The sequence below is a fragment of the Lynx canadensis genome, chromosome D4 (assembly GCF_007474595.2).
Source record: "Lynx canadensis isolate LIC74 chromosome D4, mLynCan4.pri.v2, whole genome shotgun sequence".
Classification (NCBI taxonomy): Eukaryota; Metazoa; Chordata; class Mammalia; order Carnivora; family Felidae; genus Lynx; species Lynx canadensis.
The window spans coordinates 88600979-88836986 of NC_044315.2; the positions used below are offsets into that span (position 1 = coordinate 88600979).

Below are 236008 nucleotides of genomic sequence, written 5' to 3' on the forward strand. Positions count from 1 at the left end.
CCTGCTTGGGATCCTCTGTCCCCCTCTCTCTGTCCCTCCCCTGCTCACACTCTCTCTCAAAAATAAACAAACAGGGGCGCCTGGGTGGCGCAGTCGGTTAAGCGTCCGACTTCGGCCGGGTCACGATCTCGCGGTCCGTGAGTTCGAGCCCCGCGTCGGGCTCTGGGCTGATGGCTCAGAGCCTGGAGCCTGTTTCCGATTCTGTGTCTCCCTCTCTCTCTGCCCCTCCCCCGTTCGTGCTCTGTCTCTCTCTGTCCCAAAAATAAATAAACGTGGAAAAAAAAATAAAAAATAAACAAACAAATAAATAACTGTGGTACTTTTTTTTCTTTTTGCAGTGTTTTAATCCGTGTAGACAGGCAACTATCATAATTGAAAGGATACTGCTTAGTAATTAATTACACTGGAAGAAAAAAACTCTACCATGAAACTACCTCCCTAAGTGATCAGGGTCCTAGAAAATGGTACTTTTTTTTTTTTTTAATTTTTTTTTTTTCAACGTTTATTTATTTTTGGGTCAGAGAGAGACAGAGCATGAACAGGGGAGGGGCAGAGAGAGAGGGAGACACAGAATTGGAAACAGGCTCCAGGCTCCGAGCCATCAGCCCAGAGCCCGACGCGGGGCTCGAACTCACGGACCGCGAGATCGTGACCTGGCTGAAGTCGGTCGCTTAACCGACTGCGCCACCCAGGCGCCCCGAAAATGGTACTTTTTAAATGTCACTTTTCATTTCTTTGTCGCTGGTTTTTAAATTTCTTGACCTGGATTCCAATGACTTTATTTGAATTCCTTATTAAGTCTAATAGCTTGTAGATTCTTTTGGATTTTCTTTGTTCTAAATCATGTCATTCACGAATAACAGTGGTGTTATTTTTTTCCTTTCCAATCTTTGTGCCATTTAAAAAAAAAATCGACTGTTCCACTGCCCTGTCCAAAGCCTCCAGTACATAGTTCAGCAAAAGTAGTAGGGACAGGGCATCCTGGCTGGTCTCATCCGTAATCTCGGCGGGAACACATTTAATAATTCGCCATTAATTATCTTTGCTGTCCATTTGTTATACACACTTTTTATCAGATAAGGAAGTTCCTTTCTGTTTCTGTTTTATCATGACTGGGGGCCAAATTTTTCAAATGCTTTTTCTGCATCTAAAGAAATCATCCTATGATTCATCTCCTTTTTAATATTAATATAGCAAATTACAGTGATTGTTCAATATTAAACCAGCCTTGCATTCCTAGAATAAACCTCACTTGGTCACAATCTGTTATCAGTGTTTCTTGTATATCATTGGATTGAATTGCTAACATTTTTCTTTGGAATTTTTGCGCGTATATTCATGAGAACAACCGATCTATAATCTAAATCGTAATTTAACCCATTGTAGACCCACAACATGTTGACTTGTGCTACTTATTAGCTCACGACCCGTTTCCATCTGGCTATGGCGTCGCTGGTCACATTCCTGATGAGGGATGTTCTAACTCCCGACTGCGCTTTGAATACGGGCCTCCAGCAAAATCATACCACAAGGCTCATTACGGAGTTCCAGATTCAGATGCCAGGCAAGGCTCCAGCAGACAGACCACTCGCCGTGGCCAGGATTATCACATCAGATATTCCTTCTGCCCCATCGCTCTTTCTTCTCCTTCCGGGACTGCAATTTCGCATCTGTTACACCTTTTAATTGTCCCACGGTTCTTGGCTATCTTGTTGTGTCTTTCATTTTTCTTTGCTCTTTGCACTTCCGTTTGGTAAGTTTCTATCAACACATATTTAAGCTCCCTGATTCGTTCCCCCGCCGCAGCCAGCTTACTGATGAGCCCGCCAAAGGCATTTTTCATTTCTGTTACAGTGGCTTTTTTTTTTTTTAATGTTTACGTATTTTTGAGAGAGGGAGAGAGCATGCGTGTGCAAGAGAGAGCGGGGGGAGGAGGAACAGAGAGAGGGAGACAGAGGATCCCAAGCAGGCACTGTGCTGACAGCAGAGAGCCCGATGCGGGGCTCGAACTCACAAACTGTGAGATCATGACCTGAACCGAAGTCAGACGCTTAACCGACTGAGCCACCCAGGCGCCCTTCTGGTGTTCTTAACTTCTAGCATTTCCTTTCGATTCTTTCTTAGAGTTCCCATCTCTCTCCTTAACATGCGTATCTGTTCTCCCCTTTGCCCACTTTTTCTACTAGAGTGCTCAACATATTAATCATAGTTATTTTCAGTTCCTTGTCCGATCATTCTGGAACTGGGGCCATACCTGAGTCTGGTTCTGATCATTGTTTTGTCTCTCCAGATTGTGTCTGTTGTTTGTTTTGTCTTCTTGTTTTGTTTTTGCCTTTTGGCATGCCTTGTGATTTTTTTGCTGTTGAGAGCCAAACCCGCTGTAGCAGAGAATAGGAACCGAGGTAAATAGGCTTTTAGCGTAAGGAGTATGTGAGTCTGCCTACGAGTGAGGCTGTCATATTTGCTGTAGTTGCCAGCGTCTGTGGTTTCGAATTCTCTTAGTGTCTCTTCTCACCTCCTGTCTTGACTTTGGGCTTCCCTGCACACTCCTCCTCAGATAGAACCTTGCAACTCGTTTAGCTGGGATCACCACCCCCACCCAGATGGGATCACCACCCACATCCTGGAGCTCCTGCCGGTGTGGAGGAGGGGAGGTCCAGGAGACTGGGACACTCTACAGTTGCTCAGTGGCAGGTCCGTCTCTTAGTGAGCCTGGCTCTCAGGGCCGCTTCTCCAGTCCAAGAGTTTTTCCTTGCCTGCCTCCCACTCCCTTCTCCGGCTACTCTACTCCCCGCAAATTCTTGGAAGCTCTGTCTCCTGCCGATGATGTCTGATTGTCCATTTGTTTTCCCTTAGGTGAGACAGGAAGTCTGGAGGGAGCTGGAGGGAGGGGAGACTTCCCCTCCCCAGTTTGGGATAAGGCTCTGGGTGAATTTCACCAGGACGCCTCTCCCCTCCCCGTGCCAGGGGCACTAGCTGGTCTCTTCTCAGATCTCCTCCTGGAGAACCTGGTGGGGTTCCTGGAGGTAAAAAACCATGGCTCCCCCCACGTCCACACTCAGCGTCCAGCGATCTGTCAAAATCGCCACGATGTGTTCCCGCACCTTTGTGGCCCCAGCAACTCTGCTGCGGGTGAACACATCCTGCCCGTGACTCGCCAGGTTCCCCATCTCCCCAGATCGCTGGGTAACCGTTGCCTTTCGACCTCAGTTCTCCAATGGGTCCTGGAAACATCGCTGGTTTTCAGTGTGTCCAGCATTTCCCTTTCCTTTTTTTTTTTTTTTTTAAACACTTACTTTTGAGAGACAGTGAGAGACAGGAGGGGCAGAGAGAGAGGGAGACCCAGAAGCCAAAGCAGGCTCCAAGTTCTGAGCCGTCAGCACAGAGCCTGACGCGGGGCTTGAACCCACGAACCGAGAGATCATGGCCTGAGCCGAAGTCGGACGCTTAACCGACTGAGCCACCCAGGTGCCCCCAGCTTTTTCTTATTTGTAAGGCCTACAGTGGTGACGTCTGAGTTCTCGACATGTTGGGCTGAAACTAGAAGTCCTCTATCTGTTCTCTAAATCGGATTTCTTCTTAAGAGTTCATCTGGAGGGAGCATTTCCCTGCTCGACACACATTTAAAGCCGCCGATCTGGGTACGTGAGGGTGCAGTTTCGCACGACGTATGGAGCTGGCATGGGGCACGGTGGGCCGGTGGCTCTAAGCACCCCCTTCATGAGAGTCGTGAGGAGCAGGAGGACGTGCCCACCAGCTGGAGGACGAGGACTTGAGACTTGGGTTCCCTGGCTGACATTGCACCGTGTGCCTGGGATCTGTGGACCCGCCAACTTGCTCAGGAAAACCTCAGCATCACGAGCATCGATACCAGGTGGGTCCTCCGCGGCCTCTCTGCGCTCAGACCGGGCTAGCTCAGGGCAGGTGCTCGGGAGACGCTGGGTGAACTACTTTACCTTCAACTCAAGTCTCCAGGGACCACCAGCCTGCCACACGGTGGGTGTGCGTTAAATATAGTCGCATAATTAAAATAAATACACGACGATCTGAGAGCCTGGAGTGTCCAGGAGCCTCCAGAATAAATACAATTTGGGACCTACTGGGTATTTGAAGCAGTAAATTTCCGCTTCGTTGTAGCTACAACTTATTTAACTGGTCTTCAAATGAGCCTATCGTCTCTAATTGCCCAAAGTCAGACTCTGGACAGACAGGAGGGGAGAGGCTGGAGCCGGTGAGCGGGGGGGGGGAGTATTAGCGGTGCGAGTACGTGCATTTGGTTTTGCTTTTCAGTGTCCCTTTGGCCGTAGTTGGTACCCACCCAGCGCTTTCATATTTCCCACATTTCCAAGCATGGCCACGTGTTACTTTTAAGTGTAATGAGGTTGCTAGTATTTTCTGTTTATGAAGCACATTTTCGATCCTATGACCTTTCCATGCATTATGTCTTTTATTCGGCAGGACAGCCCTCCCACCGGAGGTTCTATCATTATCCCCATTTTGCAGATGAAGAAGCTGAGGTTCAGAGAGGGGGGAATTGGTGCCTGGGCTCCAGACCAGTACCTGCTGGAGCCAGGATTGGACTCACATCCTCGGGTCCTCGGGGCATATCCAGATGGTCCCAGAGGACCCACCGGTTGCGTGGTCTTTGGAAGCAGTCGTTAGGAATGACAGCCGCAGGCTCACTCACTGGGCCCATCAGGTCTTACGACACAGGCAGGGTTATTGTTCCCACTTTACAGATGAGGTCCAAGCCACGCGGACAGAGGCATCGGGGCCACCAGACTGGCCATGGTGGCCCCTCACCCCACCCAGCCTTGGAAGCTGGTCTGAGAAAGCAAGGACTGCGGCTGCCCTGGTCACGTGGGTGCTCCAAGGCTTTGTATAGAGGCAGGCACACGGTGGCCACTCAATAAATGTTTCTTGGGCAAAAGAATGACCAGAGCCTTTGGGATCTCCGTGAGGCCAGATACAGTGTGGATGGCAGCCAAGGGGCTAATTCTCTGCCCCAACCCCCTCTGCTCCGGGGGCATCCCAGGCGGACAGCAGCAGGTGTAAGAGCTGGGAGGCAGGCAGCCGAGAAATGGAGGAAGGCCAGGCAGGCCCGGTGCCACGGGGACAGGGTCTCTGGAAAGGAAGATGGTGTGGGGTCCGGGTAGTTCTTTCGGGCTGTCCCAGGACCCACAGGAGGGGGAAAGCCATCGGAGTTGAAGGGCCATGCCAGAGGGCCTGGAGACACCCACCTTCCCCAGCCAGCCTCCTCCTCTCTCCATCCTGCCAGCCTGCTTCCCACCGCCCCCCCCCCCGCCCTCTTCTCCCACACACCCGCCCCCATGTCTCTGTCCCTAGCCTCCCCAGTCCTCCCTCTTCCTGCTTCTGGGCCATCTCTCTAGCTCTCAAAAGCCGCAGGCACTTTGGGAATCCCTGCTCGACCTCCTCTCATCTCTACCGGTCCCTGTGTCTCCACGTCGTCGCAGACTTTAACTTTCATCTGGATCCTTCCATCTCGGCCTCTCTTGGCCTCAGTCTCCCTCCGTCTCCGTCCCTCGCCGCCTCCCTCCATAAGCCTGTGTCCAACACCCGCCCGCCGTGCCTCTCCTGGAGTTGTAGCTCCCCTGGGTCCCGCTGCGCCATTGTCACTCGGACTTGGGCGCTGGCATCCTCCGGGCTGGGAGCCCGGGCGCGGGCGTTGGGGGCGGAGGGTTCTGGAAGGCGCAGGGAAGGGGGGGGGGTCCCTGCCCTCGGCGCCCAGCGAGACTCGCGTGCCGGTCACCTGGCGTCCGGGACGCCGGCTCCGCTCAGACGTGCTCGACGTGGGCGCCCCGGGGCGCGCCTTTGTCTCTCCCCGGCCGGGGAGGCTAATTAGATTGAGGGGGGCGGGGGCGCCGTCCCTATTCAAGGCGCTGCGGCCGCCGCTCCGCCCGGCAGCCCCGGGCAGGCCAGGCCCGAGTCACGTCCATCAAAACCGTTTCTACGGGCCCGCGCCGCCACCCCACCTCGCAGCCCGTCGGGCCTTTGGAGGCGTCGGCGGGGGCGCTGGAGCCCTGAACCGTCCCGCGGGAACGGGGGCCGGGGGACCCGCGGGCCCCACGAGAGGAAGGAATTTCCCTGGGCCACGGCGGGACTGGGACCCGAAAGACTGAGACTCAGCACGGGAGAGAAATGGGAGGAGGAGGCCGAGAGGGTGTGAGAAGCCGGCGAGGGGGCCGGAGCCGGCGAAAGAGGAGAGCGCGCCCGCCGGAGAAGGAGGGCGGCGCGGGCGGGGGGAGCGCGGTGGAGGGGAGCGGCGGGAGGAGCCGGGACCCCGCGTGCGGGCGCGGAGGGGTGGGGGCGCCCGGCACGGGGAGGCAGGGGGAGCCCGGGAGGGGGGGAGGGGGGCGAGGCAGCCGGCCGCGCGGGCCGCTCGGGGGGCCCCCGCCGCCGCCGCGGGGCTGGGGCGCAGGGGGCCGGGGGACCCGGGTAGGGGGTCGGGACGCGGCGCGACCGCATTCTTCGCCTTTTCTTCCTCGGGCTCATTCCGGCCGATCGATACCTGCGCGGGACCTGCCCCCGCCGCTAATATCTTTTTAATGAGTTCGCGGGGCTTAGAGCGAGCGCGATCTGCCCTCCAGGGTGGATTTTCCCCCGGCAGATGTTTCGGGAGGAGGAGGCGCGCGGGGGCCCCCGGGAGGGGAGACAAATCTCTCCCTCCGAGGGGCGAGGGCAGAAGACTTTCTTCTAAAGTTCAAAAGAAAGACGGGCTTTCACTCGGCCCCCAAAAATGTATTTCCCGGCGGACAATGGGCTCCTTTCTGCGCCTCGGAGGGCCCGCGGGGCGGGAGGGGCGGGGACCCGGGCGCTCGGCCCCGCCTGGCCGACTCGCGCCCCCCCTGCACCCGAGTCGGGGCGGCTGAGTGAGGGCGCGGGAGCCGGGCACCCGGCTTCCCCTCGGAACGCCCCGCCGAAGCGCGCAGTCTGGACCGGGGCGCCCCCGGGCTGAGCAGGGGCGCAGAGGCGAGAACGAAAGCGCCCTGCGGGCCGGGCCGCGGGGCCGGGGGGAAGCCCTGGGCCGCCCCCCACCCCGAGTCCCGGGTCTCGGGGGGTGCTGCCGCCGGGCCCCGAGGGGCGCGCGCCGGTGCGTCGAGAGGGGCTTGGGCCGTGGCCCCCGTTCTCTCCACGCTCCGCTCTGTGCGGGGCAACAGGTAGATACGAGCCGGTCTCGGGCGGCCGCGGGACCCTGGGTCCCTCTTCACCGGCGCCCGGCCGGCCACCCCTCGCGGGGCTCCCCTGCCTTTGCTCCCTCCCCCCCCCCCACCCAAGTGTCCCTCAGTCCGTGGGTCCGTCGGCCTGCCGCCGATCCCTCTGTCCACTCCCGTGGGCTCCGGGAGAAGGGGGAGCCCAGGCCACGCGGATGACCTCCGAAGAGCCGCGGCCGATTGATTCGTTCCGCCCGGAGCCCGGGAGCGTGAACGGGGGCCGGGGCGACGACGGCGGCGACGGCGGCGGCGGCGGGGATAAAGATGTTCTCCCCGCGAGGGGGAGGAGGCGCGGGGCGGGAAGCGGGGCCATTCACTCCTGGCCCGGCCCCTCGGGAAGCTGCGCCGAAGAAAGAGGGCCGGGGCCTATTCAAGCCCTACGAGCCGCCCACAATGGACCGATATACTGGGGGCCTCTCTATTAACGCCCATGAATATTAAAGAGATCTCGGAACAGCGGCCCGCAGGCGGGAGGAGGGCGGCGCCTGCGAGCTCGGGCCGGGCCAGGGTAGGGTAGGGGGCTGCGGCGCCGACACACTCCTCGCCTGGGCCCCGCGAAAAACCACGCGGCTCATCCGCGGAGAAACTCCGGAACGTGCAATGTCTTTCTTCCCTCGCATTTCAGGGCGCGGCCTTGCGCCCCGGCTCCAGTGGGCCCTGCCCTTTCCCTGGGGCGCGCCGTTCAGGCGGGTCCGGGGCTGGACCAGAAGCACAAAATTTGAGAGCGCACGGCGGAGGCGCGCGCGGGGCCGGCGGGCGCAGGAGCTGGAAGGCAGCCCCGGGCGCTGCTTCCGGCCCACACCCCGCCCCCAGCACCGCTCCCCAGGTTTTCGGGTCCTGGGGAAAGGAATCGGGCTCCCTAGGCGCGGTCCGAACCCTCAGTCCTTTCACCTTCTGACCCGGAGCTGGGGTCCAGGTCCCAAATGCTGCGCCCGTGGTTGGAGGTACGCACAGACCCGAGCGAGGGCTTTTCTCCCGGGGGGGGGGGGGTGTGGCCCGGGAATTGGCAAAAATCCTCCGGGCTCTCAGAGGAAAGTGATCTGACCCAGAATGGGGCAAGGTGGGAAGGAACCTCAGTTCGCAAAGTCCAGCTTAACCCGTTGTGCAGACAGGGACACTGAGACCCAGACAGGCCGTCCCAAGGACGTACAGAAGCCCTCAGCCTCCTTTCATCTCCCGGCGGAGCTCTCCGATGTGGTCTTCTACCCCCGGGCGCGTTTCCCCCTCGACCCCGTCCTCGCAGAAGCTAAGGTCCAGGCGTGAGCGAGGGCACCCAGGCTCGGACTGCTTCGGCCCCCTCCCACGGAACCCCCGGTTCAAGCCCGAGCCGGTGTGGCCCTCCGGCGGCATCTGCAAGGGACTCGAGGTTCCGGGACCTCACCCAGGAGCTGCGCTTGCTCCTCTGCAGCGCTGCCCTCTGCTGGCGCCAGGCCCGACGGTCGCGCCTTCTGCCCGGTGCAGCCTCCTCTGGGCATCAGCCTCCAGGCGCACCCGGGCCCTGGGTCTGAAGGCCTGCGGTTGCCGCCTTCTTTACCCTAAGCGCGGATGCGGACACCGGGATGCCGGGGACCACTGGCCCGCACTGGGCAGGCGGAGGCCGGGGGTCCACGGCGGTCAGGTGCGAGGATGGCCTAGCAAAGGCCAAGACCCCACGGTGGAAGGAGTTCTTTGCCAAGGGGTGGGGAGGGCAGTGGCCTCCGAACGGGAAGGCCAGGCCTCCGACCTTCCGTGCAAGTCCCCCGTGCTGCGCAGGAAGCCTGGAGAGCCCCATTCCTCCAGCTAATCCAGAGCCCAAACCATGCCCCCAGAAAACTCGGCTCCCTTAACGGAACCTGAAATTGCAGGGAGGGAAGGAGGTGTCCCTATGAAGCCCCTCCGGCGTCTAGGGCTGGGGTCGGGGCTTGAGGCTAACCCCAGAAGTCGGCAGAGCCTGCAGGAAGCCGTGGCCTCGTCCGAGGCTCAGCAGCTCCTCGTCTCCGGAAAGAGGCCGAGAGACACCGTGCTGGCGCTGCGGGTGCCTGGGAACCTCAGCGCCGAAAAAGCACCCTGGTGGAATGGGGGAGGGAGGAAGGGAGAGAAGAGGGAGGCCAGAAGAGAAAGAACGAGAACTAGGAGGCCGGAAGGAAGGAGTGCCGAAGGCTGCGAGCCTCGCTCGGTGGCAGCCGAGCGGAGAAGCTGGGAGGCCGGAGCCTCAAGCCCCGCGCGCACCGCAGCCTCGCCTGGGGCTGCCAGCGGTTTCGGAGAACGTTCGCTTTGGAGCCCGGCTGCTCCCACGCACTGTCCGGGGACCCCTCTCAGCACCCCCTCCCCCGGTGCTCATCAGAAAAGCCTATTCTGGACAACGCGCGGCTAGCGGGGATTTCCGTCCCTAGCCCCCCGAGAGGCGGGAACCGGTCGCCCACGACGCCGTTTCGGGCAGGGCGGCCCCAGCGTTGGCCGCAGCCCCGCCGCGCAGCCCGTTCCGCGCGGGGAAGAGTTTCACACTCGGCCGCGAGCAGCGAGCGCGGCGGGAGGAGCGGCCCGTTTGAAGCGAAGCGCCCGGCTCCAGCAGCGCCGTCTGCAGCGGGGGATCGGCGCGGCCTGCGTCCTGGGGCCTGGAGCTCCGGAGAGCCCGGGCCGGGCCGGGAGGGCCTGGGATCGGAGGGGAGGAGAGGGGAGGGGAGGGGAGCGCCGGGCCGGCCGGGCCGGGAGGAGCAGCGCAGAGCCGGCCTGGGACAAGTGGGTGAGCGCGGGGCCGGCGGGGCCCGAGGCCAGGCGTCCCCTCCGGCCCAGTCCGGTCCCCGGAATCCGAGCGAGCCTCTCCGCGCCCCCTCCCCTGCTCCGTCCCCTCCTCTCCTGGCCGCGGGCTGAGCCTCCCTCCCAGCCCTGCGCTTCCCACGGGGAGAGGAGGAGGAAGAGGAGGGGAGGGGGGGGGGCGAGAGAGGAAGGGCCGGCGAGGGGCGGGAGGAGCGAAGAGGGACAATTCGGAGCGGCCTGCGCGCCCCCGCCCCTTGAGCTCTCGCGGCGAGGGCTCCTCGCGCCCGGCCGGGTACAACAAGTCTGTCCGACGTCAGGGGGTCATTAATAACCAATTAGGAGGGTCACTGCGGCTCCTATAAAGGCGCTGAGATTTTGCCAAGGGGAAGACCGTCCGGGCCGGGTGTGCGAGAGGCGAGCGCGCGTCCGAGAGCCCCTCGCCGCCGTTTCTCGGCAGCCACCCGCCTCCCACCCGCCCCGCACCCCCCGCACCCACCTCCGCCTCCACCCCCGTCTCTCTCCGGCCCTCCGCGCCGCCTCTGCCGTCTCTGCTGATTCCTCTCCCTCTCCGCCTCGCTCCCCCTCGTTCACTTTCCTCGCAGCCCGCCTCGCCTCCCGCTCCCTCCTGCGTCCTCCCCCTCCTCCTCCTCGTCCTCGTCCTCCCCCTGCTCCTCTTCCTTCTCCTCCTCCAGCACAGCCCTCCTCTCTCGCTCCTCCGCTCCCCTCTCACCCGCCGCATCCCCGCGTCGGCCCGGCCGTCCGTCCCCGGCGCCGGCGAGCCCCGGGCCGCCCATGATGGGCTCCGTGCTCCCGGCGGAGGCCCTGGTGCTCAAGACCGGGCTGAAGGCGCCGGGGCTGGCGCTGGCCGAGGTCATCACCTCCGACATCCTGCACAGCTTCCTGTACGGCCGCTGGCGCAACGTGCTGGGCGAGCAGCTCTTCGAGGACAAGAGCCACCACGCCAGCCCCAAGACGGCCTTCACCGCCGAGGTCCTGGCGCAGTCTTTCTCCGGCGGTGAGTCGCGCCGTCGAGGCCGGTCGCGTCCCCTCCTCCCGGCGGCCCCGGATTCCCCGCCTGGCGACGCCCGGGGCGCGGCCGGGACCAGGGGCGTCGCGGCCGCTCGCGCCAGCCTGGGCGCTGCAGGTGCTCCGCGGGCCTCAGTTTCCCGGAAGCCGAACCGGGGCGCGAGCGGTGAGGCCCGGGCGGGGCGGGGCGGGGCGGGGCGGGAAGCGGCCGCGTCGAGGCTGCGGGGCCCGGCGCCCCCAGGCTCTCCGCCCCCCCCCCCCCCCCCGCCCGCCCCTCGCCCCTTTGAGCCGGCGGGTTCCCGGCATTTAAAGCCTTACTAGGCGTGTAATAGCAGTTGACTCAAAAAGAAGGGGTTTAAAATTCATTTAGTTAACTTGGGCTTGACCCGCGAAAGTTCCCACTTAAACCGAGAACTTTAAAAGGGGGGGGGGGCTGGGGAGGGGGCGGAGGGCGGGCGGGCCGGGAGAGAAAGCCGCGGAGGGAGCGAGGGAGAGAAAGAGAGAGCGAGAAAAGTTTCTTTTCTTTAAGATGTCTCAAGTTCTTACTCCTCATTCATCAACCTGCAAACAATATCTTTCCCCGCCGCTGGCATCTCTGCGCGTCGCCCTCTCTTCCCCCGTGACGATTTCTGTTCCTCTCTTAATTTACCGTGCAGACTAATTCCACTTCCATTCACGCTATGTCAACCATCTAATCCCCCCTTTTTGTAAGGGGAATTCCTCGGCCCCTTTTAAACAAGTCCCCTCCGCATTGAGCTACAATTTACTGCTACAGCATTCTTCCCGGGCTAATGAATTTAGAATTAGCAATTTCTTTCGAATGGAGCCGAATGAATGCTATCACTTTAACAGCGTGACAAATTGCCGGCCGCGCCGCAATGGACACCGTTTAACCCCCCCTTTCAGCCGGCCCGCTCGCCGGCTATTTTCCCAGGTAGCTTAGAGGGGAACCTTGTAAGACATGGAAAACGCCCCTGTGCGCCTGGCCGCCCCCACTCCGGCTGCCGGGCCCGGCCGGGGGACCCCTCCCCGGGGGGCTGGGGGCCTCCCGGCTGTTTCCCGCCCAGAGGGGCGACTTCCAGGGCTCGCCTGGATCCGGGCGCCGCCCTTTCTGGCGCCCCGGATCACCGGCGCGGAGGGGGACCCAGGCGGGTCCCGGGTCACACGCAGCGCGCCGAAGGCGGCCCGCCGCAGCCCGAGTTTCTTTGGACCTTCCGCCGCCTCCCGCAGCCTGCGGTCTCTTTCCAGCGCTGTCGCCAGTCCGCCCCGAGGTGCGGGGCCTTCCGCACCCCGAAAAGCGTGAGAGCCGCTGGCCGCCTCCGGGGTCCTTCCACGGCGCCCTAGGTTCCGTGCGGGGAGGCGCCGTGAGCGCTGAGTGCCGGGGCCGAAGGGCGGTCTCGTCTTGGCTACCGCCTCCTCCTGGGAGCTGGCCTCGGTTTACCCATTTGTAAACCCGCGCGCTGCGACGGGCACGGTAGTTCTTGAACTCTTCCAGGGTGGAGAGCAGGGAGGTTGTGGATGCTTTGAGAATTAGTGGAGAGACAAAAAAAAAAAAAAAAAAAAAGGAAGAAAGAAAAGAAAGAAGGAAAGAAAAGCGTCCCTAGAAATGAGCCCCAAAGCATCTCTTGCTTTGGAAGGTACGGAGGGTCCCCCGGTTGCAAATGGAGGAGACTCCACCCTGCGCCCTCCACTCCTCCACGCGCGCACACACCCCAGTGACTTCTGCAGAGTCATTCCAGGGCGGGCCCGGGGTTGGTCTGGCCAGGCAGGACGGGCCTGGGTCCCTGGTGGGGAAGAGCCGGCCATCCCCTGCCTCAGGCTCTGACCGGGTCCCCCTGCCCCGGCGGCGGTCACAGAGGTGCAGAAGCTGTCCAGCCTGGTGCTGCCGGCGGAGGTGATCATCGCGCAGAGTTCCATCCCCGGCGAGGGCCTCGGCATCTTCTCCAAGACGTGGATCAAGGCCGGCACCGAGATGGGCCCCTTCACCGGCCGCGTCATCGCCCCGGAGCATGTGGACATCTGCAAGAACAACAACCTCATGTGGGAGGTAGGTTCCAGCCGGGGGAGAGGGGCTCGGGCGGGCGGGATCCTGGAGTCAGGCAGACGCCGCTTGGTCCCTGGCGCCCCAGCGCGCCCTGAAGCCGGATCCCGCACCTGTATGCCTGAAGGAGCCTCCCCAAACCACTCGCGGGAAGGCCATTGTTTGGAAAATCTGACCCTCCTCCCCCCTGGCCAACCCTTGGGACTGTTGTTGGCCCCAACTCGCAGAGGAGGGCACTGAGAGAGCAGGAGAGGCCGATGCTTGCCCAGGGTTTTGCCGACTGCTGGGAAGGGAACCCGGAGGAAGCTGCAAGGAAAACCCCTCAGAGCCACCCGGCCTTGTGGGTTCTTCCTAGGAATGGGCTTCTCAGCCCAGGAAGAATGATGACAACTGGAAATGATCAGGGACAAACTGGTGTTGAGTCAGCTTTCCAGGTCAGGAGCCCACATTCCACCAGACTATCTCAGCAGCCCTATGAATTATTATTCCCATTTTACAGAAGGAAACGGAAGCCCAGAGAAGCTTCCATTCATCCCAGGCCCTCTGACCCCTCTCTCCTCCGCCAGGGAGGACAAAGCCACTCCCCCAAACAATTCCGCCTCCTGGGGCTCCGGACCCCTGCAGCAGCTGCCGGGGGTTCGGGGGTGTTCGGAGCACCCTCTCCCTGATCTCATTCCCCCTCCCTCCATGGATCCACCCCCCCAGCCCCCACCTCACCGTCCCTGGAGGAGCCCAATATGACACATCTTGCTTCTGGTCACAGGAGCAGGAGGAAGGGAACAGGGCGATGGTCCAGACGCCTCTCCTGACCTCACCTCCTCCCTCCCTGGAGGCCTGGGCCAGTAGTTACCGGTCCCATTTGTTGCTAGGTTAGCAAGCTGGGGTCCAGCTTGGTCTCTGACTATTCTTGGTAGGTCCCACAAGGGGGGTTAGGCCAGGCCAGGGTGTCACCGTGAGCCAGTCTTCCCTCTCCAGGCTCCCGTGTCCCCCCCTCTGAGGTCCCGGCCAGTGCTCTCCGCTGCTTTGAGGAGCACCTCTGCATCCCCAGGGGGTTAGCTGGATACCACTTTGTCCAGTCAGTGATCCCTGGAGACCCTTCTCTTCTGGAGATGGGGAGCCCCTGGCAGCAGGGGCCGTGGGGCCCGGGAGACCGACTCCCTGTTGGTCACTTCTAGCTGCCTGGCCTCCGGAAAGTCACTGCGCTGCTCCGAGCCTCCCTTTTCTCAGCTGGAAGACTGAGATGAGAGCTGCTTCCCCTTCCTGGGGCTGTTGCGAGCACGGGGAGAGTGTGTGTGTGGATCTGCCGGGCCTGGGCCCGGCCACAGGTGGCGCCTGCGACACAGCCTGCCTCACTCCGTCCCTCGTTTCCCTGCGGGCAGGTGTTCAACGAGGACGGCACGGTGCGCTATTTCATCGATGCCAGCCAGGAGGACCACCGGAGCTGGATGACCTATATCAAGTGCGCGCGTAACGAGCAGGAGCAGAACCTGGAGGTCGTCCAGATTGGCACCAGCATCTTCTACAAGGCCATTGAGGTGAGCGTGTGTCCTGTTGTGTAAGGAAGCGTGGGGCGGCCGGGAGAAGGTGTGCAGGCAGCCGCGTCCGTCCCGGGAACCGCAGGGGATGGAAGGGTGTTGCCTTCGGGCCCCGCTGGCCCTGCTCAGGCTGTACGACCGGGGCCCACGCATCGCGGTCCCTGGGAGCACCAACTTCGTGGCAGGCTTCCTGCTGTGGATCAGAAAGGACAGAACTTGTGACTTGATGCCCTTGTGGATGTCGCGAGCACCTCAGCGGTGAGGTCCTTGGATAGCTGCTTAGGGTGTCCTGGGGTCCAGAAGCCAAGAGATACGGAGAGCAAGACGTGGGAAGGCAGCCTGGGGAAAACATCTGGATGGGAGGGAGGACACTGTGTCTGCGGCATTTTAGCTCCTTGTCCTGCTCGCGTGGGATGCTCATGACATGTGGATCACGACTCTGGTCTCAGCTATCACGTATTGATCCCTTGCTGTGTAAGGCTTCTCCTAGGCTCTGTGTATGCATCCTCGTTTATAATCCTTGTGCATTTACTCCACGAGGGAGGACTCCACGAGGAGGAAGCTGGGTCTCACTTGGTGGCAGACGGACTCAGGAGCTCTCACCGAGCCTTGCGGGGGCAATGTTAGTGCGAATGCCCGTGTGGAGTGGAACTTCTTGGAGGCGAGAGAGAGGGAGAGAGAGCAGACACATAAATATCACATCCCATGGTTGGGGGTAGCTAAGCCAGGCCCAGGTCACGGGAAGGTTCGGGAGGATGGGAAAAGGAGGTGTTCCCAATAGGGAAACGCTTGGGCAGAGGCAGAAAAGCTGACGGTGTATGGGGAGGGGCTGACGGCGCAAAGCAAGCCGACTGGTGGCCGCCATGATGGCCATGCTGTCGGGACCCTCCCTGGACAGTGTCCCTTGGTAGGAAATTTGCTTACCATCTGGCCCGGAGTGGAACAAGCTGTCCTCCTTCCCCATGGCAGATTGGTGGTAAGGGCTGTGTGTGTGTGGGGGGGGGGGGGGACAGCAGGGGGATGTTCCCCCCACACTTGTTTGGACCTCATTCTTCCACTCCGCTAGCAGAAGGGGGCAGTGTCCCTTAGGGTGGGGCTGGGCTTGGTTGAGTTTTGGAGGAGTCTGAAGGAGAATGATTTCCCTGTAGTCCATTTTCTCCCAGGGACTCGAAGCCCCAAGTCTTTCTAAGGCCTGAGGGGCACTGGGGCCTAGCAGCTTCTGGAACCGGGGTCCAGTTGTCCCTCCGTCACCAGGCTCCAGGAAATCTCCCAGAGATGACAGCAGGATGGTCTTTGCCTGTGGCCGGGGAGTGGGTCCCAGCTGAAAGGTGGGCCCTGGTGGGGGGGCCAGGAAGTGGAGGGGGACCAGGAGGGTGAAGCCAGGTGCAGTTTCTGGACTGGGGTTCAAGTGAGGGGGAGCAGCATGGGGCTGCGTGAAGGTAGGGCTGAAGGTGGCCTAGGCCCAGGACAGAGGTGGCCGCTGTGACCATGTGGCTGGGCCACCACTCTGTGGGAACAAGGACCCCCTCCCCCCCCCCACCGGCTGGCCTCAAATTGGCCTCGGGTGTGGCTGAACCTCACTGCCAGCAGAGAGCACCCCCTGCATCTTCACCCCTCCCACCCTCCCAGCCTCACTCGCACATCCTCCTACTTGCGCACTGAGTCCCGGCCATCCCGCTACAGAAGAGACCGGGGACGCACACCCTTCGTGTTCCTCACGTGCACACACATAACACGAGCACAGGTGCACACGCGTGTGCGCATGAGAGAAAATAGGAACGTTCACACGATTCGGGCCAAAGGACTCCCGGCTGGGACAGACTCGGGGGCCTCTCAGTCTCATCTCCCGGTGTGGGTGTCCCTGCCCAAGGCTCACCAGAGTCAGGAAACATCAACAGAAATTTCTACAGAAATTCCGAGTCAGAGGGCACAGTGGCTGAAGGGTATCTCCAGGGAGGAATCTGAATTTATAAGATCAAAAAAATAAAACCCTGCATTTCATCAGGATTTAAGGTGAGAGAAAAGGATAAGGGGAAGGAAATCGTATCACATATGATACTGTGAGCTAAACACCACTGATTTGCCGTTAATGCTTGCCCAGGGTTGGCAAGCCTACGGAGGGGACTGTTTGGGTGAGGGACAAGGAAACACAAAATGTCACTTTACTTTCATTTAAACTTTAAAAAAAAAAATGTTTATTTTTGAGAGCGAGAGAGCACATGAGCGCAGAAGCAGGGGAGGGGCAAAGAAAAAGAGGGAGACACAGAATCTGAAGCAGGTGCCAGGCTCTGAGCTGTCAGTACAGAGCCCGCTCGGGGCTCGAACTCACGAACCGGGAGATCATGACCTGAGCTGAAGTCGGACGCTCGGCCCACTGAGCCACCCAGATGCCCCTCATTTTACTTTTAATAAGTGAAGCTGGACACCTTCCTCGTGATGGCAGTCTTCTCAAACCATTGTGTGGCAACGTGAGATTCCACTTATGGGACCTGCACACCCCAGGTCTGGACGGGGGTGACCACCCACCGTGCCTCAGGGCCGAGGCCAGCGCTCCCTGGCCCTTCTAGGCTCCACCAGAAGAAATTGCTGCTCCCCCGGGCCACTCCCCGAAGCCTCTGGAATACGTGGGCCATTTGTTCTGCGCGTGTGTGTGAGTCGGCCGAGGAGCTGGGCCTTGGCCATGATCCATTGTCTTACTCTTTCTGTCAACTCAGAGCTGCTGTTTATTTTCCGTAACGGGAACCCATTACTTGCCCCCCAAAACGGGAAGGAACATCTTTCTGCAATAAACAGCACACACGGCGGCTGCGCTCGAAGTCCCCACAAATACAAAATAGTAGCCCTCCAGATGGGGCTGGGGTTTCAAGGCCAGCCAGTCGGTGGAGAACCCCCAGGCGGGTTTGGCATCTGGCTGCTATTGCTGGGCCATTCTCCTCGTCGATTTGGCCACAGAAGCATTTACTGGAACGTCAGGTGCCTAAAATGACATTTCTAGAAAGCGCCGGGCACATAGCAAGTGACCACTCAGTGTTGAACAAGTAAGTCTTGCTGCATCCAGGATGGGGGCCTGGACCTAAGGTCTGAGCAACTTTTTACGAATCGAGACCTTTCAGCTCTGTGAGACACTATCACGGTCCCCTGTCCCCGTCTTATTATTTTTTTCTAAGGTTTATTTACGTATTCCGAGAGAGACAGTGACAGTACGAGCAGGGGCGGGGCAGGCAGAGAGGGAGACAGAGAATCCCAAGCAGGCTCCGGACTGCCAGCGCAGAGTCTGACGCGGGGCTCGAACCCACGAGATCGTAAGATCGTGACCTGAACCGAAACCAAGAGTCGGATGGATGATTCACTGACTGAGCCAGCCAGGCGCCGCTCACTGTCCCCGTTTTAATGATGATAAAACTAACGGTCAGGGAGATCGCAGGAGGTTGGCGAGCTGTGATTTGAATCTAGGCCTGTCTGACCCCCCCCTCCCCCCCCAGGGCAAAGCTGTTGGTCACCATGTCATGGGGCCTCCCTGGCCAATATGTATTTGCTGGAACTCTATTAATTGGTGTGTCAGGACATCTGTGGCACAATGGAAATTGATATTCGTCCAGATGACACGGAGATCCTTCTAGACGAGGGCTTTTGCGCCGCCCGGGGAAAGGGAGGGAGGGCCTCAGAGCCTCCTGGGAGCATGTTCAATAGTGCGGCATAAATTTTTATTAGGAAAACAACCCCAAGCCGGCCGGTTTCCACTTACAATAAAAATTCAGAAATGGGGCAGAACAAAACTTCTGGGCTGATAGGGAAGGTTAAGAAGCACAAGTTGAGAGGGGCGCCTGGGTGGCTCAGTCGGTTGAGCGTCCAGCTCTCGATTTGGGCTCAGGTCACGGTCCCAGGGTCATGGAATTGAGGCCCGTGTCAGGCTCTGCACGAAGCGCGGAGCCTGCTTAAGATTCTTTTTCTCTCTGCCCCTCTCCTCTCCTTGCGCACTCTCTCTCTAAAATAAAATAGAAATTAAGAGCATGAGTGGAGCGATTATGTAATTTGTCAAGGAAAGACTCAGGCCCCGATATTCCCCCCAAGTCTTGGCAACGTAGATTTTATGGTACGCGACTCGGTTTCTTTGGGAATTATTTGCTTTGTTGTGTGTCCTGAGCCAGCGCCTAATGTCCAGAAAAGTGAATAAATAGCTGATTCTGGTTCTCCGGCCTCCAGTGGAGAGTCCTGCCAGGGCCACGCCAGAGTGTTGGCCGTAAGACACCACGGAAGGATCTGGAAGGCCTGACGGGCACCGTGGCTGTTCTTTGCTCTCAGGCGGTCAGCTGCCGGGACCCTGGGAGTCTGTGGACAATGGCGCCAGGATCTCAGGGAGGAGGCTACGGGTCCGGTCTGAGGGTCTCCTTGTCTCCGTCTCTGGGGTTATTGCATGAGGGGTCCCAGTGAGCAAATGGAGACTAGATGTCCAGGTCAGGGGCTGCCGCTGGCTTCCCAGAGCTCGGGAAAGATCTGAGAGGCTCCACTTCCGACCTTCCCCAGTGCTGGTGGCTTCTCCAGATCCGGCGAGCTGTGTCGTTCCCAATTCCAGGAGATTCTTCTTCAGAGATTTTCTTTCTTTTATGTATGTATGTATACGTATATGTATATGTACATGTATATGTATATGTATATATATATATGTGTGTGTGTGTGTGTGTGTGTATGTATATATACAGCTTGAAAGTAATATTTGTTCATTGCTTTTCTAAAAATCCGCTATCTCATCTAGAAAGCAGAATTCACTCTGCTCCTCATGAACCTTAAGTCAGCATGTTTTAATCGTCTCAAAATGACAAACCCTTCTGTGGAAAGAAGCGTAGAAAACTGGCGACGGTGGCTGGGCGTCCAGGATGGGAGGGAGAGTTACTTTTCGTTATATACCCCCCCTTATGTGTTGACACGTTTTGGTCAACGTGTCTGCATCGTGGTTTCAACTTCTGAAATTAACTAGTAAAATTAATTTTCGGACGTCTAAAAAATGTGTTGGTAAATACACGCGTCACTCTGTATCAAGAGTCGATATTGAAGCTCTTATTTAAAAAATAATATTCCTGGGGCGCCTGGGCGGCTCCGTCGGTTAAGTGTCTGATTCCTGATCTCGGCTCAGGTTGTGAGCTCACGGTTCGTGAGTTCAAGCCCCGCGTGGGGCTGTGCGCTGATGGCGTGGAGCCTGCTTGGGATTCTGTCTCTCCTTCTCCCTGCTCCTCCCCCCCTTGTGCTCACTCTCAAAGTAAATACATAAACTTCAAAAAAATTTTTTTAAATAATATTCCAAACAACCATTTTTAAAATGATTTTTAAATGTTTGTTTATTTTTGAGAGACAGAATACAGGCCAGGGAGGGGCAGAGAGAGAGGCAGACACAGAATCTGAAGCAGGCTCCAGGCTCCGAGCTGTCAGCACAGAACCCGACACGGGGCTCGAACTCACAAACTGCGAGATCATGACCTGAGCCGAAGTCGGATGCTCAACCGACTGAGTCACCCAGGTGCCCCTCCAAACGACCATTTTGAATAATAATACTCAGAATCTGTGCAGTCCCAGATGTTCTTGGCTTCTGGTTCCTCACCATTGTTGTTGTCGCGTTCATTTTAGATTTAATAACAATCGCTATTGTCTATTACAAGGAGAAGGCTGGTGTTGACTTAGATCCTTGATTCCTACACTGAGAGTCTGGAGGTAGAGGCGAAGATCAGGGCGACATCCGCCGGGGGCTTGCTGAACTTCCCATGCACATCACTGCTCTCCCTGGGGGTGCTCCCGCCCCAGCCAAGCCGGAAGCAGTGGCCCGATCTCGGGCTCCCGTGCTTGGCGCATGCGGCCCCAGCCTGTGCTCTTGTCGGGTCACCGAAGGCAAAGCCACCAGTCATCCTGGGCTTTCACTGTGCCAGCGGCCGGAGCCACACTGCAGGCTCTGTGGGGACCACTGGGGGACCTGATGCTCCACGGAGCGCTGCCAGCTTCCTGAGAGGCTGGTGGGCTTCGGGAAAATTATAGCAAGCGCTCCTGTGTCCGTCCACCTCGCCAAGGTTTATGTGCGGGGCTCTGAGGAGCCCTGACCCCGTGAGACCAGAGCAATGGTGCTGTCCCTGTTTTACAGTCGAGGAAACTGAGGCCCGGCGACGGAAGGCAAGCTGCCCGAGGTCACAGGCTCGGCAGCTAGGGAGCCCAGGTGGCCCCTGACAGCGTGACTTCAGGTCCCGAGTCAGAACCCTCTGCGGGAGTGTCTCCTGTTGGGACAGTCTGACGGGGAGCCCATTGCTTTGGAAGCATGATTCTGGAAACGGAAACTAGGAGTCGGGACGGTGTGGGAGATGACTTACGATCAGAGTGTCAGAGTTGGGGGACCTCAGGGCTCATGTTCCCCCACCCCCTCATTCGAGGAGACAAGCTTAGAGAGGCCAAGGGCTGGCCTAGGGTCACACAGGGACCACATGGCAGAGGGCCTCTCCACACCTTCCCTCAGAGAGCAGCCTTCTGACAATGAACTGATCGTCAATTGTTCTAGTTCCAACCTCGTCTTTTCTAGGGGGACTCACAAAACCTCTGTCTTCTCTGACCCCTTTCCAGCAGGGCCTCCACCGCTGTCCCGCTGACTTCTGGGACAGCGGCCATGACTGTGAATGACCTTGAGGACTGTCCCTGTGGTGCCAAGTTCTAGTCTGCCTGCCTTCTTTGAGGCACCACCTAATTTTCCTGGGGTTTGGGGGCTGCACTTTCCATATTCAAACCCTGGCATCCTCTGCTTGGTTTCTGGTCACTCACTGACCCTGAGGGCTCGACGTGATGCCCCATGGGTGGGGGCGGGGAGGGGGAGCTGTTGGGAAGGGACCCGGGGACCCCGGGCTGAGTCTTAGGAGGACGCAGTGACGAGGCCCCCTCACACACTTGCCCTCTCCCACTCCTCTCCTTTCAGATCGAGCAGAGCCGGCTGGTCTGAGGGTTGTCCTAGCTCTGACCGGGGGAAGGAAGCGGTGGTGGCCATAAGTGTTCCGCCTGTGGTGGGGGTCTGCAGGCCAGAGCCCCACGGAAGGGGCGGGGCCTTCTCTGCAACCAGGGAGCCCGAGGGAGGGGGCTCCTATCCTTGAGTGATTCCAGATACCCCCAGATGGTTTCCGTGTGACCTTTGGTGCTGCAACTCCGTTTAGATGGTGGACGACCCGTGAGGCGAACAAACCACTTGCTGCCTGGGGGTGTCCAGCTTTCTCTGGGAAGGTCAGAGAGTGACCCACGGGCTGAATGCCAAAGTCAGCTCGGGGGGTGCAGGCTTGGGAGGGTGGGGCCCATCTCCTCTTTCCTTTGTCTCTCTCTCGCTCTAAGATTTTATTTTATTTTATTATTTTTTTATTTGGGAGAGCACGAGCAGGGGAGAGGGACAGAGGGAGAGAGAGAAAGAATCCCAAGCAGGCTCCACCCTGATCCCACGACTAAAATCAAGAGTTGGACACTCACCCAACCGACTGAGTCACCCAGGCACCCCTTTTAAGATTTTATTGTTAAGTAATCTCTACACCCAACATGGGACTCGAACTCACAACCCCGAGATCAAGAGTGGCGTGCTCTACTGACCGAGAAAGCCAGGCGCCCCAACTCTCTCATCTGTCTTAGTTGCCGGGGCCTGAAGATTCCCCGATTGGGAGGGGCTAACTGGCTGTCGCCAAAGGCCTGGCGGGCCCCTTGGGATGTCCCCCCGTTCCTCCGGAGTGTGGGGTTTATGGTTAGTGCCACGTCAGGCCTTCCACAGCCTCCCTGGACTGTCCAGGCCTTCACCCCTTCCCTGGGGCAGGTTCCCCCCCGCCCCGGGGAGTGGCCCTGTCATCATTTGTGAAGTTCTCTCCCATAGAAATGGATTTTAGGTCCGTGTGCCCCAGTATTTCCTGAGGTGAGGGTGTTTCTCAATCGGAATGCTTCTTTTCTAGCATTTGCCGTGTGCAAAGGAGTCCCGCAGAGACAGTGACAGGGACAGAAGCACGTGTGATGTGGTGCTGCCTTGTGGGCGCTTTGGATGAGAGGTGTTGCCAGAACATTTTCAGGCCAGATGTAACCAAGTCCCCTGGGGTGCCCCGCAGCCCACGCTCCTGGGGCACACCTGCCTCAGCCCTGCAGACCTGAGGGCTGGCTGACTCTGGTTCCCCTCAGTAAGAAACGAAAAGTTTTCTGGCCTACCTTCTTCCGGAACTTCTGTTTGCTACAAGGCTTCGCTCTGTTGCTGCCAGTTCGGGAGCTCTTACGTGGCTGGATGGCAGCTGTGTTCCCCGCAGTGTTCCCCAGGACAGAGATGGCGAGAAGGCCTGGGCTGGGAGAGGGAAGCAGAGGGCCAGACGGAGCATCCCCCGGACTTCTATGTTTGTGCAGCTCGCTGGGGACGCCTAGGGTGGCTTTCTCGGGGCTGACACTGGATCCACATCTCCATGGCAGGCAGAGGACAGCTGCCTCCTGGCTCCGGGGCAGGGGGAGCGGGGAGGGGGGATGTGCAGACACCCTGAGTCTCACACCTGGGACCGCTGTCTCCCTAACCCCCTCCTGCTTTCTTCCCGGTAGATGATCCCCCCTGACCAGGAGCTGCTGGTGTGGTATGGAAACTCACACAACACGTTCCTGGGGATCCCTGGTGTGCCCGGACTAGAGGAGGAGCAGAAAAAGAACAAGCATGGTAGGTAGTCTCTATGAGGCCACGATGAACCCAGAATGAGAGTGTGTGTGTGTGTGTGTGTGTGTGCGTGCGCGCGCATGTCTTTGTGGCAGGGAGGCTCCTGGCCTCCGGGGATCCTGGTTCCATCTCCAGCAGTATTGAGCACAGGAGACTATTGGCCCAAGCAGGCCGATGCCCCTGGAACTGCCCACCGCAGTCCCCGCATGAACAGCAGTGTGTTTCCTGGATAAAATAAATGATCTGGGGGCAGGTTCCGTGGGGAGACACCAGAGAGGCAGAGGGTGTAGCGCAAGGAGCAAGGGGCCCAGCAGTGGGAGCCTGGATTGAGATCCAGCTCTGCTTTACCATCTTGCCTCAGTTTCTCCATCTGTGAAGGCAAGATGTTGGGCGAGATGATCTTTAAACTGCCTTCCAGCTCTGGCGATGTACATGCCCCTCTGTCCCCGGTGTAGGGCCTGGGGCAGGTGCTTGGTATAAACATGTCGATTGAAGGTGGGGCAGAGTGTGCCTTGCCTCCGTGGGTTGTGGGGGGTCACTGGTCATCACGATAGAGACCACTTGCACAAGACCTATTTCATGCCAAGTTTATCGAGCTAAACCTTTTACAGGTTATCATCCCACTTGGGTCCTCCTAAAGCCCTCGCGAAATGTGGTCATCTTTAATTTGAGAGGACAAAGCTGAGACCCTGCGCTGCGGCTAATGTTTTGCAAACACTAATTTCTCTGATCCTTACAGCAGCTTCTGGGGCTGATGCTATTATTACTTCCATCTCAGCAATGAGAACAATGAGGCGCAGTTCCCTGGTACATAACAGGCACCCAGGAAATATCTGTGGGATGAATAAATGGTATTTGGGGGGTCTTTTATGGAAAACAGTCATTTATAGAAGGTTACTTTGAGCCACGTACTTCCCATATACAGGCTAAGGGAGGTAAAGTGCAGGTTTTTGTGATCATCTGGCCAAGTTGTGCATAGCCCCATGAGGTCGTTGTAGGTCCCCGTTTTACAGATGGGAACGTTGAGGTTTCGGAGGCGAAGTCACTAAGGCCTCGAGGTCTCAGCACAGTCTGGATCCAACTCCTATCTGACCCCAAGCCAGGCTCCCAGACGCCCCTCTCATCCCGCCCACCGGTCTGCTCCGGACCCCGCACCCGCCCGCCCCGGGGCCATCCGAGGCGGGGCCGGGAGGAGGGCGCGCGTGGCGGGGGGTGCGCGCGTGCCGGGCCGCGGCGGCGCGGGTCGTAACGAGCCTGCTCTCTCCCCCCCCCCCCCCCCCCCCCCCCCCCCCCCCCCCCCCCGGGGCCCCGCCCGCGCGGCCAGAGGACTTCCACCCGGCGGACTCGGCGGCGGGCACCGCGGGCCGCATGCGCTGTGTCATCTGCCACCGCGGCTTCAACTCGCGCAGCAACCTGCGCTCGCACATGCGCATCCACACGCTGGACAAGCCCTTCGTGTGCCGCTTCTGCAACCGCCGCTTCAGCCAGTCGTCCACTCTGCGCAACCACGTGCGCCTGCACACGGGCGAGCGCCCCTACAAGTGCCAGGTGTGCCAGAGCGCCTACTCGCAGCTGGCCGGCCTGCGCGCCCACCAGAAGAGCGCGCGCCACCGGCCGCCCAGCGCCGCGCTGCAGGCGCACTCGCCCGCGCTGCCCGCGCCGCACGCGCACGCGCCCGCGCTCGCGGCCGCCGCCGCCGCGGCCGCGCACACCTGCCGGCCATGGTGCTGTGAGCGCCGCGCGCGCGCCCGCGCCCGCCGCGCCCGCGCGCCCCGCCTCCCGCCTCCCGCCTCCCGCCCGCGCGGCGCGGGCCGGGACTGCGCGCTCACTCCTGACTCGACCCCGCCCCCCCCCCACCCCGCTCCGGCCAGAGGTGCCCCGCGCCGTAGGTGCGCCCCGGAAGTGACCCCCTAGGCAAACAGTCTCCGTTCAGTCTCGCAGGTGAGGACACTGACGGGCGGCTGATCGGCCTCCTCCTCCTCCTCCTCGGGGGTCCCCACGCCCGGCCTCGCCCCCGAGTCTCCCCGCTGCCCGGGCTGGCATCCCTCGGGGGTGGCGGGGCCTCAGCGGGGACGGGGAGCTCGGGAGTGGGGGGAGGACGACCGCCCGGGGCCTGAGGGCGGGGGTGCGGGCCGGTGCGCGCACCGCACCTCCGGCTGCCTCTGGGGACTGGTGCCCCCGCAGGGTCGGGAGTCACGGACACGACCTTGAGAGTTGGGGGCTGGCGGGGCTCGGGGGCAGCCGGAAGAGACCTGAAACCTGCTCCTCCCTCGTGGGCGGGCTCTTCTCTCCTTCTGGCCACCTTAGTCCCAAAGCCGGCTCCCGGGGAGGGACCGAAGCACCAATACTGTGCGTGTGCCAGGCTCGCTGAGCGCGAGGGCAAACGGAAATCCACCGGAGGACCCGGGCGAGGCCCTCCTCCTCTTTGGGCCCCGGTTTACCCCTTACCGATCTGTAAAATGGGAGAGTTGGAGCCATGCCTCCTCTCCTTCATGTCTGATTTATGTTTGGTAAGAGGAATATTCCCTTCCCCTTCTGGCCACACGCCTGCGGGAGGAGGGCAAGACTGGCTTCTCCGCCGGCAAAGAACTTCCAAACAGTGCGGGATCCCGGGGCGTGGGGGCGGCGGGGGTGCGGGGTGGGGGTTCGCCCCTTCCACCCGCACCCTCCTTGCCTCCTCCGGAGTCTCCCCAAACTCTGGCCGAGGGCGCCCTCTGGTGTCGCCTGTCCCACCTTGCAGTCCTTTACCAGAATTCCCTAGGGCGTTTTGTAAACTAAAGAAACTATAATAGTAATGAAAAGTATAAAATGTATAGAGTTTTCAAGAAACTGTGTTCTACTTCCAGAAAATGGTCACTTTAACTTTGTAAATATTTATCTAAAAGGATATTTACGAAACTGTGATATATATTATTTGATTGTATATGTACAACTGTAAATACATTTGTACCTCTCTTGTATTCTAAAATAAAAATTACTTGGAACATTTATCACTTAGCATCTGAAGGGGTCGACACGTTTGTCCGCAGGAAAAGGAAATATGGAAGGGGCCTAGCAACTGGAGAGGGGGTGGGAAGAAGGGTTGTTTCACTGCTTTTGAAAGTCACCATTGTGCCCTCCCCAAGGAAAATTCTGTCACAACCGGGGTGTCAGCTCCTAAAGAGAAGGCCACAATTCAAAGCAACCGGGAACCTCCGACGGGGCCGAGCATATTCTTTGTGGTTCCCAGCGCTGACTCTCAGATATTGGTGTTCCACTTTGTTACTTGCCCAAAATCTTTATTCACTCCCCCCCCCCCCCATTTTGTGAACAAGTTGAAAGAATTCAAACAGCCAGTGCGGGTGGACCCAGATGGCCACCAAGTGCCCTCCCAGTGCCTAGAATTTCCGAAAGCTTTGGGCACCCATTTCCAGACCCTCCCTGAGGAAGACGAAAGGGCAGGAAGGCCATAGTGCAGGGCCAGGCCCTGGTTCTCCTCTCCAGCACCTCCCGGCCAGGAGGACGTGTGCACACTGGGGAGTGTGAGTTCACACCTGTAATCCAGCACGTGCAAGCCAAGGGTCACGCTTCCAAGCCACTGGCATCCCACAGGGATACTTCTGTGCATCCTCATAAAGCCATGCGTGTGTACATGGGCACACACACACATACCTGAAGGCACTTGAATTCACCCCTTTTTAAAATGTTTTTATTTACTTTTGAGAGAGAGAGAGAGAGAACAGCAGAAGGGCAGACAGAGCAGGAGAGAGAGAATTCCAAGCAGTTTCCACACTGTCAGCGTGGAGCCCCAATGCGGGGCCCCAACCCATGAACCATGAGATCATGACCTGAGCTGAAATCAAGTCGGACACTCAACTAACTGAGCCACCCAGGCGCCCCTGAATTCACACTTTTATCTTCAGGCCATCCCCATTTGGAGTTTCGGGTACTCCGAAAGACTCCCATACTCTGGGGGACTGGTCTTGTATCCTGGTAGATGGGGGCATGGGTAGGGATGTACATCCCATCTGGGGTGTCCTCCCCTCGGCTAAATGGGGAAAGTCACCCTTGGCACTCCTCTCCCCCTGTCACCAACCTCGCCTCTCCTTTGAAACCTCACCACCAAACTTCTGATCCTTCCAGTGGCCCCCGGTATTACCCTCCTCCCGCTGTAGACCCCGGAGGCCTCGTTTCCACGAAAAAAAGCTGAATCCCCTTTCCTGTGGATGCTGACGGAGTTAAACACCCTCCTGACCCATATGCCATGCCTCCCAGAGAGTAATGTTGGCTTCCCAAAGAAGGAGCGTGGGAAGTCAGACCTCAGAGAAGTCAGTGGGGCCCTCGATCAAAAATCTGTATCACTCCCTATAGACAATTCCCTTCTGTGAAGTCCCTGCTTCAGATAGATCCCAGGGTCCACAGCCCCGGCTCCGGAACCCACCTGGTGGCAGCAGGCTGTAATTGCAGACTAAAGCACATTTGCTACGCCTGCTGCTGACCTTGTACTGAATGAAGTGTGCTGGCATTTCCAGGAGGTGCCTCGGGCCCCTTTCCACAGAGTGCACACCCCGTCCTCCCCGCAAAGCCTGCAAACACAGCCACAGAAATTTCCGGCCTTAGGGATCTAAATGCATTTATTCTGGGAATCCTCCCACGAAGCTGATGTTCTTTTTTTTCCCTCTGTGATGCTCTATTAATATCCATTTGATGCAGGAGAAAACTGAGCTACACGAGAAGTCATTTGCCCATGTCACCCAGCCACGACTGGCAGAGCACGTTTCGCCAGGGCGGCTGACCCTAGAAACCATGCTCATGAGGACCAGTAGGCCAACCGCTGCCCAGGCAACCCACGGAGTCGGTCCAAAGGGCTTTCTGCTTATCCCACAGGGATGCAGTGTAGACCAGCACTGTATATGGACCTCGTGTCCTTCAACCTTGCAAAACCCACTTACTCATTTTACGCTTTTTTGTAGATTCCTTAGGACCACTATTTACACGATCGTGTTGTCTACGAATAAAGACAGTTTTACTTCTTTCTTTGTAATCAAGATGCCCTTTCTTTCTTTTTCTCATCTTGTTGCATGGTTCAGGAACTCCAGGAGTAGAGGGCTCCAGATAGAGGCCACCCAGCCTGGGGTTGAAACCCTGCTCCTCCCTTCACTAGCTGTGTGACCTAGGGCAAGTCAATTAGTGTCTCTGTGTCTCGGTTTCCTCAAATGGGAAAGGATGTCGTGAGGATTCAGTGGGATGATGCAGGTAAATGGATGAGGCTTGGTACCCGGCACAGAGTAAGGGCTCCATGAACGGAAGTTGTTGGAGCGCCTGGGTGGCTCAGTCGGTTGGGTCTCCGACTCCGGCTCAGGTCATGATCTCACGGTTTGTGAGTCTGAGCCCCGCGTCGGGCTCTGTGCTGTCAGCCTGGAGCCTGCTTCAGGTCCTCTGTCCCTTTCTCTCTCTCTCTCAAAAATAAATATTAAAAAATTAAAAAAAAATAAACGGAAGCTGTTGTTAATTCAGGGATGCCTTTGCTGGGTGAGAAGGGTGGTGGCTCCTTTGGGCATCCTGCAGAGGGCATCTGAGACAGCTGTCCACGCACTCTACTCCTACCCTTTGCTATGTCCATTGTTCTTGGATATCTTGAAACAGGAACAGCTGTCCTGAAGTTTCAGCTGCCTTCCCGCCTCAGAGCTGGCTTGCTGGGATGCGTGTCTGTGGAAAGTGGCGAAAGTTATGGATGGTGGACAGTTAGCACCCCTTCTGACTGCTTCCTGCAGCGTGGCTGCCTTGGGGAAGTCACACTTCTCGCACGTGGGCTCGGGGCTTCAAAGACAAGGGCTCCAAGAGAACCCTTGGCAGCTGCAGGGTCTATTCCGACCCATCCCCAGAGTGACACAGAGGCACTGACGACATATGCTGTCAGTCTGAACAGTCTCAAGCCTGCCCAGATACAAGGGGGCAGAAGAAGCATCGAAAAAGTCGTGGACGAGCTTAGCGCCACGGAGGGGCGCCAGGGTGGCTCGGTCGGTTAGGCTTCCGACCCTTAGTTTCAGCTCAGGTCATGCTGTCTCTCGGTTTCGTGAGTTCGAGCCCCGCGACGGGTTCTGCGGAGGCTGCTTGGGATTCTCTCCCTCTCTCTCTGTCCCCCCGCCCCCACTCGTGCTGTCTCTCTCTCCCTCCCTCTCAAAATAAATTAATAAATTAAAAAAAAAAAAAAAGGAAACCGCTGCAGACATTGAGGCTGTTTCTGACGTTTTCAGGAGAAGTGATACTTCGATGGGCATCCTTGTGCAGAAATCTTTGTGCGCATCTCTGACCAGAAAGTTTCTGCGGTGGCTTTTCCCGTTGCAATAGAACACAGGGTGAAGCCCCGGGGGTGGCCAGTGGGCTCCAGGCCAGAGTCCCTGCTGCCTCTGCTGTCACATTCTTCAAGATGTCCTTGTTGGTGACTTCACTTTCACCTTCACCTGGGCCCTCGGCGCATCTGGCACAAGCGTCCGATGCTTCTTTTCTGGGCTCAAATCCCAGCCCCGCTCGGCCCTGAACTCCCGGCTGAGCGCCTCGATGGCTGGGGCAGCCACGCAGCTGGCTCCGTAGCCCTTGCCACCCACTGCGGTGCTGGTAACAGCCAGTGCTTGCTGGATACGTTTATTCGCTTCCGCACCAAATATTTACCACATGCTATTCCAGGGGCGCGCGGGATTGGTTTTGATCAGGCACAGTAAGACACGCAAACAAGGAAGCGACTGTCACGAAGGAAGAAGCTTGCTATTCTCACAATTCCCCGGAACCCGGAGGCAGGGCACAGTCCACAGGGGTGGTTCAGGAGGCAGAGGAAGCAAGGAGAAGGTGTGGGAAGGAGCCTCTACTAGTGTTTCCAGGGAAAGGGATGGGTGTGGCAAGACAGGCAGGCTTGGGGGGGGGGGGCTGGTTTGAATATTTTCAGCGGGCTCTGGGGACATAGAGCCTGTCCCTACTCGTCTGGTACCTGATCCTGGGGTATAGGGCAGGTGGGTAGTGGCCCAGAGCGAGCCCTGGAAAGGAGGTGATTGAGAGGTTGGGCTCCGGATTGGTCGGTTTACATTTAAAAGGCACACCCTTGGGGCACTATCTCTAGGCCGCGGCTAACCTTGGGAGGGGCCTCAGTTCCGAGCACTGATACACAGTGAACAAAACCTCAAGTCCTTGGTTCTGGTTCTGGGAGTACTCACATTCTAGGGGAGGAAGTCTGCAGTAAACAAACGAGGATATGCAGTGACCGGAAATGAGACAAGGATCGAGTGATAAAAAGGCGACAGAGCATTATTCCAGATAAGGTGGTCAGGGAAGACTTCTCTGAGGAGGTGATATTTGAACTGAGGTCTGAATGAGGAGAAGCAGCCAGTCACACAAAGACTGAAGGGAAGAGAATTCCACGCAGAGAGCACCCAAAGCATAGCGGGCTCGGCAGGGCCACCAGTGTGGTGGGTGTGGAACTCAGATGAGACCAGCACGTCTGGCCGCAGTGGAGTGAGTAAGGGAGCGGGATGGGAGGAGGGCAGGGGGCGGGGGTTGGGGGGGAGGATCAGAGACAGTCAGGGCCCAGGGAAGATGAATTTGGATTTTATTCTTGATGTAAAGGGAAGCTGCCAGAAGTATTCTGAGCAGGTAAGCGGGTTGACTTGATGTGTTTTTTCTTTTCTTTTAAAATTAAAAAAAATATTTATTTTTGAGAGAGAGAGTGTGAGGGGCAGCGAGAGAGAGAGAGAGAGAGAGAGAGAGACAGAGCATCCAAAGCAGGCTCCAGGCTCTGAGCTGTCAGCACAGAGCCCAACGCGGGGCTCGAACCCACGAACCGTGAGATCATGACCTGAGCTGAAGTCGGACGCTTAACCGACAGAACCACCTGGGCGCCCCTAACCCGGTGCGCTTTTAAAAGCTCGCTCTGGCTGAACGTGTGAGCGCAATGTGACAACGGGAGGGACTGAGGTTACGACTGTCCTTTCTGGCCTGAAAGTGGATGCTGTCGAGAGCACCCTGCTCTTGGCCTAGGGGCACTCCCAGGTCCAGCTCCCTAGCTGACTGAGCTACCCTGGTTCAAAGGACACCACTGCCCTCTTATGGCTGAGGCCAGGTTCAACAGATGGACCCTTCTCCCACTACTGTAGCTCTACTCCTCTGCCAGACAGAAGGGCGCGTGTGTGGCCTGCCCGCTTGGCAGATGACTCACCGAGCCCTGGAATGTATATCCTTGACCACCTTGCAGGATTGGCTTTCTTGACAGATGTAGTTGTGAGCTTTGCTCAGAAAGAAATGTCTTTTTGGAGATTTATCAAACAACTGGTCTGAGGGTTCTTCAGGAGACAATGGATCTGATTTACCGAACGCAGTGTGCAAGGCTGGTGCAAGTTATTTCATTTAATCCCCTTTAGGGTCCCTGTGCATAAAGCATCATCAGCTCCAATTCCCTGAGGCTGTGGATGCTATAAACCATGCAGGGCAGGGGAGAGGGAGAGGGTGGTGGGAGGCAGGGAGAAGGGAGGAGGGAAACACTCCTAGGAAACCAGACGCCGAGATAAAGCCACATATACATCCCTCTGTCCACCACTGGATCCTTAGAACAGCTCCTGGCACACAGAGAGGGCTCAATTTGTTGTGTGAGAAAATATAAGCCAAGATCTTTATATTATGTACTTGCCCTCCCTGCAAAATATATCTGCCTTGCAAGGTTTGCATATTTTTCTTAGGCGGTTTTCCTTTTAAGTCAGAGTAACCCAGCTCACTCAAAAGAAGTCAAGAAAGAACAGAACCAGCATCTGGAGCACCGTTTGTGTGTAGATGCGGATGGTTGGTGTTGAACCAGCACCCACGAGGAGGCGGTAACGTAGAATACCGGGCTACGAGGAACAGTATGAAAAGGGCCTCGTTTTTCTGTCCAGCTAGTGTTTTCTGGAGGTCCCAACTCCCCATCCTACTAAGCTCTCTCATACCAAAGAATCAAGAATCACATTTTAGCGACTTAGAGTTGGAAGGAAACTCACAGGCCCATTTCTCAATTATCTACCTGGTAAACAATAAACGGGATGATGATTAAGAGAGATTTTTGGTAAATCAAACGCCATCCAACCGGAGCTTTTAGAGTTCCACAGGCGAAGCCCTGCCAACAGTAAAAATGGAAACTCAGCTCCCTCATTCCCTTCATGTTAGCCTAATGGTTGCCAATAGTCAACATGGCCACCAGGCTGTGCGTTCCCATTGGCGGCTCCTCCGAGGCCCGCCCCGCCCCGCCCCGCCCCTCCAAGCGACCACAGGGAATCGCGGAGCCGGACGTCGCGGTTCCCGGCCGGACTGCGCTTGCGCCATTCTTTGGCGCCAAGATGGCGATGGAGATGAGGCTTCCCGTCGCTCGCAAGCCCCTTAGCGAGAGCTTGGACCGCGATACTAAGAAACACCTGGTGGTTCCGGGGGACACGATCACCACGGACACGGGATTCATGCGGTGCGTGGGGATTTGGGGACTCGGGGCCCCACAGGGCGGCTGCTGGGCTCTCTGCACGTGGCCTCTGTTCCCTTGCACCTAAGTACCCGCCTGACGCAGGGCACATCTGAGCATCGCAGTCCCCTTGTTTCTGAGTCCTTGGGCTCGGGAATGGTCCCCATCTGCGTTTGCCTCAGCCCTTGGAAGCTCTTCTGTCCTGAGCTCTGGTATCAAGGACTCTTGGGTGCTCTGCCTGAGACCCTGATCTCTGAGACTTCCTCTTCTTCTTCTTTGGAGACCTGCAACCCTGGGGGTGGGGGTTAGGAGCAGAGACCTCTTTCCAGTTTTCAGATTGAGGGGACTGTGGGCATTTCTGACTTGGTCTCCTCTTCTCTCCGCGACATCGCTTAGCCAGGTGCTCGGTTTTGGAATCAGCAGTTGTTTGGGCTCAGGGCATAGAAATATATTGTGCCGCACGCACCCAAATATACATTTCGAATCCGAGGGCAGTACAATATGTGTAGTTAAGAGAGCAGGCTCTTGACCCAGACAGTTGAGGTTCCAGCCCTGCGCCATCACATATTATTGGTTGTATTCTCTCTCCATCGTCAGATTTCTCATCTGTAAAATGGTGATAATAACAGTAACTGTTTGATAGGGAAGCGAGGATTAGATGAGGCGATAATTAAGAAAAGAAGCAAAACTCACCATTCTGTCACCATCAGAGATAAACACCAGTGGTGTGTAGGACTTTTTGGAGAGGAGGGGAGTACAGCATTTATAGCATTGCGCTTTAACCCTTTAGTTTGAGGCTATTGGAACCTAGGGAATCTTAAGTGTCAGTCCTTCCTTCCTGAATTCAACATATATTTAAATTACGTGTGGTTGGGGTACAACTGTGATCAGAGTGGAAACTTCTGTCCTAGTGGAATTTATCTCTCAACAGAGACAGATGATAAGCAATGAACCCAACGAATGAGTTGGTATGTTTGGTGATAACTGCAATGGGGGAAATGAAAAGTTGAGCAGCGTCAGTGGAATGTGGTTGGAGATATGGTGGGGGTGGTGGCAGCATGGTGAGGGGACTACTTTAAATGGGATAGTCAAGGTGGGCCTAATGGAGAAAGTGTCATTTGAGTAGACAGGGGTAAGACAAAGGAGATGTCCGTGAAGCTCTCTAAAGGAGTGTTGTGGGCAGAGAGAGAAGCCAGGCTTTACAGTGGGAGGATCCTGTTAGGAATACCCTTGTTCTTGGAAGGAGAGGTCATCTCAAGTGTATTCTTTGTATCCTACTCTTGTAACAGGGGCCATGGAACTTACATGGGGGAAGAGAAGCTCATTGCATCTGTGGCTGGCTCCGTGGAGAGGGTAAACAAGTTGATCTGTGTGAAAGCCTTGAAAACCAGGTGAGAACAAAAGGTGTGTATTCTCTTGTGTCATTCCCCTCATTCCCACCTGCCTTAGGTCTGCGGTTCAGTAGGTCTGCGATTTTGAACATGACGGTGGAAAGGGGTATAGATGACTATAGGTAAGTGGGGGCTTCAAAGGTTTCCCCACATTACTTGACCTCTCCAAACCTCGGTCGCCTCCTCTGCAAATGAGGATAATAGCATGACCTACCTTGTAGGATTTTCATTGGAATTCATTCAAATAGGACATGTAAAGTACTTAGTGCAGGGTGCACTACCGAGAAGGGCTCCATAAAGGTTAGCTCCCGAAAGGAAGCCAGTAGGGTTGGAACAGAGCGAGCAAGGGAGAGCGTAGGGGCAGATGAGGTGGGCAGACAGCCTGCTTTGTAGCCACGGTAAGCGTTTTGTCTTCCACTCTATGTATAATCTGGGAAGCCGCTGGAAGGGGTGGAGCAGAAGAGGGGCCTGGTCTGACTTCTCTTGATTCTGGAGGAGGTTGAGAGGGGGTCAGGGGCAGGCTTAGAGAGACACAGTGGACTGTTTTCATCATCTGAAGCGATGGCGGCTTGGACTAAGATGGCGGTAGGAGTGAGGAGTAGTGGTTGATTCTGCATACATTTTGTGTCCTGAGTTTGTTTTTTTCATCCCGTAACAGTGTTGGGTTTTGTATTCTTTGGGATTTGCCATATGTAGGACCATGTCTGTGAATAGAGATAGTGTCACTTCTTTTCCAATTGGGATGCCTTTTATTTCCGTGTATATTTTGAAGGTAGAGCCAGTAGGATCAGCTGCTGGACTTGTCCCGGAGCATGAGAGGGAGAGGGAGAGAGAGAGAGAGAAAGAGAAATCAAGGGATCTTCCAAGGACTCCCAAGCTTTTTGACTTGAGCAACTGTAGGGGTGGCGTTGCCATTTACTGAGACTGTGATCACTGGGAGAGGACCAGTTTCTGACGGGAGCTGGGGAGGGGGCCGTTGGAAAGCTTTGCTTTTAGGTTGGTGACATGTGGAATTGCCTCTAAGTCACGTAAATAGAGATGCTGCGTAGCCAGCAGTTGAGTAGAGTCTGGAATTCGGGACGGAATAGTCATTGGTTGTATTTAAAGCCATTCGGTTGGATGAGCTCACCAAGAGGTGAATGTGGGTTAAGAGAGAAGAGGTCCACGGCCAGAGCCTTCAGCATGGAACACCTCATCATTAGAATTGGGATAGGGAACTAACACACGGGCCGGAGGTGAGCACCTTGTGGGTGAAGGAGACAGTGTGTAGACTGGTTGGGGTGGGGTGGAGTGGGGTCCTGTCTCAGTCTCCTCCTCCTTTGCTGATGCAGAAGCCGTCTGTGTTCCAGAGCCCAGCAGGAAATATTCCATGCTTATCGGTGGCATGTAATTAACAAAGTAGGGGTTACGGGCTTAATGAACTATTTGCAATAAATGGTTTGTCTAAGAATAATTAACGAAAACTTTATACATGTAGGAATGTTTGAAGTTATCAGTTCCGGGAAAATAAATTTAAAAAGCATAGTTATGTGAATTTACCATATTTAAATGTGGTATGTAATTAAGGCCCTCATCCTGTTTAACCGAAATCACGAATGATGCTTGGTCTTGTGATGAGGTCTTTTTACTGATGGACGACCTTTTGTTTTATCTTTCAGATATAATGGTGAAGTAGGAGACATTGTAGTGGGGAGAATCACAGAGGTAAAGTCGATACCAGATGGGTTTTTACAAAATAAAAGCTGGGATAGTCATTCCCTATGTAGTGATGCAAGTGGGCATTAATTGCATTGGACTCTTTGTGCCCTTTGAGGTAAACAGTTGGCTTGTTGTAGTAGGGATTATTGGTTGCTTATGATATGAGCTCTTGCCCCTGAAGTCTGTCCAACTGTGAAATTTCTCTGCAGGTTCAACAGAAGAGGTGGAAGGTAGAGACCAACTCTAGGCTGGATTCAGTCTTGCTTCTCTCATCTATGAACCTTCCTGGAGGAGAGCTGGTAAGGGTCTCCAGGCCGGTACTGTAGTTTGCTAGCAAGAATGCTGGGGTCTGTTCCTCCACTAGAGAACTTTGCTTTTAGTGAGGTTGCCTCTTTTAGTCTCGTTTGCTGTCTAGATTACACGTACACTTTTTTTTTTTTTTTACAGTTACAAGATTAAAAAAAATTTTTTTTAATGTTTGTTTATTTTTGAGAGAGAGAGAGAGAGAGAGAGAGAGAGAGAGAGAGAGAGAGCGAGCACGAGCCGGGGAGGAGCCGAGAGGCAGGGAGACACAGAATCCGAAGCAGGCTTCAGGCTCCAAGCTGTCAGCACAGAGCCCGATGGGGGGCTTGAACTCATGAGCCAGGAGGAGAGAATGACCTGAGCCGATGCCGGACGCTTAACTGACTGAACCACCCACGCGCCCCACACATAGGCTTTTCACTTGGCCCGGGCCTCCCCAAATAAGCAGCAATTGGTATGTGGTAGGATCTGGAACAGCCACGGGGAGCGATCCCAAAAGAGAAGCTCTCAGATGCTTGGTGCCCATTTTCCTTTCCTGGGTGGATCAGCTTGGCACAGTGAATGTGTGCCTTGGACAGTTGTGCTTAGATTAGCTTTCCATGAATTGAATGGCATTTGGTTATTCCAGGCAACTGCAGTACCTGAGGGGCAGCCTTTTGTAAAATGCCACGGTTTGCCTTTCTCTTCAGTCCAGCACGTATTGCAAAGTTGCTCACTGTGCTAGTTTCTCCGGAGAACGCAAGATAAAGGAGGCATGACCGAGTTCCTGAAAGAGTGTACAGATGAGTAGGGGAAACGAAATAAGTGATCTAAATATCCGGCAGTCGGAAGGATAAACAGGCGTGCGCTCGTACAAAAGGAGTGCGCGCTCATCGGAAAGCGGGGCGCTGGAGTTGATCTTTGAAGGATGGATAGAATTTCACAGGGAATCTGAGCTAATGGGAAACGTGTGAATAAAGATAAGTCAGGCAGGAGGTAGTCTGGGCCTACTGGAGCATGGAGGGCCGCCACGGAAGGTGAGTGGGGAAAAGTGGGCTGGGCACGATTGGGAGCGTTTTCAGTAGCTCGGAAGGACTTGGGATATTATCCAGAGGAGGGTGGGAGAGGGGTAGAGGAGCCGTGGGAAGGTCCGTGAGACAGAAAGTAGTGGCGATCGCTCTGGTTTTCCTTGAGTGACGCTGGTTACCTACTCTGGTGTTTGAATACTGTGGTTCCAGAGGTCTCCCGAGGAAGTGAAAGAGAAAGTAGGTGGAGAGAGATCTTTCTGCAGGATCTGTCTGACTTAAGCAATGTCATCTCTTTGTGTATTTCAGAGGAGAAGATCTGCGGAAGATGAGCTGGCCATGAGAGGTTTCTTGCAGGAAGGGGACCTTATCAGTGTATCCTGCACCTTGCATTACAGCATCTTTATGTTTCACATGGAACTGGGAAATGGGGCTTAAATTTTATGTCTCCACCGGGAGAAACATGTCCTGGCGGGGATCTGAATCCTAGCTCAAGGCCAGGGGCTCCGCTGCAGTCTTTCTCCACCTCCTTAACCCAACCGGACTCTCCGGCTCTTATTCAGACCTGCTGCCTCAAGTCCTTTCTGTGGGTTTTGTAACTTGCGGTGGCCCGTGCCTTAAGCTAGACTCCACTTTTCACGGCCACGTTAGCTTTGATCCAGGGAGTAGAAAAGGTGTTGTTCGTGTCAAGATATTCACGAGAACCAAGGAGGAGAGAGATTAGCTCCCATTGATGTTCTCTGGGTCTGTCTAAGGCTGCGAGTGGGACTGTTGGGGATGGGAGGGAAGGAGGAGAGGAAGGATCAGGGACACAGGGAAGGCAGGTGACGTGAAAGTGTGTGTTCCTTTATCACCCTGGCCAGGCGGAAGTCCAGGCAGTGTTCTCTGATGGAGCGGTGTCTCTGCACACAAGGAGTCTGAAATACGGAAAAGTAAGTTGGACTCTTGCTGTTCCTGTATGCTAGCTGAGACTTCAGATCCTTTTCTGAATCCCCAAGGCTCTGGATTTCGGCCCTGAAGAACCCCAGAAGTTAACCGTTACAGGCTGGCATCCCACACACTGGCTGGTTTGTGGGTCAGTAGTGTAACGGACGACAGCTTTTACTTCTCCTGCTACTGAGGCGATGTTGCGGCAGGAGAGCTCTTGCGACCGTGGGCCCGGAGGCCCTGCTGTGTCTGTTCCCTCCTGGGGGCACTGCCGCTTTACGCAGGGGCCTGGGGTGGAGGCTGTCCTGGGAGCGAGGGGAGGTGGTGCATTGAAACCCGATGGCCTTGGCTCCAGGCAAATGTCCAGTCAATAAAATGGGTATCATTCATTATTAGGAAGGGCTGGTTTGCCACTTGAGCCTCTAAATGAAATGTCACTGCTTTTCTTGTAGGTGTTGTATGAGGTTACGTTACTGAGGCTGTTATTTTTTTAACGATAGCATAGTTTCTTTATTTTTTATTTTATTTTCTTAATATTTATTTTTGAGAGAGAGAGGTAACAGAGCATGAGCGAGGGAGGGGTAGAGATTGAGGGAGACACAGAATCCAAAGCAGGCTCCAGGCTCCGAGCTGCCAGCCCAGAGCCGGACACGGTGCTCAAACCCACCAACTGCGAGATCATGACCCGAGGCCGAGTTGGTCGCTCAACCGACTGAGCCACCCAGGCGCCCCGACAGCATACTTTCTAAAACAAATTACGACTCGCTAGTCTCTTGGCTTCATCTGGGTGAACCTTTTCGTTTCCTGAGTGGAACAGAAGACTGTTCCCTGGTGGAGCGGCCACGGTCAGCCACGCTCACAGCCTTGAAGTGGGTAGAGTTGCCGCACCGCGTGTGCCGACCTTCACGGGACTGGGTCCTGCAGACCCTCCCTCAGCGGGATGGGGGCTTGGAGCGGTCCTGCCAGGACCCGGGGTGGATCTGCACCCCGCCCTTGGCCAGTCCTCTTGCCCGGCGGCACGCATCTCACGGGCAAGGTAGGTGGTTGGGATCGAGGTGGAACGGGACAGTGTGCCTTGGCCCGAAACGGGCTCGGGCTCGCGTCCTCGTTAGCTCCGGCTGCTCTGACTGCTGGCGCGGCGACCCTGGGATGACGGGAAGGTGGGAGGAGAGCATGGAAAATCCCCTTCTCTCCGGCCTCATGAACCACCTCTGCGTCCGGAAGCCTTCTCCGGGAATGTTTCCGGTGTGTGTGCGTCCAGTGACCGTGACTGAGGCTGCTGGTAGGAGCGGCCCTGCTTCTGCCGTAGCGAGGACGCGCGTCCTGTGGTCCGCTCTTCCCGCACTGCGCGGGTGACCCTGCGGTGACTTCGCGTGTGTGCTGTGTTCCTCCAGCTAGGTCAGGGGGTTCTGGTCCAGGTGTCCCCCTCCCTGGTGAAGCGGCAGAAGACTCACTTCCATGACCTGCCGTGTGGTGCGTCGGTGATTCTGGGCACCAACGGCTTCATCTGGATCTACCCGACGCCTGGCCACAAAGAAGAGGATGCGGGGGGCCTCACTGCAAACCTGGAGGTGAGGAAACGCTGCTGCTGCTGCCCTCGTGGCGGAGCGGTGCTCAGTCTTCGCGGTGCTTCTGGGACAGGCGGGCTGGCTGTTTCTAAACCATATGGTTGCTGTCGTCCGCGTTAGTGTGGGTCTCCGTCGAGATGTCTTCATGAACACTGTTGCCTTCTCTTTCTCTTTTTTATTTATTTAAAAAGAAAAACGTTAAAAAACTACTTAACTTTTGAGAGAGAGAGAGCACAAGCAGGGGAGGGGCAGAGAGAGAGGGGGGCACAGAATCCGAAGCAGGCTCCGGGCTCCGAGCTGTCAGCACAGAGCCCGAGGCAGGGCTCGAACCCACGAACCATGAGGTCATGATCTGAGCTGAAGTCAGACACTTAACCAACGGAGCCACCCAGTCACCCCTTTTCTTTTTATTTTTTTAAGTTTGTTTATCTTGAGCCAGAGAGAGAGGGAGGGAGGTAGGAAGGAAGGGAGGGAGAGGGAGAGAACCAGTGGGGAAGGCCAGAGAGAAAAAGGGACAGAAAATCCGGAGCGGGCTCTGACAGCAGAGACCCCAACGTGGGGCTTGAACTCACAAACCGCAAGATTATGACTTGAGTCGAAGTTGACGCTTAACGGACTGAGCCACCCAGGCACCCCATGCGTTCTCTTTTTCTCAAGAGATGGAATGGAACTGGTTTGATCTTTGTCGCCAGAGGTAGCAAGTTACAGGGTAACAGCAACTGAAGGGTCATCTGTCTTCATCTCCCTCGGAGCTAGCCGTTTGGTTGGTTGGGAGTCCCAGAGTTGATACTGTTTAAATCAGAAGTGATTTCTGTGACTTGCTGGGACTGTCCTCTTACTGTCGTTCTGATTCTATTTTCCCTTTGCGTCTGCTGGTAGCCTGTCTCCCTCGCTGACCGAGAGGTGATCTCCCGGCTTCGGAACTGCATCGTCTCGCTGGTCACTCAGAGGATGATGTTGTACGATACCAGTATCCTGTATTGCTATGAGGCGTCCCTTCCACATCAGGTACTCCACCCGGGCCTTCCCTTTTCCCCATCGGTCTGTGAGTCGGCGTCGCGTGTCTGTCGTCTGCTCCCATGTTTGCTCAGTGATAGCAAGCACGTCTCCCAGATACCTTTACCGTGTCCGTCGGTACGAACCCGATCTGGCGGACAGCCCTCCCGGGTGGCCGGTAGATGTTTCCCCAAGATGCTTGTAACGTCCTCAACGTCTAGTGTCAGTCCGAGGATTTGGGGGGGCGGGGTGGGGGCCCCTGGGGGGACTAGTGTATGACATCAGCTGTCAGGACTTCGTCTTGCCCATCCCAAATTGTAGCTTGTTAGTGAATGCCAGGAGAATGTCTCTGCTCCTGTCACTGTATAGCATGGATTCTTGATGACTTGTTAAGCTGGTTGTAGCAGATCCTGTCTCGCAGTACTTAGCCTCTGACAGATGAAAGGAGTACAGAGGGTTTATGGTAGCCATGCTTGGTTTCTGCGTTTGGATTGGCTTATGGCTGCTTATGGTTGATTTCTTTTCTGAGCAAATACCTTTTCTTCTTTAGATCAAAGACATCTTAAAGCCAGAAATAATGGAGGAAATAGTGATGGAAACGCGCCAGAGGCTTTTAGAACAGGAGGGATGAAGAGAGGCCTCTGAAGGACAGGACTGCGTGTACCTGAGTGGAGCAGTTCTTGAAACTGAAGAAGCTGATTTGTGGTCCCCAAGTGTGGCTCAGCGGAGAACCGTGAAACTCATTCCTTAACCCACACTGGGCCGCCTCCGGCCCAAAGGGCTGCTCTCTCTTGTTCTAAGGCAAAGCCTGGGGAATGTACTGCCAGTCCCTTAGGTTGCCTGCAGAGTCCGGCACTAGGGGTAGTTTCGAGCCTTTAAAAGCACGTGGTGTTCCAGCCAAGTGGCCTCCCATCCTCGAATAATACGGAGAATCTTTGGTCTTCTACTCGCCATCAGTTCACAAGGCACAAAGCCCCCATGAAACTGCCCCTGTAAACAACACAGCCTCCCTGACCCCCAGATTGTCCGTTTTGGCCTCTATTTCCACCTCTGCAGCACAAGTACGATATTGAAGAATATAGTTAGTGACGTCAACCCAGCAGTCGAATAGAAGAATAAAGTTAACCAAGCAGCCTTTTGCTTGGCTGGAATGTTATTTCCCATTGCATGATCCTTCTGGTGATAGATGTGAGTACATCTCTAGCAGGCTGCCTTAATCTGTCCTGCCTTTAGGGTGATTTGTAAGAAGTTGAATTATCGATAATGGAACGAATGCTCTGGGTGCTGTGAGGAACATGGAAACAAATGCAGGTGGGAAAAGAAAAGCTGTCTTCATCCTGTAGCTGAAGTAGTAATGCATTAACTTTGGCATAATTCAGGGCGAAAAACAAGAGGCTGGAATTCTCACTGAGGAATGCTAGAATTCCCATGCATCGGTTTTCCTAATGACTATCTAAAGAGGGTACTTTGATTCAGGTTTGGGGAAACATTTTTTTTTAAAAGCCCTCTCTTTATAAAGTGCTATTTTATTTCACATATGTAGTGAACTATTTTTATATATTTATAAATGTGTTAACATCACTTTCTGGTCTCGTGTCCTGTGTAACGAGAGCTGAGTCCAGTTGAAGGAGGGTTTAGCAGATACAGATTCTGACAGAGGCCTTCAATACTCCATTTGGGTCGCCTAGGAAAATGTAAACCCAGGACAGTTTCAGCGGTAGTGACTGAACACTGCCTTTGACGGTTATGAACTATAGCTCAGCTCTCGAGCAACAGTATGTTTCTTGTCCTTGTAACGTGACTCAGGGGTATCATTTTACCTCTTTTTTGGCTTTCCAGAGTGTATCATCTGTTCGAGGAGTTTGCAGACAACTGAATGTTCCATAGGCTGTGTTGTAACTTTAGTTTTGTTCACTTGGCATCTTGTTCAGAACACATGCCAGGCTGGATGCCTCTTTGTGGAAGGGAGGGGGTGGGGGAAGCCGAAGTCCCTGGTTTGGTTTTGAGTTTGGGTGGGGATCGTTTGTAAGCTCTTTGAAAGTTTGGTCTCCCTTGGTCTCTCCCAGGCTGCCAGCCTATGCTGTACTTTCGGTATATACAGAATGGCAATTATCTGCCAGATGGGAATAGGGTGAAGGTCTGAAAGCACCTTTTCGGGCTGATCTACCGTCCGTGGCCCACTAGAGGGCGCCCTTGTTGAGTGTTAATTCCACTGCATGTTTTTAAGAAAATGGAATAAGCTGAAATTTTTACACTGGTACTTACTTCCTGTAGCAACTCATGGGTTGATTTTGCTTTATAAAAGTGAGGACAAAATTAGACTGAACTGAATTACTTTTTTTTTTTCTTTTTCAACGTTTATTTATTTTTGGGACAGAGAGAGACAGAGCATGAACGGGGGAGGGGCAGAGAGAGAGGGAGACACAGAATGGGAAACAGGCTCCAGGCTCTGAGCCATCAGCCCAGAGCCTGACGCGGGGCTCGAACTCACGGACCGCGAGATCGTGACCTGGCTGAAGTCGGACGCTTAACCGACTGCGCCACCCAGGCGCCCCAAACTGAACTGAATTACTTTTAATGAATATTTGAACCTGAAGGGATTTATTCAGTGTTTGGCAACATTGGTTTCTGACTATCAGGCATTTGCTGGGCTCTGGATTTTAGTTTTAAGTCCTCAAAAGTATCATTCTACAATGTTCTACAGGGAGAAAAGAGCATAGTGCGTCTTTAGAAAATATTGTAGTCTAGGCTTGGGGTTCACCACCAGAAGGTGGGTCGGTGGAAAATGGAGATTGGATACGCATTTAGATCAGGTGCAGGTGGCCTCCACACTGACCCCTGCAGCATAATCTCACCCTGTGGAAGACCAAACAAGATCTCTTTTTTAAATTTTTTTTTTTTTCAACGTTTATTTATTTTTGGGACAGAGAGAGACAGAGCATGAACGGGGGAGGGGCAGAGAGAGAGGGAGACACAGAATGGGAAACAGGCTCCAGGCTCTGAGTCATCAGCCCAGAGCCCGACGCGGGGCTCGAACTCACGGACCGCGAGATCGTGACCTGGCTGAAGTCGGACGCTTAACCGACTGCGCCACCCAGGCGCCCCGAGATCTCTTGACAGCCAGCAGATGTGATCCTCACTTAACCAGTGAAGAAAGTAGTTCAGAGAAAATGGCTTGATTAAGCTCAGGAGGAACTATGGATCAGGAATAGGCTGAAGCTTTAGAGGGAAAGCAGCCTTTTAGAGAATGGGTTGGACTGGGGCACCTGGGTGGCTCAGGTCATGATCCCAGGGTTGTGGGAAGGAGCCCCATGGGGCCTGCTTACTCCCGCTCCCCCTGCCCCTCTCTCTGCTCGCAGGCATGCTCTCTCTCAAATGAAAAAGAATAATAATCTAGAGAGTGGCTTGGACTGTTCGTGAAAGAATGTAGGTCCAGAAACTTTATTTCCAGCCCTGAGACCAATCCCTTGAGCTACCATTTTGCTCACTGCCAGTCCCTCCCTCTAGGTATGCTCCTCTGGACACAGATGAGTGTCCCCCTGCCCCCCATTGTATGCCAGCAACTAGAGCAGTGCTTGGCACACAGGGGACTCAAATGCTTGTTGAATGAATTAGTTCAAGAGACGCGTATTAGAAAATTTTAGGGGTGCTTGGGTGGCTCATTTTGTTAGGCATCAGACTCTTATTTCAGCTCAGGTCATGATCTCATGGTTCATGAGTTCGAGCCCCGTGTGGGGCTCTGCGCTGACGGCTCAGAGCCTGGAGCCTGCTTGGGATTCTGTGGCTCCCTCTCTCTCTCTGCCCCTCCCCCACTCACACTCTGTCTCTCTCTCTCTCTCTCAAAACTAAATAAACCTTAAAAAAAAGAATTTGATCCAGTTGCTCAATTTTAAGCTGAACTAGAGAATGATGATGCACAGGATGCGATTAAAGCATGAATAGGAAGAAAGCAAAATTGCTAAAAATAAAGAGGAGGGTGCCGATCAGGGTAAGATCGTAGGTAAATAAAGGAGAACAAGGGCGCTGAATGTTTGAAGAATGATACTGTGAGTCAGGACTAAGTGTCAACCAGATTATTTTGTGAGAGCAAAGCTAAACCTACTAACATCAATTAATACATTTCAGTTCCAACTTTGGGTACAAGTTTTCATATGCTCACATTCGGTACCTTCTACACGACTATTCTCGATGCCACTGTTAAGTCACTACCATTTCCCCATCCAGCAGAAATATTTCTAAAATCCGTAACTCAATATACTAACTGGACGTACAACATCCATAATGTAGCTTCTTCCCTAATGCCAGCAACTTCTGAAAAGTCAATTGTCTAACATTTGGTCAAGTTATTTGATACTGACTGAATGGTACAGTGGGAAAATCATGGGCTTTGCAGCAAGATTCATCCGGGCTCAAATGGTGACATTGTCACATACTAACTAGGCAAGTGACCTTGAGTAAGTCACGTCTCTGAATCTTTTTCCTCAAGTGCATAATGGGGAATAATACTACATGCTTCACTGGACTACAGTGAGGATTAAATTAGATAATGTAGTTTGTGGAAAGCATTACGATATAGAGTAGGCACTAGAATGAGTGGATCTCGTTATAAATGGGCACATATCCCATATATGGGGACACACAAGAGGGTGAAGACTAAGGGACCTGGTGGGTGCTTTTCAGTTGCAGGAGATGGGTTATGACAAGTGTAGGTTTGGTGTGTTTGGGTCATTGTCTCTGTGGGCCTGCTAGCCCAACAATCAGTATTTTCTCAGCTAACAGGGTGTTCTCATGCAAATACATGTATGTACACAAAATGAGGTCGTTTCATCTTAAAGGCTCTTTCTAGCTCAAACAGCTGCGATTACGCCTGGTTTAGCCTCTGAGAGGTGCTTAACAAGCTGTTCCTTTGATGAGGGAGCCTCTGGGTACCCAAAGAAAATTCGTTCGCAATAGGTCGGATGCTCTTCAGTCATTTATTTTTCGCCAGTCCTAATATTTATACTTCTTGCGGAAAAGGTGAGAATTTGGGGAGGGAGTTGGTAAGGCACCAAATACCTTGGTTTCCAGGAGCGGGCCAAATTTCCCTCTTCCCTAAAGAGGTTTAAGGAAGTAATCCAACTCCGGTTCTGAGATAATCCAATCCGCAGTTTTCCCCTTGCTTTGGCTCCTCGCCGGTCCTACTACCCGCGCAGGAGAGACATTGGCCAGCCCAACGCGAGGCAGGCGAGAGTCCACCGGCTCCCTGGAGGGCGGGACCGAAGCTCAGGAGCCGGGAGCAGAGGGCAAGAAGTCTCGGGTGCGCGCGGACAGGAGCGGGCGCCTCGGGACTACGACCCCCGGCATGCCCTGCGGCCTGCGCCGGCTGGGGTTGGCCGGGAACTCTAGCCTACTGCCCTCACCGGCCAATGGGACGCAGGAGAGAGACCTGACCCGGATTTTCAGGGACCAATGGCGGTACAGAGGAGGCGGGGCTTCCTTGCCGCTCACCTTGCGCTCGGAAAAACCACATTTAAAAGGTCGTGTGGGGCCGAATTCTGGCGGGTCGGGAGACCAGTGGCGGAGGGCGCGGCGGCGTGCCCGAGAGCGGCGCCGGGAAGGCCCGGGTCCCCGCGAGGCGCGCGCCGGACGTCGGCGGGGGCGGGGTCAGGGGCGGGGCCTGGCCTCGTTGTGGAGCGGCTCCTAATCCATCATGGCGGCCGCGGGGGTCGGTGTCCGTCCCTGAGCAGCGCCGGAGCCGGAGCCGGTCCCCGGGTCCTGCGGCTGAGGAGCCCCTCGGTTGTCCACGGCCCCCACCTGCGGGGGGAGGCTGGGTCCCGCGGCGGAGCTCCGGGGATGTGACTGCCTGGCGGCGGCGGCGGCTGTAACAACGTCCGGAGCCGGGGGAGGGGGTGTCTCGGGCAGAGACCCCTGGGCTCGGGGCAGCTGAGGCGGCCGGGCCTCCTCCCCCCTCCGCCCGCCTCCCGCCTTCGGGGCCGCGAGCGTGCTCTGTCCCGTACAGCCCTGCCCTGGCTCTGGGGCGCTGGGGGTGGTCTCTGTTTCCCCCCAGACCTGGGACACCCCGTTTCCTGAGGCGTGGAGGAGCGACGCCCCGGAGTAAGCCGCCCGTGCCCCGCCCCGGCAGCCTCCCCTTTACCCCCGAGCCGCCCCTCGCGCCCACTCCCGGCCCCGAGTTTGGCCTCGGAGCCCCCCCCCCCCGCCCCCCATTCATATCCCCTCCCTGCTGTCAAGTGGCCTCCCCTTCCCCCCCCAGGTTGCTCCCGGGAGCCTCCAATGCCTTGACCTCTTCCAATGTCACCTACGGTCCCTTTAGTCTCAGCCCAGACAAAAACTTTAATGCAGAGGAAAAGCCTGGACTGGTTTCACAGGCCTTTTAAAAAGCGGACTTAAAAGTTGCTGGCAATGCATTCCTTGTCATCCGAGGCGAGGGCAAGCCCTCGCTGAAGTCTGGGTGACCCGTGTCGTTTTCCGGAGCGCAGGGTAGAGCAGCAGGAGCGGCAGCTAGTTTGGCAGGAAATCTGTCGGAAGATCAAGAAACTGAGACAGGAGGTAGGGTGGGCGAAGCATCCAGAGGTGACCACCATTTCCTTTCTGTGCGGGAATCGAGATGACTTTAGTGTTACTGACCCTTTTACAGCATCCCTGTGAATATTTGTTTTCCTTCTTGGAGAGAAAGAAACTTACTCAGCCCGTGAAAGACACTCAAACCCAAGGAACTGTGGGGTCGCCCCGCAGTTGCAGGACTTCGAGTTGATCGACCGCGGACATCATCGGAACTGCTGTTTACATGTGTTCACTTGTGTTTGACCTCAGTGTACTGACTCGTGGCGATTCGGTGAATGTGAAATCCCACGTATGTACTGTTTCCTTCTAAGCCCGCTGACCATTCTGGAGGATCTCGAACCCTCTTCTGGAAAGGGGTGCCTATCATTACTTTATGGGGCAGCAGCCTGGAAAAGTTCTTGGGGACCAGAGGAGGCCAAGCTTGCCTGCCCTGCACTTTATCAAAGGAGCAGGGAAGAAGGAATCATCGAGGCACGGGGGTCCGCACTGCAATGTCTTTGTGGAACACGGTGAGTGCTTTTCAAGCTTTCGGATCCTGTTTTTTCCTGGTGTGTTCAGCTTAGGAATGCGTAAGGCACTTTTGAACCACAGCACTTGTGTCCCTTCCTTCCAGCTGTACTTGAAACTTGTGTTGCTGTCGTGTTCTCTTAGTTTGTGGAGGGACTGTCTTCGTGTCAGAAGAAGTTACTTGGGGACTCTGTGTGGCTTTACCAGAATCTCTCCGAGTTGTTTATTTCTCGCCTGATTCCCCTTCTCACTCACTGTTGACCTTAGATAAGCCATTTTACTCTTCCAGTTTGCCGAGGAGAGTGCACTTAAGTCGTTTCTCGGATCAGAGTCCACGATCCTGCTCCGACCTAAGGCATGGGCTCTCCCCGAAGATCCTTCACTGCTTTAGCCATGGAGGGGCCTTTATCGTATCCTCAGAGTGGCCCGTGCTCCCCAAAAGGTTAAGAACCGCAGATCCTGGTGGACGCTAATATCCTTGGCCTTTTCAGTCCTGAGTAGGACTTGAAAATGCCCACTTTGGAGCTACGTGGGAAAAGTGGAGTGGGGAAGCAGTGTCCTTTGCGGATCGAGGAAACCCGGCTGCTTCTAGTTGCTTTGCGTTACCCAGGAGTGATCGTTTCCCCGGTGATGGGGCTTGTAGCTTCCCCTGTCTCCCTGTTTCGGATGACATTTGGGGCCAGAAAGGGTGCCTTCGACATTTGCATGAGCATAGTTGGCATTTGATTGCAGACTGTCTGTATTCCACTGCACCTTTCCAGTAATTCCGTGTGAAGTTTTAAAGCGAAGGGTCGGCTTAGACTCCTGCCTGCTACAGGGGCCGGCCGTGAACCACTTAATTAGGGCCCTGGCCGTAGTGCTGTAGCCTGACGTTTTTCGAACCGTGAGCTTCATGTAGGAATATCGACCCCACCCGCTCTATTAGCGAATGTTAGAAGAGCGCACACGGCATCTACCTTGAAATTCAGCCTCAGATGCCTTTTAACGATGGGTGACCACGGTCAACAAAGGTCTCTGTGCCTTGCACTTGCATGTGACCGTTGAGGTTTTACTTTCTGACAGAAAAATATTTGCCTCATCTATATAATTTGGGCGCTCGAATTGTATTTTTCCTTGAAATATTAGTTACATTTTAGCGCTGGTTTTAGACTGGGAGATATTGAAGTTTGTTACATTCTGGTGCTTCCCCAATTCAGGATTTGTAAAGTGAAATTATTTACATTAAAAAAATTTTTTTCTGGGGCGCCTGGGTGGCGCAGTCGGTTAAGCGTCTGACTTCAGCCAGGTCACGATCTCGCGGTCCGTGAGTTCGAGCCCCGCGTCGGGCTCTGTGCTGACGGCTCAGAGCCTGGAGCCTGTTTCCGATTCTGTGTCTCCCTCTCTCTCTGCCCCTCCCCCGTTCATGCTCTGTCTCTCTCTGTCCCAAAAATAAATAAACGTTGAAAAAAAAAATTTAAAAAAAAAAATTTTTTTTTCTAACGTTACTTATTTTTGAGAGAGAGAGAGAGAGAGAGAGAGAGACAGAGCGTGAGCAGGGGAGGGGCAGAGAGAGAGAGAGGGAGACACAGAATCGGAAGCAGGCTCCAGGCTCCGAGCTGTCAGCACGGAGCCCGACGCGGGGCTCAAACCCACGAACTGTGAGATCGTGACTTGAGCCGAAGTTGGACGCTTAACCAGCTGAGCCACCCAGGCGCCCCTGAGTTATTTATTTACATTTTTATCTAGTGACGATCATGCAGCCTTGGATAGTGAAAATTGGTACAGACTTTTTGGAGAGCTTTGGTCACACTTAGCAGAATTTAGTGTGTATATACCAGTAACCCAGGAATCTCACTTCTAGGAAGCTATTCTAGTACGGAACAGTATGATCCCCTTGGGTGTCCCTGATACCCTTTCCGAGAGGGTCGAGAGGTTAAAACAGTGTTCATATTACTACAATTCTCAGATGCTGTTTGCACTCTTTGCACTAATGGTGCAAAAGTCATGCAGGCTCCTTAGCGTGAATCAAGGCTGCAGCACCTAACTATCCTAGGAGCCATCATACCCTTCGTGCCGTGCACTCGCGATGAGTACAATACAATGAAATAAGAATTTGGTTGTCACCTGAATGTTCTCGATGCAGTCGTAGAACAGGTTAAATTTATTAACCGTTGCCGCTCGTGGAGATGGTTTTTCCCGTAGTCTGTGGGATGAAATGAGAAGGTGCACGTGAACGTCTCTGCTGTGCACTGAGGTATGATGGTCCTCTCTCCAGGAGAAGCAGATGGGCAGTTCTTTGAGCTGCGTGCTGAACTAGCTGCGTTTTTCACCGACTGCCATTTTTACTCCATTTTACTGCCACCGACAAACAACGGTTATTCAGTTTAAAAAAAAAAAAAAAAGGATAAAGGAGTCTTTCGAGAAAACAACTAGCAGTGTATGTTGCCAGTGATAAAACTTCAGCTTTCCAATGAAAATTAGGATTTTGGAAAACTTGTATCTGCTACTGTGGTGTAGAGATCGGTGGTGATATTTACAGGTGCGGTGCTTTGATAGCTTATAATGAAATGTATTATTCAGCAAATCTACATAATTCAGTGAACCCATTTTTTCTAAGTGATCACTATGTGGGATCCTAAAATCACACACAGGTAAAAAATCCATCAAGGGTGCAAGGTGGGCCAATGGATTTTAATGTTACAGAAGTTCCCTGATACAGTGTTGGGTTCTACATCACAACTAACCTTTAAGAAACTATCACTTAATGGCATTTTGGTGTAGCTTCTAAGAAGAATAAATACAGTGATCTAAAAAGGCTACTTTTTTGGTAGCCAACAGTTATTTTCCAGTAATAAAAATGTTTTTAAATGAATAAATTTTAGAATTTCAGTTTAAATTTCTTTAAAAAAATTTTTTTTTAATGTTTATTTATTTTTGAGACAGAGAGAGACAGCATGAACGGGGGAGGGTCAGAGAGAGGGAGACACAGAATCTGAAGCAGGCTCTAGGCTCTGAGCTGTCAGCACAGAGCCCGACGCGGGGCTCGAACTCACAGACTGTGAGATCATGACCTGAGCTGAAGTCGGATGCTTAACCGCCTGAGCCACCCAGGCGCCCCTCAGTTTAAATTTCTAATGTGGTAAACTCTGGTGAGATAATCTATATAAACAAAAGCTTGTTGGGGTCCTGAGTAATTTTCAAGAGTGTGAAAAGGTCCTGAGATAAGAAAGTTAGAACTGCGGCTCTAGAAGTTTTCTCACAAAGGCACATAAGGCTGTGTATTGCAGGTGCACCATGAAATACTACCCTTGAAAGGCATCTGTGTAGTGCTAAGAGGTAAAAAGCAATCTGGAGATGAGTCAGCATGGTATGGGAATTGGGATTTAGGTGGCATCGGAGAAAAACTTGGACTTCTTACTTTGCCTTTGTGATTTCTTTCTGTGACAAATTTGCTATAATGCAGAACATAAAAAGATGCAAAAACTGAATTGATGGCCGCCCAACCAAACTGTCCCTCTTTTGCAGCAGCTTTTTATGAAAGAATTTGCCTAATTCACGTTTTACTGAAGACAAATCAATTTCTTTGGACCTTGGGTATCTTTTTCTAGGGCAACACAGTCTTATTTTGTGTTACAGATTGTTCTTGATCCTTCGTAGGGTGATCTTTCTAGAGTTGGTTAATATCCATATAGGTTGGATTAAAAAACTTGCAGTCATGGGTCACCTGGGCGACTCAGTAGGTTGTGTCCAGCTTCGGCTCAGGTCGTGATCTCATGGTTCATGGGTTCAAGCCCCAGGTGGGGTTCTGTGCTGACAGCTCAGAGCCTGGAGCCTGCTTCGGATTCTCTCTCTCTTTCTCTGCCCCTTCCTCCACTCGCGTGCTGTCGCTCTGTCTCAAAAATAAATAAACATTAAAAATCAAAAAAAAAAAACAAACCCACCTTGCAGTCATAACATACATTGTTGGATCAGACACGAACCTGGAAGTCAAGAATGCTGCAGTGTGAGAGCGGCAGTGGTGAATCTGGAAGGAGAGGGCAGATGGCAGTTTTTTGCCAGGATCATTCAGGGTCAGAATGGCTAGTCATATGTACAGGGAGAAAAAAAAGGAAACCATGGTATTATTTCACGCACCATATGTCCCTTCCAGATTTCAGTGGCTTGACTACAGAAAATTCACTTTCGGGAGAGTTGGTAAAAGAGGAATAAAAGCATTCACTAGTAAACCTCTTTTCCTTAGTAGTTTCCTTCTTTTTCCAACAAATATTTATTGAGCACACAATGTTTCAGGGAATGTTGTAGTCATTGGTGATACATTAGCAAACAAAAAACATCCCTGCCCTCCTGGAATTTACATTCTAGTGGGAGGAGACAGACCATAAATAAGCTAGGTAAGTAAAGTATAGAGTATGTTAGATGGTAGTAGGTTCTGGAGAGAAAAATAACATAGAAAAGGGGCTAAGGAATGTTGGGCCCTGCGATTTTAGTTAGGGAGGCCTCCATGAGAAGGTGACAGTTGAATAAAGACCCGAAGGCAAAGGTGGGAAGTGAGGAACAAGCCTTGGAAATAATGGGGAAATCATCAGTGCAAAGGCCCTGAGGCAGAGCTTGTTTAGCATGTTTGAGGAGAAGCCCAGAGTAACTGGAACCATGGGAGCAAAAGGAGAGTGGTAGGAGATAAAATGGGGGTTAGGAGAGGATGGCTGGAGCAGAATGTGGCCTTGTTGACCATTGGAAGACTTTTGACTTTTCACTTGTGTGGTTTGGGAAGCCTTTGGAGAATTTTGAGAGAGGATTAACAGGACCTGATTTCTGTTCTATTAAAATGTCCCTGGCTGCTGTATTCCGAAGGAGGGGAAAGAGGAAAGGGATTACACTTAGGGGTTGGTTGCCCTAATCTGGATGAGGACGGTCGTGGCTTGGACCAGAGCGGCGGCAGTGGTGAAGGGGTCAGATGGCGTGACTGTCCAGGCACAGCTGCCCGGATTTGCTGTTGAATTAGACCTGAGATGGGGGGTGCAGGGTTGAGAGAAGTCGAGGGCGACTCCAAGGTGTTTGGACTGAATCACTGGAAAAATGGAGTCGCCTTTTACTGCAAGACAGACAAGTGGGGTTTGGGGAGGTGTGTTGTGGGGAATGGAGACGAGGATCCGGGCATGTTACCTTTGAGATGTCTTTTATTGGGCGTCCCGGTGGATATGTCACATACGCGTTTGAGTCTACAAGCTTGAATTCAGGGAAGCAGTCCCGGCTGGAGAGGGAACATGGGGGTCACCAGGTTACGGGTGCATGTCAAGCTGTGAGAACAATGACAGGCCCAAGGGAGAACTCTCCCAAGTATGAACCTTCCAAAAGTGTGAGGTGACATTCGGTAGTTTATGAAATTAGGACTTCACATTTTTATATAGGATTAGTTTGATTCGTTTTTGGGGGGGTGGTGACATTTGAATTTTGAGTGGGAATGATTGTAACTCATTCTTAAGTTTTACTTTGTTGTTGTTGTTGGTTTATTTTTGAGAAAGAGAGTGTAGGCTGGGGAAAGGCAGAGAGAGAGGGAGACACAGAATCGGAAGCAGGCTCCAGGCTCTGAGCTGTCAGCACAGAGCCTCATGCAGGGCTCGAACTCACAAACTGAGATCATGACCTGAGCTGAAGTCGGATGCTTAACTGACATTGGCTCCCCTCGTTTTTAAGTTTTAAATCCTGTTTCTCTGAGGACTGTTTTTTTTTTCCTAAATCAAAAAGTTGCAGATTTAAAAAAATTTGCACATAATTTTTCCTATTCTTGGTAACAAGTGTTTAATTTTTTTAATTAAAAAACGCTTTGTTTAGTTTATTTATTTTAAGAGAGAGAGAGAGTGCGCGAGCAAGCTTGTGAGCAGGGGAGGAACATGGGTGGGAGAAAGAGAATCCCAAGCAGGCTCTTGGCTGTCAACTTGGAGCCCAGTCTCACGAACTGTGAGATCATGACCTGAGCCAAAATCAAGAATTGGAGGCTTAGCCGACTGAGCCACCCAAGCGGCCCCAGTGTTTTAAAGGTAAAAAAAAATCCATTTCAGTTTTAAAAGTTTGGTTGGGGAGCCTGGCTGGCTCAGTCAGGTGGTAGAACATGCAACTCTTGATCTCACGGTTATGAGTTTGAGCCCCATGCTTGGGGTAGAGTTTAGCTAAAAAAACAAATAAATAAAATAAAAAAATAAGTTTTGTAATACTTTACTAGTTAATGCTTTAAAAAATTTAAGTTTAAAAAAAATAAATTATTTGTGGATTTTCTGATTGTAAGTTAGTACATCTATGTCCTGCGGGGGTATTATTTAATTTGGTAAGGCCACATGTTTTACTTATGAGTTTACCTGAAAACTGGTTTTAAGAAATTGTTTACTCTCACTTGAAAACTATTTTACAGGGACGCCTGGGGGGCTCAGTCAGTTAAGCGTCTGACTTCAACTCAGGTCATAATCTCACAGTTTGTGGGTTCGAGCCCCGTGTTGGGGTCTTTGCTGACAGTTCAGAGCCTGGAGCCTGCTTCGGATTCTGTGTCTGTCTCCCTCCCTGCCCCTCCCCTGTTTGTGCTCTGTTTCTCTCTCTCAAAAATAAACAAACATTAAAAAAATTTATAGACAAAAAACTATTTTACAGTTCTTGGGGTGCCTGGGTGGCTCAGTTGGTTAAGTGTCTGACTCTTGATTTCAGCTCAGGTCATGATCTCATGGTTTGGGAGTTCGAGCATTGGGCTCTGCGCTGACAGCGTGGGGCCTGCTGGGAATTCTCTCTCTGTCTCTTTCTCTCACTCTCACTCTCTCTCTCTCTCTCTCTCTCTCTGCTCCTCCCCTACTTGAGCATGCATACATGCATGCACGCTCTCTTTCTCAAAATAAATAGACATTAAAGAAAACTATTTTACGGTTCTCGAGTAAAACTTTGTTGAAGGTAATAGGAGTATGATAAATCAACACTAATTCCCATCACTGGTAAATTGTACTAGTATCCATGTCAGCAGGTGGGAGACCGTGCAAGTGTGGAGTCTACAAGTATTGAAGTTGAATGAGTCAGATTCTTAAAAAGAAGTCATTTGGAAAGATGACATTTACCTACTTACGTTGGGGACTGAGTTGTGAGCTGTGAAAATGCGGACCAGTGTACATGTACCTTTTTTTTTTTTTTTTTAATTTTTTTTTCAACGTTTTTTATTTATTTTTTTTGGGACAGAGAGAAACAGAGCATGAACGGGGGAGGGGCAGAGAGAGAGGGAGACGCAGAATCGGAAACAGGCTCCAGGCTCCGAGCCATCAGCCCAGAGCCCGACGCGGGGCTCGAACTCACGGACCGCGAGATCGTGACCTGGCTGAAGTCGGACGCTTAACCGACTGCGCCACCCAGGCGCCCCATACATGTACCTTTTTTTAAGGCACCCCGTGATTTCCTGTCGGTGAATACATTGTGTATGGCCTTCTTACTATTCATGAAACCTTATCTCCCATTTTAAGAAGTATGCTTAGGGGCATCTGGGTGGCTCAGGCAGTTGAGCATCCGACTCTCGACTTTGGCTCAGGTCACGATCTCACAGTTGCTGGGATCGAGCCTCGCGTCGGGCTCCGTGCTGACAGCCAAGAGCCTGCTTGGGATTCTCTCTCTCCCTCTTTCTCTGCTCCTTTCCCACTTGCGTGCTCTCTCTGTCTCAAAATAAGTGAAAATTATTTTTAAAAAATCTTAAAAAAAGAAATATGTTGGTAATACAGAGAAAGCAGGAATTTCAGTTGTGGGATAAAGGAGGATGATCAAAAATGATTTAACCAGAAGAATTTTTACCTTATTTAAACAGATCTCCATGTGATATATGCTGCTGTGTTGTGATGCGTGTTGCAAATTGTGCATTTTTTGAATGGGGGCGTAGAGATGAGTTAATATGCTCAAGCTGAGAATTATACCCACAGGAGTATGTCAAGCATATTCTCTGGATCTAGGGGGAAAAGGTTAAAATCGATATCTAGAAGATGAGCTTCAGTAAAGGGAAGGGCTCCCTGAAGGCCTCTTTGGAGCACATTTAGCCATTCCCTACCTCTTTGCCTCTTTGGTGGTTGTGCCCTGACATTACGCTTTTGTGTGTTCACAACCTGCCTGCCTTTCAAAACTCTACTTGGGTCCCACCTCCTTCTTGAACACAAATTCTGATGTGCTTTTTTAATTTTATTACTATTGTTTTTTTAAAGCGAGCTCCAATGCCCGATGTGGGTCTTGAAGTCATGACCCTGAGATCGAGAGTCGCATGTTCTACTGACTGAGCCAGTCAGGTGCCCCTGATGTATCATTTCAAGGTGTTTAATTCCCAAACATTTGGGGAGTCTAGGTATCTTATTGATTTCTAACTGAAGTGCATTGTGGTCAGAGAATATCTTCTGTAAATTTCAGTCTTTTGACATTTACCAGGACCAATTTTCTGTCCCCACATATGACCTATCTTACTGAATGTTCCATTTGTACTTGAAAAGAATCTATATCTTGCAGTTGTAATTTTCTGTAAATGTGAATTAGATCAAGTTGGTTGATAGTGTTTAAAATCTTCCACATCCTTACTTACTTTTTGTCTATTTTATCTGTACCTTTGCTGAGTCTTTTTGGTCTCTTTTTTCACTGAGAGGCAGGTATTAAAAATCAGCAGCTATAGTGGTAGATTACCTCCCCCTTTCAATTCTATCAGTTTTTTTTGGCCTTAAGAGCAATTATCAGAAAACAAGAAAGACTGGGGTAGGGGGGTACCTAAGCATTTAAGTCAAGAAGCTAGAAAAACAAAGTAATCCACAGTACACAGAAGTAAGAGACTAGTACCAACGAAAACAGAAATTAAGAAATGGAAATGTCGGGGTGCCTAGGTGGTTCAGTTGGTTGAGCATCCACCCCCCCCCCTTTTTTTAATGTTTATTTTTGAGAGAGAGAGAGTGCTAGTGGGAGAGGGGGCAGAGAGAGAAGTAAATGCAGAATCCAAAGTAGGCTCCAGGCTCCACGCTGTCAGCACAGAGCCCAATGTGGGCTTGAACCCACGAACCTTGAGATCATGACCTGAGCTGAAGTTGGATGCTTAACCGACTGAGCCACCCAGGCGCCCCGAGCATCCAACTCTTGATTTTGGTTCTGGGGTCGTGGGGCTAAGCCCCAAGTTGGGCTCCATGGTCAGTGTGGAGCCTGCTTAGGATTCTCTCTCTCCCTCTGCCCTTCTCCCCTGCTTGTGTGCTCTCTCTCTCCAAGACATACATACATACATACATACATACATACATACATACATACATACAAGAAATGGAAATGCCAATAAAACCGAGAGCTAATGTGGAAAAAAAATCAGTAAAATAGCCGAATCTTTTAGCAAGATTGATGAAGAAGAAGAAAAGAGGCACAAGAGCATGGTATTCAGGATGGGAATGTAACCGTGAACGTGCAGTTTGTTTCGTGTATTTGGAACCTCTATTGGGTCCCCAACACTATGGTTTTTTGTTTTTTGTTTTTTGTCTTTGTCTCTCTCCGTTGTTGCTTTGTTTTTCTAGCTTCTTGAGTTGAATGCTTAGGTTCCTCTCCCCCCCCCCCCCCCCGCCTTTCTTGTTTTCCAATAATTGCTGTTGATCTGTCTTCAAGTTGACTAACGCTTCTGCAGTTTTCCATGGTTAATCTCTTTAAGATTCTCATTTCAGCTCTGGTATTTTCAATTTCAAAATTTCCATCTGGTTCTTTTAGATAGTTTGCGTTTTCCACTGAGTTTCACCATCATCTTAGTCATTAGGCCCATCTTTGCCTCCAAATTCTTAAAGGTATTTATAATAAAGAATTTGCCTGCTAATTTAAGTATCTGGGTAATCTTGGGGTCTGTTTTTATTGACTGCTTTTTCCTCTACGTTGTGAGTCAACATTTTCATGCTTCTTTGCGTGTTTAATAATTTTTTGTTGTATGTCAGGTATGTGGATGTCACACTGCAGGGATTCTGGATCTTGTTGTCTTACTTCAGGGTTTTGGTTTTTTTCTAACCTGCAGTGACTAGCCTGTTCTTTTGACCATCTCGCCTGGTTTTATGCTTTGTTAGAGTGAGTCAGCTTTGGATTCATCCTTAGTCCAGAGGCATGGCCCTTGCTCTAGAGGGCGTCCTTTAGGCTTCATGCTTGGCCTTTCTGGGATGTCAAGTAAAGGACCGAGGTGCTCAGCGCGGCCTCTCCATGCAGGATCGGCTGACACCATGAAAGCTTCATCTCTCAGTGCTCAGGTGCCACCCTCACAGCCACTGCTGTCTGTTAGGCCTAGAATCTCACCGCACGTGTGTGCTGCCCAGCCCTCTGCCAGGGACCCACGGGGCACTTCCCTCCTCTTCTGCCCCCCATGCACCCCCTCCTGTTATATGTCCTGCCCTACACTTTCTAGGTGCCTCCACAGCCACAAATCCTGGTCTCGGCTTCCTCCCTTCCAGGAGACCTTCCAGGAGACGGTGGCTCTCTGTTTGGGTTCCAGCTCCCTGCGCTGCAGCTGGGAAAGTTGCCCCAGGGCAGGAAGTCAGAGGTGACTGGCTATTCACCTTGTGTTTTTCTCTCCTCTCTGGGATCACAGTCCTGCCTGCCTGTTGTTTAACACCTGGAACCAGCCGTCTCAAATATTCGCTTAAGGCAAAGGATGTCTGATAGGAGAGTGCCGTTGCTGTACATTCTTGACAAACTGATACTGTCCCTGTTTAAAATGCTAGCTTTTCTTGTGGTTGTACAGTGCTATCTCATTGTGGTTTTGATTCACTAGCTTCTTTGAGGACTCACTGAAATGAAGCACCTTTCCATATGCTTATTGGCCATTTGGATGTTATACATATGTGTCATTGTGTATGTGCATGTGTAAATTGGTCTAAATGTCTGCATGTGTGTGTGACCTGTCAGTTCACCTCTTTTGCCCATTTTTCTAGTTATGTTTCTTATTTGTAGGAGTCATTTATATATTCTCAATACAGGTCTTTTGTTGGATATATTTACTGCTAATATTGAGTCACGCTCTGTGGCTTGCCTTTTCACTCTCTGAACGGTGTCTTTGATAAACTGACAGGTTTTAATTTTAATGTAGTTCAATTTAATAATTTTTTTTCTTGGTGCTTTTTTATGTCCTATGTAAGAGATCCGTCTACCCCAAGGTCACGAAGAAGTTTTTCTTTTTGTTTTTTGTTTCTTTTAGTTAAGTTTTTATTTTAATTCCAGCGTAGTTAACATATAATGCCATATTAGTGTCTGGTTTCGTGAAGAAGTTTTATTCCATTACCTTTCATACACAGATCTACAGTTTACCTGGAATTGATTTTTCTTTACCTTTTAAGATTTTATTTATTTATTTGTTTTGAGAGAGAGAGAGAGCAATCAGGGAAGGGTTAGAGAGAGGCGTAGAGAGAATCTCAGGCAGGCTGCGTACCCGACATGGGGCCAGAACCCAGGAACCGTGAGATCACGACCTGAGCCGAAGTCAAGAGTTGGACGCTTAACCGACCGAGCCACCCAGGCACCCCAAGATTTTGTTTTTTAAGTAATCTCTACCGCTACCCCCACCGTGGAGCTCGAACTCACAACCCCAAGATCAAGAGTCGCACGCTCCAAGCGCTGAGCCAGCCAGGCACCCCGGAATTGATTTTACTGTGTTGGGGTGATGGTTTATTTTTATTTTTTCCACACTGACCTGTAGTTCTTTAATTGAAGAGCACAGTTGCTGCTGCATCAATCGGGTATCCGTCTGTGTGTGGGACTGTTTGGGAACTCCTTACTGTGTTCGTTGGTTCTGTTTTTCTGTCCTTGCACAGGGCCGTCCTATCTGAAATACTACCCCTTTAAAATAAGTCTTAAGACCTCCAGTTTTGTTCTTCAGGATTGTCTTGGCTTTTCCTGCTCCTTTGTATTTACAAATACATTTTAGACTCAGTTTTATCAGTTTCCTGCCCAAACAAAAACACGCGTGAGGATTTTCTACTAGGATTACACTAAATCTGTAGATTACTTTGATCCTCGGAATAAATAATGGGAGATAGAGAATTCTGATTGATAAAAGCAGACCTCTTCAGGAGACATTTTTTTCCTTATTAATCATAAAGGTGGAATGATTTCTATAAATCGTTGAAGATTTCAAAACATCAGCTTATTCCAGATTCACCTTTCTGCGTGTTGTTTTTAATTCTGTTTTTCTTGGACACTTAGTTCTTGGTTCCTTGATGGTGGAGACCATGTTTATACATCTTCATGGGTCCAGCATATATATACATATATACATATATATATATATATATATGTATATATAAAATTAAAATATTACTATCTTAAAATATTTTTAACTTATAAATTTAGTATTATAAAGTACTTTGACAAACATATATTTCATATATATTTTAAATGTTTATTTACTTATTTTGAGAGAGAGAGAGAGAGTGTGTGTGTGGGTATGCCAGCAGGGGAGGGGAGAGATAGAGGGAGACAGAGAATCCCAAGCAGGCTCTATGCTGTCAGCACAGAGCCCCATGTGGAGCTCAAAGTCATGAACTGTGAGATCATGACCTGAGCCAAAATCAAGAGTCAGACACTTCACCGACTGAGCCATTCAGGCACCCCCAGTATTATATTTTTTTACAGACTAGATGCTCAGTAAATATGCAGTTGAATCTCATTGATTATCTCAGTGCCCACTCTGTATCATGTACTGTCAGTCTGGGGTTGTACAGCAGACTACCCTGGAACCAGGGGACAACAAAAGGCTCCTTGTGTCCAGTTTACAATCCTAAGGACCACCATCAGCCATCTGCTGGGGAAAATGGTTACCGCCTTTGACTCAACAGTGTAGCGGTAGGTCCAGCAAATGGGCCAGGGCAAGGGGGCACTTGTTCAACTTGATCATGGCTGTTAAGCGGTGAGGAGACCCCTGTTGGGGCCACAGCAGTGTCTTTTCTTTCGTTCTCATCTCTCTTATGACAGGGCTGCTTGTGGCCACTAACTGGATCTGGAAATGTAGTACAGGAGTATAACGCTGAATTTACAGTCATACCTAAACTACTAATTGGAACCTTCACTTAATGGATTTTATTTTTGGCCCTTGCAGCTTTAGGAACGAAAGGCAGCCAATCCAGTATCAAGCATTTAGGCGAAACAAACAACAGCATTTTCCCTGGTGATGAACGGATTCAACCTAAACCTCTGTACTTTCTGCTTCTGCAGTGTCATATCCTAATTCATGCTGGTGATGAATCAAGTTGGTGATTCTGTAGCATCCCAAATTACAAAGGGTGTCTGTCTCTCGTGGATGTGAAAGGTTTAACTGTTTTTAGAGCACTCGTTTTCGGTCTATGGTATAGGTAGCATAGACCGTGTTCCTGGTTTTCGGTAGAGTAAGCTGTGGTCCAGGATGGTAACAAAGTGTTTTTTAGGATTACATTGCTGATTTGTTACAGAGCTGGGGTTGAAATCAAGTACATCTTGATAGCTTGAGTATTTTTTTCTACCCAAGACATTACTTTCTGAAGATGAACTCATCCTTTTGAAAATGTTCACAACACTCAAATGAGGGGGGTTTAGAGTTTATTTCGATAGAAATTTTAGGTTTTCACCTTTTTGTGGGCTGTGTTTTTGGTACTGACTCACATAACGAATGCACACAAATACATGGTCTAAGAGCCATGACCTTGCACCTGGGATACCCTCCGATCTCAGGGCTGGAAAGGACCCGGAGGCTAGCTGCTTCTCTGTGCTTAGGTACAGGTCCCCACACCGCGTGGGTGACTGCTCCGTTAGGTGCGAGAGCTAGTCGTGGGGGCTGCCTGGTGCCTACAGAGGCCACGGCAGTCTGGTGGGAGGAGGGGAGCGGGAATAGTGGCGGCCCTGCAGGGGTGCGAGCCCTGGCCAAGACGCGGGGCTCCTGTGCACACAAGAGTGCAGAGTGCTGGCCCTCACCTGTCCTCAGGTGTTTACAACCCGGGACGGAGAAAAACAAGAGCAAAGTAAGAAAACTGTAGTGGAAAGGAAACTGGATGAGGGGCCCAGGGGAAGGGACAGAGTGGTTTGGTTGGGACCGGTGAGTGCCACAGCTGCCTGCCCGGCGCATGGCGCCAGTGCCGTGGGGGCTGTGCTGTGTGTGGCCCAGGCCGTGGCGATCAGGGGACTCCATGCCCCTCCGAGACCGGTTGTCAAGAGAGGGGAGCACGGCTATCTGCCCTGTGATCCTAGTCCTTTGCTGCAGTGCGTGGCTCACTCCTGGGCCTGCCAAGGTGATGTGTCCTGTGTGTTTTCTGTTCATCCCTGGTTTTGGCTAAACTCCCAGGACGGCCGTTTGTGAAAAGCACGGGTACTTTTCACCACTTAACTTACGTGCTCCCACTGCCCTGCTTGTCATTCTGGGACGTGTGCTCAGCAGCGAGTCAGCTGGGACGTGCACGTGGCTTCTCGGTTATTCACCCGGTGCCCCGGTGCGGTGCGTTCTCCTGACTTATTTCTGAGAAGCACTGATGACTGCGTTTGAAACTGTCTCCGCAGGCTGGGGTGTCCAGCAAAACGCTTCCATCTCTCCTGAAGTGCCTTAGAGACACTGGAAGCCACCTGATTCACGGATGGTGGGCCGCATATGAATAACCCATCTTCGACACCAAGTGGTGTCATGTATTCCTTGACCTTTTATGGCTGCCATGCGAGTGCTTTCTCTGGCCGGGCACTGTGCGGAGCCCTTGGCGTGTTATTTTCTAAAGTGCCACATAATGCCAGAGCCCTGATGCTAAATTGCAGTCCAGGTTTAGGATTCTGTAGCTTAAAACCCTCTGGTGGTTCCCATCAGGTGGAGCAACAGCGTCTGTTTTTGTAAACAGTCGTGTACCCTTATCCCTAATCATTTTTTGAGCAAACATATCACTCACGTATATCTATTTGCCCCAGTTGTGTTTGAAGTTGCGGACTTGAATGTTTTTCAGCTATTTGCTTCTCTGGAGACAAAAGTAGGCAAAGAGTAAAGGTAGGGTGGCGAGAAGGGTGTTAGACCTTTTAATTGTCTGTGTGCAGGTAGTTTTATGCCGGCCTGCCTGATGGAGCACCCAGCTCTTTTGATTTGTAGTTTTCTGTAGAAAGAAAAAAACCAACCGACCCTCAAACAGTAGTGAAGTCCTTGAGACCCCCTTGTTTCTCCCTTCCTCCTTTCTGCCCACAAAGTCTGGCTTCTGGTAGGAAATGGAGATGCCTAGAGTTAGGGGAAAATGACTTTCACATTTAGGTTTCTTTCATTTTTTAATTTTTTTAACATTCATTTTTGAGAGACAGAGAGTGAGTGGGGGACTTGCAGAGAGAGGGGGAGACACAGAATCCGAGGCAGGCTCCAGGCTCCGAGCTGTCAGCATAGAGCCCGACAGGGGGCTTAAACTCACGGACTGTGAGATCATGACCTGAGCCGAAGCAGGACGCTTAACCCATGGAGCCACCCAGGCACCCCTCACATTTAGGTTTCTTATTCTAAAGTCTTGGGGTGCCTGGGTGGCTCTGTCAGTTGAGCATCCGACTCAGTTCGGCTCAGGTCATGATCTTACAGCTCGTGGGTTCGAGCCCCGTGTCGGGCTCCGTGCTGACGGCTCAGAGCCTGGAGCCTGCTTCGTGTATGTGCTGCCGAAGCGAGCACATCTGGAGCCTGCTTCGGATTCTGTGTCTCCCTCTCTTTCTGCCCCTGACCCACTCGAATTGTCTCTGTCTCTCTAAAAAATAAATAAACATTAAAAAAAAATTAAAAAAAGGGGCCCCTGGGTGGCTCAGTCGGTTGGGCATCCGACTTCAGCTCAGGTCATGATCTCGCGGTCCGTGAGTTCGAGCCCCGCGTCGGGCTCTGTGCTGACGCTGACAGCTCAGAGCCTGGAGCCTGCTTCCGGTTCTGTGTCTCCCTCTCTCTCTGCCGCTCCCCCGTTCATGCTCTGTCTCTCTCTGTCTCAAAAATAAAATAAACGTTAAAAAAAAAATTAAAAAAAAAATAAAGTTCTTTCCCCCATATTTCAGCCTGATTTGTTGTGATAACCAATCTCCATTCTTGTTCTTTGAAATGCATGTGGAAAAACGTAGATCAGTGGGGAGATTTGTCATGTTTGGTCTCATGAAACCCCAGAATTGTCTGATTATCAAATTCCCGCTTGTTTGGTTGTAGCTAAAGTTCTGTGTTTAAAAGAGTAAAATTTGTTACTACTCCCTGCAAATTGAAGATCAGGTAAAAATGCACAAAGCAGAACTGGCAAAGTAAGGCTTGACAGTGTGGCTTGTAAGTTAAACCAAACCTTCCCGGAGACGAAAATACAGGCTGTGGGACGTATAGGAGTTTTGTTGTACTTTGACGGTTTCCTGCTTCTGTGTCTGTCTCCTAGGCAAATAGGGAGGTGGGTGACATTGAAATCTTGGCTTTATCTGAAGTCAGGTCCCAGCGTACCACTTACTAAGCAGTGTGACTGTAGACACCAGCTTGTACTTAGTAGATATTAGTTGAGTGCGATCTCTGTATGTTGTGAGGTTCTGGGAATACAGCAAGTTCTTTCTTTCTTTTTTTTTTTTTTTAATGTTTACTTATTTATTTTGAGGGAGAGCGAGCTAGCAAGCACGAGTGGGGGAGGGGCAGAGAGCGAGGGAGAGAATCCCAAGCAGGCTTCGCGCTGTCCGTGCAGAGCCTGACGTGGGGCTCCATCTCACGAACTGTGAGATCATGACCGGAGCCGAAGCGTGTCACTTAACCGACTGAGCCACCCAGGCGCCCCTACAGCATGTCTTTTTAACTGGAGTCTTTGGTTCTTCATTCACAAAATGGGCATTGTAGTTTTTACTTGATTTACTATTAAAATTTTTTTTAACGTTTACTTATTTTTGAGAGGCAGAGAGAGACAGAACACGAGCAGGGGAAGGGCAGAAAGAGAGGGAGACGCAGAATCCGAAGCAGGCTCCAGACCCCGAGCTGTCTGCGCAGAGCCCGACGCGGGGCTCGAACTCACAAACCGCGAGATCATGACCTGAGGGGAAGTCGGACGCTCAACAGACTGAGCCACCCAGGCGCCCCTTTGCTTGATTTACTATTAATGAGAGAATGAAATGGGATAATAAATTTAAAATGTCTAATAGTGCCTGGCACTTGGTTAGCTCCTAACAAATAGGAATTGTTGCTTATAATTCTGAAATCATGTATCTGTTCGTAACAAGGAGCAGGCCCAAGGGGACTAAAACAGAGGAAGATTAAGAAGTAAATCCTAGCAGTAATAATGTTGTGATAAGCAGCTTGCCCGTGACAAGCTTGTACATTGTTGGTAATTGAGGATTATCTATAAAACCTGTGGGTTATATCCGACCATATGACGATACTGGAATGCTAGCCCTTCAAGAAAATTCTAGAGGAGGGGCACCTGGGTGGCTCAGTCGGTTAAGCGGCCGACTTCAGCTCAGGTCATGATCTTGCGGTCCGTGAGGGCTGTGAGTTCGAGCCCCGCGTCGGGCTCTGTGCTGACAGCTCAGAGCCTGGAGCCTGTTTCAGATTCTGTGTCTCCCTCTCTCTGACCCTCCCCTGTTCATGCTCTGTCTCTCTCTGTCTCAAAAATAAATAAATGTTAAAAAAAAAAATTAAAAAAAGAAAATTCTAGAGGAAACCCCTGTGGAACTGTAAGCATTTTTGAGAAAGAACTTCTTAGAGCGGCTGGAGGATGTGAGCCGTGGAGCCCTTTCCCTCCCTGCCGCGTGAAATCAGCACTTGGGGTTTTCTCTGAGGGTTTCCTTGTTGTTGGGGCCGAGAGGGCGCTTCCACTCCCTCAGGGAATTTCTTGTTTCTCCAGGACAGGGTTACCTAATCCTTAAATCTGCTGCTTCTTGTTCAGCCCACTTCATTCTTTTGGCTCTTTTCTCAGAGTCCCCTTAGGTTTTATCGATGAATCTGGATGGAAGATAGGTTGGTAAGACCCGTTTCGTCTGGATTACATTGCGGTTAGGCTGCTGGGGGTGAGCGCTGAGGTTTTTAAGCGTGTGTAACCAAGAATTGCACAGTAAAACAGACCCACTGGTCAGAAGGGTTTATTGTACAGACAAAAGCCTAAGAAATGTACGGGTCCGTAGTGTTTGTATTTTGTCTTTATGTTGTTGTGATGGATAATTCACGATGGATAATTTTCTTCATGACTTTCTGGGAATCTGACAACTTAAAGGAACTCATAGGAATTTAAAGTAAATCTTTATGCTCTGTGTGCCCCCACCCCTCACCGTTCCCCCTGCCCTGCCCACCCCCGGGCAAACACTGACCCGTTCTTGTCAGTGTGTTGTCTTTTTGAGACTGTCCTATAAATGGGACCATCCAGTATATAACTTTTTCAGACTGGCATGTTCACTGAGTCTGACACCTTTGAGGTCCATCCAAGCATCGTATATAACAATAGTTCATTCCTTTTCATTGCTCAGTAGTATTCTGTTGTACGGATATACCGTAATTTGTGCATTCATTCATTTGTTGAGGGACATTTGGGTTGTTTCCTGTTATGGATAATTATGAATAGAACTGTTACAAACTTTGTGTACAGTTTTTGTAGGAACATAAATTTTCAGTTTACTTAGCATATTAGTTTCCTGTGACTGCTGTAACAAATTGCCACAAACCGGGTGGCTTAAAACAACAGAAATTTCTTGTCGACTGTTCTGGAAGCCAGAAGTCTGAAATGGTATCGCCTGGCCCGAGTCATGCTGTCAACAGGGCCTCACTCGCTGTAGAGGCCCCGGGGAAGAACCCCTTTTTTGCCTTTTCCAGCTTCTGGAGGCCACCGGCATTCCTTGGCCTGTGACCCCCTCCTCATGTCCCTCTAAACCCTCACTTCCTTTGTTACTCTCCTCCTCCCGTTATGCCGTCAGATCTCCCTTAGCCTCCCTTTTATAAGGACCCTTGTGATTACATTTAGGTCCCATCGGGATGATTCAGGAGAATCCCCCCAGCTCAAGATCCTTAGTTTAGTCGCATCTTCAAACACCATTTTTTTGCCACGTAAAATAATCCAGGTTCCCGTGAGTAGGTTGTATGTATCTTTTAGAGGACCTTTTTCTCAGCCTACCACATGCAGGTAAGGACTAGGCCCGGGTATTATAGGGTCACATGGTAAGTGTACATTTCATTTTATTAGAAACTGCAAAACAGTTTTGCAGAGTGGCCCTTATTTTACATCCCTACCAGGATCCTCATGTGCTAGAATTCCTGGCATCCTCACTAGAACTTGGTATTACCAGTATTTTTTTTTATCGTAGCCATTCTAGTGGGTATCTCATTATGGTTTTATTTTTTTATTTTTTAATGTTTATTTTTGAGACAGAGAGAGACAGACTGCGAGCGGGGGAGGGTCAGAGGGACAGGGAGACACAGAGTCCGAAACAGGCTCCAGGCTCTGAGCCGTCAGCACAGAGCCCGACGCGGGGCTCGAACTCACAGACTGTGAGATCATGTTCTGAGCCGAAGTCGGAAGCTCAACTGACTGAGCCACCCAGGTGCCCCTCTCATTATGGTTTTAATTTGCATGTCCCTGATGGCTACTGATGTTGAGCATCTTTTCATGTGAAGACTTCATACTTTTTAATTTTCCTTTTTCACTGCCTTTGTAAGTTTGAAGAAGAACAGAGTGGGCCGAAGCAGCTGAAGGAAGGAAGAGCATTACTGTCTCGGAGCAGAAGCTTGCCAAGCAGCTTCTGGACACCTCACCAACAGAGCCACCCGGGTGCTCCTTTTGAACTAGATTTTGTGCAGGAACCATTGGCTTTCTCTCGAAGCAGTGGTTTATAGTAATTAATTGTGCTGCATTCTTCTTTGGTCCTTGACTCAGTCCAGCACAGGAACTCCTGCTGCTCGAGCTCTTACCAAGTTGTGAAGGGGGGTTAGTAGATCTGAGGATCAAACCCTCAGGTCAGAAAGGCGGGGCAGAGTGGAATAAATGAGCGGAGGCAAAATATAGGACGTATCTTTAGAGTATTTGTTATTTTTTTTAAAATGTTTTTAAATGTTTTATTTATTCTTGAGAGACAGAGAGACGGAGGGTGAGCGGGGGAGGGGCAGAGAGAGGGGGAGACCCAGAATCCAAAGCAGGCTCCAGGCTCCGAGCTGTCAGCACAGAGCCTGACGCGGGGCTCGAACTCACAAACTGTGAGATCCTGACCTGAGCTGAGGTTGGACGCTTAACCAACTGAGCCACCCAGGTGCCCCTAGAGTATTTGTTATTCTGATTATGCTGCTTTTAATAGACACTTGGGCACTGGGTGCTGTAGGGACGTGTCGAATCACTATATTGTACACCTGGAACCAATATAATACTGTATGTTAACTATACTGGGATTAAAAACAATTAAAAATAAAATGACCCTTTCCCATTAAAAAAAAAAAAAACCCAACATTTGGGGTTGAATATTTGAATATAAATAAATAGTACCCAGTTTCAGTCTCTGGACATTGAAAAGCCCAATATTTAAAATAGTCATGGCTCACTCACCTAGGAGGATCCGCCTCCTCCACAAAGACTGTGGGGCTTTACCTTTCTGATGTGCTAAGTGGCTGTTAATGGTGTGAGTTTAGAGTATGTTGACTTGATCCAACATTGACCGTTCATAAGTAGTTGCTTCTAGCTCTGGTGCTGATACTTCAAGCCATGTGATCGTGGAGAAGGCACTTAGCTGATAGGATGCCACCGAGTCTGGTGCCTCCAGCTCTCAGATAGCGCCAGGGGAGCCCTCTGCTCCTTCCCGGGGCGGCGGGAGGCCGAGATGAGCTGGTGTCTGTGCAAGAGCTTAGGAAACTGTAAGATGCTTCATGAATGCATATGATGATTATCACGATTTCAGGAAATTGTCCCCTGGTCTTTGTAATGTGAGATACCAGATCTCTGTTTGAATGCTAGTGCTTGTGGAGGATTTTCTCAGTTACTTAAAAAAAATATATTGCCGCGTAAATTTGAATACTCAGAGGCTGGCTGGCAAAGGCTGTTTCATTACTGACTTTTCAACTTATTTCTTCCAGATCTTGACACTTGAAGAGTAGGCATAACTTAAAGAGGGGGACTACTCCTACCCATAACATGTGCCTCTTTCTTTTAAGCTACTCTTTTGGTGGCACTGGGGTGATTGGGGAGGCAGGGAGTGTTGATAGAATAGGGAAGAGGCTTCGTCCTTTGTTGAAACAGGTTCAGAAACAGGCAAGAGACGCCTGGGTGGGGCTCAGCGGGCTGGGCGTCCGACTCTTGGTTTTGGTCCGGGTTATGATCTCAGCAGTTGTGAGATCGAGCCCCGCGTCGGGCTCTGTGCTAGGCATGGAGCCTGCTTGAGAGTCTCTCTCTCCTGCTGTCCCTCTGCCTTTCCCCTGCTTGCGTGCGAGGGAGTGCGTGTGCACGCTCTCATTCAAAAAGAAAAAAAAAAACAAACAAAAAAAAACCACACCAAACAAACCTCCCAATAAGAAATTGAAAAAAATAAGAAACCTGCAAAACACAGTCATATAATATTTAAGGATATGTAAGTGGTACCCTGTGCACATCCTTTTGAAACTTGCTTTTTTAATTGAGCGTTGTATTGAAGATTTGTCTGTGTTAATGCATTCAGATCTGGGACCTCATTTAACTGCTGTAGGGTGTTCTGTAATATGGTTAAGGTATAGTTTATCCCTTCTCCCACTTGTGGCCGGTCAGGTGACTTCCACCTTTTCCATAACGACAAACGGTGATGCAGTGAACGTCCGTCTACACATGCGCTTGTGCACGTGTGTGAGCGTTTCTCAGGGTGGTGGACCAGCCTGGCGAGGCTAGGCTTTGCAGTGGTAATGAACAGCCATCAGATCCCAGTTGCTTAACCCGGAGGGTTATGTCTCGCAGGTATGGCTGAAGGGTGCTCCGCCCCACGTAGTTTCTCGGGGACCCGGACTGATGGTGGCCCCACCATCTTGTGCCGGCGTGACTGGAAAGTGCTGCCTCCCTGGTACTGAGATAATGCAAGTGAGTAGCGAGAACTGTGAGTTCTCCAGCCAGGAAGGGACTCATGGTTGCTTCCGGTTACACCCGCGTCCAGAACTAGGCACAAGGTCTCACCTCACTGTAAGAGGCCTGGGAATGTCCTCTTCTGTGTGTTCAGGAAGGGGAAGGGTTACCAGTCACTTGTGAGCACTGGTAATGCGGACCCAGGATAGACCCGTGTGAAGAGGAGCCCTATGCTGTTAACACTGTGTGCCTAACACGATGTACAACTGTTCCTCAGGCCCCCAGAGAGGCAACCGGTTCTTCCCCAAATTGGGGGGCCCCTTAGTCTTAAATTACAGCTTGATTGTGGGTTATAGGCTTTTTTTTTTGAAACATTAATAAAGCAGAGGATGGAGACCGAACCTATGTCTTGGGATCTGTACAACAGTTACTTATTTTTAAAAATGTAGAACAGAGATTTTCTGCTGGCCTGGGTTCAGTTACAGAGACAAGAGCCCACGGGAGCTCATTTTAACCGGGAGGGCTTTATTATAGGGTATTTTATAGCTAACCGACTTCTTGGGAGAGCTGAAAAAGCGCGTTGTAGGTTGAGCTTTGTGAATGATTCCCAAAGTCACCACCCAGACCTGGGCCACCAAGGAAGCTGCAGCCTCTTCTGTCCTGGGAGAGTTGCCAGCTCTAGAACCACCGCTACAGTCAAGGGCATTACGCCCCTGGCTGCAGTCTGCCCGTGCTGCTGCTTCTCTGTGAAGCTAATGCCTGGGGGCGGGACCCCTAGTTCTGCCCCGGAAAACCAAGCGCTTCCACAGCTGGCCCTGCCCCAGCAACAGCGGAAGCAGCAGGCGTGTGCTCGGCCTCCCTCGCATCTGCTCTCCAGATCCCACACGAGGGTCATCCGATTGAGAAAACCTAAATCATACTCAAACCCTTGCTGCGAGGAAGTCGGTGACGCTGATGGGTCGTTTTCAGCTCTCCAGCCTCTGCACTGCTACGTGGCAGAATGTTGGGGGCGGAGGGAGTGGGTACTGAGCATCAGTCTACTCCTCTCGCCCCAGGGTCTTACGCTGATTATTAAGATGCATGCATACAGTTACGGAGCCTCTGACCCCTGGGCTCTTATGCATACTTTTGTGAATGCGCACAGTGACATTTTTCTTTGCAGGGAGCCTTTGCTTTCTGAGATTCTCAAAGGGGATGATGACCAAACAAAGGGCAAGCACCTACTGACCAGATAGTGAGTGATTAAGCGCCCAGATTCTGAAATCGGGAAGATCTAGGTTTGAATCCTGTCTCTGCTACTTTCTTGGTCAGAGGCCTTGGACACGCCATTTCTCTAAGCCTTCATTTTTCTCCTCTTTAAAATGGGATAAAACCTATCCCCTAGGGTTGTTATGAGGGTGCAGTCTAGAATGCATGCGTAGGGGTGCCTGCTGTATTGCCTACCTCGGAGTAACAATCAGTAACTAGTAGTTGTTTTCCTTCCTTCCTTCCTTCCTTCCTTCCTTCCTTCCTTCCTTCCTTCATTTCATTCTTCAGAAGGAGGTGGCTAACACGAAAAAACTATAGTGTCTTGCTGCCTCTGTTAGGAATACCACCTGGTAACTCCTTCTATCTGTGATACAGAAGTATACTGAGATATTATTTTGTCCACTCTCAATGCGTCCGGTGCCTAGCACTGTGATATTTATCATACTGTTTGATAATTGCCTCTCTGTCACTCCCTCTTAAATGTCTTTAGGGCAGAGATTATACTGTAGTGCTTTTTACATAGGAGATGTTCAGTAAATGTTTATAAAATGAACACATGAGTGTTCTGGGCAATCTTTTAGCTTGGAGGAAAGACTATGGGAAGACATGTTAGCTGCCTGAAATTTTTTTAATTTTTTTATTTTTTAAAGTTTGTTTATTTAAACTGAGCCGAGATCAAGAGTCGGACGCTTAACCGACTGCACCACCCAGGGGCCCTGTCTGAAAATATTTAAAGGACAGTTCCTGTGGAAGGAAGCAGGTCTCACCCTGCACTGCTTTGGCAGTCAGAATTAGTAGTGGGTAGAAGTCACAAACTAAGCGGCGTTTGGGCTTGGTGTGGAACGTGCTTTCGAACAGTGAGAGCAGTCCAGCAGTAGGATGGGTGCCTTGGAAGGCAGCGATTAATCTACCCTGGGGATATTCAAGAGGCGCAAGATAGGGAGATAAAGGTGGAATTCGAACTCTTGGAACACTCTTGGGACACTTGCTTCTCTGTGTACCTTTATCGAATGTACACTGGTAATCCCAGAGAGACTTACCTAGTCAGGGAGGGAAGGTATCTTCAGGTGGGAAAGGGCAAAACAAATTAGGAATAGTTTAGCTGGAATATTCAGGGGAATATGTGGATTAAGGCAGGAGGGGCATGTTCGGGCTACTTCAGAGATGACCTTAAGTGCCAAGGCAAAGATTTTGGAAATATTTGGTGGGCAGTGGGAGTTATAGATAGTTCCCAGTAGGGTGTTAGCACCACAAAAGTATTCCCAGTACTTAGAGTAATGCTTGGCACGTAGTAGATGTTCAAGAAATATGTGTATGTTTTTTAAGTTTTATTTATTTTGAGAGAGAGAGAGCACGCACGCACACAAGTTGGGGAGGGACAGAGAGGGAGAGGGAGAGCGAGAATCCCAGGCAGGCTTCGTGCTGTCAGCACAGCGCCCGACTCCCGGCTTGATCTCACAAACTGTGAGATCATGACCTGAACCGAAACCAAGAGTCCGATGCTCAACCGACTGAGCCACTGTGGCGCGCCCCTCAATAAATATTTGTTGAAGGAACTTGTTAAAAGATCATAGCTGTGATTTAGAAAATTAATCTGAAACTCGAGTTTAGGTTGGGCTTGGAAGGAAGGACACTTGAGGTAAGGACAGCCTGATGAAAGGGAGAGGACACCAAGAGCCATCTTGGTTGTGGGGTTGACGGCTGGCCAAGTGGGCAGAGAGGGGAAGAGACAAAGATGATCCCATGAACTTCAGTCTGGTGGTCAGAAATGGGAGCGACATTCCCAGAAGTGGGCCCTTCCTTGGGCTTCTTACTTAAGCAGAAGAAGGTAAGGCTTTTGGCTCTGGACACGCTTCAGTAACGGGATTGGGTTAACAGCCTCCGTCTGCGCCTCCCCACGGCGGTTTGTCCGTGTGTGTCACTCAACTCGGCACTTCTTTACGGGTCGTTTGTGGTTCTCACCGTGACAGGGAAGTCTGGGTCTCTGGAGAGAATCAACTGTAACGGTCAGAACAACTGCCCGGGAGGACTTGACTTCCCGTGAGTTATGTTTGGTGTGTTAGCTCTCACAGTGTGTCAGTTCGGAGACCTTTGGACCAGCTCTCCCTTTTTTTTTCCATCTGAGGAAGAACCAAGGCTCTATTTTCTTGAGATGTTGCTCCTGGCCCAGCAGCTCCTTTGCCTGGGCTCACGGGGGTCGTGGAGGTTCTGGAATCGTGGCGGTCTGTGTAAACACCAGCGCCAGGGGCCTCGGCTTGACTGCGGCCCTCCCCGGTCTCCAGAGATCTGGTCCGTGACCTGCTGCCTGTGCTGCACATCTGCTCCGGCCGTGAGGGTGGTGACCCAGGAGGACAAGGACGTTGTCCAGGCCCCGTGTCTTTCAGGAGCTTCCTTGGACAGAAAGAACACTCTTTCGTATCAGGAGTTGTTGTCGACGCAGAAAAGACGACTCCACTTCTCGTTTATCCAAAAACAGCTTGTAAAGCATTGTCGTCTCCTGTTCTGTAAGCCGTGTCACCTCTCAGAGGAATCACGTCTCCGTGAGCAAAGGGGGACTCACTTTTCCAATAAAGAGGAGTGGGAGTGGAAAAGCACCGATCAACAAATGTGCGGTTCCCTGCCACCGCCTGCTTCGGGTGGATTCTGGTTTTGAAAAGCAGCTGAGGGGCGCCTGGGTGGCGCAGTCGGTTAAGCGTCCGACTTCAGCCAGGTCACGATCTCGCGGTCCGGGAGTTCGAGCCCCGCGTCAGGCTCTGGGCTGATGGCTCGGAGCCTGGAGCCTGTTTCCGATTCTGTGTCTCCCTCTCTCTCTGCCCCTCCCCCGTTCATGCTCTGTCTCTCTCTGTCCCAAAGATAAAAATAAACGTTGAAAAAAAAAAAAATTTAAAAGAAAAGCAGCTGAATTTGGGAGGTTGTGTGTGTTTTCCCCTTCCCGTGTCCTGGATTTCTGACAAACCAGGTTGGCACCGAAGCTTTCCCATTCAGTTCTCCCGGAGAGAGCCGCTTCTCAGGCTTTCTGCGTTTGGGTGGATATTTGAATTATTTGGTCCCATGAAAGGTAGACCTTTCCCACACCCGAGTGCGGCGGTCTCCAGATTTCAAATCGGAGGATTCCGTGGGGCCCTTATTTCCTCACAACTTAAAACGTTTGACATCTTCAAACACAACTCAGTTCAGTGTCTTTGGCAGCCGTATTTCAGCACCGCTGGAAATGGAAGTATTTTTCGCTTTCAAGCCATTGACGTGCATCGTGCTCTCTCGTTTTCTGTTCACCTTTGGGGATGATCTTGACAGTGTCTAAGGCAACCCGATAGCGTTTTGCTCAGAAAGAGAAGTTGGGGCTTGTGGGAGCCCAGGGGAAGGGGCCGTTTCTGCTGTTGCGACTTGCCGAATTCTCTTCCACCGTGCACACCCGGGGCCTTCACGCTGGCAGAGCGGCCGGCTGTGCTCTGATGCGCGATAGCCGATCCGGATCCCCTTTGCCTTGACTGTAAGGCGGTTTCGAGGCGAGTGTGTCCGGGGGTGTTTTAAAACGAAATGTAAACACAGCCCTGTCTTGCCCTGCCGCTCATGGCTGTGGAATTTGGGCATTTGGAGGCCCCCAGGCGCTGGGCCTGGGCAACGCTTGGGCAACGCTGGGCTCCCCTTGGTGCCGCCTGCCTCCCTCACTCCACAGCCGTACCCCAGGGAGTTAAGGCTGAAAGCTGGATGGAAAGGGGGACTCAGTTTGTTTTATTGGGCAGCTTGGGGCCCTTTTAGAAGCTTGCTTTCTAAATGAAGAAACTCAGGCCAGCCAGAGCACGTGCTCAGAACTCGGCGAGAACAGGTTGTTCTAAGACAGACTGAGATCAGCCCACTTGGGAAGGCTTCATGACTCCTGGAGAAGTCCAGATGGTGAACAGCGTGCAGGCCCCATTTTCCTGTTGAGAATCTCAATTTCATGGAAAACAGACTAGAGGAGTTTGGTAAAGATTTTAAGAAAGCCAAGAAGCCGTGGCCCCTCTGGGACACCCCGAACACTGTCTCTTCTCCCCCAGGAGTTTTACCTCAGATCCTTTAGTTGTAAAATGCGCCCACTCATACCTTCCTTCAGGGATGTGGTTACTATTACTTACATGGTTGGCTAACTTACATCGAGGGCTGACCTTGACCTGGGCGCTGTGCTGGCTGCTTGACACGTTATCTCTGTCTCGCTCACAGAGTGGCTAAGAGTTTGGGCTCAGGAGTCAGACAGACCTGGGATGGATTCTTCCTCTGTCTTCGCTAGCTGTCAGTTCTAACTTGTTATTTCCTCCCAGATCATCCCTATGTCACTGGGTTTGGGAGGTTGACTAAGAGAGGACACGTCATTCATCACAGTCAAGGGAGGCCTGATCCTGCCTTCCGAAGGTTCTCCGGGGCTGTGGAGGCCTGGGGGCAGCAGGCCGTAGGCTCCTGTGGAGCAAGGGGTGAGCGCTTCCCAGGACACCAGCCGTTTGTTGGGATGATGGTTGCGCACAGACCGTGTGTCTGGTTGAAGCCAGCTTCAAGGGTTTGTCTCTGTGGTGGAGCCAGGCTGGGAGCCCTGCTCCTGTCACACCCCCGGAAGGCTCACCTCCAGGCCCCGCTGGCTGTGGTTGCTTTGTGTCGTCAGCATAGCTGGCTTGAAATGCTGTCACCTTCTGCTTGGATCGTGGACCGAATGGGGTTAACTCTGCCGTTGCCTGGCCTGCAGATATCCTGGTGCTGGACCAAGGGTAAACAACAGCAGCTGTGTTTGGTCTCTTACCCCCTCCTTGAAGCGAGTCCTTGGTGTGGGGACTTACCCTACAAAGGACTGGAACACTGTTGTCAATTAGGACTCCTGTTCCTCTTGGGTTGGTAGTAGAAGCTACCGGCTGGTAACAAGAGATCTGTTGTTCCTGGATTTCTTTCTGTTCTCTTAGCATAGACCCTTCCAAGTCTCACAAATGTCAGGGCTTCTTGAAAGCAGGAAGTGTTCTGATCTTTTCCAAGTGGCCGCATCACTGATCCTGGCAAAAAGACCTGAAAATATTAGGGGCTAAGTTCTTATTATATGGCTTCTCTCTCTCCTTTTTAAGGAAGAAAGTTGCACTTACACGTTTTTTCATGACTCTTCGGTCTTTGACCTAATCATTCACATCTGATCACTGACTTCTGGAGTGAAAGTGGCATCTGTCTTTTCTCTGACTGCCAGCCCTTCCCTACCCTGAAGCCTCTCCTAGCCTTCTCTCTTTTCTTTGGGAAGGAAAGGTTTTTGTTTTGATGCATTATTAGGACCAGGAGAACAAAAGCAAGAAATCCCGGAATATTCTGTTTTCTTCAACTCTTCCTAACATTTTATTTATTTATTTATTTATTTATTTATTTATTTATTTATTTAGAGGGAGTGGGGGAGGGGCAGAGGGAGAGGGAAGGAGAGAATCCCAAGCAGGCTCCATCCATGACCCTGGGATCATGACCTGAGCTGAAATCAAGAGTCAAGCACTTAACAGGCACAGCCACCTAGGCGCCTCTCCCTTTTATTTTCTTGAGTCATCGCTAGACATTAGTAATGAAGGAGACAGTTGCCATTATCAGGCATTGAGAGCACAATTTTGTGGAAACTTCTCAGATACATTTCTCTGCTTATAGCCACACCATATTGTGTGGGTCATATTGTGTATGCTGGGTTTTTTGTCGTTGTTGTTGTTGTTTATTTGTTTTATTTATTTTTTTAAGTCATTCATTTATTGATTTTGAGAGGAAGGGAGAGAGAGTGCATTCACAAGTGGGGGAGGGGCAGAGAGCGAGAGTGAATCCCAAGCAGGTTCCGCACTGCCGGCACAGAGCCCAACAAGGGGCCCGAGCCCACAAACAGAGAGATCACGACTTGAGCCGAAATCTAGGGTCGGCCGCTCAACAGACTGAGCCACCCAGGCGCCCCGTGGTTCATTTGCTTCAAAACCAACAAACAAAGCACCTTACCAGTATGTTGTAAGCCATTTTTTCATGCCATTGAATATAGAACATGGTAATTTAAAACTCTCTGTTGTTGGCATGTGTGTGCACTTTCTGGTTTATAGTGATGCCTATGTGTGTCGTGATTTGCAAACTGCGCGTCTACGACAGAAAGAAACCCCAATTGCTGGGTGCGTGCAATGTGCCAGGCGCTGTGCTGACCTGTCTACAGGAATCCGCTCATCCAGTCCATCCCTTTGTCTGGGGTTGTGCCGTAGCCTTCCTACGGATGCTCCCTGCGTTACAACTTATTTTTCATACATAAACGTGAATAATCTTTCAGGAATGCAAATGAGATCATGTGGCTCCTCTGCTACAAGCCTCTAGTAGCTTCTCGTTTCACTTCCAACTAAGAGCCAAAGTGAGATCTGGCCTGTGTCCCGGCATCCCTCCCACAGCCACGTAGGCCCACATTCTGCTTAAGCGTGACAAATCTGTTTCAACCACAGGGCCTTTGCACTGATTTCTAGTTCCTCTGCCCTGGGATACTTGGACGATTGACTTTATTTTCTTTCAGGCCCCAGTTCAAATTGAATTGAAGTGAAATGAACCGCATAATACGTGTACATTGTGGAAATATTTTAAAATTTAGCAAAATGTTGGGGCGCTTGGGTGGCTCAGTCGGTTAAGCGTCCGACTTCAGCTCAGGTCATGATCTCACAGTCCGTGAGTTCGAGCCCCACGTTGGACCCTGTGCTGACAGCTCAGAGCCTGGAGCCTGCTTCAGATTCTGTGTCTCCCTCTCTCTCTGCCCCTCCCTTGCTCATGGTCTGTCTCTGTCTCAAAAATAAATAAAAACATTAAAAAATTTAAGGGGCGCCTGAGTGGCTCAGTCGGTTGAGCATCCGACTTCAGCTCAGGTCATGATCTCACGGTTCATGGGTTCGAGCCCCGTGTTGGGCTCTGTGCTGACAGCTCAGAGCCTGGAGCCTGCTTCAGATTCTGTGTCTCCCTCTCTCTCTGCCCCTCCCTTGCTCATGGTCTGTCTCTGTCTCAAAAATAAATAAAAACATTAAAAAATTTAAGGGGCGCCTGAGTGGCTCAGTTGGTTGAGCATCCAACTTCAGCTCAGGTCATGATCTCACGGTTCATGGGTTCGAGCCCCGTGTTGGGCTCTGTGCTGACAGCTCAGAGCCTGGAGCCTGCTTCAGATTCTGTGTCGTTCCCTCCCTGCCCCTCCCCTGCTCATGCTCTGTCTCTCTCTGTCTCAAAAATAAATAAAAACATTAAAAAAATTTTTTAATAGAATCAAATTTAGCAAAATGGGCACTAGAACATGCCACCTGTAATCTCACTGTTGCTGTGTACATTTTTGTGATCGTTTTCATTTTAGTCACTTTATTTGTTTATCGTCTTAACAAAAGACCTGTGATGTGCCGCGTGTACTTTGCTGGTGCCTGGTAGGGCTACTGCATGAGAAAAGACAGTTGTGGGTCTTGCCTGTGTGAGATCTGTTGAGATGTTCATCCTTACGTGGCGGAGGCCGTGTGGTGTAACGGTTAAGAACTCAGGCTCGGGAGTCCTTCTAGCAAGAGTCGGACATTTGGTTGGACCACTTCCGAGTTGTGTCACTGTGAGCTGGTCACATTCCAAGCCCGTTTTCCCATTAGTGTCGGTCATCTCTTTCTGCATGACAAACCACCTCAAAATGTGGTGGCTTAAAACAACAAAATATGTATTACCCCACAGTGTCTCAGGACCAGGAAGTCAGAAGTGAGCTAGCTGGAAGGTTCTGGCTTGTGGCCTCTGCTGAGACTATGCTCCAGATGTTGGCTGGGACGCCGTCATCCGAGAGCTTGACTGGGGCCGGAGGAACTGCTTCTCACAGCTGGCAGGATGGTGCCGACTGGTAGGAGGCCTCGGTTCCTTACCACGGGGACCTGTCCACAGGCTACTGGAGTGTCCCCAGCCTAGGCAGTCCAAGAGACCACAAGGCAGAGGCCACGATGTCTTTCTTTTTTTATTTTTAAGTTTATTTACTTATTTATTTTTAAGTAATCTCTACACCCGACATGGGGCTCGAGCTCATGATCCCGAGATCAAGAGTCACACGCTCCACCCACTGAGCCAGCCAGGTGCCCCAGCCACGGTGTCTTTGGGACCTAGTCGTGGAAGTCCCGCCGTCATTTCCGCGGTATCCTGTTGGTTAACACGTCTGCCCTAGTCAGTGGGGGAGGGGACGGAACAAGTGAGATGGGAGTCACTGGGGACCGTTGTAGAGGCTGGCTCCTACACTGGCTATAAAATGAGCATCGTGGTGGCACCCACATCCTTGATTTTAATAGTGAGGAGTAAATGAAGTAACACACTTAAAGCGAACGAGGAAAAGCCCTGGTACACAGTAAGCACTCAAAAATTCTTAGTTGTGATTGTGTGTTGTCATTGCCACCACGACGACCTCTTTGGCCAGCACCAGGGAAACCGCATCCAGCGTAATGGGGGTGAGGGGAGGGCAGGAAAGGCTGCCCTTGAGGAGCAGACATTGAAGCTGAGACTGGAACCGTGGAGGAGGTTTGGAGACGTAGAAACGTTCCAGGCCAAGGAGCCGCGTGTGCGAAGGTGCTGGGTGGACGTGGGAGAGTGGCGGCAGGCGAGGGCAGAGGCCAGGTCATGCCTGGCCACAGAGGCCAGGATGTGGCCATCCCCATGCCTTTTAGGGAGCTTTTCCTCTCTGGGAACATAGATAGCTGAGTTTACCTAGAAAATACGCGCCGAGCTTTCTGGAGAGCGTTTATCCTGTGCAGGGAGGTTTTGGGGTACCCGCCTGTCTCCAGAGCTCTTCAAGTTGTTTTGTTTTATTGCCTCTGGGCCTGGGGAAACATACATCTGGGTCTTCTGGGTCTGACCTTTTCACATGTCAAAGGTTCCCTCTTCCCTTTAAGGGGGTTCTGCTTGTCTCGTTTGCACAACGTAGTTAGCAGGATCAGATTCTTGTTCTGACAAATGGATCCAAAAAGCTTGTACAGATTTCCTGGCGCACGTGGCACATTATTTCCTTGTGTTTGTTATATGTAAGCTCAAGGATATCGTGTTTTGTGTCCTTGACACCTTGGGTTTGGATTGATTTAATTAGTTCAGAGGATACAGGCAGAGTAACTGAGGGGCGCCCGGGGGGCTCAGTCGGTTGAGCATCCCGCTTTGGCTCAGGTCACGATCTTGCGGTTCGTGGGTTCAAGCCCCGCATCAGGCTCTGTGCTGAACACTTGCTCAGAGCCTGGAGCCTGCTTCACATTTTGTCCTCTCTGTGCCCTTTCCCCACTCGTGCTCTGTCTCACTCTGTCTCTCAAAAAAAAAAATTTTTTTTTGACAAGTAGAGTAACTGAGCCACCCAGGTGCCCAGATTTTTTATTCTTAAATATGAATGGTATGCTTCTCTTTGGACTTTCTAGGACTCTTGAAATTATATGCAAACGTGTGTTCACCTGAGTTTTGTTTTTTGGTGTGTGTGTGTGTGTGTGTGTGTAAGTCCATAGTCCTTATCAGCTTCTCAAGGGGGTTGTTAGAGGCACAGGGCGAGGCTTTGGTGTGGTTATGATGTTGCTGCGGCCAGCAACCAGGGACACCTGGGTACCTCTCACCTACTTCCCTGCACAGTTCTTAAGGGAGGAGGGGCACTGTGCTGAGGTACAGCAGGCTGGACAGCAGATACCTGCGACAGATGTGGGGATGCCGTACTTTATTCCCCTAATCCTCTCTTATTGAGCACTTAACGTTGTTGATGGTTTCTTCCTCCAGAATCTTCACGATTCATTTTTGTGTTTCTTATTATTTCCTTAGGATAAATTTCTGGAAGTGGGATTTCTGCGTCTAAAGAATAGATACTTTTTGGGGCACCTGGGTGGCTCAGTCAGTTGAGTGTCCGAGTCTTGATTTCAGCTCAGGTCATGATCTCAGGGTTGTGGGATCGGGCTTCGCATAGGGCTCCCCATCTAGCATGGTGCCTGTTGGGATTCTGTCTCCCCTCCCCCCTCCTCTTTTCCCCCTCTCCCCCACTCACGTGCTTTCTCTCTCTCTTTCTCTCTCTTTTTCTCGAAAAAAAAAAAAAAAAAGAATAGGTACTTTTAAAGGCTTTGGTACATATCGCGAACTACCCCTCCGGAAGGCGTGTCTGGTAGATCAGTTTACCTGTCTGCCGCCAATAACAAATGAATATGTATTTTTGTTCCTGAGGGAGGAGTCCAAGCCACTGGGTGGCACAGAGCCATAATTTGACCTTTTGATCAGCCTTCTGATCTCTCTTAAGCACCTCGGGAACCCTTTGCTTTCTTCCTCACGCCACAGTTTGAGTGCTTTAACAAATGCTAAAATTCTGGAAAGTTATGTAAATCTAATCGGCCATAATAGCCCACCAGGTTTTCCCAGTCCTGGCACTGACCAAATGAATCCACCAGTCATTCGTGTCGGCTGGGTGGTTTGCCAGCAGAATTAGGTAAGGGAACTGTCACAAGGACTGGGTGTTAGGCTCCTTTTGAGTGCTTCCCTGAGGAGGGAGAAGAAAGATACAACCCAGAATCGGTGAATTCATTAGACTGTATCTGGCAAGATGGAGATCAAGTGGGTGTGGGTCATCGCCCACAAGTTTCCCAGGGTCCCCGAGAAACTGCTGCCCAGGAGCTTCTGATTGTGAGAGCCCCGGGGCCCTGGCGTGTGCACGGAAGAATGTGGCCCGGGGCATTCCGTAGACACATACCAAGCACTCTTGGCCTCCCCGGGTGCCCCTGCCGGCTGGCTCACGGCCACGCTGAATAACCAGAGCAAGCCACGTGACCACAGCGTGGCAAGTGGGTCTGGCTGGGCAGGACAGATGCCTCACCGTCGGTCCAGGGAGAGGAACGATGGTCATAGACAAACTTCTGAGTGGGACCCTGAGCAGAGAATGGAAAACTTAAGAGGCCCCGGGTTTGGAGGCCCCTTCCAAAGCTGGCATCCGACAGGAGATTGGAGAGCCACGTGGGCGCCCACCCGGGTGGCGGCGTTGGGCTTGGCGTGTCAGGGTACAGAGGAGAGTGTGCCCTGTGGTTACGGAGGTGACGGTGAAAAAGCACATGTGCTTTCAGGGACTTCTGTCAAGTGGATGGGTTCTTACCAAACCTGGTCTTCACATTCCAGTCCTTTTTAAAAAACATTAATCGGAATGTGGTTGAGCTGCAGTATTATATTAGGTTTGGGCGTACAACAGTGACTCGGCGTTTATTACATTACGAAACGATCGCTAACATAAATCTCGGTGCCATCTGTCACCGTACAAAAATTATTACAATGCCATTACATTATGATTGTCATATTGTGTAATATTGTCATATTACAACATCATTAGAGTGTTATTCTCATATTATGTAATATTGTAATATTACAACATTACAATATTATTCCCTAGGCTGTATATTGCAAAACCTGAGTCTTAACTTACTTTATAGCTGGAAGTTGGTACCTTTTGATCACTTCCTGTCTCTTTTTTTTTTTTGGTGGCTTAGGACCTGGGGAAAGGGTGATAGCCTGTGGCCATGACTTCATCTCCTCAGGTGCCCTGCACCCCCCCCATCATCCTTGACTCCTCCCTTACCCCTCCTCTCCACATCCAGTGAAGCAGCAGATGCTCCAGAATGAATCCCAGAGAAATCCTACCACCCTGGCCCTGTGCCACCGCTGACTCTGTCCCGAAAGATTCCCCGGCCTCCCGACCTGGTCTTGTTCTCGTACGTGTCTGTTCTCCTTCTGCCGTCAGACACCTTTCCTCAGACACTTACGTCAGATCTCAGTTTTCCGTCTCCTGCCGGGTTGGCCTCTTGGAATAGAATTCCCAACTTCTCTCCACAGCCCATGGGCCCATGTGGTCTGGGCCTGGTGTCCCTCTGGGACTTCCCCTCCCGTCACCCCCTTTGTTTACTGGGGTGCTTTTCCCTGTTAGTGCCTGCCCCGGGCTCTGCCCTTTCCTCTGCTGGGGTTCTCTTATGCCACGTCTGCCGGGGCCGGGCTCTTTCAGATCGTGGGGGTTCCTGCCCATGTGGCACCTGCTAGGAAAGGCCTTCCCTGCCGACCCGATCCAGGCTTCCCGTGCCAGTACTCAGACTCTTTTCCTCTTCATTTCTCACAGCACGTGCCATCTGAAATCCCTTGTGTATTTATTGATATAGTTGCTTGCCCTCCTCCCGGAATACCCTCAGTGATCTCCTTCTTGTAAAGGCTCACTTGGCCTCGGAATGCCCTGGAGAGCCTGGCCTCATGTGGGAATACCGAGTTTTAGTTCCGGGAGAGCTGCAGGTCGTGTGAGAAAGAAACACATTTGACTCCTCAAACCAGCCACGTGCACAGAAACCGGACGTAGGCACTTGCATTTGAGCAAAGAAAGTTTTCACACAGAAAGACGCATTGAAATACACCTCCTAGCCTGTTAAACTCAGTCATCAAAATTTAGACTAAGAACTCTATAGAAACGACCTGTTCTCTGTTTCAATTGATGGGTAAATTGGAAGGAAAAGATTGAGTGGCATCTGTAGAGTAACAGAAATGTGATTGCAATACCTGGAGCTCATTAAGAACTGAATTCAAGCAAAGTATAAAAATTGGGGGGGGGGCATCTGGGTGGCTCGGTTGGTGGAGTGAATCTTGATTTCGGCTCAGGTCACAGTCTCGCAGTTTGTCGGGTTGTGCGTGGACGGTGCAGAGCCTGCTTGGGATTCCCCCTCTCTCTATGTCTCTGTCTCTGTCTCTCTCTCTCTCTCTCAAACAAATAAACTTAAAAAAATTTTTTTAATTGGGGGGGGTGGAAATCTAGGGTGCCTGGCTGGCTCAGTCAGTAGAGCATGCGACTCTTGACCCCGGGCTCATGAGTTCAAGCCCCACAATGGGTGTAGAGCTTACTTAAGAAATAATAATAATAATAATAATGGTTAATACATTAAAACATTGGGGGGAAATCCATTTGTGAGCCGAGGAGTGGGTGTTCTGGAGGAGTGGGTGGTATCGATGAACGCCAGTCAGCTGTGAGTCGGTACCTGTTGCAGCCAGGGCGGGTGGTACGTGGGTAGATGGGGGTACACGGGGATTCTTACACTGTTCTCCCTACTTGGAGATCTAGTTTTAAATTTCCATAATGATTTTTTTAACCAGGAGATTTTACTCCCGCAAACCCTGCCCTCTCCCATGGCCCCTCTGCTGGAGCTTGACTGTCTGCTGTCTTTCAAGCAACATCCCTTAGAATGGGGGAGCCTGCCTGAGCACTTCATTCTTGAGCTCAGCTGCCGGCCCCTGGAAGCCTTAGAGCTCGTGGCCTTGTCTTGTTTGTGGTCCTTCTTCTTCTTCTTTTTTTTTTTTTTTCAATTTTTATTTATTTTTGAGACAGAGACAGCATGTGAGCAGGGGAGGAGCAGGGAGAGAGGGAGACACAGAATCCGAAGCAGCTCCAGGCTCCGAGCTATCAGCACAGAGCCTGACGTGGGGCTCGAACTCACGAACCGTGAGATCATGACCTGAGCCGAAGTCAGACGCTTAACTGACTCAGCCACCCAGGCGCCCCGTTTGTTGTCCTTGCTGGAAGTATTGATTGGTGGCAGGATTTGCTTGGTTGCTACATTTGTTTGTTTTTAAAGTTTATTTATCTTGAGAGAGAGAACACTAGCAGGGGAGGGACAGAGAGAGAGGGGGAGAGAGAATCCCAAGCAGGCTCCCCATTGACAGTGCACTGACAGCCTCGACGTGGGGCTCGAACCCACGAACCGTGAGATCCTGAGCGGAGGCGAAACCAAAAGAGTTGGACGCTTAACCCACGGAGCCACCCAAGTGCCCCTGGCTGCTACATCTGTGAGCATGTAAAATAGTCTATGCTGTGCAAAGTAGGTACACAACTTCGTGGGAAGCGCGGTGTGAGGTGGCATTTAGCGGCATCGTGGAGTGACAGAAGACATTTGTTGGCAAGAGCAGAGCCCCCTTACGATGGCGCCAGTGGTGACTCTCGCTGTGTGTCCTCAGTCTGATGGGGATGGAGGAGAGCAACGCCAAGAACAGACACGGGGAGCGTTCACCCAGTGACCGCCCTGCCCCACCTGGGCAGAGGACCTCTCTTCAGTCCCTAGAACCTTCCTTATGTCAACCCTGTCTTGCACTCGTCAAGGGGATCGTTGCTTGTAACGGAGAGCAGAGAAGAAAGACAGTGAGTTATATGGTGGCCGAGACTGTCTGGCTGTTGTGTCGTGTTCCTGGCCCAGGGTAGTGTTTGTTGAAGGAAGGAACGAGTGAGTGCGTCTTTTCAAGTCTTGGGGGACTTAACCTATAATAGGCCCACTCTGTAGGGTCATCGGGAGAATTAAATGGGAACCTCTGTAAAGAACCTAACAGAACAGTTGGCGATAACTTCAATATTCATTAATGGTATGGCAAAATAAGTTGTGGCCATCGTCCTGTGCCACATGTCTAGCTGTTGAGGTTGGGGTAGCTTTATGCGGCTTGACATGGAACCTGTTGAACACGTTCAAGAGAAAAGCAAGTGTAGTAAGTCCTATTCATGCAGAGAAAATTGTGGGTCGGTAGGCGTGTAGGAAAAGGTTTGTTGGTAGTGGTGGTCTCTGGGAGTGGAATGGATGGGGGAATACGGTATGGAGAGGGGAAGGGGCGTGTTTCACTCTTTATTTCATATATTCTTGTAATTGAGACAGAAAATTGGACAGTAAATGTAAAGTAACAGAATAGTGCTTGTTACACAGCACTGAGTAAATTGTAAATAGTATAAAGGGCAGTTCTGATAAAGGCCAGAGATCCAAGTAGAGTAGGTTGGTTATAGACAAAAAGTCGAGTCGGTTTTTAACTTTTATCGATTGCAACTTTTAGCTTCTGAAAACATAACCAGTATTTAATTTGGAAAGCCAGACAGCGGGCCTGGCCCTTTATTGTATTTCATATTATTATATTTTTAGTCAAGTTCATTGAGGTACAGTTTCTAAAGAGCATAAGACTCTCTTTAGCCTACAGTTCTGTGAACTCTGACAAACGCGTATAGTTGTGAAATGACCATCACATTCGAGACAGACAACAATGTCATCACCTCCAGAATTCCCCAGCGCTGCCCCCTTTGCAGTCATCCCCTCCCCCGCCCCCAGCTCCTGGCAACCACTGAGCCGTTTTCGGTCCTTATAGTTTTGCTTTTTCCAGAATGTTGTATAAGTGGAATCGGACAGTATATATGGTGGTTCTCCTCCTCTGCCCCCCCCCCCCCCCCCCCCCCCCCCGCCGCCGTCTGGCTTCTTTCACTTAATGTAACACATTGAGAGTCAGCCAGTTGCCACCCATGATCAGCAGTTACCCGCCTGTCTCTGAGCAGTATCCCCTTGTATGGATATACCACAGTTTGTTTATCCATTCACCAGGCTTTTAGAGCAGACAGACTTCTGGCTTCTCTCCTCTTTATTTCTACCAGTTTTGCCTCTTTTTCTTTTTTCAGAAGATTACTGAGACTTATAACATGGGCCATTTTTTCAGAATCCTTGTATGGGAAGAGCTGTATTGAATATAAATCATTCGGTAATTTTAAATTTTATTGGACACGTAAAGTGCTTACTGTGTGTCTGGCACACACACCCTGCCTTCTAAATATTCATAAAGTGCTTAGAACAGTTGCAGGCGCATAGGAAGTGCTGTATATGTGTTTGTTAAATAAATAACAGCTTTAAAGTTGGCAAATTGTACTTCTTGTAGAAGAGAGGTGCTGTGGGATAGGGCTGTAGACCCTAGTAATACAACTTCTCCACATCACCCCCGCCCCCGATTACAGGCTTTGGTACCTTGGGTGATGAATTGACTGTGACACATCCTATCGGTAGCTGTTAAAAGTGTACTAAAATCATTCGCCACATGGTGGCGCTCCCTTAGAAAAACAAAATGAAACAGAACGAAACGAAACAAAAAGTTAGGGGTCGGCATTGAATTTTAGGCAGGGATTTGCAGCTGGAGTGCCAATTTTTGTTCTGCACATTTGTGCTTTGAGTTTTCGGGGACAAATAGGGAAATGGAGTCCTGTCCTTTTATTGGCCCAATACATTATGAAGATGTTAGAACATGGGATCACTTGTCCTTTCTTAAGCATTGTGAAATTTATTATACATTAACTGATGCTATACTTTAATATTTTCTAGATATCTTCACTGAAAAGCTTGTGTGCTTAACAGGAAAAAAAGATACATCTATAAATAAAACATCATAAATATTTCTCCTTCAGAAATTGGCATTGGGACACCTGTGTAGCTCAGTCAGTTAAGCGTCCGACTCTTGGTTTCGGCTCAGGTCATGATCTCACAGTTCGTGGGTTCGAGCCCCTCACTGGGCTCTGTGCTGACAGTGCGGAGCCTGCTTGGGATTTCTGTCTCCCTCTCTCTCTGCCCCTCCCTGCTTATTCTCTCTCTCTCTCAAAAAAATAAATACAAAAAAATTGTTTTTAATTGGTATTTTTAAAATGTTTGCCTAACAATTACTGCAGGCAGAACAGTTTTAACATTTTAGTTGAGAAGCAAAGTGTGTCTGCCTTACAGATTTGAATTGGATACTTCTTTTTTTTTTAAATGTTTATTTATTTTGAGGGGAGGGGAGAGAGAGGGAGGGAGGGAAAGAGAGAATCCCAAGCATTCTCTATGCTCAGCACGGAGCCTGATGCAGGACACGATCTCACGACTATGAGGTCATGACCAGAGCCGATACCAAGAGTCACCGACTGAGCCACCCAGGCGTCCCTTGAACTGGATACTTCTAAGGAGTCACTGCTGTCACCGGCTGGATTTAGGTTATTTGCACCAGAATCTCAGGCTGGTTGGCACTTGTGCTTCTTGGAGAGGGAGAGGAGATGGCTCCCATCACAGTAGTTTCCCTGAAGAATTTTCCCTCCTGTCCATTGATTCATTTGCCAGGTATTTATGTTGTCCGCACAGGCACAGGCATTGTGCTAGCTCTGTGGGAGATTCAGATGGTCCTGCTTTTCAGGAACCAAATAGACAAGATGACACTCAAACATTTAATTCAAATGCTGGGCATTATTTTGTTCACATTAATAATTTAGGTAAGAAGAATTACAGTGGCCGAGAGGAGAGCTGCTCCCCACTAGGCTGCCTGGTCAGGGACAAGTGTGGGAGTGGTGTTGGGGGGGGTGAAGGTGAGAGGAGAGAGAACGTGGGTGTATGGAGAGGTCTGCGGGAATGAGGTAGAATTTCACCCTTCCCCAGCTAGGACCCTGTCCTAAGTGTGTACCCCACCCCCGCCCAAGGGCACAGGAGGGAGACACAGATTGTGGGCAGAGGGCGTATTGTGAGCAAGACCCCGAGGAAAGGAAAATACACGGTCCACAGGCATTAGATTGTGATCCAACTGTATGTTTGCCTGAAGGTTTTCTCTGCTGGGGAGCTTGGGGGAGGAAGAGGACAGCATGATAGACCTTTAGGGACATTTAGCATCACCTTCAAAAACAGATGAGGGGGAGACTTCTGCTAGTGAAACGACAGATGAGCTATTCTGAAAATCCACCTGGACACGATACCTAAGACAAAACAGACGTCTTATTGACAAAATAGCTAAACTTGCAAGAGAGGAGGGAAGACCTAAAAAATAAAAGGATAAGCTGAAAATAAGATGGGCAGGTTTACACTCCAGCTGTCTTTGAGTCTGCTGGTTTCAGTAACCAAGGGGTTATTTTCTCCCCCAGACTGTTTTGTTGATATATAATAAGCTGTGTGCATTTAAAGTTATATAATTTGATAAATTGTGACATATATGTACACCCATGAAATAAATCATCACCGCAATTAAGATAATGAAAATATCAGTCATCCTCAGAAGTTTCTGAAGACCCTCTAAAATCCTTTCCTGGTCTCCCCCCACACCCCCACCCCCATCCCCAACCATTTACCTGTTTTTTGTTAGTGTAAATTAATTTTTATTTATTTAAAATTCTAGAAAATATAATTCATATGCTGTATATTCTTTGACGTTATTTTGAGAGTCATCCATGTTTTTGTGTATATCAGTGTTTTATTTTTTATTGCTAAGTACTATTCCATTGTCTGGATATACCACAATTTGTTTATATGTTCACCTGTTTGATGGGCATTTGGGTTGTTTCCATTTGGGGGCTATTACAAATAAAGCCTGGGAACATTTGTGAACAAGTCCTTGTATGAGCATATGCTTTTAATGATTTTGGGTAACTAGGGACGGAATGTCTGGGTCACATGGTGGGCGTCTGTGAGACTTGGGTTTCAAAGGTTGTTTGCGGTACAGGAGACAAAGTCTTGGACCCGTGGTAAACAGGGAAGTTGAACTGAGACCCCCATATAAGGCTGTCATTGCAAGCCTAGATCTCTAGCAAACTGGTAGAGTGAAAAAGTAAGCCCACTGGTAGAGTATTAAAAAAGAAACTTGTCTGAGTTGGTCCATACTTTGAGAGGAAAAAAAAATCTCCTTGGATAATTTTTACCCTAGGCCTGCCTTCTCTTGAACTTTGCTTGAATTTACTTGATCTATGTAGTCTGGGAAATCGGAAGAAGAGAAATTATCTTAAAGAGAGCCTAAGTTGGTAGAGTTCCCAGGTGCTTGGCAGACGTCAGTACATGTCTTGGAATATACCTACTTTTATCCCAGCCTCAGCTCAGGATTCCCACATATTATAAAACCTCTCCAAGCATGATCTGAGAGTCCAGAATTTAAAAACAGGAGGAAACAAGCATGAATAAGAAGAGAGCAGGAAAAAAACAGCGGAGCCAGGGTAGAGTTTTAGATACTCAAGTGATCAGTTTTGGAATATAAAATAATGGTTTAAAATACTTGAGAAAGTAAAATGTGAAACAGAAAACAGGACTAAAAATCTTATGAAGAAAGAATCAGGAAGAATTGAAAAAGAGCCGAACTATATCGTCGGTGAAACTCGAACCTCAGTGGATGGGTTAAACAAGGTAGACACAGATGAAGAGACTGTTGGAGGACACAGATGGAGAAATTCACAGATTGCTGTACAGAAAGACACAGATGAAAAATAAGAAAGTCAAGTCTAGAGAAAGAACAGAATTTGAGGATATCAAATGTAGGCTTATATGGGGAGGCAGAAGAAGATAATACAGATAACCAGGGAGAGGCAGTATTTGAGGCCGTAACGCTAAAAATTTCTAAAAATATTCAAAACCATGAATCTTTAGATGTAGGAATCAGAGCAAATCCCAAGTAGAATAACAATAACAACAACAACAAAAACCCCACCAAAAACCTTATCCAGGCAAATTGGAGTGTACTAGCACACCAAAGACAAAAAGAGGGCCTTAAAGGCAATCAGAGGGAAACGCCTGACCTTCTGAGGAACGCTGTTAGACTGAAGGGAGACTTCTCTACAGCAGTCACAGAAACCGGAAGGCAGTGGAATAGTGTCTCAAAAGTACTGAGAGAAAGTTATTGCCACCCTAGAATATTAAACTCAGAATATACTTTTATAATGAGGGAACAAGAATGAGATATTGGTTGGTGCTGGTGTTTTAAAAAAATGTCTCCAGTTTTGCCAATTCTGTTTCCTTCAGGGTTCGTCTGTTTGTCTTGGTCTTTCTCTGTGATGTTCCAGGGCTTCCCCCAAACTCTCGTGATCCCAGTTGTCCGTTTAGATTTGAAGTGGGATTGGGCAGAGGGGCGCCTTACTGGCTCAGTTAGCAGAACCTGAAGCTCTTGACCTCAGGGTCATGAGTTTGAGCTCCACGTTGGGTCTAGAGTTTACCTAAATAAACTGAAAAAAAGTAAATAAAGTGAGACGAGGAATTGTACAACTAGTACAAGGAGGGATTGTAGGTTGGCTAATTGCCTTTCTGGATTACCGAGGAGGGGAATTAAGAAACTCCCTCTCAGAGGGCTTACGTTACATTGGGGCATGAACACTGCATTAGTACTTTTGAGACTACTTGGATTCTTTTTTTTTTTTTTTTTTTGAGACAGAGAGAGACAGAGCATGAATGGGGGAGGGTCAGAGAGAGAGGGAGACACAGAATCCGAAACAGGCTCCAGGTTCTGAGCCGTTAGCACAGAGCCCGACGCGGGGCTTGAACTCACGGACCGCGAGATCATGACCTGAGCCGAAGTCGGCCGCTTAACCAACTGAGCCACCCAGGCGCCCCACTACTTGGATTCTTTAGAGGGGACCCGTCCTTATTGGGAGGTAGCTGTCTGGGTGTGGAGAGGTAGGTCAGGTGTGGGTTTTTGGCTGTCTGCCATTTCACGGACAGACTTAGAAAGGGTTTAGACTTAAAAAAACAAATAGGGGCACGTGGGTGGCTCAGTCGGTTGGGCGGCCGACTATAGCTTAGGTCGTGATCTCATGGTCTGTGAGTTCGAGCCCCGAGTTGGGCTCTGCGCTGACAGCTCAGAGTCCGGAGCCTGCTTCGGATTCTGTGTCTCCCTCTCTCTGCCCCTCCCCCACTCACGCCCTATCTCTCTCTGTCTCTCAGAAATAAATAAGTGTAAAATACTTAAACAAACAAACAAAACACCTTTATTATAATTTAAAGGAGTCACAGGCAGGAGAGAGGGTAAGTTCATGTGCTCAGTCCACGATCTTGCCCCAGAAACCTGGAGTCATCATTTTAATACCTTTGATGGTTATGGATTACTGGAAAACATAGGCCATTAAGCCAAATGTATATTAACCTCTAGGGTATTATCAAGAGCAAATTATTTAGACTTCTTTTAAAAAGTTCCCTGTATTTTGAAAACTTGTCATTTTCTCCTTGAAAAAAAAATTGTGGTAAATAGGGAAGAAAAAACTCTCTGGTTAATTAAGAATTATGTGGCTCAGTCGGTTAAGCGTCCACCTTCAGCTCAGGTCATGATCTCGCGGTTCATGGGTTCGAGCTCTGCATTGGGCTCTCTGCTGTCAGCACAGAGCCTTCTTTGGATCCTCTTCCCCCACCCCTTCTCTCTCTCTCTCTCTCACACACACACGCACACACACACACACACAAATAAACATTTTTAAAAAAGGAATTATGAGTGAGATTTAAATATTATCACATATTGGTGGGAACTATGACTTTTTTTTTTTTTTTTTTTTTTTTTTTTTAAGAAATCTTAAGAACTGGGGCGCCTGGGTGGCTCAGTCGGTTGAGCGTCCAACTTTGGCTCAGGTCATGATCTCACAGCTCGTGAGTTTGAGCCCCACGTCGGGCTCTGTGCTGACAGCTCAGAGCCTGGAGCCTGTTTCGGATTCTGTGCCTCCCTCTCTCTCTGCCCCTAACCCACTCGCATTCTGTCTCTGTCTCTCTCAAAAATAAATAAACATTAAAAAAAAAAAAAAAGAAATCTAAGAACTGATTTCTAATTACTTGGTCACAAGTCAGTCCCCATGTGACCTGACAATGGCCTAAGCAGCTGCCAGGTGAATGAAAGCCGATCTAGAGTGACAGAGTGGCCGTAACAGCACTGGGGATGTGTGTGCAGTTTGTTAAGATGATTCAAGTGGTAGTTATGGCAATGTAGATCAACAGAGGGAGAAAGAGAGAGATACTGGAAAAGCAGCAGGACATTTTAGAAAGTCATCACTCACAGTGGCAAAGTCATTCGCTTTAAAAATTCTATCCTTTGCCTCTTTGCTGTCCTCTGCCATTTTTTTTTTATTTATTTTACTTTAGGTTAGAACTTGCTGATTTATGGCATAGTATAGTTCAGATTCACCTCTGAAACGAAGTCTGTAAAGTCTCAGGATACATCAAAGACCTTAGTGCCCAAGAGTATGTCACAGGAGGACCTTATACTGTTTAGCCCTTTATGCTTAGGAAGGGGGGCGGGGCTTATAAACGTATAGAGAGACATGGGTGCGTGAGATGACGGAATGCCTCTAGCCAACGTGGCCACCACAAGGCAAACAACAATATATTTAGCATGTGAGTGATCTGTTTCGTGGGGAATTACTTTGGGTTTAAAACAGTGTCACCGTCTGGATGCCCCTAGGTGGCCGATGTCTTGGGACGGAGAGAATAGAAATACGGTGCAGTTGTATTTGAGATACTGCTGGCCAAGCCTGGCGTTTTCGTTCGATTACTAGAGGTTTTATGATTTACAGCTGCTCCGCTATTGTATTAATAGAGCCCTCTCTGCCTTCTGGCACCGCAGAGGCCTTTTATAATTTGAGTGTTCTCAAAAAGAACATTGTGTGAAAACGATCAGCCCCGAATGTAAACCACTTTGAATACAAGCAAACACATTTTACATTGGCTCGTCCTCTGGTTTTTGGTTGTCTGTTTTATTAGGAAGGAAGTTGTAGGGCCTTCTGGAAATGTGGTGAACCAGGTGACAGTGAAGTTACCTGGTGATAGGCCGTGTGGATGTCGTCTTGTCTGTTTGTCTTATTGGTCGTGACCTTGGGGGTGTCCGCATCTGACCAGCCCCCGATGAAACCTCTCGCAGCTTCAGTTTCGGATTCTCCTCACCTCCTAGCGATGTGTGGATCCAGTCTTTGCAAGTGAATCCCCTCCCCCCCCCCCCCCCCCCCCCGCCCCGTCCCATAGCTCACACTCTTCTCTTCCAGGTCACTTCCTGAGACCCTTCGGGTCTCAGGCAGGTTCTCTAGGACCTGTGTGAGTCCTCGTTGGCACTTCCCATGTTTACAATGAGTCCCATTAGTGTGGCAGGGAAGGGCTGTGACTGTCCCTGTCACTCTGCTCTGTGTCCAGTGCCCGCACTGAGCCTGGCACATGCCCTGGGCTGATGCTATTCGCCCTGATGGCTGGGTGGTTGGTCTGCCTTTGCCACTCCGGTCACATATCTAATTACGCTCATCAGCTTCGGTGGGCATACATGGGGACTGATGTAGGAGCCTAGGCGAGCCTTTGAGTGTCACCTGTATTAGGACAGGAAGAAATACTGAGTGACGGTTATCGCGTGTTATTTCCAGAAATGGGAAGGGGAGCATGGATGATTGAAGTCGCTTCCCACTCCCTCTGAGGAGGTGTTTTTGGGTTTTTTCTGTTAGATAAAAAGATCAGAGGAGGCAACTCCAGACGTGTCCATTCTTTTCTTACCATATGACCAAGTAAGTCCAAGGAAGCGCGTTGGACTCGGAGTGGGCAGCGAAGGTAGAGACGAGGTCCCAGACGGGATGGACGCATTAAGAGAAGATTTAGAAGTAAATGGTCAAGCTGTTTTGCCAGTTGAAAAAAGTGATCAGACCACGACGAAATTGAAGATGAGACGCACACTCCCATCACCTGCCTGGTGCTGGCCGTTGTGTGGATGGGCGCCTGACAGATCCGTTGGCCCCAAAGGCACCCTTCGCCTGGGTACATTCACAGACTGTTTTGAAGTTGTGCAGAGAAGCTTGCTTGCGTCATCCCGAGATGGAGTGAGTCAGCGTGGTCCCAAGGGAGCCGTAATGGCCTCAAACAGAAACTCGGAATGAAAAATAGCTCTGGATTTAAAGACAGAGTACTTTCTTCCTATGATTTCATTTGGTAATGGTAAGATTAATTCACAGGAAACCCTCCTTTAATGGTGGATCATAAACACATGTGGAATGAGTGTATTCCTTTACTTTTCCCATTTGACCTTTGAAAGCAGGACATACGGTTAGGTACTTGGCTTGAGGGGGGTGCTCTGTTGAAAGAATTTCTCTACCGTTCACTTGGCATCCACACACCCCCTTCTCCTCCCGCCCCGGCTGCTTTTGGATTTCTTGGGGAATTTCAGTGGAGTTTTCCTGGTCACTCTTTTTTTTTTTTTTTTTTTTTAATGTTTTTATTTATGTTTGAGGCAGAGAGAGACAGAGCATGAGCAGGGAGGGGGGCAGAGAGAGAGGGAGACACAGAATTCCGAAGCAGGCTCCAGGCTCTGAGCTGTCAGCACAGAGCCCGACGCGGGGCTCGAACTCCCGGACCGTGAGATCATGACCTGAGCTGAAGTCGGACGCTTCACCGACTGAGCCACCCAGGCACCCCTTTCCTGGTTACTCTTGACCTGCAGTTGTGTTGACATGCATTGGGATTCTCAGTGGGAAAGAATCACCAGAGAAGAATCTTTTCATTTCATTGTAAACATTGACCATATTTACAGATACTATTTCAGCCTGAATTTTAAATTGATAGCTTTTAATAGAGTTGCAGATAACATCTTACTATAACAAACATCAAGGGCATTATCCAGATTCCTACTTGAAAATGTCTTTTATATTGGCAAATTTGCCAGCTGCTCTATCATCTATTAGTGTGTACTAAAAGTATATTATTTTGGCTTATTTTGAGATTAGAGAATTCCCAATGGAACGTTTCCCTTAACAATCTAAATCTGTATTGCTTTTTCTCCCTAGTCTCCTGAACAGTGAGGCTTCTGGGCAGGAAATGAAAGAGAAGGAGGAGGCAACATAGAATAACGCAGTGGCTTTCAAACATGTGACCTCCTTGAGGAATACGTACTCTGCTGCGACCGTGTGTGTGTGTGTGTGTGTGTGTGTGTGTGTGTGTGAGAGAGAGAGAGAGAGAGAGAGAGAGAGAGAGGGAAGAAAGTCTGTGGATAAATATCTTCACTGTGGATCATAGTGATACTTTTTATTTTATGTAATTTTTGAAAAACATGCTGGCTATGACTTGCTAACAGTTTTCACGAGCAAGAATGAATCCTGACCCAAGTTTGAAGAGATTGGCCGTATAAAGAAGGTGGGCTCCAGAGTTTGTCTATCCGGGTATAAATTCTGGATCTACCCTAACTCGAGTGGGATCATCCGGTTACTGGGTTACCCCTCTAAAGCTTTGGCTCTAACTCCTGTGAGGTGCCAGTGGTGGTCACACCCCCACCTCCCAGGGTCACTGAGAGGATGCGTGGAGAGGCGCGGAATCTCTGGGTGCAGCGCCTGCACACGGGCCTCCGTGGCGTCACTGCTCCGCCCGCGGTCGTGACCGTCCTTGTTAAGATGCTGCAGCGGCACTGGCTTCGTGGGGAGTTGTGGCATTTCCTTCCCTGAGGGTGTTGAGAAGGATAGATTGTGCTCGTCAAGAGCATTTGTTACTATTTTATTTTCTTATTACGAAAACTTTCAAGCCTCCACAAAGTTGAAAGAACAGTGCAAAGGACCAGCAATATTGTCCTCGTGTAGGTTCATCTGTGAACACTTGCGCCACCGTCTCCACATCTCTACATACGAACACCCCCTTTTTGTTGTTGTTTTTAACCAAACCACCTGGAAATTGGTTGTAGTCTCATGATAGGCAAGAACGAGGACATCGTCCTACGCCGCCACAGCACCATTGCTGCACAAAGAAAATCAGCACGAATCCAATAACGTTATCCGACACGCACTCCGTATTAAAAATCCCGCACATCTCGGTAACATTTAAAAAAAAAAGTTCCTTTTAATGTTTGTTTATTTATTTTTAATTATTTTCTAATGTTTATTTATTACTGAGAGACAGACAAAGCTCGAGCAGGGGAGGGGCAGAGAGAGAGGGAGACACAGAATCCGAAGGAGGCTCGGGCTCTGAGCTGTCAGCACAGAACCGTGAGATCATGACCTGAGCTGAAGTCGGACGCTTAACCGACTGAGCCCCCCAGGTGCCCCAACATCTTGGCAGCATTTTAAATGGGAACCGCTCAAAGAATTTAGGATGAACTAGATGGCCTAAGGAAGGTCTGATGGAGGTGAAGACTCCTTTGAAGTTGAAAATAACCGCCCAAGGGACACCGTCACGTGGAATATTAAATGGACCCTGCATCTTTCTGGCCTCCTTTATGTGAACACCCGAGCTGGTGGAGGTGGTGATAACATACCCTGGGTAGGACCCGGAGCCTGGCAGTCCTCACACCTGCTTTCGAGATTGCGTCCCTTCCTTTACCAATTCACACAGTGTGCTCTCTGGTAATAAAACGGGGAGAGGGGACCAAAAAGATAACACCCCGGAATGCAAAGGGTAGAGCACTAAGTTACATTTGAACTTAAATGGCTGTGAATTGGAAATACTTTTTGGAATTAGTATGTGTCTAGGTAGGAATTTACATTCTTCCCTTAAATCGAGAATGATAAGGTTGTCTTGTAAGGAGAGAATTTAAAATGAACTGTATGGATGTTTGGACACGTGTGGTTTTTAAATACACATAGACACAGTAGAAAATTAAAGCAACGAGAGAAGGCATTTAATTTTTTTTTTATTTTTAATTTTTTAATATGAAATTTATTGTCAAATTGGTTTCCATACAACACCCAGTGCTCATCACAACAGGTGCCCCCCTCAATGCCCATCACCCCACTTCCCCCTCCCCCCCACCCCCCATCCACCCTCAGTTTATTCTCAGTTTTTAAGAGTGAGAGAAGGCATTTTAAAAGGTCTTACCTTGCTAGTTTCTTCTGTATTTTTTCAGAGCTGCTTTAATGAATTAAAGGGGACATTATTTCACATTTTAAAACCATCTCTAAAATCAGGATGGAGCCTATAACGGATAGAATGCCATGGTTTAATAATTAGATTTGAAGAAGTATAATATTCCTTATATGTACAAGTTGATGTGTTCTTTGTGGGTTTTTTTCCTCCCTTTTTGAAGACGTGGTAATGCAACAGGGTCATAGACTTATATCCTACGACCCAGTTGTGCAGAGACATTATCTGTCTTCCTCATAAATTGCCATCTTGTGGTGGGGGAGAAGTTAAGGAAGGTGTTTTAATTAGCCAGCTAACAAGGTCTCCTATTATTTTGGTTTAAACATCTTTTGGGTAAATTCTTAGTCTTTCCCATTTCCTACCCTCCCCTGCTCGTCCCCATTAAAAAATGAACATCTGGGTGCCTTGGGGGACAAAGACCTCTGTGGTGGGGAGAGAGCTCCTTGTCCGTGCTTTGTTGATCTGAGTCTGTCTGGTCCCCGGAACCTTTGTCCCTGAGGTGTGATCGGTGACGTTGTGTTTTATCCTTTTGCCTCCATCGGGTCCAGGGGCTGTCCTTGTCTGCCGTCAGTATATTCACCTGATGGCAGATGTCGTGGCTCTCGACTTGGTTTCTTTCCGTAGGGAGGAAAGAACTTGAGTTCCTTTCTAGCCACACAGAAACTAAGGAGGCACCAAGTGCCACAGCCCAGATCCTTTCTCTGCCTTAGTCTGCCATGCTGTGTCACCATTTTTAGTCCGTGGCCATCCACATGGGCATCAATGGGAGGTTACGTCCTGCAAGGTGATCTTCTCCGAGAGTTTCAGTTAGAAAGGGAGGCAAGAGGCCATTATTTCCTCTCTCAATCTAACTACCCTTCTGTCCCCACCTTTCCCTCATTACGTAAGTGCCTATTACCAGTTTATTGCCCCTCGTATCCAAATCCATTCTTTGCCCTGCTTTGTGATGCGGGATCTAAACGTTTCTCCTTTGCTAGCTGGCTTAGTGTTAGGCTTTGCCGATAGAGGATGTTGCAGCGACACCGAAAGGTGGCAGGAGGGGCTTCCTGTCCTACTTCCTGTGTGGTTTTCAGTGGGCTGCTGTGAAGATGCCCAGGAACACTTCAGCCCTGTCACAGACCACCCAGCAGGTTGTTGGCTCAGCTCCGCCCCATTCACATGCTCTGAGCGTCTCCACCACGTGATGGGCCACTTCTGTAGACCATCTCTGGATTACTCCCTCCGGCAAGCATCTTTGTCACCGGCGGGCTGTGCATTTCTGTGAGCTGCACCCTCTCTGCAGCGGTCCGAACCCCATCTTTGGGGTCAAGGGGAGGCTCTTCTATACTCTTAAGCCCTTTCCTTGCTGGTCCTAGCTCTCTCGTGCTTGGCCCTGGGGGATTTAGGACCAGGGAAATGCTGGTTTGGTGTGTGAGCTAGATAAGGAGGGGTTTCAGGGGAAGGACTCTGGATGGGAGGGGAGATTTAAACTTTGCCAGTCAGTTTGGCCCTATAGTTACTGGGTGCCAAATAAACAAATAGAGACTCTAAAGAACCCACAGTTGGGAAGCCCTCTTAGCAGTGGACGTCTTTCTGTTAAGTTTTTACATTAAGTTTTCCCTGTTCAAATTTCTCTTGACTGGACCCTGACTGGTACACCAGGGAAGCAATGACACGTTTGTGTGGCTTTGCGTCTTCCTCTCTTCTCTTCACACTCCGACCGGATGGAAGGACTGGACCTTCTTCTTTCTGTTGGGATGGAGCTCCTCTTCTGTCGTTTCCTCCCTCTTAGTGCGGTGGAAGCTCTTCCAGCTTGTCATAGAAGGGCATTTAAGTTCTTTTGCCAACACAAACAGTGCTACAATAAAATACAGCATATTTTGAAACTGGCCCTTGGCCTTAAAAGCCAATCACATAGTAACTTACTAAGTGAAAAGGCTAATTTGGACCCATAATGATGGAGGAAAAGTGAAGAAATGTCTATCAGAGTTAAAGGAAAGACTAAATTACTACTTTTATTTTTACTGTGTGTGTATGTGTGTGTGTGTGTGTGTCTGTGTGTGTATACATGTACATATATATATGTATATATATATATTTTGTTTTTAAGTTTATTTTGTGGGAGGAGAGAGAGAGAGAGAGAGAGAAGGGGAGGGGAGCAGAGAGAGACAGAGAATCCCATGCAGGCTCTGTGCTGTCAACGAGGAACCCAACACGGGTCTCAGTCCCTCAAACCGTGAGATGATGGCCTTAGGTGAAACCAAGAGTCAGGTGCTCGACTGAGCCACCCAGGCACCCTGTTTATTTTTATATTTTGAAGCTCTGTTATCAGGCGCGTACACATTTAGGATTGTTACACCTTTTGGTTGAATGGACCTTTTCCGATTATGTAATGTGCCTCCTCATCCCTGGTAATATTCCTTGTTCTGAAGTCTGCTTTGTCTGATAGCCACTCCAGTTTTCTTTTGATAATGCTTAGAATATCTTTCTCCATCCTTTTACTTTTGATCTATCTATATTATCATTACCCTATTCTTATTATCCTAGCGATAATGTCCAGGCTCCTGGTCGGGGGCAGGGCGTTTCTTGGTTCTCTTGGTCCTTGGTCTTAGGCATGTCATGGGTGTCTGGACTTTGCAGGTGGGGCTTTCGGAGCATTTCAGCCCTTCTACCCTCTGTGGCACCTAAACTCTACCTTCTCTAGGAGTGTCTCTGTGTATGTGGCAGGTGGGGAGGATGTTGGGTGGGATAGAATTTTCCATGTGCCCCTCATCCCCAGTGGTAGTCGACTTCTGCTTTGTATCAGTGCAGGACCTGGCCAGCGATGACTTTGCCTTTCCCCTACCCCTAGAAAAGGTAGATCTTTGCCTAGATCCCAGGGCTAGGGAGGATTTCCTGCCCTTCCCCTCTGTGGATTAAGGCTTTTACACTGTGTGAGAGAAGGGTCCAAGAAGTGGGCAAGATTTTATACCAGTTCTGTATTAAGGGGGCTTTTTCCAGTCTCCTGCTCTGCTCCCAGTCTTTCGCAAGACCATTTGGTAGAGGCCCCGTGGAAAAGGGCTTGTAGATGAGTTCGGACAGCCCTTGTATCTGGAACTCCCAGGGATTTGATATGTTCTATTAGGGCCACATTTGGCTTTGTAAGAATTCATTATCATTTAAACTGTTTTCTTCTTCCCTAATGTTGTGGCCCCCACCTTTTCCTCTCGTGCTTGTGAAAGGTCATACAGTTTGCATATCTGCCTCTCCTTGGAGGGACTTGTCACTCTTTAGAATTCAGTTCACTTGGTTACCTTGTGACCTCAGCTCTCTGATGAGCTCAAGAAAAGTCACCATTATATAGAGTCTCTAGTTTTGTTTTGTTGGGATGGGAGTGATGTTCTCTTATGGCTTTCTAGATCTTTTCTTTCTTTCTTTTTTTTTTTTTTTTTTGAGAGAGAGAGATAGAGCATGCACAAGCAGGGGAGGGGCAGAGGGAGAGGGAGGGAGAGAATCTTAAGCAGGCTCCATGCTGAGCATGGGGGCTCGGCGTGGGCTCAATCTCACAACTGTGAGATCATGATCTGAGCTGAAACCAAAAGTTGGATGCTCAACCAGCTGAGCCACCCAGACACCCCTGGCTTTCTGTAACTTAAGCAGGAGTAGAACTCTTACATTATTTCTTCAGTGGAATTGGATAGGTAAAATAGAGTTTTAGGTTCCTCACAGATCAATACAGTACTCTGTGTATATTTATTGTTTACTGTGTCTCTAGTTGGCTAAAGCTTGACCACACCCTTTTTTTCACTTTATATTTTTAAATAATTTCAAAACTTACAGAAACTTAACATTTTTTTTAATGTTTATTCACTTTTTGAGAGACAGAGATAGAGCATGAGCAGAGGAGGGGCAGAGAGAGAGGGAGACACAGAATCCGAAGCAGGCTCCAGGCTCTGAGCCATCAGCACAGAGCCCAGCGCGGGGCTCGGACTCACAGACTGTGAGATCATGACCTGAGCCGAAGTCAGATGCTTAACCGACTGAGCCACCCAGGCGCCCCAAAACTTACAGAAACTTACAAGAATAGCACAGAGAATTCCCACATGCCCTTTACTTATGTGTATCAGTTTTTAACATTTTGCCAGATTACACTTGCTTTATCACTCTCCTCCTCTCCCTCCCTCACCCCGTGTCTTTTTCTCTGTCTTTCCTCTGAATTGTGTATGGATATAAAATTCATTTTTCTGAGCCAGTTGAGATGAGGTTATAACATTTATCCCTTTATTCCTTAGTGTTTCAAGTGTGTTTTCTTAGAACAAGGATATTCTCCTATTTAGCTATAGTACAATTATCAATTTTAGGAAATTCAAGTTTGATAATAATGTTCTTATTTAATCTGTGGTCCATGTTCCAGTTTTCTTGGTTGTCCCAGTTATGCCCTTTGTAGAGCCCTTCCTCTCCTACAAGTGTAGGATCCAGTCCAGGATCATGGATTGCATTAATTTGTTAACGTTCCTTAATCTCCTATAATCTGGAACAGTTCCTCAGTATCTCTGTCTTGTATAACACTGATACTTAAAAAAAATTTTTTTTTAATGTTTATTTATTTGGGAGAGAGAGAGTGTGAGCGGGGGAAGGGCAGAGAGAGAGGGAGACACAGAATCGGAAGCAGGCCCCAGACTCTGAGCTGTCAGCACGGAGCCCAGTGTGGGGCTCGAACTCATGAGCGGTGAGATCATGACCTGAGCCGAAATCGAGTCAGACGTTTAACCGACTGAGCCACCCAGGCGCCCCAGCACTGATATTTTTGAAGAACATAGGCCAGTTATTTTATGTTTTTCAGTTTGGGTTTGTTTGATGTTTCCTTATTATTAGACTCAAATTACCCATTCCTTGTTAGGAAACTACAGGGGTTATGTGATATTAGTTTTGATGATGGCCAAGGTATGGTCTGGTTCCTTCATTGGATAGTTGCAAGTTTCCCTCCTGCAACAAAAAAGCAATCTATGGGGAAAACATTCTGTGGCCGTGTAAATAATCTGCTCCTCATAAAACCTTCCATCGATGATAACCTGGATGTATAGATCCTAATGACCTAGAACTTTATTGGAGGTGAGGGAGAGCAGTAGTGTACCTGTGACAAGCCTTAATTTCCTCTTAGGGTAGAGAATGGGGTCAGTAATCCAAGACCATTCCTTGAAAAGCCAAGACTTCAGAGGGGCTGCATTCCCAGAGAAGAGGTAGACTCGGGAACTAATAGCAAGGAAAATCATTTCATACTTAGGTTTGTGTTGAAAGCAAAGAAAAAACAAGTCACGTGAAAACTTGTGGCCACTGACCAGCTCCCACATGGGTTTGGAAACTGATTTTATCCTCCACACGGATTTGTCCTCCACACTGACTTGTGTGACCTCCAGTAGCTACACGTTGGAAATCTTGATTTAAAGTAGAGCAGGAGCACCTGGCTGGCTCAGTTGGTGGAGCATGTGACTCTTGATCTTGAGGTTGTGAGTTTGAGCCCCATGTTGGGTGTAGAGATTACTTAAAAATAAATAAAGTGGGGGCACCTGGGTGGCTCAGTTGGTTGAGCATCTGGCCTGACTTCAGCTCAGGTCATGCTCTCAGGATTCATGAGTTCAAGCCCTGCATCAGGCTCTGTGCTGACATCTCAGAGCCTGGAGCCTGGAACCTACTATGGATTCTGTGTTTCCCTCTCTCTCTGCCCTCCCCTGCTCGCTCACTCACTCACTCTCAAAAATTAAAAAAACATTAAAAAAAAATGAAGTGGAGTGGGTTTTTAATCACCCTGAGTACTTGACAAAAGAAAATTGAAGTCTTCTCTGGACTCAGAGAGTTCCTATAAATCATTTTAATCAATATGAACACACCAAAAAAGACAGACACACACACATGCACACCAAAAACAAGATATCATGAGCAAGAGTCAGTAGAAATAATAGTAAGTTCTGACTTCTGAGACTTCAGATATTAGAAATACTGGATATAGAATATAAAGTAAATTCATTTAATACTTAGAGTAAACAAAAGAAGAAATTGAAAATAGGAGTAAAGAAAAAGATACTGTTAGAAACAGCTAAGCAAATTTATTTTGAAAACCAAACATAATATCCAGAAATAAAAAGCATAATTATTGAAATGAAAAATTCAAAGAGGGGTTGAATACCAGAATAGATAGAGCCGAAGAGAGAATTTGTGAACTGGATGGCAAATCTGAAAGAAGTAATACAAGCTATAGCATAGAGAGACAAAGAAATGGGAAATACAAGCAGTTACAAGACAGAGTGTATAGCAAGAAGTTCCAACTTGTGTTTAATTGGAGTTCCAGAAGAAGATTGGAAATGAAGTATGGGAAATGGGAAATGACAAAGAGCAGTGTTGAAAGAGGTAATGGGTGAGAATTTTCACAATTGATAAGTATCCGGTCTCGCCCTTTCATTTGTGGAGGCCGGTGGAAGAGTATAATTGGAGGCGCACAAACCATATATCTAAATATTTTAAAAAGTTACCAATGTAATGAACTGTTAAATAAAATATGTTCTTTTTTCTTTTCTTTTTTTTTTTTTTTAAAGATTGTATTTAATCTCTACGTCCAACATGGGGCTTGAATTTACAACCCCGAGATTAAGAGTAACATGCTCTACTGACTGAGCCAGGCAGGCACCCCAAATAAAATGTATTCTATACTTCGACCTTGACAAATATGCCTTCATAATAACCTAGAAAGCCAGGTTTAAATTTATAGTCCTTGAACTCTACAGTCATGTAACAGCATAGACTGAGCTAGGCCCTGGCATATAGCCCAGCCCTCTTCCTTTCTTCCCCCAGCTTTATTCTGTATTGTGAGGGGTCTCATGCACTCATGCCTAGATATTTCAGCCTGCATATCTAACCTCTGTTCACACTCCTCACAGAAATGCCACTAGAGGACACCTCTGGCCTATGCCCACACTGCTGGTACATTCCACTTTCAGAGTAGAATGGGGAAGAGACTCAGGCAAACCCTGAATGTGGGCTTGGAGCTGATTAGGATACCTAGAATATGGTAGTCAGGCTCTGGGTGGACACATCCCCGAGCCTTTGGACCTCTTACTCTGTGCAGAGAGCTGGAGTGTTTTACACTGTGGAATCTAGGATGGGGGCCCCTTGACCCAGGTTCTAAGGGTGGTAGAGAGACAGAAATTCTCAGGTTCAGGAAGCCCATCAAATTCTAAAACAATCAAAAGGGAAAGGAAAGATATTATGAATCTATAGAACATCAAAGACAGAAAAAGATTCTTCCGATGGCCAGAGAGAAAAGACAGATTACCTACAAAGAAACAACCGAGTGACAGCTGGCTTTTCTACAGCAAGAGTAAAAGCCCTGAAACAGGAAAATAGTATTTCCGTAGTAGGCAGTGAAAATAGCTGTTAACCTAGAATCATATTTATGAAACTGTCTTTCAACAAGGAGAATGAAATACAGACATTTTCAGATAAATAAAAATGAGGAATTTGCCCCTGAGAACCCATCACTAAAGGAATTTCTCAAGTACATATTTCGAGAAGGGCGGTCACCCCAAGAAAGAAGGTTTAAAATTTAGGAAGATGTTAAATAGACCCAGAGAGGTGAATGAACTTGCCTAAGGATCCCCGTTGGTTTAGGATCGAGCTTGGACTTTAGCCCAGATCAGGTTTCTTCGAGCCAGACAGAATGGGAGCAAGAAATAAAGTTGAGAGCAGAATAGCATTTCCTTTTGGGAAGTGGATGGAGGACGCCTTGGGGTTCCCCTCTGGGGTAAGCCCTCCCTTTTTGCCAGAATACACCGTCACTTAAGCTGAGTCCTGACAGCGTCGGGGAACTTGTTCTAAGTTCCCCACTGCTGAAGGCTCGTCTTTCCTTTCTCTGGACACTGAGTTGGTCACAACTGAGAACTCGACTTTCTGACTTTCTGGAGGCCACATGGTAGCCTAAGGCCACAAGTAAGTGGAAGCCTACCAGGTTGCCAGGGACATGACAACTTGCATTTCTCTGCTAATTATCTTTTTTTTTTTTTTAATGTTTACTTTTGAGAGAGAGAGAAACACAGTGTGAGCAGGGAAAGGGGAGAGAGAGAGAGGGAGAGAGAGGGAGACACAGAACTGGAAGTGAGCTCCAGGCTCCATGCTGTCAGCACAAAGCCTGATGCAGGGCTCGAACTCACGAACTGTGAGATCATGATGTGGGCCAAAGTCGGAGGCCCAACCGACCAAGCCACCCAGGCACCCCACTCTGCTTATTATCGTAATTCTCTCTCTCTCTCTCTCTCCTTTTTTTTTCATTTCCAGTTTCCATCAGCTCCTTCCTGCCCCTGTTGGTTATCTTAAGAGTTTCTTTGTCCCCCAGTCCTCCAGTTTTATCCCTTTCTCTGTTAACAAACAGCAGCCATGTCAAATACGATTTCCAATATGGCGGCCCTGGCTGGCACAAGGGGCGGTGTACTCAGTTGGGGGAGGGTGTATGAGGCGTGAAGAATGTTGAGTGGGAGATGTTAGGAGATAGCTCTAATCATATTGTACCTTCTATTTACATAGTTGTACTTGGCAACATGGTGGTAGTACATGATCTCATGTGATATCATATGAGTTGGCGGATACCGTCCAGTTGTATGGATAGTCTACCGGGTGTAGACAGGCTGGGTGACTTGAGTGTGATGTAAAGGTAGGAAGTGGCGGAGTCCCGGGATTAGACCTCGAGGCTTCTCTCTGCTTTCTCATTTATGCCTGCCGCGAATACCGTCTTTCCTCTCCATGGTAATGGTTTACAAGGTGTGCTAAGGAACTGCACTGTTTTTTCCGTTGTAACTGACATAGGGAACAACACCTTTCATTTGTTTGTTTTGTTTTTCACTTTTAATTGTTTTCTAACAAGTTTATTTTAGCATATTGACTTCCTATTTTGTTTTGAAGTTTCTAGCACTTTATTTATTTTTAATTAATTAATTTATTTTTTAATTTACATCCAAGGTAGCATATAGTGCCATAGGGAGCAACACCTTTTAATCAGCCACCAGGAATCACACGGAATTTGCTTATTTTTAGCATTCCTTCCATACTGATGAGTTTCTTCAAAAGCGGTTTCCACAGATTTGTTTTGTTCCACGTTTCCTTTAACTCCTCCAGTAACTCAGCATCTGCCCCCCGCCCCCCTTTATTCTCCATAAAGATTTGGAAGTCTAGCCTGGGCCCAGATTATCATGAATTTTGTTTACTAGTGGTGTCCACATGCCAATCAGGATTTCTATCATTGAAATGTTCCTTATGCCTTTCAAGACATCGTTGGGATTACTCTCTCCATTCACTTTAGAAGTTTCAGACTATTCTGAGAAACAGCTTGAGTCCATACAAGCTGTGTTGTAAACTGCACACTTTGGCTTGAATTTTAGTCCTAAGCTCTGCCTGCTTTTTAGAGGCAGATAAACTCAGCTAATGAGGGCAGTTTCAAACCTACACCACCATTATCCTCCAGGTGACCTGGGAGGTCATGGCACTCTGTATCTTGTTGCTTTAAGTGCTTCAAACTGCCAAGTTTGTGACTGCCCTTAGGACACACACACACACACACACACACTTTTTTTTTTTTTAACCTGTGAGCTTCCATCCATAAAGTTACCAGAATAGGTCATAGTCGAGTTCATAAACTAGCTGATTTATTTTGTTCATTTAGTGAGCTTGGGAAGAATCTTGTTTTAAAGGCCACATTTAAGATACCTTAGGCCATCCAGATAGGCCTATTTCCTGGTCTGTTCTGTCTTTTGAAGGCCAGATTTCATCAAAACAAATGAATCACTGTTTTTTCTTCCTTCATCATCCCCTAATTGGTTTCCAAAATAAAATGATTAACGGCCACGTTTCTCAACTGCATTGTTTTGGTTACGGTCCTACTGGCTATGCCGGGCGGTACGTTGGGAAACACTCAGAACTGGTGATCCTTGCTGGCCGGGTCACATGACTTCTCGGCAGGTTCTCTGATAGGGAGTCTTCAAAGGAGCAAGCTCGTTCTTAGACCTTTTGTTAGAAGCCGAGGAAGGTGATTTTAAGTAACGAAACCTTAGCTATAATTCAGGCTCCATTTTCCTCGAGATCTGTTTTCGTTTTCAGATAGGAAAACATGCATTTCAGAGCTCCCTAGAGCATATATTTAATTAGTGAAGTGGTTTGTTTGTTTTTTTTTTTTTTTTAAACTGTCAGTTTGTGTGAAAGCATCAACTGACCCCCTGGTGGAATATGCTAATTATTCCTCACTCTAGGCCCCTCTCTGCTGGCACCCCAAAAGAGGGGCTCCCTTCCCATTCCCTCCGCACTTCGTCTGAAGGGGGTGTGGAAGCATGTGGTGTGCGCTGGCCAGCGAGACCCTGGGTTTCTGTTGAGTCCCTACCTGCCTTTTGTTCAGCTTTTTGTTCATCTGGGCCTTTTGTTCAGCAGCGACCTCCTCCTTGCCAGGCTGTCCTATATTGGCCGCTATTTCATTTCTAGCAACCGGAAGGAATAATTACCCTGATCCCATGAAGTGGGTGGTTTTAGAATTCCATTTCAGATGGCATCGACCCTTAATGCAGCTGGTTTCACTTAATACGTTTTGTTTAAACAAACCCTGTTCCTGGAAATGGTTTCAGAATAGTCTGTTCCTTGTAGCTGTTCTTTGCACTTATTTTTAAAAATGTTTTCCCAACGATATGATAAGTGCCCAAGCATGACAGATTAGAAAATTCTGCTTGAAGTTATTGCACTTACGAATAGAGTTGTGTTCAGATGTGATACATTGATTACTGTGTTCAGTAGTTTAAAGATTTAATTTGGGACCGGTCATTTTATAAAACTGACCAAAATCCTTTGTTGTTTAGGTATATTTCCCTTTAAAGGACTCTGTTTAGAAATCTCAGTTGACAGGGGCGCCTGGGTGGCTCACTTGGTTGAGTGTCCGACTTCAGCTCAGGTTATTATATCTCGGTCTGTGTGAGTTTGAGCCCCGCATCGGGCTCTGTGCAGACAGCTCAGAGCCTGGAGCTGTTTTGGATTCTGTGTCTCCCCCTCTCTCTGCCCCTTCCTCACTCATGCTCTGTCTCTGTCAAAAATAAAAAAATAATTTTTTTAAATAAAAAATGTCAATTGACAAAACCAGATAAATTAGGGAGTGTTTTTCACTTTATAAACATGAAAAATTCTTTTTTTTTTTTAAGGTTTACTTTTGAGAGAGAGAGACAGAGCATGAGTGGGGGAGGAGCAGAGAGAGAGGGGGACCCAGAATCCCAAGCAGGCTCCAGGCTCCACGCTGTCAGCACAGAGCCCAACGTGGAGCTTGAACTCATGAACCGCGAGACCATGACCTGAGCTGAAGTCAGACACTTAACTGACTGAGCCACCCAGGTGCCCCTCTTTGTTTTTGTTTTTAATTTCTTTTTTAATGTTTATTCATCTTTGAGAGAGAGAGAGAGAAAGAAACAGAGCGTGAGCAGGGGAGGGGCAGAGAGAGAGGGAGACACACAGAATCCGAAACAGGCTCCAGGCTCTGAACTGTCAGCACAGAGCCCGACATGGGGCTCGAACCCCCAGACCATGAAATCATGACCTGAGCCGAAGTCGGACGGTCAACTGACTGAGCCACCCAGGCGGCCCACTGAGAATTTTTTTTATAAGCACTTTCCTTTTGTTACATTCTTCCATAGGATTTATTCTTGTCTTTGGGGAATGTATCTCAGTTTATAATCACACATTAATTATTGTGATACTTTGTTCAGTGCCCCTCCCCTCCTGGACTGGACAGCTGCCTTAGTGCAGAGACCATGCCCATGTTGTCCTTTATCAGATCTTAGCACACATCAGATTACCTTGCATATAGTAGGTGTGTAGTAGAAACTTAATGAATGAAACAGTGAGACACTTTCCACCGAGAGTGCGATATAATGATAATAATAGCAAACTTACTACCTCCCGTGTCACACACTCACGTCCGTGCTTTACACACGTTAACTCCGTATTTAGTAAGTATTGGGTGACTACATACAAAATGTTCAACAACGTGCTGGTTAACATTTAAATCTTTGTTGCCAAGTTCTTTATTGTTTGTGTGTGACAGTTATTCCAGGCATTTTCCATATAGGAATATCTTGGCAATAAAAGAACACAGGATATTCTTCCGCTTCCACGACTGATGTGTTTGTGATTCCAGGTGCAGATCTCTGTTGCCAGAAACCAGGGGCCTGTTCTCAAGCCCAGACGCTACATCAAGAGATTATTAGACCAGGTGCCTGTTCCTTTTCCCCCTTCTTTGATTTTCATTTCTTTGGCAGGTCAGAATTGATATAGCTTCCAGTGAACAAAGATTAGCTTTTAATTCTTACGCTGATGAATACTTTGTTGGTTGTGCAGTAGGGTTTATTACAAAGGTAAGATTTGCTCACACGTAACTGTCTCTTTCTCTTATCATCCCTTCGTGGGTAACATTGAATGTCCGTCCACCAGACCCTGTCCTTCTGGCTTCTTGAATATTTAAGGAATTTCTCTCTAGGTTGTATTTTGAAAACATGTTATTCTACATCTGTATATCATAGTGGATGTTCTGCTTCTGAGATTACAATTTGATTTGCTTTGTAGACACCAGGAATAAAAGGCAGAGAAGACATTGAACCCAAAATTAAGCGTGGGGCTTATGAAAGGTGAAATGATTGTTACTAAATCATTGCTTGCAGCGGAATCTGTAACATTTTTCTATTAAGTTCATCTAAAGCTGCTAAGTATATTATTCCAATCATCAGCAAAAGTAGTTAAGTGACAAGGAGCAGGAGACTTAGGCCCAAGTAAAAAATAAATGTGGATTCACAGTATTTAAGAATCTGTTGGCAAATGGAAATCGCCACGCCCCTCACTACTGAGAACAGTGAAAATACAGAGGAGGCATACTATGACATTGATTGGTATTTTCCAGCATGCTTTTTCTATTTCTTGAAAATTCCATAGCACTCTGCCGTGGTTTGTTATCTGGATGAAATAAAGCACCTGTGCCTTCAGTATTCCTACTAATAACTCTTTCTTGATTGACTTTGTTCTCCAGGCTTCTTCCCACAGGGGCAGTGAATTCTTTAGAACATGAGGGGGGGTGGGTGGAAGAAGCAAGGTGGTTATGCAAATTGTCTTTACACCCCACTCTGTGACACACGTGAATTCAGCGTGACCCCGAGGATCCCTCTTTGGACCCCATGCTTTACCATCAATAGAAATATGGGTAAAACTGGAGAGTCACAAGACTGTGGGTTTAAGGTGCCATGAGGAAAGAAGGCTCCACTGTCACGTGTCTGTAGCTCTGTTTGTCCTCCGGGGGGTGTTCATACCCATAAGTAGTGCTCTGTAGTGAGGTTTAGGGCAAGTGAGCGGAAGCTTTGCTTTTGCAAAGTGCGGGGAGGGTGACCGAGCAGGGGCGTGGGAGAGAATTACTGGGAAGGCTGCAGGTCAGGTGCATCCTCTCAGGCAGGTGGGCGTAGGGAAGCGTACCCAGGGAGGTGGAGGTTTGGGAATTGTATTTCCTTAAAGTGATCTGTGCCCAACAACCTGTCGAGAGAGAAAAGCTTGTAGTAGAGAAATTCGAACGCTCACTTGACAGAGTCAGGGAAGGATGTTTATAGAATACTGGGGCCTTGGGTTGGGTGATTTTTTAGAGTAATCATTAAAAAATAAAGGTATTATTTACATATAAGAAAATCCACCTATTTTTAAGTGTGTATTTGGATGAATTTTGGTGTATCACGTAGCCTCCATCACGGTTGAGATTATAGAAGTTTCCTCACCATTTAAGTTTTCCTGTGTCCTTTTCCCTTTGATTCCCTTCAACCACTGGCCCTTCAACCACCCATATGCATTCTGTGTCTGTAGTTTTGGCTTTTCAAGAAATTCATACAAGTGGAATCATACAGAAACCAGAGACTTTTGTGTTTGACTTCTTCCACGTAGCATAATCTTTTTGAGATTCATACATGTTGTTGGTGTACTAATCTTTCCTTTCCTTTTCCTTTCCTTGCCAAGTAGCTTTCCATTATGTGGGTACAGCACAATTTGCTTACCAGTTTACCAGTGATTAACACAGGAGTTGCTTCCTTTTGGGCAGCCATTATGAATGCTACCGCTGTGAACATTTTTGTACTCATCACTGTGTGCACGTATACTTTTATTTCTGTTGGAGAAATACCTAGGAGTGGAATTTCTGGGTCATAGGACAAGTGTATGCTTGTAAGAGATAAATGACATATTGTTTCCTAAAATGACTGGATTTCGATAGGTGGTGTTTTCACTTTTATTTTGCTCAGTGTATTTTTTTTTTTTAATTTCCTCGAGACTTTTTTTGATCCATGAATTATTTAAAAGTACACTGTTTGGGTCCCAAGTATTTGGAGGTTATTATTTATCTTCCTGTTACTGATATTTAGTTTTGAGTCCATTCTGGCCCAAGGATATACAGATTTCAGTTATTTAAAAATCTTGAGGTTTGTTTTCTGCCCCAGGATATGATCTGTCTTGGACGCTTGGAAAGACTGTGTATTCTATTGTTATTGAGTGTACTGTTCTATAAATGGCAATAGACACTGTTGGTGGATGGTCTTTGAGTTCTAACAATAAGCGTTCTAGCGATCGTTGAGAGAGGAGTGTTGAAGTCTCCAAGTAGAATGGTGGATTTGTCTGTTTCTCCTTTGAGTTCTGTCAGTTTTTTCTTTTTATATATTGGAGCTTTGTTGTTTGGTGCTTACATACTTAGGATTACTATGCAGTCTTGATGACTTGACCGTATATCATCTATAAAGTCCCTCTTTACCTCTGATAATTTCATTTGCCCTGAAGTCTGATATTACTATAGTTACTTCTACTTTCTTTCAATCAATGTTTACATGAAATATCTTTTTACAACCTTTTACTTTCAACCTACATATGTCATTATATTTGAAGTGTTCTTATATAAAGGCAACATCTTAGTCCATTCTGTCAATCTTTTTCTTTTAATTGGTGTGTTTAGACCATCTACAACTAATGTAATTATTGATATGTTAGGGCTTGAGTCTGCCATTTGATTTTTGGTTCTGTTTTTTCCCCTCTTTCTGTTTTACATTTCTCTGTTTTCCTTTTTCTGCCTTCCTTTGAGTTACTTGAACATTTTTTGGAACTCCATTTTGATATAACTGTAGTATTTTTGAAGATATATCTTTGTATAGCTTTTTTAGTGGTTGCCTTATCTATCTATATTTTTATCTATCTATCTATCTATAAAACTTATCACAGTCTACCAGTGCCATTATTTTGCCAGTTTGAGCGGAGCACAGAAACATTACCTCTTTTAACATCCATTTACTCTCCCCCTTTTATAATAGAATCGTCTTAAATATTTCTTCTGCATTTAAAACCACATTAGTGTTACAATTTTTTGCTATAGCAGTCATGCACAATTTAAAAAACTTAAGATGAAAGGGAAAGTCTGTTGTATTTATCCATATTTTTGTGTTGTGTTTTCTTCCTGATGTTCCCAAATCTCTTTTATTGTTTCCTTTATGTTTAAAGAACTTCCTTTAGCTGTTCTTTTAGTGTAGATCTGTTTTCCACCAATTCTCTTAGTTTCCTCTATCTGATAATGTTTTGGTCTTCTCTTTATTCCCTAAGGATATATTTGGTGGATATAGGATTCTGGGTTGCCCGTTTTCTTCTTTCAGCACATGAAAATTTGTTCCGCTCCCTCTGGCCTCTGTAGTTTCTGATGAGAAATTTACTGTCATTCAAATTGTTTCCCCCCTGTAGGTGAGATACCATTTCTCTCTCTTTGCCTTTAAGATTTTTTTTCTTTGCTTTTAGTTTTTTGAAGTTTAACTAGCATATGGGTTGGTGACAATTTATTTGAGTTTATCTTTTCTGGGGTTTGCTGATGTAAATATAGACCTATATATGGGCTCTTCTGTTCTGTTGATACATGTCTGTTCTTCTACCAATGTCATACTGTCTTGGTTGCTGTAGCTTTATAATGTGGCTTGAGTTCAGGCAAATCTTACAGTTTTATTGTTCTTTTCAAAATTGTTTGGCTGTTCTAGGTCTTTGCCTGTTCATATAAATTTTAAGATTAGCTTGTCAATTTCTTCATAAAAACCTATTAAGATTTTTATTGGGATTGCCTTAGGTCTATTGTCAGTCTGAGGGGATTGCCATCTTAATATTGGCTTCATGGGAAATCAGTCAGTATTTGATAGTCCACGAGTATAGTATGTCTCCCCATGTATTTAGGTCTTTTATAATTTTCCTTTGTGATGTCTTATAATTTTCAGTGTTCAGGACTTTCATATCTTTCATTAAATGTATAACTCAGTATTTTTAATGATACTGTAAATAGAGTTGATTTTAAATTTATCTAACTTAAAATTTTTTTTTAATGTTTATTTATTTTTTTGAGAGAGAGAGAGAGAGACAGACAGAGTGTGAGCAGGGGCAGGGGAGGGGCAGAGAGAGAGAGGGAGACAACAGAACTCAAGCAAGCTCCAGGCTCTGTGCTGTCAGCACAGAGCACGATGTGGGGCTCAGACTCACAAACCGCAAGATCATGACCTGAGCCGAAGCTGGATGCTTAACCAGTCGAGCCATCCAGGCACCCCATATCTTTCTAACTTTTTACTGCTAACATTTAGAAATAAAAATGACTTTTGTATACTGATATTGTATCCTGCAATTTGCTAAATTCACTTATTAGTTCTAGTCGCTTTTTTGTGTTGGTTGCTTAGAGTTTTCTCCAAATACTTCAAATACTTGGAATTTTGTTGTTGTTGTTGTTGCTATCTTTTTGGTATTGATTTCTAACTTGATTCCATTGTAGTTAAAGAATATACCCTGTATTATTTCAATCTTTTTAAATGTATTGATCTTGTTTTATTTCTTAGGATATGTTTAAGTAAATATACCATGCCCTTGAAGGAATGTATATTTTTCTGTTCTTTTTATTTATTTATTTTTTTCAACGTTTTTATTTATTTTTGGGACAGAGAGAGACAGAGCATGAACGGGGGAGGGGCAGAGAGAGAGAGGGAGACACAGAATCGGAAACAGGCTCCAGGCTCTGAGCCATCAGCCCAGAGCCTGACGCGGGGCTCGAACTCACGGACCGCGAGATCGTGACCTGGCTGAAGTCGGACGCTTAACCGACTGCGCCACCCAGGCGCCCCTATATTTTTCTGTTCTTAAACAGAAGACTGTGTCATCCACAAATAAAAATAGTCATGCCTTTTATTTCTTTTTCTTACCTTATTGCACTACCTAGGACTTCTAGTACAATGTTAAATAGAAGCCATAAAAGTGGACATCCCTGCGTTGGTCTTGATTTTAGCTAGAAAGCATTGAGCCTTTCACTATTAAGTATAATGTTAGTGGTAGGGCTTTCGTATACACCCTAAACGAGGATGAAGAAGTTCTCTTCTCTTCCTAGTTTACTGAGAATTTTTGTCATGAAAGTGACATCAAATTTGGTCAGAGGCTTTTTCTGCATCTGCTTAAATGATCATATGATTTTTCCCCTTTATTCTTCTACTATGGTGGTGAATCACATTGATTTTCACATGTTAAACCAACCTTGCATTCTCAAGGTAAACTCCACTTGATATATGTTGTGTATTATTGGATTTGCTGTATGATAACACTGTGTTAAGAATCTTCATACCTATGTTTATGAGGGATATTGGCCTGTAGTTCTTTTTTTCTTGTGACATCTTTGTCTAGTTTTGGCATCAGGGTAATACTTGTTTCCCTGAAATGAGTTTGGAAGCATTTCTTCTGCAATTTTCTGAAAGATTGATATTATTTCTTTCTTAACTGTTTCAATTACCCGTGAAACTACCTGGGCCTGGAGATTTCTTTGTCAGAAGGTTTTTAATTATATATTCTCTTTCTTTCATGGATATTGAGTTTTCTGGTTATTGCATAGTTTTGGTAATTTGCATCTTCCAAGGGATTTGTTCATTTCATATAGATTGTCACATATGTAGAAATTTACATAAGTTATATATAGCTATTTAAATCTGTAAAATTTCCTCTAGACACTACTTTTCCTATATTTTACAAATTTTGATAAGTTATATTTTCATTATTGTTCAGTTCAAAATGTTTTCTAATTTCTCTTGTGATTCCTTCTTTGAATGATTATTTAGAAGCATGTTGTTTAGGGTGCCTGAGTGGCTCAGTTGGTTGAGCGTCCGACTCTTGATTTTGGCTCAGGTCACTATCCCAAGGTCATGGGATCAAGCCCCGAGTCAGGCTCTGCACTGAACGTGGGGCCTGCTTGAGACTCTCTCTTCCTCTGTCCCTCTCCCCATCTCATGTGTTCTGTCTCTCAAATAAAATAATAAAAATAAAATATAGAAGCATGTTGTTTAATTTTGAAACACTAGGAGTTTTTTGGTTATCTTATTGGTATTGATTTCTAGTTTGATTCAATTGTAATCAAAGAACATAACCTATACAATTTTAATCTACTTAAATATATTGATCTTTATTTATCTAGATAGATGTCTTAATAGATGTACCATATAAAATGCACCTTGAAAGGAATGGGCATTCTTTTTTCTTGAGTAGAGTTTTATAAATATTATTAAGTCAAGGTGATTCATATCTTCAGTGTGTTTGCTGATTTTTTTTTTTTTTTATTGTCTAGTTCAGTCAGTTGATGGTGTTAAAATCTCCAGTTGCTATTGTAGAACTGTCTTTCCCTTTAATAGTATCAGTTTTGCTTCAGGTATTTTGGATCTGTTATTAGGGGCATACCTATTTATGCTAGCTGTGTCTTCTGGATAAACTTACCTTTTCTCATTTCTGGTAATACATTTTGTTTTGAAGTCTATTTTATTTGATATTAATATGACTATTCCAGTCTTTTATGATTATGCTTGCATGTTGTATCTTTTTCTGTTCATTTTCTTTCAACTTACCTGTGTCTTTACATTAAAGTTCATCTCTTGGGGGTGCCTGGATGTCTCAGTTGGTTGGACATCTGAGTCTTGGTTTCAGCTCAGGTCATAATCTCACAGTTCGTGGGTTTGAGCCCCATGTTGGCTCCATGCTGATAGCTCAGAGCCTGGTCGGGATTCTCTCTCCCCCGTCTCTGCCCCGCCCCTGCTTGTGCTTTCTCTGACTCTTTCAAAATAAATAAATAAACTTAATTTTTTTTTTTTAAATACCAACGTCTTGTTCATCTCATTTCATCAACAGGCTTGGGGTTGAACTAAAACGTGTTCCATTTTCTTGATTCTTGGCATGTTGACTAGTTTTGAATTGTATCCTGGACATTATCAGTGTCAACTTGTAGAAATTCCAGATTCTGTTCTTTTTCTCCAGTAAGCATTGCTTTATTTCTTTTATCAGGTCATTTTCTCCATTGGGCTTAAGCTGCAAACTTGCTTCTCAAGGGGCAGCTCCTGTCTCTCGGATTTTTTGTCTTTATCCAGCTGTTTTGGGTCTGTCCCCTGCATGAGTGTGAGCAGTTCAAAGGTCAATCAGAGAATGAGTCTAGAGAGCTTGGGTATCACCCCATCTCTCTCTCTTCTAGGATTACCCACTCTCTTTGGCATTCATTCCTGGCTTCGCTTTTCTGATTTATCAAGTCAGAAATACTTTTTTTATTGCACGTCCCTACTCCCTCTGTATATATGACATAAGTCATAGTATCCAAAACCAAGAAAATGCTAAAGGAAATAATTTGGAAACATACAACAGTAAATAAAATGATTACAGGAACTTTAAAAAAAGACTTTTTTTCAAAATGATTCTCCCTATGCCAGAAAATTCAGACAGTTAACATCATATTTTGATGACAAAAAGGAAAGGAATCTATTATCTGGCAGTGGCGTAACTTGGTCACTTTACAGAAAGATAACCCAGATTTGAATTTTATTTTTTGCCTATTATCCATTTAACTGTTGGCAATAAAAGATTTATAAGGCATTTCCTTCATGAATAAATTTATTAACATTGAGCCAACATTGCCATGATTTTTGAATAGAATTCATTATTTACTTCAGATTCACCATCTGTAGGCAGTTTGTTTTCTTCAGGCCCTTTATATTTGCCATTAATAATTTACCCTCAAATTTGTCTTTTGTTATCTCTGATCATATATGAAATTTTGCATTAATCAATACACTTCCTTAGGTATGTGTTTAGATACATAGAAACATAATTCTGTAAATGATGATGAGAGTAAAGTTTCTAACTAGTTGTAAAATATAATTAATTGTATCAGGACATTAAATACCATATAGATTATATTGATTTACCATCTCAATTAACAATTTCCTTAATGGAAAAAAATCAAACCACATTTATTATACACATATTCCTGTTTTTTCGTACCTATTTCACCAACTTTAAAGTTAAAAGTTTCTAGACGTAAGAGAAAATTAGTGGGGTGCCTGGGTGGCCCAGTCGGTTAAGTGCCCAGCTCTTCTTTTTTCTTATGTTTGTGTATTTTTCAGAGACCGAGAGAGACAGAGCACAAGCAGGGGAGGGGCAGAGAGAGAAGGAGACACAGAATCCGAAGCAGGCTCCAGGCTCTGAGCTGTCAGCACAGAGCCCGACGTGGGGCTGGAACCCATGAACCGTGAATTCATGACCTGAGCCTTAGCTGACTGAACCACTCAGGCGCCCCTAGTGCCCAACTCTTGATTTCAGTTCAGGTCATGATCTCATGGTTTGTGAGTTTGAGCCCCACGTCGGGCTCCACGCTGGCAGTGTGGAGCCTGCTTGGGATTCTCTCTCTCCCCTTCTCTGTCTGCCCCTCCCCTGTTTGTGCGTGTGCTCTCTCTCTCTCTCAAAATATGTAAATAAACTTAAAAAAGTATTAGAAGACAGGAAATTGGGAATTGTCTAGCACTTTTTTTCCCCTTGGGTGTATATTTTATGTCACTTCAACAAATTTTAAGATGACAAAAAGGCATGGATCTACATCATTTAGAGAAATTTACGTGTCCAGTTAATTCATAGGTATTTTATATATAAAATTAAGGAAGAGAGGGGCGCCTGGGTGGCTCAGTTGGCTGAGTGTCTGACTCTTGATTTCAGCTCAGATCATGATCCCAGGGTCATGGGATCAAGCCCTGTATTGGGCTCTATGCCGTGCATGGAGCCTGCTTACTTGAGACTCTCCCTCTCTCTTTCCCTCCCTCTCTCCCTCTCCCTCCCTCCCCCACCCCTCTTCCCTATTTATGTGCATTCTCTCTCTCTAAAAACAAATAGATAAATAAATGCAAGTTAGAAAAATAAATGAAAAAAAATAAGGAGAGCCGCCTGGCTGTTTCAGTCGGCAGAATAAACGACTCTTGATCTCAGGGTTCTGAGTTTGAGCCCCACGTTGGGTGTAATGATTACTTAAAAAACAAAGTTAAAAAGAATAAGGAGGAAGGGTAATTTAAAACTGAATGTAGTGCCAAATATTTGGATCTTTTCCTTTAATTAGAAATTGTCCATAGTTCCAAAGATTATTAATTAACTCAATTTGTTATTAGTTTGAGAGATCTTTAGTTTGACTGAACATCTGGAAAATAAAATTAGGTCAACACATCAAATATTTATGAATTGAAACGTAAGAATTTGTGCGATTAAATAATTTTTAAAAGATTTTATCATAAGTTCTTTTCATTAAATACAGTTACATATTTTTGTAGCTTTAAACAATTTGTAGAGACAGATCTTACCGAACCCTCAGAACTACTATTATTAATTTGGAAGGTTTAAATAATGAGAAATTAAACCCAAGTTGTACACTGATTAATTACTGCAGTGACATTATTTTTATATCATAATAAAATCAGGAGGAAGCGTAGAGTTATTTTTAAGCTAATTTAAACTTACTCTTATTTATATTCCAAAGAATCATCTAATTATCAGGAATATAACACAATTTTAATATAAATAGACCTATTATAGTCATATATCCAAAAAGACTTTTAAGTCTCTTGGGTATACCAAGCTAAGTATACGAACCAAGACTTTTATCCCCCCAAAATGGGGCGCCTGGGTTGCTCAGTCAGTTAAGTGTCTCATTTTTTATTTAGGCTCAGGTTATGATCTCATGGTCGTGGGATCGAGCCCCGAGTTGGGCTCTGTGCTGAGTGTGGAGCCTGCTTGGGATTCTCTCTCCCTCTGCCCCCTCCTCAAAATGAATACATAAACTTTTTTTTTCTTTTTTTTACAGACTGCTACCCAAACCCACACTTAGACTTTTTCTTTTGAGTTACAATTTTAGCAAGGGAAAAGTAGAAGTACATTTTTTTTCTCTTTCTTATGGAAATTCTGGACTATTTATCTATACTAGATATTTCTTGGGTACGCACATAATGACAGAACAATGACTTATGATTAATTAATCTCCAGAGTCTCCCAAGAAAAGAGAAAAAGTGGGAAAGGAAGGAAGGAAGAAGCGAGAGGAAGCGGGCTTCACGCTGGCGTAAATGGCGTATCTTCTCCCTGAACGGAGGGGAGACTTAGATGCAGGGAACCCCACTCAAACCCACAAGAACTGAAGTCAACACATCCGACTTACATAGGAATTCAGGTCCCTGACCGTCTGTTAAGCCATGTCCTTAAAAAGCCAGCATTATAATAAGAGAAAGAGAGGGAGGTTGTCCTGGTTAAACAAGATGATCTGTCTTTTACACAGGCAGACAGAGAATCCCCTCATGAGGTTTTCTTCCCTTTTGTTTTGAATTTATGATGTCTCTTAGATGAACCATCTTTTTCTTTTCTTTTTTTTAATTTTTTTTTTTACGTTTTTTAAAATGTTTTTATTTATTTTTGGGACAGAGGGAGACAGAGCATGAGCAGGGGAGGAGCAGAGAGAGAGAGGGAGACACAGAATCGGAAGCAGGCTCCAGGCTCCGAGCTGTCAGCACAGAGCCCGACGCGGGGCTCGGACTCACAAACCGCGAGATCATGACCTGCGCCGAAGTCAGACGCTTAACCGACTGAGCCACCCGGGCGCCCCTGAACAATCTTTTTCATAACAAAATTTTCAAAGTGGCAACTGCAGTTTCAGATTGGTGGAATTATATCAGTTATAAGTGCCTTTGAGTGAAAAGATCAAGAGAGCAGGTGTTTGGTCCTCTGGACCAGACTACAAAGACCCCATGAGAATGGGTTCAGTAAGACCAGTACTTACATAAATCTAGTATCTCCAGAATCTTGTCAAAGACCACACATCACCAAGTGGAGTCCCAGTGACCCCTCCAACAGTAGAGGTCTGTCACTATCCTTGGAGAGCAAGGCTCATGGAACTTCCCTATAATACCATTTGCTTAACAGGAGAATTAGGTCCTTAATTCAGCCAACCCAGCCAATCAATAATGAGTGGCTGTGTACTGTACTTGACCCTAGGTGTACAAAGATGGGTCATATATAAGACATCATTTCAGCCCCGATGAGGCTCACAGCTTAACTCTTTTTTTGAGCAAAATATTGCATAAGTTGTTGTCTTCATGGTAGGATAAATCTGCCTTGGAATCAATCCAAAGTGACCTAATTACCATAAATAGTTACACTAATACGGCCTGAATTCTAGAGAACCCCATTTTAGATTCCAGCATTTTGCAGAATATTAGGTTCCCATTCTTAGGCTAAGCCAGGCCAGACCTATTTTCTATGATGACTTTTTTTTAATGTTTTATTTTTGAGAGAGAGAGACAGAGCACGAGTGGGGGAGGGGCAGAAAGAGAGAGGGAGACACAGAATCCGAAGCAGGCTCCAGGCTCTAAGCTGTCAACACAGAGCCCGACGTGGGGCTCGAACCCATGAACTGGGAGATCATGACCTGAGCCGAAGTCGGTCGCTTAACCTCTATGATGACTTTCTAAAAAATAAAATAATTCATTCAGTAGTTTAAAAATTAATGTATATAAAAACTAGTAGGTTGAGGGCAGAATAGAACTAGTAGATTTGGTCAGAATAATGCTTGACCAAATATCTGGGTGCCCTGTGGCCCAGTCAAGTTGACACATAAAATTAGCCATCACAAGTATCTTGCCTCAATTAATTGTGGAGTAAATGTTACTCTGGTCTCGTCTAACAACATTTGAGAGCAAGACTTAAAAGGATCAAACTTTTCCAAACTGTATCTCAGAACACACTGAAGAATATTTTTAACAATATAAAGATATCTAGGTAACCCAGCATGGTAAAATTCATGTCCGCCATCCAATAAAAAATTACTAGGTATGTGAAGAAGTGGAAAATACAACCAACAACTGGCCAGAAGTGATGCAAATGATAGAACCAGTAAATACGGCCGTTAAATAACTTTTTTGAAAACATTTATTTTGAGACGCGGGGGGGGGGGGGGGGGGGGGGGGGATACACACGTGAGCAAATGAGTGGGGGAAGGGCAGAGAGAGAGGGAGACACAGAACTTGAAACAGGCTCCAGGCTCTGAGCTCTCAGCACAGACCCCGGCCTGACATGCTGCTTGAACTCATGAGCCATGAGATCATGACCTGAGCCGAAGTCAGACGCTCAACCAACTGAGCTACCCAGGTGCCCCTAAATGTGTTTTGAACAAAAACAGTAATGACACGTTGTGGCATGCATAGCTTAGGTGGAAGTAAAATTTGTGACAGCAGTAGCACAACTGGAAGGAGGAACAGTAGTATACTCTTACACGGTTCTTACGCTACGTATGAAGTAGTGTATTATTTGAAGGTAGATTGTGGTCAGATAAGACGTGTATGGTCAACTCCACAGCATCAGAGTTATGCTAATAAGCCAACAAAGATCAAATATAATCATAAAAATAATTAATTCATCCAAACGAAAGCAGAATAACTTGGAGAAATGAGCAAAGAACAGATTTGATAACTATAAAACAAATAACAAGATGTTGGGTTAAATTCCATATTGATATTATATTAAATATAAAAGTCAAAACATCCCAACAAAAAGCAGGGGTTGTCGGATTGCATAAAAAAGTAAGACTCATTCAGGGGCGCCTGGATGGCACAGTCGGTTAAGTAGCTGACTCTTGATTTGGGGTCAGGTCATGATCTCATGGTTCATGTGATCAAGTCCTGTGTCAGGCTCTGTGCTGACAGTGGAGAGCCTACTTGGGATTCTCTCTCTCCTTCTGCCCCTCCCCTGTTCTCACTTTCTTTCTATCTCTTTGTCTTTCTCAAAAAAAAAAATAAATAAACTTAAGAAAATAAGACCTATTCATAGGCTGCCTACAATGAAACTGCTTTTAATATAAAGATACAAATTGGAGGGTGCCTGGGTGGCTCAGTCGGTTGGGTGTCTGACTTCGGCTCAGGTCATGATCTGACAGTCTGTGGGTTTGAGCTCTGCATTGAGGCTGTGCTGACAGCTTAGAGCTTGGAGCCTATTTAGATTCTGTGTCTCCCTCTCTCTGCCTCTCCTGCGCTCACTCTCTGTCTCTCTCTGTCTCTCTCTCTCTCTCTCTCTCATTAATAAATTTTAAAAAAATTTTAAGATACAAATAGGTTAAAAACAAAAGGGTGGAGAAAGATGTACCATGTTAACAGTAATCAAAAGAAAACCTGAGTAGCTATATCAGACAAAGTGGATTTTATTTATTTTGTATTTTTTTTTAATATTTATTTTGAAGGAGAGAGAGTGTATGAGCAGGGGAGGGGAGAGAGAGAGGGAGACACAGAATACGACGTGGGCTCCAGGCTCTGAGCTGTCAGCACAAAGCTTGACATGGGGCTTGAACTCACGAGCAGTGAGATCATGACCTGAGCTGAAGTCAGACGTTTAACTGACTGAGCCACCCAGACGCCCCAGACAAAGTGGATTTTAAAACAAAACATACCGTCAAGGATAAAGAGAGTCATTTCATAATGATTTCATAATGATAAGAGGTTAATTCATTAAAAAGATATAATCCTAAACGTTTATCTATGTATTAACAGAGATTCAAAATACATGAATCAAAAAGTGATAGAACTGCAAGAAATTCACAATTACAACCGGAGTTGTTAACACTTCTCAATAACAAATAGAACAACTAGACAGAAAATTAATAAGGGTATACGAGATTTGAACATTATAATCAACTAACGTGACTTAATTTATGTTTATGGAACACTCTACCCCAGAACAGTAGAATACACATTCTTTTCCAGTGCACACAGAACTGTTACCAAGATAAACTATTTTCTGGGCCATTAAAAAAGCCTCAGTATATATAAGCTGGTTCAATTTATAGAAGGTATGATCTCTGACCACAGTGGAATTAAATGAAGGATCAGTGACAGAAAGATGTCAGGAAGAACTTTCAACTGTTTGGAAACTAGATAGCATTTTCAAATAAACCATGAGTCAAAGAATAAAAATCAGAAGTGAAATTAGCAAGTATTCGGAACCGAATGCAGGTGAAAATGTAACATAAAATTTGCAGGATAGAACAAAAGGGAAATTTATATAACACTCAACCCTTACGTTAGAAAAGAAAAAAAGGTCTCAAATAAATGGCCTTGGGTTTCCACCTTAAGAAAGTAGAAAAATAAAGGCTAGTAAAACCAAAATTCAGTAGAAAAAAAGACCAATGTAGAAATCAGTGAAATAGAAAACAAAAACCATAAAGAAATCTATGAAACCAAAAGCCAGTTCTTTGAGAAGAGCAATAAAATGGATAAACCTCTAGGCAGACCGACCGGGAAAAAAAGAGAACACAAAAATTGTAATACTAGGAAAGAAAGAGGTAACATCACACAGATTCTACAGATCTCAAAAGTATAATAAGTGAATGAATCATCAACCTGGGAAAAACAGACAAATTCCTTGAAAGACACAAACAGCCAAAGCCAACTCAAGAAGGAACAGGCAACCCAGATAGCGCCAAACTTATTAAGGAAATTTTATTTGCAGTTAAAAATCTTCCCGCAAAGAAAACTCCAGGCCCAGATGGCTTCACTTGGTGAATTCTACCAACCATTTGAAGAGCAAATAATATGAATTCAGTGCAGCCTTCCCAGAAAATAGGAAAGGAGGGAACAGACACTTCCCAGGTCATTCTCCAAGGTCAGCAGGTCAGCGTTGCTCACTGATACCCTGATATCCGTCTTCTCCTGGTGCGGCCAGAGTAATCCCTTCAAATGTAATCAGATTCCTGTCTCTGCCCCACGCCTCCTGTGTCTTCCCAGTTCCTTCAGAGTAAAAACCAAAGCCCCAACAGTCACCTTAAGCAGGCGGGATCTTCCCATGCCTCTGCAACCTCTACCTACCTATTACTCTCCTTGCTGACCCTGTTCTATCCACATTGGCCTGTTTGCTCTTCCTTGAACCTTTCCTATTCATCCTCCCTGCCCCGGTGCCTTTGTACTTGCTGTTCCCTGTGCCAGGAAAGTGCTTTCCCCATAGTTCATTCTCTCTCCTTTGGGTCTTTGCTCAGTTGTTTATCTTCAGCAGTGGTTTTTCTGATCATTTCTTTAAAATTACAATCTGTAAGTGGGGGGGGGGGGGGGGGGGCGGGGCGCCTGGGTGGCTCAGTCAGTTGGGCGGCCGACTTCGGCTCAGGTCATGATCTCGCGGTCTGTGAGTTCGAGCCCCACATCAGGCTCTGTGCTGACAGCTCAGAGCCTGGAGCCTGCTTCGGATTCTGTGTCTCCCTCTCTCTCTGCCCCTTCCCTGCTTGCTCTCTGTCTCTCTCTGTCTCTCTCTCTCTCTCTCAAAACTAATAAACATTAAAAAAAATTTAAGAAGAATTAAATGAAATTACAATCTGGGGCACCTGGGTGGCTCAGTCGGTTGGACTTCGGACTTTGACTCAGCTCGTGAGTTCAAGCCCCATGTGGGGCTCTCTGCTTTCAGTGCAGAGCCTGCTTTGGATCCTCTGGTCTCCCTCTCTCTCTGTCCCTCCCTTGCTCGTACGTGCGCGTGCGCTCTCTCTCTCTCAAAAATACAAATAAAATTTAAAAAAATTAGAAAAATTATTAAAATTACAATCCAATCCTCACTCCCTGACCTCAGCATCCCCAATCCCTCTTACTTGCTTTTTCTCCCTAGCAGTTTTTACTTTCTTACATATTTTGTGATTTACTAGTTTATTTTGTTGTCTCTCTCCCCCTACTAGAATGTGAACTGTTGGAGGGAAGGATTTCTTCCCCCTATGTTCTACGTGTTGTAACCCTAGAGCTTAGGATAGTACGTAGCTCTTAGTAGATACTCAGTAAACATTTGCCGAATACTTAATTTTTTATCTCTTAATGATACTCCCTTTGCTTTGCTCTGAAAGAAAACTTCCACCCTGAAGCCATGTATTCTCAGATTGTCCCGTAGTTTGGTGACCAGGAAGTTTTAAGCCTATGGGGACTTATGAGAGGTGTTCTCCTTTGAGAGGAAGGAAGTGGCGATTGTGAAAGCGGCAGTAGGAAGGAGAACTGGTGGGGATGTTCTCAGGCAGATCAGTTTTAGAACAGAGTATGTATGAAATTGAGGATCTGAAGTTTGGTTCCTTTTAAATATATACTTGCAAATTTCTTGGAAAGCTTCATGAACCCCCATGCAGACATAATTGTACCCCATTTTGAAGGCTAAGACCGGAGTTTATTTAACTTAGTGATAGATGCTTTACTATTTAAACAGTGCTGCAATGAGAGAGAGAGAGAGAGAGAGAGAGTGTGTGTGTGTGTGTGTGTGTGTGTGTGTGTGTGTGTTCATACTCAGTTGTGTGTGTATGTGTAGGTAAGTTTGTAGAGCATATCCCCCAAAACAGAATTGCCGGGTCAAAGGGTAAATATGTTTGTAATTTTGATAGATATTGAATCTTGTCAAATTCCTTCTCTGGGCTTTTTGAGAACTGGGGATCAGATACGCAAACCCTAGGCAGAGTCAAGAGCTAGCATTCCCTTCACGATCTACAACTACAGGACAGAGCCACAGACAGTTTTGTCACCTACATAGTGAAAAACTGAGGAATTAAGTGGAACTCTCAGTCCTTAGGAGACTGTGTACAAGAGTGATAAGCCCCATACCCCTCGTCTTTGTACAACTCACTGGCAGGAAGTTGAACACCCAGGTCTCTGGACTCTGTTTTTATAAGGCTTTCTGGCTTGTTTGCTCAACACTTGCTCTGGAAGTGTTGAGATGGGGATTGATCGCAGCCAGCCAGGGCTGATTCTCCATACTCTTCTTTTTTAAATTTTTTAAAATCTTTGTTTATTTTTGAGAGAGAGAGAGAGAGAGCAAGCCGGGGGAGGAACAGAGAGAAAAAGGGAGACCCAGAATCCAAAGCAGGCTCCAGGCTCTGAGCTGTGAGTGCAGAGCCTGACGCGGGGCTCAAACTCATGAACTGCGAGTTCATGACCTGAGTCAAAGTCAGATGCTTAACCGACTGAGCCACCCAGGTGCCCCTGATTGTCCACATCGTCGATATGGTTTGCCCGAGACCTGCCCCTCATCCTCCTGGGGCCGAAGGGTTCCTAAGTCCATTTGTGAAGATTGATTGGGGCAAAGACCTCATAAGGGGAAGCCAGTCTTAGGTTAGGGTACAGTGCTGGCATTTATAAGGTAGCAGACTGCCCTTCCCAGTGAAGAAAATGTCTGGTCATTGTTTAGAAGCCCTCAACAAGGAGAAACTGAGAAAAATTTACCTCGGACTTTGAATCAGCTCACAGACTGAGAGCCTGCCAAGATCGTAACGGCTATGGGGTTCAGCCTCCGTTTTGCAGGTGAGTGAAGCTGGGAGTGGGGCAAGTACCTCCCCGGGCCTCACAGAACCTCCCGGAACCCAGGGCCCTGCTCTCCTGCACGGCTTCTCTCCATCACCCACAGCCGCCTCTGCTCTGTGACCACCCATGCTCTCCTACCCATGTGCAGGGAGGTTTGTGTTAGAGAAAGACAGCCCTTCAGCGTGCGGATTTCTCCCACCTTGAGGTGACGGTGCGTAAAACTACTTATTATTGCTGTTTGAACTTCTGATCTGTGTCCCACTTTGGGTCCCGTAGAGCAGGAGGAACAGAGAGACTGAAAAACAGATGACATAGACGATAGTGCTCACGGAGCACCATTAAGAGAATCCCCACCAGCCAGGTCACTCCAAGCCCAGTAGTGGAGCCCTCTCACGGTCCCACAGGGGCACATTCGCAGGGAAGCACCAAGCCTGGGTCCTAGCAGTGGACTCCCCGGGGGAATGGGGCCTCGAGGGAGGAAGAGAGTGTTGTTTTTGAGGTAGAATTCACATACAGTAGAATTTGCCCTCTTAGTGTATGAGTTTTGACAGTGCACGGAGCCACGTCCCCGCCACCGCACTTCGGATGTAGAACATCACGCCTACAGTTCCCTTCTTCCTTTGGTGGTCAAGCCAGCCTCCCAGCCCCAGCAACCACTTTTCAGTTTCTGTTCTTAGAATTTTGCCCGTTACAGAATAACATAAATAGAATTACGAAGCATATAACCTTTTGAGTCGTGACGCATGTAAGATTCGTTCATGTTGTGTGAAAGCAACATGGTTCCTTCCTTCTTGTTGCTGAGTAGCGTTCCGTTGTGTGAAGGCACCACAGTGTGTTTATCCATTCAGCTGCTGATTTTCATTTGAGTTTTCTTTGAGTTTTGCTGATTGAAGATAAAGCCACTGTAAACATTCACACAGGTTTTTGTGGGGACGTGTTTTCATTTCTCTTGGATAACTAATCAGGAATAGAATTGCTGGGTCTTTACGAAAAAATTTTTTTAAGTTTACTTATTTATTTTGGGGGTCGGGGGAAGAGACAGAGCCTGACTCGAGGCTGGAACCCACGAACCATGAGATCCTGACCCGAGCAAAAACCGAGAGTCAGATACTTAAGGGACTGAGCCACCCAGGCACCCCTAGAATTGCTAGGTCTTATGTTAAGTATATGCTTGTCAGCACTTGGTATTTTCTCCTGGCCTTTGACTAGGCTTTTCACTCTCTTAATAGTATCTTTAGAAGAGCAGAAAAAAAAATTAGAATGCTAATTTTTATTTATTTTGAGAGAGAGAGCGCCTGCACACAACACACGTGTGTGAGCGGGGTGTGAGGAGTGGGCAGAGAGCAAGGAAGAGAGAGAATCCCAAGCAGGCCCCATGCCGTCAGCGCAGAGCCTGATGTTGGGCTCGATCTCACGAACGGTGAGATCACGACCTCAGCCGAAATCAAGAGTTGGATGCTTAACCGACTGAGCCACGCAGGCACCCTGAAGAGCAGACATTTTTAATTTTGATGAAATCCAATCTGTTATGTCTCTTAAGGTTCGTACTTTTGGTATTGCACCTAAGAAATCTTTGGCTAACCCAGAATCACAAAGGCTTTCTTCTAGAAGTTTTTATTTAACGTTTAGAACTAGAACCCGTTTTGCATTAAATTTTGAATAGGGTGCAAGGCTGCCTTGCATATGGATCCCCAACGTTCCGGTGCCATTTGTTCAAAAGAATTCGTCACTGCGTTGCCATTGCACCTTTGTGGAGAGTCAGTTCAGCACCGTTCACATGCGTGGGCTACTTGTATGCTGTTAGTTAATTTCTAAGCTCTGAAAGGAAAACAGTTTTAGGAAGGCCCATTCCACTATTTTCGCACTACTGGTTTCTCCACCGGGAAGACTTTCCTGACATCTCTAGGCAGAATTAGCCTCTTTTCCTGTGCTATTGTAGCTACTGTGCACACCCTTATCAAATTTTTCTCCCTCTTGTAATTCTTTGTTTCAGTGTCTGCTCCTCCCTCCCTCCCTCCCCTCTCCCCAAGGCTCCTGACCCTCTCCCGCAAGACTCCCCACCCTCTCCCCCAAGACTCCCCACCCTCTCCCCCAAGACCATGCATCCTTGGAGGCCCGCAAGTATGTCTCCTTCCTTTCTATCATCTCCATCACAGCTGGCTCTATAACGTTTGTTGAATGAATGGAACATTCTCAAATCTCTGATGACAAGTCAGATCTTGGATTGACAAGTGGTGAGCACTCAGGAACTTCATGATTGCTCTACCAATCAGATGAGGCCAGGAAGCGAAGATTAAGAACCAGTTCTCTCTCAAGCAGGAACTGTCTGTCATTCTCCTTTGGGGTGACCGCTGTTTTACCAGGGGTATGTGGGGTGGGCCTGTGACACCAGGCACAGTTGGGTCATAGGTGGGTTCTCCGCTTCAGAGGATGTCTGGCTTCTCGAGTCCCCCTTCTTGTGGGATTCCTTCTGCTGGACTTCAGTCACAGCGGCGTCATTGGGGATCTGGAGTCTTTCTTCCCTACTTCCTTCCGTGGGTTCTTTTGGAGATCAAATGAAGAAAGATATGGGAGAAGACCAGAGAGTATTGAGAATTATTGACCGATTAACTTTTGGAATTCCTTTATCAGAAGCTTAAGACTCATGAAATATTTATGGTGAATTAATTTAATTGATTGCTTCCCGCCCCAGCACTTTCGGACCATATTATTTACCACCTGGAAATTTTCCTGCGTTAGATCGTAAATATTCTTCTTAACATTGTGATCTCAGGTAATTTACCACGACACTTGGTCTCTGGGAGAGGTTTAACAGTCGGGACTGTATCGTCCGGCAACACGGGTGGGGCTGACGTATATGTTTGAAAACTCTGAAAGTCACAGCCCTGCAGGCCTCTATGAAGGCTACATTTGGAAAGCTCCTGCTGCTTAGGAGAGAATCTAAGTGCTTCCATGAATGGGAGTTGTGTTGCTGTAGGTTCCAGTCTCTGATGCTTCAGATTGCTGGCTTCCTCCCGTGTCTCTGTTTTAATCAACTGGAGATACACCTCCCCACTCCTACCCAGGTGTTGATCATCTTAGTTGTATCTGTTCAATCCTCCCCCTGACACACACTCCTGAGCCAGGAACTCATTCGGGAGTCAGGAGAGGTGTCAGAGCTGGGTGGGATAGCTTCGTGTTTGCTCTCCGGGAACGTGGCTCTCGTTGGAAGCATCTCTACATAAAATGCCACCTACCAGCAACACGTAGGGCATGGTCTGGGTGGGTTCGCTGCATGGAACCCAGCAGCCAGGCCTGAAGCACTTCTAATCCTTTGTCTCATCCTTTGTATGACATCCAGTTAGGGCAGTCCCTATCAAAATAACCCCAGCATTCTTCACAGAGCTAGCACAAACAGTCCTAAAGTTGGCCTGGGACCAGAAAAGACCCCGAATAGCCAGAGCAATCTTGAAAAAGAAAACCAAAGCTGGAGGCGTCACAACGCTGGACTTCAAGACATATTACAAAAGCTGTAATCATCAAGACAGTATGGTACTGGCACAAAAACAGACACTCAGATCAATGGAACAGAATAGAGAACCCAGAAATGGACCCACAATCGTATGGGCAACTAATCTTTGACAAAGCAGGAAAGAATAGCCAACGGAATAAAGACGGTCTCTTCGGCAAGTGGTGCTGGGAAAACTGGACAGCGACATGCAGAAGAATGAACCTGGACCACTTTCTTACACCAGACACAAAAATAAGCTCAAAATGGATGAAAGACCTACACATAAGACAGGAAGCCATCAAAATCCTAGAGGAGAAAGCAGGCAAAAACCTCTTTCATCTTGTCCGTAGCAACTTCTTACTCAACACATCTCCGGAGGCAAGGGAAACAAAAGCAAAAATGAACCACTGGGACCTCATCAAGATAAAAAGCTTCTGCACAGTGAAGGAAACAAGCAGCAAAACTAAAAGGCAACCGATGGAATGGGAGAAGATATTTGCAAATGTATGACATCCCATTAGAGAAAAGGGTCAAAATCATAGAACACCTTCTTTTTTCCTTTCTGGTTTAGGGTTTTTTTTTTTTTTTTTTTAAACATTTATTTATTTTTGAGACAGAGACAGAGCATGAACAGGGTGGGGGGGGGCAGAGAGAGAGGGAGACCCAGAACCCGAAGCAGGCTCGAGGCTCTGAGCCATCAGCACAGAGCCCGACATGGGGCTCGAACTCACAGACTGCGAGATCATGACCTGAGCCGAAGTCGGACGCTCAACCGACTGAGCCACTCAGGCGCCCATCTTGTTTAGGTTTTTTGAGGTATCCTTTATATGCCATCAAATTCACTGTTTTAGTGTACAATTCATTGATTTCCAACAAATTTACAGAGCGTGCAACCATCCCCACAATCCAGTTTTAGAACATGTCCATCGTGCCAAAAACATCCCTTGTGCCCCTTCATGGTCGATCCCACCCCTACCCCCGGGCAACCGCTAATCTGCTCCCCACCTCTATAGATCTGCCTTTTCTGCACATGTCATAAATGGAATCGTGCAATAACATGTGGTCTTTTGTGACTGGCTTTTTCCACCTGCAGCAGATCTTGGAGGTTTATCTATGTTGCAGCACAGATCAGCACATCTCTCCTTTTCATTGTTGAGTGTTACTCCATTCTTTGGATATATATTTTGTTTCTCCGTTCACCAACTGACGGACATTTGGATTGTTTCCGGTTCTCGGCCGTGATGAATAATGCTGCTCTGAGCACTCACGGACAAGTCTTTGTGTGACTATGTGTTTTCATTTCTCTGGGGTAGATTCCTAGGAGCAGAGTTGCTGGTTCTTATAAAAAAAAAAAAGTATGCGTTGAACTTTTTAAGAAATTGCCAAGCTGTTTTCTAGAGCGGTCCTGCCATTTTACCTCCCCACCTGCAGTGTATGAGAGCCCCAGTTTTCTCCCCATCCTCGCCAACACTTGGTTTTGTCTATCTTTTCGATTCTAGCTAAGCGAGTGGGTGTGAAAGAGAATCTCTTTGTGGTTGTAGTTTCCGTTTCTTGCATGACCCATGATGCTGAGCATCTTTTTGTGCGACTAGCCATTCGTATTTCTTCTTTGGTGACATCAATTACAGTCTTTCACCTGTTTTTTAAATTGGTTTGCATGCTGTCTTATTATTGAGGGATAAGATTTCACTGTTATTCTGGATGCAGGGTCTTTATCAGGTATACGATAGAACACATGAGGTTTTTTTTTTTGTTTTTTCCTTACACCAGGACCAGAGATTGTGGAAAGGGGAGGGGATGGTTAAAGGTAATAATAATTAACGTGTGATATTTGAGTGTTCTTTGTGAGGGGACACTGGGCTGTGTGTCTTATCCTGATTATCTAGGACACTTCCTCATTTTCTAAAGGTTCTGAGACTGTTTCAGATGCTTGCTCTCCAATTTACAGTTTTTGATAAAGAAAAGGAAATGCTGATTTAGGGAATTCTTAAATTTCTGTGAGTTAGAATTGGTCTTTTAATACTATTAGCATAAAGGCTACGTGGCTGTTACAACAGATGTAGAACACCAGCAGTTAAAAAAAATTTTTTTTTAATGTTTTATTTATTTTTGAGACAGAGAGAGACAGAGCATGAGCAGGGGAGGGGCAGAGAGAGAGGAAGACACAGAATCGGAAACAGGCTCCAGGCTCCGAGCTGTCAGCACAGAGCCCGACACGGGGCTCGAACTCATGAACCGTGAGATCGTGACCTGAGCTGAAGTCAGAGGCTTAACCGACTGAGCCACCCAGGCGCCCCCCTGAAAACATTATTTTTTAGTGGTGTACCATGTGAATGCAACATTTCATTTGATCCCCGGCCATTGGACAGTTAGGTTGCTTCCTTCCTTCCTTCCTTCCTTCCTTCCTTCCTCCTTCCTTCCCTTTCTTCCCTCCTTCCCTTCCTTCCTTCCTCCTCCTCCTTCCCTTCCTCCCTCCCTCCCCTCTTCCCTTCCTTCCCTCTTTTGCCAATATCACAGTGCTGTGATGAACACTCTTGTACTAAATCTTTGTAAGAACAGCTTTGCAATAATTTGCACCAACTCTTCCTGAAGTTAATGCCCCAGAATGAGCTGTGGCATTAAAGCCTGGGGACATCTCACAAGGCTTCTGATGGAAAAATTGTTAAATCACTCTCCGGAGAGTATGTTCCCATTTACATTTGCAGGAAACATGGACGAGAGGGTGCCGGTTCGCTCGCATTCTTGCCAGCACTGAGTCTTGCTGCTTTTCCGGATGATTGCTGATTTTGTGGGGGAAGAAAAGAGTGACTTGCTGTTTCAGTGTTCATTCCCTTGATTAGGGGAGGGGCAGAGAGAAAGAGGGGGACAGAGGATCCGAAGCAGGCTCCGTGCTGACCGCGCAGAGCCCGACGCGGGGCTCGAACTCACAAACCATGAGATCACAACCTGAGCTGAAATCGGATGCCCAACGGACTGAGCCACCCAGGCGCCCCAGAACACCAGCAGTTTTAAACAAACTAGATGTTTGTTTCTTCTGCAACAGGCTGACGTTAGCAGTCCTGGCTGTATAAGGAGACACTGTCATGTTGTTACTCTTTAAAATGTGGATTCTCGGGGCGCCTGGGTGGCTCAGTCGGTTAAGCGTCCCACTCTTGATTTCAACTCGGGTCATGATCTCATGGTTCATGAGATCAAGCCCCACGTCGGGCTGTGTGCTGACAGCACGGAACCTTCTTGGGATTCTCTCTCTCTCTCTGTCTGCCCCTCCCCTGCTCATGCTCTGTCTCTCTCTGTCTCTGTCTCTCTGTCTCTCTGTCTCTCTCTCTCTCTCAAAAATAAACAAACATGAAAAAGTGAGATGTGGATTCTGCCTCAAGATCCAAATGGCCACTCTGGCTGCCCTGTCCTTGTACGGGCAGTGGAAAGTAGAAGAGAGACTGCCTCCCTTTCCTTCTAAGAAAGGGGCTTGTGTCATTTCTGCTCACATGCCGTTGGCTAAAACTTAGTTACATGGTGATGTTGAGCTGCAGAGACTGGGAAATGTCGTCTTTATTCTGGGCATGGCGGGGAGTGGTGGTGCATATCCATCTAAAACTTACGGTTAAGGTCTAAAACTTAGGGGTTGAGGGCAAGAGAGGAGAACAGATGTTGGGGGCCATTATTTGCTCGGGGGTTCCTGTAACTAGTCTGCGTAGGATGCCCATTCGTTTTTCCTCAAAGAAAGTCTAGTTGATCTGCAGTTATTGGCCCAAGCCTTACTGAGGAGTTAACTTTAATGCTGTTTTTTAGAATTGCAATCAGAATGTTCTTATGCTGAAACAGCCATAAATATGAATTATTATCGGTTCGAAAATTTGAAAATTCACTTAGGGGTTAATCCGATTTGGGAGTCGCTGCTTTACTGACATCGAGCTTAGACACACCAGCTGGTAGCTCGGGTGGCGGGCAGGCCGACAGCTTCTGCCGGTTGACTTTGGAAGCAGAACTCTACGCCGTTTTCTCTTCAAGTGACTCTTTCCTCCTGACATCACCGCAGTGTCCCCTTAACGAGCAGTTTCTCCAGTGTTCTCTGCAGCCATACTTCTCTGGTTATTATGTGGCTTTGGATTATATGCCATATCTGTCGCTTCTGGAGGAGAAAAGCAGTCCCATTTATTTCTCCACGCTCTGCTCCTCTGCAGACCACAGCCACTCCTAACAAGTGCAGGGATGAAAGCTTGCGGATCCATTTGTCCTTTGGGTGCGTTTAAGAACCTTGACAACAGAACACTTTGGTGCTGACTGTTTTGAAGAAGCAAACATAAAAACAACTTGCAGTGTTTCCTTTCTAGGTTTTTAGAGGCCTCACTAGCATTGTCGAGAAACTTGCCTTCCCCGGGCGCAGCTCTGGCTGCTCAGAGGACCTTCGTGCCCAGGGAGCCCATGCTCGCACAGCCCCTTCAGCTGCCCCAGAGATAACCCGGATAAACACCAGCCCCTCTGCGAACCTCCTGATCCCTGCTGGGCCTTGCACTGTGGGGAGGTTCAGAGGACGTGTTTTCCTTCCCTACTGGCCCTTCTCTCTACCCTCCCTCCAGCTGCCTGCCTCCCCCCACCCCCAAGTAACGTGATCTCCCTGGCCTGCTCTCTGCTGGCCAGATTCTTTCAGTCTTAGAGAAAGAGAAGGAAAAGTTAACCACTGGTGTCCCAGGTCAAAGTGAACAAAACTATAAAAGCCAAAAGCAGCGTTTGAAAAGAAAAACGGGTCTGGCCCATTCGGGCTTTTCCTTTATCAGTGTTTCTCTGCGTAAAGTTTGTGCTTAAGCTTACCTTATTCTAAAGATAATAGTCTGAGCGTTTTGACTTTTGCAACATTGCTATTTTTTGATTTGGTTTGGAGTTAGCCTACTCTTTAGTCAATATTCAGGTTAGAGGCAAGCAAACGAGATTTAGGGATTTAAAATAAAATTCTTTGGCATTTATTATAAATGTTAACTAAAGTAAAGGGGACAAAGACAACTCATGAAATGCATGGAACCTCTCTGAGTTGAATTCGTGCACTTAGAGTTTAATACCAATTATCCCAGACTATATTTTGTTTAATAATATATCTGTTTAGGGGCACCTGGATGGCTCAGTCGGTTGAGCGTCCAACTTCGGCTCAGGTCACGATCTCGCAGTTTGTGAGTTCGACCCCCGCCTCAGGCTCTGTGCTGACAGCTCGGAGCCCGGAACCTGCTTCAGATTCTGTGTCTCCCTCTCCCTCTGCCCCTCCCCTACTCATGCTCTGTCTCTCTCTGTCTCAAAAATAATAAAAAACACTAAAAAAAAAAAAATCATGTATCTGTTTATAACTTGACTTGTAAATGGATGTAAGAATTCAGGCTTTGCTTGCTTCTTCACCACCGGCAATATGATTTGAAACCTGTGGTGTGCAACAAACTGTAAATAGTTTTGCAGCCTGGTGTCCTAAACTGGTCTGTCAGCTCTTGATGATGGATACGGTACCTACCTAGCGGGTGTGACATAATGGAAAAAAAATCTAACGAGGGAGTTTGGAGGTCTGGGTTCTTTCCCTGGCTCTGCCATACTTTGCTGTGAGACCTCATGCAAGTTATTTAACCTGTCTGTGCCTCAGTTACCTCATCTATAAAATGGGCAATAGAGATTCGGATTAAAAATGATTAAAGATTGAAGACCTGTTTTTATCTCTATCTGTTCCCAAGCCCAACTGAAATGATAATATGAAGATGATTTTTTTCTAAATGAAAATGCGTGAGGGCAAAAGAACCAAAAAGGATAATTGGACAAGAAAGGTGAACACAGTTTTCAAAATGGAAGATAGTCAAAAGCAAATTGAAACCTAACTCCTTCTGAGAGAGGTATTGATTAGAAGTGAGCCAGTGTGCTTGTAAGATCCTGAGAAAAAGAATTAACATTGGATGCATTAGTACAGAAAGCAGGGGGGCGGTGAGGCCTATAACTGGAATTGAGGGATTGGTTGAAAGTTGGTTTAGATTCTTTACGCTCCTCCCCAACTCTACAGCAGATGGCCAGCTCTCCTCCCCACCTAGAAGTATTATATTGACAGATTGCCCTAAGGACTCTGGACTCAGGGGCATTGTCCCCCACCATTGGTACAAATAAGCCAAGGGGCTGATAAAAGACTCACTTCGAGCTGTCTCATTGTGAAATTTCAGAACACTAAGGGGTATTAGAAGATATTCCAGAGCTTCCAAAGACAAAAACAGGGTCATATGTGCAGGATCAAGAATCAGAGCGGAATTGCATTTCTAAACAATACTGGAAGCTAGAAGCTAGTGCAGAAATGTCTTCAAAATTAAATGGGAAAAGTTATTTTTTTTTAATTTTCTTTTTTCTTTTTAAAATTTACATCCAAATTAGTTAGCATATAGTGCAACAATGATTTCAGGAGTAGATTCCTTAGTGCCCCTTCCCCATTTCGCCCCTCCCCCCCTCCCACCACCCCTCCCGTGACCTTCAGTTTGTTCTCCATATTTATGAGTCTCTTCTGTTTGTCCCCCTCCCTGTTTCTATATTATTTTTGTTTCCCTTCCCTTACGTTCATATGTTTTGTCTCTTAAAGTTCTCATATGAGTGAAGTCATATGATTTTTGTCTTTCTCTGACTAATTTCACTTAGCAGGATACCCTCCTGTTTCATCCACGCAGTTGCAAATGGCAAGATTCCATTCTTTTTGATTGCCGAGTAATACTCCATTGTCTATACATACCACATCTTCTTTATCCATTCATCCATCGATGGACATTCGGGCTCTTTCCGTCCTTTGGCTATTGTCGAGAGTGCTGCTATAAACATGGGGGTGCATGCGTCCCTTCGAAACAGCACACCTGTATCCCATGGAGAAATGCCTACTAGTGCAATTGCTGGGTTGTAGTACAGTTCTATTTTTAGTTTTTTGAGGAACCTCCATACTGTTCTCCAGAGTGCTGCCCCAGCTTGCGTTGTCCACCAACAATGCGAAAGAGACCCTCTTTCTCCGCATCCTCGCCAACATCTGTTGTTGCCTGAGCTGTTAATGTGAGCCATTCCTGACAGGGGTGAGGTGGCATCTCATTGTGGTTTGATTTGCATTTTCCCTGATGATGAGTGATGTGGAGCATTTTTTGTCATGTGCCGGTTGGCCATCTGGATGTCTTCTTGGAGAAGGGTCTATTCATGTCTTTTGCCCATTTCTTCACTGGATTAGTTGTTTTTTGGGTGTTGAGTTTGACAAGTTCTTTATAGATTTTGGATACTAACCCTTTATCTGATATGTCATTTGCAAATATCTTCTCCATTCTGTCGGTGCCTTTTTAGTTTTGCTGCTTGTTTTCCTTCGCTGTGCAGAAGCTTTTATCTTGATGAGGTCCCAAGTAGTTCATTTTTGCTTTTGTTTCCCTGCCTCTGGAGACGGTTTGAGTAAGAAGTTGCTGCGACCAAAGTCAAGAGGTTTTTGCCTGCTTTCCTCCTCTAGGATTTGATGGCTTCCTGTCTTACATTTAGGTCTTTCATCCATTTTGAGTTTATTTTTGTGTCTGGTGTAAGAAAGTGGGTCCAGGTTCATTCTTCTGCATGTCGCTGTCCAGTTTTCCCAGCACCACTTGCTGAAGAGACTGTCTTTATTCCGTGGCTATTCTTTCCTGCTTTGTCAAAGATTAGTTGCCCATACGATTGTGGGCCCATTTCTGGGTTCTCTATTCTGTTCCATTGATCTGAGTGTCTGTTTTTGTGCCAGTACCATACTATCTTGATGATTACAGCTTTGTAGAAATAGCTTGGTCGGGATTGTGAGGCCTCCTGCTTTGGTTTTTTTTTCAAGATCACTTTGGCTATTTGGGGTCTTTTCTGGTTCCATACAAATTTTAGGGTTATTTGTTCTAGCTCTGTGAAGAATGCTGGTGTTACTTTGATAGGGATTGCATTGAACATGTAGATTGCTTTGGGTAGTATCGACATTTTAACAAAATTTGTTCTTCTTATCCAGGAGCATGGAATCTTTCCATTTTTTTTGTGTGTGTTTTCTTCAATTTCTTTCATAAACTTTCTATAGTTTTCAGTGTATAGATTTTTCACCTCTTTGGTTAGATTTCTTGCTAGGTGTTTAATGGTTTTTGTTGCAACTGTAAATGGGATCAGTTCCTTGATTTCTCTTTCTGTCGCTTCACTGTGGTGTATAGGAGTGCTACCGATTTCTGTGTGTTGATTTTATACCCTGCAACTTTGCTGAATTCATGAATCAATTCTAGCAGTTTTTGGTGGAATCTTTGGGTTTTCCATATAGAGTATCATGTCATCTGCGAAGAGTCAAAGTTTGACCTCCTCCTGGCCGACTTGGGATGCCTTTATTTCTTTGTGCTGATTGCAGAGGCTAAGACTTCCAATACTATGTTGAATAACAGTGGCAAGAGTGGACATCCCTCTCTTGTTCCTGACCTTAGGGGAAAAGCCTCTCAGTTTTTCCCCATTGAGGATGATATTAGTGTTGGGTCGTTCCTATAGGGAAAAGTTATTTTTAACCTAGAATTCTATACCCAGCCAAACTGTCAGAGTAGCATAGAAGAAAGGCATTTTTTTGGACCTGCAGCACCCACCCTCCCACCCCACCCCCACCTTTTTTTCTTTTCAGGAAGGCACTGGACAGTGAAATTCCAGCAAAGAAGAACAGAAGTCAATAACTAGAATTGAGGATATTTTAAAGTGTTTTAGTATTTGGGAAAAAATACTACCAGGTGTTTAACAGATCTTCGAAATATTTGGGGGGAAACAGTAATAGATTCTATAGAAGATTAGTCAAATGAAAAAATCAAGGTAATAATATCTCTAGGTTAAATGAATAAAGGAAATATTCATATTATATTATTGGCAGAACAGTGAACAATATTATATCATCACAGTAATGTAAACACTATTGATTTAACCAAAAATTGTGATTTTACTGTTTAGGGAGGTTGGGATACTACCAAATATAATGTGGAAAGCTGATGACTCCAGAAACAATATGAGGATATTAGTTAGAAATCTGAAGGAGGCTGCCTGCCTCTGGGGCAGCAAACTGGGGGATGGAGTTAGGGGATTGCTGTTTTTATTATAAACTTCAGTACTATTTGATTTTAACCTTGCATGTGTTATTACTTTGATTAAAAATTAAAATTAATTTAAAAATGGGCATACCCATAATAAATTGCTTCCACCTAGAGAAAAATTATTGTTAATAGTTACGTTTGACTTGTTAATTATAAAAATGTAGAGTCTTTATGTAATGAGATTTTCTAGAAAGTAGATTTACTCTAAGGCAGTTCGAGTTTGGCCCCCAGCTAAGAATTGTAGCTCTGGAAATACCAGGGGAACTAACAAAACAATCAGTATTAACTGTGTGCGGCTAGCTCATCAAGTCCTGGTCCTGAAATCGGCCCCCATTAAAGATGTGGGGGTGGAGTTTGTGATTTGCCACAAAGCTGTGGTTGCAATCCCTGGCTTTCGGATGAAAGGTAGGACTCCTGACATTTCAATCTCAGTTGCTACTCCTACTCCATAGCTAGTGTTTCTTTCCCTTAATAAAATAAATGGATTCCTTGTCCCTTGGAAACCTCCAGACTACTTTCACTCCTCAGACTGTGCTTTCTGGAATATTTTCACATATCACATTTGTTAATTTAGCTCTCGACTTAGTCCCAGTAAGACTTACGCAGGAACACAGACCATCATCTGATTTGGTAAGGGGGCTCTTTGGAAATAACATAGCTCCTGTATACGGAGCACCTTCCATACATTATTTTTAATCTTCGTAACCCTGTGAGATAGCCCCTCACCCCCAGTGTTTAACGGTTGAAGAAATGAGGGCTCTGAGAGGTGAAGTCAGTTGCCCAGGCCACCACAGTGGATGATGTACACGTGCTGTTCGGAGCTAGGCTGCGTGAGTAGCTCATTCAGCCTCTGCCGTGTTGCCTCCCTGTCTTACCAGTCCGGAGTCAGCAGGCCTTTGTGACACTTGACCCCAGGTAGTGCTATCTCATGGGAAAACTTGTAAGAGATGCACGTGTGTCCTTGTACAGTGGCCAAAATGGATGTGACTGACTGATGTGGTCTTCTGAGCTGCATTTTCCTTTGTTGGACCCACACTGGACCCATGCTCTCGCGGAGAGTGTTTGCAGAGTCAGAGGAAGTGGGCTTGTTGGCAGGTGCATATAAAATAGCATGCACTTACTTCGAGATCTTTGCTCTCCCGCCCCCCACCCCCCAAAGTTACTGGCTGGGCCAGAAACAGTGAAGGGGCCTGTCACATTTGGGATCATCTGGTCCGGGGGGGTTCCACACCAGGCCCCATGTCAGATTCACCTGTCTCCCTTCCTCCTGACCCCCCCCCTCCTGCAGCTCCTGTCTCCTTCCCTTGACCCACTTTTGCCCCACCCCCCCACCCCCCACATTTAAATAGGACTGAACTCCAACTTAAAAAAAAATTGTCTTTAGCCTAAAATCTTTAAGAGAAGGGTCCTCTTTTGGTGACTTGTTCTAGAGTGTATGTTTCCTAGATTGAGGAAAAAATTGGTTTCAAATGAGAAAATTTTAGAAAATCCCTTCACGTTTGTCCTATTTCCAGTGAAAACAAGCACCTCTTCTCTCTTCTTAAAACAGTGGTTTTTGGAGCACGGGGGTGGCTCAGTCCATTAAGGGTCCAACTCTTGATTTGGCTCAGGTCATGATTTCAAGGTTCTTGACTTCGAGCCCCATGTCAGGCTCTGTGCTGAGGCCTGCTTGGGATTCTCTCTCTCCCTCCTTCTCTGCCCGTCCAACACACACACTCTCTCTCTCAAATAAATAAATAAACATTTAAAAAGTATATATAAGGGGTGTCTGGGTGGCTCAGATAGTTAAGCTGACTCTTGGTTTGGCTCAGGTCATGATCTCACAGTTCATGAGATTGAGCCCCGCATTGGGCTCTGCTCTGACATCCTGGAGGAGTCTGGGGATTCTCTCTCTCTCTGCCCCTCTCATGCTCACATGTGCACTCTCTCCTCTAAATAAGTAAACCTAGAAAATAAAAAAACGATAATATACTTAATACGTTTTAAAATATTCTTCAATAGTTCTAGTTTCTGAACTGTTTTCTTTAAGAACTTTTCCCTAACGGTTAATGATTTTTTTTTTTAATTTTTTTTTCAACGTTTATTTATTTTTTGGGACAGAGAGAGACAGAGCATGAACGGGGGAGGGGCAGAGAGAGAGGGAGACACAGAATCGGAAACAGGCTCAGGCTCTGAGCCATCAGCCCAGAGCCCGACGCGGGCTCTGAACTCCCGGACGGCGAGATCGTGACCTGGCTGAAGTCGGACGCTTAACCGACTGCGCCACCCAGGCGCCCCTCTAACGGTTAATGATTTTTATTTCAAACCTCTAGCTTTGCTTATCTTACCCTTTCACTTAATTGAAAATCATGTGCCATTTTGGAAAGGTCAGGGGGCTCTGGACCATACCGCTTCCGGAGCTGTGTGAACTTGGACAGAGCCCTCCTCCCCATCCCCCAAGTTCCTTATCTGTGAAGTGGAATTAAACTACCCAAAGTTCATGGGATTGTTGTAACACTGGTGCCTGGCACGTATCAGGTGCACATTAAAAGTCTGTTTCTTTCCCAAACTGGATGCAAACCAAACCAACAACGTTAGTTCACATCTTTTTCGTTTCGTCTTGTGCTTGTGTAAGTTCATGCCTTTGGGTTAAGGTTGCTCAAGGGAAACCTTTCTCGGGTCTTTTTTTCATTCTTGTAAGAAGATCGGGGCTCGCCTTTATTTGCTTGTAACAGCGCCTTTTGTTACCTTGCAAATGATTTCAAACGCATCAAAAGCTGGATCTGGAAAGAGTAGTCCAGTTTGGTCTGGTAGTGTACAGGTTGGCAAAATTTCAATATTTGTTGTTGCTGATTCAGAGTGTTTCGCCAGACCTGTTGATGCATGCTTTTATAACTATAATTTAAAAGGTTTGGATGCAGTTTATAAGCATTACTCATTTTAAGAGGATTTAAAGAGGATAAGGTCATTTTAGATTCAAGAAGAGAATTTAGTAATAGCCATTAGCCTTTTAAAATAAACTTACATCCCAACATAAAGTGCCTCACATGCAAACAAGGTATTCGGACCTGTATTAAACTGGTAGTATTCAAGGATGCGGTCAGAGCCGCAAAATGCTGCCAATGTATGATTGTGGCACTAAGCTGCCGATTTGAGTCTGGCTCTTTAAACCTGAAATGCTGTATCAATGACACACTTTATTATTGTTTGGTCCAGTAATAAAGAACTTTCCGGAAGGGCACCAAAACAGATACTGTATTTTTCAGTTTGTCCTGGTGGCACCCTTTCAATTCTATTTTTGGTGCTACGTTTGGGATTTGAAAGATTCAAGACAACACTAAGCCGGTCAGCTGGCACTACCTGCAGGCCCTCTAGCAGAATGAGCGTGCCTCCCAGAGTCTAGATGGCACCCACAGTCACCGCGCTCGTCCTCTTGTGTCTGCAGGTGGTGGAACTGCACACTTCCTGTCCTGCCCGTGCCTTCTTAGGTGCTCATGAGGCCTGAGCTGGTACCACAGCACTAACCACTCAGTTGCAGGAAAAACACATCTTGTACACTGATCACAATTCGGTAGGACACTTCCGAAAAGTTATTAATGCCCTGGCTGAGAACCCCGGTGATACGCACTAGTCACGTCCAGCCCACTTGTGAATTTTTATGTGCTGTATTTGGCAGACCTACGTGAAGATCTTGTCTCTTAGCCATTCCAGACACCCAGTTTCTGTTGTTACAGGATAGGCTGGAAAGTATGACAAATGAGTCCAGCTTGCCTTCTGGGGTTGACCGTTCGTAGCCAGGGTCTCTTAACCAACACTGGCTCTGAATATATGTTAGCTATTTTTTTTTTTTAATGTTTATTTATATGGGGAGGGGAGGGGCAGAGAGAGAGGGAGACACGGAATCCGAAGCAGGCTCCGGGCTCTGAGCTGTCAGCCCGGAGCCCGACACGGGGCTCAAACCCATGAGCAGTGAGATCGTGACCTGAGCCGAAGTCGGACGCTTAACCGACTGAGCCCCCGGGCGCCCCGATATGTTAGCTATTTAAACCAAAGATACAGATCTCCAAGCTTTAATCCATTTGGAATTTATTGTTGATGAGAGGGTACAGTGTAATCCCCTGGTCAGGAGCCTGATCCTTGGAACCAGGCCGACCAGCGTCGGTTTCCAACTACGGGACCTTGGGCAGGGTGCTTGACTTTCCTGACTACCAGGTCTTACCCTGAAGATTTGGGATAATAACAACCCCAGTCCTCACAGGATCGTTGTGCAAACGCAGCGTTGTAACGAATGGACCATGTTTCTCCTAAGAGTCTGACGCACATCACATCTACTCCTAAGATCTTCCACGCATCCTTTCTTATTACTACTCATGTGTTCTAAGATGTGAGCTACATTGATTTTTTTCTCTGTTGCAGTGCAGTTACTTCGTACTACTTATTAAATTCCTTTTCTTATTGTTACTGAAATATATATGATTTTTATTAAATTCGTTGGTATGATTGGGTTCCCTGTTACTTCCCGCTGATCTAGATTTCTGATTTTGTGTCACATAATACACCATTGTGATTATTGTTATTTTGTTATAATATTGTATATGATCAGTCCTAACCAGAGCTATAATATTTGAGCCCTGAACGGCAATGAAATGGGTTTCAAATAACGGTACCCCGTGGCACTCACCAAACCAAGGGGGGAAAAAAATCCCTGTGGAAGAAAATAAGGCAAAGAAGGGACCCAGGCCCTGCCTCTGAGGATTTCTCCTTGTGAAAGCTCAATTCCCTTTACATATAACCAGAAATCATGTTTGAACTTGAACTCACACCTCTCCTCCCGTTTCCAACCATCTCCTAGTCTGAATGTAGGATTTGACAAACGTGTTGCATACCTGTGAGGTTGTCATGTGGGTTCTAGCTCTGATTATTCATTCTTTATACACCCACTGAGTTAGCCTTAATCACTGTAAACTCCGTGAACATGAAATGAGACCAGCACTGGTAGCTGCAGAGGAATCCGCATTATTCACCAACATTTGGGGCCACAGCGTTTGCCGGAGCCCCGCGCACCCGCCGAGCTGGGCTGTAAGCGGTGCAGGTTGGCGTCTCGCCACAGAGATGCTCGAGGTTGCAAAAGTGGTGGCCGAGCAGGCCTGCGCTGGCGGCAGAGTAGCCCGTGTGTCTTTCTTGGGCCGTTAGGACTTGGCAACGTTGAGAACCACTCAGTGCTGCACCTGAAATCAGCACCCGTGTGGACCTAGAAACCGGCCCCGGGTTGGTTTTGGATCTCGGCAAGGGGGCCGGGCCGGGTCGGGCCTGCCGATCGCCCGCGACGAGCGGGGCCGGCCGACCGGCGCGGCGCCGAGGGGGTTAAGGGCGGCGGCGGGGGCGGCCTCGCGGGCCGGGCTCGGGGCCCTTTGTTAACAGGCGCGTCCGGAGCGGAGACGGAGACGCGGCCGCGGCCATGGGCGGGGCGCGCGGGGCGGCGGCGAGGCGGCGTGGCTGGGGCCGCCGGGGGCGGGGAGGGCGCGCGGGGCCAGCGGGGCGCGCCGGGCCTGAGCGCGCGGCGCAGCGAGCCGGGGGGCGCCGGCCCCCACGCCGCCGGCCCGCGAAAATGTTGGAGATCTGCTTGAAGCTGGTGGGCTGCAAATCCAAGAAGGGGCTCTCTTCGTCCTCCAGCTGCTACCTGGAAGGTAAGCGCCGGCTGGCGCCGAGCGCTCGAAGCGGCGGCGGGGCCGCGGGCCGGGCCTTCCCGGGCCTTCCCGGGCCGCGCCCGCCCGCCCGCGCGCGCCCCCTCCGCGCCCTCCCTGCCCCTCCCTTCCCTTTCCCTTTCTCTGCCCCCCCCCCCCCCCCCCCCCCCCCCCCCCGCTTTCTTGCTCTCTCCTGGTCTTTCCCGCGACCCCGCCTGGGCGCTGCGGGCCGAGCGGGAGGGTGCGGGGCTCCGGTCCCCGCGCCCTACCCTAGGAGCCCACGCCGGGATGGCGGTGTCTCGGGCCCCCAGCCGGAGGGGGGGGGGCCTCTCCCCGAGAAAGTTTGAGAAGCGAACTCTACAGGCCCGAACGGCCCTGTGAGCCCACGTTGTGGAATTTCCACCGTGAATTGGGAATTATGTGTCAAAAAGGTCGACCCGTGTTTGTGAAAACATGTGATTCTCATTAAGTGTCGTGTACAAAGGAACACCGCTCTACCATTTATGGATACGGAATTTCAAGTGATCTTTCTACCCCACGCCCCACGCGCCCCCAACCCCCAACCCACTCTTATCTGCAGACACGAAGAGGTCTTAGGAATTCTCCCTTTTCGCGGGGATGGGGCAAGCGAAGTTACACATTTGAGGAAGGCGTTGTGAATGAGTCCAGCGTACTTGGCGGGGGAGGGGGGGGAACTCATGTTGGGTTCGCTCCATAAAGTGCAGAGCCAGGAGCATCTTTCTTTTTGCCTTTTTTCCGTTCTGCTTTCCTTTCCTTCTCTCATCCCCTGTGTCCTTCTTTCCTGTGCCTTTCCTTTCTTTGCTAGTAACAACTGAAAGAAAGTGAACCGGGGAGGGTGCGTGGGGGTCGTCATTTTGGACTTGATCTGACTTAGGGACCGGACATCCCAGATGAAATCCTGCTGGTATTTCTCTGTCATTTTCACTGAGGACTTAAAATAGGAATAGAAATGTAAAAGCTCATCTGAGAACAAGTTGGATTGCTGCTAGTGTGCCATGAAGTTGTAACGTACTTCTTTTTAAAAGGAGGAGAAATAAACGAAGGCCTCATAAATGGTCTAACCTCTTTTCCTTCCAACTTTTTTTTTTTAATACCCCCGTGACCCTCACCAGCCACCTTTTTTTTTTTTTTTCCCCTGTCTGATTTGAGGGCCTGCCTGGAGTCACATAAGCAGCTTAAACCATAAACACCAGTGATGCAGGTGAAACCTGTTTGCTCTTGCTTTCACAGGATGTGGACATCCATCCCTCTTCCCTGCCTGCGATTTTGGGCCTTCGAGCCGGCTCACAAAATCCACCATTTGGAGGGAGGAGATGGTTTATTTGTCCCTGAAAGTTGGCATTTGAAGCGGCCAAAATCATCTTCAGTTCATGCGTCGCTTATTTTCCAAGTGCTCAAAATTCTGAGCACATTCTCATTTACATCTGTATCGAGTTAGTGTAGGCATTATCTCCATTTGCAGATGGACGCCCACGGGCGGAGTAGATGAACTGGACTTTTGTAGCTGCAGAGCTGTGACATTGTTTTTGTTTTCTTGGGGTAAACCGGGAGATTTAGGGGCAGACTGTTTTCTTGGGGTAAACTGGAGATTTAGTGCATAGTTGATTATTGGTTTTTATTTTAGGGGGTGGATCTCATCTAAAGCGTCTTACTGCTTCCTGTCCAGCCTTTCCGTTTTTACTGACATCCCAAGTCAATCAATCAGTGTTTATTGACACCCTCTCAGGGCGCAGGCCACTCAGGGCACAGAGAGTCGAATATAGTCAGCTTTTGCATTCTGTCAAAGATGGTTCCCGCCGTGAATGCGACCTGATCATGCATCTATGCGCTCCCCAGGCCTCGCTGTCAAAGCACAATTAACACTTACTGTAGCCAAGCAGTGTTTCAGTATTTCTATATGATTCGGTGTGCGTGTTTCTCATGATGGCCCTGTGGTTATTTCCACTTACAGATGAGGAACCTAGGCCCCAGAAGGTTAGGAAACTTGTCTAAGGTCCCAGAGCTAGCAAGTGATGGTGCTGGGATTTGAACCCATACCGTCTGGCTCCAGAGAGCCGAGTTTCAGCCATTCGGTGCTTTACCAACTGTGACTGTGACCTTTGGCACTCTCCTGTGGATGTGGAAATGGCAGCTTCAAGAACGTCTGAAATAAGGCTATTCTTTCTTTCTTTTCTAGAAAACTAATACTGATAAAAATGATCATCTTTCGCAGAAGTAAGAAAATTTAAATGTATATTAAATAGCTGTACATGATTTAAAAAAAAGAACATTCTAAAAGGGTATTTAGTGAAAAGTAGTTGTGTCTCCTACCCATTTCCCTACCCAGAGGCAATCACTCAGGAGTTTTCTTGCGTGTCCTTCTGGAGATATTGTATGCGTATCATAAGCGTTTAAAACATTTGAATTTTGCGTTCCAACTTTGTGAAAATGTGTGTTATAGGCAGTATGTATTCACCATGACCACATTTAGCTTTACAATCTTAGGTTGACTTCAAACACCCAGCTTTCTGATAATTGCTTCCCCCTAGAGATGTGGAAGAAAACATGAACACTGGCCATGTAAAAAAAAAATTTTTAATGTTTATTTTTGAGAGAGAGAGAGAGACACACACACAGAGACAGAGAGAGACAGCACGGGCGGGGGAGGGGCAGAGAGAGAAGGAGACAGATTCCGCAGCACGCTCCAGGCTCTGAGCTGTCAGCACAGAGCCAGACCTGGGGCTCGAACCCCCGAACCATGAGATCATGCCTGAGCCGAAGTGAGGCGCTTAACCGACTGAGCCACCCGGGCGCCCCGAGCACTGGTCATTTGAATTCTTTTTTTTTTTTTTTCCCAGTTCACTCTTCTTTGTTTATGTGTGTATTTGCATACATCGTTCATGAATATTGTACATGTATATGCTAGCTCTGTAGTGTGGAATCAAAAGTAATGTGAAGTGAACTCTTCTTGAACTTTCAAAATTTATTTTAAGGGCCGCTTTAAAATGCTGCTTTTCAGCAGTTAACTTTCTGGCAAATACTTTATGTGGTGCCAGCTGCACAGATATGTACAGTGTTAGAACTTCTGTAGAGCAGCTCAGGCTCTCTTTCTAAATACTCTCTCCTGGGCTCATCACGTGCTTCCCTTGTTTAGTAACAAAGAAAATGCCAGCCTCTTCCAGGAACCTAATGGAAAGCCAGCCAGTTCTCCTCGCTTGAGGTGACATTAAAACTGGTGAGCATTTATGACGTGACAGGCGCTGGCACCAAGCGCTTTGTAGACACCCTTACCTTATTTGCATACCACCGCTGTGAGGTTTTCTAGAGAGGAGGAGGAGAAAGGCCCCTGTGCCCTTTGGAAATACTTCTGAATTTGGAGTCAGGAGATCCATTTTGTCTAACCTCTCTCAGCCTCTCTGTTTCTTTGCCTCTAAGACAGAAAGAACCAACATCCTCTGTCCAGCCAACCTTGAGAGGATCGTTTTGGGGATCTAGGAGATGATTCACGTGAAGGTTTTGAAATCAATAAAGTGCTGACTGTTTGCATTTATACCTGCATGAGGTTCCTTTGAGAGGTCCCTAAATGCAGACAGTTTCGTGGCTAGGGCATTGCAGAGTCCTCTTCTCGTGTGACACCCGCAGCTCCAGAGCCAGCCGTCCGGGGCCTGGATGCCAACCCTGCTGCCCGCTGGTCCTGGGCATCGTGCTGTCTGAGCCTCGGCGGCGTTCTCATTTCCAAATACAACTCGTGGTAGGCCCTCCTTCGTTGAGTTGTGAGATTTGCGGGAGAGATTTCATTTAAATTGTTCAGCACGGAGCCTGGCACAGAGCAGGATGTTAGCACATATCAGCTGTTACTTTAAACAAATATTGAGCAGTCTAAAAGGTTGGCATTGCCAGTTTCTCCAATGGCTGAAGTCATGACAGAATTGAGCTGAACCTACCCATAGGTTTTCTTGTTAACAAGACAGTTTATTTCCATGTTTGCTCTGATGCATAAAATTAATACTTCTATCATCAGTTTTAAGGAAAAGTATCTTCCCTTTTCCTGATCCTTTTTTTTTTTTTGTAAGTTTTAATTTTTTAAGTATTCTCTACACCCAACGTGGAGCTCGAACTCACAACCCCAAGATCAAGAACCCTGCGCTCGCCTCACTGAGCCAGCCAGGCGTCCCCCCCCCCCCACCCCGCCCCAGATCCTTTCTTACGCCCATGCTGAATGTTTTAATTGTGGAAAAGGAATCCCGTTGATTCATGATTGGCATCTTACTCTTTCCACAGCTCCAAAGATGTGAAGACTGAACATCTACCTCTCATTACCTTGTTCTAAAATCGTCATAGTTTTGCCAGTGTAATCGCTGATCCGAAATAGAAACAGGAAAAATGGTCGACGGAGAAATTAAAAAAAAAAAAATACATAACACCGATGTACAACACGATAGTTAACAGCACTGTATAGTTAGTTAGACTATAGATATAACTATATAGTTATACTATAGATAGTATAGTTAACAGCACTGTGCTGTATATTTAAAAGTTGCTAAGAGGGGCGCCTGGGTGGCGCAGTCGGTTAAGCGTCCGACTTCAGCCAGGTCACGATCTCGCGGTCCGTGAGTTCGAGCCCCGCGTCAGGCTCTGGGCTGATGGCTCGGAGCCTGGAGCCTGTTTCCGATTCTGTGTCTCCCTCTCTCTCTGCCCCTCCCCCGTTCATGCTCTGTCTCTCTCTGTCCCAAAAATAAATAAACGTTGAAAAAAAAATTTAAAAGTTGCTAAGAGAAGTAGATCTTAAGGGTTCTCATCATAAGGAAAAAATGTGCAACTGTGTGGTGATACGGATGTTAACGAAACTTACTGTGGTAACTAATCTTTTCACAGTCTACATGCAGCAAGTTGTTAGGTTGTACGCCTGAAACTCCTACACAATGTGATATGTAAATCATATCAATAAAACTGGAAAAGGTAAATACAAGACCATAAGATCAAGTGGGATATGGGAAGAATTTAACTTTCCGTCTGTAATAGCGGATCATAATTAAACACCCAGAAGATTCATAAATAAATTCTTAGTTTTGGGGGGTTTGTGGGTTTTTTTGTTTGTTTTTTTACTTTTTTAAAGGAAAAGCATACAGCCCATTGAATTCCTTGTACTCATCACCAGCTTTAATAATTCCCAACGTATGGTCAATTTTAAATTGTCCTTTTTAGTGCAGCTGGCAGAGCGTCCGTCTCCTAATCGGAAGGTCCCGAATTTGAGCCTCAGAGAGGGCAGATTAAGTCATTTTTCATAGTCAGCTGGGCCCAAGATTACCTTGGTTAAAAAAAGAACACAGAGCAAATTATGGTCAATCTTGTTTTCTTGCCTCGTTGAAGTTCTACTTCCAAAGCCGTTTGGAAAAACAGCTTGCTAATTACTGACATTTGAGAGTCTAACTTTGCCCTCCCGATAATGAGAGTGGTCAGGCCCTGAAATTGGCGTTCGGATCCTTCTTTCTTAACCCACACCTAGGTACTTTGTTACACTGTCTGTGTTGGGTGACACAGAAGACAGACGAGGGAGAAGGAGAAAGAGGTGGGAATTGAGGAGGAGAGGGAGGCAGAGACCCAAGAGGAGAAAGGCTGAGACCAGAAAGGGAGAACCCAGGGGACACGGGACGGGGGAGGATGGCAAAGGTGGACGGAGGAAGAGATCCAGAGGAGAGGAAGGGAGAGAGCAAGATCCAGAGAGAGAGAGAGAGAGAGAGAGAAAGCAGTGCAAGGGGCTGAGTGTGAGCCATGCAGACTGATGGATGGGAAGCTGTGGGAGAGGCACGTGAGTAACCTTCACCTCTGCCTCTGTCGCCTGGCCTCTCAAAACGCCCGTCATGAGAGAGTCTGCTTAATAGACTTATGGGGGGGGGGGTGTAGTGCCCTACACGGAATGCCTTAAAACTGAATTGAAAAGGTGGGCCGTGAATAGAATCAGCCATTGCTTTTTGGAACCCAGATAGCTTTTTACGGTCCTGTTCAGTTACTCGGGTTAGCAGTAGGAGGAATAATGGCAAACAAGACATTCTCGGGGATTCATCTGCCCTTGGGTAGCCCCTTCGGTGAGTCGGGTCTAACCTGACCCAGGCATCCTTGGTGACCTTTTCAGGGAGATCAGGACACACGAAGTGAGTACTCGCAAACCATCCCCGGCCTGGCAGGCGGAAGGGGAGGCTTTCGGTCTGCCGCAAAGGACCTGTGACAGAGTAAATGCTTCTCTGGTTAACGGGCTCACTGCCCACAGTTTGAATCGGGTCCAGTGCCAGGATCTGGGGAACCTTTCCTCCCCCACAGACAAAAAAAAAAAAAGTGTGTGGAGGGGCCGTCTGCCCGTGCCGGCCTGTCACGAGTCCTGTTTCTTGTGAAAGCACAGAGAAACGTACTTTCACGTTGCGCTGTGTTTCGGGATCTTGACCAGGGTTTACATTCCATTTTTTAAAAAACGATTGCGTTTCCTAGATCTTTATAAAAGCATTCCTGGTAAAGTGCCATTTGCTCTCCATCCTGCTGTCTGCTGTTTCTGCAGGTTCACAGATAATTAAGGTACACTCTTCACTCCGGACTTAATATTTTACTTTGTTGCTAAAGACAGTCAAGTGCAAGGGGTTCTGCCTAGCTGTTCATTTAAATAAACACCTGGTGGTGCTGTATGTCCTGCCTAGCCCAGGGCAGAGGGTGAAGGCTGTGATGAGAATGCTGGTCCTAGGGCCCCTGGGTGGCTCAGTCGGTTAAGCATCTGACTTTGGCTCAGGTCATGACCTCGCGGCTCCTGAGTTCGAGCCCCGTGTCGGGCTCTGGGCTGAGCGCTCTGAGCCTGGAGCCTGCTTCGGAATCTGTCTCTCTCTCTCTCTCGGTGTCTCCCCCACTCGTTCTCTCTCTCTCAAAAATAAACATTAAAGAAAATTTTTTAAAAAATGCTGGTCTCTGCCCCAGAGTTCACCTTATTGTGGGAACAATAATAAATGAAGAAGTACTTGACCTGTAGGGCAGGGTCCTAGGGCCAGGTACCACACGTGGCGTTTGTGCAGAGATTCTCCACCTGCGGTGTGCGTGGAGCCCTCCTGACAGCCCAGCTGGGTAGATACTGTTGTTGCCCTATTGTGCAATTGAGAAACTGAGGCTGGGAAGTTAATGTCTTCAAGACATGGTAGAGTGAATTTAAACAAGGCTTGTCCACCCTGGAGCCCAGGCTTACAGAGTCTTCACCTATGAGGTGAAGGGGAGATAATCAGGGGTGAGGTGCAGAGAGGAGGGAGGACTAGTCAGGCTCACTAGAAGGGGTGAGGCCAGGAGGATGGAAAGTAGGCTGGGGAGGCATTCTGGAGAGAGTAAATGGCACTTGTCACAGTGCGCACAAGCCGGGGCAGCAACAAGCTTCGGGTGGGGGAAGCTTCCAGAGGTTTGGGGAGGCTGGAATGGGGGACCAGGGGTTGTGGGAGAAGCTGGTCGCAGGCCAGACCCTGCAGGGCCTCGTGTACCCGCTTCAGGAGCTCGGACTTGATGATGACCCCAGCCATGCTGAGAGGGCCTGTTAACACGCTAGGAACCTCGTCTTGCCTGTTAATCTGCAAACCGCAGTCTACCCTGCAGGGCACTTGACCGTCCTGTTCTTTGCGTTGCCACAGGTGACCCTGCTAGTATGTAGTGGCTGACCAGTGACAGGCAGGATCTCTTCTGCCTCTGCCAGCAGCCTTCTCCGTGGGATTTTAATAGGAGAGCCGCTCGGTCGGAGCTGCATTTTAGAAAGACCCCTCTGGTGGCAGTGTGGAGGCACAACGCAGTGGGCAGAGTCGGGGAAACCAGTCAAGGGCACAGTGGGGCACACGGACAGGACAGGACCCATCAGGGAGATTGAGGAGGAAAAGTGGCCACGATGTGGGTGTAACTGAGCTGGGATGAGGCAGGGGTGAGGTGTGGGGGTGTCGTATTCAGAATGGTTTGAAGATGGTGAGGTGTTCCGTCTTTATGCTCCGTCTCCAGTAACCGTAGGCTTCTTTGACAACAGAGTCCTAGAAAGCGATACAGAATTCTTTTTATGTTTTGCTTTTTGATGGAGGGGACTGGCTCTCTGTATCTTTCAGAAAGTTAATACTTGGACTGCTGATAGAGACGACTCGGAGAGTTCTGTTTTCTAAACTTGATTTGCTAGGAACATTATAATGTAAAGATTCCAGGGGAAATACTTAAACCTTGGTCTGATTTTCTTTATTTAAATTTTTAAATGTTTGTTTATTTTTGAGAGACAGAGAGAGCGTGAACAGGGGAGGGCAGAGAGAGAGGGAGACACGGAATCGGAAGCAGGCTCCAGGCTCTGAGCCGTCAGCACAGAGCCCGACGCGGGGCTCGAACCCACGGACCGTGAGATCATGCCCTGAGCCAAAGTTGGGAGCTCAACCAACTGAGCCACCCAGGGGCCCCACCTTGGTCTAATTTTAAGTAACTTTATTTTTTATTTGTTATTATTATTATTATTATTATTATTATTTTTTACTTGTTATTTTTAAAAGGAGTTTTCTCCAGAAACCCATTTAGCTTAATGCTTATAATGCCTGTAAGTGGGAAGTGCTAAAACTGCATTTATTTGTTTACTTATTTGTTTATTTTTAAAGTTTATTTACTTTGAGAGAGAGAGTAAAGAGAGCAAGCAGGGGAGGGGTGGAGAACCCCAACCAGGCTCTTGTCTTGTCCATATGGAGCCCAACACGGGGCTTGAACTCATGAACTGTGAGATCATGACCTGAGCCAAAATCAAGAGTCAGACGCTTAGCCAACTGAGCCACCCAGGCGCGCGCCCCCAAACTGCATTTATTTAAAAAGAAAACTGCATAATTTGGACTTCTCACTAATTTATAGCAGCCTTCTTTTTAGGCCCCTCCCCCTGTCAGATTACAGGGGTTCTACTGAACCAAATCTATAGTGTAGTTGTTAGCCTGGAAAGCCCTTGGGGTCTGGGATAGAATTCAGGGGCTCCATTTCCTTGGATGGGAAATTTTAGAACTTTATTTCACTAACCTCTAACTGAAAATTAGTATATCATTTTTTAAAGAATGTAGGTAACAAACCACAGTCAGGTTAGCAATATTGGTGACTTTGTCACCAGTAGAAATCCGATGTTTTCGTGTCCTGTAACAGTTGTGATTATCACTTACACATATCAGAACTTTGAAATGATAGTAGTTACTACTAGATCTTGTTTCTTTAATCCATTAATAAGTAGATACTTAACGCATTAATGAGGAAGCCCTGTATCACAAATAAATTTCTGTTTAAGATTTGAGGACTGTTTCCATACAGCTGTTTTCCCTTACAGCCCTCCATATTCTCTGCATTTGCAGACTTTTTTTTTTTTAGTGTTTATTTCTGAGACAGAGAGAGACAGAGCATGAGCGGGGGGAGGGGCAGAGAGCGAGGGAGACACAGAATCCGAAGCAGGCCCCAGGCGCGGGGCTTGAACTCGCAGACCGCGAGATCATGACCTGAGCTGAAGCTGGACTCTCAACCGACTGAGCCACCCAGGCGTCCCTGACTTTTTTTGGAGGCATCCGCAGACGTCGCCAGAGGGTCCACAGCACGGATGAAGATCCCTCCCTGAGTAGCCTCAGTGTGTCAGGTTCGCCTTGGATCCCTGTGTTAATCCTGCTTCCCTTGCCAGGCGAGGTCTTACTCAGGAGCCCGTTCTGTGTAATGCTGGTGAGCGGGCCCCTTCACACCTCCTCGCCCCAATGTCTGCGTTCTTAGAAATTCACCTGGTCTTCTGTTCGACTTTTGCTATCGAGGCCGCGTACATTTTCGCCAGCTGTGTTCTCTTCCCCCAAGGGGCAGAGGTTGTGTGGGGATTCTTCGCATCACTGCCACCTCGCCCTGCCCCTGCTCCCCAGCAGCTAACACAGCGTTCGGGGGGTGCTGGGAAGATGTTGTGAAGTGTGATGTTAAGGCCAAGGCTGTATTCAACTAAGCCCGTTTTTTAAATAATTTTAGCCGCTCTGGGTGAGGGTGTAAATTACAAAATAAAGGACCGTGTAGAAAGTGGGTAAAAGGACTTTCATCAAGTTCAGATTGTGGGAAATAATACTTTTCCTCTAAGCTCATATTCTAAAAAGTTGTAGGAGACTGTTGTATACTGACTTGAGAATAGTCTGAGCATGATCTCATCAGTTGGAGCCGAGTATGAAATAAAACACGAAGCCTTCCCTCCTTTTTGAGGGATCTGTTTTATAGATTTCTGAATTACAGAGATTCCTTGAACTGGAGGGTAATAGTGAAAGGCCCACAGAGGAAATAAGAATAAACAACAAGGGTTTAAAGAATTGCATGTGAGCAAAAGGAGAGGGAGTGTTTATCACGCCTGACACACCCTGCCCCCTCCCGACCCCCCCCTCCCCTCCCCACCCTACCCCTTCCCTCCCCTCCCCTCCCCACTGAAGGAGAGCCCACTCCGCTCTGTACTCACAGAGCAAACCGAGGCCTTGGGCACCAGCACCTACAGGAAGGTGGGAAGCTTCCCAGGGATGTTTTCCCTGGAGGTGAAATCCCTCCCCTCGGGTCTGTGAAGTAGCCTCACGGCCCCTGAAGGTCACCACCATTTTACTTCTCTTCCTGTTTGCCCTTGGTGGGTGCAGGGGCAGCCCCTGGCCGTCTAGACCAGATACGCCTTATCTGAGAATCTTCCGTAAACATTTTTGATCACTGACTCACAACTTTAAGAAAGGATTATTTTTGTATAAGAAGATCTTTAACTTGTACTTTAAAGACCCAAGCCATTTTCTTAGAATACTTAGAATATTTACTTAGAAATAAGTTAAGCAGGCATGGGCCCGAGCATGAGCGCAGGGGAGGGGCAGAGAGTTGGGGCGGGGGGGGGGGGGGGACAGAATCCGAAGCAGGCTCCAGGCTCTGAGCTGTCAGCATAGAGCCTATGTGGGGTTCAAACCCACGAACAATGAGATCATGTGACTGGAGCCGAAGTTGGATGCTTAGCCGACTGAGCCACCCAGGCGCCCCAACAGACGCTGAAATTTCTTTCCCAAGACTTAACAATAGCCAAAAGATCCATTGGAAGAACAGAAAAGGGGAGCTATTTTGGACATCTTTCTTGAATGAAGCTTCGGGGCTTCTTTAAGGGTCCGACTTCCTGACAGTGGGCCTGGCAGAAAGTCCCCGCGTTAAGCCAGGAAGGTTTAAGTACATTCTGCAGTGTTGGCCTTGTGAGCTGTGATCATTTTTAAGGTTGACGAGCACAGTTCACTATGAAATGAAGCAAGGAACTTGGCATTTATGCACCGTGAGTCAATTTTGACATCAGCCTGGATGGGGAATTGACTGGAAGGTTTTGGTGTCGGACTGTGGCTACACTTCAGTGTCTCCATCCAGAGGCATGCGTGGGCATTACTTCCCTTTGGGCTTCGGCCATAAATTTGTGGAATGGAGCAAGAACTGGAGAGGAAGACGGAGAGACTGCCTTGGATTTCCTGACGTCCTGTTGAATCAAAAAGCGGTGGGAGGCCCTTTCCTTCCTGACAAAGGGCTCATCCCCTCGCGAGAAATTCCCAGCATCGGTCTCCCTGTCGGGGACAGTCCCTCTTGAACCCTGACTTGAAATCCACAGGCAGCCCTGGGCGAGTATCGGCCTTCTGCCTCTTCCAGGTGTTTTCCAGGCCACTTCCCCCTGATTATGTAACTTTGATCAAATCCAGATGCTGCAGAATGTTTGATAGAAGAGGTCAAATGGCATTTGAGAAGAAAAGCGTTTCTGTATTCATGACTTTGGTTTAATTTCCTGTGTGGGCCTGGTCTGCCAGAGTTGTGTGCTCATGGCCACGAGGTTGGGACTCCAGAGGGAGGTGCACAAATGTTTTTTCAGGACAGCACGAGGAGATTCCTCCTCCCCCAGGGTTCTTTTTCAGGTTAGATGATCAATTGTGGAAGTGTCAGCTGGCTTCTACTTACGATGGCAGTGTCTCTATTTTTGTCACTGTTTTCTGAATTGCAAAAACAACCCACATCCATTGTGAGAAATGAGCCAAAATACAGAAAAGAATAGAGAAAATGTTAGATGTTTGTAATCCTACCCCTCCCCACCCCTTGTCAACTACTGTTCACAGTTTGGTGCAGTCCCTTCTGTACTTCGTTCAGTTTTTACAAAATTGGGATCACGCTGCAAATGACAGGTTGTAGTATGAGTACTTAATGCATTATTATGAGTATGTTCCCAAGCCAATAGTAGTTTTTGTGTAAAAATATCTTGAATGATGTTCTGAATGTATTCTGTATTACGGATGGACCACAAACTAACTTATCTGTTATTGATAGATACCTTGTACTTCTCTTTTTCTGTGCTGTTATTTCAAAGTTAGTATATAGAGGGGCGCCTGAGTGGTTCAGTCGGTTAGGCTTCCGACTTGACTTCGGCTCAGGTTCGTGCACACGCTCGCTTTCTCTCTCTTTCTCAAACAGAAACACTTGAAAAATGTTAAAAACAATCAGTATCTAGAAATAATCATGTGGGTCTCGGGATAATTGCTGGAGGTAGAGCAAAGGTTATGGAATTATTTAGAGATTCGATTTGTATTTCCAGTTGTCCCCCTAACGTGTATAGCACTTTCTACAGCAGCCGCTAGCTTTGCATGAGAGTTCCATTTCAAGCCTTACACTGACTTAGCCTCAAGAAAATGGGTCTGCCCATTTGACGAAGACTTTGCATTTCTTTGATTATTAGCCAGGCCTAACGTGCTTCCCAAGTTTAATGGTAATTTAAATTTCCTGTGAATTGCTTATTCATGCTTTGGTCCATTCCTCCCTCCTCCTCCTCCCGCCCCCAGTGGAGGATTTATCTTGTTCTGTCGATATGTAAGAGTTCTTTCACGTTAAGAATCCTGAGGCTAATGGTGTTACTTAATATAACCACAATGGAAGCTCTTTGGACTCGCTTCCACGTGACCGACTTGTTGGGTTGACCATCATGCTCTTGCTTCCTGTGACACCTGCCTCCCCAGTGCCCGGGACCCACGGGATAGGGCAGCCAACCCCGCCACTCCGCTGCTGCTTACTGCTCTTGGCCACACCGAGAGCCCCTTGTGTTTCTTTCCACATCTCTTTATTTCAGATACACTTGTTGTTTTCATTACTTGTTCAGTATGAAACCAGTGAAATGCAGTTGTAAGAAGAGAATTGTACCTGTAAACTTAAGATGGACGCCTCAGACATAGTCATTAAGGACGGGTGGTTTTATTTATTTATTTTTTTTTAAATTTTTTTTTTTCAACGTTTATTTATTTTGGGGACAGAGAGAGACAGAGCATGAACGGGGGAGGGGCAGAGAGAGAGGGAGACACAGAATCGGAAACAGGCTCCAGGCTCTGAGCCATCAGCCCAGAGCCCGACGCGGGGCTCGAACTCCCGGACCGCGAGATCGTGACCTGGCTGAAGTCGGACGCTTAACCGACTGCGCCACCCAGGCGCCCCAAGGACGGGTGGTTTTAAACGTTGCTACCCGACCGGGTGAGAGCAAGCCAGTCGTAAGCCAATAGGTGGCATATGGCTCCCATTTTTCCCCCAGCCTGCAGCAAGCTGAAGCTGGGAATGTGCTTCACACGTGCCCACCCTCGAAAGGACAGGCCTTGTCCCCGCAGAGTCAAGGCCAGCAAACCAACATGCACTCAGGTGGGGGTGGGAGATCCCACATCTTTGAAAAAGATAATTTTCTGCTTTTAACTAGCTTTTTTTGGTTAATTGATCAGTCCCCCATCACGATTGTGCTAGGTGTGCCTTTAGAGCCCGTGTGAACACTCAAGAGAATGGGGGCCCAGCCCATCACTAAGGCTTCTAGGAAATGGCAGTGTTACAAGACCCTCTTCCTTGAAATGATCTTTGCCCTCCTGATTCATAAAATGAGATGACCAAACAGTAATGACAGAATTTGGGATTTACTCTTTTAGCAAATACAACTCCTAAAGGTTTATTTCAGTCAGGAGTACAAAAAGCTAGCAACGAAAGACCCTCATTTTTCATGTTGTAGCGGTTCATTACAACGAGATATAAAAAAAATTTTTTTTTATGTTTATTTATTTTTGAGAGCGAGAGCAAGAGAGAGCTTGAGTGGGGGAGGAGCAGAGAGAAAGGGAGACACAGAATCTGAAGCAGGCTCCGAGCTGTCAGCACAGAGCCTGATGGCGGGGCTCAAACCCACGAACCATGAGGTCATGATCTGAGCCAAAGTCAGACATTTAACCAGCTGAGCTCCCTACGCCCCGCCCCAGACGTCCTCTGTTTTTTTTTTCTTTTTTTTAAGTATTCTTTTTTTTTTTTTTAAGTTTTATTTATTTATTTTGAGAATGAGAGAGATGCAGGGTAGAGGGGCAGAGAGAGAGAGTCCCAAGCAGGCTCTGCACTGTCAGCACAGAGCTCAATGTGGGGCCCAAACCCACGAACTGGGAGATCGTGACCTGAGCCAAGAGCAAGTCAGATGCTTAAGCGGCCGAGCCCCCCCAGGCACCCTGGAGTATTTCCGTTTTTAACTGAGTTCATTTTGAATGAATGAGCTTAAAAAGCTGAAGCTATTTAGGAACAGTAATTGCCACCTTGGAAGGAAAATGCTTGCTGCTTTTCACAGGGTTTGGGGAAGGAAGGGTCCGTTTTTATTCTACGGCCTTTCTTATTAATACAAAATGCGTGTCGATGTTACGAAATAAATTAGAAAAGTATAATGATGGAAGCAGACTATTTTTGCTCCTGAGAACGAAACTAATTTTTTTCCCCACCTCTTCCTGTTCCTTTCTTCTTTTCTCTTCCAGAAGCCCTTCAGAGGCCAGTAGCGTCTGACTTTGAGCCCCAAGGTCTGAGCGAAGCAGCTCGTTGGAACTCCAAGGAAAACCTTCTTGCTGGTCCCAGTGAAAATGACCCCAACCTTTTTGTTGCACTGTATGATTTTGTGGCCAGTGGGGATAACACCCTAAGCATCACTAAAGGTAAAAGGGCCACAGACTAAATGGGGGGTTGCAAGAGACAGAAATCAGGGGAAACTGGGGCTTGACTGAATACCCCTTCACTGACTGAAAGAGCAGCTTTAAAGTTGGAATGCAGGGAGGTCCCAAAAAAAAAGCCCAGCATCTTCATAAGAGAGCCACTTTTCCTAAAGGAGAAGAGTTCCTATATGATAAGTCCTTAGAAAACACACATCCCCTATTTCATAGTTAAAGGGACACATGGGCCAGACACGGAAAACACCTTTTATTTTTATCTTATTTTATTTTGTTTTAAGAAAAAGTATCTTTTCCCTAAGAAACTTTCCTTATGTTAGGAACAGAACACTTGGGTAACGCAGCATATATTATTTACGAAAACCGAGGCTGTGTATTTCTCTGCATGTTCTGTATTCTTCTACAGACCCACAAATGCGTATATTTATGCGGATTTGTTCCAGCGAAGCAGGTAGTTAGGAATTTGGAGATTTTTTAGTAATCCTATAAGAATACATGGGAATGAACAAAGCCAGCGTTGGAAGCTGACGTCTGGTTTGATTCTCTTCCAAGGTGAAAAGCTCCGGGTTTTAGGCTACAACCACAATGGGGAATGGTGTGAGGCCCAAACCAAAAATGGCCAAGGGTGGGTCCCAAGCAACTACATCACGCCGGTCAACAGTCTGGAGAAACATTCCTGGTACCACGGGCCCGTGTCCCGCAATGCCGCCGAGTACCTGCTGAGCAGTGGGATCAACGGCAGCTTCTTGGTGCGGGAGAGCGAGAGCAGCCCCGGCCAGAGGTCCATCTCGCTGAGATACGAAGGGAGAGTGTACCACTACAGGATCAACACTGCTTCTGATGGCAAGGTAGGGGACCCCAGACGGGGGAGCTGACCGGCTGGGGGTGGGGCGCGGGGATGGACGGGCGGCTAGTCTTTGGCCAGGAGGACCCAGAGCTCCTGCCACTGGGGTTGAGAAGTTACCGCGGCGAAACTCAACCGGGAAGGCACTCGAAGACGACATCTTCAAGTGACCGCAGGCGGCGTTCCGGTAGCCTGTGAAAGACCTTCTGTCGAGGACTGATCACGTGATGTGATAAGTCCATGGGCCTGGGGTGGCCCTGTGCCTGTCCTGCTGGGGTTTTGTTGTTAGCTGTTTCATAAGACGGGGAATTAATTACCTGTTGGTTCTTGGACGCACTTCTTGTAAGATATTAAGTCTCTTCCTTTTTAAAAAATCTGTTGTGATAGCAATTCATCTCCAGTGGGTGAAGTTGCAGTAATAGATAGGTACTTTTAGGGTAAAAGGCCCCTTAAGAGCACTTCCCCCAAATAAGTACATGACATTCTTCCTACAGATAAGATCACGTGTGTATGTGTCTACATGCGGATACGTACATACACACACACAGTTTTTAAACAAAAATGAGATCGCGTCATCATATCAAGAGATTTCCAAACCCAGATTGTAGTTTTTGGGTTTTTTGTTTGTTTTTTAATGTTTGTTTTTGAGGGAGAGACTATGCAAGCAGGAGAGGGGCAGAGAGAGAGGGAGACACAGAAGCCCAAGCAGGCTCCAGGCTCTGAGCTCTCAGCACAGAGCCCCATGTGGGGCTCAAGCTTGTGAACTGTGAGATCATGGCCTGAGCCGAAGTCAGATGCTTAACCGACTGAGCCACCCAAGGGCCCCTGTTTCTAAGTTTATCTATTTTGAGAGAGACAGAGACAGTAGGGGAGGGGCAGAGAGGGAGAAAGAGAATCACCAGCAGGCTCTGTGCTTCCAGTGCAGAGCCTGACACGGGGCTCGAACCCACGAACCGTGAGATCGTGTGACCTGCGCCGAAACCAAGAGTCGGACACCTAACTGACTGAGCCACCTGGGCACCCCCTCACTTGTAGTTTTGTAGAAGAGTTGATATATGTGGTTTTGTGATCTTTATATGAACACTGCTTAAGAGTCCACGAAGGGATGGGGGGGATTAACATTTTCTGGGGTCCTGCTGTTGGCCGCTGCATTTTTCAGTCTCATTTAGACTTCACTTCAGTCCTCGGGGCAGAGGTTGCTGTGGACTACGGCATTTTTGCATTAAAGAGATGGGAACTTAAGAGGGAGAACATGTCTTGCCCAGAATCACATCCTACGTGATCGATGGAACCAGGCTCGGGCCCTGCTATAGACCCTGCTATAGACACTCTGCCAGTGTCGAGGGCGGAGATAGCAGATTATCGGGCTGGGTCTAGATGCTGGATGTGGTTTTTTTTTTGTTTTTTTTTTTTTTAAATTTTTTTTTCCAACGTTTATTTATTTTTGGGACAGAGAGAGACAGCATGAACGGGGGAGGGGCAGAGAGAGAGGGAGACACAGAATCGGAAACAGGTTCCAGGCTCTGAGCCATCAGCCCAGAGCCTGACGCGGGGCTCGAACTCACGGACCGCGAGATCGTGACCTGGCTGAAGTCGGACGCTTAACCGACTGCGCCACCCAGGTGCCCCTGGATGTGTTTTTTAAATGGCATGTAATGTGTGCACATGTTTTAAAAAAAAAAAAGAACAAAATGAATTAGAGTGGGAAATAATTCCGTCTCCTAATTCCATTCCCCTGCCCAGAGGCCAGTTTCTTTCAGAGTTCCCCAGTACAGGTTTACGTTTATATTTTTTTTAAAAAGCACAAATGATGGAAACTCCACACTGGTCTGCATCTTGCTTTTCCCACCTAGTAATATTTTTTGAAGATTGCTTTCCTGCTGCGCATTTAGAGCCACTTCATTCTTACTAATGACTGCCTCGTGCGGATGGACCGTCATTCACTGAAGCAGTCCCCTGGGGGTTGAGTTTTAGGTGGTTTCCAATCTTTGGCTGTTATAAATAACACGAGGTGGCTTTCACACCTTTAAAAAAAAAATAATGTTGGCACACTGTATGAAAACATTTACAGTAGCACCCAGTCCTCACTGGTAACAGAAGATTCTTGAAACCCTGCTTACCCTCGCTAGAGGTGATGCACTCTTGGTATTTTGTATTCCATTCAGTTTGGTTTCATTTTCTTTAAAAGTTCTGGCCAGAATCCCCTCAATTTATTTCATAGACCCCCTAGTGGGTCACATCCTGCGGTTTGAACATATGGCACATACTTTGTTTTGGGTATAAGTGTATGCGAAGTAAGTTGCTGGAACTGATTGAAGGTTCTGTGCATTCAGTACTTGTGTAGATGTTGGGGCGCCTGGGTGGCTCAGTCGGTTGAGTGTCTGACTTCGGCTCGGGTCATGATCTCGCGGTTGACGAGTTCGAGCCCTGCGTTGGGCTCTGTGCTGACAGCCCGGAGCCTGCTTCAGATTCTATGTCTCCCTCTCTCTCTGCCTCTACCCCACTCACAATCTGTCTGTGTCTCAAAAATAAATGAACATTAAAAAAAAAAAATTTATGTGGATGTTGTCAGATTACCTCCCGTAGAAATTGGACAGATGTGTTTCCTCCCCTTGCTTCTGGTGAGACCTGCACCCTGTATGAGAAATGTAGGAGGGCTTGTGTCCCTCCGCCTCATCAACACTGTGTTTAGCAGGCTCGTGGAAACCTCTGTCCCGGATGGGCCACGACGGTCTCTCATTAACGTGTAACGTATGCGCATCGTGTTTTGAGGGATCCCTGTACCATTTACTAAATTTATCTTTTCCTACATGTTTGAAATATACCAGGTTAGCTTATGCATTTTGGGTCTGTCGATCTGTTCTCTGTTCTCTTCCCATACCAGAATTATAATATGTTTCAGCGTGGGGTAGGGCTGGGCCCCTCCTCCTAACCCTCTTAGCATTTTTATGGCTCTCCTCACCCAAAACGAGTGCATGTGTGTTTCTCTTTTTCACGTTCTTCTCTGTTGTCTTTCGCGCACATCCCAAAGTCTTCTGGCCGAAGTCCTTATTGCTGCTGCCTGGTGCTTTCTGTGACGGCAGAGGTTTGTACAGGAGCACAGGGGCTTGCTGATGCGTGACCACAGACCGGCCCTATCAGCTTGTGTTTTGGGGCCTCGCCCTACCCCGGATGTGGAGCTGGGTCCTTCCATTCTGCAAGGGTGCATTCCAGGGTGGCGGGCCCTGTGAAACCGTGCCTTCAGACCACAAGGGTTCCTCTGTAGTGAATTAGAAGAGCAGAGCACCCCGCCCATGAGGGAGGTGATCTCCCGGAGCTGACAGCTTGCTTCCCATCGGTGCTGTTTATCCAGCGGTAATCAGTTGAGGTCTGTGCTGCGAGGGGCCCCGGTTTCTCCTCCCTGGAGTTGTTTAATCAGGCATCCTAGGAACAGATTCGGGCAGGCGTGATCTAGTTTGACGACTCATTAGCCGCCGGTTGGTCCAAAATACTGTTCAGAGGGAGAGAGTAAGGTCTGCGTGTGGGATACATGATTCAGAGCATTTGAGAGGCGTCCGATGAGGATGCCAACCCGTCGGTCGAAAAGCCGGCCAGGGGTGTGCCAGGGGCTCCTTTCATTCCGGGTTGGAGCACAGGGAACTCATTCGACCGGGTGGTGTCCGTCACTGGGCGCCTCACCCAAGCGTGCTGGGCCTCCTGCCGTCTTCCCTCCCTGGCAGAGACCCCTCCCTTCAGCTGTCCGAGCACCTGGAGACGGCTCAGCCCCCGGGGTTATCGGGCCGGCCATCTGCGGAGGCGCCTCTCTGTGAGGCCTGCACTTGAGGGGCTGTGTGGGGTGGGATCATGTTCCTGGAATGAGGGGAACAGCGTCAGAGGTAGTGGGGGCGGTATCACAGCCACGCATGAGACCGTGTGGCTCGGCCCTGAAAAAAAAAGAACTCACATAGCAGAGCCTTGATGCAATCCTTTTTGGATTTCTGAGGGGAAAATTTAAGGTCGGTAGGAGGGACGGGCTGGGGTTGCATAAGTTTAATTCTTATTTTCAAACAGCTAATCTTCACACAACGGCTGAATATGGCAGACTCTTCTCCAAGGCCCCAAAAGATTTCTTTGCTGCCTCCGCCCTCTTGGCTCTGGACCGCTGCTGTTGTCATGTTCCTAAGCCTCGACAGCAGTTGTGGCCGGCCAGTCGGCCCCGGGGCTCGGGGAGCTTCGAGCTGGACTCTTGCACGGGCCGCACCAAACTGAGCCATCGCCGCTCCTAGGACTCTTGACAGTCTGGAGACCCCCACGTACCCCGGGGTCAGAGTGTCGCGCTCTGTGCTTTCTCCAAGCTCCCTGCCAGCTCAGTGGAGTCAAAGGCGCATTCCTCTCCACCAACCCCCTGCCTGGATCATTTTTAGTTCTGGCTATTTGTGTCTGCACTTTATTTACTTCTGTGGGATGCCACTGTCAGGTTCCACAATTCCTTGTAGCCCTTGAAGCCCTTGTCCTTTTCTTCAAAGAAGTTCCCAGGTGACGCTTATTGTCACGGTCTGCCGAAGTGACAGGTTCAGGTTGACAGGAATGGAATTTGGGCTTAAGCTTTAGCAGAGGTGGCAGGACGGGCCAACCGCGCAACCTCTTGAGTTTTTAAGATTTACCCACCCTGACGGTGGCTTGGCAGGTGCAGGCATTCCGGGGAAAAGCCTGCTAACACGTGGCTGACTTTCCCCTTGTCCGGGAGACTCGGAGCATTATTAAGTCCTGCTTAATCAGTAAGTCTTGCCTTCCTGCTGGGCTGTGGAAGCTCTCAGGCCAGGCTGCCTGTAACCTGTAACCAGTACCTCCCGGGTGGGACTCCGGGGTCTGAGGCCCCTAAAGGGGGCACAGGACTAAGCGCTGATAAGCCTGGCCTTGTGGCTCTCAGGAGGAAAAGCCGTTTCTGGTGAGCTGCTTTGACGGGTCCTATCTTTGGGGTTTCTGTGCGATCAGGAAGAGGCCCAGTCCCGGCTGAGCAGCCAGAGTGTTTATGTGATCAGGTGCACAGGACAATGACATGCCGTTCATGATGCTAATTTCACTTTCTTGGATCGGGCCATGAGCTCCTGATGCAGACCACCCAGCTCACTAGCAGAATGCGCGGTACTCAGAACTAACCAGAAGGAAGCCTCCAGACTTGACTGTTAGAAGATGGTCGCGCACTGCGCTGGAAAGGGAGAGTAGTTTTAATATTTAATGAGCATCGGTATGTAAATTTTATGCTGACAGATGAACTCTAAGTCACAGGGTCTGTACATTTAATTACAGAAAAGGATAAAGTGGGTGTGAGCAGCGAAACCTCCTGTAACTCTGAAATCTCTAGCAGGAAGAGCCTGTGAGGGAATCAAAGGGGACCAAGCACGAATTCTGCATAAACGAGGGCTTGGGGAGCCATTAGCATTCTGGGTGGTTGAGGGAACTCGATCCTCGATCCGATCCTCCGGTTGGAGAGCACTCCTTGCAAGCTGCCAGGGAAAAGGGGAGAAGTAGGTAATGAGCCTTGCTCCCAGGTGACCTGCGCGCCACCCCCCCCCCAGCCCTGGGGAGCCCAGCAGGTGGACAGGCTCTTACTGTGCCAGTGCTGGGGGGGGGGGGGGGCTTGGATTCCAGGGAGCACTTCTTCCCTCTTGTCTACACTCCACGGTAGCGAAAACAGCTGCCCCGAAACAGGACGGCTCGGAACACTTGGCACCTGCAGTGAGGTAGTTGGACAACTGACAGAGGTTTCCAGAGAGGGGTGGGATTAGGGGCTGTCCCCACATCCCACTCGGCCCTGCCCACTGACAAGTGTGCCAAGGACGTCACCGTGTGGACATTCGGCTTGGGGCAAGCTCCCAGGCTGGCGGTGCCTGTGCTCCCTGCCTCCTCCCAACACCTTCGTGCGCCCTGAGCACAACTCCTCACGTGTCCCTAGAGCCGTTCACTCAGAGTCAGGTTCTCGGTGGGGCCTCCTGGTGGGCCTTCTCCTCACCCTGAAAGGCCCTGCCATTGAGGGGCACCGTCTTGCAGAGGGACGAGTCCCCCAGAGCTAGAGGCCCTTTCTCGACAGTTCGTGGGTTGCTCAAGAATTTTGTTTCGCTAGGATTGCAACCAAAAGATTGTAAATTACAAACCCCTAAGTCAGAGTTGGCCACTGGCTCGCCTGAGTTTTAAAACTCTGTCATCTCCCCAAGCGAGAAAGAATCCTATTTACCCTCTCGAGGGTTGCAAATGGCATCGACTCATGCATTCGTGAATACTTTCTTCTTTGAAAATACTTTAATTCTCTCCTGTGACAAACTTACAGAAAGTGGTGGGGAGCCTCCCATAACCGACAGCCAAGGCCTTGGGCTGCTGTGTGCTTCAGGCTTTTTCTTCCTTTTTCTGTTTCCACCCCACCCCCCTCTTCTGTTTTTAGGTAATCAAGATACTACAGCTATAGGTGACTCCTGTTCCCTTTTCTTCTTCCTGCCCCGGGCATCACCGCTCTTTCAAACCCGTGTTCCTTCTCTGTCTCTGTAGTCAGGGCAAGTCTTACGAACACCTAGTCATGATTTTTAGTGTCCTTTCCCCCTTCCCACACTCCCTGGCTGCCCTTCGTGAGCTGGTAGGTTCACTGATCCCTTGTCTGCCTGGAGCCCAGATGTCCTGTGTGTATTACAACGTGGAATTGTTTAATGTGGAAGCACTCCCTCACCGCCTCCCTGAAACGAACGAAAAAAAAAGAAGAAGAAGAAAGATGGCTGTCACCATCCACTACTTGCTGTCAGCCGCTCTTTTCCTTTCCTTTCCTGTGTGTTCAGACGAGAACCACACGTGGACGGGTTGTGTGCACTCGTGTCTGTAATCCTCTCTCTTCCCTTCCCCATGGCGGAGGAGGCTGTGTGGCCCTTGTGCACCCCCAATCCATTCCTGGCATCAGCTGACCAGGGGCACCCATGGTGGCATCCAGCTGGGGTTTGCAAGCCTTGGCCTCTGGTGCTCCTTAGCCCAGATCGAGGGACTAAGAATGAGAAAGAGATTTTTGTTTTGTTTAGTGATTTCCATCTCGGGTCACCGTTTAGATCTGGATAATTATATAACTATAAGTAATAATTCTAGGTTTCAGGTAATAAGCGTAATTTTAAACAATTACTTTCTTTGGATACCTGGGTTGCTCAGTCGGTTAAGCATCCAACTTCGGCCTAGGTCATGATCTCACAGTTCATGGGTTCGAGCCCCACATCTGGCTCCGTGCTGACAGCTCAGAGCCTGGACCCTGCTTCGGATTCTGTGTCTGCCTCTCTCTGTCTCTCTCTCTCTGCCCTTCTCCCGCTCAGGTTTTGTCTCTCAAAAATAAATAAACGGGGGCGCCTGGGTGGCGCAGTCGGTTAAGCGTCCGACTTCAGCCAGGTCACGATCTCGCGGTCTGTGAGTTCGAGCCCCGCGTCAGGCTCTGGGCTGATGGCTCGGAGCCTGGAGCCTGTTTCCGATTCTGTGTCTCCCTCTCTCTCTGCCCCTCCCCCGTTCATGCTCTGTCTCTCTCTGTCCCAAAAATAAATAAACGTTGAAAAAAAAAAAAAATTATAAAAAAAAAAATAAATAAACGTTAAAAAAAAAAAACTAAAAACAAAAAAAACCTTTCTTTTTTAGTCTGCAAATACTAAGTTCTGCTCTTCGTTAATGTAATCAACAGGCATTTATTTAGTGCCTATTATGTGCTCATTTCTTGTTCTCCACACTGGGGATCCAGGATAAAAACAGACCACTTAGGGCTTTGCTCTCAAGAAGCTGACATTCTAGAAGGTGTTGACAGACAGGAAGTAATCCAGCAGATAAACAGGGACCGATCAGCCAGCGGTAAGTACAATGCAGAGAAGGAAGGAAGGTGATTTGATGACTAGTGCTGGGTGATGACTAGGTCCACTGGCACAGTGACAATGACATTTACCCTGGGCTTGGAATGGTAAGGGAGACCCAGGCGTATGATGATTAAGCGGCCGAAGGATTTCAGGCAGAGGGAGCAGCAGGTGCAAAGGCCCTGAGGCATTTTATCGTATCTTTCTGCTTCAGCAAGTAAATTACAGCAAGTGTCGAGGAGCACAGTCTAAGTGATTTTCTGCACACTCGCTTGGGCTCAGCAGAGTTGTCTGGGTGTGTGCGTGCCCGTGGGCTGAAGGCTGTGCTGTCTCTGTTTCCCTCAGCTCTACGTCTCCTCAGAGAGCCGCTTCAACACTTTGGCAGAGTTGGTTCATCATCACTCGACTGTGGCGGACGGGCTCATCACCACTCTCCATTACCCAGCCCCCAAGCGCAACAAGCCCACCGTCTACGGCGTGTCCCCCAACTACGACAAGTGGGAGATGGAACGCACAGACATCACCATGAAGCACAAGCTGGGAGGCGGCCAGTACGGAGAGGTGTACGAGGGCGTGTGGAAGAAATACAGCCTGACGGTGGCCGTGAAGACCTTGAAGGTAGGTCTGGGGCTGCCGCCGCAGCTCGCGGCTGAACGCGGTTCGTTGCTGCCGGTGGGCAGCCCAGGAAGGGCCTCCGCAGGCCTCGGCCGACCTCTTCCGACGGGTGCAGTCCCCCTCCCAGACTCCGTGCCTCCACGTAGGGTGAGTGCTGAGGCACGCTGTGGTTTTTGGTGTAAAAAGATCAGTCATTCGGAGAAGTTTTTTCATTCCGTGGCAAGAATCTTTTAAAGCCGTGGGTTTCCGTTCTGTCCGTGTGGCCTTTGAATCACTTCCTATTGAGAAGCAGGAGAAGGAGGGGAAAAGCTGTGAGTTTTGAAAGAAGGGGATTTAACCAAAATGCGTTGGACTCTCCAGTGGATGTTTGTTGGCAGATCTGAAAGGCACGCGCGTTGGGCGTTCCTGGCAGGTTCCATCCAGTTCTGTGTAGTGTGAGTCCCAACTGCTGGAAACGGGAGCGGACGAAGGCATGAAGGGAACGTCAGGGCTTCTTACTCGGGTTCCGGGCCATCGTGCTCTCGTCTGCACTAACGCATGGTGTGCGTAGTTTCTGGGCGGGGTTTGAAGTTCTTTGAAACCTTGAGGCCAAGCAGCGGGTTTCATCTGGGGCCCTCGGCCTTCAGGATGCGATCTGAGCTTTTTACCTGTGGCCAGAGCGTCCCCTAGCGTTGACCTGTGCCATTTGCACTTGCTGTAAGCGAACCGATTACCCTGACAACCACTCGGAGGCTGAGGGAAGGCCCTCCTGTAGCCGTTGGACAAGAAGGGAAACATCCACCCGGCCGGAGGAAGGGACCCCGGCGCGCACACGCTTCTCAGGAGCCTGTCGGGCACATGCTTGGAGACCTGGGCAGCCATATCGCTTGCCTTTCAGGGACTCTGTTACTTACCTGCCGCCTGTACTCAGAGGTGCAGCAAAGTGGAAATTACAGTTTCTGGCTCATGTAAAGTGACGCTTCAGAGAAAGACTCGCAGTCTGCAGTTCTAGAAAACAAGGGTGGCTCGTGGCGCTCATATTGAACATACCCCGTTAGATCAGCCCTTGGAGCAGGACTGACGCTTGTGTGTTGGGGGAGGGGGGTGGGTAGCGTGGTTTGGGGTCACTTGAGGACTCCTGGATACTTTCCAGACGTGATTTTTTAAAAACTCAATAAACACTTAGCGAGACCCTCGCTTCTGCTTGCCAGACCCTGGGCTTAGCCCTAGGGTTGTGAGAATAGCGTTCTGCACCTCAGGCCAGCCTAGGTAGGTAGAACAGCGCAGTTAGGAGGAGAGACGGGCAATGACAGAACCTGCAGCGTGGGGTGACTGGGGCCCGAGGCAGGAGCGAGGCGCCCTCACACCGCACGGGAACGAGGGGGGAGGGGGGGACTGGTGAGCTCCCCGTGGTGGGGAGAAAGTGCAGGGTGGGTTGGTGCCGGAGTAGAGGAGCGGAGGCCTGGACAGAGGCGGAGGGCATAGAGCCCACGGTAAGTCACCGAGGCTACGGAGCCGGGGACATTCCCCTGGCGGCAGTGGGGCGCAGTGAAGGGTCTGATCCGCAGGAATAAGGTGATTGGATATGCGCTGCACCGGCCGCTGCCCCGTCCCCCCACCCCCAGACCAGGCAAGTCCAGGGAGAGGCGTGCGCTTGTGCTCAGTGTCCCGATCTGGCACAGGGCTGAACACCAGGCCGGCCTCCGGGCCTTGACCAGCTTGAGAAACCGTTAAAGGCCCGGGCATCACCCACACGCTCGCCAGTATTTGCACACGTGAAACAAAGAGGAACAAAAGCACAAAATTCCTGGTTTCCACCCAGCAAGGCTTGTTTGAAAACGTTAGAAAGAGGGAGAGTTTGCACTACTCGAAGTGTGGGGAGGACACAGTCCAGCAGCTGACGCTGTGACATTGGTTCCTGAGCCGCCGCCAGGGAGTCAGGGCAGGGCGCCTCCCGGAGGGACTTGTCTGGCAGTGGTGGCTTTCTTGTACCCGCAAATCAGACTTATCGGGAAGTTGGGTGCCTTTTGGAGTCTATTTCTCTAATGATACACTGCTAAACTTTTTTTTTTTATACTTTTAACGGTTTTCCCCAAGAGCCTTATTAACTTACAGTCCTACAGCCGGTAAAAAGGTACAACATTTATTTATTTTTGGGACAGAGAGAGACAGAGCACGAATGGGGGAGGGGCAGAGAGAGAGGGAGACACAGAACCGGAAACAGGCTCCAGGCTCTGAGCCATCAGCCCAGAGCCCGACGCGGGGCTCGAACCCACGGACCGCGAGATCGTGACCTGGCTGAAGTCGGACGCTTAACCGACTGCGCCACCCAGGTGCCCCAAAAAGGTACAGAACCTAGTTGTGTGGATTTCTCGGAGTCGTCACCCCAGGTGATAGCTAATTAGGGAAAAGGGAAGGCGTCAGATTCTAGAGATGTATGTCAACCCGAAATACAGTACTGGGCAAGTGCTAAGTAAATTATCCCTTCTTCCTCCTCCTCCGCATAAGGCACATCTCTGCAATAGGGTTCCCGCTTGTCCAGTAAGATTGATAGCGCTCTTTGGGGCATTTATCGCCCCTGGAGAGGTTGAGAACCTTGAGTGGGTTCTAAATGACAGTTATAGCTACTGTTCATTGAGCTCTTACTATGGGCCTGCAGTCTGAGTGCCCCGCTCCGTGTGTAGCATCTCACTTAATCCTCACAGGCACCTTGTAAGGGAAGGGCCCGCCTGTCACTGCCATTTCAGGCTTGAGGAACGTGCAGTGTGGGCGGGCCAGGCAACTGGCCTGGTGTTACCCGCTGGGGAGCCGCAGACCCGGGGTTCCGGCCCAGACATCCTGCCCCAAAGCCCAGCTCCTTTCTTCTCCTCCTTTCCTTAATTGTCATTCCAGTTCTCACCCCGCGCACACCATGCAAAATACGTCAACCACAGTCATGCGTCTTAGACGTCTCCCATCCCCATCCCCTCCCCCCATCCACTTCCCCTCGGGAGGCAGCTAGATCTCCCTCGCTCTTCAGGACGCCTTGGAAAGCCCTGGCAGCTCTTTGCACCAGACCCCAGCCGGGTACCTGAGTTTGTCTGCTCTCCACCATCCCCTGGTCCGTCCCATCCTGCCTGTTTTGTGTCGCTGGCCCCTCAGAGGGCAGAGGCAGACCCTCTTGAAGCAGCAGGGGGTGGCAAGACCCTGCTTTAACCCGGACTCTGTGTTGATCCACCAGGCAACGTTGGGTCCTGTACCTTCAGGGCCCGAGACCAAAAAACGGGAGACAGGAGGGTGTTAGGCTGACCCCTGTGGGCGGGAAACTGGAATTACAGCAAAGGCCACCGACCGGACCTGCTAGTTTGAATTTTGACATTATTCACCAGGTCCTAGGCTTAACTTTACCTGCGTGTGATCAACGCTAAAGGTGGGATGTGCCTGAGAGAAACAACCGTCCAGTACAGGGAAGTCCCACGTTTCAAATGAGCTGTATTCCAGAAGTTTGTTTATGAGCCCCCCTTTTTTTCCTATGAAGCCGTTCTGGAAGTCCTAGAATCGGGGAAAGACTGCTCTCGATCTAATGTGGCATTAGGATTGGCTCCTAAGCTCCTGACAGACTTACCGTTAAAAAGGTGGAAGATAACGTTGATGAAAAATGTTAAGGCTTAAATTCTTTACCTGTTTTTCGAATAGGTAACGTATGCACACAGTATCCTCCCCCCTGGATTTTTGTGCCCTTCCGGAAGTAGTCCACGTGTGGGTGTCCCTTCTAACCGTAGGGCAGCATGCTGTGGACACTGCCCTGCACCTCCTAGTGTCCACCCCACGTAGCTCGGCACCCGTTCCACATCCGTATACGTTCGGGGGTCTTGCTTTCGCGTGGATGGCTTCCAGCGTCTAGCAGCCTTCAGCGTGCATTTGTGTCCTTTCCAGTACTTTGCTGTTACAGACGGTGCCCCAGGGGTTCTCCCCGTTGGCCGTGAGGAGACTGTCCCGGTGCCAGTTTGCACGCGGCCAGCCGTGCTGAGAGAGTGCCTCTGTTGCCCTGCTCCGCCAGCCTGTTTTGGTTGGGGTTTTGCTTGTGGTGTTTTCCCCCAGGCAGTTGGTTCTACTAGAGAGCTGCAGAAATGAGCAGAGAAGCCAGGGCTCCAGGATGGCCCTGGACAGTCGCACGCGCTGGCTCTCTGACTTCCAAGGGGGCTGGGCGTCAGGGAGAGAGGCCGCGCGACCTAGAACCCACCGTTGCGCGCGCTCGCGGCGGGTTCTGTTCTGGCCGTGGGCTGGATACACCTGCGAACCCGAGGACCCGAGTTCTGGGGGCTCGGTGTGCGGTTGTTTCCGCGGATCTGGCAGGTGAACCGCCTTCCTCGGTCTGGCTCCGAAGCTCGGCCCCATCTCTGCAGCCCCGTCTCTGGCGGGTGCGGGATGCTGCTTCCCTGGGGTCGTGACCTTGCTCCCCTGACACTTGGTTGAGAACCAGGGAGCGAGGGGGAAACCCCCGGGGACTTGGTCCTTGCTGAGACTCAGGGAGGCACCCGTGGGACACTGAGCCGCCGATGTCTCCGTTATGCCGGAGAATACCTTCACTTGGGGGCGAGGCCAGGGAGCAAAAAGGGTGAATGAAGCTGGTTAGAAAACCAGAAAAACAGAAGATGTTGGGTCCGGAGAGTGCCTATCTGAGAAAGACAAAAACGAAAACACGGAGCGATATTAACTAAAGACCCAGCGCGTCTTTCCTACAAGCGCTGTGTTTAGCCGGCTTCTCAGCCGTGTTCGTTACAGTAAAAGTGGGTCCAGCTGGCTGAGTGCTGCCCGCGTCTGGGCGCGGTGCTCGGGACTCTGCGCACGAGGCAGATGCTGCTGTTTTCCCGGTGTGTAGACGGGACCTTGTTCAGAGACCTCTCTTCTCTGGCGTGTGAATAACTGAGCTCTGTACGTGGTCACACAGCGGCAGGGCTTGGTCCACGTAGCTCTGAAGCCATCCTTTTAACCACCCCTGTACCGGCCAGGCCTTCGTGTGCATCTGGGCCAGGCCAGTCAGTCCCCATGAGGAGAGCTGGCCGACCCACCTGACTTCCAATGGACAAGGCCGAAACTCCGCGTTCACTCAGTGGTGCTTTCACCCTAATTATCTGTGTTAATTTTACTCCGTACATGGGAGATGTCTCTTTGAAAAGATGACGGAGGGGCACGTGGGTGGCTCGGTCGGTTGAGCGTCCGGCTTCGGCTCAGGTCAAGATCTCGCGGTCTGTGAGTTCGAGCCCCGCGTCGGGCTCTGTGCCGACAGCTTGGAGCCTGGAGCCTGCTTCGGCTTCTGTGTCCCCCTCTGTCTCTCTGCCCCTCCCCTGCTTGCACTCTGTCTCTCTCTGTCTCTCAAAAATGAATAAACGTTAAAAAAAAAAAAAGAAAAGAAAGTGTTTAAAGGAAAGGAAAGGAACGTAACAGGATAGTTTTCCCGTTAACACCGCTACTAGAAGAGAATGCTGCTGGTAGTGGCAGCGGTAGGTTGAACCCGGCCGGATTCCACCACCAGGGGGAGACAAATTCACGCCGATTGCCCTGAAAGAAAAAAACAAGGAATTATTTATACCATCCACACGTGTGTGTGAGTGTGTAGGAATGAGGGGGAAAACAAAAAGACAGGCAAAAAGAGGAGAGGGTTGGCTCCGAAAGCCATATCGTTGTTCTCGCATGTCCACGCCTCTCAAGATCTAGAGCGTGGTTCTTCTAGAAAAGCGGCAGGAGCTGTCAGAGCCCACGATCTCTTGTGAAATGGTTTCACTGTGCGGAGTTGGTTATTGTGGTGCTTGAAAAGAAGGAAAGCTCCACTTGCCCAGAAAGCTGTATTTGAGAGCCGCATCGTGAACCTCCTGTCGGCCAGGCGAGGCTCTTGAGGCCCCCGGTCCTCGCGTGAGCAGCATCGTCTTGGCGGATTCCAGCAGGCTTCCCAGCCTTTGACGGCAGCGCGTCACCCAGTGGATCAGACGCGCCAACGGCATGCTCTGCGGAGCGTGTTAAGGAGCAGAGAGAGAGGACTCCCAAGAATCGAACAGCCAGCGGAGCGGTGGCAGGGATGAGTTCTTGCCCCCCGTACGGCTTGACACGGAGACTACCAACGATGTCTCATTGACATCAGAGCAGCCACGATTTTTATTTTTTTTTTTTTTAAATTTTTTTTTTCAACGTTTATTTATTTTTGGGACAGAGAGAGACAGAGCATGAACGGGCGAGGGGCAGAGAGAGAGGGAGACACAGAATCAGAAACAGGCTCCAGGCTCTGAGCCATCAGCCCAGAGCCCGACGCGGGGCTCGAACTCCCGGACCGCGAGATCGTGACCTGGCTGAAGTCGGACGCTTAACCGACTGCGCCACCCAGGCGCCCCATAGAGCAGCCACGATTTTTAAAGAGCAGCAAATTGCATCTGAGTTTCAGCCTCAGAGAGCCCTAGACTAAGTGATAATGGGCTGACACATATCCTCAGCGGTCATGCTCCGCTTGTAGACATGATTGGCTGCAGCGGGAACGTGCTGAGTAGAGGTTGACCTGTCCTCTGGAAATCTCCACGTGCAGGGGCAAGAATGGCGCGGCCACCGGGAGGCTGCAGTCAGGACCCTTTGAGTGCTTTGCCTCCTGAAGGGGCAGGCACGACCTGGAAGGTTCCACCTTGAAAATAAGCCCGATGAAGCTTTCCTCTTGGGCGAGTCTAGTTTTCCAGGTGTTCCCTCCCCATCTGCCACGCAGTCTTTCTCTCCGGGCAGACGTGGACTCCGTGTTGAAACTTGGAGGGTGGTGTCCTGCCTGTCTCGTTGGCCTTCGTGGCCAGGCTCTCGCACACACACGGGCCACGCCATTTGCCACCCGCTGGCTTCTGGTCGTGGCAGTCAGAGGACAGTGGGTTCTTTAAGTCATGAAGAGGTTTGCCTGATGCAGGCCACAGCAAGCCTCCCGTGTAACGGGGCCAACTGTGGTGTGCGGGGCCAGGGGCAAGGCCCCCTCGAGTTGAGCCCCCACCCAGAGCACGTGAGGAGATGGGGAGATGGCATCACGTTTGCTCTGGGCGTTTGCTAATATTCTTTGTTTCCGCGTGGCGTTTAGATACGGTGAACTCGCTAGAATATGACATCTCTGACGATACTCGTGAATCCGTCGTTAGGGGGGGGCTGCTAGGGAGGATTGTTGTAGAACCCGTAAATCGACCCGGTGGATAGTGGTGGTTGCTTCGTTGAGACCCCCATAGCTCTGCATTTCGGGCATCCTCTGTGGTACAGAGTGTTTTGAGGTGGTGTTCTTCTTTAGGATAGTATCGTTTTGTGTCAGCGTCTCTTCCATTAAAGTGGCTACATTTCTGATTCTTCAGGTGATACATATATATATATTTTTTTAATGTTAAGTGTTTTAGGACTCCTTGGAAACCAGCTCTTCTTTAGGGAAATAGAACTATCCTCTGCATAGCAGCCCCCAGAAGCAAGTTGCCAACATATATTTACTGTTGGGGAAAATTCTTCTTCTTTTTTTTTTTTTTTTTCAATGTTTATTTATTTTTGAGAGACAGAGTGTGAGCAGGGGAGGGGCAGAGAGAGAGGGAGACCCAGAATCCGAAGCAGGCTCCAGGCCCCGAGCCGTCAGCACAGAGCCTGACGCGGGGCTCGAACCCACGAACCGTGAGATCGTGACCCGAGCCGAAGTCGGACGCTCAACCGACGGAGCCACCCCGGCACCCCATCAAAGGGGAAAATTCTTTGTGCCACGGGGGGCAGTAATCGATCCACTGCAGGCATCGTGCAGGTCGGCCCTGGCGAACCGGGGTGGTTGTCGGTCGAGGCTCCAGTTGGTACTAACCGTTCAAGCCATACTTTCCTGCTCGAACACTTTCTTTGCTGAGACAACTTCCTCCCCTTTTCTCCCCCAGGAGGACACCATGGAGGTGGAAGAGTTCTTGAAAGAAGCCGCAGTGATGAAGGAGATCAAGCACCCCAACCTCGTGCAGTTGCTGGGTGAGTGAGCTCTGAAGAGACGGCCTCTCTCTTACGCCCCCTGGGGTGATGCGGGCGCTATGACAGAGGAGGTGAACGTGTCTGACGTGGACGTCTGTCCTCTGGCAACATTCAGCCCGTGGTGGCAAGGAGGCCGATGCGGGATGGTGTGTGCGTGGATGGAATAGGCTGTCGCTTTAAGTGGAGACCCCAGAATAGTCCGGTGCAAATCTCAGCCGGCCTCTGAGACCAGAGGTTTCGAGAGTCCCTTCGCTGCGGTTTTCCCGTGAGCAGACGTCGCCGTGTAGGGGTGACATGGGCTGTGGGGTGTACACCTGACCTTTGCTTCTGAACTCGGTGGCGTCTTCTTCTGTTCGAGTTCAGGGGCTCGAGAGGAAGAAAAGAGCGTGGCCACCTCCCCCCCACAGGAACACATCACAAGCCACAAGTGCTTGGGACCGTATTAGACGTTGGGCCCCAGACTTTGGGGCAGACACAGAACGTGTTTCTGGGGCTCTTTTCTTTCATTTTCCTTTCTGTTTTTTAATTTTTTTTTATGTTTATTTTTGAGAGAGGGGCATGGAGTGTGAGTGGGGGAGGGGCAGAGCGAGAAGGAGACACACAGCATCCGAAGCAGAGGCCCCGGGCTCCCGAGCCGTCAGCACGGAGCCCGACGCGGGGCTCGAACTCGTGAATGACCAGGTCGTGACCTGAGCCGACTAAGCCGACGCTTCACCGACGGAACCCCCCCCCAGGCGCCCCTCAGGGGTCCTTTTCTGGTGCTTGTGCAGTCGGGAGCAGAGCAGCCCCCCGAAGCCCTCAATGTCTGTCTTGTTGGCAGGGGTCTGCACCCGGGAGCCCCCGTTCTATATAGTCACTGAGTTCATGACCTATGGGAACCTGCTGGATTACCTGCGGGAGTGTAACCGGCAGGAGGTGAATGCTGTGGTGCTGCTGTACATGGCCACGCAGATCTCGTCAGCCATGGAGTACCTGGAGAAGAAGAACTTCATCCACAGGTAGGGGCCTGGCGGAGCAGCCCTCCTCGCGGCGCCGCGGAGCGAGCGTGGGGCCCGGGCAGCCTCCTCCGCGAAGCTCCAGCCCACAGGGCGTGAGGGCTCAGCCTCCCGCCTCAGCGCTGGCGGCACGTTGGACGCTGGAACAGAGGCCGACGCCGGGTTCCTGACTTTGCCAGCTCCAGGCGCGCGTCTGGGCCCACGGGGCAGTGGCTTCCCCGCGGTAAGAAACACTTCCCTCGGAAGCATCTTGGATTAAGTGCGATATCCGGCGACGCCCCTCAGAGGCGTCCGTGCTCCCCGGGGAGGCAGAGCGCTCGGTGTCACCAGGAGTGACCTTCCCCCGCGGGGAGGCCGGCGTCGCGCCCGCACCGCCCCGCGGGTACAGCCGGCGCGTGGCTTTTGTTTCCGAGCGGCGCGTTTTCTGCGCCCGCCCCCCCTTCCCTTTATTTCATTCTCCACTTAGCTTGCCGTCCTCCGGTCCGGGGACGCGTCCACGATTGTCAGGACGGCGTCAGTGCGGTCCTGAATTAAGCGCCTTTGCTGTTCTAAAGCCTGGAGGGCTTTGACCTTCAAGCGGGCCGCAATTATCTCGCTGTTCGCATTCTTTGCTGGTGGAAATGGCTTCCTGGCAAAGGAAGGTTCTGTCCGAGCAGGACAGAACCCGATGGGCTTTGCCGGTGACTTTTGTACAAGATGTTCTCCACGCCACCGCCCTGAACTTTCCTCCCCAATTAGCTCAAGTATGAGACCCGTACATGAGATTTCACAGCGAGGGACGAGAGTAGAATGTGTGAGACGTTGGCGCTTCCTTGTAAGACAGATTTCCTGTGCTGCACGAGAGCCTGATTCCGATGCGCCTGTCACTCAAAGGGTGAACCCTCTGAGGCTGCAAATTGAGATTTCTTGACTTGTGGTTCGCTTTGCATGGCTACATCTGTCCCCGCTTCATTTCACAGACTTAAAACGCTTTACCAAAATCCTATTAGGCACAAGTCTTCTGTATTTAATTGCTCTCTGATTGCCGACGATCAGGCGATCTTACCTTCAGCCATCGCCTAAAGGTGCTGCCTCGTCGCATCCCCCTGTTCCGTTTTGCCTTGTGATTTCATGGTTAACGTCCGTGAACCAGAGATTAGACTCCCACCTCCCTGGGAGAATCCGGAGGCGAGAGGAAGCCGATTATACGGGAGAGAATTTTTAGGATACGTTCGGATACGCACCAGGAGGGAATAGGAAAGTGGGAAACACAGTTTGGGGAGGAGGGGGGGGCGGAGTGCCATGGGCTTTATTTTATTTTGTCCTCTGTCAAGTCTGGATAGGCCACATGGAGACTCCCTCCGGTGGAAGTTTCTCCCAGTTGAGGACTGGCTGGTGCCTTCGTTCCCCGTGCCTGCCGTAGAGCCGTCCTAACCCAGCAGACCCTTAGGTGATTGCAGACAGGCAGGTGCGAGTTAAAGCGCTTCACGTATTAAGTCGGGACCACTCACGACAAGCCTACGAAGTAGGCACTGCCATCATCTTCGTGTTACGGGTGCGGTAACTGAGGCCCAGGGTAATGAGCTTGCTCGCGCCCACCCTCTGCTACCTCTCCCCGCGGTGGGGGCACGGGCACAGGTTCCCGGGGGACTGGACGCGGTCGTCGGGAGGGCGCCTGCCCTCAGTGGCGGTGGATTTGCGGAGCCGGGAACGCGATAGCCACAACTCTCACGGCTGAACTCTCTCTCTTTCCCCAGAGATCTTGCTGCCCGAAACTGCCTGGTAGGGGAGAACCACTTGGTGAAGGTGGCTGATTTCGGCCTGAGCAGGTTAATGACAGGGGATACGTACACAGCCCACGCCGGGGCCAAGTTCCCCATCAAGTGGACAGCGCCAGAAAGCCTGGCCTACAACAAGTTCTCCATCAAGTCCGACGTCTGGGGTAAGGGCTGCCGCTGCGGCTCCCGGTCGGCCCTCACCCGCAAGCGTGGGCTCCTTGTCCCGGTTTTCTTTGTCTCCTTGCCTTTCGCTGCCTCCCTCTCACTCCTTCATTTTGTTTTCCTTCATTCCTTAATTCTCTTTCTTACCGTTTTTTCCCTTTCTCACCTTACAATCTTTGCTCCCCTGTTTTCTCCAAAATGAAGTAAAAGCGGAGTTTTCTTCCAAAATAATTCAGGTTACCTTCCCCCCGCCCCCTAACTTCCCATCTCCAGCCCGAGCTTACTGCTTGGGTTTGTGGGGCACTTAGCCAAGCCTGCAGGCACCCACGATTTTCTGTAGTTTGGTTTGGGCTTTACCTAGGATATTGCCCCCTGAAGCTTCATGTGCCAGTATTCTATTTGTGTCTTTTGTTAAAGAACTTGTTACAGCAGGTAGTAAGCATATGAAGAAGCATATGCTCGTTGCACAGTGAGCCCGAGGTACGCGTCACCCAGCTTTACCGGCCATCGCCTCACGGCGCTCCCGAACCCTGTACCCCGCCCCCTGCCCCGACCCTTACTATCTTGAAGCAGACCCCCGATAGCATTTGATTTTGTCCATAAGTACTTCAGTATGAGTCTCTTAAAGGTGTCTCTTTTTTATCCTTGTAACCACATCGCCCTTCCTCCCCGAATTGATCGTCATTTTGAATATTCCGATCCAGTCAGTGTTCACATTTCCAGTTGAGTGTTCGTAGTCCCGCTGTTGTGGTCTGTTTGAGTTGAGATCCGGATACTGTCCACACAAGGTGGACGGTTGATGCCCCCTCAGTGCCCTCTGGTCTGCAGGCTCCCTCTCCGTATTTTCCTTTCGCTCTCTCGCTATTTGTGGAAGAAACCTCACGTGTCCTTGCAAGTCTCCCACGCTGTACCCCGTGCTGTGATTTAATGCGTTCCTCTGTCTTCGGCACCCCTACTAAATGGGCAGTGGGATCTGGACAGTTTGGTCACATTCGGGTTTGACTTTTTTCTTTTAGCAGGAGCACTGGGTGCACTGTGCCGTGCTTTGTCGTCAGTAGCTGCACAGTGCTTGATTTGCTCTCTTTTTTGTGATTTTAGCAGTTTCTAATCCCCAGTGCCGAGATCCACTGATTTATTAGGGGTTGCCAGACGGTAATTCTCGAATGCTGTCACTCCTCGTTCCCGGCTTAGCTCAGTACGTCTGTCAGACGAAACCCTCATCTGCTGTGGGGTTACTTCGGGGTACGGTTCACACAGAAAAGGCCGCATAGTTGTTTGTCTCTTTGCCTGGGCTTACCAGGGGTCGCGCAAACGAGCTAGTTTTTTAATACCCTCGAATGGTGACCGAGTACATTTTTGGGTTTTTTGGGGTTTTTTCCTTTTGTGATGATATATACGTGGATATATGTGTATGACGTGTTTAGATGTATCTGATGTGTTTTAATCCACGGTAGTTCTTCTCCTTATTGATAAGCAGAGTGTCTCCTGTTTGGCCAGATTGCTCCCTTTTGACAAGACCCCTTGTAGTCTTTGATGGCGTCTGTGCCGTCTAGAGCGATTAAGATATCCTAGGTTCGTTCCGGCCCTGAACCTGAATCATCCATTCTCCAAGGGGTCCTTGGATCTCTTCAGTGGGATCTGGGATTTCAAGGCTACAATCTGGGCTTTCAAAGATTTTGTAAGATTTTTATGAAATGTTTAGAGTTGGAAGGGGCCCTGGAGATAATCTCATATGCCCCGAAAGGAAACGTGGCCCGTCTGAGACACTTAGCCAGGTGATCTCAAAACTAGGAGTAGAAATGGCGTCCTGATCTCCAGCCGTAGGTTCCCTGCATCACAAATCCCAGTAAAGATGGTCACCTTAACCTCAAAGACCCTGGAGAGGCCGATCAGTACAGTCTCTTCTCCCCTGCGGTGCGTTTTAGTCTGGTTCTGTCCTGGGCTGTTGGTCGTTAAAGGCCTGGTAAAATGTTGGTGTCTGGCCTGCTTCTGAGGGTGTGGTGGCTGCTGCCTTTTTTTTTTTTTTTTTTTTTTTTTGATGTTTATTTTTGAGAGAGACAGAGCCCAAGTGGGGGAGGGGCAGAGAGAAGAGGGGAGACACAGAATCCGAAGCTGGCTCCAGGCTCTGAGCTGTCATCACAGAGCCCGACGCAGGGCTCGAACCCACGAACCGTGAGATCATGGCCTGAGCCGAAGTCGGATCCTTAACCGACTGAGCCACCCAGGCGCCCCCTGAGGGCATAGGTGCTTATAATGTCCACTACACGGGTAACCAATTTCAAATGCAAGATAGTTAAATTTGCCACATCTTGAACAACCTTCCTCTCTCTTTTTCCTTGCAGCATTTGGAGTACTGCTTTGGGAAATTGCTACCTACGGTATGTCACCTTACCCAGGAATTGACCTGTCCCAGGTATACGAGCTGCTAGAGAAAGACTATCGCATGGAACGCCCGGAAGGCTGCCCAGAGAAGGTCTACGAACTCATGCGAGCATGTGAGTCTACCCCAGCCGGTGGTAAAACTTCTGTGCGGGCTTTGTAAGAAATTCCCGTGCAGGAGTGTTTTCCTAAAGTCAAAAAGTATTTCCCTTCCTGTCTTTATTCACATTCTTCAGAAGCAACTAATATAACAGATGCATACTTACTCAGATTCCGTGTCTCTATACACGTTATGTATACATAGTATTTATGTGTGAGGCTCTTTCTGTTTTTCATGCAAAAATGGGATGGATGGATACCAAACTTAGATTTCTTATTTAAAAATGCAAATTCCTGGGCCCTGCCTCCAAACATTCTGTTGTAATAGGTAAATACTCCCGGTGACATTTACCTGGGTTGGTTTTATTTCATGTGTGTGTGTGTAAAACAACTCCCTCAACTTTTTTTGCACACAGCCATAAGGCTCACGTCAGTTTCATGTCCATATTTCAAAGATCCCATCCTCTCTCCATCCCCTTATTTTAGTATATGTGCTGCCGAAGCGAGCACTCCATCCCCTTATTTTTATACAGCTGTTTAGCTTGCCGTTAAATGATGTATTCATCCATCTCTTCCCCTGTTGATGGACATTTGCTTGTTTTACACCTGTGTTTGGCTTTTGCCATCGTGAGCAAAGCCAGGATGAACACCCTCCTACATAGACGTCCGTACATTGTGCCGGTAGTTGTGGAAGTTGACCTGTTGGTCCAAAGAGCTATTTGCGTTTTAAATTCTGAAAGATTTTACCGAATTGTTTTCCAGGAAAGGTGTACCAATTTATATTCCCACCAGAAGTGTAGGAGAGTTAATTCTGCATCCTTACCAACACGAGCCTCCGTCAGTCCATAATCCTCATGTTAACCTTGTTTTAATTAGCCTTTCTGTATGGGTGAGGACTTTAGACTTTGATAACCCAGAAGTGAGGGTCAAATGGAAGCCACGTGACTCCGTGATTCTCTGCACTTGATTGAGTGGGGCCGGGGAAAAGATTTATAAATGCACTTCTTGCTGTCACAACTCTCTGGGGCTCTACAGTCCATATTCCTGCCAGTATCTAAGGTCTTTTCACATTCTTAATGTCTGTGGCAGGACACGGTGGCATTTGTCACTTGTCCCAGCACAAGATGGTTAGCAAGATTTGGGGTGTTTCTTTCATCACCAGATCTTCCTTGAGAATTACTAGCCCCACACTTGTTAGCAGGGCCTCATGCGTGGTCTGCCTGGGTCTCGTCCGTCCAGGTTGGCAGTGGAATCCCTCCGACCGGCCCTCCTTTGCTGAAATCCACCAAGCCTTTGAGACCATGTTCCAAGAGTCCAGCATATCAGATGGTAAAGTGCCCATTCCTGGGGGTGCCTGCAGTGGGGCGAGAGGTTGGGATGGAAGGGACGGCCGGGCGGGGCTCCAGCCCGGTGGAGCTCTTCCCTTCCGGCTAGAAGAGCCCCAGGCCAGCAAGTTATCTGAGACCAGAAGGCCGGGCAGAGGCGTGGAGCGTGGAGATCTCGGTCTTGTGGCCACGCACCTTTCTGGAAAGTGCCGAGTGCGGTTTTCTCCGCATCTGCGTCTCTTTTTCTGTAACTGCGCGTGGGTGACCACTCGTGCCTGAGAAACAGAAAGAACGCCAGACCGACGCCATTACTAACGGCCGCTGATTTTTGTTTTTGTTCTCGGTGGTTCTTAGAAGTGGAAAAGGAACTGGGGAAAAAAGGTGTGCGAGGGGTTGCGAGTACTTTGCTGCAGGCCCCAGAGCTGCCCACCAAGACGAGAACGTCCAGGAGAGCCGCGGAGCACAAAGACCCCACTGAGGTGCCCGAGACGCCCCACTCCAAGGGCCCAGGAGAGACTGGTACGTCCCCCCACCCCCACCAGGCCCGGAGGGGTCCGCGCCGTCAGGGCCAGTGTAGGCGGATGGGAAGCAGTGAGTGCGCTTGCACGGCGGGCGGGCTGACTCTAATTCCTTGTCAGTGGTCCAGCTCGAAAAGAAGAAGGTTCCCCACAGCGGCCCACCCTCCTCCTGGGAATCATCAGGAACCATTGGCTTCGGTAGTTAGCTCAGTCAGGTAGGCACAGGTGCTGATGAAACCGATGGGGAAGACAAACCCGCCTTCTCGTGGACTATTCATGGCATTTGTGGTTGCTCTTGCAGGGCAGATACAGCAATAATAAACATCGAACCAGGTAGAGAGCAGCTTGTGTCAAAAGCACTGGTACGAAAAGTTCCCCGGGACGGACGGAGCCAAGAGACGCCCGTGGCACAGAGTCGGCGTCCGCGCCTGGTCTCTGACACAAAAACCTGTCGGCCACCATGCCCTAGACGAGCCAGCGAGGTGGGGGTGGTGCGGGGGGTCTCAGGATGCTCGCAGGAATGCTGCTCGCAGATGGGGACCTGGTGGCCCCCGTGCGCCGTGCTCTCCTTTGAGTTAGGACATGCTTGTGGAGCGCTTGCCCCCCCTGTCCCACCACAAGCCCCAGAAATCTGGGTTCGTAGAGGCTCCTAGGGGATGCTCTGATGGACCACAGACTGAGCGAGTGGGAAGGGGCACGGCAAAGCCCGAATTATGGGATGTTTAGCCATAGCAGGATCTGTAGTCCCAGGATTCCCCTTTTTTTTTTTATATTGTGTGCCCATGTCAGTTAAAAAAACAAACAAAAAAAGATGGGAAGCCTGGGTGTAGATGCGTACGACTGTGCAAATATGTGTAACTTAAAATATACCAAAAACGTACACTTAGAAGGTTTATATAAGAAAAGAAATCCAAATTACGATGTTTTCCCTCCATACCCCCTGGGTCGCCCTGCTCACCCACCCTGGAGGCCGTGGCGTAGAGACCGTCCAGAACCTTGGACCTTTGTCCTTCTGTCGGGTGTCATGATTTCGGCAATTCAGTGGTGGGAATGGGGAGAGGCCACCGTGGAAACTTCAGGCTTATTAGAAGCCCGGTCATACACAGCCCTGTTCATTTACGGCCGTCGGGATTCGCGTGTCGTCTCCTGGTGAGCCGAGAGTGTCGGCTTTTGGGTCCTGCGATGGGGCTGCACACGGGTCGTTAGAATCTCACTTTCTCTGCCTCCTCCTGCTGGATTGAGGTTTGGGGAGGTCCTCAGCTTTCCCCGAGCCAGGTGTCCTGCGTGCCACCCGGTGTCCTGAGGGGCGCCCCCTTGTACCTCTGCTGTGGTTAAGGACGCCCCCTGTGCTGCTCGGGTGCTAACAGAAAACCGCTCTCCTCACAGCCGCCCCCTGAGGGCGACTTCTGTCATTCACTGGCCCCGAGCTTGGCAACACCAGAAAGATTTCTTAGGAGCTATTATTCGTGTGTAAAGAATGCCCATTTAAACATCTGTAAAGGTCAGTCCTTGTTTGCCAAGCATAATAGCCCATTGTCGCTGTGGTGAGCGTCCCCTTCCCTTCAGGCCCCACCTCCGAGGAACCATGATTGGCAGGTCCGTGGGGCGCGGGGCCTGACCCTTTTCTCGGCCTCGTCGTGGGTTTCACGCACCAGACAGTGGCACGGAGGGGGCTCTGTGCTGTAAAGGAAGCCCCAGTGCAGGGGTGAGGACGAGTGCCGTGGCTTTCTGTGCTGCCGTCCTCAAGGAGAGAGACCCGTGCTCTTCCTAATAACACCAGTAGCGACAGGGGCAACAGTGAGCCACCACGTGCCAGAAGCTGGGACAGATCCTCCTTATATTGCACTGTATTCACACAGCCACGCTGCGAGTGGGTCTTTCTTCTTGCTTTTAGTGTTCACTTATTTATTTTGAGAGAGCGTGAGCAGGGGGAACAGGCAGAGAGAGAGAGAGAGAGAATCCCGAGCAGGCTTTGTGCCGTCCGCACAGAGCCCGACACGGGGCTCGATCTCACAAACCACGAGACCGTGACCTGAGCCCAGGTCAAGAGTCGGACGCTTACCCGACTGAGCCACCCAGGCGCCCCGTCTACGGGTGGGTTTTGCTTCTCCATTTCGTAGATGAGAACGCTGAGGATGTGTGGAGAGGTGTCCCTTGCCTGGGCCTCGCGGCTGGGGGGCGGGGGGCAGGGGGGAGGGTGGCGGAGCTGGTGCTCACGCGCAGGCCTGTCCGGGCCCAGACCCGTGGCTGGTCCTCTGGGGAGCCGGTGGCCAGCCCCAGGTTCCCCTTCACAAAGGAGCCTCTAGTCTGAAGCTGTTAAACTCTTCCCACTATGTTTCAGATCCTCTGGACCACGAGCCCCCTGTGTCTCCACTGCTCCCTCGAAAAGAACGAGGTCCCCAGGATGGCGGCCTGAATGAGGATGAGCGCTTTCTTCCCAAAGACAAAAAGACCAACTTGTTCAGTGCCTTGATCAAGAAGAAGAAGAAAACGGCCCCGACGCCCCCGAAACGCAGCAGCTCCTTCCGGGAGATGGACGGCCAGCCCGAGCGCAAGGGGGCCGGCGAGGAAGAGGGCCGAGAAACCAGCAACGGGGCACCGGCTCTCACACCCTCAGACGCAGCCGAGCCAGGCAAGTCCCCAAAGCCCAGCAGCGGGGCTGGCGTCCCCAACGGAGCCTTCCGGGAGTCCGGGGGTGCAGGCTTCCGGTCTCCCCACCTGTGGAAAAAGTCCAGTACGCTCACCAGCAGCCGCCTAGCAGCCAGCGAGGAGGAGAGTGGCGGCAGCTCCAGCAAGCGCTTCCTGCGGTCCTGCTCGGCCTCCTGCGTGCCCCACGGAGCCAGGGACACCGAGTGGAGGTCCGTCACACTGCCTCGGGACCTGCAGTCCACGGGCAGGCAGTTCGACTCGTCCACGTTTGGAGGGCACAAAAGCGAGAAGCCGGCTCTGCCTCGGAAGCGGGCGAGTGAGAACAGGTCAGACCAGGCGACCAGAGGCACGGTGACTCCCCCACCCAGGCTGGTGAAAAAGACCGAGGAAGCAGCCGATGAGGTCTTTCGAGACGCAGGGGAGTCCAGCCCGGGCTCCAGCCCCCCAAGTCTGACTCCAAAACTCCTCCGCAGGCAGGTCACGGGGGCTCCTTCCTCTGGCCTTCCCCACAAGGACGAGACCACCAAGTCCGGTGCCTTGGGGACACCTGTCGCAGCTGAGCCGGTGCCCCCCGCCAGCAGAGCAGGGCCAGGTGCGTCCGGAGGGACCGGCAAGGCCCCCGCCGAGGAGCCCAGAGCGAGGAGGCACAAGCCTTCCTCCGAGTCCCCAGGGAGAGACAAGGGGAAACTGTCCAAGCTCAAACCTGCCCCACCGCCCCCGCCGCCGGCCTCCGTGGGGAAAGCCGGGAAGCCCGCTCAGAACCCGACCCAGGAAGTGGCCGGGGAGGCCAGCACTGGCGGGAAAACGAAAGCCGCGGCTGTGGTCGTGGATGCTGTGAACAGTGACGCCATCAAGCCCAGTCCGCTGGGAGAGGGCGTCAAAAAGCCCGTGCTCCCATCCGTGCCAAAGCCGCAGTCGTCCAGCAAGCCAGCGGGGGCCCCGGCCGGGGCGGCGCCCGCCCCCTCCACGTTGCCATCAGCAGCCTCCGCCCTGGCCGGGGACCAGCCCGCGTCTACTGCCTTCATCCCTCTCATATCGACCCGCGTGTCTCTTCGGAAAACCCGCCAGCCTCCGGAGCGGATCGCCAGCGGCACCATCACCAAGAGCGTGGTCCTGGACGGCACCGAGGCCCTGTGCCTGGCCATCTCCAAGAACTCCGAGCAGATGGCCAGCCATAGTGCCGTGCTGGAAGCCGGCAAAAACCTGTACACGTTCTGCGTGAGCTATGTGGATTCCATCCAGCAGATGAGGAACAAATTCGCCTTCCGCGAGGCCATCAACAAACTGGAGAATAATCTCCGGGAGCTTCAGATCTGCCCGGCAACAGCAGGGAGTGGCCCGGCGGCCACTCAGGACTTCAGCAAACTCCTCAGCTCCGTGAAGGAGATCAGTGACATCGTACAGAGGTAGCAGAAGCCGGGCATGAGGCCGGCCGGAGCCGCCTGCAGTGTGTGAAGGCTTCCCCATGCCTGCGACAGTGGCCGACACCAGACCAGTGAGTTGGGACCTTGGCCCGGGAGCGCTGCGCCACACGGAGCCAAGGGCCACTGTGGAACACAGCCCGACTACCTGTGTTTTGTGCCAACTGTCCCGCACTTCCCCCTCCCCCAGCCCGGGCTCCCTGAGTCGCCTCTGTCCCGAGTTCTATCTGTGGAGTTCCTGCTCTGTGGACTCCGGTCGGCCCGCCGGCCTCCTCCCCACGTAGTGCTCCAGAACTGAGCTCTTCCGGCCAGGGGTGAAAGCAGATGAGCGTATCTCCTTTCCGCTGGTCTTTCTGGAGGCCCTCCTCTGGGGATGCCTTCTCCTCCGCTTCCCGCAGGAAACGAGCGCCCTGAACAGGAGCCTTGTCACCGAGGCCCGAGGAACTGTCCTCCCCACCTACCCCATGGGGGGAGCCGGCGCAGAAGACCCGTCTCCAGAACTACATCCTGGGAAGCGCTTGCCAGCTGGTCACTCTGCCCTCCGTTGCTGCCGGGGGCTGGTGCCCTCACATTGCCTCGTGTGAAGGACAGCTCTTGATTTGGGGGGTGAAACGGGGTGCTAAAACCAGCCGGCCCTTGGGTCCTTGCTGTCTTGTGGCACTGCTCGGCCTGGATGGAAAGCTGGAGTCTGAAGGGTAGGAGGGTCGCAGTCTGGCGTGCAGGGTCAGGGGAGGCAGGCAGGGTGGCTGGCTGGGGGAACAGCTGGTACCCAGATGGCCCGGGGCTGGGCCCAGCCTACCTTCTTTTCAGGCTTCCAGGTGCCCAGAAAAGGCACTTGGTCTTGATTTCTGACCGATCTCCTTCTCCTCCCTTGTACTCCTCTGAGACCAAGCAGATTCATGCAGAGCTCTTTCCTGTGTGACAAGCCAACCTTTAGTTTTCCGGAGCATTTCATGGCTCTGAGCTCAGCCCAGTCGCCTCAGGCACAGGAGGACCAGCCGCCGGCGCACGGGAGGAGAAGGACTGTGGCACCAAAGCCCCAACCGTTGCTGGCTGTGCGCTAAGAGGCCAATGTCCTGTTGAATCGCCACGAGCAACAACACGCAGCCCACTGTTTCTGCTGGGGTTTTCAGGGATGGAGAAAACCACAAACATATGAAGCCCAGAAAGTGTCTCCAAGAGCAGGCCTCGGTCTCCTCTCCCCAGGCTGCCCAGGACCAGGCTCTCCAGCCAGGGGCCCAGGCCGCCTTGACCTTGACCTAGAGCAGCTGCTGAAGGAGGGGGTCAGGCACCTGCCTGGGCCTCCTGCCGGGCCCAGGCGCCACCACCTTCCACCCCCATACCCCCGTGACCTCACACCGGCCTCATCACCCGAACTTATTCTTTATTTCTCTGGTAGAGATGGTTCCCTCTGCATCGATTTGTGCTGTCCTCACAGCTCATCACCTCTTTGCCCCCTCCCCCCCCCCCCAGACTTCTGTGTCACACAGACTGAGGGAGGTGCTAGAACACCACCAGCGGCCTTGCAGACAAAGCAAAACCGACCCCACCCAGGTCCCCTCGACCGCCTCTTTCTATAAGGTACTGATTTTTTTTTTGTTCACATGACGTGCCACTATATTTTGCATTTATATCTTGGTATTACACTCTTTTATAGACTTGGTCTTTTATAAATGACATGTAAATAGTTTTCCACTATTTTCCCTTCTCAAATGCCTATGGTGTCTTTTTTTTTTTTTTTTTTGGTCCCGTACATTTTGTTTCTGTATATGACTCTGTTTTTTGAATCCACATCTCTCCGTAGTATTTTTTAAATAAATGTTTACAACGTTAGAACTCGGGCAGATGGGTCTGGTCTGTCATTTTCCCTGTCCCTCTGGGCTGTGGTTTGCAGACGGGAGGGAGGGGGTCCTCGTTGCCCCTAAGGGGCTGGAGGCTCCGGGGTGGGTTTTACAGGAGTGCAGTGGGAATCCTGCATCCGGGCATCTTCCTCGGCCTGCCAAATGCGGTTTCCCTCCCTGCCCTGGCCTCCGGCCCTTCTTGCGCCCTTGACACGGATCTGCCAGCAGCACTGGGCGTGGGCCCTGCCTCCGAATCGGGAGGAAGAGGAGCCCAAGGGCTGTTCCAGCTGTCAGGCCGTCACAGCGTCATTGAATCGGGAGGAAGTACGTCCTGGGCTCCACTGGCCTGGAAGCGATAGTCCCTCCACAGGTGCGCCTTTTTCCTCTGCCTGTGACCCCGCCTCGGCTCCCCGCCGGCCCCCTAAGCGCCCCTCGCGCGCTGTGGCCCACCCGCCCCGTGTCTCCTTTCTCTGTGCGCACGAGGAGGGGCAGGGGGCCTGGAAATGCCACCTGCAGCGCCGTGGCCTCTCCCAGCCCCCCACCGAGGGGACCGAGGGGGCGCGTGCGGCCACTTCCTCATCTTGGCCTGCATTTAACGCCAGCTGACAGCTTGGAAAGTGGCAGTCGGGGAAGTGAGTGGTGCTGTCTGATAATGATACTTATTAAGCCAGCAGCCTTGTCAGGGGACACGGGTCCTGCTCACCAGAGCGTGTGCAGGACCACGGTTGAGTGGACTCTCCGCGGCCGCCGTGCTGCCTGTCTCGGGCCGGAGGTGAGGCCGCCGGCCTGCGGCGAGGGCTGGTGCGACCGCGGGGTGTGCCCGCACCCGGGGGCTGCAGGAGCCCCTCCCTCGTTTCACGGAGGCCCAGACCACGCCCTGTCCAGGCCCCAGCTCTCCCAAGTCAGGGGGCCTTCCTCGAGGGACAGCTCTGGCGTCAGAAAGAAGACGCACAGTGACTTGGAGTGACGGCCGCAACCGACGGCTGCTTCCTCCGTGCCAGACGTGGGCCCGGCCCAGAGTCTTCACGGAGCCCTCTTAGAGCACATTGTCCCGTTTTCTTGACGCCCAGCAGTGAGGCTGCAGCCGGGCACGGCCCTCGCCTGGTGTCCCGTGCCTGTCACCGCGGTGGCTGTGCCAGGGGGAAATACAGGTCTTCTCTCAAATAAGAACGTTCCGTGTGTCACCCGAGCTTCGGAAACTTACTTGGGTCTAGCCGTTCCAGGACCGTGGTTCCTGCCCTTGGTCAGGTCACAGAGCCCCTTGAGGACTTCGCGCACCTGGATCGAGCCCCCGAAAACCCACGTACGTGCACACACGGTTTTCGGGTAATTTCGAGGCCTGCCCTCCAGGTCCGGAACCAAGGAGCGCCCGAGGGTCAAGCCTGCCCGAAGGGCCAGCAGCTGCCGTTGATGCTGTTTTCACAAAATCCAAGCCCAAACGTCAGAGTGAGGATCGCAGGGAAAAACCCTCAGACTGAAAACCGTCCAGATGCCGTCAGCACAGAGGAGCAGAACGTTGCGATGTGTTCACATAGTGGGATGTTACGGAGCAGCGGAGACGAACACAGTTGGCCGCAACCCCGCGTGGACACGAGTCATGCGAACGTAACGTTGAACAGAAGCAGCCAGACACGCAGTAGCGATGCCAGAAACTTCCGTTTATTTACGGCAACACGGCTAGCCTGTGGTGTCGTGTTAGAAGTCAGGACGGAGGGCCGCACCTGGTTGGGGTGCAGGGGAGCTCTTGGGGGGCAGGTGACACCGTGCTTCTCAGTCTGGGTCGTGCCGGCCAGTGGGTCTGTCACTTGGTGAAAATGGAACTGTGCGCAGAGTGGGAGCCCGTTCTCCATGTGTGTCATATTCCAGTGGGAGTTTTCTTAAAATCACAGCCCACACGTGGGCGTTCTCAGCCACTACAGATGCACCGCGCGTTACCACGTGACAGCCTCTCCCTTTTTTTTTTTTTTTTCTAACGAGGGAGGTTCTGTTGCTGTTTGGCATTTGATGTGTGAGGAAGTTGAGACTCAGAGATGTGGAGCAGCTTGCCCCGGGTCACACAGCATGTGCTGCCATACTGTGCTGGACTAACTCGTCGATGGTGGTAGGTGGCCCCAGCGCGGCCAGCAGAAGAGGTCTGGGCTCCAGTCGGGCTCCTCCCTCTGTCGTGGAAGAAAAGAAGTCCAGGATTGCAGCCAACCCAGCTTCTCAGGTGTCGGGATGTTTTACGGGAGGCATTCCCAAATGGAGTGTCCTGGGGAATCAATTTGTAAATGTTGCCTTGGCACGGAAGGCGTCAGGTGGGACAAGACTGACCAGCCACGGTGTCCCTGTCATGCCTACCCACCTCCCTGATGGCGACCCAACATCATGGGCAGGGCCCCAGCTCCCTGCTCGGAGGGTAAACGCACCTTTCCTGACTTGGGGTCTTCAAGGGACTCTGTCCTGCAGCGTCTCTGGTCCTGGGGCAAAGTTAAGGACAAGGTGGCTCCTTATTTACTTCAGCAGCTGCTGGATGGCCCGCTGCCTGCCCCGTGAGCCTCCTTTTTTCTTAAAACGTTTTTATTAATGTTTGAAACATAGGGGAAAATACAAAAATACTCCCCATCCAGTGTTTAGCTAGACGCCCAAGATGAAGGCTCTTGTGTGTGCGTCTTGCACCAACACGCCCAAAGGATGCAGACAGGTGCCTGGGCTGGAGGAGACCATCCCATCACACCAGCTAGAGCAAACCCAGACAGGGAGCTTAATCTCTGCTTGCAAAGTCAATGTTTTCCAAAGAACCTCACCGTCACTAATCTGGAGAGTGATCGTCCCCGCCAAGGAGGGCGCGGGGGGTGGCGTGAAAGGCCCCCAAACCTCGACCAAGCCCCAGGGGGTAGAGCGAGGGGCGGGGAACTGAAGAGGTGATATCGCCAGATACAGCACGGGAGTGGACTGAACAGAGCAATGCCCTTAACGGTTTGATCGTTTAGATGTTCGGGGTTATTGCGCTCGAATGTACAAGCACCTGGAAAGAATACCTTTGTTGCTGATGGTTGTTGAAGGGTGAAAGTGATGACGGGATATCCACCCCTCTGAAGGCCCTCCCCTTCCCCCTCTTTATCTCCGATTTCTCTGAGGTTAATCTCATCCTACTAAATTAGAAACCAGCCAGAATGTTCCCAAACTGCGTGGGAAACACATGCGGGAGTAGCTCAGCCTCGGTGACCTCCAGGTTCCTGCAGTTAGTGACCATGGAGGTGGCTCCTTTCATTCTAAGAGTAGAAATTGGCCAAGTGAGGGTCACCAGGGCACCTGGCTGCAGGGTGGTCCTCTGCCCTTGGCCTTCGATCTGTCCTGTCTCACCTGGTCTTTTCACAAGCACGTTCTCTGGCTTCCCTGCATGTGTCAGTGAGTGAAGGGAGGAGGGATCCAGCTTACTGCCCGCCCCCGCCCCAACGAAGTGGAAATGAGCCAAGACTGGGGCGAGAGCCTGGGCTGGGATTTCACTTCCTTCACGTGGCCACCCTGCGATGTCTATTCTCAGCTCCGGAACTGTCCTTGTTGGACATGCTGGGACTCATTTTCTTGAGGTTTACCCTCTGTGGCTTGAGGGCTGAGTGTTTGCCTCTCTTTACCAACAGACGAAGACCCCGGGATGTGTTCCATCCCCACCAGTCTGTCACATTAGCAGGACGCATCCCGGATCATCCCTTCCCTGGACAGCGGTAGAAGCCAAAGGGAGTACGATGTGCCTCCCAGACTCCGTGTCGCTATCTGGCGCCTGTCCCGGCGGGGCACGCGGAGGGGAGAAGCCGCGAGGAGCTCCAGGGGAAGGCAGCTCACTTTAACCCAAGGTGATGTTTGGATTCCTGTGTTCCTGTCCCACCCTGCCACCCAATTTCCGCGCCCCAGTCAGCTTGGCTCTTTTGTGGCTCAGATCTGTCACCCCCTAATGAAGTGGCTTTCTGGCTGCCGAGGATTGAGAGCTGCTGCTGGGGAATCTAAGTCACTAATAGAATGGAAAACACTGTGAAATGCTCCGAGGTGCCAAGCTGGGCCCAACCCAGTGTGGTTCTAAAAGGCTAATAAAAATCCACCAATTAATTGTGACAGCTCAATGGAAAATTATTCAATTGTGAACAGGGCCAAGCTGCAGCTCGAGAGGAGGAGGGGAGATGTTGCCATAGTAACATCAATCCAGGCTCTCATCTAGGCGGTCGAAGCCAGCCTGGGAGGGAGCAGGATCACGCGGCCGTATCTGACAGGGGATGGGATTGCAGGACACGGCAGAGCAGCGTTTGAAAGAGCTGCTCTGCCTTGCCCCGGGCCTGCAGCCACTCCAGGCTGAGCTCTGGCTTCCCCTGGGGTAGAGAAGTTGTTCTCAGAATGCTCTTTGCTTTGAGAAAGCCTCGGAAGGAGCAGTCGAGTGCAGCAGGAAAATACACCTTGTGCCGCGTTTCCCTCCGCCTTTGACCACTGGTATTACCAGCTGCCAATTAAGGGGATGCTGGGACAGGTGCGGGTGCCGGCAACACGATTTCCATCTCCCCAGAGTTAAGGCACTTGCAGCTCAGGAAAAACCCAGATTCCTGGGGGCACAGAGGACCTGTAGGCAAGAATCGGGTGAGCCAGCTTCCCATTACGGTTTTGCAGTTACAAGTTTTATTTCAAAAGACACACACGGCACATTCATATCCTGAACACTCGAGGGGCAGCCTTGCCAGAGCAAAAAATGTATTCTTGCCCTGTTCATCTCCCACCAGACGGGTACACCGCCGAGCACAGGTATCAGAAGGGAATGGGCAGCCGCGTCCGAATGACATCTCGACACCACAAGCAGGGTTTTCTTGCCAGAGGGGCTCGTGTGTTAATGGGACGGAGAGCAAGATTGTTTCTGTTTCTGTTTTTTAACTTCCAGAACCGCACGCTACACCCGATGGAACACGCACGCTGTCACGGCCCACTATGGTTGGACGTCAGCTCCAGACGTCCCCGTGGAGACTGTCAAAACTTTGACTACCCCGCTGTCAGCATCAGCCCACCTGCCTTCGGCTTAGCCAGCTTTGCTTATTCATATTCATGGCCCAGCCGCGTCCACCGCGCAGCTGTCACCGCCCAGCCTCCGGGCCGCCGCTGGGCCAGGGGACCGCTGAGACCCGACCACCCGGGAAGGGGGCTGGAACAGACGGTGGTCTGTGAGCTACATCAGGGCGGTGCTTGCTGGGATGCGGCTTGCTTCCTTTTTTGGATCCCGCCCAGGTTTTGGCCTCAGCCACGCTGGAAATCAAAAGGAAGCACCCACCTAAGCCATCCTACTGCTAAGAACTCATTAGAATATTCCTCACGCCTTCTTAGTATTCTGGTCTTGCGGGCTCGAGGAGAAGACAGGGCAGGGGGTTGGAAGCAGCGGCGGGGAGGGTCCACCGAGAAGCCCCTTCACCGCCGGCCGAAGCGGAAGCTGAAGCCGCCTTTCTTCCTGCTGTAACCGCTGAGCTCCTCAGCCAGGGTCCCCAACGGGCCGCTAGCCTTGTCGCCATCCGCCAGGAGGAAGCCGGTCGCCTCGCCGCCGTCATCCTGCCTCCCAGACCGGACCCTGAAGCCAGCACGCTGCCTGCCGGACGTCTGCAGCTCCTTGGCCGTGACAGGCGGGCCCAGTGGGTGCGGAGCTCTCGGCCGCCGGGGGGAGCCCCGTGGGAGGGAGACTCGGTGTCCCCCGGGCAGGTGGGCCCAGCCCATTTCGCCTCTGACGCCACCCGCGGCGGCCTCTTCTGTGCCCAGCAGAGGAAAGCAGGCGCCCAGCGGCAGGAGGAGCAGGCAGTAAGGGCTTATCATCTGGCCCGGAGGAAAGAGAGAAACAAGTTACAGGCTGCACGCGTGGGCCTTGCATGACAACCTGTCAAGTGCTTCCCAGGGCCCGGGCAGCCATCAAAGGCTGGGAGATCAGCTGAGCCCAACTTGCAGGCAGCTTGAGGAAGTGTCACTATGCTGGGGGAGCAGGCCTTTATTTTCTTAGCAGGCTCAGGAGCTGATTGTACCAATTAGGCTGAGTCTCCTCTCCCGTGGTCCCCTGGATCTGACGGCCTTGGCAGCTTAGCATTCGGATAACCCCCCCCCCCCCCCACTGCTGGGACGGCATACAGCCGGGCGGAGGGGGGGGGTGCCCGTAGCCCCCGAGTGCTGCACAAACTTGGGCTCGGTCTCCTTTTATTACAATTTAAAAAAAATTTTTTTTTTTAACGTTCATTTTTGAGAGACAGAGTATGAGCGGGGAAGGGGCAGAGAGAGAAAGGGGGACACAGAATCTGAAACAGGCTCCAGGCTCTGAGCTGTCAGCGCTTAGCCCGACGCGGGGCTCGAACTCACAAACTGCGAGATCATGACCTGAGCTGAAGTCGGACGCTCAACCGACTGAGCCACCCAGGAGCCCCGAATAATTATTGACTCTTGGGCCATATCATCTCAGAGCCACAAGGTAGGGAATGAATAGCATCGATCTGTCTTCGTCTTCAACTCGATACTAAATGGGCGTAGCTAAGCCGCGTAGCTGGGACACCTAATGTCTCTTTACCACGGAAACGAATTGCTCCCGGAAGCTGGAATGGATTTGATGTTCCTGGCCTAACACGCCCACCTGGGGAGAAGCATGTGGACGTGGCCGGGCTGTCAGTGATCCCTACAGAGCACCACCCACGTGCCAGGCCCTGAGCTAAAACCTGTGAGCCCCGTCCATGTGACCTCGGCAGACTGTCCTCACAGTAAGCATGTTTTCAGCCGAGAAGACTGTCAAGAAGGCTAAGAGACTGGACCACAACTGGAAAGCGGAGGCCCTGAGATTCATGATTGTAATGGCCGGACAGCTTGGCGCACCGGGTGTGTGGGCAGTGCTTTGTGGCCCTGTCCATCCGGTGCCCCCTCACGTCCCTCCCGCAGGAGGGTCTCACTCCCTTTGACAGAGGGGGCCGTGCTCAAGCAGGTGACGTGCCCAAGACGTCACGGCTTTATAAGTGACAGAGCCGGGATTCAAGCCCAGGTCTAAGTGACTCAGAGCCACTACTTTACCCCATGGATGGCAGTCCATGGGGGGATTTGAAACAGAAATAGAGCTTCCCAAAACGCCCCTGCTTCGACAGCAATTGCTCATTCCCTCCTAAAGGAAGCCTTTCTGGTAATGACCATGGTGAGTCGGAGCTGGCTGGTCCTCTGAGGAGAGCTGAGGCTGGAAAAAAGAGCCGGTTCTGGAGAAGAGGCACGGGCTCCCCAGAGCTCTTTCCAGAAATGGCTCCCTTGAAGACATTTCAAAGGGAACTCAGCCAGAAAGCTTTGAAAAAGTCATAAAAGCAGCCTCCTCTCTACCCAAATCCAGCCCTCCTAACTTCTATCATCTCCTCCCCCGGAGCTGAAGTCAAGTCTCGCCTGCTTCGGGAAAGCCTCTCCATCAGGGCCTGGGCGGAGTGGGGGGCTTTCCACAAGGCAGCCGGCAGCCCTGTGGGCCGGGCAGGATCCCATCTGGGGGACGACTCTGCCGGGAGGAGATGGCCTCTGGGTCTTGAGAAAGGGTGCGTCGATGCCTAGAAGGAAGTGGCTTCTCTCCCCTCGTCGGGGGGGGGGGGGGCGGGTCATGGACCCCTTCGAGAACAGGGGTGGTGGAAGTTGGGACATCCGCCACCGAAAATGGGCCCCAGCACGAGTCGGGACTTCAGTCCCCGACGTTGAGGACGAGGCAAAAAAAGCACCCGGGGGAGACGGAGGCTGAGCCCCGGAGGGCAGCCGTGGCCAATCTCTGGGCCGCGAGGGGAGGTGTTTGGTCACCACCTCCCTGACCTGGAGGAGGGGTCCAGCGAGCAGGGTTCCCTCTAGGGATGGCGTGGCTGTACTCACCGTGCTGCGGGCCTGCTCCCCAGGAGGGCTGCTGGGCAGGGCGCCTCCGGGCTCCTGTCTGGGAGGTGCGGCTCCGGGCTTCTCCTGCTTTATATAGGCCCCCGGGTAGATTTGCCGCCCTGTGGTCTGATTGCCGCACATTCCTGACCCTGGGATTCCATTGGGGACGCTGGTGGCGAAGGAGGGGGCAGTGCTGCCGGCCTCCGTAAAAGACCCAACACAAACAGGATGTGGTCCGATGACGGGAGCCGAGGGGGCTGCCCTTTGCCCAGGCCTGGTCTCCAGCGGAGCAGCCAGCATCGTTAGCCAGCCGTCGCGGGCACAGACCCTCGAGTCCCTCGGGAGAGGTGTGAGTGGCACACCCACCCTTCCCCTTCACGGTCCTGCGTTTGTCGCGTCTGCCTCACTCTTCGGAGAAGCAGGGTCGGGAGGGGGGGGGCGGTGTCCACCCCTCGCCCACCCACGCCCGACCCGCACAGCCGCTCCCGTGGGCGGTCAGGCGGGCAGCTGTGTTGGGTGGCGTGGCCGTGGGCCTCACGAGGGAGGGCTGCTTCCTATGAGGGGGAATGCGGAAGGGGTTCGGAGCCCCCTGGCCCGTGTCCCCTGTACCACAGTCCATTTGTTCCTGAGAAGGGAAGCTGAGTGGGGCCGCCCGGTTCAGCGTCTGACTCTCGATCTCGGTCCCGTGGGGTCCCATGCTGGGTGTGGAGCCCACTTAAGGGACAAAAAAGGAAGCTCGGTGTTTCCCACAACCCCAGCGCCCGGCTCAGTGCCCGACTCCCATTCGGGGAAGGACGGACCCACCGGCAAAGGTTTTCAAAACGCGCTGGCTGTCCGCTGGGTGGCTGGCAGGGCCTCGCTTTCTGAGTCTCAGCGGAGAGTGGCCATGGTGACGGGGTTCGGCGGTGAGGCCCTTAGCCCAGTGTGGGGCTCGGCAAGGGCTGGGGAGGGTCGTCAAGGTCATGGCAGTGGCTCTCTGCACCACCGGCACCCACAGTGGGGGACACGGCATCCGTCACTCCCCAGGCGCTGGTTCCCGGGCGGTTCCTCCCCAGGTGGGCTCACAGATCAGTGCGGGGAGCGTCCCACGTCGTCACCCGCACGTCCCCACGGCGGAGCGTGGGGTCGGGGGGGGGTGCTGCGTTGCGGGCCACGTGTTTCTGCAGGATCCCTCTGGTCCGGGCATGGCCACTGACTGGACACCTCGCTCACGACTTGGGGTGCTCACCCCACGGCTGTTCGCTCTGCCTGCGCTGCGTCTGATCACAGAGCGACCCCGGGGTCTGCTTCAGGAGCGAGGGTCGGCTCGGCTAAGCCGAGATGCGGTTCCCGGTCGGGCAGAGAGCACTGCGGTGTTCTCCGGGCATTGGCCAAGGTGGGAGGCAGGCGCCCGCCACAGGGGGAGCACCTGACTGTGGGCGCCAGCACTCTGACTGGTCCAGCATTCTGCCCCCCCCCAGGAGCCCACGTCCCCACGCCTGGTGACCCAGCACCGTGTCTTCGGAGCACCTGTGGGGAGACCAGCAGAGGGTGTGAAGACAGCCCAGCCAGGCCCCCAGCCTCTACTCCTCTCTTGGCCTAGATTTCCCCTCCACTGAGAGTGAGCAGGGCGATGAGGGAAGCAGGTGCCGGGTGAGGCTAGGCCGCCCTGCCGTTGTCCCGAGCCGGCTGCTCCGGCGAGGCTGGGGACCAAGCACAGAGGCGTTCCCCCAGTCTCCGGGGCCCTCACCCCCGCTGACCTCCGTCACCTTTGCCTGTGGGTGCTGGGGGGGGTGTGGAGAACCACCCCGCCATTCACAGGGGGAATAGAGACGGCCTCATGGACACTTCCTGTCCCCCATCAACCTGAGGAAGGGGCTAGAATACTGCCCCTCTGCAGGGGGAGCGGGGAGTCTGAGGCTCAGAGGGTCAGAGCACTTGGCCTTGCGGGAGCAGGCCCAACCCCCATCCTCCGCTGTCTGCAGCCCCATCTGCAGCGGGAAGTCTTGGTTCCCCCCAGTCTTGTCTGGAGAGAACAGGGTCAAGAAAGAGCCGTGTGCATTGACTTTGGGCTTCTCCATGGGCAGGTGCAGGGGGCGGGTGCATTCATGTGCCGACGGGAGCAGGTGCAGAGCTGGCTTCTGTCCCCTGAGGGGCTGGTGTGTGCGTGGGAGACCAGAGGAGCGGTGTCATTTGATCTCCCTACTTAGTGCTGGTTGGTTGTGACCTTGGGTGCCGCTTAGTGATGGGGTGCGGCCCGCGGTGGGTCCCTACCATGCTGTGAGGCCTGGGCCAGATGCTTGCCTCCTCTGCCTCAGTTCTTGTGGGTGTAAAGAGACAGGTTTGGGTTCCCAAGCTCCGCTCTGTGAAATTTCTCAGCTGGGGGGTGTCGGGAGGGCAGGGGTGGGGTCAAACCCCAGGGCCACCCCATTCCCGCCCGGAGAAAATCTCCGCTTGGCTCTCTGACAGGCCGAACTCCAAGAAGAGGTTCTGCTGTGAGGCCCGCCATGACCCAGGTCCCTTCAGGGCTGGCGCCCGCAGCTCTGAAAAGAGGCCACAGGAAGTCCCGAGTGTTGGGGCTTGGGGTGGGGGTGAGGTTGGGGGTGAGTCGGAGGAGGTCCCCAGGTGTCCCCCTGGGAACAGCCGGCCCGAAAGATTGCTTTCAAGTACTCTTCCTGGACTCCCTCCAGGGGATGGGCAATGGGAGAGGTGACGACCTCTGGGCCTCCAGAGCAGCAGATCGACAGGCTCTGGGCTGTGGGAAGGTCAAGGACGGCTCAGGCTGTCAGCCGGAGAACAGTAGGCTCCGTTCAGCTTCCTGGAACAGAGGCTTTTCACGGGGTCAGGGTAAAATGGGAGAGAGGTTTCAGGGGGTCCTGCTTTCTTCCACCAGGACTGAGGTTCCCCGGGAAACCTCCCTAGAACATCAGGGCCAAGTCCCAGGATGGCCGAGCTCACAGCAGCCTCAGTTCCTTAAGACACCCTGGCCCTTGCTTCTCTGCATAGGGCTGTGACGTTGCAAGAGTGGGATGTGTTGGGGTGACAGCCTGGCAGTTGGCCCCGTGAGCCCGTGGGGAGGCAGGTGGCCGTGATCAACTCGGTGGCCCGGGAGCCACATAGCCAGGGGGTCCCTGTGGGTCTGATACTGGGAAGGCGAGACCGCACGCCGTTGGCCGGGGACACGTTATGAAGGGGGATAGCGCTCTGTGAACGTTCTAGAAGCCTCCAGCCACCGGGACAGAGACCTCTGTCCCCCGTGTGGCCCGGTGGGCAGACACCCCCCAGCTGCCCCCACAGGGGGCCTCAGGCAGGGGTCCAGCACATCCCGGCTCAGGCCCCGCACCAGGTCTCTGATACGGGCACTCGATAGATCTTGGACTTCATTACATCAGCTCAGGGGGTGATTTTGTCCTCAAGCTTCACACTGGTTTTATGAATAGCCACTAGGGACTGTTGTTTTTAATAAAGTCTCAGCTCCTCAGGACTCCAGTCTCGGCCACAAGAGAGACCCTGGGGACCCCCGTGGGATGCACGGGCCCATCCCCAGACGCCTGGCCCCAGGAGGATCTCCCCCGCCGGGAGGTGGCCCAGCTGCTGGCCGGTGTGCGGCTGGTTCTGCTCAAGGATCGGGGGTGGCCTCTGGGGACACAGGGCTACCTGGGAAACACCGTTTCTTCAATAGAAATAAAGACGGTGAGGAAGTCTGGGGAAATCGGGAAGGAGGCGGCCTTGACGTGGGGCGCCGAGCAAGGTTAGAGGCAGCCGGGTCAGCACAAGACTTTATTAGAGACAGGGACACACGACGCCAAGTGTTTGCAGCCCAGACCAGCTTCTGTCCCACACCACACTCTGTCCATCGGCAGCCGTGCTGGTCCTCCAGCACCTCCACACACACCCTGCCAGCCGTGTGTGGACAGTCGGGCAGTCCCCCCCGTGTCCAGCCCCAAACCTCTGGGTCTGCTGAGTCCTGCCAGTCGCTTGGCCCCCTTGGGGTCTGGGGATAGCTCTCTCCCTGCAGGCAGGTGAAGACAGAGGCCCTGGGGAGGCCCCCGGCCGCATGGACCAGAGCCCAGCGCCCTTTGTTCTAGGTTTAGCACGTCTCCCGCAGGCACGTTGCTCCTCAGACTGCGCGGGACAGAGGTGTGACCACGGGCCTAGCCGAAGCCCCCCCTGTCGCCATGACGTGGGGCAGATCCTGTTGACCGACCTTCCGAATCCTGGGTGATGGGGCTCGGGCCCCAGACCGGCCAGCCAGAGGCCCGTGTGACCGAGGGTGGCTGGTGGGGCGAGCAGGGGGGCAGGAAGAGGCAGGCCTGTGATACCGTTTCTGCCCCCAAGACGAACATTCTCAAGCCGAATTGCACACAGCCACAGGGGGACGATGCAATCCGGGCACTACTCCCGGCACTGTCCTGATCCCCTGGTGGGTGGTGCTGAGGCCACCGAGGGCGGAAGTGCAGGCGCCATCCACCCTCTGGACGCAGCGAGCTCAGGTGGCCCATCAGGCGGCCTCTGGTTGAACTCTCGAGAGACGCGTCCAAAGTCTGGGGCGGGGGGTGCAGAATGAGTGAGGCCACTGGCTGATTGCACAGAACCTACCCGTGCTGGGGGAAGGGAACCTTCGGCAGCTTCTGGAGCCCCGTGCACTGCCCCCGAGATCCCCGTGTCGAGACCCCCTCCTCTGCTTGACTCGTCGTTCCCCTCATCAGTGGAAGAAGGAAAGGGAGGGAGGGTTGGTCAGGTCACAGACCCCCACTGTCAAACCATCAGCTTAGGCCCCTCGAGACGGAGTTCAGGTGCAATGAGCCTGGGTCCCGGGTGACCTTTTGCACACATCCCTCCGTCCTCAGTGGAGCTGCGTCTTGCGACTTGCTCTCCTGACACCCTCTTCTTCCTGGGATCACTCACTCGATGGCCATCCACGCTGACCTCACACCGCGGGCTCCCGGAGGCCGGGGGCCAGAGCCTGCTTTGCTCAGCACAGCCTCCTGGCCCGGAGCGGGTGTTCAGGGACCCTCTGTGCTCCGCACCAGCCTTCAAAGGGTGCCCTTTAGGAAGGGGGGTGCGCTGGCCCACCGTGACGGCTTTAGTGCCCATTCAGCCAGTGTTTGAGCCGGCCACAGCCCTCTGTGCCAGTCCTGGGCCGGGAGCGGGGCTGGCGCTCTCGGGTCGGCAGGAACGGGTGTCTTCAGGTCGGCCGGATGCTCCTGAAGGCCACCCGCACCTGTCCCCACACCAGGCCGGAGCCGCGGCACACGTCTGTTCTGCAGCCAAGCCCTGGCAGGAGTGCCCCCGAGCTTCCCGACGCGCACGCACATCTGTGAATCCGTTAACATCACACTCACCGGGAGTTTGTGTGATGACAGATCAGAAAGCACTCGACACTTTCCAAACGGCGGCTGGCACTGCAAGGCTGGCGGCAGAAGCCGGCTCTCGCCTGGGGCTGGTGGGGGAGAAGGGGGCTCCCCGGGATGAGGACTTGGGGTCCCACCCAGCCAGAGTCTGCACTGTGGCCGCGGGTCCTGGCAGCTCGGGGTGGGGTGGGGGGCTGGCTCTCTTCTAGAGGACGGGAAAGGGGACTGGCAGGGGAGAGCCCTCCTCCCCCCATCTCCCCCACCCCACACGGCTCCAGCAGCCGGGCTGCTCCCCAGCACCTGCTCACCCCGGGCTGCAGCCGTCTGTTTCACGGCCATGTTCGCTTCAAGCCGCGGGGCCGACAGGGCGGGGATGCGGTGTTGCCCAGCGCCCAGGCAGGCCCCGGCCCACAGCAGATGTCCTGCGAAACTCTGCTGAAGGCTGCGACCAGGTGGAGCTCCAGGGGACTGGCCAGGTTGCACACGGGTCCGTGGCACGTGATTACTGAACCGCAAACTTGGGTGGGTGGGGAAGGGAGAGCTAAAGCCCGCGCTCCCCTATGTGCCTGTCTTCATCTGCCTTCCGGTGAAGGAAGGAAACACGCCCTCCCTCCCTCCGGCCCATCCTCCGGGCAGCCCCCCAGGGTGACCTTCCAGCCCTCTCGAAACGCCGACCACCCCCCCCCCCCGCCCCCGTCCCCATCAAATCCCCACAGGTAGGAACGTAGAAAAACAGCCTGGTGCTTCGTTCTGAGGGCAAAGGCATTGGGGTCCCAGCGGGTTGATCTCAGGTTGAGGGCTGCTCATCTTGGCCAGTTCTTAGGGGGAGGGGGAGGGGTAGAGTGATAGTATGTTGGGCATTGGGAGGATTCAACGAAAGATGGTTTCCAGCGTCTGGTGGTGCCTCAGTCTCCCCCATTTGCCCAGCGAGTCTTGGCAGTGCCCAGAGTCGCCAGCAGGGGGCAGCCGCCCCCACTTGAGTCTCCCGGCTGGAGGGCTAACGGCCACCCAACCCCTCCTGGTCCACCCTCCCCCCTGCAGACCTGATGCCAGGGGGCCCTAGGATCCCGGAGTCCCTGGGAATGGTGGGACACGCCCCACGGCAGCCCAGAAAATAGAGATCCTCACCGGCCAGGCCCAGAGGATTCAGGACCTGCCCCAGCCTCCCGCGGGAAAGAGGATAGGGTGGGGTGGGGCTCCGCCGCCCCAGGAAGGCAGGAGGCTGGGCGCAGCAGCCAAAGGGACTGAGGACCTCCCAGGCCTGCAGGAACACAGGGGTGGGGGTGGGGGAGCTCCAGGAAACTGGCCTCGGGGTAGGAGTCCCCACGGGCAGCCGCACCCCGGCCTGGCCTGGGGGAAGGGTTGGCATATGGCTGTCCAGCCTTTGTCTGGCCCTTGGGGGAGAGGCCGGATCATCAGGCACCAGGGAAGTGAAATTTCGAGGCCAGAGGCGGCTGGCCTCAGACCTGACTCAGAAAGACCAGACACTCCCTCCGTCTCCTGAAAAGGCTGCTGGGGTGCCGCCGGCCCCTGCCCCGTGCCCCCATAACGCCGGGTGTCTGGACGGGCGAAGCGGAGGGTCTGCCGGGGTGCCGGGCCGACTGCTGAGCACGGGAAGTCAAGACGCTTAGCCCAGGAGCCGAAGTCCGGGCGGGCAGAATTTGGGGGTGTCGAGTCGCCCCCCCCATCAGCAGAGGTGAACTGAGGGGTGAGGACAGCGTGAAGGGGACATACAACCCCCCCCCCAACACGTGAGCAGGCCGGCCACGTGCGGGCAGGTGGGCGTCGGGGGGAGAGATGCAGGGTGGGGCTGGGCTCGGGGACCACGGGGGGCGCGGGGATGGGTGGGGGCGGGGGGCCGGGGTGGGGAGCGCCCAGCTAGCGGTCCTCGCGGACCGGCCGGATCTTCATCTCGGAGAACTTGAGCGAGTACTGCCAGCCGGTCCAGGAGGACCACTCGATGCCGTCGGCGTAGGAGGCGTGCGCGCCCCGCAGGTACTGCCCGTTCAGGTTGGACGTGTGGCAGTTGCGGTACCACCAGGCGCCGCGGTAGAAGGCCGCGCAGTTGTTCTCCGAGTGGTCACTGTCGCGGTCCTTGGTGGTGAACCTCATGCCGCTGTGCTTCAGGAGGGAGTCCCCTGCGCAGGCGCAGACACAGACGCACGCCGCTGCGTCCTCAGGGCGCCTCCCCTGGACGTGCGCCGTGGTGGCCCACGTGTGCCCCGGCTGTGCGCGCACGTCCGTCCCACCACACCCTGGAGCCTGTGCGGCTCGCGTGCGCCCACGGTGCCGCCCTGGGGGTCCCCGGGCTGTCCCTGGGTCCTGGCCGTCTCTGTCCCTTCTCCCAGCTTCTTCACGCGCTCCCTCTCCTTGCTCTCCTGCCTCCGCCTCAGAAGAGAAACCCAGCCCAGAGAGGTGCAGCCACCACACTTTAGAGGCCCAGCAGAACACAAGCCCCGGGTGTCCTGCTGCCTGGCTCGAGGCTCCCTTTGCCCGTCTGCCAAATGGGTGAACAGTTCGGGCCCCGGTGCTCTGCGTTGCCGGGATGGGGGCCAGGCGGGACTCGAAGGTGGAGGCCAGAAGCACTGGGCCTGGGGCTTCTTTGACCTCCTGAGTGGGGAGACTGGTGGGCGTCCCCCCACACCTGCCCTCCCTTTTCCCCGCTGCCGCCCCGGGGTCCCACCTGCAGTGCCCGAGTAGTCGGCCACGGTGAGCGGGTAGCCGTCTTCCTCCGGGTCCACGGAGAACAGGCCCACGCCAAAGCTCCCGTAGCGGGCGTAGGCCGTGCCGTTCTCGAAGTCCTCGAGGTCCACGTGGAGCTCGTAGGCGGCCTGCGTGGTCAGAGCGTGGATCCTCCTGAGCCCTGGAGTCGGGGAGGGAAGGGCAGACGTGGGGGGAGGGGCTCACAAGGTGACCCCCGCGGGAGGGAACTGGGGCGACCCGAGAGCCGAGGGCACGCGGCTGGGGCCAGCCTGTGTTTGGCAGCAAACCGAGGACCGACCATTTCTCGTGTTTGGTTTTCTCTGTCGGGCTTTAAGTCGGGCTCTGCTTTCCAAACGTTTGAGTGGAAGGTCAGTAGAAAGACTGTAGGTTTCGGAAGGAACCCGGAAAATCTGGGTTGGGGGTGGCGACCCCCCTCATCCTCTCTCCCACTCAGGGCTCCGGCCGGAAAGGATCTGGGACGCGTATATATCTCCCTGAACCTGGCCTCTGAGACTTTGCACATGCTGTTCCCTCTGCCTGGGACACTTGTCCCTACTCCCCCACATTATGCTCTGTTCGTTTTCAGGCCGCACCTGGGGAAGGCTGCCTGGCCTCCTGTCTGGGTCCAGGACCTCTGCCAACCCAGCTGCTCCCCCCATTGGTGTGTATCATTCTGTGCCCCCGAGGCCTGCCCCCCACTGTGGAAGCTCCATGAGAGCAACGGACTGTCCCGTTCACGCTGAATCCCAGCATGTGAGCGGGGCTCCGTCCACCATAGGTGCTCAATAAATGCTGCCTCAGCGGCTGAGCGGAGAAGTGGGAGGGCTGAGTCTCCTGCTGTCTCCAGGGCCTGGCCCTGTACCTGCCCCCACACCCCCATCGTCCCGCGCCCTCCCTCCCTCCCACACACTCACATTCAAGGTGCTTCCCTGCCACTTTGATTACCTCTTGATTACGAGGGCGTTTAATTAAAATTACAACTTATCAGCATCGAGTGACACTTCATCAGCCTCTCCCTCCTGAGCTCCAAACCCATCGGTGGGGCCGGGGCGTGCAAGCTAACGGGGCGAGAAGGCTGCGCGGACCCTCCCCCAGCGAGGCCGGAGGGAAGCCTGGGTCCCACGGTCTAGGTCGGGGGCACAGGAGAAGCCGCCGTGACGTCGCAGGGGCCACGGCAACCCCGCCCGCCCTACTCTCCCGGGACCTGGCCAGGACCGGGCTCTGAGAGCAGAAGGGTCTCGTCTCCCTGCCTCTCTCTGCTCTGCTCTGCTCCCCCCCGCCCGGGCTGGAGTTTCAGAGTAAGCCGCTGTCCCTCTCTCGGGGCCCCGGCTTGTACATCTGCGGAGTGGGCCTCACGGGGCTGAGATGAAGGGCCAGGAGGGTTCCGCAAGCTGTAAGGGCAGGGGCGACAACAGCCACCAGCTGGACGGCACTTACGAATGCCGGGCACCGTTCCGAGCACTTCTCGGGGGTTAATGAATCCAGCAGAATTAGAATGAGCCCAATTTAATTAAAGAATCCCTGAACAGCTCTTAGAACAGCGCCTGGCCCGCTGCACACGTTACCCGGGTGTCTGTTGCTCCTGCTGTCATGGTCAACGAGGCAGGGGCTTCGTTATCCCTATTTTACAGGTGAGAAAAATGAGGCACAGAGAGGTTAAGGTGCGGGCCCAGGTCACCCAGCTGGTAAGTGGCAGAGCTAGGAGTTGAACCCAGGCAGACTGGCCCAGACGCCTTGCCCTTACCCAGTTCTTGTCCGAGACGGATCATCGGCTCCAGGGACGGGGCAAAGAGGGAGACCAGCCTGGCAGGGACGCTGGGGAATCCCTTTCCCCATCACTGAGTGGTGGCTGGTGCCCAAAGGCCCACATTTGGCACATCATTCCTCTGGGCTAAGCTGGACGGGCCATCCCAGCGCCCGCGAGGGGCCCCTGGGCAGGGTGCCCTGGAGGAGGGGCCGGGTGGGGGCTGCGGGGTTCCTCTGCCGTCTCCACCCCCTTGCTCTCCCTCTCTCTTCACTTTCTGTGTTTCTGCAGCCCCTGCAGAAATCCTGACCTGCCAGGACACTCCCGCCCCCCTGCCCCGCCCCCCGCCACCTCACTGGGCCCCTGGATGGTGAGCTGAGATCGGGGGCCCCCATCGCCATCAAAGCTGGAGGAAGAGGCGGCTGGGGGGTTAAAAGAGAGAGGAAGGGGCGCCTGGGGGGCCCAGCCAGTTGAGCGTCCGACTTCGGCTCAGGTCACGATCTCACGGTGTGTGAGTTCGAGCCTCGCATCGGGCTCTGTGCTGACGGCTCAGAGCCTGGAGCCTGTTTCGGATTCTGTGTCTCCCTCTCTCTCTGACCCTCCCCCGTTCGTGCTCTGTCTCTCTCTGTCTCAAAAATAAATAAACGTTTGAAAAAAAAAATTAAAAAAAAAAAAAGAGAGAGGAAAATACTCAGACCTCCAACCCTCATACCGTCACCCCAAACAAACTCCCAGATGGGTTACGGATCCGCACCTAATACAAACACTAAAGAAAAAAAATTTTTTTGTTAAGATAGGAATCATTTTTAGAAAACCGGGAGGGGAAAGCAGGGCCTCAAGCCCAGAGGATAGGAAGGAAAAAACTGGCAAGAATTGGCTACATGAAAGTTTAAAACATCTAGGAAAATCAGCAATAATTTAACAACAGCAACAAAAAAGCAGCCAAAAGACAAATGACTGGAAGTAAATATGTATCATGTGCATCTGACAAAGAATCAATAACCTAATATATAAAGAGCTCCCATAACTCAATAGGAGAAGACAAAACCCTGGATGAAGGGGGCAGGGGGTGTGGAAAAAGCAGAGGAGGCAACAGCCAGGGCGGTAGAGGGCTACGTTGACATTCTCCTCAGGGCTCCTGTCTGCCAGGAGCTAATCAAGGCCCTGCTTAAATGCTTCCTCCCGAAGCTTCGGTGGCTGCTGATAGATTTCAATTAAGATGCCGTGAGTGGCAGGGTCACCAACGCTGCTCTAAGGGGGCGGGTGGTGATATGGAAACAGCCCCCCCCCCCCAGCTTCTCCCTGTCTTTATGCACCCACCTGGGGGCGGGGCCGAGGGACCGGGGAAGGGTCTCCCACCTAGAAGCTTCTCTCCCCTGGCCCCTATCCCGCCCCTGCTCTCATTCACTCAGTTCAGGGTATACTTTAAAGCTCGTGAATCCTGCCCAGGCGTCCTCCGCCCCAACACACACCACACACACACACACACACCCCACTCTTTCTGGACCTCGGTTTTCTCACCCATAAAGGGGAGGACAGCAGTGCAGCTGGTGAGGGTGGGTGTGAGGGGTCAAGGCTGAAGTGTATAAAGATGGGCTGGGCACTAAGTAGAGACCGTGGTGAATGAAGTTCACACTGGCCTCTCCTGCAGCCAGCCCCTTCCTGGTAACAGGGACACAGGGCAGGTCAGGACAGAGAGGGTCCTGTCCTCATGCATCACAGGGTCATGGAGGCAGGAGACGGACATAAGGCAAACGACAGCGTAGATCACCAGCCGGGTGCCTCTGCGCACACAGCGAGCGGGCACGTGCCCGGTCCCACCTCTGGGACTGACCCTCTCCTTCCCCCCAGAAGGTCCCCTGAAAGCAAGCCCTACAGGCCTGGGACCTTCCTGACGCCCACCTGGAGCCCAGCCACATGCCCCGTGCCTTTGTTCTCACCCCCTCTCCCTCCTGCCCAGCTGCCCCAGCCCTGCTAGGGGGGACGTTCCCAGATGTCCATGCCTGGGGAGGCCAGAGTGGGGCCGGTGTGCCCTGGGGTGTGTGAGGCCGTTCAAACATGGCGTGTCTTTCCCGTGCTGTGTGTTTATTTTGTTTTTTAAAGTTTATGTCTTTAAGCCGCCTCTACACCCAACGTGGGGCTCAAACTCATGACCCCGCGATCAAGAGTCACACGCTCCTCCGACTAAGCCAGCCAGGCACCTCGGTTTTAATATATATTGAAAATATAAATGGGGGTGACTGCTCACGGGGGCACAGGGCTCTGAGCTTTCTGGGGTGGAGAAGACGTTCTGGAATTAGGAGAGTTGCACAACTCTGAATATATTAAACCCCCCCCCCGGGGGTGCCTGGGTGGCTCAGTCGGTTAAGCATCTGACTTTGTCTCAGGTCATGATCTCGCGGTTCGCGAGTTCGAGCCCCACGTCAGGATCCGTGCTGACAGCTCGGAGCCTGGAGCCCGCTTCGGATTCTGTGTCTCCCTCTCTCTCTGCCCTTCTCTTACTTGCATTCTCCTCTCTCTCTCTCTCTCAAAAAACAGCAACAACAACAAACCCTGAACTGTGCACTTTAAAACAGTGAATTATATATACATAAAGCAGGGGCACCTGGGTGGCTCAGTCACTTGAGCATCCAACTCGATTTCAGCTCAGGTCACGATCCCAGGGGCTGTGGGATCGAGCCCCGCATCGGGCTCCCCACTGAGGCATGGAACCTGCTTGGGATTCTCTCTCTCCGCACCTCAAGTTCTCTCTCTCTCTCTCTCTCTTTCTCAGATAAATAAAGAAAACCTCACCTCGAGTCCCAACTCCCTCCCAAATATATATAAGACCTCAGACTGTGATTTTTATGGATGTTATGCTTCGAATGACATTTATGTAAGATACCCCAATGTTTAAAATGCTGCGTGAATTTAAAGATAAATAGTTATAAACATAATATGGACACGAGCTTTTTGAGCCCTACTCTGCTCCGCACAGACTGTGTGCCAAAGATGGGAAACGAGCGCCGTGCCCTGGGGCCCCAGGAACTGTGGCCTCTCTTTTGGGAGTCATGGCCTTGGTGCCCAAGCACACCTCGGGCGTTTGCTGACCCCCGAGGGCAGGGCAGTTTGGGGGTTGGTCTGGCCCTCCCCGTACCCGAAACCGAGCCCTGCCCCTGCCCCCCAGCTCTCTGGATCCGGATGGCACCGGCCGTCCCGCCTGGAAACGCCACACACCCCTCCAAGGGACCCCCCGTCTCGCCGCGCCCCTTCTTTCCTTGGCCTCCTGCTCACCGACCGCAGACACGCTGAACGCACGGAACGCCTTTCCGGGCACACCTGGGAGATGGCTCGGGTGTGTGGAGGCCCCTGGAGACCCTGACCTCCCGCCCCCGGGGAGGGCGCGTCCCTCGGCAGGCAGGTATCCCGGCCCTCACCTAGCAGTGCTCCCCCGTGAGCTTGCCGAAGCCGTCCCGGTTCGCTTCCCAGCCTCGGAAGAAGTTCACGGAGCCGTCCTCCCCGGCGCTGAAACACCTACAAAGGATGGAGAGCTGGGTCCAACAGCCCCCGGGCCCCCCCACGCCCACCCCTGACGTGTCCCCGGCCCCAGGCACTCCCTCCACCTGACTGCTTGCGGAGGGCAGGGGCCGGGCTCCACGCCCCCGGCCGGGACCCAGAGCAGAGCAGGGACTCAGGGGCCTTCATTGTGGCACAAGGCGGGACAGACTAAATGCCCCCAGACCCCAAAATGGCCCTCAGGAAGAATCCTGCTAGACCCGGGTGCCGAAACCCTGGCTTCCGGGCCACCCCTGCTGCCTTGCTGGACGACCCTGGACTGGCCCCACCCGGGCCTGGGCCTCAGTTTCCCCACTGGTCAAATAAGAGGCATGGGCAAGGGCCCTAGTATCTTTCCCCGGGTCAAGAGGAAACTGAGCAAAACAATCCATTCTCGAGTTGGTAAAAACCGAGAACACCCACACACATGCCCCGAAGCCTCCAGAAGCTCCGTGTCGCAAAATGATTCTGCCAGAGCCACGCATGCCCTCCCCCCGGGATAAGAAGCCCGGGGCCCGGGGATCCGTGTGGGGCTTGGGGAACCGGAGCCCCAGCCGCTCCTGGGGGGTGGGGGCTGGGGCCAGCAGTCCGCAGCCCACGGGGTGTGGACTAGGGTACCGATGAGCAGCCGAGCTGCCTCTGTTCTCCATTTAATAACCTCTTGATTTGGGAGTCAGGAATCCCATCGGTTTAAATTGCTTTCAAATAAGTACCACGCTGTCCAGGCCAGAGAGCTGCCTTGAGTATTCCAGGATCCGCTGACGATCCCGTTCCTGGCTGCCCCCTCCCGCCGCCCCCCCCCCCTTCCAACTCGTTCTGTGTAACAAGCCTTTTTCTTGCTTGTTTGCCGAGGCAGCACCCCTGCTCCCCCTCTGCCCCCTCCCCCCCCCCGCCTCCATCTGTACCCGCGTGCGAGGTGTTAGAGATTTGGCTGCGGCACCAGCGCCTGCCGGATTCATTACTAAGCAGCCTGATTTCGGTCGCCCGGAACCGCCCGGGCGCATCATCTGCCGTGAGCTTGGCCTCCTGCTCTGCCCCTGCCCGTGGGGACCCGTCAGTCACGGCGTTTGGGCAGCCGTGACGTCAGGGAGTGGCTTCGCTACCTCAAACCTGGCCCGGCCCCGACAGGTGGAAATGCTCAGAAGGGACTGGCTGGGGAAGGAAATTCGATCAGGCTCGGAGAGATCTGAGAGGTGGTGGGCCAAGGGCGTATGGACGGGCCGGATTGGGACCCCTGAGCACGCGCCCTTTGAAAGGCTTAATCCTGGCAGAAGCTCAGACGCTCCCCTGAGAAGCCTCCAGAAGGCAGAAGGCAGGGGGGAGCCCGTTTCTGGGGAGGAGGGAGTCGGGGGGCCGAGGGCGGGGGGCGGGATGGTGGGGACCTGGGCCCGCCACCTAGAGCGCTGGCCAATTACCGCACCTCTCTGAGCCTCAGTTTCCCTTCTCTATAAGTGGGGGTCACAGCAGCACCTCCCAAGGGACAGTGGCGGTCCACGGGGAAGGACGCTAGGGGCCCGGCACCACGGTCGGGGCTCGGCGCATGCCCCGCTGCAGGAGAACTGGCCGCATGGAGACCCAGGCCTGGCCGTCGGGCCTCCCTCTGCCCCTCTTCCGCAGCCCCTGCCCCAGGAATGCCCGCTCTTCCTTCCAGACTTGCCCCTACGCATGTCCTTCCTGGGCGTCCAGCAGCCCACCCCCACGCCTCCCTCATCCATTCAGATGTTCCACTGAGCATCTCCCTGAGGGCCGCGGGACACAGGGGACCCCCTCCCACGCGGGGAAGCAGGACTGATCTTTTCAATATGAAATGTATCGTCAAATTGGTTTCCATACAACCACCCGGTGCTCATCCCAACAGGTGCCCTCCTTCCATGACCCTCACCACCCTCCCCTGAAGCAGGACTGATCGAAGAGCGGGGGGCAGGGCACCCAAGATGAGCTGGTGTCGAGCGCCCGCCACAGCAGGTGCCGGTGGTTGAGTCCTCACTGAGCACACGCTTATTACCGAATCCTGTCCCCCGAACCCCCTCGTCCCTGCAGCAGAACAGAAGCCAGGCGGGACCGTGAGCATGGAGTGGGCAGTCTGACCCACACCTCACACCCAGCCCCAGGCCAGGCTGGACACCCAGGGGCCCAAAGTCCTACCCACCCACGTCACTCTTATTTGCCACTGGCCAGAACTGTCTCCCTCCAGAGAGCCGACCTCCAAACCCTGTTCCCAGCCCCTCTTTCCCGGTGCCAGTAACAGGCCGGAGTGCTGCTGGGCTCGGCCCGGCTGCACCATCGGTGGGTGAGCACGGGCCGCCCTGCCCCCGGGGAAACCACACTGCCGTCAAACAAGGGTGGCAGACGTCCCCGTATCGGACGGTTTGGGTCTGCACCGCTTAGAAGCCACAGCAATTGTGTGCCAATGAGAACGCTTTACCCACAGGCGTAATGAATCATGATCCTCGAAGGGCCCAGACACATCCGCGAGGAGGGTCTGCGGTTAAGACTTCATGACCACGATTGGGGCGCCTGGGTGGCTCGGTCGGTAAGCGGCCGACTTTGGCTCAGGTCATGATCTCGAGGTCCATGATGTTCGAGCCCCGCGTCGGGCTCTGTGCGGACAGCTCAGAGCCCGGAGCCTGTTTCGGATTCTGTGTCTCCCTCTCTCTCTGACCCTCCCCTGTTCATGCTCTGTCTCTCCCCGTCTCAAAAATAAATAAACGTTAAAAAAAATTACAAAAAAAAAAAAAAAAGACTTCACGGCCACGACCCCGGGAGGCGCAGTTTACGTGACGACGCGCACACCCACAGGCGTTTGTATCAGAAACCAAACCTTTCCGGAATGATACTTGCCCTTAGTAAGACGGATGGGCGCTAATATTTTCTATCCTGTCCTAATCTATTACACTCTGTTTGATTTAAAAGTAGTATCGATCACAAACGTTCAATTGATCTCGCCACCGGCCGAGAGATCACGGCCCGCAGTCCTGAGAAGCACGGCTCTGGACGTTGCCGGCCTCTGCCAACGGGCTGTCCTTACTCGTTGGCTCAAAACACTGAGCGACGGCACCGGCCAGGATCTCCAGACTCGGCCCCCCGGCCTCGCCCTCAAGCCAACTACAGCGCCACGGGGCCGGCGAGTTCCAGGCGTGCGCCAGGCCAGACCGCTGGCTCTCCAGACTTCCAGGAGTACGCTTTCTCGGACTCAGGGTCCCAGGCTGAGCCGCAAGCTGGACTTCAGGGACGCTGGGTGGACGGCTGTCACCAGGCAGGAGGCCTTCGAGTACAGAGCAAGGATCAGCCAGACGGGAAGACGCGAAGAGGGAGCGCGTAAAAGATGGACGTATCCGCTTCCGGCCCGTCTGTCCCGCCAGTAGGACGTGAATTGCCACCCGCTCCCCCGACGTGAATTGCTACCCGCTCCCCTGCAAAAGGGGAAAAAGGTAGGGAAACAGAGTAACCTCAAGGCTAAAATCATCAGTGGCCCGGCTCCCGGGCGCGCCTCCCTTGAGTTGCAGCCGCAAAGTGACCGATGCTGGACTCTCGCCGTCGCTCGGCCCCTCCAGCAGGTGACACGGAGGCAGACAGACAGAGCGTGTTTTCTCGATGCGGACTCTCAGAAGCCAGTGCCTGCCGCCCGGCGTGTCCTCCAAGTGCCGCTTGGGGGCTTTGCCAAGGGAGGGCTGGGCCCACACGGTCCCAGATGGTACCGGGCGGTTCCAAAGGAAGGAGCCGCTGCCCTTGGGGCGGTGGAGGCCGAGCGGAGTGGCCGGCCGCCCGCGTTTGTCTCCGCCGGGAGACAGATGGGCTCCTTTGTCCTGGGTGCCCGAGCCTGGCTCCGTGGTCCCCCCAGCACCGCCCTGCCCTCACGGACGGCCACAGCCGCCCCACCTCAGCCGGGGAGGGGAGGCTTTGCGCTCCCATATGGCAAGTGAGAAGAAGGTGGTGAGCTGTGCATAGTGGGGGGTCCTCAAAGCGGAGGGGGTGCCCCAGCCCGGGAGCCCACCCGGCGTGGCTAAGCTGGGCCAGCCCCAGGAAGCGCCCTGGGCTGGCATCCAGGAGACCAAGTTCCACTGGGGCTCCAGCCGTGTGCCCACCTAAGTCTTGGCGTCTCTGTGCTGCGGAACGAAAGCCTCGCCGCCCCGGGCCCGCGTGCTGTGGCTGGGCTCACGGGCGGGCTGGCTGGGGCGATCAGGCTGGGGTGGGTTCCAGGGCTTCCCGGAGTAGGAGATGATCAGCCGAACCGACACTGAGCAGGGTCTTGGCAGGTGGTCAGAGAGACCCAGGGACGGGAGCTGGGTGGGTCCAAACCCTATGATGGGGCAGGGCTGTCCCTGCCACTTTAGAAGGGTCCCCAGGAGGCAGCACCTGGGATTTTCCCTAGACTCTGACGAAGCTGCCGCAGAAATCATTTTATAGGGGCGCCCGGGTGGCTCAGTCGGGTTAAGCATCGACTTCAGCTCGGGTCATGATCCCACGGTTCGAGTTCGAGCCCCGCGTCAGGCTCGCTGCTGTCAGCACAGAGCCCGCTTCAGATCCCCTGTCCCCCCCCTCTCTGCCCCTCCCTCTCTCTCAAAAGGAAAATAAACGTTAAAAATTTTTTTAAAAAGAAAAAAAAACAATCAGTGACAGGCAGGATCTTGTGGGTTGGGCGGCTTCGGGGTCCTCCACCTCCCTGACCTGCTGAGCAGGTGATTCGGGGAGGGGTGTGGCAGAGGTGGATTCTTGTTTCTAAGAACAAAACCTCGGACGCACAACGCAGCCCTTCAGAGGCGGCCGCGGGGTGGGGGGGGGGCACCTCTGGCAGTGCCCCCAGCGTGCTCCCTGGGCTTGCTGGCAAGGGCACAGGTACAGGCCGGCGGAGTTCGAATCTCGGCCGTGTGACCTCGGACAAGTCACGGACCTTTTCCGCGCCTCGGTTTCCCCCTCTGCAACCAGGCCCCACCAGCGGCCCCTGCAGGGTTGCAGCGAAGATGCAGTGGAGCGACCGCGTAAACTGGGCGCCCGTGCTGGGTCGCCCGACGTCGCCTCCCTCTCCTTCCGACCGCTTCCTCTCCCAGAAGGAAGCGGGCCCCCTCCTTTTTTCGACTGCAAGTTATCTCCCTTTGCTCGCTCCCTTCCATTCTTCCCGGGCTTGGCAGTCCCCTTCCGTCTTCTGGCAAACGCTGCCGGGAGCTGCTGTTTATCAAACGCAAAGAAAGGTACCAGACTGAGCCTTCACGTGTAGCACCCCGTTTTACGTCAAAGTTTCAAAAACCCAAACTGCTCTGGAGGGAGGCAGGCTTTCTCCCCGCAGATGGCTCGAGGGACGCGGGCCAGCCACCACGCTCGTTTACTAGCGTGTGCGGCCCTAAGGACCCCGCAGGGCAGCGGGGAGCCGCGGCCGAGCCTGGCTGCGTTTGGGGACGCGGTGGCCCGCGGATGCTCCAGCAGGTCCCCCCAGCCGCCGCGGCCTGTCACGAGGACTAGCGAAGCCTCAGCCCAAGTGTGGGAGGAGCCAGTGCCCCCCGGAGGGTCCCCCCACACCTGCTGTCCAGCCCCCTCCCCGCCCCGGCCGGGGTCCCGGGCTGGGCGCCGCGCCTCGCATCGTGGCTCGAGCAACGCTGGAAGCTTTTATCTCTCCCTGACGCCTCATCCCACTGCCGGCTGGGCTCTGCGTCCGTGGTGGCTCCTTTGATGTCTTCCGAGTGAGGGAAGGATTTTTCCTCCCTGCCTGGGAGCTCAGGTGGGGAGGGAGAGTTTTCTCGCACAGCAAAGCCAATTAGCGCATATCTGAGCCGCTGACCTCGCACGACGGGAAAGCGCCTGGCAGAGAGCGTGGTCACCGTGCAGAACGGGGTTTGGGCCACTCAGCTCGCGGCGGTGGGAACAGCCGGCCGCGCGGTGAATCCCAGCGGGAACGCGGAGCAGGATCGATCCCATTGCGGGTTCCTGCGGTAGGAGAGGCTGAACTGGCCCCGATTTCGGTGACCCCCGGTTGGTAATTATGCAAAGGCGAGGGAGGGTCTGGCGATCAGGCCCAGGGACAGCCGGCCACGGGCAGATCCCGTTGGGGCAGGGCTGTGCCTCAGGGCAGAGAGGCAGGGACACCCCAAGCCCACCCCGCGTCCTGGGCACGGCCACCCCATTCCCCAGGCCCTGCAAAGCAGCCACACAAGACACAAGGGCTACGCTGGTGGCCGGACCAGAAAGGGGGCGCCCCAAGAGGGGATGTGACCCTCCCAGTCTCGCAAGACCAGGGGGGAGGTGAGCTGGAAACAGCCAGCCTGGTCCCACGCATCAGCTTCCAAATGGGGACATCCGGCCCCGGTTTTGGTGACTCTTCCTCCCCTGTAAACACCGCGGACCGTAAGATCCTATAGGAGGGAGCACGGCTCCTCTGTTCACAGGGAACGAATCCTCGAGGCTCGGCACGGACCCCTGCTCGCCCCGCTCCTCCGTCGCGGGGACACGGCCTGCGAAGGACTCCGCCGCTCTCCCCCCGTGAACGGCGCTCTATTAGCCTCGTCTAGCAGACGAGAAAGTAAGGCTCAGTGAGGCGACGCATCCCCGCCACAGGTGCGAGCGGTCACTCGTGTGACCGGTGCGGAGGGAACACGGATGGTGGGCAGCCAGGCTGGGCCCCCTGCCCAGAGTCACGGGCCAGCGGGAAGCGGCCCCTCCCTCCCGCCTTCCCTCCTGCTTCTCAGGGGCAGGGGCGGGGGCGGGGCTGGGTGCACGCGTCAAGTTCAAGAGCAGCCGTGACAATCAGCATGCCCTCATGTGCCCCCGGCCACTACGGCTTTGATGAGCGTGGGGGGAAGGCTTGGGCTCATCAGTCAGGGCCAGTGGCCGCATCAGCCCAAAGGTGGCCTTGTGGCATGTGTCCACCTGCCTCTGTGGCCTCCTCGCCCCCAGGAGCCACACGTGGCCTCTTTCCCACCTGGCAGTTCCTGCTTTCTGCAGTAACGATTCAGGGCGCACAGAACTCGCGTCCCCCCTCGCCGTGCCCGGGGCCCCAGCTCTCTGGGCCACTCCCCACCTGGGGAAATCCTGAGGGCGACAGGAGCCCAATCTACCCTCGGGACAAAACCTCCCTCTCTATCCCTGGCCCCTCCGGCCCCAGAGGCCAGCAGAGCAGAGCGCCCGTGGACCCAGACCGAGCCCTGCCACCTCCGTGCACAACACCGGGCGCACCTTCGCTCTGCCTGGAACGCCGTTCTCACCTCATCCCCCAGCGCGTGGACCTCCCCGTCCAGAAGCCTCTCTTGGCCGCCCCGGCTGGGTCAGGGGCTCTCCCCCACGCCCCGGCCCCCCCCCTACGGCCCTCGCACAAGTCAGCTGCTGTGCCCAGCCCCCCACCGGGCCAGGAGCTCGCCGTTGAATCCTCTGGCCTGTGGTTGGTGCTCAGTGGTTGAATAAATGACAGTCACCGTGTGACGGTGAGCTCCACGGACCCGCATGAGCTGGGTGGGCGGGGTACCAGGCAGGGCAGCGGTGTATAATCCGTGAAGCGGCCCCTAGGCGGACGGGGCTGCCGAGCCCCACGCTTGCCGGGTCTGGTCTCTCCAGGAAGCAGGCTGTGGCTGCGGCCCCGGGTGCCCCGTCCGCCAAGGGAGAGCTCTCGGGTGTCCGCACTTGAGGCCTGGCAGCTTAGACACGGAGCCTAATGACGATGGATTGTACCGGGTTCAGAGAGACGGCCGCCGGCTCCTTCCCAAACAACAATTGAGTTTCCGAGAGATTCCGTGTGGCAGGGAGGTGATCCTGACAGATGCCCAGAGGTATCTGGGCAAAGATTGCTTTTGACGGAAGTCCAAATGGTTATTAACGTTTGTCGGGCTCACGAGCACTTCTCAGCCGAGAGCGGCCTTTCTTGCGGGTCCCTTGATCCAGGTGTCTGAGCAGGAGGGCTGGGGCGGGTGGCTGGCGTTGCTCATCGACTCCCCTGTAACGGCCCCTGCAGCCCGGGCCCTGGATGTCGCCCTCCTCCGGCCCAAATCCTGATGGACTTTCCGGGACACTGGCGTCACGTCCACCCGAGAGGAAGCGCCTGTGCTGCCTCCTTGGTCTTTCATTAAGCCCGTCCTAACCCTTCACTCTGATTTCTGGGCACTGGCTGTCGCACTGATGCCGCTCTGCCTGCCGAGGGGGTTCCCAGGGGCACGCGCCGTAACTCAGATGTTCTGAGTTAGGAAAACAAGAGAGCTTTTAGCCCCGGACGCGGATCCGGGAGGCGTAAGTGCTCTCCTCCGGAGCTTGAAGAGAGGTTTGTGGGTCTGTCTGTCCCCGGGTCTTTGGGGGACCCTCAGCTGCTCTCACACCGGCTCTGCCCTCTTGAACGCACTCGCCAGGCCCCCGTGCCCGCCTGCCTCACTCGGGCCTCCCCCGTCGCCAGCAGCTCAGGAGAGCCGACCCCTTTCAAAACTGACCCCGTCCGGCCTGCCGCACCTTCAGGTCCCTCCACGCATTTCCTGGAGAAGCTTCCCGCTCCCCTCTGCCCGGACATCAGCACAGCAGGATGGCACCAAGCCTCTTGGTGAGAAACGGAGGCGTCCTGCCAGCCTCTCCCTGAGGCCCCGGGTGCCAAAGGCAGAGACCTGGGAGCCCATCTGGGGACCCCTGGAAGACGGCTGACCCCGTGCCCTGCTTCGGGTCCCCACGACTGTCCCCTGGACTATGGTGACGCCCTCTTGGCAAAGAGCTCGGTAAGAGGCGGGGTCATACGTATCTCGGTCATCATTGGGTCGCCAGTGCCTTGCACACGGTCAACCGCGTCCTTCCCCATCTTCTGAGATTTGGGGGGAGGCAGGGATGACTCCCACCATGGCAGCTAAAGGCTCCAGCCGCTGGCTTCTCAGCCTCCCTCGCGGTGAGGGTCGTAGGCACGCGGCCCCGGCCCCACCGGTCAGAACAGCCGCTGGCTCGACGGCTGGGGAAGCAAAGAGGCAGGGACACGGGGATCTCCTTGAAAGGAACCGCAGACTGCACCCCAGGCCCGGACCTGTCCTGGTGGGGGTGTCCGTGCCCAGGTGTAGCTGTGCCCAGGGCTCCGTGCCAGCGGCACTGGGGTAGGGGGTTTTCTACCAGGTCATGCCTGGCTAGCTCCGGGGGACTCCGTTCCTGGCTGCCTGGCCCTGAGCTGGTTTCTCTGGCCTCCCAGCCTCCCTCCGGTACATTCCTTTCCTGCTTAAATCAGCCATTTCCTGTTGCTTGCCGTTAAGACCTCTAAGTAAGGCTAGTGGGTATCCCCATTTTACAGCTAAGGATGCCGAGGCTCAGAGAACTTAAGTACCTTCCCCAAGATCACACAGCAGGACCGAGAGCCACACCCGGGTCCGTCTGTGGATGCCGGAGTCCAAGTGCGTAACCGCCAAGCTCCCGACGTCTCCGGCAGAGGCTCAGCTACAGGCTTGTCGGCCGCATGAGGGAACCGCCTCCTGCTCTACACTCTCCCTGCCCCGCTCAAGGATGCACAGTCGGGTTATTGCTCCGGAGGCACAGTTCGTATGTCGTCTTTCCTCTCCCAGCACCCTCAATAGCTCCCCGGCGCCTGGCCCAAACCCCACAGTCTGGGTTATTGGCCCCAGTCTCACCTCATCACATGCCCCGGCCCCCAGTTGACTCTGTTTCCTGGAGAGGCTGCGTGCCTCCTGAGTCCCAGACCCTTGTCAGGTCGCTTCCTCTGCCTGGAAAGCCTTCTCTTTCCTTCCCACTTCCTGTTCTCGCCGGCCTCTTAAGGCTTATCAGCAAAGCCCCCTTCGCCAGGAAGCTCGCACAGAGCCTCCCCTACCTCTGCTTACCGTCACTTCTTGCCCCCAAATCCTCGCCGTTGCCAAGGCAGGGCCTTCCCCATCTCTGTGCTTCCCCAGCCCCCAGCACGCAGTCGGTGCTCAAAGCCTGCCCATTTTTGAAATTAAATGTGAGGCCGAGAATCCTTAAAAAGTCGGCTTTACCGGCCCTGCTTTCATTGTCCCTGGGCCTCCCAACCACGGCCGACTTCGGGGGGGCTGAGCAGCTTTCGGGGTGGATGCAGATGTCCAGGGACAGTGGTATAGGTTGTTCACTGCTCTAGGGCGTCTGGCCAAGAAGCAAGGCTCACATCTACTCATCTTGCCAAGCCCAGGGTGCAGTGTGCCAAAAGGAAAGGACGTGCATTTTTAATTTATACAAAGTCACCCAATGGCCAGTGGCAGCGCTGTTGAAGCCCAGCCCCCAAGACGGAGCTGCAGGAGAGGGTTGGAAGGCCACCGATTTGAGTGGGAGAGAGACAGCAAGCTCACTTCCTATCCCAGCTCTAGAATGGGAGCGGGGGGGGGGGGGTCAGCAAACCACGGCCCCCCAGGACAACGCCTGCCTGCTGCCTGTTTTTACCTGACTTGTGAGCCAAGAGTGGTTGGAACATGTTTAAATGGCTTTTAAAAAGCATAAGAAGAATATCTTAAAATATCTTGTGAATAATAGTTGGAGAGTACGGGAAAATGTATGAAGTTCACATTTCCGTGTCCACAAGTGTTACTCAGAGAATCCAGCCAGGGGCCTCTCCCCGCCGCTCCGCCCCCTTCTCCCAGCTCCGGGAGATTTCAGAGCCACCCATGGCCACCCCTCCCCGCCCTCCCTTGGCCGTGGGGACCTTTCATGGCTCCTACTTCCCACCCAGGCAGGAACCAGAAGGTGCAGGAAAGTCACGGAAGTCACGACAGCTCTTTGGCAGGAAGTCATCGGGGTCTCTGCTCTCTGCCGTGTGCCCCCCCCCAAAAGGGGGCACACACATCACGTATCGGGTAACTCAGAAGACAGCATCTACACACGCCCTTGAACTCACATCGGCGACAGGCGCCCCGTTTCACAGAGCCCATCCCCCATTTGCCCGACACTCCCGGGGCAAGCACTGTGTTCCCAGAGCCTCGAGGATCGGGGAGCAGAAGGTGGCTCCACGGACAGGTGACGGGGCCTCAGTTCATGGCCTCCACTTGCCCTGTGCAGGTTTCTGGGGGTGTGGCGTTCCCGGGTGAGATTCGAGGCAGGTTTGTGGGGCCAGAGGGCACACGGGCAGGCCTGGGCCAAGGGCAGAAGGCTGGGTGAGAGGCCGCTCAGAGTAGCCAGGTGCGTGGGCACAGTCCCCTGGGTCACCCCGGCCTGCCTGGGCGTCTGCGGGGCCGAGAGGAAGCCGGCCGCGCAGCGCGGGAGACTCACCGTCCAGCCGCCGCCGTCCGTGCGCATGTCACAGTAGACCTGGAAGCCGGCAGGGTAGTGTGTGGGAAGACTGAGTAAATGCCATCCTCCCGCTGTCCGCTCAGGAGCACGTCCAGGCAGTCGCGTGGCGGAGAGCCTGCGACAGGGAATGCAGTCAAGCCGGTGCCCTGGCACCCGTGTCCCTCCCCACCCCCCTCCGTCCCTGGGTCTCCCTGATTTGTCAGTCTACCCTGCGGGGTCATGTGGGCCCCAGGGCACCAGCCTCGGGGGCAGGCCTTGGCTCTGCTACTCCCTGCGTGCCTTTGGGTGAGTGAGCACCCTCTCTGAGCCTTGCCTTCCTCATCTGGAAAATGGGCACAGTGGGCCGGGAGAGGGCTCAACAGAAGGGTGCAGGTCGGGTGCTCCGTGCTGCCTGGCTGCAGAAAGTCCTGAGCAAACAGGAACAGCGTTTCCTTACCAGAGGGTGGGGGAGGGACCACGGGGGTACAAAGCTGGGCACCCCACTCACCGCTGGCGCAGCCCCGGGGCCGCAATCCCCTGGCAGGCGCCCTCTGAAGGTCAGCCTTGACGCGGGGCCGGCCCAGCCCCCGGTCCCTCTGCAGGGCGTCTAGTACGTCACTGACCGAGTTCAGCAGGTGAGCCATGTGGCCTTGACTCTCGGAGAAAAGCTGTGGAGCACGGGGGGGCCCCTGCCAGCACCCGCCGGCACGGGCCAGCCCCTCCTCGTATGACGGCAGGTCCCCACCCTGCCCTGGCCCCCATCCGAGGGGGTCTCAGGTTGGGGGCTCAGGTGGGAAGGGACAGAGGGGCTTCAACAGAGACCCGTGCCCCTGCTGCGCCCAGGCCCTGTCCTCATCCATTTCTGGGCCTCAGCCCCGGTGAGGTGACTGGAGGCAAAAGCCCAGGTGGGCACCTGGCACCAGGTTCAAATCCCAGCCCACCCATTTGCCAGGTACACGTGGGTGGGTGACTCAACGAAGCCCCGAAGCGGGGCCGACAGCAGGGCACGCAGGACCTGGCCCACCTCGTTCCACGAATTCCTAAGGCACCTTTCAGGCTACGAGACACCCTCACCCGGTCTCTCCCGGTCCCCCCAGCGAGGCCCTGGAGGCAGGGGTGATGGTTCTGCAAACAGGAGGGGGCCCTGGGATGCCCCACCCCCCCGCCCAGCCCCCACGCAAACTCCACTTTCTTGGGTCACAGCTCCCATGGAGGGAGGACTTGAGTTGCTGTCCCCTGGTTACAAATGGGGAAACTGAGGCCCGGGAGGAGCGGCCCCTGACGGAGAACGACCTCAGGCCGCTACCCCGGGGCTGACAGGCAGGAAAGGCACATAGGGTGCCCGGGATGGGGGCAGGACGGTGGGGGCAGTGGTTGGGACCCAGGCTCTGGCGTCAGCCCTGGGTTTTGACTCGGACCTTCCTCCATCCGCTGGGCAAGTGACCCTGGAAGAGTAACCAACCCCCCTTTGTGAGCCAGAGTGACGGGACCCGGTTTTCCGGGGTGGGTGTGTGGGGTGGCTCGCCAGAGCTCATGTTTGGGGCCGGAGCGCTCAGTCCCCGGTCTGTGTCACTCCCACCGCTGGCTAACAGCCACCCTCCCCGAGATCCGGGTCTGGAGGCCTGTAGCTCGGTCAGCGCAGCACGGACCCCCTCCCCCTGCCCGCCCCGGGGACCCCTGGGCTGTGCCTGCTGGCCGAAGGGTCTGCGGTCTGTCACCTCCCCACCCTGGCTTGGCTCTAGGAGGCTGCAGGACCACAGGGAGGGGGGAGGCGGGGTCACGGGCACAGCCGGCCAGCAAGTGCATGTGGAGCCTGCCCGAACCTGTCACTTGCCAGGTATAGCTCGTTGGAGGAAGGAAAATGGAAACACACACTGCCGGCAGTTTACAAAATAGGATTCTCGTTTCGTCCAGAAGCAAGGGCTCCCGCAAAGCTTTTCCGTTCCTTGCCAGCTTCTCCTCTGCAGTGAGGGCTGAGGCCTGGGGGAAGGCGCGGAGCGGCGGGGGGGGGGGGGGGACCCTGGGGCAAGGTGGCCGATCCCACCCTGGGCTTTTACTGTAGTGTCCTGTAGACAGGTTCCGCGGGTGGGGGTGGGGGGGGGTGGGGGGGAGCCCCGTGGCCCAGACGACGCAGACGGCCCCCAGGGCGCAGGGGACAGGTGTGGGCACCAGAGATCACCAGGCTCATCGGTGAAGTCTCCAGGGTACTGCCCACCCTTCTGGGACCAGCGGACACGCTCGAGAAACTCAGGCGCAGCCCGCTCTTGCTGGCGGGCAGGGAAGACCTCAGTGTAAAGCAGCAAATGATTAAAGTTGAAAATGTACATATAAACACGCTCCGAATTAATAGGGAAAGTCAGTCCCTGCTCGCTGAGCTGCATGGATGCGTTAAAGGGGACGCGGCAGCTTTTAGGGGCAGTGAAGTCAGAGTCGCTGCTTCGGGCACTTAGTCGTGTGACTGAGCCGAAACAAGGCCCTCTGCTTCTCTGAGCCTCAGTCTGCCCCTCCGTGGAATGGGTCCGCGATCTCCACCTCCTGGGGCCACTGTGCAACCAGGTGCTTATAGTAACCAGCACTCCGTGGTTCCTGCCACTACGATCCCAAAAAGGGATTTGCAACGGTGGCCCCCCGCTGACCGCGGCTTTAGTTTACAAATAATTTCCACCGTAATAAGAAAAGAAACGCTGGTCTCTCATGCGCCAGAGGCCAGCTGAGCCCGGCCCCAGTCGGGAGCTCCCACATCCTCCTGGGAACAGGCTACCTTCGCCCCCGTGTCACAGGTGAGGAGACTCACCCCGGGGAGGCCACTGACCAGCCCAAGTCCCCAGCCGCTGCTTGGTGGAGCCTGGACTGGATCCCAGCACCGGCCGCGGCCTCACCCCTGCAGGCAGCACCACTCGGCCCTGCTGCTCCCAGGCCAGCGGGTTTCAGACGCTTGTGCACACGAGAGCCACCCTGATGCTTAACTGTTGGGACCCCGGGGTTTGTGATGAGGTTCAGAGAGGTGCCTTTTATATGTTTATTATTATTATTGTTATTATTTTAATTTGAGAGCGAGAGGGCCAGCAGGGCAGAGGAGGTGGGGCAGAGGGGGAGAGAGAGAAAGAGAGAGAATGCTCTCATGCTTAGCAGGAGCCCGACCCAGGGTTCCATCCCGTGACCTTGAGATCGCGGCCTGAGCTGAAATCAAGAATGGGAGGTTCAACCCACCGAGCCACCAGGCGCCCCGGAGGGCTGCCTTTTAGCAAGCGGCTTTGACACTTGCGACAGAGGGTGCCCGAGGGCAGTGCTTGGGGAAACCCACGTCTGGGCCAATCCCCTGGGGGGTCTGGGACGCTTGGAGGAGGGGAGCCAGGAGCCCCAGCGACATGGGGTCTCTGAAGCTACCCTGAGTCTGTAGGAAATGAGTCAAATTAAACATTCTTTGGAGAAGTGAATCTGTCAGGTGAGCCAAGGCACTCCCGGGCCCCCCTAAAGCTATCAGTCTTGCAGGAACAGCTCTAGGCCTCTGCATAGGTGGGTGGGTGGGACACCCCAAGGCCCCTTCCCCCCCAATCCCCACCCCTGCCCTAAGGGCCTGGCTGGCCAGGGGCTCCATCATGTGAAGAGCAAGGTGGGGGGGGGCAGACCACCCAGAAAATCTGGAGGTCTCTCCAGATTGAGGAGACCCAGATTGATGGGGGGGCGGCTGAACACCCCACCTCCCACCCCACCCTGGGAGGGGGAAGTGCCTTCCCATCAGTCACCCAAACAGGACGACAAGGGCTATAATTCCTCCAGCTGTGGCCTTCAGAGGAGGAAAAGACCTATTGCTCATGAGCTGCAGGGTGAGCAAATGCCTGGGCGTCCCGGGGTCGGGAAGGGGCTGGGATCCGTGGCAGGGTGGGGCTCGCCTCCTAGTCCCTAAGGACCTGAGTCACAGGGGTGACGGGGTACAAAGCCGGAGGGTGGGCAGGGCATCAGGAGGCCAGAGGCCGGGCCTGACTTGGCCACTGCACCCTGGACAAATCACTGTCCCTTTCCGGGTCTTAGTTTTCTTTTCTGGAAAATGGTGGAAAACCAATGAGATGGCCCTAAGCCCTGATCCTATGAGGGGATCTAGGAGGGGAAGTTCCTGCCGGTGCTTCAGGCGCGGTCAGTGTTGGAAACTCTGCCCCCAGAACTACCAGGTGTTTGCTGGGACCTGACTCGGGTGCGGAGGGGACGCGGGGGAGGGCAGGGGCGGTGGGGACAGGCTAAGGGTCCGGTGGGAACTCCAGCAGCGGGTCCCTCCTTCCCTGGAAAGCTGGGAGCATCAGATGGCAACGAATGGGGGACAGGGCGCTGGGCAGGGGGTACAGCTCTCTCCGGCCACGAGGCCCACTGGGGAGAGGGCTTGCCACTGACCAGCCACGTGACCTTGAACCTCCATTCACTACCCATTGGGGGAAGGGCCTGCCCCACCTGCACCGGCGCGCCTGGGAAGCCCCTCGAGCCCCGGACTTGACCGGACTCTCACATGCCACAGGGTGCTACACAAACGCCCAGGGCCACCTGGACAGCGCGTAGGAAATGGGTTGAACCCTGGTGCCTCTAGCTGTGTGGCCTCGGACGAAGGAGCCCCTTCCCTGAGGCTCATTTGCTGGACGGCAGGTGGGACCAGCTCCCGGGGCCCTTGGGGATGAAGCGAGGCCGCGGACGTCAGCGGCGGCACCGGGGGGGGGGGGGGACACAGCGGCAGCCACCCCAGCCCCCTCCCGGGACCCCGGGTGCAGACCCGGCCCCTTACCTGGATGAGGCGGCCCTGCTCGCTCTGCAGGGCGCCGAGCCCCTGGCCCAGCACGCCGAGGCCCTTCCGCAGCCCACACACTCCGCCTGCATCTCGTAGGCCCGCCATCATCCTGCAGCTGGTCACCATCGTGTCCAGAATCTCCCTCTCCCTCTCCCCCTCCTCCGTCTCTGTCCTAATCTCCGCCCTGCCTCATCCCACGTATTCCTTGGCTCCCTCCCTTCTGGCGACCGTCGCGAGGTCGGGGCAGCGCGGGTCGATGAGAATGCTGAGGCGCGAGCTGTCGGCCCTCTCCACGGTGACCAGGGCGCTGTTGGCACCTGCGGGCCCGGTGCTGACGACGGGCGGGGGCGCCGTGCCTGGCACGTGGGTGTGGTTCAGGAAGAGCACGGCGCCCGTGACGGCCACGGCCAGCAGCACCGCCAGCGAGAGCAGCACCGTGCACAGCACGTAGCCGCAGCTCGGCCACTGCGGGCCGGCCCCGCGCACGCAGACACAGAGACGGACAGACAGACGGACAGAGAGAGAAGGGGCGGCGTCAGGGGCAGAGCTGGGCTTCCGGCTCTGCCCAGTGAGGGGGGGGGCAGCCTCAGGACGGGGCCTCTGGCCTTTGCGAGGCCTGGACGAGACTCAGGGGACCCCCTTCCTCTCGGGGACGGGGGAGAGAAGGGCAGAGATGACAGACAGAAGCCCGGAGGGGAGACAGACAGACAGGGACCAACAATACAGCAAGAGTGAGTGAGTGAGAGACGCAGGGAACCAGAGATGGAGGACGAAAAGAGAAACTGAGGCAGAGAGGCACAGAGACCGATGGAGACAGAGGCACCCTTCCCCTCGCTGCCCCTGCCCTGCTCCGCGTGGCCTGCACGGGGCAGGCCCACCCCCCCCTGGAGCCCTCCTGGGTCCGTAAGGGCTGCGGCCAAAGGCTCCCACGGCCTCAGGCCCCCGGGCTGCCATTTCCGGTGGGGGGGTGGGGAGGGGGAAACCTTGGCTGAGGGACCTCACCTGTAAAGTGGAGGCAATAATGACACGCCCTGCCCCACACGTGGGTGTCTGCCGTGCAGACTCAGGAAGAGAGAGCTGTAACGGTGACAGCAACGAGAATTGTCACACTGTCACAGCGGAATGAGTGCCCGTCACTAAAGGTCCCTTTCGACCTGGAGCACCCACATCTCGAGTCCCCCGTGCGGGCCAGCCTCCGAGGCCGCCGTGCACGAGTCCCGGGGGCGCAGGGTGACCGGCCCCAGCACCTCCCCTCCACCTCCCCATCTCCGCAGAGCGGCCAACCGGCAGAACAGCCCTGGGGACCCTGGAGAGAGGGATCGCCCCCCCCCCCTTGAAGGAGGCAAGGGTTGGGGCAGCAGGGCAGTTGTGGCCCAAAGCGGGAAAAGGCGGAGGAGGTACAAAGTGGGCTGGGGACCCCGTGGGGGCTGGGGACAAAGGAAGCTAGAACAGAGGGGCCGCTCGTCAGTAAAGCAGGCACCGCGCACCCAGACGCACGGGCCGAATCCCTCACAGCCCCAAAGGGGGCGGCCGGGGAGCATGACACGTGGGGAAAGCGAGGCCCAGAGGGTCACACAGCACCTCAGAGGCAAGCTCAGGCTAGAACCGCGCCCCCCCCGCCCCCCGCCCCCCGGCCTCCTGCCTCCTCTCAGGGCCAGGCACCTTCTACCCCTGAGTTTCCCGCCCGCCGCGTGTTCAACTTTCTGCATTCGCGATGCATCTTTAAGCGAGTTAGTATGTGAACCCCCTGGCACCGTGCCCGGCGCGTTGTGCGCGTCCAATAAATATTAGCAGCTTTTATTGCCTGGCGATCAGTGTGCACAGAGCATCTGGGGGTGTTGGGTTGTTTATTTTCCTCCCAAAGTGTTACTTCTCTCTGTCACTGATGCTAGGGTGCACCTTCTCGTTTTTGCACATTTTCACATCTCCGACGCGGGGCGGGGGGGGGGGGGTTCCTGTAGGTGTAATTGAAGGCTCCCCACGGTGGTACGTAAAGGAGCAATTCGTCTTACACACTGCTCTTTACTGGAAAGTATATACAGCAAACAGCTCCTTCTGCACGCACTCAAATGCCACGGGTAACTCCTGAATCTGCTGCTTGGCACCAGAGGAGGGTGGGGTCAGGGGTGCGGCGCAGGCGGACGAGCACACCCCCCCCCCCCCCCGCCCAAGGAAGGGTGCCGTGTTGTGGTCGAGATGAGGGAGAGAATTCCTTAGCCCGCCCCTGCAGGGGTGACACCCCCAGGACTCCTCTCCCCACATCTGCCCGGGGCCCCAGGATGGCACCTCCGTGCCGGGCTCCACACTTCTCGACGGCTTGCTCCAGCCGGACCTGAACACCTTAGCCCCCACCCCCACCCCCCCCTCTACATCAGCTCTGCATAGGCTGGTCCCTCAGCCCGAGGCACCCACGGCCTCTGCTCTTCCTCCGCCGACCCAACTCCCTCTCTTCTTCAGGGCTCAGCTACATGGCCACCTCTTCCGGGAAGCCTTCCTTGACTGTTTCCCCAGCCCTCCGCCACCCCCAATCTAGTTTTGGAGATGCTCTTCCTCCGTGTTCCCACGCCCCTTCCTTCCCCCCAGGGGAGGGGGGCACTTATCAAGACCCACAGTCATCACCTTTGAATTCATTCGTGTACTCATGCAAACATCCACTCACTGGGTGTCCCCAGGAGCCCGGAGACTTGGGCTGGACCACCGAGCCCCCCCGGGGCGGGCCTGCTCTCGCCTCCCCCCACCCGGCACAGAGCGGCCGCTTGTCACATGGATGGGAGGAAAAACAGATGGGCCAGGCCATCTCTCGGTGACCGTGCTCGAAAGGGGAGGATGTGAAGGCCCCGGGATCCACTGTGCTTCGGGACTCATGACCTTCACGCTGAGCCCGGACCCCGGGGCAAGGCCCCCTCTGACCCCATGTGCCCCCTCTCCTGGCCGGGCACGGAACGAAGGCGACCTCCAGGCTGCTCCAATCCCCCGGTCACCTGTAGGTCAGGGCCTTGCAGATGGGCGGGCACCAAGTTAGCACCGCCAGGCCTCGAGCACCAGCCGTGTTCCCGCCCCAGAAACGTCCTAACGCCCCCTTCTCTGGCTGGATTCACGGGGAAGAGCTCAGAGGGCAGAAGAGCCCGAGCCGAGGACACACGGGAGGCGAGCGGGAGGGCCCAGGGCCGGTGACGGGAATCACACCCTCCGGGCCGAGGCCACGTCTTCCCACAACGTTCTTGCCAGAGTCTGGAGTGCGGGGTTTGCGAGACAAAGCTCTGTGTCAGCAATCAGGCCCCTCCCGGAGTCCACGGGGAGACACCTTGCCCCAAGCAGCTCTGAGCGACGTCCTCCAACGGAACGGCATTAAGGTCCCCGGCCGGCAAGGCAAAGTGGCCAGCCGCATCCGCCCCCACCCACCCCCGTGTCTCCAGGACCCTCGCCGTCTCTCGCACCTGCTTCCACCCAAGCCCCCAGTCCCTGGAGGGAAGACGGAGGGTGCAGAGGGGAAGAGGCTCGAGAAAGCCACATGGGGTCCCCTGAGGGGCAGGGGGATGACGGAGTTGGAGATGAACAGGCCACTCAGCAGAGGAGAATTAGTCTTCTGAGATCACCTTAAACACGGAGTACTTTTCGTTTTTAGGCTGCTGTTTACGTGTCTCGCAAAGAAATCTGCTTGAGATAAGAAGGGGGGCTCCGGGCGCAAAGAGCAGGCCACGGGGCCGGGGCTGCTTTATCAGCCTTCGGCCGTGGCAGAGCCGGGTGCACACCCCGGGGTCCGGGCGCACAGGGCCCCCGCCTCCCCTGGCAAGGAGGGCAGACGCTGGGAAGGTATCCCAGGCGGTGGGCGTGAGAGGTGCCAAGAGCCCCGGGTTCGAGGTCCACTCTGCCACTAACCGCTTACGTGAGCCCCCAGCTGGAGGGACGTGGCTTCGTCCCCTGCGTGGCCCCCAGGGCTGGCTCCCCGTGGCCGAGGGAGGCAGGAGGTAAAACCCCAGAGGTGCCTCAGTTGAGGGCTGGCGTCTTTCCCTGCTGCCTCCTCTGTGTCCCCAGCCTCCAGAGGCGGCCATGGGGTCTGGCAGAGGAAAAGAGGGCTCAAGAGGAAGGGACGCGCTGGCTCGATGCCCTGCTAGCCCAACGTGCCCAGCCCGCCCCCCCTCCCCTCCCCATCCCCCCCCCCCCCGATCTTCTTCCTCGTTTGCTCAGGGAGCCGGTGCGGGAGCCCCCGCGGTAGACAGGACTGGGCTCCCAGTATCAAAGTGGGAAGAAGAAAAATGTCCCTCCAGGGGAGGCCAGGCGAGGTGGGATCCAAATGCACAGCCCCCCCCTGTCTCCTACGAGCACCCCAGCCAAAGGCAGGATGGGGTTGGGGTGTCCCAGAGACCCCCTAGAATGAGGGGCCGGTTCTTCGGCTTTAAGGCACCCCATGCTAAGGACCATCGGAAGCCTCTGGCCATTTGCAAGGTCCTGGGGGAGTGGCCGAAGGGGACAGAGGGGCAGGGCCTGGAGAGCGGCCCAAGTCCACCCCTCCTGGGGGCTCCAAGCTCCCCAACCTTTGCTACTCCTCAGAGGAGCTCGACTCTGGGTCCATCTGGGGGGGGGGGGGCAGGGGGGGTCTCCATACGCTTCCCTTGAGGTCTGTTCCCCACCCCCCACAGCCCCTGGCCTCCTGATGGCCCAGCCGGCCCCCTGACACCGAACCAGGTTCTGTCCCCACCCCTAACCTGAGCCCTCTGGAGATCCCCTGCACCAACTCGGCCTCCGCCCCTCCAAAGCCGGTGCCTCACCGGGCTCCTTCCGCCCCACCACCACCCAGGCAGCCACCGGGCTCTGTCCCTGTGCCCCCAGCCCTGCCCCGGTCTAAGCCCGTCATCTGCCTCGAAATCACTGTGACGGTCTCCCCGCTGGCCTCCAGGCGCCGCCAACCCGGTCCCCACGAGGCCGCAAAGGACCCTTCCCGAAGGTCCTGCTTAGAACCCCCCTAGAGCTACAGAGGCCCCCAGGGCAGGTCCCGCTGGGCCCTCCGGCCTAGGGCACCTGCGGGCTCCCCTCCCCCCATCCTGCCCTGCCCAGCTCTGCACCTGCCTGGTTCCTTTCCTGGCTCCCAACACACCTTGGTCTCCCTCCAGGACGGATGCGGCAAATACCGTTCAGCTTAACTGTCACCTCCTCTGGGAGGTGGTTCTTCACTCCCACCCTGCCTTCAGGTCACAGCCACCCCGCTGGGCTAGACGGTGAGCTCTGTGGGGCTGGGGGGGGGGCGGCCCGGAGGAGGGCACGGAAAGTGACGGAAGGGAGTCCTTGGCTTGTCACCCCCATGGGCCCCTTCTTCCCTTACGTCACCCTCCTTGTCTCCCCCCCTGCCTAACACAGTGACCTCTACCCAAGCCCCAGGGAACAAGAAGACAGTTGCTTTTCTTCATGGTGCCTTGTGACAGTCCCTGACTGGTGAGGGTTTTTTTTTTTTGTTTTGTTTTGTTTTGTTTTGTTTTGTTTTGTTTGCTTCCCTCGTGAGACCCTAAGTAAGCTTCCTGGGGGCACCGGCTCGCAGCCGTGCATCCCAGCCGAGGCGGAGACTCCAGAAATAGCCACGGAGTGAATTAAATGCCGCAGGGTTTAGGTTAGACATCGGGAAGAACTTCCCGATGAGAAGTTCTTTTTCTTTCCGCAATGTTGCGGGAAGTTTGGAAAGTGTCAGGAGCCCGTGCCTGGGATCGCCAAGGCCGACCTCCCTGTGGGGTGGCGTGACCCCAGGGCCGCTGAGAAACAAGGCTCCCCCACCCCACCGCCCCACCGCCCGCCCCAACCCCGCCCAGGAGGAGCGGGTCACAGGGGGACTTCCTGCTATTCCTAGATCTTTCATCTGACAGACTCCAAACTCTGGCAAATGTTCCACAGTCACCTCCCGCCCCAAGGGTGTCACCTCCCGCCCCAAGGGTGTGAAAGCCCCTTCGTGCTCCGGGGGAGAAGGGACAACTCTAACGAAGCGGGCTTGCCTCTTACCTGAAGCTTCAAATGAGGCTGGGGCTCGCACAGGCTCGGTCACCGTGCTTAGGTCTACATGCCAGGTCACCAAGGGAGGGGGAAAGGAGGCGGTGTTTGATGTTGGCCCAGGCCCCTGGGGCCACAAGCTCTCAGCGGCCTCTGATGCCAAGGGGCGCACGGCGGGGGCTCTGGCTGGGGCAGCTGGAGTATGTGCCCCCAGGCAGCAGCAGAGGGAGGAGGCCTTGAAGGCACATTTCAAACAGATCCCCCACGAGCCCCCCCTTCCCCTTGAGACACAGGGGCACCTGCTGACTCCTCACCCAGAGCGCCTGGCTGAGGGCCTCACGCACTTCAGTTCAGCCAATACCCCTAAGCTCCCAGTCTGAGCTACATGGAGGGGCAGGAGCCTGGGCCCAGGGGAAGACGTAGAGACGGGGGCCCGGAAGGAGCACGCGTCCAAAGGGAGCTCCTGATAGAGGAGGGACCCGGGGCTGGGGGGGGGGGCAAGGCAGCGAGACAAAGGCAGCTGAGCGCCCCAAGCTAAATGCTACTGGGACCTGCAAAGGTTTGGAAATGTTCAGCCTAGTGTGGGGCTGGAGTTTGGCAACGACAAGCAGTCAGTCCTGGTAAGGGGGTAACGGGAAAGGAGAACGGGTCAAGGCTGGGGATGGCCTTGAACGAGTCTAGGAGATGAGACTGCTCTTGCTAAGAGGGTGAAAAGTCAGATCTCAGCAGAAGAGTGACACCTGAGAGTGGCTCGGGGGTGCACCTGCCCGAAACAAAGAAACAGACTACCTGGAAGGCATTGGAAGGCGCTGGGGTCAGACCCAGGTTCGAATCCTCGTTCTCCTGCTAACATGCTGTGTGATCTGGGCCGTGCCTCGACCTCTCTGAGCCACGTTACCCTGTGACGAGGGAATATGCATCTCTGCCTAACCCCCAGGCTATGGCACGAAGTGAGGTTGGCCAGCTGGTCGGGAAAGAGCTCTGCAAACTGTAGAGGGCTGGGCCCCCACACCACGGCCCTGTCAGTCCGGACAGAACAAGCAGGTTGCAACCCTGGAGAGTGAGGGGCTGCAAGACCCGCCCCTGCCACCGCCTTCTTGCCACTGCGAACACAAACAGCCTTTCCCCAATGACATCTGTCTGGGAGAAATTTGAAATTTAAAACGGGCAGCCCCATTATTTCCTCTCCTTGGCGAGCGGGGGGGGCCCCCTCATCTTGCCTGCCTGCCCCAGTCCCTTGGCAACCCGGCCTGGGGCAGCCCCAGGGCTGTCCCTCCGCTCAGCTCCGAATCTCCAGCCCCTTCTCTGGCCAGCCCCGGAGCTCTGCCCTCACCCCCACCCCCTTCCAGTGCACAGCCCTGGGCACCCTCCAAGCCTGCCCCCTCCACTGCCCCTGAAGACGCAGCAGGAAGGATCAAATGAACAGACGTGGAACCTCGGACCCAGGTTCAAATCTCAGCAGAGCCTCACGGCCTCTGGCAGGAGCAACCCTCTCTGAGCCTCGCTTTCCTTGTCTTAAAACTGGAGAATCATGATATCCAGGCTTCTCACATAAGACAAATATTTATCGATCCTTTACTGTATGGGGGAGGGGGGGACAGAGCTGTTTAAAGTGTAAGGGTCCAGGGGAGATCCAGGGGATCGGCACCCTGCCAGGCACCTGGCACAGGGTGGTGCCCAGGGTGGAGAGTTAGCAAGTGATTAAGATGCCCATTGCCGAGAGGTGGAAACACACTCAGCGAGGGTGTGATGTCTGTGGTCGCACAGTTAACTAAAAGGCTGGTCACCCTGCGAACTATAGGTCTCTCACCCCCTCTGCACACGCGCACAGGGAGGCTGTTGGCGGCGCAAGAGGGCCCTCTCCCACAGCGCGCGGCTCCTGCGGGGGTGCTGCCCCCGTCCGCACCCCGCACCCCAAGTTCAAGCCTCTTCTGGAGGAGGAGGAGAGGAGGGCGCCCGCCTCACCCCAGGCCTCCCGACCCCCGCGGGGTGCACCCCAAACTCCAGCCTCGAGCTGGGCGCCCACCCCGCCGGCCGGAGCGGCCGCCACCTCGCCCACCGCGCGGGCCCCAAGTCCCCACGCCCCGGGCCCGCGTGTACCTGCGGCTTGTCACGCGGCCGGTCCTCAAGTTGGGAAGCGCCGCCCATGGTCTTCCACCGGTCGTTGACCATCTTCCGGCAGGACTGGCGGGGGCGCCCGGCGAGGCGCGCCGCTGCGGAGCGCAAAGACGCCGAGGTGGGCGCGGGCTCGGGCGCGGGGCGCGTTCTGCCCGCCAGATCCCCGCCTCGGGGCCCCGCGCCAGGCGGCCCGGGCCAACGGGGGTGCGTGTGCGGGGGGTGCGCGGGTGAGGACGGGGTGCGCGGGGATGCGCGGGGTGACAGCGGGAGCGGGAGCGCGAGAGCAGCCCGCCCGCCCGCCGCTCGCGCTGCGCGCCGT

At 51.7% G+C, this 236008-nt stretch overlaps 5 protein-coding genes across 9 annotated transcripts; 3 read left to right on the forward strand and 2 right to left on the reverse strand.

The window, feature by feature from the left end:
* Window positions 1–10760: 10760 nt before the first annotated feature.
* Window positions 10761–24977, forward strand: PRDM12 (PR/SET domain 12). Its single transcript, XM_030293649.1, is given in 6 exon segments — window positions 10761–10983; window positions 12851–13041; window positions 14415–14570; window positions 23136–23247; window positions 24569–24949; window positions 24952–24977. Coding segments are annotated over 6 exon segments (1089 nt in total).
* A 7580-nt stretch (window positions 24978–32557) lies between these two features.
* Window positions 32558–42113, forward strand: EXOSC2 (exosome component 2). The gene is made up of 9 exons (XM_030293651.1): window positions 32558–32698; window positions 33982–34083; window positions 35742–35787; window positions 35991–36080; window positions 37398–37463; window positions 37952–38020; window positions 39410–39586; window positions 40463–40591; window positions 41130–42113. The coding sequence occupies exons 1-9, from the start codon at window positions 32577–32579 to the stop codon at window positions 41208–41210; spliced, it is 882 nt and encodes a 293-aa protein (XP_030149511.1). The 5' UTR covers window positions 32558–32576; the 3' UTR covers window positions 41211–42113.
* A 4186-nt stretch (window positions 42114–46299) lies between these two features.
* ABL1 (ABL proto-oncogene 1, non-receptor tyrosine kinase) lies at window positions 46300–195456 on the forward strand. Of its 5 annotated transcripts, XR_004344325.1 has the most exons (13): window positions 46300–47649; window positions 159906–160079; window positions 160644–160939; window positions 169119–169391; window positions 177260–177344; window positions 178165–178342; window positions 180076–180260; window positions 182601–182753; window positions 183976–184065; window positions 184416–184580; window positions 186921–190230; window positions 194114–194326; window positions 195391–195456. XR_004344325.1 is itself a non-coding variant. In XM_030293005.1 (11 exons), the coding sequence occupies exons 1-11, from the start codon at window positions 47514–47516 to the stop codon at window positions 188636–188638; spliced, it is 3453 nt and encodes a 1150-aa protein (XP_030148865.1). In that variant the 5' UTR covers window positions 46300–47513; the 3' UTR covers window positions 188639–190490. The 5 variants fall into 5 exon arrangements, 2 of the variants coding, with proteins under 2 accessions (XP_030148865.1, XP_030148867.1); XR_003964086.1 differs by lacking the exon at window positions 195391–195456 and having other exon boundaries at window positions 194114–194576; XR_003964087.1 differs by lacking the exon at window positions 195391–195456 and having other exon boundaries at window positions 186921–189344; window positions 194114–194576.
* Window positions 195457–195894: 438 nt separating this feature from the next.
* LOC115499241 (pyroglutamylated RFamide peptide) lies at window positions 195895–196304 on the reverse strand. The gene has a single exon (XM_030293008.2). It carries the CDS (start codon window positions 196302–196304, stop codon window positions 195909–195911), a length of 396 nt encoding a protein of 131 aa, XP_030148868.1. The 3' UTR covers window positions 195895–195908.
* A 9248-nt stretch (window positions 196305–205552) lies between these two features.
* FIBCD1 (fibrinogen C domain containing 1) lies at window positions 205553–235743 on the reverse strand. The gene is given in 10 exon segments (XM_030293518.1): window positions 205553–205821; window positions 206367–206546; window positions 211274–211279; window positions 211552–211627; window positions 211629–211643; window positions 222828–222889; window positions 222892–222963; window positions 223336–223495; window positions 227596–228063; window positions 235672–235743. Coding segments are annotated over 10 exon segments (1371 nt in total). The 3' UTR covers window positions 205553–205561.
* Between the last annotated feature and the right edge of the window lie 265 nt (window positions 235744–236008).

Excerpts from the sequence above, each read along its gene's own strand:
- ABL1 (XM_030293005.1), top strand. The coding sequence starts at position 47,514 with ATGGGGCAGCAGCCTGGAAAAGTTCTTGGGGACCAGAGGAGGCCAAGC. Across the intron at positions 182,754-183,975 it reads CTACGAACTCATGCGAGCAT|GTTGGCAGTGGAATCCCTCC; the intron begins GTGAGTCTACCC and ends TCGTCCGTCCAG. Across the intron at positions 184,581-186,920 it reads CAAGGGCCCAGGAGAGACTG|ATCCTCTGGACCACGAGCCC; the intron begins GTACGTCCCCCC and ends ACTATGTTTCAG.
- EXOSC2 (XM_030293651.1), top strand. The coding sequence starts at position 32,577 with ATGGCGATGGAGATGAGGCTTCCCGTCGCTCGCAAGCCCCTTAGCGAG. Across the intron at positions 36,081-37,397 it reads ACCTTCCTGGAGGAGAGCTG|AGGAGAAGATCTGCGGAAGA; the intron begins GTAAGGGTCTCC and ends TGTGTATTTCAG. Across the intron at positions 40,592-41,129 it reads AGGCGTCCCTTCCACATCAG|ATCAAAGACATCTTAAAGCC; the intron begins GTACTCCACCCG and ends TTTCTTCTTTAG.
- LOC115499241 (XM_030293008.2), bottom strand. The coding sequence starts at position 196,304 with ATGATAAGCCCTTACTGCCTGCTCCTCCTGCCGCTGGGCGCCTGCTTT.